The 253,609-nt window shown below is 41.1% G+C and overlaps 6 protein-coding genes and 1 non-coding gene across 35 annotated transcripts; 4 read left to right on the top strand and 3 right to left on the bottom strand.

Annotated features, from left to right (window-relative positions):
- The first annotated feature begins 11,251 nt into the window (after positions 1-11,251).
- Ifi206 (interferon activated gene 206) lies at positions 11,252-34,085 on the top strand. 2 transcript variants are annotated; one of them, NM_001372437.1, is made up of 8 exons: positions 11,252-11,583; positions 13,598-13,649; positions 15,678-15,962; positions 16,935-17,041; positions 20,514-22,199; positions 28,518-28,934; positions 31,007-31,195; positions 33,778-34,085. In NM_001372437.1, exons 3-8 carry the CDS (start codon positions 15,698-15,700, stop codon positions 33,877-33,879), a joined length of 2,766 nt encoding a protein of 921 aa, NP_001359366.1. In that variant the 5' UTR covers positions 11,252-11,583; positions 13,598-13,649; positions 15,678-15,697; the 3' UTR covers positions 33,880-34,085. The 2 variants fall into 2 exon arrangements, with proteins under 2 accessions (NP_001359366.1, NP_001359365.1); NM_001372436.1 differs by lacking the exon at positions 11,252-11,583 and adding an exon at positions 11,633-11,818.
- Positions 34,086-36,529: 2,444 nt separating this feature from the next.
- On the bottom strand, positions 36,530-153,023 carry Aim2 (absent in melanoma 2). 26 transcript variants are annotated; one of them, XM_030255294.1, is made up of 16 exons: positions 152,343-153,023; positions 151,597-151,691; positions 112,288-114,429; positions 108,537-108,607; positions 83,015-83,113; positions 81,884-81,999; positions 74,672-74,811; positions 57,315-57,584; positions 55,256-55,481; positions 53,210-53,344; positions 48,257-49,742; positions 46,955-47,236; positions 42,721-42,872; positions 40,250-40,663; positions 39,700-39,814; positions 38,627-38,711 (listed from the first exon to the last, which is right to left on the bottom strand). In XM_030255294.1, exons 12-15 carry the CDS (start codon positions 47,214-47,216, stop codon positions 39,707-39,709), a joined length of 936 nt encoding a protein of 311 aa, XP_030111154.1. In that variant the 5' UTR covers positions 47,217-47,236; positions 48,257-49,742; positions 53,210-53,344; positions 55,256-55,481; positions 57,315-57,584; positions 74,672-74,811; positions 81,884-81,999; positions 83,015-83,113; positions 108,537-108,607; positions 112,288-114,429; positions 151,597-151,691; positions 152,343-153,023; the 3' UTR covers positions 38,627-38,711; positions 39,700-39,706. The 26 variants fall into 26 exon arrangements, with proteins under 26 accessions (XP_030111101.1, XP_017176975.1, XP_011237137.1 ...); XM_030255241.1 differs by lacking the exons at positions 39,700-39,814; positions 112,288-114,429 and adding an exon at positions 36,530-37,599 and having other exon boundaries at positions 38,523-38,711; positions 152,343-153,017; XM_017321486.2 differs by lacking the exons at positions 39,700-39,814; positions 81,884-81,999; positions 112,288-114,429 and adding an exon at positions 36,530-37,599 and having other exon boundaries at positions 38,523-38,711; positions 152,343-153,017.
- Positions 112,168-112,241, bottom strand: n-TRtct5. Its single transcript has one exon. It is a non-coding gene; the product is annotated as a tRNA-Arg (tRNA).
- Cadm3 (cell adhesion molecule 3) lies at positions 134,431-170,678 on the top strand. 3 transcript variants are annotated; one of them, XM_006497060.4, is made up of 10 exons: positions 134,431-135,157; positions 153,447-153,548; positions 156,008-156,148; positions 156,673-156,825; positions 157,513-157,650; positions 158,080-158,250; positions 160,811-160,901; positions 161,347-161,516; positions 164,425-164,550; positions 165,431-170,678. In XM_006497060.4, exons 1-10 carry the CDS (start codon positions 134,725-134,727, stop codon positions 165,547-165,549), a joined length of 1,644 nt encoding a protein of 547 aa, XP_006497123.3. In that variant the 5' UTR covers positions 134,431-134,724; the 3' UTR covers positions 165,550-170,678. The 3 variants fall into 3 exon arrangements, with proteins under 3 accessions (XP_006497123.3, NP_444429.1, XP_030099663.1); XM_030243803.1 differs by having other exon boundaries at positions 134,922-135,157; positions 153,331-153,548; NM_053199.3 differs by lacking the exon at positions 153,447-153,548 and having other exon boundaries at positions 134,875-135,157; positions 165,431-168,316.
- Ackr1 (atypical chemokine receptor 1 (Duffy blood group)) lies at positions 169,067-170,684 on the top strand. The gene is made up of 2 exons (NM_010045.2): positions 169,067-169,180; positions 169,641-170,684. The coding sequence occupies exons 1-2, from the start codon at positions 169,160-169,162 to the stop codon at positions 170,622-170,624; spliced, it is 1,005 nt and encodes a 334-aa protein (NP_034175.2). The 5' UTR covers positions 169,067-169,159; the 3' UTR covers positions 170,625-170,684.
- A 54,129-nt stretch (positions 170,685-224,813) lies between these two features.
- On the top strand, positions 224,814-228,109 carry Mptx2 (mucosal pentraxin 2). The gene is made up of 2 exons (NM_001205011.2): positions 224,814-224,911; positions 227,514-228,109. The coding sequence occupies exons 1-2, from the start codon at positions 224,848-224,850 to the stop codon at positions 228,107-228,109; spliced, it is 660 nt and encodes a 219-aa protein (NP_001191940.1). The 5' UTR covers positions 224,814-224,847.
- Positions 228,110-231,432: 3,323 nt separating this feature from the next.
- Positions 231,433-232,423, bottom strand: Olfr418 (olfactory receptor 418). The gene has a single exon (NM_146651.2). The coding sequence runs from the start codon at positions 232,391-232,393 to the stop codon at positions 231,461-231,463; it is 933 nt and encodes a 310-aa protein (NP_666862.2). The 5' UTR covers positions 232,394-232,423; the 3' UTR covers positions 231,433-231,460.
- Positions 232,424-253,609: the final 21,186 nt, after the last annotated feature.

The following is a 253,609-nucleotide window of genomic DNA, read 5'->3' as shown; positions in this document are numbered from 1 at the left end:
GTTAGCTGAGAACTGTGAATTTCTCCAGTTCCTGCTAAAAGGCTGTTCTGATAACTTCACAAGAAACTTGGCATGACTGGGAATGGGCCTCCCCCTCCTTTATCAAGCGTGTCTGCTGCCATTAAAGTTGAGCCTTGATCAGAAGCCTGTCTTGGTTCCATTTCTCTCCCTCTTCTGCCTAGATTCCTTTTCTTTCAGCTCCAAGATGCCCCCAGGCTCGAACCCGGACATGAGAGCTGCAGGCCGGCCCCAACAGGTTTGTATATTTGCTGTTGTTCCTATTGTCGACTTGCAGTTTTAATCACCGCAGGGTGTTATTTCAAGTTTTCAATATCTGATAATGCTTGCTTTATGTCCCAATATGTGGTAAATTTTGATGGAAGTTTTATGGACTTCTGAAAAGGAAGTATAGTTGTTCACATTTGGATAGGATTTTCTATTGATGTCTATTAAGTCTATTTGATTTATGATATTACTTTACTCCAAAAATTTTCCATTAATTTTTGTCTGAATAACTTGTTTATAGGTAAGAGTTGCACTTTGAAGTCACTCACTATCACTGTGTTAGGCTCAGTACATAATTTTAGCTATAGTATGTTTTTTAATTAAATCAAATACCACTGGTACATAAATGTTAAGGCTTATAATTTTTATGATTTCCCTTAATGATTATACAATGCCCTTCATTTTTATTTATGATGAGATTTTACTCAAAGTCTCTGTTATTAAATATTAAAATAGCTTTTACACCTGGCTTGCTTCTTGGTACCATTTATCTAGAACACCATTTTCTATTTTCTACCCTTAATTTATGGTAGAATCTTGGATGGCAGAGTATGTTTTTCTTTAATGCAGCAGATAGATTCTGATTTTTAATCTAATCTGTTAGTCTATGTCTTTTTATTGGAGAAATTGAGACCATTTATATTGAGAGTAATTACTGAAAAACATTTATTAATTCTTTAATTAATTCTTTATTAATTATTTGTTATAGTGGATTTCCCCTCTTTTGAGGACCTCGTCTTGGATTATTTATTCCTTGTATTATCTTGGGTGTACTGAGCTTTCATATTGAAGTTTTTGAAGTTTTGTAGTGTTTTCTATAGATCTGGATTAGTAGCGGGAAATTACTTAAAAAATTTTTATCGTGAAATGTTTTCTTTCTCTCATAGATTGTGTTACATATACATATTCTTGTTGTTTCTATTGTTAACTTGCAGCTTTAATCTATAGGGGTTAGATTAGATGTGGCAATATATAAAAATATTTATGGGAATAACAGTCTAGAATGACATCTGTGGTCTCTCAGAGTTTGTAGGACATTTGCCCTGGTCTTTCATCTCAGTGTCTCCATTGAAAGTAGGGAGTTATTCTAGTAGGTCTGCTCTTGTAAGTGACTTAGTCTTTTTCCATTGCAACTTTTAATATCTTTTCTTTGTTCTGAACAGTTGATGTTTGTAATAATATATAACATGGAGAGTTTGTCTTCTGGTCCTGTCTCTTTCCTGTTCAGTATGCTGCTAGCACCTTGATAATCATCACTTTCTTTAGCACAGCAGTTCATGTATGCTTTTGTTAAAATATTGTCTTTGGCTTTCAACTGGGTTACTTACTCTTCTTCATATCTATTAGAATAATTTTTTCCTTTGCCACCATGATATCCCAGATTGCCTAGATGTGCCGTGGTGTTTAGATTCTTTTAGATTTAGCTTTTTTTTTTTTCTGGAGACATCCATTGCTTCTACCTGGCATTCAAGACCTGAAATTCTCTCTTCCATGTCTTTTAATCTGTTGGTGAGGTTTTCTGCTTAACTCCTAAATTTTTCATTTTGAGTTTTACTTTAGCTTTACTTCTCTTTAGTGATCCTATCTCTTTGTTTTATTCTCCTTTCCTGTCTTTTTTTTTCATATTTAATCCAACTGTATGTAATTTCCTGGTCTTCCATGAGGTATTTATTCATATTCTTTTTAAGGTCCTTGATCATATTCACAATTGGTATTTTGAAGTCCTTGTCATTTATTTCTGCTAAACTTCTCTTCTCAGGGTTTATTAGAATAGAGTTGGTGTCTTATGGAGAAGGTATATTGTATTGATTATTTTTGGTTTTGATTTTGCTTGGGGAACCAAGTATCTGTAGTTATAACATGTGAGTTGTTATTGGTGTAGATATCTGGTCCAACCTTTATTGGGTAGGTATTCAGTTATTTGTTTGCTGTTACTCAAATCAGAAAGATTAGACCAGGAAAATAATGCTTAGTTTTCAGTCTTGGGGTCACTCCAGGTGTTAATATTCAGACTCTAACCAGTCCAGAATTGGTGCAGTGGGCAGTGTGGCTGTTAGGCCTGCACAATGGTTCTCAACCTCCCTAAAGCCAAGACCCTTTAATACTGTTCCTCATCTGGGGATAACTCCTAATCATAAATTTTGTTGCTACTTCAAAACTACAATTTTGCTATTGTTATCAATTATAATGCAAAGATCTGCTATGCAGATAGTTTTAGGCAATCCCTGTGAAAAGTTCATGGGACCCACAAGGAGTTGCAAACTGTTGATTCAAAAGAGATGGGAAGGTAAAGGGGGTAGCTCCATAGTTCTGTTAAATAGGACTTAGGTTCCAGCTCCCGCAAGATAGACAGAGGCCAAACTAGGGATACTTTGCATATGGTTGTGGATGGCAGTAAGTCCTATATGGAAGGTGGTAGGCTATGTGGAATGGTTCATGTGGGAAAGCAGCAGCTGTGCTTAGAGTTCTCTGATGAGACTAGAATGTAGAAGGACAGGACAGCACAGGTAGCCAATGTGTATTACAGTCAAGTATAGTAATTGTGCAATCCCTGGTAAATTTTTTTTTGAGTCATCAGAGAATCACAAAGATGGCTAGCAGAGATGACTGAATGGGGTTAATTCTCTAGTCATGTTATGAGCATGGCCTTAACTATCCAAACTAAGCTGAAAAAATGAAATGAAAGACAGACACAAGGACAGACAGACACGAAGGAAGAAAGGAAGGAAGGAAGGAAGGAAGGAAGGAAGGAAGGAAGGAAGGAAGGAAGGAAGGAAGGAAATAAGGAGGAAGGGAGGGAAGGAAGGAAGGAAGAAAGAAAGAAAGAAAGAAAGAAAGAAAGAAAGAAAGAAAGAAAGAAAGAAAGAAAGAAAGAAAGGAAGGAAGAAAGGAAGGAAGAAAGACAGAAAGAAAGAACAGAAGGAAGGGAGAGAGAAAGGGAGAGAAAGAAAGAAAGAGAGAGAGAGAGAGAGAGAGAGAAAGAAAGAAAGAAAGAAAGAAAGAAAGAAAGAAAGAAAGAAAGGAAGGAAAGAAGGAAGGAGGGAGGGAAGGAAGGAAGAAACAATGAAAGAGAGAAAGAAAGAAAGAAAGAAAGAAAGAAAGAAAGAAAGAAAGAAAGAAAGAAAGAAAGAAAGAAAGAAAGAAAGAAAAGAAGGAGGAGGGAGGGAAGGAAGGAAGGAAGGAAGGAAGGAAGGAGGAAGAAAGAAAGAAAGAAAGAAAGAAAGAAAGAAAGAAAGAAAGAAAGAAAGAAAGAAAGAAAGAAAGAAAGAAGGAAAGAAGGAAAGAAAGAAAGAAAGAAGACACCTAAGTGAATCCCTTTATTGGGATTAATCTCATACTTCTATAAAAGGTTCTGCAGGATAGTTTCTTTCAGGTCCACATAGTGATCATAGGCTACTTACTAATAACAACTAGAGAACAATTTGTATAAAGTAGTTACAGTGTGTATCACATACATGTGAAAGTTCTTGTTTGCAGCAATCATAGGAGTCTTTCCACTAGGTGTTAAGAAAGTGCTCTTTCTCTGGCTTACATGGAATGATTTCCAATTCATGTAAATTCCTCAAGTTCAATGACATTAAAACAAAGTATTTGAAAAAAAAAATCATGGAAGCTGCAACTTTGAGAACTGAAGACAGTAACTAAAACTATGCCGTTTTCTCAATTCATGTGGACAGTGCTCTAAAAAGCCAGAGTTGATATAAAGGGGCTTTAGCTGGCTAAGTTACTGGTAGTATTTTTGTTAGAAGAAGAGGAAAGCCAAATACCTGCTAATTACGGAACCAAACTGTAGTCACAAAGCCTGTTCCTAGTTCTGAGTCACAGGAATTACTGGCAACAAACTGTAAAATGCAGCTTCTCTGACCAAGGTGGAGAGTAGCACTAGTCTGTGTATAAAAACATGAATATTTTAAAGGAAAACTGACTATACATTATATGGTTTCTCTCTAAGACCTACTGACCTCCAGTTGGGAGGTATTGACAAGGTGATAATGCTAGCTAGGTATGAATCTTCCCTTGTGTAGTAAGACTCAAGTCCAAACTGAAAACAGCTGGTTCCTACTGTTCCCACTCTAACAATCCTGCCATCATTGTGCTGGGCATTCTAGATCTTCTTTTGCCCAAAAGTCATAGCAGAAACTGATAACAATGTCACTGATCTTTCTCTGCACTTTGAGTGGTAAAACTAAAAGCAGAAAAGAAGGTGAGCCCCTATGTATACATCAGAGGGACTGTTATATAACAGTTTACTCAGATCAAAATCTTTCACCTTAGAGGAAAACTTGGTAAGCCGTAGGATGGTTAAAAGGATGCAAAATAGCAGGGTATTCTAAGAATGGGTGACACCTCCTATATTTCTTGGAGAATCATTAAGGTTAAAAAGTGAACTACTTATAGACTTCAGAAAGTTCCTGAAACCAGGACAGGTTGTCAGACATGTTCATAAGAACCCTAGGACAAGCTAAATACACCTGGAAAAAGTAGAGATGAACCAAGATGTCCTGAAAAGGCCCAGAGCCACTGAGCTTCCTGAAGGGGGCGCTGTGTTGGACTGCCTGCAGACCGTGAAGGGTAGTCCAAGTTTCTAGCTATTGTGAGATGTTACTCTGTAGGATGGAGTGGCAACATTGCCATCTTTGGATCATTTGTGCTCCTATAAGTATGCCTCATCAATATTCTTATAAGAACCACAATAAAAACAAATCCCAGTGTTTCAACAAATTGGACTTTGTTTGTATCTGAACTTTTTGGCCTGAGGTAAGTAGACATTAATTCACATCTCTCCAGGAATATTGTCCTACAATGTATATACAAGCTAGTTCCAGCCCGCTGTACATAGGTAGATTTGACACTTTCACTCTTGTCTTCATTGAATAGCATTTGTAGATTATATCTATATATCCACCCCTATCTATCTAACATCTATCTATCTATCTATCTATCTATCTATCTATCTATCTATCTATCTATCTATCTATCTATCTCTCTATCTCTCTATCTCTCTATCTATCTACATATATATATATATATATATATATATATATATATATATATATATATATATATATATATATATATATATATATATATATTAGGTTTATCTCAGATACAATTTTCTGTGTTGGGCTATCATGTAAAATACTTTTTCATTTTGTGTTAGTCTGTTTTGTGTTATTTCAGATCACTACAGATAAAGTATTATATAAGGAGAATATATGAATTACTTACATTTCTGGAAGGCTTAGTTTCAGTAGATATTTACTCCTCCTCCATGTCCCTTTCCACAGAGCACTTTACTTTGATTACACACACAGAAGTGTACATTGGAAGGAGGTGGTAAACAGGATATCTATCATAAAAGTTCACTTTAAAGACACAGTTTGTCTGGATGTACATTTACTCAAACTAGTTTCGGATGAATCAGGCCATCTTTCATGGCATCAACTAAGTTCTATGACAGATTTGACTATAAATAAGATTTTAATGAAAATATTTCTTTTTTTACTAGATATTTTCTTCATTTACATTTCAAATGATATCCCAAAAGTCCCCTATACTCTCCCCCCCCATCCTGCTCCCCAACCCACCCATTCCTGCTTCCTGGCCCTGGCATTTCCCTATACTGGGGCATAGGGGAATATGATCTTCTAAAGACCAAGGGACTCTCCTCTCATTGCTGGCCAACTAGGCCATCCTCTGCTACATATGTAACTAGAGACTCAAGTCTGGTGGGTATTGGTTAGTTCATATTGTTGTTCCTCTTATAGGGTTGCAGATCCCTTTAGCTCCTTGGATACTTTCTCTAGCTCCTTCTTTAGGGACCCTGTGTTCCATCAAATAGATGACTGTGAGCATCCACTTCTGTATTTGCCAGGCACTGGCATAGCCTCACAAGAGACAGCTATAGCAGGATCCTGTCAGCAAAATCTTGCTTGCATATGCAATAGTGTCTGGGTTTGATGGTTGATTATGGAATGGATCCCCGAATGGGGCAGACTCTGCATGATCCTTCCTTCCATCTCAGCTCCAAACTTTGTCTCTGTAACTCCTTACATGGGTATTTTGTTCCCCATTCTAAGGAGGGATGAAGTATCCACAATTTGGTCTTCCTTCTACTTGAGTTTCATGTGTTTTGCAAATTGTATCTTGGGTATTCTAAGTTTCTGGGCTAATATCCACTTATCAGTGAGTGCATATCATGTGAGTTCTTTTGTGATTGGGTTACCTCACACAGGATGATACCCTCCAGATCCATCCATTTGCCTAGGAATTTCATAAATTCGTTGTTTTTAGTAGCTGAGTAGTACTACATTGTGTAAATGTACCCCATTTTCTGTAGCCAGTCCTCTGTTGAGGGACATCTGGGTTCTTTCCAGCTTCTGGATATTATAAATAAGGCTGCTATGAACATAGTAGAGCATGTGTTCTTATTACCAGTTAGAACATCTTCTGGATATATGCCCAGGAGAGGTATTGCTAGATCTTCCAGTAATACTATGTCCAATTTTCTGAGGAATCCCCAGACTGATTTCCAGAGTGGTTGTACAAGCTTGCAATCCCACCAACAATGGAGGAGTGTTCCTCTTTCTCCACATCCTTGCCAGGATTTACTGTCACCTAAATTTTTGATCTTAGCCATTCTTACTGGTGTGAGATGGAATCTCAGGGTTGTTTTGATTTGCATTTCCCTGATGATTAAGGATGCTGAACATTTTTTCAGGTGTTTCTCAGCCATTCAGTCTCAGTTGAGAATTCTTTGTTTAGCTCTGTGCTCCATTTTTAATGTTTTTTTTATTATTATTATTTTCTGGAGTCCATCTTCTTGAGTTCTTTGTATAATTTGAATATTAGTCCCCTATCAGATTTAGAATTGGTAAAATTCCTTTCCCAATCTGTTGGTGGCCTTTTTGACAGTGTCTTTTGCCTTACAGATGCATTGCAATTTTATGAGGCCCCATTTGTTGATTCTTGATCTTACAACACAAGCCATTGCTGTTCTGTTCAGAAATTTTTCCCCTGTGCCCATAAATTCAAGGCTTTCCCCCACTTTCTCCTCTATAAATTTTGGTGTCTCTGGTTTTATATGGAGTTCCTTGATCCACTTAGATTTGAGCTTAGTACAAGGAGATAAGAGTGGATCAATTTGGTGACCCCCAACCATGAAATTATTTTGTTGCTGCTTTATAACTGTAATGTTACTACTCTTATGAATCTTAATATAAATATCTGATACACAGAATATCTAATACCCAACCCTGGTGAAAGTATCATTCAACCTGCAAAAGTGTCACTGTCACAGGTCAAGAACCACTGCTTTAGAGTCAAATGGGTCAGACACCTCAGACTTGCGAACTTCAAAATCAGACCCTACCAAGGACTGATGCATCTCAACACCTAAGATTGCCCAGAGGCTGTAATGCTAGTCTGTCTTTACATCCTTTGAATAGTTGTAAGACTTGAAAAGCTAAGTGTGCTAATGCCCCAGGTCTCTATAAGAGTTCTAACTTACTCAACTCCTGCAGAAGAAACAAAAGACAAGAAAATAACACTTGATAATGTTCCTCCTGCCTGCTACATACTTCATTTTTAAAAAATAGAATATATACATATGTATACATATATGTGTGCATGTATATATATAAATACATACATATATATATACACACACACACATGTAATTCAAAACAGAAGGTATTTCTGAGTAAGTTATCCTAAAGTTTAAATTCTTTGTCACATGGCTTATAATTCAGTCCTCCAACTCTAGTATTTTTATCATTTTTTAATTAATTAACTTATTTATTTTTACACTCCATATTTTATTCCCCCCACTCCCGTCCAAAGATTGACTGTTCCACATTACATACCTCCTCCCAAACCCCCTGTATCCACATGGATGTCCTCACTTCCAACTTCACATGACCTCTAAACTTCCTGGGGCTTCCAGTCCATTGAGGGTTATGTGCATCATCTCTAGATGAATATAGAACCAACAGTCCTCAAATGTATGTGTGTTGAGGGCCTCATATCAGCTGGTATATGCTGTCTATTTGATGGTCCAGTGTTGGAGAGATCTTGGGGGCCCAGATTAATTGAGACTGATGGTGCTCCTACAGGAATGCCCTTCTCCTCAGCTTCTTTCAGCCTTCCCTAATTCAACAACAGGGGTCAGCTACTACTGTGTATTGGTTGGGTGCAAATATCTGCGTCTGACTGTTTCAGCTGCTTGTTGGGTCTTCCTGAGTGAACTCATGCTAGGTCCCTTTTTGTGAGCACTCTAAGCCTCAGTAATAGTGTCAGGCCTTGAGACCTCCCCTTTAGCTGGATTCCACTTTGGGCCTGTCACTGGACCTTCTTTTTCTCAGGTTCTTCTTCATTTCTATCCCTGTAATTCTTTCAGACAGGAACAATTATGGGCCAGAAGTATGACTGTGAGACAACACCCTGCTCCCTCATTTGATATCCTTCTTCCTGCTGGAGGTGGACTCTATAAGTTCCCTCTCCCTACTATCCATCTGGCATTTCATCTAAGGTCTCTCCCTTTGAATACTGAGAGTCTCTCACCTCTCAGGTTTCTAGTATATTCTGGAGGGTTCCCCCAACCTCCTATCTCCTGAGGTTGCCTGTTTCCATTCTTTCTGCTGGCTTCAGGGCTTCAAACCTTTTCACTCACCCAATATCAGATCAGGTTCTCCTCTCTCACCCACTCCCTCCCTCCCCATCTACATTCCCTCCCAGGTCGCTCCCTCCCCACTTGTGATTGATTTCTTCTCTCTCCCAAGTGGAACTAAGGCATCCTCACTTGGCACTTCAACTTGTTGACCTTTTATACTTTTTTTTTTTTGGTAAGATCTGCTTATTAGTGAGTACAGGTCATACATGTCCTTTTGGGTAAGAGTTAGCTCACTCGGGATGATAATTTCTAGTTCCATCTTTTTGCCTGGAAAACTCAGGATGTCCTCATTCTTAATAGCTGAGTAGCATTCCATTGTGTAAATGAACTACAATTTCTGTATCCATTCTTCTGTCATGGGACATCTGGGTTGTTTCCAGCTTCGGGCTATCAAATAAGGCTGCTATGAACATAGAGAACACTTGCCCCTGTGGCATGGTGGGGCATCTTTTGGGTTTATTCCCAAGAGTGGTATAGCTGGGTCTTCAGGTAGATCTATTTCCAATTTTCTAAGGAACCTCCAGATTGATTTTTAGAGTTGTTGTACCAGTTTGCAATCCCACCAGCAATGAAGGACTGTTCCTCTTTCTACACATCCTCTCCAATATGTGTTGTCACCTGTGATTTTGATCGTAGCCATTCTGATTGGTGTAAAGTGGAATCTCAGGGCCATTTTGATTTGCATTTCTCTGACCACTAAGGACTTTAGACATTTCTTTAGGTGCTTCTCAGTCATTCGAGATTCCTCAGAATTGAAATCTAGGTTTAGTTCAATACCCCATTTTTTGATTGGGTTATTTGGGTGCTTGGTGATTAGATTCTTGAGTTCTTTATGTATTTTTGGATATTAGCCCTCTATTTGATGTGGGGTTAGTGAAGATTATTTCAAAATCTTTAGGTTGCTGATCTGTCTTATCAACTATGTTCTTTGCTTTACAACCTTGCCAGTTTCATGATGTCCCATTTATCAATCCTTGATCTTAGAGCATGAACCATTAGAGTTCTGTTTAGGAAATTTCCCCCTGTGCCAATGAGTTCAAGGCTCTTTCCCATTATCTCTTCCATTAGATTCAGTGTATCTGATTTTATTTTGAGGTCCTTGATCTAATTAGACTTGAGCTTTGTGCAAGGTGATAAATATGGGTCTATTTTCATTCTTCAACATACAGACAGCCAGTTAGACTAACACCCTTTTTTGAAATGCTTTCTTTTTTCCATTGTATAGTTTTGGCTTGTCAAGATCAAGTGATGGGAAGTGTGTGGTTTTATTTCTGGGTCTTCATTTCTATTCCATTGATCAACATGTCTGTCTCTGTACCAATACCATGCAAGTTGAATCACTATTGCTCTGTAGGAAAGCTTGAGGTCAGGGATGGTGATTTCCCCCAACTGTTCTGCTATCAAAGGCAGAGACATCCAAAAGTTGCCCAAGACTAGCAGTTGGAAAGCATTTTAACTCCCATCATTTTCATCCAGGTGACTGGTTACCTAGCTATGGCATTATCCTCTTTTGCAGACCAGCTGGCAGGCTCTCATACCATTATCTGCTACTTGATACCATTTGTTCCATGTTTCAGGATTACATCAATCCTTAATCCTTGAATTCTCCATGCCAGAAAAGTGCAGCAGGACAAGCATTATTTCAGTCCATAATCTCAATCAAAGCTCGAGGTTTCCCACTGACTCCCAGGCCCCAGGTTTCCCTGTGCTTACCAGTGAATAATGTAGAGACACTGAGGAAGCATTAACTTCACCATTGAAGGAGGACAGCTTAGTTCTATAATCAAGAGGGAGGTGGATAATGCCAAATGCCTTTCTAGCTATTTGAGGTTGCAGCTTGGAGTTGTGTGTTTGTAACATTATGCTGTGGCAAGTCTAGGTCTTGGGAGCTACTAATGGATGCATAGATGCTACAGGAATGACTTAAACCAGGAGTTGTTTCATCTCAGATTTTCCTTGAAACTCATTCACATGCAGCTGGCAACTGACACAGCAAAGATCTCCTGACACTGAGTCTGAGCAGAAAAGAAAGAAGAGACTGGGTGACTTGGCTTTTTTTGGTCTAAGTTTTCACCTTCATTCAAAGGAATGAAGGTTCCTAGGGATCCTTTTGCAAGCCTGTAGGACATGAGGATTATAAATCTAAATCTTGTACCTATGAAGATTTGCAAGAAACATCCTGAGTGTAACTAGCTCTCTTTGACTTTTTTGGTAATTGTTTACAGGAAGGAAACTCTTGAGTTTCTGTCTCTGAGGAAATCGAAAGCTATGAACCTTGTCCACTCCCCACAAAGTAGCACAGGATGAGAAACCCAGTTCCCCTCAGTCTGAGCAGCTGAGCAGTGACTCTACCCAGTGTCAGCTTTCCATCTCTCTCTGAAAACACTTCATTGTCTCAGAATTTCAGGAGATTACAAAATCCTCTGGTTCTCTTTCTGAGAGATTTACTGTTTACTCTTCATACACACACTCACACACAGACTCACACACACACACACACACACTCTCTCTCTCTCTCTCTCTCTCTCTCTCTCTCTCTCTCTCTCTCACTCACTCACTCACTTGCTCACTCACTCACTGCTTCCTGCCCTGCAAAACTGGATACCACTGAAGAATTTTCTGAAGAGGTGAGTCCTCCCCCTGCTTTCTCTGTGAATGCACACGACTACAGGTGAAATCCTTGTCGATCTTTAGGTTGAGAGAGAAGGAAGCCAAGCTGGTGGCTGCTACACTGAGCAGTGAATCTGCACTATCTGGATTCAGGTCCTTGGCTCATAATGATGCTAGGCATCCTGATTCCTCCACCAGTAAGACTGACCCAAAAAGGGGCATATTTCAGATTATAAAATACACGTTTTTTAGGTAAGTCTGGATAAGTGAATAAGAAGAGTGCTTTAGTTTTCTTGGCTGGAGAATGCTTAGAACCTGGTGGTTGTAGTGAGTGGCTGGGCAACAGACAAGTTTGTGACAGGAAAAATTGCCATGAAGCAATAATACTGAAAAAATGCATCTAGCCCTCAGGCTGCATTATCTATTATTGCAACCATACACAACCTGGGCACCAATGGGCATATGTAGTCAAAGATATCCCAGATTCATTATGATTGCAAACCTGTGGTTTTATTGACTTAAGAAGCACATTAAATGGTCTTCATTCACTTGTGCATCAAGTGAATAAAGTAATATTGTAGACATTGTTAGTCTGTATCATCCTGAAAGTTAATTGCTTTGGGTTTTTGTCTTTTTAGTTTTCTTTGATTTTGTTTTCTGGTGGTAAGACTTAGAAAAGAGTTGGAGGTTCATCGGAACTAGATGTATACTTCATACTTTTAGACTCTTCTGCAGTCCCTCTGTGCACTATGGTTGATCTATCACTTATTAGGTGTATTAATTATGCTGCCCAGACTTTCTAAAATTTTACAAAAGTTATGACCCTGTTCATTTAGAAATTAAGATAAATACTCCTAAATCATGCATTAAATTTTGGTTTTTTAAGTTATTACTGGACAATTCTATTATTAAAACACTTTTCTATTTCTAGGAGGTAAACTATTGTCATTCTTTTGGTTTTCTGAGAAGAATTTTATATTTTTGGTTCTAATTAAGACAATGCTAATATAAAAAAATCTGTTCTTATTAGTTTCTATAAAAAGGATTTATTTTATAATTTCCATGAATGCATGCCTTAATGGAAACATTTAGCTGCACATATTAAAGAAAATTTGACAAAGGATGTTAATTAACCAATTATATGTTAGTTCCTGTAGGGTAGGTTGAGGACACATTTTTCTGGATTTTACTATGACTACTTCTTTTATGGGACATCTGCATTTCTTTTCTTGCCTTCTCTTTATGACTCAAGTGGCTAACAAGTGATGACAACATTACTGAGCTTATGTTGTTTCCTCCTTCAGTGGTCCTGTTGATGTCCTTACTGTCTCTCCTCTCTCTGAGGAGAGTTTCACTCCTGAGGCAGAGACTCACCCAGTTTTCACCTTGCTTAGGTTTTACTCTGAGGAGCTCTCAACTGCACACACTATTTTCTTACCACACTTCCCAGAGCTCTTCCTGGTGCGTTAGCTCATCTGAACCTGCCGAGGCACTGATGCCAGAGAGTACTGTTGAGGCTTTCTTCTCTGAGTGTGAATTGGTCTACATTCAGACACTCATTCTCAGTGTTTGTTTTATGTAGGGTAAGTTAAGGGTACCTCTTTGCACCATTGGGGATGACTATACTTTGATATCTAGGATTTGCTAACTGAAGATGGGTTTTAATGTAAATACCTGAAACACTATACTACTGAATATTGTTGAGATTGGGATCATTATTGCAACATTTAAAAAAATATTATTTTAGCAGAAAAGAATGAACATTTACATGTAAGCAGATTATATCAAAAATGTCAAGGTCTCCTGTCATTTCACATCAGTCTATATTTTGGCATAAGCTTATTGTCAAAAATCATAAAATAAATACAACCTTCAAAATTTTGAAACTCCTCCAGTTTGTAGTATCTTAGGCCATTGTAATATAAAATCATCCCACTATTTTGCTGAAATCTGATTGCTCTAGAGAGTATGGTCTTTCATATGATCTGATCTTCTTTAGTATCACCATCAATGTTCTATTTCTCTTTGTAGACTTGCCTTTCGTCTTCTGAACCGTGTCTGCCAGACAATGCTGTTGTAAAAGGTTAGTAATCTGAGAACATTTAGCACTCTGATTAGAATATTACACACACAAACACACACACATGCACACACACACTCACACACATACACACACTCACACACACAGATTCAGAGAGAGATAGACAGAGACAGAGACAGAGAGACAGACACAGACAGATGGATAAAATACCCCATAACTAAAATGACTTAAACTTTAAGCAACTATCAAATTTATTCCATCCTTGAGAGTTATTAAGGATGTTTAGAAACTCCTAATCATGTGTAGAAAAGGAACGTTGGTCTAGTGGGAGAATTTTAGGAATTTCCAGAAGGTAAAGTCTCAGTTGATTCTTAAAGGTCATCATAGATGGCAGACAGAGAAAGCAATGGAAGAATGGTGATGAAAAGGACACCATCTACTTCACAGAGCATGCCAAGGGAATGGGTGCTGTGCATTCTGAAGTGTGTCATATCACAAATATAAAAGAACCGTATGTAAAAGAAGCAGATTATCCAAGGACTTCCGAAGTATTTTAAGGATTAATAAAATTTTATTTAAAAAACTTGTCAGCTATTAGCTTATTTTAGCAGCATTTAAACACAGCCTATTCAGAGAAAACTGCACTATGAGCAAGGAAAACCCATTTTAAAAAGTCAAGTCTAAAAGGAGAAAAAGCAAGTAGCTATAGAAATAATACCCTCCAGTGAATGCTGCCACCTGGCACTAGAAAGTACTTAGCAAAATGACAATACCAAGGACACAGAAAGCAAGGTCTAACACCTGGTGAGACAGGATGCTAATGGAAGCTGCTTAACAAAGAACCAAGTGGACTAGAGTCAATGCCTGGGCCAGGTTCATCCTGTTGTAGTCAACACCCATTCCTATAAACTGAGAGAACACACAGACCATTTATAGATAAGCCATTTGAGTATGGGCAAGTCAGGAAGTAACAGGGGGATATCTAGAGGCAGGTTCTAGTAACAAATAAAGACACTTCAACTAACCTGAACTCCTGAGAGCTCCCAGGGGCTGAGCCACCAACCAAAGAGCATAAGCAGGCTGTCCCCAGGCCCCTGTCACATATGTAGCAGAGGGCTGGCACTTCTGGCCTCACTGGGAGAGGATGTGCCTGATCCTACAAAGACTTGATGCACCAGGATGAGGGAACATTGGGGAGGGAGGATGTCAGGAGGAACTCTCTGAGGGCAAACCAGGTGGTATCCCGACCTGCAGGACCTAGCTATTCGTGGGGTCCAGGGGGACCAATCCTGAAAAAGAAAAGGGCGAGAAAAGGGAGGGAGACCAAGCAAAGAGTTGTCAAGGTCTATTTAATGGAGGCTGGGAGCCTGATTATAAGCACACAGTGAGAGGAAACAGGGAGGGGTGAGGGGGAATAATCAAAGCACAGAGAGAGGGACAGATATCTGAGGCAGATGCTGAGTGCAGGCTTCAAAAATCTTGTGGCTTATCTTGGAATGCTGGCTCTGTCTAAAAAGTCCCAGGTCAAGATAAGAAGGAGGGGGTGGCTCGACTCCCATCAAAGGGTCAATTGGATCTCAGGTTAGGAGTTGTTGAAGGTCTGGTTTCCCACAGCTTGGTCTCTCACAAGGTGGGAGAAAAACAAGTGGGATATGAATAAATAGATAAAACAATAAACAATTGTTAAAAGAGAAAAAAAAAGAATGGGAAGAAGAACCAAGTTCCAGGATCAATATACAATGGAAAAAAAGGACCTGGGATTTCAACCTTCACAGCCCATACTCTATACACTGTAACAAACGGTGATTTCCATGCTTTCCCATAACCACCTTCAGCGACCTCACTCATCCATCATCATCATCAGGGAAGAGTTCCTTAGACTGATTTACTAACCAAGCGGTTCTGCACTCATTTTTTCCCACAGTGGCACAGTTAGTAAGCGATGCTCCATTTTTTCTCATGCACAGGTATAGACAACACTATGTCAAGGGCTGTTTGCTACCTAGATATGCTCTGTATTTTAAATGGTCTCTTATGTGTGTAATTCAGTCTACTGTTATTCTCTTGTAGTCTTATCCATAACTTGAGAGATGGTGAATTACTACAAGCAAATTGTTCTTCTGTCTGGATTAGAATATATGAATGACTATAACTTTAGAGCACTTAAGTCCTTACTGAACCATGACCTAAAACTGACTAAGAACATGCAAGATGATTATGACAGAATTAAGATTGCTGACTTAATGGAAGAAAAGTTCCCAGAGGATGCTGGATTGAGCAAACTGATAGAAGTATGCGAAGATATTCCAGAACTTGCAGATCATGTTGATATACTTAGAAAAAAGAAGGAGAAAGGTAAGAGAGAAGCAGTCTGGATGCCCACTTTTTCTCTACCATCCCTAAACTTGCCAGCTCCTTGCAGTGATCATAGCTGATAAGTCTTCCCAGTGTATACATGAGGACCTATAAAATGGCACCACTTTAAATGTTGGAAGCTTAGGGAACTCCTTTCCTACAAAGAACTGTAATGGGTTTATAGGTAGATGTCATTGGGGTGGGAAAAGGAAAGAAAACAACACAAAAATAGAAGCTGTTTGGAAAAACAGTGGCTTCCAATACGGTGAAAAGAGTAAAAAGTTACAAAGAAAAAACTTAATACCACATTTACAATTTCCCACAATTCCAAATTAAGAAACACCATCATTAGTATGTCTTCCAGCAAAGTGTGAGACGACATTGAATTAGAATTCTGAATCTAAGAGATGTTCCTTTTATAAAGTTACTGGGTTCAAAATAAATGGAAACAAAGGTAGGTATACTGCCTCACGTAGTGATCTTAGCACTCAGCAGGCTTGGGCAGAGAGATCTCCAGTTTAAGGCTAGCCTGGGGTTCATGGTGAGATCCTGTCTCAAGAAAATCAAAAGGAGCCAAAAAGGTAAGCAATGGAAGCCCACTGTTAAGCCTCTGTTACATGCCAGGACTGCTTCCATCTTCTTCCTCTGTTTCTCTAATTTTGGGTGACCTATAAAATATAATCTGTCATATTGTCATGCAAATCTTACATTCTTAAAAGCAAACTATAGGATAAAAAGGCTGAGATGGGGCTTGGCTGGGATGCATAAAAGTCCCCAAGAGGGATGAGGGTCATGCCACTTGTACCTGAGAAGAGCAAGGAAACCCAGGAGCATTTCCTGTGTCTGTATTGTTGGTGGCAGGGACAGGAAATGTACTGAGACATAAGCAGGAGGCAAATGCATAAAATGGACTTCAGGCCTCTTACAACAGGAGAGCTTCATATATTAATTGTCTTTTCTTTATTTCATCAGTTAAAAATAAAACCAAAATAAAATCTGAATCCAGCCCTCCTCCACTTACCTCCAGCCTGATGGAAGCTTGGGAAGTAGAACCAGCTATGGTGACAGCTTCATCAGAGGTACACTGTCTAAGATCTCACTGAAAAAGCATCCACTAAGCTTGTTCTCTCTGGACTTTCCTCTGAGTACTTAGTCTACGCCCCTCATGTGTGCCAAGGACCTAGTTGAATCAAAATGAAGGGTGAACATATTCACAATTTCTGGTCGCTCATTTTGTTTTAAAACTGAATAACCTATGTTTACTTCATTATAATATAATTTTCTGCAACAAATATATAAAATCATTACTAGCTTTGTGAGTGTGTGTGTGTGTGATTTACATACATGTGTGTGCATGTTATCACTGATGTCATAGGAGAACTTCAAATACTCTGCTTAACCACTCTCTGCCTTACTCCTTTAAGATACAGTCTCTCCCTGAACCTGGAGCTGTGCTGGTAGGCAGCAAGCCTCAGAGACCATCCCGTCTATGCTTTTCACTGTGCTGGGGTCACATACAGAAAGCTCAGATTTTATGAGAATGCTGGGATCCGATCATAGGTCCTCATGTATGTGCAGCAAATACTCTTCTCCCATAAGTCACCTCTCAAATCCCTCATTATTGCTTTTGAGAACATTTGCAAAAGTAGCATTCATTTTAAGGACATGACCTTGCAAAGCCTACTAAAGGACATTGAACTCCTTTTTGAGAGCATTCTTCTTTTTGAGAACATTTGCAAAAGTATCAGTCAGTTTAAGGATATGGCCTTTCACGGCCTGAAAAAGGACATTAAAGTCAACTTGTACTTTCTAAATGTAGGCGTTCTCCCACCAAGCACATGTGCATAGAGTAGTGATGTGCATGAAGTGTTTCTGTTCCTGGACAAGAGGATCCTATGCTCTTGTCTGGTCAAAGTGCAGTTCCCAAGGAATTAATAGACTCAGAATCCACTAACATGGAATTATTTATCTTGGGATTAAAATAATTGTTCTGTATACAATTTTAAAACACATGACAAGAACTGAGGATAAAACCCCATAGTGGAACCTAACTTGGCACACAAAAGACCCCAAGTTCAACCTCTAATAGACAAAAGAGAAGATGAGCCACTAGAAGTAGAAAATGTCTGCATTTTTTCCTTTAAAAGGGGGGAAATAAACTACAAACCCCTGAAGCCTGCACAATTCCATCATATGACTAAATCAACTATCACATTATCAAATGCTTCTATGAAGACCTCAGTGAGAAGCTTTTGTTCTTTACAGGTATATGTTATTAAGAAACAATTTATGGTCTTAACAGGCTACATATACTTATTTCATTTCACCAGGACTATCACATGATTTGATCATTTAAAACACTTTACCTTTACATACATTTAAAAGAGTTATGATTGGGCTTCCTTTATACTTGGCAAGTGTTCTACCTACCAGGTGAGCTACAATTTGATTGACAGAAATATTAACTCTATTCATTCTAGATACTCCAGACTTCTTCACAATGATAAAAATCTTGAAGCAGCTTATCATCCAATCTCCCACTAACTTATTTATTTAATGTAGCCATTCGTTCTTTTATAGTGTACATTGTGAAACCCTGAAAATCACTTATAAATGTTTACTTTATTGAATCCTATCATACCAGGAATCTCTATATGACCAATGTTTTGTCATTTTAATTATTACAGTTGCTTTACTTCGAATATAAAATCAATGTGCACATCTAATTATCTGTCTTTATAAGTAATGATAATATAATTAAAACATACCTAAGCCTGAAGAAAAGGACATAAATAATCAGTTTTGTTTGGATGACATCAACTAATTTACTTCTTTTTTCTTTGTTTTTGTTTGTTTGAGCAAAGACTTTTTAATGACTATATTTTACAATTACACTGGCAAATCATGCATTGGATGTGATTCTGGGCAGCAAATCTGCACAGTCCTTTGCAACTGGACCTGTGAAAGCAAAGCCCTTCATCTCTCCTATTGTTTACTATGCCTACTACATTATCTTCAGAATAAACAAAACCCTGTCTTTTCACTGGTATGGATTTCTTTGTCAAATTACCATTGCTGGATGCATCTATTTCTTTCTTCTGTTTCTCAGAAGACTTACATACTGAAGGATCGAAAGCAGCAAAGAAAACAGTGATAATTAACATGGCAGTTAAAGTTTTTACATGATCTCATTTTTATTACTTTTTACTTTTAAAGCTAAGTTTAAAATATTTTAAGTATTATGCCTCCTGTAAGTTTAAATAAATATATTAAAAGGTCCTAAACATGTGTATTACCTTATGTACACATACTTCTTATATGTGTGTTTATAGTCTTATAGTAGTTTCATTTAACCAAATATAAAAGGTCCTTATATTTAAAGGAACTTTGTTGCAGAAAATTATTTAAAAAAAAAAAATCCATGCTACCACCAGCAAGGCACCAGTGGTGGGCAGGCCGGCCTTTTCTCAGCCTGACTGACTCTCTGACTCAGAGCCCCGAAATCTCTCCATCAATTTCCCATGGTGGATCACTGCCATGCAAGCGCCATGCTTCCAAATTCCCGTGGCTGGCTGGGGTGCCCTGCCACCATTCCTTTCTCTGGAACCCAGCTGAGTAGCCAAGTGAAGGAAAACTGCTCACAATCTTAGTTTAGAATAAGCAGGTAACACAATCGCTGTGCTCAGCAACTAGCATCTTAATTTGTAAGCTATTCTAAGTTATAAATCCTCCAATAATAGATCCGGGCGAATCTGCCACCTGAACCAGGGTCTCAGCTACCTACATTTTGTCCTCCATGCTCTCTCAGGTCCAAAAGCAAGAATTTTTCTCTTGCCCTCCCTCTTTCTCTCTCCCACTGGGAAGTCCTACCTACTCACTCATTGACTGTCTCCTTGAAATCTTTATTCATTAGGGGAAGGTTCTGCCACAGACCTGAACCTAAGCAGATATTAAAATGAGTTCTGCCTAGCAAGTACTATGCAAATACTGTATCAACTGAGTTCCATCTGATCCCCCCAAAATTTAACTCTGTGGTCCATTATCTCAGGGAACCTGGTGCACAGTTCTTATCAGATCACCTGAAAGGAGAGTGACGGGGGGGGGGATTGGGGGGGATTCTTGTGTCCTAAAAAAGCAGACACTTTGTGGTTCCTTTGGGAAGATAAGGGGAGGAAAAACCCACAAATGGGAGCCAGTTTTGCTTGTATGGCTTGTTTCCCATCCAGTAACTCTGAGTCGAATAATACCAGGTTCCCTTTTCTTCATTTTATAAGATATGCAGAGTCAGTATTCTGAGCCAGACCAGTGAAATTCAGTGCCCAGGTTTCTAAGAGACATTCTGATTGGAAAGGAAGGGGCTAGGTTTAGGAAGTACTTACATGCACTCTAAAGATGCCTCATGCAGCCCAGATGGGGTAGGGTAGTTATGTCGGGGACGCTGGCAGAGCAGAAGTAGTTTTGAAGGGGAAAAAGACAAAGATGTGTTTGATCTGATTTTTTGAAAACTGCTTATTAAGATACAAAGAATTTTTCAAAACTATTTCCTTTCAGGAAAGCAAAGATACTATCCCTGAATCACCTGATACCATGACAACACAGTTTTTGGAGGAAAAGCCTAAGTTTCCATTACTTTCAACAACCAGCACAAGCCAGGCTGAGGGTGAACCCCTGACTCCTCAGAGATTTCCAACAACAGCCTCCAGCAGTCTCCAGACACCCCTGGAGCCTCCAGAAATATCGTCCACCATATTGGCAACATCTCAGGGTTCTTCAGTACCATATTCCACCTGTGACAAATCTTCTCGGGTGCCTCCAGTGACAGCCTCCAGCAGCACTCAGACCATCCAGACATGTCTGGCAACCTCAACACTTCCTTGTAGTCACCAAGCTACTCTGAAGTCTCCAAAAACAGAGCCCAGCAGTGTCCAGGCCACTCAGATGACTCAAGCAATAAAGGCAAGTGGTCATAATTGTCCTCAGGTGCCTGCAGCACCAGTATCCAGCAGTTTCATTAAACCTCAGGTGACCCCAGCAATGTTACTCAGCGGTGTCCAAGCTCCTTTGATGCCTCAAGCAACAGTGCCCAGCTGTGCCCAGACCTTTGAAATGAACCCAGCAACAATGACCAATGGTTGTAATAGTCCTCAGATGTCTGCAGCAACAGTACACAGCAGTTACAGTAACCCTCGGGTGACTCCAGTAACAGTGGCCAGCAGTGGCCAGAGCTTTCGACTGACCCCATCAAGATGGTCCAGTGGTTTTAATAGTCCTCATGTTTCTGCAGCAACAATATCCAGCAGTTATAGTAAGCCTCATGTGACTCTAGCAATAGTGCCCCACAATGCCCAAACCTTGCAACAGACCCCAGCAGCAATGACCAGTGGTTGTAACAGTCCTCAGATGTCTGCAGCAACAATATCCAGCAGTTATAATAACCCTCAGGTAACTCCAGCAACAGTGCCAAGAAGTGCCCAGTCCCTTTTGATTCCTCAAGTAGCAGTGCCCAGCAGTGCCTTTCAAATGATCTTTCAAATGACCCCAGCAGCAATGGCCCATGGCTGTAATAGTCCTCAGATCTCTGCAGCAACAGTACACAGCAGTTACAGTAACCCTCGGGTGACTCCAGCAACAGTGGCCAGCAGTGGCCAGAGCTTTCAACTGACCCCATCAAGATGGTCCAGTGGTTTTAATAGTCCTCATGTTTCTGCAGCAACAATATCCCACAGTTATAGTAAGCCTCATGTGACTCTAGCAATAGTGCCCCACAATGCCCAAACCTTGCGACAGACCCCAGCAGCAATGACCAGTGGTTGTAACAGTCCTCAGATGTCTGCAGCAACAATATCCAGCAGTTATAATAACCCTCAGGTAACTCCAGCAACAGTGCCAAGAAGTGCCCAGTCCCTTTTGATTCCTCAAGTAGCAGTGCCCAGCAGTGCCTTTCAAATGATCTTTCAAATGACCCCAGCAGCAATGGCCAATGGCTGTAACAGTCCTCAGATCTCTGCAGCAACAGTACACAGCAATTACAGTAACCCTCGGGTGACTCCAGCAACAGTGGCCAGCAGTGACCAGAGCTATCGACTGACCCCATCAAGATGGTCCAGTGGTTTTAATAGTCCTCATGTTTCTGCAGCAACAATACCCAGCAGTTACCAAAATTCCCCTCAGGTGTCTTCTGCAACAATGCGCAGGAGTTTTCCTGCCATGTCCCTGTCTCCAGCAACACCACCCAAGGTAATGATTTCCTATTCTCATGATATAAACCGACAAAATTAACATAATCTTGGAAGAAGTTCCCATTAACCCTCTATAATGTATGCTGTCTTGTTGAAATAAGTCACTATCATTTTAAACATATGATTTGAGGTCCTTCCTAAATTCATTTTACACTCCTCTTATTCTCTGCTGCATTACAAAATCCTACATTTCATTGAACACCTAAACACCCTTGTTCTTTAAGGGACAAAATTAAACATTTATTTAGTTTTACTTTTTTGTTATTTTGGCTTTCATCTTTATTTATTTGTTTGTTTGTTTATTTATTTTACCATTGGTGTGGTACTTCAGTGGAAAATGGGATATAGAAATATAAAATGTATTCTCAATGATTTCCTTTTTTAAAATCTAATTTTATTTGTAATTCATTTTTACACTCCATATTCTACTCCCTGCCCCTCCTTATCTACCCTCTGACTGCTCCACATCTACACCTCCTCCCCACCCCACCCAGTCTCAATGTGGATGCCCCCTACCTCCCATCCTACCTGACTTCTAAACTCCCTGGGGCCTCCAGTCTCTTGAGGGTTAGGTACATCATCTCTGAATGAACACAGACCTGGAAGTCCTCTACTGTGTGTGTGTTGTTGGCCTCATATCAGCTGGTGTATGCTGTCTGTGTGGTGGTCCAGTGTTTGAAAGATCTCGGAGATGCAGATTAATTTAGATTGCTGGTTCTCCTACAGGATCGCCCTTCTCCTCAGCTTCTTTCAGCCTTCCCTAATTCAGTAACATGCTTCTGTTCATTGGTTGGGTAAAAATATCTGAATCTGATTCTTTCAGCTGCTTGTTGGGTATTTCAGAGGACAGTCATGATAGATCCCTTTTTGTAAGTGCTCAGTAGTAATGGCAGGCCTTGGGATCTCCCCTTGAGCTGGATCCCACTTTGGGCCTGTTGCTGGACCTTCTTTTCCACAGGCTCCTCTGCATTTCCATCCCTGCAATTCTTTCAGGCAGAAACAATTACGGGTCAGAGGTGTGACTGTGGGATGGCAACACCAACCCTCACTTGATATCTTTTCTTCCTGCTGGAGGTGGGCTCTGTAAGTTCCCTCTCCCTACTGTGCAGCATTTCATCTAAGGTCCCTCCCTTTGAGGAGTCTATCACCTCCCAGGTCTCTGGTGCATTCTGGGGGGTTTGCTCAACCTCCTATTTTCTGAGGTTGCCTGTTTACATTTTTCTGCAGGCCCACTGGGCTTTAGTCCTTTTCCCTCACCCAATACCATATCAGGTTCCCCTCTCACCCCTAATGCCCCACACACACACCTCCTGCACTTTCCCTCCCAAGTCCCCCCCCCCCACTTGTGATTGCTTTCTTCTCTCTCCCAAGTGGAACTGAGATGTCCTCACTTGGGCACTTCAGCTTGTTGAGTCTTTTGAATTCTGCGGACTGTATCTTAGATATTCTGTAGGGGATTATTCTTTCTTTTCTTTTCTTTTTCTTTCTTTCTTTCTTTCTTTCTTTCTTTCCTTCTTTCTTTCTTTTTTTTTTTTTTTTGGCTAATACGTATTAGTGAGGCTAATATTCATGTATTAGTGAGTACATACCATGCATGTCCTTTTGGGTCTGAGTTACCTCACTCAGGATGATATTTTCTAGGTCCATCTATTTGCCTGCAAAACTCAGGATGTCCTCATTCTTAATAGCTGAGTAGTATTCCATTGTGTAAACGAACCACATTTTCTGTATCCATTCTTCTGTCATGGGACATCTAATTTGTTTCCAGCTTCTGACTATCACAAATAAGGCCACTATGAACATAGTGGAACATTTGCCCCTGTGGCATGGTGGGACATCTTTTGGGTATATTCCCAAGAGTGGTATACCTTGGTCTTCAGGTAGATCTATTTCCAACTTTCTGAGGAACCTCCAGATTGATTTCCAGAGTGGTTGTACCAGTTTGCAATCCCACCAGCAAAGGAGGAGTGTCCCTCTTTCTCCACATCCTCTCCAACATGTGTTGTCACCTAGGATTTTGATCTTAGCCATTCTGACTGATGTCAGGTGGAATCTCAGGGTCATTTTGATTTGCATTTCTCTGATCACTAAAGACTTTGAACTTTTCTTTATGTGTTTCTCAGCCATTTGAGATTTCTCAGTTGTAAAATCTTGGTTTAGTTCTATACTCCAATTTTTGATTGGGTTGTTTGGTTTTTTTGGTGATTAACTTCTTGAGTTCTTTATATATTTTGTATATTAGCCCTCTATCAGATATGTGGTTAGTGAAGTTTTTTCCCAATCTGTAGGTTGCCGGTTTGTCTTACTGACTATGTCCTTTGCCTTACAGAACCTTTCCAGTTTCATGAGGTCCCATTTATCAATTCTTGATCTTAGAGCATGAACCATTGGAGTTCTGTTTAGGAAACTGCCCCCTGTGCCAATGGGTTTGAGGCTCTTCCCACTTCCTTTTCTATTAGATTCAATGTATCTGGTTTTATGTTGAGGTCCTAGATCCACTTGGACTTGAGCTTTGTACAAGATGACATATATAGGTCTGTTTTTATTCTTCTACATACAGACAGCCAGTTATACCAGCACCATTTATTGAAGACACTTTCTTTATTCCATTGTATATTTTTTTACTTCCTTGTCAAAAATCAAGTGACCATGAGTATGTGGTTTCATTTCTGGGTCTTCAATTGTATTCCATTAGTCAACATATCTGTCTCTGTACCAATACCATGCAGTTTTTACCACAATTGCTCTATAGTAAAGCTTGAGGTCAGGGTTGGTGATCCCTCCAGCCATTCTTTCATTATTAAGAATTGTTTTCCCTAGTCTGGGTTTTTTGCTTTTCCAGGCGAATTTGAGAATTGCTCTTTCCATGTCTTTGAAGAATTGTGTTGGGATTTTGATGGGGTTTGCATTGAATCTGTAGATTGTCTTTGGTAAGATGGTTAGTTTTACTATGTTAATTCTGCCAATCCACAAGCATGGGAGCGCTCTCCATTTTCTGAGATCTTCTTCAATTTCTTTCTTGAGAAACTTGAAGTTATTGTCATACAGGTCTTTTACTTGTTAGTTAGAATTATCCCAAGATATTTTATACTACTTGTGGCTATTGTGAAGGGAATTGCTTCCCTAATTTCTTTCTCAGGCTGTTTATCCTTTGTATACAGGAAGTTTACTGATTTATTTGAGTTAATTTTATATCCAACCACTTTGCTGAAGTTGTTTATCAGCTGGAGAAGTTCTCAGGTAGAATTTTTGGGATTGCTTATGTATGCTATCATATCACTTGCAAATAGTGATACCTTGATTTCTTTTTTACCAATATGTATCCCATTGATCTCTTTCTGTTGTCTTATTGTTCTAGCTAACACTTCAAGTACTATATTGAATAGATATGGGGAGAGTGGGAATCCTTGTCTTGTCTCCGATTTCAGTGGGATTGCTTCAAGTATGTCTTCATTTAATTTGATATTGGCTGTTGGTTTGCATTAAATTGCTTTTATTATGTTTAGGTATGGGCCTTGAATTCATGATCTCTCCAGTACTTTTAACATGAAGGGATGTTGTATTTTGTCAAATGCTTTTTCAGCATCTAAGGAGATGATCATGTTACTTTTTTCTTTGAGTTTGTTTATATAGTGGATTATGTTAATGGATTTCTGTATATTGAACCATCCCTGCATCCCTGGGATGAAACCTACTTGATCATGGTGAATGATGGTTTTGCTCTTCGATTTGGTTTGCAAGAATTTTATTGAGTATTTTTGCATCGATATTCACAAGCGAGATTGGTCTGAAGTTTTCTTTTATGGTTGTGTCCTTGTGTGGTTTATGTATTAGTGTAATTGTGGCTTCATAGAAAGAGTTAGGTAGTATTCCTTCTGTTTCTATTTTATGGAATACTTTGAGGAAAATTGGTATCAGGTCTTCTTTGAAATTCTGGTAGAATTCTGCACTAAATCCAACTGGCCCAAGGCTTCTTTTGGTTGAGAGGTTTTTAATGACTTCTTCTATTTCCTTGTGTGATAAAGGCCTATTTAGGTAGTTTTGTCTTTTGTTACATATTTGCAGAATATCTATTACATACCAGATTTGTGTCACGGTTCGCATAATTTTCTGCAGTGTATGTTTTTAAATTTTACTTATGTGTGCCTGGGGGATGGTTCAGTGGGTGAAAGTACTTGCCTCAAAAGTCTTACAACATGAATTGGGGTCACCAAAACCTATGCAAACACTGTACACCGAACATCCTTGTGTATAATCCCAGTGTGCCCCAAAGCAGAGACTAGAGACACTGAAAGAAGGATCTGCAGAACATCATAGGACAGCTTGTTAGGCATACACAGTGGAGAACTAGAGAAACCCTATCTCAGACAAAGTAGAAGGTGAGAGCTAACATTTAATGTTGTCCTGTGATCACAGAGAGACACACACATATACATACAGAGAGAGAGAAAGGAGAGAGAAGGAGAGAGAGAGGAGAGAGAGAGAGAGCATACAGAGACAGACAAACACAGAGACAAACAGACACAGAGAAAGAGAATGAGAGAGAGAGAGAGAGAATATACAAGGACAGACAAACACAGAGACAGACAGACAGACAGACAGACAGACACACACACACACACATTCCTAAAGAAGTATATAACATCTACTCCTGAATTTCTATGCACATTTTGGTAGGTGTTCTTAGCACTATTCTGGGGTACTTCTTAAGTCACATTAGAAATATACTTCCTAAGATTAGAAAACATTAGACTACATTGACAAAAAGTCACAGTTAAGCCCTTGCCATTAACAGGTTTCCAAATCAGGCCACAGCAAGTGCTGTTGGATTATAGCTACCTCCCTACATTGGTCTCTAGGATTCCTGGGATTGCCACCATTCTTATCCATTTCAAAGTATGCCCCTGAATCCAGATGCAGAGTAGCTAGATGTAATGGCACAAACCTATAATTTCAAAAAAAAAAAAAAGGCTGGTAGACTGCTGTGAGTTCAAGGCCAAACAGCCTGATCTGTATAGCAAGTTCAGAGCCATCCAGGAATACATATTGAGACCTTGTTTCAAAGAGAAAGAGAAAGAGCTGGGAAAAGAAGGAAAAAAAAGAAAAGAGAAGAGAAGAGAAGAGAAGAGAAGAGAAGAGAAGAGAAGAGAAGAGAAGAGAAGAGAAGAGAAGAGAAGAGAAGAGAAGAGAAGAGAAGAGAGAGAGAAAAGAAGGAAGGAGGGAAGAAAGAGAAAGAAAGAAAAAGAGAGAGAGAGGAAGAGAGAAAGAAAGGAAGAGGAAGGGAAAGAAGGAAGGAAGGAAGGAAGGAAGGAAGGAAGGAAGGAAGGAAGGAAGGAAGGAAGACAGACAGAGAGAGAGAGAGAAAGAAAGAAAGAAAGAAAGAAAGAAAGAAAGAAAGAAAGGAAGGAAGGAAGGAAGGAAGGAAGGAAGGAAGGAAGGAAGGAAGGAAGGAAGGAAGGAAGGAAGGAGGTTGGGCTGGCTAGATGGCTCAGCAGGTAAGAGCACTGACTGCTCTTCCACAGATCCTGAGTTCAAATCTCAGCAAGCATATGGTGGCTAGATGGCTCAGCGGGTAAGAGCATTGACTGCTCTTCCACAGGTCCTGAGTTCAAATCTCAGCAAGCATATGGTGGCTCACAACCACCCGTAATGAGATCTGACACCCTCTTCTGGTACATTTGAAGACAGCTGCAGTGTATTTATGCATTATAATAATAATAAATAAATCTTGAAAGAGAGAAAGAGAAAGGGAGGAGGAGGAGGAGGGAAGAGGGAAGGAGGGAGGGGAGGGCTATACAGTCTGTGGAGTACTGTGAGGACAGACAGGTGGTTAAATAACCCTTTCTAATCCAAATCCAGGATTCTTCTCGGGGCAGATCATATACAAGTGGAAGAACTTCTCATTTGAATTATTCAAATCAGCAGAGCCCTTGGGATGTTGCTTCCAGTGGCTGCCTAAGTGATTTAAAAGACGACAGTGCTGATTTTGTGTGTTTGTGTGTGTGAAATGATTTGTAATCTAAGTTTAAAAAATGTGCTATTGTGCTCATTAGACTTGTGGTGAAGCTTACAGGGAGACAATTTGTCTACAATTCACAAGGCCTCAAGTGTATGGACAAATAGCTCCAAAGTATTAATGAAACTTATTTACTTACTGTAATTACAACATGCCGGAATTACTGCCCAGACCTTCATTCATTTCACATCACTTATGTCAGCATATTAAGCATTGCTTAGATTTCTCCACTCTGCCTAATAGTGCTATTCTTTAGTTTGTTTTAACTGTGCCTGGCTTTCCTATGTGAATTCTATGCAGAAACCAAGACTGAAGAAAGTACCTAAACAACCTTCTGAAGAAAATGGTCACCAGCAAGGTTTCAAACAAGTGATGGTGTTAAAAGTCACAGAGCCATTCACATATGACATTAGAAAAGACAAAAGAATGTTCCATGCCACCGTGGCTACGGAAACTGAATTCTTCAGAGTGAAGGTGTTTGACATAGCCCTCGAGGAAAAGTTCATCCCCAGGAAAGTCATTGTCATCTCAGATTATATCGGCTACAATGGGTTTCTAGAGATATACACAGCCTCCTGCGTATCAGAGGTGAACGACAGCAATGTGATGAATATCCCAACTTCCCTGAGACAAAAAGCCAACGCAACACCTAAAATTAGTACTCTTTGTACACAAAGAGCAGGAACATTTGTGAATGGAACATTTACAGTATATGAGGTAAGCTGTTAAATTATTTTGTAAAATTTCATTTGCAACCCCAGATTTCAAGTCTTAGCTTGGCAGCTGGAATATGGTCAGTTTGTTGCACACAAGAAAACAAGGCTTCCCTGATCAGGAAACAGAAAGTGGAGTTTCCCATTTTAAGGTGTGGAATGGTTGTTTCTCATTCTTTTAAAGGTATAACCTTGAAAATCTTTTAGAAAGAGACTCTACATAAAACCTGGCAAAACCTGCCATTTACTGTGATGATCCATTCATACTATTTTGTATCAATATACAATGCCATTTGTTTGCATTCTTCCCAGCCCTTATCAGTAGCAATTTAATTATCAATACTGGTAGGAGTCTTTGAACAGATTCTTTTTCCTTGGACCTTTATCTAGAGCTTGTTTCTCAATCAATAGAAACCATCCCTATGGGAGATGTCACATGTACTTTACAAGTGGAGCACAGGTGGTTAATAGCCTTGTGATCTCTGAGCTATCTGTAGGGCTAGGCCACACCTGAATCCCCCAGACTTTTAAGTTTCTTTCAGTCAGTCTCTGTAAGTCTTACCTTGAGCATTGTTTTTCAGCCACTAGAATTCATCTTCATGGAGTAGGTTATATATACCTGGTAAAGAGTACATTTCTTTTACACATAGGATTCAGTTAATTATCATCCGGAAACTTTTCCCCCCAAAATTGTACTGTAATTAAATATGCCTAAAATAAACTGCCTGGTGTCAGAATCTAGGAGTTTGAAACAGTATCAGCTTCTGAGAAGAGCTGCACCAAATTCCCTTTCTGCCTCCTGTGGATTGACAGGCTGCTAGCCCATTGCTTGTAGAATGGGCTAGCAGCCTCCACATTTGCTAGTTCAATCCATTTACTTGAAATTTTCATTTTTCTTTATGGCTAAATAGTATTCTGTTTTATATAGGCATCATATTTTCATTATCCATTCATCAGCTGAAGAACATTTAGATTGTCATCGTCTCTGAGCTATTGTAAATAAATCAGTAATGAATATGGCTGAACAGGTGTTTATGGAGTAGAGTGTCATTTCTTTGGGGCATAGGGAAGATTCATTTTATCTTTTGGTGTATTCTCCACACTGATAACTAGAGGGCAATGTCATTGGCAATGTCATCCACCATGAACTTGGGATCCCCTTCCTCACAGTCACATCAGGGTTTGCTGTCCAGTGTTTTCATGATCTTAACCATTCTGACTTGGTTTAGATTTATCAAGTGATTGTTGAGCAAGAAAGCTCTACTTGAAATCGTAAGAGAAGCAAGTATAACAGCCTAGAGAAATACAGGGTTTTGTGTTTAATCGCATGTTAAGGCAGAGGATACAAATGTAGAGTGGATTGAGGAATTCTTAGACTTGAGGTGTATCTTTCAGTAACAATTCCCCTGAAAACATCATGCTTAAAAGACCCAACCATTGTTTAAAGTATAGTCGTAAATTCTGTTGTACATATTGACCAGTAGAGTCCTGCTGTTTCTGTGTAGTATGTTATCCATGGTGTTTCTGTGTAGTATGTTTCAGTGACTATGTAAGAACACCTGAACAAAGTAAGCCAAATAAATACAAGTGAGGAAAGTAGAATTGGGTGGTGCAGATTTAATGTTTGTAGTACTTGGAATAGAGTAAATACATATAAGCATAGAGAAAACACCATCTAGTTAATGAAGACTTGAACAGTATTAGACTTCCAGTGAGCCACAAGTCACCCTTCTCAGTTCTAGTGGCATTGTCTAAGACACCCACAATGCATTCAGCTTTATTCTGATTTTCCTCTACTTGGACTCCTGAAGAACTCTCATCTCTACCTGTGTGGTACAAGGAAAGGTTTTCTAGAATAATCCATCAGATAAAGACCTTAAATAAGAAAATCTTGATAGACATTTCTTAAGACAGGATTTATGAACCAAAATGCCTGAAGCTGCCTTCTTTCCATAATTCTAAACCTAGGACTGCATTTGCTATATCAGAGACAGGCTAACACTATTTATATCTCTTAGATGTCTCAAGCCCTGGCACATTCCTCAAAAGATGAGTGTTTTTGTTTTTGTTTTTCAGAAAACAGTGAGGAGTGAATTCATTTACTATGGAATAGAAGATAGAACGGGGAGGATGGAAGTGGTGGTCTACGGACAATTTACCAAACTGTACTGTGAGCCTGGGGATAAGCTTAGCCTCTTCTGCTTTGAACTGAGCTCCAGTTTGGATATGTGGCAGCTGAGATCTGTGAGGCACAGTTATATGCAGGTGTGTTCTCTAAGGCATCATAGTATTTCCTAACAACCACATTTAGTACTCTGGTAAGATCTGGCTATAACAGAAAGGAAATTAAATTTTAAGCATTAATAATTGAACATTTTCTTATCATAGTTTTAAGAATAGGGCTGTTTTTCTTTGTTTTTTTTTGTTCTTTTTGCTTTTGTTTTGTTTTGTTTAAAAATAATTTTTCCATAGAATATATATATATATATATATATATATATATATATATATATATATATATATATATATAGGGTTTTTTATACAGGGTTTTTCTGTGTAGTCCTGGCTGTCCTGGAACTCACTATGTAGACCAGGCTGGCCTCAAACTTAGAAATCCGCCTGCTTCTACCTCCCAAGTGTTGGGATTAAAGGCGTGCACCACCACTGCCCAGCCTAGAATATATTCTTATCACAGTTTCTCCTCCTGTATCACCTCCCAGATCCTCCCACCTACCCATCTATCCAACTCTACCCTTCCTTTATCTCTCTATATTTAGGAAACAAACAGGCAAAACAAAATAACCAGAATAAAACAAAAAAAGAAGCCTGTGTGTGTGTGTGTGTGTGTGTGTGTGTGTGTGTGTGTGTGTGTATGCGCACACACCCCATAGAAACAAGAGATCAGAAACCATAGTGTACAAGCAAAAAAACAGTATGGTTAAAAAAAAAAAGTCCAAAGCATTATGTAACAATAACAGCAACAAAAATATGCAAAAATGACCCTTGAATTAATTTTCATTCAGCCATCTACTTTTAAGTGTGGTTTGTACATCCAATGAAACCCCATTGGAGAAAATTAATTTTTCCTTTGCAAGCAGTTGTCTACCAGAAACAGTTTCCTGGTTAGAGATGGGTGCTTATACCCACTTTCCCCTCACAGTGTTGGATTTGTGTATGCCCTGGGCATTCTTCTTCACTCTCTGTTGTGAGTTTGTATGTGTGTTGTTTCCGCTATGTTTCCTTGGTGTCTTCCATACATCTGCCCTTGTCCACATAGTTCCCTGAGTTCTGAGGGAAGGGGTTGGATGAAGATATCCCATTTAAAACTGAATGTTGCAAGGTTTCTTACAATCTGCATATTGTCTAAATTTGGGTCTCTCTGTTAGTTTCTGTTAACATTTTGTCTAATCTCTGCTCCACAGTTACCTGGCAATAGTCAGGTATACCTGACTCATTATAAAAAGGGGCTGCTAGCCCTCTTCTCACTATCTTTCACTTGTTCTTGCCTTCCTACTCCCACTTTGTCCCCTTGTCCCTTCCGCCCTCTTTCCACATTCCCTTACCCCTTCTCTCTCCATGTGCTCATGGCCAGCCTCTACTTTTCTACTCCTCTTCTTTTCTCTCTCTCTCTCTCTCTCTCTCTCTCTCTCTCTCTCTCTCTCTCTCTCTCTCTCTCTCTCTCTCTCTCTCCACACTACCCTCTCAACTCCCCTCCCTATCCCCTGAATAAACTCTATTCTATACTATACCATCCTGTGGTTTGTCCCTCAGAGCAAAGGGATTCCTCAGGCTGGGCCTGTGGAGGCACACCCATCCCCCATACCTGACTACACCTCCACCAAACATATCCCCTCTCTCTTTATCTTTTTTATAAACATATCAATTTCCACCTACTGGCAGAGGGAGCTTTTCTGGTGATGACTGAGTGAAATACAGATCTACAGATATAGCAGAAGGTCATTAAGAGTCATTCAGTTGCTACATTCTTTAATGGAAAAAGAGTATTTGGTTTTACCCAGCTTTCTGGCTTATATAGTAAATGGAATAAATCATGGCAAAAAGAAGATATTTGAAAAGACTCTTAAACTATTATTCCCTAAGTCAAATAATAAAATTGATGTATTTATCAAAACAGAGAAATTATAAGAATTTGGGTCTGATGTGTTTAAAACTCTGGCTCTGATACTTTTAAATTGACTGAATACCTGAAGCTCAAGGGTTTCTGTGAAATAATGTTCATCACAGATGCCCATGGACAGAACTTACAACATATAGCATATGATTCACAGGATGCTTTAAGAAATCAGAGCACAAGGTACCATGCTACACGTTCTTGTCACACACTGAGATTTACTCTACACTACCAAAGACTAATACTAATGCATAGACAAAATGTAGGTGCTGACGTATTCAGTCACATAGAAATGCTTCCAGATCTCCAGTATTCTCAGGACCATATGCCACATATTCTGAATCCCCACCCCCACCCTCACCCCCATCCCCAACCCCATCCCCATCCCCCAGCGGCTGCATCAGAGATGCCTCCTATTCTATCATTTTGACCATCTGTGCAATGATATACTACTCAACTCTTGTCTTTGACACTGCAGTTTTCCCATCCCTACTATTGCTCCATGATATCTCCTGCTCTTCTTCCTGTGACCAGGCCTAGTAGGTATAAGGAGCTCATTTTATGCTCTCAAAAAGTGGGAGTGAAGCTAATTCCAAGGACAGAGACTCAGTAAAGGACTTAGCTAAGGATAAGAAAGGGAGATGAAAATATGGGTAAACAAAAGTGTGGCAAACTATGTCTCAACTGACCTGACTGTATCCTTTTCTTCTTCAAGGTCATCCAGGCTAGGAAGAGAGACTATGAACTTCCCAATGTTCATGCAATTATTGAAACAGCTCAAAGCTCACTCTCATGGATCCCTGAACAACAATGGTAATGATGCTGTGCTGAGAAGCTGCAAGTGCAGAAGAAAAAACAATGTGTATATGGCATATAGTGAAAAAACACATGTAAAATCCAGCTCTTGATCCTAGGAAATAATATTCCTTTAATTATTTCCTTATGCATTTTAGATTCCTTATATTCCATATTTCCATCTTATGTCTCAAAATATGAAAGAAAGATATAAACATTTTATCTAAATGGGTGCTTCCCCAGGAGTCTCTTTTATTCACTTATAAGTCATAAAATAGTCTGTGCTTTATAGATCAGGATGAAACACATAAAGCTCAAGAAATATGCTAGATTGTACTATGGGTGTGAGAGGGAAGAACAAAGCCCTTTTCTTGATGGGCCAGACTGTGTTCCAATCCAGTTAAGGAAGGTAAGATATGGAGTCCAGTATCCATTGCAGTTATCAAGATATATAGTTCAGGGAGGTTTCATTGGCTGAGAAAAAAAGGGGGTCAGGGGATGCCTTTTCAAAGATCATCCCTGGACAGGGTGTGAATGATTATTTTACCAAATGAGGGTTCTCTGGTGGTTTCAAGAAGTCCCTAATCTGCTGGAACATTTAGCCATGGGATGTGGGTCATCTTAGTCCATTCATTTATTCACAACCCATGATTCCTCAGGAATTCTCCAAATGCAAACCCTGGATTTCACTTTTATGTGTCTAGAGTTACTGGAAGGTATTCCAGGTAAACACTTATATGACACAGATATTGAAGGTAATTAGCTTGCAAAGATCTTTGTATCCGGGAAACTACAACTATACTGATCCTGGAAATTTTCACCATATTCTGCTTTTGATAAAGATATAAAAAGTATGATTGTTCTCAATGAAATTGACACACCTGTGACATTGGGCTGTGGTCCCTCCAACCTGGCCTGACTTAATTCCTTGCAACCATATCAGGTGACCTGGACCTGGAAAATAAGCACAGGCACTTACATGACTGTCTCCTAGAAGCTGTCTGCAGTTAGCTGTTAGCTGATGGTTGTTCAGCAGAGTCATAAAAAGAAAAAAAATTGTAGAGTGACTAGAGGATATTCTATTGATCTGTTCAGCTGACAACAGTTCTATTGATCTATTGTCTTTGGCAAACACTGAGTCATGTGTGTTTCTAAGTATGAAGGAGTTTCATCCTTAATTCTACACAATTCCACATGTTGGAAGATTTAGTATTCCATACCTAGAACCTATTCCTTCTTTTGCTCCAGAAGCAGAACAATTTTTCCTTCCCCTTGTTTCAAAGCTTCCTGTCTTAGTTAGGGTTTTACTGGTGTGAACAAACACCATGTCCAATGCAAGTCTTACAAGGACAACATTTAATTGGGGCTGGCTTACAGGTTCAGAGGTTCAGTCCATTATCATCAAGATGAGAGCTTGGCAGCATCCAGGCAGGCATGGTGCAGGAGGAGTTGAGAGTTATACATCTTCATCTGAAGGTTGCTAGCAGAATACTGGCTTCTAGGCATCTAGGATGAGGGTCTTAAAAATACCTACTCCAAGGAGGCCACACCTAATTCAAGAAGGCCACACCTTCTAATAGTGCCACTCCCTGGGCTGTGCATATACAAACCATAACAGGTCTCTTTGCCATGAAGAGTAAGAGTTGCTTCTCTTCCCCTAGAGTGTAAGAGTAACTTTTATTCACAAGAGGTAATAGTCATCTTGGAGACTTACTGCCTCTGTCTACTAACCTAGGTCTAGTCCTGGAAGCTTCTAGCTTCCAAACTCAAAATTCCTCTCCAGCCTGATTCAATATGGCTTCCCTTAGCTTCTTAATTTCTCTGATGGCTTCAAACTAACTTTGGCAATGTGTTCTAACCTTCTAGCTCTTTCTCATCCTCTGGCTCATTCTTTCTTCAATTGTGCCTAGCTTTTTCTTGTAAACAACACAATCTGGAGGTTCACTGTGTAATTAAATATCCTGCAACACTAGAGAAATTTTATCATATATGAGGACCTCAAGGGAGACCTTCATGCCTTTCCCTCAGCGGCTCATCTTTCCCAGGCATGTGCCCAGACTTTCTCATGCCCACCCAGGAAAGTACCTGAAAATGAGCATAAGCTCTCCTTATGGTGGAGGTTCTCAGAAGATCTCCATTCTCATGCCACTAAACTCAATCTTGGTTAATTTGCTAACATTTTAACTTAATTATAATTTGTGAGTTGTCTAGTATGCACTACCTGCCCCAGGTAGAAATATTTCCTTCTCCTCACTCTCTGAAGATGTTTGTCTTTCCTTAGGTTTTTCTCATGTGCTTGTACTACAACCTCAGCTCTCTGGGTGGAATCTAAAAAAAAATGTGATTTTTGCAATTACCTAACATTATTTATTGGAAGAACAGTCTATTCTGGGAAAAAGCACAGCAATTAATCATTCAATAGCAAATGGTCATCCCTGAAAATATACATACAAGCAACATTGTACAGATTGAGCAGGTTGTATTTATATATATATGTAGATATGCATATATGCTTATAGCAACAATTCATGAAAAAGAAGGCCATGTATTTGAAAGAAAGCAAGGAATGGTACATGGGAGGATTTAGGGGGAAGAAAGGAAAGAGGGAAATAGTATCATTGTATTATGATATCAAAAATGGAATAAGTAATAAAAATAGAACAGTCACAAACTTTTTTCTAACTTTCTGAATCATGAGTAAAATCATATTTATTTATTTATCAACAATCTTTCTTTTTAAAAACATAATTCTTTTATTGAGTGCTAGGGAATTTCACATCACATACCCCAATATCACTGATTTCTTAGTACTATCATACCCACCCTCCTCCACCTGTAACCTCCTCCCCAAAAGGAAATTTAAAATTTTTAAATTAAAAAATTATATATCACCAATCTTCTCTATCACCCACAGGCGTCTCTCCGACAAGGCCCTGCTGTCACATCTGCAATCCCGCCATACTTATACCCTCAGTGTCTATGTAGAGAAGAATGATATCTCAAACCTTAGACAAAGCAACAATTTTATTAGATATTTTCTTCATTTACATTTCAAATGCTATCCCGAAAGTCCCCTATAACACCCCCCACACACACTCCCCAACCCACCCACATCCACTCCTGCTGCCTGGCCCTGGCATTCCCCTGTACTGGGGCATATGATCTTTGCAAGACCAAGGGCCTCTCCTCCCATTGATGACCGGCCAGGCCATCTTCTGCTACATATGCAACTGGAGACACAGTTCTGGGGGGTACTGGTTAGTTCATGTTGTTGTTCCTCCTATAGCGTTGCAGACCACTTGCTGCTTGGGTACTTTCTCTAGCTCCTTTATTAGGGGCCCTGTGTTCCATCCAATAGATGACTGTGAGCATCTGCTTCTGTACTTGTCAGTCACTGGCAGAGCCTCACAAGAGAGAGCTATATCAGGATCCTGTCAGCAAAATCTTGCTGGCATATGCAATAGTGTCTGGGTTTGGTGGTTGTATATAGGATGGATCCCCAGGTTGGGCAGTCTTAATAACTTAATTAATAATAAGTTTACATATATTTTTCAGATGTTTTTTGAGTATTTGTCCTTTTCTAAGTAATACAATATGATGATGAGGTTGTAAAATGCTATCCTCAGGTAGTTCAGTCTAGTTCAAGGAGCAGCATCAGGATTCTTCAGGAAAAGGTTTTTCAAATGAGGTGACTTCACTCCACACTTTTCATGTCAGTTTTTGGCTTTGCAGCCTTAATAACCTGGGTAGGAAAGGAAGATGAAGACTGAAATATTGTTGATTAATTAATTCTCCTCTACTTTCACTTACTGTGTTCTCCTGAAAATTCCTTTCTTCTCATCAAATCTCCTCACCTAACACATATTTCCTCTTAATTCTGTCACTCTTGGACAACTCTCCTGAACTATATCTGCCCTGAACACACACACACTCCTACACAAGAAGGACAAATATGAAGACTTCTCAGGTCCCCATCTAATAACTCTATATATACAGTTGAGTGGTGAGGAAGAGAGGAAAGCAGAATCAGTGGGATCATCAGCACGGGGATGTGATAGCTGACTTAACTGCTTTGGACTATGACAGATGTGAAGATGATTGCCCTGGCTCAGATGTTTGTTGTCAGGGTGTTATAGTCTGACTTGACTTTTAACTGCATTTGCCAGAATGATGTGTGCAACTTTGAGAAAGCTGCCTTCATTAGATTTAGACTGTATTCAATAAATTCATTGTGGAAAGTTCTTTGAGAGGAGGAGGAGGAGGAGAAGGAAGAAGAAGAAGAAGAAGAAGAAGAAGAAGAAGAAGAAGAAGAAGAAGAAGAAGAAGAAGAAGAAGAAGAAGAAGAAGAAGAAGAAGAAGAAGAAGAAGAAGAAGAAAAGAAGGAGAGTGAGATTTTGTGTGTGCATGTGTGTATGTGTTTGTGTGTGTGTGTGTGTATGTGTGTGTGTGTATGTGTATGTGTGTGTACATGCACACGCATATGTGTGTTTTCCTTGGGAAATCCACAGCTTTGAATTGTGTATCTGGGTTATGTATTTTTGAATGACAGGCTTCTCAGGTCTGTGAGATGCAAAGGCATACATATTAAGCTCTTCTCTGCCATCCTGTTCATTGGATTTCCAATAGAAAACACAAAACAACATCCTCTTCTGAGAATTTCCATACCTTAAAAAAGCTACAAGGTCCAGATTTCAACTGAATTTTCACTCCATTTTTTGACACCTCAAAGAACGTGAGTCTAATCTTGTCTCCTTCCTCGCACTTTGTTTTGCTTGGGTTTCCCAGCACCAACACCTCCATTGTCCCTGTTTTATCATGTATACCATACAGTACTCTATCTTTTTCCTCTGTTATCTGTGAAAGGAAAATATGAGTCAAGTCCTGCTAGATGACTAAGAAAGAGCAGCATATCAATCAGTTATCAGACAAGCTAGGAGCAGCTTTCCAAAATAATATAATAAATAATTCCAAACTTCTACCCAACAGATTCTAGCAAATCTCAGTGGAAGGGGTAGGAGGATTATATTAAAAGCATGTTGCCTCTTGTGTCCATCTTCCTAGTCCCAAGGTTTTTTTCTTTTGGGAGGCCAGAATAACTCACAGAAACAACGGGTAGACAGGGAAGGTGGGGCTTCTCCAGGGCCAGCATGCAGGGGGCAGTCATGGGAAAGGAGCACCTCCTGGTTAGGAGGAGAGTCACTTAAGGAAACAAGTAACAGAAACCCATGAACCAAAAATAAAAGACCTAGTGAAGAAATTTAAAAGTAAAAAGTCAACCATGAATGAAATATCATTCACAGTCAAGTCCAGATTAGAAGGAGACCAGATTCTAGTCAGGGATGTAAAATATCAATATTTCAATGTTAGTTTTATTCACTAAATGAGAAAACATTAGTGGGTAATTGATCAAACGGAAGGCTCAGAACTGAGAGGGGATGAGTGTTTTTTATGCTTTAATTTTCCAAGGAAGACATTTCCCTCCTGCCTCCTTTCTGAAAAGACGAGAGAGGCCATCCTGGCTACAAGTTCAGAAATCAACACGTTTCCTGTGGTTCTTCAGGGTCGCTCTTAGGCCAGAAAACTGTTCGTACAAGACTAATATATATTTTTTTTTAACCTGATTTCTGGTTTGAATGAAAATGGTCCCCACAGGATCACAGGGAGTGGCAGTATGCAAAAGGATTAAGATATGTGGCCTCTTGTTGAAGTAGGAGTGGCTTTGTTGGAGGAAATGTCATTGGGGGTGGGCCTTGATGTTTTAGAAGCTCAAGTCAGGCTCTCTCTCTCTCTCTCTCTCCCTCTCCTCTGTCTCTCTCTCTCTCTCTCTGTCTTCAAACCATACCTGTACATCAGTCCTCTGCAGAGTGCTCAACCCAACAGTGACTTTGAATATGGCTAGTATCTAAGTGCATAAAAGCAACACAGAGGTGAAGATGCCTGTGTCTATGCTTCAGAAGCTACAAGGCGGAAAAAAAAAAAGAAATTTCAAAATCAGAGTTTCAAAATCAAACCTTCCTTCGCTGTGTGTGGTGACATGCACTTGGATCCCAGCACTCAAGAGGTAGGGGCAGCGAATATCAGTGCATGCCACATAAGACAAAGCCACACAGTAAGACCCTGTCTCAAACAGCAAAACAATCAAAAATACAAAATAAAACTTGGTGAGCTTTGTCTTGGTAAATTATCATCCTACAAATCCTGAACTCTGTAAAATTCTTTTTTAATTGTTAAAATGATTTAAAATCAATTTTTAAATTTATTTTAATTGTTTCAGATTTAATAGAGTAAAAAACATTGAAATGTATTTTCTAAAGTCCCATTAAGGCTTAGAATAGGTGTTATATTTTATATTATTCTTACTGATCAATATAAAATTGCGTATAGGAACTTACCTTCTGGACTTTAAACAGCCCATTCACAATTGTTCCACATGGCTGAATCTTCAGTTTACTAATCCTGGGAGTTTCCCTGGCTCTCTTAACAACGTTATTTGGGACTTCGTGGTTAGATTCAACATCAACCACAACTGAGGAACTGGTGACCTCCATGAAGTTACTGTGCCAAAGGTAGTTTGATATTTTAATTGTCCTCTTTGGGATAAATTTATCTTTAAACTGTGCGTTTAAAACTTTTACAAAGAAAAAATCTGTCTCCGTGGCCACTGTTGCATGAAATATCTCTTGTCTTCCTTCCTGAGTCTCACACTCAAAGGGATTTATAGCTTTCAGCACCGTGACAACAAGTGGATCTTTCTGTAAATCTTCTCTGATGGCTTCCTGTTCTGCCACCATCTGTTTCTTCTGAGGCTGTGACAAGAGAGAAAAGATGTTAGCTAGGGTCCACACTTACCCAAGCAGCCTTCATTCACAGTAAAACCCCAGGAAGAAAGAAGCTGAATTGAAGGGAAAATGGAGATAACGTTAGGAAGAGATTGGAGACCTAAAATTATCTAAGGGATATTTTGTGTTCTATGTTCAGACGGGGCAGTTTTACTGACTCTGGAGACAAAATTCCTGAATCAGAATCCTTCTTTGCTATGAAAAGTGTGTGTCAGAATCCTGAAACACTGCAAGGGGCTGAATCTGACTCTGTCTTCTTGTAATTCTACTACAGCATATTTTCCCCTCCAACTCTGAGCATGTAATTGACTCTTGCATCAGAGTGAGGAAGCTCAGTGATGTGCGCAGAGCTCCTGCACATTCCCAGGAATATTCCTGTGCATAATAGAAATGCAGATCATTCAATGTGAGGAAAGGAAGAGATCTCGGGATGAGATCCTACAGATGAATTAAAAGGAGATTAAAAATTAGAGTCAACTCTACCTTGGTAAGATTACTCTTAGAAGAATGAATTATTCTTGGAATGAATAAATTCTCATCTTGCCATTTTGTTCTTCCAGATTAAGAAATTAAGAGCAATAGGAGATAGTGTGTCTGTGTACAGGAATGTGCATGTATGTGTGTTTGCCCACGCATGTGTATGTTTTAGAAGCATATATATTAAGGCTTACATAAATTACATCTTATTATTTATAGTTATAAATCATCAAAATCTTTTAAATACCAAAAAATGGATTTTGTCAAATAAGGTCTTATAATACAACATATAAAAATTAAATGTTTTATAGGAATAATATAACAAACTATTTTAATTGATTTAACAAAGGATAAAGTATAATGCATTCCTTATTGGATAAATGCACAAATAACCCACATAACCTGGGATTAGTTTTTTGTTTAGTTTTGTTTTGTTTATTTTGTTCTTCCAAATTAAGAAATTAAAAATAATAAGAGACTGTTCATGTGCGCATTTCTGTATGTGACTGTGTGTTTGTTCATGCATGTGTATGTATCAGAAACAATACTATTTTAAAAGCAATTAACAATCCATAACTAAAGGAGACCCTGAGAGAAAGAGAGAGGCACAGAGCACATGCTTTGAACTGGATCTCTGCAAAACCTTGGGATGTGAGCCTGTGAGCTGATTTGATGAACGGCATCCCACTCTCAATTTGATCCAAAGCAGGAAAGTATCAAGTTCACTGAGAACTATTTTAGAATTTGTCTTCAGTCCTAGGCATTTTACTGGATTTTTCAGAGACTATACAATATGCATTTTTATGGGTGCTTACCAAAATGTAACATTTAAACTTGGGTATTGTTTTCTTCACAATTCTGGACATTTCTGAGCCAAACACAGAAGAAATGAGTGGGTGCTCTGGATAGAATGGTGTGCACAGCCTAAGCTTCTCTATGAAGTTTCATGACACTTTCTTTACAGAAAATGAAATTGCAGATGCTTGGTGGATTTTGTGATGGATCCCTATATGCTGCTCTGTCAGGACTAAGGGACAAGGACTCTCTTCCAGTTTTATCCCCTCTGCTACAAAGAGTCATTTCATGACAATAAGAGCAGGCACATCGTGACTAAAGGGACTGTGTTTTCCAACTACGTTGCAACAATCCTGAAGGGCATCCCTGGACCCTAAGTCTCCTGTGGAACAGGTCAAATTCTTTGCTGCAGTTCCATTGAACTAGAAACTTTCCCCATCCCCTCATCCTAAACCTCCTCACAAGAACTGATGCTGAGAGCAACCTGAAACATACTCACTGAAAAAGGTCCCTGTCAGAGTTTTCGTCAAAGAGAGGTTAACATAGCAACAGGTTATCATGTCCAGAGCATGGCAGAAATTAGAAGCTTCCTGGGCATGGACGCTGATGAATAGAAGTGATTTTTCTTTTTGTAATGCAGACATATCTCTCCTATCGTAGCCCGGTTTTCCTGATTTGTATGCTCAGAGATAAAGAACAGAAGGCTTCGAGTGCTGGAGGAGAGGGATAGTGATAAGAGTGTCACTAGCCACCTTAGCTTGAGGACAGACTTCTGTAGCAGCCTGTTCCTTAAAGTCATTGTCACTGCGGGTGGCAGAGGCAGCAGAGCAGTTTTCAGCTTGACTTCTATTTTCTACCTTCTGTGTTCCTCTCTTCTTTGTATTGGTCATGAGTTTACGTTCAGCTGAAGGAGAAAAAAAAAGGAGGAGGGTGAGAAGAAGAAAAGGAGAAGGTGAAGGGGAAGGGGAAGAAACAAGTAACAGATACATTAAAATCTATGAGTAAGCATGGCTGAGAATTAGAATTCTCGTTAGAATTCTAATGTTAATTAAAATATCATTAAAATATCGTTAATTTTTAAGAAGAAAATTAGAAGGGAGACAACAGCAGGGTGATAGATTAGGAGTTTCCCATCTTCAGGTCCTCACAAGAACATGACACAGGACTATGCACAGACAAGGCACCTTGGGGAAATCTCAGAAGGTAACAGAGGTGCCATCTAGAACATTAAGGCTGAGAAAAGTTCCTCTAGAGGTAGAGAGGAATGTTTTCATTTTAACTGTTTTCTCCTTCCCAAAATGGGAAAGTACCATGTAGAGAGAAGCCCACAGCCCTACACCTCCTAAGGTGAGGATTAAGGACAAGGAGTGTGCATGTGGCACTCCGGTAGTATGCAGGCATTGTAGAAGGCTCACTCTCATCTCATCCCACCCCATGAGAACTGTTGAGTACATTGGCAAGACTAGAATAATGGAAGTCAGTTAGAAATAAACAAAATAAAATGGGTCTTCCTGTGACTGATATGTGGTCTGCCTTGTGGAGTCACCCAATCAAAGAGAACATCCAATAGCATCTTTGCTAGCTTTGAATCATAGCCAACTTTCCACTTGTCTTACTACACTGTAAAAGGCATACACATACGCACATGTGTGGAGCACAGAATCCGAATCTGCCTGAACTCCACTGTGGAATGCTGACCCCACCCAACCTGAGAGCAATGTATCAGGCTTCCTGAAGATTATAGGTAATTTCATGCACACAGATGTCTTTGAAAGGAATCATCTGACCTAACCCAGCCACAGCCTATTGAGAAAATCACCCTACTCAGCCCCAGTGTTTGAAAAAAAATAAAAAGGCTTCTTGTTAAAGGCAATTGTGTCCGATATTTCTTTGGAGTAGAGGACCTGGTCTCCTCAAGCCTGGTGACCAAGAAGTGATGGGACTGGGATGAGTTTTGAGCTTAGCCTGTGGTTCAGCATGAGCCCAAACTGGGGGGAAAGTCTGTGATTTTATTCTATATATGGGTGTGTGATATGTGATGTATGGTGTATATGCGTGTGTCGATGGAGTGTGTGTGTGTGTGTGTGTGTGTGTGTGTGTGTGTGTGTGTGTGTGTGTGTGTGTTTAGTCTCAGGTCACACCCATTCCAAATGTCCCAGGAGCAGCATCCTTCCTATCCTTGGAACCCAATCTATCGCCATGAACAAATAGAGAATCTAAGTAGCAACGCTACCCATTTAGGACCTACATCCTGCAAACTTACTTAATTAGAGACGATCAAAGACTCTAGCTAGCAGCTCTATTGGACTGCTAAGCCCAGTTAGTGACCCTACTAAACCATGTAATGTAGATAATGTTTTTATTTGACCACAGAACACAAGCAGCAGCTTGGTCCAATCAGAAAACCTGAGAACAAGGTGTCTCCTTATAATTGATACCAACTGACATATGCATAGCACAGCCTGGGGTAAGAATAAGGGGGTTGTGAAGGAGAAGAGAAGTAGAACAAAGACCCAAAAAAGTTACTGCTTTCTCCTCCTCAAATGTGCAGGCACCCATCCAACATTTTATTCTGAAAAGGAAACTTCTTGTCCTGATTTTTAAGTGACCATCTATTAATATGGTCAGTGTTCAATTACTTAAGGAACTTATAGGTAAAGATGTTATAAGAACCTTTTTACGTGTGGTTTCCTCACAGAATCTGAAACATTCAGGGATGTTCATGGATTTAATTTTGTTAGATATCAAATCATGTAATGTATATGACTAACAGTTGTCACATAATAAGTATTCTGTCACTCTCTTTCAGACAACAGGAAGGAACTGAGTCTTGGTCAGGAATCCTATAGGGACCTTTATTCTTGTAGGCATGTCTAATCTATGGTCCATGAATCACATGTGCCAAGGACAGCTCTGAATGCAGCCCAATGCAAAACTATAAACTTCTTAGAATTTTTTGATCACATTTTTAACTCCATTGTGCTGTTATGGTGCATAAACTTTGGAAATGCTAGTGGCCTATGACTAATACCAAAATGACCAAATATGCTTGCAAGAAGTTCAACTGATCGTCCAATGGTTAGTGCTATGACATTTTTATTTATATTTTGGATATTTGCACATAAAAACATCCAGTCTCTGTTGACAGCACAGGAGAGGAGAAGAGAGCTAAGGGAGCCAAAGGGAATAAACATGTCACTCTGTTCTAGCCTATCAATCATACTGACCTTTTAAAAAAAATGCCATTGAGAGTGTTGTGTGGAAACATTTGGAAAAGTCATCTTCCCACTAGATACCTCTCGTTTCATTTAATAATTCAATGCACACTTTTCCTCTATCTAAGATCATTATACTTGGAGAATTTCCTTAGGTTTGCTTGGGTTTGTCATGCTTATTTAACCTCATAATTTTTCACCTGTTCTCTTGCTCAAGCCTCAACTAAAGGTCGGGACCCTGTTATCATTCTTTAATGACATCGTTTAATTTGTTCAGATACACACACATACACACACACACACACACACACACACATACACACACACACACACACACACACACACACACACACACACACACAGTTTTCATGAGGCAAGGCCACGTCATGCTGAACATTTACCAGAAGAAACACAAGGCAAAACTGCTGGGAAACAAGCCAGAGATCAATGCTCTACCGTAGCAGCCACTGGCATCACTGACACAGCTGTGGTCAAGGCAGGCTTGAAGATGACTTCAAGTAGCACTTCCAAGCTGCAAAGTGCCTAAACTGACTTCTAGATCAGCAGTCACTCCTGAGTTTTCAACCAGGTCTCAAAGTAGATCTTTTGAGCTAATCAAGCCGATAAAACCCCACCATTATTACAGAAGTAAAATAGAGGAAATTTTTTTAAGTAAGGGGGCTTTATATCATCCTATCCAGAAAAAAAAAAAAAGAAGCCATGAATAGGAATTAATTTCGGGAGTTAAAACTAAAACATGCTATCAGGCTCGCTTAGTTCAGTAGATGAACAGTAGTGACTGGAGCAATGATGTGTTCTTACTGCCACTGTGTGGTCAAATGTAAGAACTACACTTTCTGTCCAATGTCAGCTACTCTTAAACTAATCGTGATCAGGCCTTGCTCTAAGTTCCTCAAAGTCACATAGCATCTTATACCTGTATGTGATTTTTACCCTTACTTCATCACTTAGACGGCGTATAAATAACCCTCTGGAATCCAAGCCCCTGCTGCTGCATCACACACATCTCCTCGGCAAGCAGTTAACATTTTGAAGCTTCTGTATTACATAGTGTCCCCAAACCACTGCCTTTGGAATCTCTCATTTTAGGGACTCCCTTGATGAGGTATACTTTCATTGGCTCTTATTAGTCATTTGAACCCCAAGGACATCCCAGTTGTTCTTAAGGAGTAATTGGAAACTTAACGACATGGCATATAATTTGTGGAGAGTGAGAGCTGGTTTATTGAATGCAAACACGTGCTTTGTGTCCTGGAAGTTCATAATGTCGTCTATGCTAGAGATAAAGGAAGGATTAGAAACTCCATGCAGTAGAAGCGCAAAGGCTTCCTTAAAAAGGCCAACTGGGACCATGGCAGGATGGCTCAGCGCGGAGGTGGATAGTCCATGGCAAAGTTAAACAGTTCTCTGGTTTGTATGTTCAAGGCTGTGTTTTCTTCATGTCACAGCCAGGCAGGCCTTCAGCCAAGTGTGAAAACCTTAAGTACTGTGTAATGAGACCTTGGACATTAACACCGACCTGCCATTTCCGCAGTTTCTGCAAGTAGATTGGAGACAGACTCTGGTGAAGAGAGAGACAATGGTGGCAGCCCTGACTACCGGCATCAGACACGGCTAAGGAATTTGTAACATGCTGTTTAGTGACTCTGGGGGGTGAAGGGCCTGGTGATTAAGGAAATTAATTTCCTACAATACAATGTAGAAGGGTTTCATTTCTCTCATATCATTAAGGGAGGGCACTCCTACGCACCTTCTTTCTTTTTCTCTTCAAGAGCATTTGCAATATGCATATAATTCAACTTCTGGAAAATATTAATGGCCTTGGTCACTGCAGACGCCGCACCTGCACTTTGAATCAGGTGGTCAGCTAACTCTGTCCTATCTGCCACGTCGAGTGTGCTCCTGGCAATCTGAAACTCAGTCAAAGCAAAGTACTTGAACCGTTTCAGTTCTTCCTCCGTGATGTGGTCCAGGCCGGTCAACAACAGCATTTCCCGGTACTCACTCTCCATCTCACAGTCCCAGGATCAGCCTGAAAAGAAACCTCGGCCGTAAGATTACAGCACTCTATGCAAGTCTACATTCAGGACACACAAGGTAAGTGGTTAACAAGGCATACCCAAGATGACAGAGCAGGAGGAGAGCATTAGGTGAAACGTGAAAAATGAATCGCTATGCAAGATGATCAAAAAAGGATACTTTCAAAGGGCATGTGGTAACCTAGGAATTCTTAGGGTTCCTGACCCCTGCAAAGTGTAGAATATGGCACAGTGTGTATACTTCAGGCATATAACTTAAAATTTAACATACATATACATGAAATATATTTACCAGTTCATTCACTTGAGGACCATATTTTGCTGTCCCATCTCTTCAAATTCAAGATCAGAAGATTTTTCTCCTGTATTCTTCTCTAGAGACTTAAAAGGTTTAACTTGTATATCTATGACCTATTCTGGATTCTTTTGTATATGGTATAAAACTATACAAAGATCCTTTTGTGCACGTGGCAAAAATTTTCCGTGATTGTATGGAGAAGACCATGTCTTCTTTGTTTTCCAAAAAAATTCACTTTCCCATATATGAGTTGGTCTATTTAAGGATTCTTTCCCTTGTTCCTTAATTTATCTCTCTCTTAATTTAGGATGTATGTGATATTCTGAATGGGAACATTCAATAAAAAGAAGATGTCAATTTGTCAATTAATAGACAAACTACATGCAAAATCTCAGAGAAATCATGTAAGGATAATTCTACATCTGCATGCAAAGCTAAGGACAAAAAGATACCAAATATGTTAAAATATTCACCAAGTAACACTCTGCCGACTACCTATAAATGCTTTTAAAGACTTAATAATTAGGGAAGTCAAATGGTAAGCAGAAAAATGTCAGAATAAAATCAGAACCACATATACAAAAAACATGGCACATAAACAGTATGAATAAATCTGAAAGAAAGAATTATCAGCAAAGAACAGTATTCAGAAAAATTATGTGGGAGATGATAATAATTGATCTTTATCTTATATCACAGAAAAATAAATACTCACCTAGATACAATAGCTAAATAGGAATAGCAGTACAGTTGAGAAACACTGGATTTTTTTTCTTCACTTTACATTGAGAAAAAGGAAAACTTCCTAAACAATATACATAAAGGACATGTTAGGGAGGCAAGAGTTATTAAATTTCATCGAAAACATAGTCTAAAATTCTGCATGAAAATACAAACAATGCAAACATCAACAAAAAGGTCCAAATTGGGATTGTACCGCCTCCAGTGTCTATGATGAATAAACGCCTTGTTTTCAAATATGTGAAGAAAACCACATATCTGTGAGAAATTGTCAACTGCCTAGGTGAAGAGTGGTGAAAAGAGATGAACAAGCAGTGTGCTTCAGTATGTGATGACGTTGTGTAACAATATCATTAACACTGCTAGTAGTCTGTTACTTTGCAGTGAACAAGGTAGAAGAAATAAGACCAGAACAGGGGGATTCATGAGAAGAAAACAACAGGTCAAAGACCCTCACATTTCCCACCACTGCAGACTATTTCAATGAGCTCTATAGACTACAGTTAATGAGACCTTGCCACTCTCGGTAAAAACTGGGCAGGTAAGGAAGAGATCAGAGTATCTCTGCTTACGTGGGTGGTGCTCATATTCAAAGCCCAAAACTACCATAAGCACCCTTTCCAACTTAAGACATACAATACACCCAGAATAGCCACAGCGAGGAGTCTGCACCAGGGCACCAGTCCCTTCGACAAACGGGAAGTAGGAAATCTCCTCTGACTTAGTATGTGGAGGATGCTAATCACCTCAGCATGCTTTCTGCTGGTCTGTGTGAAATTTTAATCTTTCTACACCCATCTTCGATAAAAACATAATCACAGTTAATCACACTTTATATGAAAAATTAAGACATTGATTCCTCCAAAGGTTGTTTATCTTATTTACATACAATTTTTCATTTTACTATAGAATAAGTCTTCAAAAAAAAGTTGTAAACTATTGGTTGAGACGAAAATGAATCTCAGCAGTAGAGCCCTTGACTCCTATGTGGGAGGTTCTGGGTTCAACTGAAAGGACCAGGAAATACAGCCACAGTGAGGTGCTGGGTAGAGGGTGGATTATCAGCGAAGGAAATGCACTCCAATCCTCAGGGCCAGCAAGAGGTGCAGCTGCAATCTGAGAGTACAGTGCTATGCCTCGCAGAATGCATATGCCAAGTGCTCGCACAGGGAGCCTGAGAGATGGAAAGGGTTAAGAAAGACATATATGATAGGCTGGCCTCTTTCTAAACAGGGAGGGCTGTTACACTATGTGAAAGTGCCCTTTACGGCATACCTGGAAAACACCAGCTCTGCAGTAATTGTTGGTTCAATTTGGGATTTGAGGCACAATGACTTACCTGACGCCACCCAGCTTCTAAAGGATGACTATGCGGCCAGACCTCAAGTCTCCTGAATCAAGTCCTCTGTACTGTCTTGTTCCCACTGCCTTTGTATTATTCACAGAATGGGCAACAATACCTTTAAATTAAAAAACAAAACAAAACAAAACAACAACAAAATTCTAACGTTATTGGCTGTTATTCGAAGACACACATTCCGTAACTCTCTTAAAGTATTAATAATGATATAATAATTGCCATCTTTTCCCCTTGTCAAAACCATTTATCTCTCTTCACTGTGTGTTGGAATAAATTAAACCCACCCTCTCTGTAGATTTCTACTCAAACTTCCCTGCATATGTATTATAAAACTAAAACTGGCCCTGTTCCTCTCTGTTACCACAAACTGTTTCGTTTTCCTCTCTACTTGTCTACTTAGCAATCCAGTAGTTTTTTGGTTCACATTCTGTGCTGGAATAAAAGTGGCTTGTGGGCAAGGACTCTGTTGTTCATGTCTGCAGTCCTGGCTCCTAAAATAGCATCTGCAATACAAGCATTCAACAAACATTCATTGACTTTTTCTAAGTAAAAATACAGTTCTAGGTGTCTTCTGGGCTGGATTCTGGGTGCTTTTAGTTTGACTAAGAAGCCCAGTTGAAAGGTCACAGAACAATATGGCAGGAAATAAGAACCCCTAGCAACCATCTTCCCACAGGCACACAAATTTTGATTAGTTGTACAGAGCCCAACCCACCCTCCTAACACCTAAAGAAGCCATGTGAGAGACCATCCTGTCTTGGTTGCATTTGATAGTAAGACAAGACACAATGAAGAAATGGGAGGGAGAGATTTGTCCATGTTGACACTCCTCCACATTCACAAAGGGGGGTGGGGGGCAGAGAGAGACAGAGAGAAGGAATTCATCCCAGGCCTTAGTCTTTAAACTCAGTACGAGGCTATCATAGCGAAGTATCACTGCTTGGAAGAATTCTATAACCCCTTCCCCCAGGCTAGACTGAGCAACTGGAATTGTGTAAGTCAGTCTGCATGCTCACTTCCTCTATCTCTTCTCCTTGGATCTGGGTCAGACAGAAGGATGAGCAGAAAGGTCTCCACCCACAGGCAACATGGCCCAAATCTAGCCCAGAATTCTGCTCACTGCAGTGGGAAGTAGCAAGAAACAGAAAGTAACGCCTTTTAGACCCAGGCCACATCTCATAGATGAAACCTCCCTCCCGACATACACTAGAACTAAGCAATTGCCTACATGCCAGTGGGACTGTCTCAAGCTTGCTTAGATCGTTACCAGCCTGGCAGTGAGAAAGGGACACACACCCTACTCTGACCACATATTTTCTCTGCCTGTGAGTCCCAGGTGTGACACAGGTTAGTGTCGCCCTTGGTGGACCCTAGATTTGGGTATCAGCTCTCTTCAGGTTAGTGTTATCAGACAGATCATCAAGCACAAATTATCAAGATCATTTGACATGACTTACCACCAAGCAGGGACTTATACCCTACTGGGATGTCATATTTGGGCCTGTTTGTCTACTGGGATGGCATAGACCTGGGTGCACTCACCATGAAATTCAGAAAGAGAAACAAGAATTCAAAGCTAACTCACTGGCCACTGCCAATAGCAGACCTAGCATCCATGGGAAGTGGGTGTTGAGGGATTGTAGCAAAGGAGAACACATGTTTCAGAAGCTAAGAAAAGATCACTCTTAAAGTTTTTTTTTTTTTTAAGAATCAACTGTGTCTCTTGTTTGTTTTGCTATAAAGCTACCTAAGGTGAAGGCTACAGATGTGTCATGGGGTTAGCCATGTGGGGTTACGGGTAGCAAGAAGAGCGACAAGGAAGTGGGATGGAAGTTCAACACAAGTCTTGCTGTAAAAGGGCCAGAGAAATGTGATAAAAGACAGGGTAGGAGGTGGGATAGGAAATGGAGAAAGTGACTTATAATTGCTCACTTGATCTCTTTTCTAACATGAGAGGAATCAGTCTTGCTTCATGCTGATGAGAATGTTCTAGAAGGGGGCGAGCTGTGGTATAGAAGAACAAAAGGAAAATTGCTCCTGGGAGTGAGCCTGAGGATGACTCCTCTGGAGTACACCTTCTGAAACAAAGGAAAGCCACTCTCCATTTCCTGCATCTGACATCTGCTGTTAGGGACAGACGCCCACCTTCCTCATGCCAAGATTTCTCAATTCTTCAAGGATCTCCAACCGTGTTCACTTGCTGCCTACGGCTGACAGCTAGACAGCTAGACAGACACAGACTCAACTCCTGGCTCTGCCATTTATTGGCTGTGTGACATCTGGTAAATTACAACCTTATAAAGTGTCCATATCCTCAAGTGTAAAATGGGGAAAAGGTGAACATCTCCATTAAATGGCTACTGTTATAATGCCATGCTACTGAATCAGGGACTTGTAACAGAACCATGTGAGACTAATCACTGAGTCAAAGCTATTAATAGAAAAGTGATAGACAGGATTCAGGGTAGTGATAGTGTACAAGGAATAGAAACTTAGTTTGGGATGGGAGGTGAGGGCTTGTGTTAGGAACTGGGAAAAGAAGGTGGAGGAGTATTTTTCAAAAACTGTTTTGAAAAGACCGAAGACGAAAAAGATGAGGAAAAATTGACATGCAGGCTTGGTAGCTTGCAAGCTGGCTGACTGTCTGGGCTAAAACAGAGGGCTCAGGGGCAGATATGTCAGATGGGAGGCTCCCAGAGCTGGATGAGGGATTAAGTCACTAAGATACTGGGCTACTGCCCGAGAGGTACCTCGGGGACCTTGCATGAGGAGCTGCAGAAAATGTCAGTCTCCTAAAAAGGCTGGCAGGAAATCTTTAAGAGTGACTGAAGCTCAAGAGAAATGAGTCCAACCAAGAGACTCCAGGGGACAGAGCTGGAGTGACAGTAAAGAAAATGTCTGCTTTGAGAGCTGATAGCATGTGCTCATGCTCAAAGCCTCAGAGGATGAACTACATGGCTGGTGCCCTCAGTCTTCTCTCCGGTGGGACAACCATAAAATCACCCAACACTCTTACTTTGCTTCTCATCCCTTGTTCCCCAACAAGTGTGTGCTGCCTCCATCTGGCACATGAAGCTGTTTTCCAGTACTGCTGGTAAGCACAAGACCTTTGCCCCAAGGCACCACAAAGACTCCCATGTTCATAGCTGGTAGGATCCCAGCTCCATTAGCTGAGACAGTCTTCGTTTCATAGCCACAGAAGATAAATTCTTATAGATGCTTCCTGTTAATTCATCTCAAAGTTAAAGTGACACAAAGAAAGAAATGACCAAGAAGAGTCTGTAAGGAATGATAACAGATGAGTTGCTGATACTTGTATAGCAAACAGACATAAGGTAGCGCTTGATTTTTGACCATTAGGACCTTCTCACTATGCTTAGAGGGCAAAGATAAGAAGAAATACTTCAGGCCATGCTGATCTACACAACAAGTTTGACCCTAATGTCTATGCTATATGAGAGCATATAGCATATATGTCCAAAAACCCAACCCAACCAAACCAAAACCAAACTGAACTGAAAGATTTGCTGGTCTCAAACAAAATGCATATAAAATCCTCCATCTTACCTCAAGACTCTTAAGCCCAAATTCAGAGCTGTTGATGTGAAGATCTCGTTTCTAATACAAGGCATCAACAATGATGATACGCATGCTTACTGTGACAGATCAAATGTGAGAAGGTTCTATGTGTTGAGTAGCTACCTGAAGCCATGAAAGTGGAGACTCAATTAAGAATATACAGTGACAAGTTTGAGAACAGTTCTAACAGAAACAAATGTCAGAATCCACGAGGGCAGATGAAGAACCTCTATCCATGCTTTGCAATCACACAGTCAGGCAGGAAAGTGATCCCTTTGAACTCTCACTTCAAGACTCATCCCTGTACATCCACAAATGTAGCCTCAATGAGTCATCTTTATCCAGCACATTCCATACCCTTCTGTGCATTACATTTCCTCACACGTGTAGTCAACCACCATGGGAACTGTATGTATTTAAGACCAGAGAGTACTCTGATGGTCAAACTCAATTCTTAACTTCATGAGATCTAGAACCACAGGGATATGGACATCTCGGGGAGATTATTTTGATTATGTTAACTAAGGTAGGACGATCAGACTCCAGTCCCTGGTCTGGGATCCTGAATGTGGACACAGTGGGAACAGCTGCCTGAATCTCTGGACACTGTGACTCTCCTGACTCTCCTAATGTGATGGACTGCAACTTCAAATGCTGAGTCCAAATTAACCCTTTGTTCCCTAAATCGATTTCATTGGGGGAACTTTATTACAGCAATGGGAAACAGAAATGGTGCTTCAAAGAAAGAGACAAGGCAAAAGGTAAAAGAAAAATAGTCAACAAGACATTTAGACAGAAGTTACAACAATGAAGCAATCTGAAAAATGTGATAATGAACGGATTAACAAAAGTATTCTTTTCAAAACAGTTTGTGAAGGCCATCGAAGAAATCCTTTTAAAGTTAATGGGGTGCTAAAGAAAGCCACTGAAGAACACTTTGTATGAGTGTAAAGTGGAAGACAATGAGATGGAGAGAAGAAAAATAAGAAATATAGACTGTGTACTAGAATGAAAAATAGCTATCTAATACAGATTCACACAAAAGTGAGCAGAAAAAAGCAGGAGAAACAGAGAAATACTGTCTAGGGTCAGAGATAAAGCTCAACAGAAGAGCTCCAGCCTAGCAGTGCAATGCCCTAGAGATGAACTCCAGTCCTTCCTAACAAATAAAATATGGTCTATTTGGATGAACCAGGGGATAATAAAGGCACATTGATTTTGTCTCGGGTTTTAGATTTTTTTTTTTTAAACAGACTTGACTTTACAAAGCAGCTTCAGGTCCACAGCAACACAGAGCTAAAGGTACAGACAACCCACGTGTCCCTGTCCACCTCAAATACAGTTTCCACTATTGCCAGCATCCCCAAGTGGAACCTTTGTTAAGATTAAGAGACATCAACTGACACAAGTTCATTGTTCAAAGTCTTCAGCTTGTATCAGGCTTTAGTCCTGGAATCAAATATGTCTCTATGTATGAGAAAATGTGTAAAGATGGGCAGCCACCAGTACAAAGAGGTTTCACCGACCTTAAGCACTCATCAATCTCTGTCTAATCATGATAATCTACCACTAACTGGCAACCAGTCCCCATCTTTCACCATCTCCATGGTCAGAAGTTACCATGCATGTAGAGTCATATATTATCCAGCCTTTTCTAATTGTTCTCTGTCTCTGTCTTTTTGTCTCTGTCTTTCTCTGTCTCTGTCTGTCTCTCTCTTAATATGTATTTAAGTTTTCTTTGTAGGTTTTTTTTGTTGTTGTTGTTATTATGCTTTGTTTTCACAATTGAAACATTACTTATATTTGGTGCTGGATAATATTCTGCTCTCTGGAAAAAACCAGCCTTTAAAATTTCATTTTTCCTACTGGATAGGATACCATTTTGGTTACTCCCAGGTTTAGACAACTGTCACTAATACTGCTCTAAGTATCCATGCACAGGTTTCTGTGTGCATGGCTTTTTAGTTCTGTATATCGCCAAGGAGTGTGATGGATAGTGATGTATAGTCAAAGCAGAAGTGGCTTTATACGAACCCACCAACATTGTTCCACCTTGCATTTCCTCCAGCAGCGAGCTAGTGTTCCTGTTGGTTCATGACCTTGCTAGTACATGGTACTGTCAGAGCTCTGGATTGCAGCCAGATGGGAAAGGAGGGTGTGACGTCCTTGCTTATGCTTTATGCCATTGCTAATGACACATGAGACAAAGCATCTCTTCACTTAGTTGTCTGACATTCATCTATTCCCTTTGGTAAGGTGCCTGTTAAGATATTTGATCCATTTATTAATAGACTTCTGGGTTTTTCACAACTAAAATGAGTTCTTTATGTATTTTTAACATAAATAATACATCAGACATGACCTTGGCAAATATTTTTTAATTGTTTCCTTGCAAGTCTTTGAAATAGCAGAAAATTATAATTTCACTGAAAATTTTACTTCTTTCAGAGGTTGTGGCCTTTGAAGTTTCATTTAAAGCATTCACCATATATGCAGGTTGCCTAGAGTTTCACATATGCTATCTTATAAGAATTTTTTAAAAGGTTTCACATTAATTAAATTATTTATTTAGAGAGAAAAAGATCGACAGAGAACAAGGGTGAAAGCAAGAAAGAGCTAGAGATGGAAAGCAAGAGTGATTGAGTGGGAAAGCAAGCAAGAGAGAGAGGGAGGGGTAGGAAAAGGGGGAATGGGAGGGGAGGATAGAGGCAGAGGGAGGGAGAAAGGAGTGGGGAGTGGAAGAGAGAGGGAGAAGGAGAGAAGGAGAGAGAGGGGTGGGGAGTGGAGCAGAGAGGGAGGGGAAGAGGACAGGGAGAAAGGGAAGGAAAGAGGGAAGGAGAGAGGGAGAGGGGAATTGGGAGTGGAGGGGAGAGGGAAGGGGAAAGGAAGGGGAGGGGGAAAAAGAAGAGGAGGGGAAGAAGCATATTTGTATTCATGCCACAGTGTCCACGTGGAAGTCAACAAATAACTTGCAGGAGTCGGTCCTCTCCTTCCTCTATGTGAGTTTCTGAGATTAGACTCAGGATTGGCAGCAATCACCTTTACCTACTGAGTCATCATCTCCCAATCCTCTTGGAGAATTTTCACAATTTTGCATTTTAAGTTTCCATCTGCATTGATGACCAGTTTCCTGGAATTATCTGCTACAAAGAGAACTTTCTGCCTTTATCAGAGAAACTCTCTTCTTCAGCAGATGGGATATAACATACATACAAATATACAAATATGGAGACCTGCTGTCAAGCATTATCAAGCCAGTAAGAGACTTTGGAACTCTCAGCCCTAAATGTGATGTCTAGGTAAAAATCCCTCCCTGAAAAGTTCAGAAAAGCCCACAGAAGAGGAGATGGGAAAAAGGTAAAGAGCCAGAGGGATAGAGAAAATCAAGAAAACAAGGGCCTGTAAATCAGCATGATCAAAGCTCATATGAACTCACAGAGACTGAAGCAGTATGCATAGAGCCTGCACATGTATATATTATTCTGACTTCCACTTTAGGGCTTTTATGGGATTCCATAGTGTGTGAATGAGTGTGTCTCTGATTCTTGTGCCTTCTCTTGGGCTCTTTTCCTTTAGTTTGCGTTATCCAATTACTATGTGTTAGTCTATTACATTACTTGACGTGACATTACAGTCCCTTAGAAGCATGTATATTTTCTGAGAGAAACAGAAAGGGAGCAGATCCATATGGGAGAGGTGTCTGGGAAAACTGGGAGAACTAGAAGGAAGGTAATTTGTAGTAAGGAATTATTATATGAGAACAATTATGTTTGCTAAAAGGAGGTAAAGGGGAGAACTTTTACTCATTTTATTACTTTTCCTACTTCATCAAAAACAAATCCGATAATCATGCTTATTTGGGTCCCTTTTATTCTGACCCATTGGTTTTAGATAGATAGATAGATAGATAGATAGGTAGGTAGATAGGTAGGTAGGTAGGTAGATAGATAGGTAAATAGGTAGATAGGTAGATAGGTAGATAGATATGTGTGTGTGTGTGTATATATATATACATATATGTATATATATATGTATATATATATACTTTAAATTTTTTTATTCTTTATATATGAGCCTGTATGTTTATGTGTACCTCATATATTCAGGAACTGTGGGAACCAGAAGAGGGCATTGAATATCCTGGAACTGGAGTGACAGATGGATGTGAGTGCTGGGAACACAACCAGGGTCCTCTGCTAGCGCAGCACACATGCCCAGCTTTGTAAGTGTGCATTCTCCCACCACGGTCACACTGTCTCAGTTTCTGCAGCCCCATTGTTAGTCTTGAAGCTGGGTAATGTCAGTCCTCCAAACTTCTCATTCTTCAGGATTGCATAAACGATTCGAGGTTTCTTACTTTTCTCTATAATATTTAAAATCAAAATTTGAGTATTCATGAAATCACTCATTGGAATTTTGCTTGCATTGAATATATAGATCAAGTTCAGATGTGACTCACGAATGGTACTGAATCTTCTCCGTGAACATGGGACATGTCTCTTCTTTTTTCTTCAATTTATTTTTTCCATTTTTGTGGTTTTCTTTTATATATATATTGCATATATTTATTTAGATAAATGCCAAGGTACATCATTTCTCAGGTGATAACAAGTTTTCATTTGAAACTTCTATTTATTTATTATTATTCATATATTTAAAAGGTAAATGACTTTTGATGTTTGGTTTGGTTTGTGTTGTGATTGTTTGGATTTGTGATTGTTTGTTTAGTTTTTAATATCATCAAGGTTTCTACTTCACAGAATTCCTACTTGCTGAGAACCTGACCCTGAGCCAGGCACTGCAACACATGTAGTGCAATGTGGAACTGTGATAGGCATCCTATTTTGGTTGAATGGGGCTTGCTCCGGTGACCCAGTAGAGAACTCTACAAGGGACAGAAAAGTGAGCCACATTCCCAGAGCCAGGTGCCTGACACCACAGAGCCCCCAAACCCATAATTCTGTGACTATCAGTCATGCAGACAATGTCCCAAGCTTCTGGCATTCTGGCTAGACTCCACCCCCACAGTTACCTGACTATACCCAGGTATGCTACTCCCCATAGTTACCTGGTAACAACAGATAGCCCAGTCCACTATAAGAGGGGCTGCTTGGCCCCTCCTCACTCGCTTTAAGCCCTCACCTTTCTTACTCTCTAGCCCTCCTTCTCTCTCTCTCCCTTCCCACCTCTCTCCACATGGCCATGGCCAGTCTCTCTTTTTACCTTCTCTCTTTCTCCCTGCCTTTCTACAATAAAGCTCTAAAACCATAGACTGTCTCTGCTCATCAATGCCCGCCATGCTTGAACAATGGGATACACTTTCTCCTAATGAGCCACGTCTAACTTCCTGCCAGAAGGCCATCCTGTGCTCCAGCCATGGACTGGACCAAGGACTCTCACCCGTGTGGGAACCATCAAGCATCCTCTCCCCCTGTCCTCTCCTCCCTTCGACCTTGAAGCTGACCAAGCCACCTGGGGCCCCCCATTTGTTCTCAGCTCTTCTGCAGTATCCAGCATGGGATGCCCAAGGCTGAGAACCTGGTACCTTAGGGCCGCCCCTTGTCCACCCCCTGCCCAGCTGGGATTCTGTGGCTTCCCACAGCCAGACACCCACCCAGGGCTGCGTGTAAAGCATGCCGCAGTCCTCCCACATCCACCTGCCCAGAGCACCGGAACTTTGGCGGGACGCGGGTTCTCTCCCACTCACCTCTTTCCCCGACACTCATGGCCCCACAGTGCACATCTTTAAATCTAGTACCTGGAGGTGTGAGCCAGGTAGATCACCAGGTCAGGGGGAGTTTGGGATACAGAGTGGGATGTCTGTGGATATTAATCAGAAATTGTGAAATGACTGAACTTGGATTCATCTGTACGTGTGAGATGTGAGGACTCTCAAAAATCATAGGAAAAAGAGAGGTGTGAGGAAACTAAATTTTCAGCTTCAACTGCAGGAAATTGAAGGTAGATTATGGCATAGTTGAAACTTGGAGATTAAGAGTGTATTATCATTAGAAAAGACTGAACATGTCCAGGCACTGTGCTACACACCTGACATTTCATCACTTGAGAAATGATGGGGCAAGAATTGCCTCAGGTTGGCCTACATGGTAAGTTCTGTGCCAGCCACGGCTTCATGGAGAGATCCTATCTCAAAACATAAAACCCAAACCAAAAGGCTAATATAGCTGCTGCTAGTGAGTAGGATTTGAAGTAGTAACACATGAGAGAGAGAGAGTTACTCTTTTATTTTACCTTTTTTTTTTTTTTTGATCAGTGCAAGAGGACTAAACTATGGACATTGTGCATGCTAGGCCAGCAGCACTCTGTCACTGAATACCATTCCCATCCCCAAAGAGCTATTCTCCCAATGTTGACAGTACTATTTGAATTTTAAGTCAGAGCAATATACTGACTTGATAAAAACAAGGATTAAGCCTAAAATATAAGGGACTCTGCTAATTCTCGCTAAAGTGCTTTACCATTCCATCACCCCCAGGAATCATACATAATAACGTTAATGCCAAATATGATCCATAATAAATTAAATAACGCTTTAGAAATAGAATTAATTACTTCCAGCTAAATTGGTTTCGAAAGAATCCATTAGGGGGAAAAGCGCTTGAACGCATCAATTCCTTCTTAATTTTATTGTAACACAGTTTCTACTCTGTATCCCAACCTTCCCTTGACCTGGTGATTCACCGGGGTCACATCTCCAGGTACTAAAATTAAAGATGTGCACTACGTGTGCTGCAGTGCCTGGCTCAGGGTCAGGTTCTCAGGAAATAGGAATTCCATGAAGTAGAAGCCTACTTTTGTGAAATGGAAGTTATTTCATAATATTTTATATGTGCGTGCTATACATAATACATTATATGTAATCTATAACACATATATAATATACATATGGCCACATAGTGCATAATTGTCTCAGACACAAGGTTAAACTTTATTACTCAACCACTAAGGGCTACCCTTTCCCCAGGTTACCTCACAGAACATTACAGTAACTCTGACTCAAAGCCTAAGTTACTGGAGCTGGGATGAAATGAAGACTCGTAGTCAGTTGCTCAGAAACACATCCATCACTTCTGTTCGCACCTATTGTATTCTGCTAAGATGCCCATTTTCTTGCTCTTGCTATGCCTTGCCTTTTTAGAACATCTGGGAATAATTCTTTACCCAAGATACAAACCATTTTTTTTTAATTACGTATTTTCCTCAGTTACATTTCCAATGCTATCCCAAAAGTCCCCCATACCCTCCCCCGCACCACTTCCCTACCCATCCATTCCCATTTTTTTGGCCCTGGCATTCCCCTGTACTGGGGCATATAAAGTTTGCAAGTCCAAAGGGCCTCTCTTTCCAGTGATGGCCGACTAGGCCATCTTTTGATACATATGCAGCTAGAGTCAAGAGCTCTGGGGTACTGGTTAGTTCATATTGTTGTTCCACTGATACAAACCATCTTTAAGGATACAGGAAGATTAATCAAACCCTAGATGGTGGATCCTACAATTCTCCAACCCCATGGTTCCTATTTCTTGTTCATCCCATCCTTCCCTGAACCTGTTACACAGCTCAAAACACACCTAAATTTCCTTCCACAGAAGGATCAATAACATCAAATTGCTCAAGATTCTTGCTGCAAACAACAGAATTGACTCCAGCTAGCTTAATAAAGTCTTGTTTTCTTAAAAATAATAACCTCAGAGATCAGTAAAGGATAAAGGAACAAAGTCTGGTCTAAACTCACAGAAAAAGGCTCCCCACCCCTCCCCCCACCCACACATCAAACCACACAGTGAAACTGTTCTGAAGGAGGAAGCTCACTGCTGCTGTCACCTGCAGAATGCCAGGATCTGTCTCCACAGCCACTGCTAAAACTTCAGCACCAATGCTGCCTCGGTGTCAGCAATCCTATTGCAATTTCAGTTGCTGCCTGAAAGCTAATCACGCCTAAAGGAGCCATATTGGCAAGGGCTATGCCCTCCATGTTTCTGGTCCTTATACCAAAGACGTCAGACTCAAATCTCATCTGGAAAGCACCCGTTAGGGCAAGCCCTTGTCTGCTCCAGCCATCTGCACTGCAAAGGAAGCTGAAAGTTGGACTTACTTCTGGGTTGGGGAGGTAGGACTATTACATGTGAATTATTTGTAAGATGCTGGAAAGTCCCAAATGTGACATGTGCCCAGTAAAAACACAAAAAAGAAGGGGGAGGAGGAGGAGGAGGAGGAGGAGGAAGAAGAGGAGGAGGAGGAGGAGGAGGAGGAGGAGGAGGAGGAGGAGGAGGAGGAAAAGAAAAACCTATTTAAAAGAGGTAGAGATTTGAAGGCTAAACCCAAAATGCTGGGTCAGGGAAGCATTCAAAAAGTGTCATTGATACAGAAAAACAGGAAGAGGAGGAGCAGGGCAGGGCAGGTGATAAGAATGTGGGCTGCGTGCAAGAAGTGTTAAATTTGAGGTACTCATGAGATATGTAAATAGAGAGATTTAATTGAATTTATGAACCTGGAGCTTAGATGAAAGGTCAGAACTCTGGATAATGCAAACTGCATTAGAATGCAGATGGCAACTGATGCTGTGGAGAGGATGTGGCTAAGGAGGGAGGTGAGGTGGAAGCACCCCCTAGAGACTCAGGGAGCCATGGCACTGGGCAAAAGAGGAGCAAGGGAGGGAGACTGAGAAAGAAAGGTCAGAGCACTAGAGAACAGAAGCACAAGCTAGGGGGTACCAGAAGGCAGGATAAAGAAGGAGGATGGGGATCAATAGTGTAGCATACATTTGAAACTTGAGAAAATAAGACAGATCTCAAAGGTTCTCACTATACCCACGGTAAAAAGATATCTATGTAGGCAAACACACAAACACATACACATACACCATACACACACACACAGAGAGAGAGAGAGAGAGAGACAGACAGACAGAGAGACAGAGACAGACAGACAGATTAATTTTGTTCTATGATTATCATTTCACAAGATATGTACACATGAAGATACTACATTGTGTCCTGTTAACGCATACCCATTATCTGTGAATTATAGCTCAATAAAGGCAGCGAGTGGAAGGTTTCAGATCTTAAAAGTTCTACTAAGATTTAGGAAGCATACAGGTGGCTATTGCCTGATTTTCCTATGATATTTTCTATAATTTTCACCCCTCGTATCCTGACTTCTAGTCTAGGTTGCTTGGCGGATGCTGGGCCATACTGTCCTGAAGCAGAGATGAACAGAGACAGGAACAAAGCAGAGATACTGGCCTTTGAGAAAGCTGTAAGCTTCTGAAACCGCAGGATCATACAGCTTTGCTACCAAGTGGAAGGTTCCCCTTGCCTTCTGCCTGCACACAGGCTTTGTTTCTAGTGTGAGCTGTCCCTGCTCTCATGCAGGGGCATATGCCTAGGACCGTCAGGTCAGTGGTCAGGCCTTCCTCACATCCCTCAACCCCCTGTACTGAACCCTGCTGCCTTGGAAATCTTGCCATTCTGTGCACCCCCTTCATTTGATCTCTACAGTTCATCGCCCAAGCCCAAAGCCAGGATTCCATGATTTTCCCATCATGGTCACATAAGACACAGAAGTTCATGATATCTGCCACCCTATCAAACAAATGAAAATAAACATCAGCTTGGATGACCTTAAGTCTCACGGTCTTATGAAGTACCTACTCCATGAGACTACCTGAGTGTATCTGGTGGCGGGGGTGGGTGTGGGGGTGGGGAACATTATGAACATCGAAAGAGTTTATATAGTTAAAAGACTAAGAAAGACAATAAAATACTAAGACAAATATAAAACATTATATTATAGCAAACACTGTGCACTATTACTAGTATTAGGAAATTTTTGTGTTGTTTCTGCTATTTTCATAAAAAGGCAAGCTATAGAAGCATAGGGCATATTCAGATATCGTTTATAAACAATGTAAAAATCAAGCCAGCCATGGTGCTGCACTTAAGGGGTGGAGGTGGCAAGGTCACTTCAAAACCATCTTTGGCTACAAAGGAACTTCAAGGACAACTTGGGCTACACAAGTCCATATTTTAAAAACTAACAATGAGCAAAGAGAATGCGATATACTGAGACCTCAACCCACAACTGTTAAGTGCACGAGTTTTACTAATATCCATAAAGCCATTCCATGCTCAACTTACCAGGATTGCTTACCATGTCCGCTTAGTGTGACTCATACTTGGGACACCAGTGAAAAATGAAGTCAGAGGTGACATAGGAACATGTTGGAAAGTAAGGGGACTCAGTTGACCTCTGATTCTGCAATTACAGTCTGTATGCAAGGACCATCCCTTTGCTGAACTTCAGGATACATGAGGATAAGAACAGGTTTTCTTTTCTGGTTTATAGCCCAACATTTGTAATAATCATTTGCTAATGAGATTTTAATGATAAAAATCCATCATACCGTTTCCGTATATAAAAGACAAGTTCTTCTGCTGCAGTTTCCTTCACAATTAGAAACTTTCTACTTATGCTTGCCGGTTCCTTGTCTCTCACCTATCATGTCAGGTGGGAGAAATGTTACAACATTATGAGAAGAGCCAATGTACTTGGTGATGAAACAGAGAACTGACAGTTACGGAGGCTTCAGGTGGGCAAAAGGACAGGACAGGGAGACACAAGGACAAAAGGACAAAAGGACAAAAGGACAGGACAGGGAGACACAAGGACAAGCACAGAGTCGTTGGGATATACTCAGACTAACAGAGGGTCCAGAGGAATGAAATGGCCCTGACAAGCACAGCAACATGGTATGCGCAAGTGTGCACATTCAAATATGTATATGTATCTGCATGTGCATGCATGTGTGTGTGTGTGTGTGCGCGCATGTATGCATGTGTGCATAAGATAGAATCTTTGTCTCTGGTATCTGATTCCTGTATCCTCCTGTGAATTGCCCAGGATGTTTTATCAATCATGTGGCATACCTGAACATCACAAATATGAAAGTACCTAACACACTAGGATTCCCATCAGCCAATGCAGTCTATCGTTTATTGATTCCTGGTATCAAAAACTTCAGCCTGATTTTCTAATTAAATTCTAAAACATGTGCTTCTGCAGATTGGTACCCAACACCTCACTTTATGTCAATAAAGCTGTGATGTCCAAATACCAACTGTCTCTATTCTCTCTGTTGATAACTAAAATGTATACACACATGCATACATACATGCATACATGGATACAGGCAGTCACATACATATGTATCTGCTTCTCATATTTTATTTATTTGTGTCATTATCCTTGCTTTGTCTTTTATTTAAAGTTGACATAAAATTCTTTCTTAAACTCCTGGTTGGGAGTTCTTACACAGGACATGATACATGATTGCCATAGTCTGGGTGACTTTTTCTGGCTTGGAAGGTCACCGTCTCTGAACCTCTCACTTCAATGGTTACAATCATTGTTTCAAGTGATTGATTACCCCTAACAATCCTGCAAAGTTATATCATATCCATTTTGAAGATAGGTAAAGAGAGGCTTAGGTTTGTTGTGTGCATGGCCTAAGATCATATGATTAATACAATGTACAAAAAAATATCCTGAACTTGAGCCAGCAGAAACCACAGCCCGAACTCTGACACCTAACCACATCACCCCACACCACTTCCTGGTAGCAAAGTGAATGGAATCAGCTCTAGTCAAGATGGAACCAGAAACACAGAGGTAAGAAACAGCTTCCTTACTAAAAGACTCCTCTGAGCTAGCTTACTTTAATAACCTCCCAGGCTTCCCTGCTCCATTTCCAGTGTTTCCCAAGTTCTTCATCCTTGCCATAATTTCATTACTTTCTTCTCTGGATAACACAAAGCTCTTTAAGGTATATACCAGCCCACATAAAAATTGGGCACTCCAGGACATGTCTCCCGAATCCATAAAGCACATGATCACAAAGGCATGCCAATCGTTTGCTACCGTGCCTTCTAAGATGTCCACAAACCACTCTCCATTCACCCCACCTTATTTTTTCTACGTGGCTGTGGTTCAGGAACTGTTTATTGTAACTGCACTGGAAATTGTCACCACCCAAACCCCATAACCCATTGCTCCTCCTCCCAACTAAGACAGCGGAGTTTTATAACAGAATCATCTGCTGTAAAGGGAGCTGCCTTGCCCAAGGTCACATTGCTGCCTGTACTCAGCTTGAAGGCAATGTTAACTTATGGAAAGGTTGCCCTAACTATGGACAACTGGAAACCATCCAAGCCTGAGGGGACCTGCTGGGGCTTCTGCAGCTGCCACTATGAATGGGTGAGTTCAGCTTCCCCCTCTGTCCAACACAGTTTGCCTCTCTCACTTACAATTGCTCCTGTGACTCCCTCAGGCAAATCTCAGCATCTGTGTCTTGGAAACTCGACCTTATACTTTACTTGACTCCTAACTTCTGACATATCCACAAATATTGTCACTTTAACTAAAGAGTAAGACTGTGGCGCAGAGACATACTAGAAGGCACATGGATATATGTCGAGAAACATATGAAGAGGTAAACAGTGTATAAATTAAAATCTATAAATCATTTTTCTTGTATCCTGTTTGAAGTGTTTGCTTTGTATTGCATAGCTTTGCCATTGTAATATTTTAATATATACTAACAGATATCCTTCCTTTCAAAATGATATTCCCTTGTTTTTAGGGTCTATATGAAGAGGTTTAGATACTTTACCTCACATCTTCAACATGAAAACTCTTACTATCTAAGTGTATGTTCCTGTGTGTATGCTGGTGCATACATGTTTGTGCATGTGTGTGGTTTGTGTGTACATATAACGGTGTGCATGTGCACATGTGTGAATGTGTGTCCACATGAATGTTTGTCTATGTAATAGCTATAGGTGTATGTGCATGTGGATATGAAGGGGCTGTGTGCACATGTATGTGTATAGTTGCATCCATGTGGGGTGTGCATGCATACATGTGAACATGTGTTATGTGTGTATGTGCACATGCATGTATGTGGCTGTGGGATGCATATATATGTATATGTGTGTGTGTGTGTGTGTGCATGTATGCACATTTATGTATAAGTGTGTTATGTTCTGTATTTATAGGTATATGTATATGCATATTTGTGTGTGAGTGTATTGGTAGGTGAGTCTGGGTGTATGGGGGTCTATGTGAGGAGGTGTGTGTGTGTGTGTGTATGTGTGTGTGTGATGTATGTATATATGCATGCAGTTGAGTTCCTCTTTGCCAGAGGTCAGTATTGGGTTTCAACCTCAATCTCTTTCCAACCTTGTATTTTGAGTCAGAATTGTTCATTTATCCTGGAACTCACTGTTTCAGTTTCAGTGGATAGCCAACAAGCCCCAGGGAGCCGACCCACCTATATCTGCGCATCAAGCACCAAGGATAAAGGTGTGCATTATCTTTAGCTTTTTGCGGGTTCTGGAGTTCTTATCTCAGGTCCATCCTCATATTTCACAGGAAGTGATTTTTTACCCACTGAGACACTTCTACAACCCTTACATATCATCTGAATCATACTGCTGGTGGTACACAGAGATGTAATTTGTTTGAAACAAATGTGAAATTATCTATTAATTTTTTTAAAAAATATTCATATTCCAATACAACATTCCCATTCCTGGTGGAAGCGTTCAACCATGCTGATTGGTAGGACCCTCAGAGGGGAGAGGGAAGATAGGAGAGAGAGAAGATGAGGACAGCGAGGGTAAGGAAGGGTAGAAAGAGCAAGAGGAAACTGCCGCATCTGCAGCGAGGGCTGTATGATACAGATGGACATGAACAACAAAGGACATGAATGGCATTGGTAATATCTGTAAAGTGAAGAATATATAATATGTATGCATGTATATGATCCCATTTTAAAAGTATAAAGTGGTCTTTCTTCATCCCCTCATTCCTCCTTCTTCTCTTCCCCACTTCCCCCAATAAACCTCTTCTTATGGAAAAAAGTATGAAGTGTATAAAAGTAGAATCTTGTTTAATGGTACAGAGTGATACTAACCCAAGGTACTCAGTATGTATTTCAGGAAGGCAGAAAGTGGATGAGAGTGGGTGTCAACACGGGAGTTTTTGAAGTCCTGATACTAATCTGTTCCAGAACTAAGTGCTGGGACCATAGTTATTTACTCTGTTCTTGCATCTTTATACCTTTAAACAAGTGTAACCTCTATTATCTGTATTTCTGTGCATAGTCAATTATTTTAAGAAACAATATTCTCAGTGTGGGAATTGTTTTCAAATCATTGGTAACTTGACAGCTGAACAACCTCCCCCTACCTATTTTTTTTTTTAGCTATTTATGAAAGTTTACATTTTCAACTCAATTTTTGCAACTTAAGGATTGTTTTTAACTGTCTGCTTTGTACCTATAATTTATTTTCAGTAGATTATTCTGTGCTGCTTTTGCTAGCAAAAAAGAAAAAAAGAACGAAATAAAATGTAGAAATTCTCCAAAAAACATACAATTTTCTTGTGTTTTACCATTTATTTTATTAAGCTTGCTTATTCTTACCTTTGTCCATGTTACAAAAGCAATTTAAATCATTGCTTCAAAAATCAGAAAATTTAGACAAACAAACAGATTAAAAACCACTCACAGTCCCACTGTTGAGCTTGTAAAAGTTCTGCCAAGTGATTTTCATTCCTCTGTATGAATTAATATAATTATGGAAAACTTGGCTACTTTGGTTATAAATGTCCTTCAATTTACCATGATTCATTTAGTTAATCTAGATTCAAAGAAAAGAAACTTTCAGACCCGCCCCCTGTTTTCTTCTTATTCTAAAGAATTTGTCGGCTATTGCCAAGGTAGGGAAGATATGGTGCCTGGATGGAAAATGCTTTCTGAGGGTCAGCTACAACCAAATCAAGCTTTGGTTCCTTGCGCTGACACCCACACTTTGAATTCGGCTATGGAGCGAGTAGTGTCTTATATCTGCCATTCGGGGCCCCAGGACCTCTTCATGAATGAGTTCCTCTGAGTCCTTCACAGTGAGCTGCACATCTTCAAATGCCCTCCACTCTAACCTGCACCTTTATTTTTTGGGTCTTTCTACTTTGCAGCCTATACTGAAAAACACCTAGATTACCCGCTACGTAAACCATCATTCCCAACACAGACAGTCTGTCTGACCGGAAATCTTTAAAACCCCATGCTTGCTTTGCAGTAGAAAACCCTACCCTTAAAATAGCATGATGAAGGTTAGGCAATCTGGAATGGCAAGAAACATTTGAAATTTTAATCACCTAATTAGAAATATTCTACTTTGTGTATTATTAAGAATTCCCTAAGGAGGCAAAGCCATTGGAGGAAAAGAAGCATCTAAACCTCAGTTTAATACTTGAGGCAGGGTAGCTATAAATGATAACTGCGGTGCTATGCTTATGGCGTTGATGACAGAAGGAACCAAGCTGAGAAGAAACGATGATAGAGAAGAGGCTCTGGGTGTCATTCACACTATGTATATATATATGTGTGTGTGTGTGTGTGTGTGTGTGTGTGTATGTATATATGTGTGTATGTATAGGTGTGTATATATATGTATATATGTGTATATATGTATATATGTGTATATATATATATATATATATATATATATATATATATAACAATACATTTTGAAATGTCTCATCACACACGCTCATTTTTATGAATACTGTCAAGTTTCCCAGTCATGTGTGGGTCTGGACTCTGGCACCACTGCTACTAGGAAAAGGATATTGTTCCCTGAAACAGTATCAGCTTTGTTTAGATACTCATGCATGACTGATGTTATCTATCCTTGACACTACCAAATGCCAAAAAGATTTCTCTTGAGTCCCATGTCCAAGCCCTCCCATCTGTGATTCAGAGGAAGCACCACTATAGCAGGAAAGTAGGAATTTGAGTGTATGTGTGCACGTGTCCATGTATGTGTGCATGTATGCTTCTATGAGTGTTTGCTTGTGTGTATGCATGTGAATCTTCAAATCCTGGTCCTTACATTTACTGGTCTCAGGCACGTTACTTGCCTCCCAACTCTGGTCTATAATGTAAACTATTATAGACTATTTAAATATTTATTTATATTAAAGACTATTTAACAGTAATATTTTAAAGAGAAATGGGATAATGTCAGAATATCACTTCTCACAGTGACCGGCTTATGCTCTAAGTTTAATAAATGTCTGATAGAATGTATGCCAAGGATTTAAATGAAGTGCTATTAATTTCTACCTCAATCCTCAATTTTTGCAGACTTTGTTGCTATTTTTTTCCACAGTCTTATTTTCCAGCTGTGACACACATTATAAAATTGTTTCTTCACAAGATTCCCTCTCTAAGCCTTTCCTAACTCCTCTGGCCCACTAACACTTCCACAGCACGCTCTCACACACACAGCTGCCAGCCACGCTCTCAGGCCAGCACAGCACAGGTACCCAGGTTCCAGGGAGAGCCAGAGCTGGCAAGACTGAAGCTTTACTAGTGCTCCTGGCATTGCAAATGTGTGAGCTGGGGTGTTCCCCGCCGTGGAGAAAAGATCTGCTTCCATGGGTTGGACTTAAGGAGGCTACTCAAAGATTCAGTAGAGCTTTTTGCAAGAAAATAAAACAACAACAAAAGAACCAAAAATAAAATCTAACTCCACAGGAAACACAAAACCACACCCTAAACCAGTTGGCCCCCATCCTTACATCAGTAAGCTGGTGATATCAGGGTGTTCCTAAACACTGGGTAACTCTGGATGAAAGAACTTCAAAGCTCAGGAAGCAGAAAACCCCTGGGTTTCTCTTTCAGCTTACAAGAAAACAAGCTTTGAATCACAGTGAACAGAAGGTCAGATTTTCTGCCAACCTTAGGCAAACCACTACATTGAACAGTTGCAGCCCTCCATGTCCTGTCAGACAGCACCCAGCCCCTCTTGGGAGGAGATCCTCCCTCTACGCACCGTCTGTGATTTATTTGAAAATAAAGTGAGCAAGATGGAGGTGCTTCATCCTGCTCTCTATTCATCCAGCTCTCTTCCTCTTCCAGGCTACATCTCAGAGCATCATAGACAGGACAACCTCCCCATACACAGACCCACAATCGCACAGCCACAACCAATCACTGTAGACTTAGAAGAGACAGGTAGAGCCAGTGTGAGGGAAAGAGCACCAAGCAATACAAGTGAGAGTGGACTTTGGAATCAGAGAGCTCCTGACTCAAGTTTCATCTCTGCACAGAGTTGGCAGGATAGATAACCATCCAACTCACCTGCCCTACCTCTAAGTCCATCACTGTCAGATGGAGAAGCTACAGCATTGCTGACCTCACAGAGATATTGGCAAAATCATATACGTTAACCTGCGTGGACAGCACTTCAATCTGCTTTACACAAGCAGATCTGACTGGCACAAACTGTGGTTGTGAACTCACGTCAGAAATTTGGAGAATGGATTTTCTGACTCAAGAACTGTAGAGCGTGTAACTACTCAAACGCAGGGAAAACTAGAGATGCCCACTCCAGAACGAAGAATCTTTTATCCCAGGAGGGAAGATCCTTCATTTTTCTTACTTTTAGATATCCGATTTATGAATATACAAATTTTTTAAGTCTCCATGGTATCACTCAGAGTTGAAGCAGAACTTTTATATAACCATCCGGCTGCCTTAAGTGGATCAGCTATTGCTAGCTCACGCTTAAGACCTTTCATATCCAATAACAATAACTCAAATCTCTTAAGCTCATCAGCACAGATATCTTAGTGCTTCCAAAACAGCATTTCCTTCCATTCAATCTTAATCTCATCAAAAAAATATATTAAGAGACATACAACTTGCAGATATATGCAGGCCTCTTTGAAATTTTTAAATTAATTTACATACTGACCAGCATTTCCCCTCCCTCCTCTCCTCCTAGTCCCTCTCCCTCCTTTGCCCTCTTTCCATCCCCTATTTACACCTCCTCTGCCTCAATGGAGATAAACCAACCATAGCATATCAAGTTACAGTAAGAGCAAGCACCCCCTTCTGTTAAGGATAGACAAGGTAATCCAGTAAGGGGAAAATGTCCAAAAGGCAGGCAACAGAGACAACCTTGCCTCCACTGTTAGGAGCCCAACAAGAAGACCAAGTTTCACTACTGGAACATGTATGCCAAGGGAGTGGGTCAGTACCATACAGGGTCCCTGGTTGGTGGCTCAGTCTCTGTGAGTCTCTATGGGCTCAGGTTAGTTGATTCTGTGGGTTTTCTTGTGGTGTCATTAACCTCTCTGACCCCTACAATCCTTCCTCCTCGTCTTCCAGGAAATTTCTCAAGCTCTACCTAATGTTTGGCTGTGGGTCGCTATAGACACACTTTTAAACCATCTACCAGGCACAGTACTGGCCCCGGAAAAAAAGATCAGAGAGTTTAACATCTATAATTGTGTATGCCCAATTCAGTTCCCACCACCTTACAGGTCATAAATAAAAAATTTATTAAAATGCAGATAAAAATGTTTCTTAGTCACACTAGCCACAGCTCAAATGTGCTTGATGCTCATATGTTCTCAGATGATACTGCACCTGGACAGTGTGCATAAAAAAATCAGCCTAATTTAATAGACAAAAAGAAGGCAGTGTCCATGTTAGGGAGTATCCTGCTATTATAGCAAAATGCCGGATGTAATCAAACTCCAAAGAAGAAATTGTATTTGTCCTCACGGCTTTGGCTGTTTCAGAGTTTCAGATCAGGACAAACTGGCCCCATTGCTCTGAGATGGTGGTGGCACAGTCTGCCATTGTGGGAACATATGAAGAAAGCAGTCATTTTCCTCATGTTTGTAGAAAGTGAAAGAAAGGAATGGAAAGAGGAACCATATGCCTAATGTCCGCCTTGGGGAAATACCCCCTTGACCCTACTCCCACTTGGCCCCATCTCTTAAAGACTCTACAACCTAGAAGAGAGCTACAGGCCTCTGGCCTTGGGCCTTTGTAACAGAGTGGAGATGCTGTGATAGAGAAACACAGAATGCTACGAGGGAAACCTCTAGCTTGGACCTGACAACAGACCTAGAGATACAGAAGTTCTTGATGATACGGACACATTCTCATCATCAGACACTGTGCAAGTGGTTTCAAGACACAGGTACAGAATTCTAGAACCTGACCTTAAGACCTTCAAAGCACAGTCACAATCAGGTCCTCCAGAAGGGGGAGCTAAGGAACAGAGCAGGGCTTTCAGGACACAGATTGCTTAAAGGGGTAATGTTGACAAGTACAAACCAAACGAGAATTAGGCATGAGTTCTACTTACACCAACATACTTGGTAGAGACTATTCAAGCATGACTTTTGCCTACTGCCAACCAGCTCTCTGTTTCTTCTTCATCAGGCTACATAAATTCCTTTGTTGCCAGCTGGATGGGGAGGCAGACCTAAGTACATCTCCTGTCATCTTTTCATTACAGTTCTAATAACGTATATTTAAAAGGCGTGTCATGACATCTTCTACGTGTATCAGGGAGCGAGCCCTTACTCACTACCAGTAGTCTAAGCTGAGACTTAATTGTTGGATCAGCATCTGAGCTGTGATTAAGTAACACAGGCCATGAGTCATGTGTTAGGTAGAACAGCTGTAATATAAAACACGAACTACAGTTACAGTGAGTGATATGGAGGTAACAGGTTACAAGATTCACCTGCCCTACTTTACTCCAAGTCCAGACCCAGTAGAGTTTGAGAGATGCCGACATACAATGGCATAAGCTGCAGATATCAGTGGCATTTCCAGTCACTCTGTGGAAGGTTTCAAACAGGAAGATCAGTGAGGTCTTGATGTTCTAACCCAAGGATAAGAGGCATAGTGGGCGAGTTGCTAATAATGTCCTCAACTGTAAATCCAACAGTAGTAGAAACAGCAATGAAGGTAGCTGAGGCTAGAACACATTGAGATGGTATCATTAAAAACTGCAGGGCAGCGAGAAGGGAGTGAGTGATGAGAAGTAAGGGATCTGTATGCTAGCAAATCAGAAGGGAGTCTATTTGAGGGGGGTGAAATGGGGCAGCAAGGGAGTGATAGAAAATGTTATAATGAAGCCCAGTGCTCTGTATGCTAACTAAAATGATAATTAAAAAGAAAAGGAAATAGCAACTGCAGATATGGATGAGGCCTAAGAAAACACAGGTAAAGGCAACTAGGCAACGAAATTCAAAGGAGACTCGGTGGGAAAGGATTTCAGTCAGAGAATATGTTCAAATATTATTGTTCTGAGAAGACAGATTTCTAGGAATGGTCATAGGCCAGGTGGCTAAAATGCTGTGACTGTGAAAGGTAAGGCAGTGACAACATCTATGACTTGAGGTCAGGACGCTCCTGCAATGCACAGCTCAGGACTCATCCCACTGGTTGCCATAGGTCATCACTGCTATTTTTTTCCTAAGCATTACCAGACCTATCATACCAATTTTGAGTCTGATTCTAGAAACATCCAAGTTACCTAGCAACTCAACCCTAGGCAGTGTGTGTCACAGTAAGAAAACTACCAAGTAGAGGCTGCCCTTGATCCTCGAACAATGGAGGCCAAAGATACCCACTCAGCACTGCAGGCCATGCTCACAGTAAGCTCTAGTTTAACAAAACCATTAGAAACTCCTTCATTCATAACACTCTCTCCTTTGCGACACCAATCTTGTTTCTTCTTAAAACTTGATTTTTAAAATCAACTTGACACCCTAAAGAGATTTTTGATGTTTTGATTCAAAGAATGACATTTTAATCCACCTTTCTTTTCCTAATATTGACCATAATTCTAATATTGCTGGGAACAAGCAAAACAAACGTATTCTAAGTACTACCATTTTATTTTCCAAACACAAAATTCAAGGTCCCAGGCCCTAGGTGAGCTGAGGAGTTCCCTACAGTGAAACAGCTTCTATTGTAAACAGTGTTCTGAGTACCGATGTCTCAGGGACAACGTGAAAGGAGCCAGGTGTCTGAGTCCAGCTATCTGGAGGACAATTTCTCCCTCTTGCTTGCAAAGGCTAATAAGTTCACATTCCCAGACCTAGGAATGAACACCTATCCACCTTCTCCAAATGTCTTCTTAATTGTCTATTAACTGGTAAAGAATATAGAGATTGCTGTTATCTAAACCAAGGTGTATACGTTATAAAAATATATACCCCATGTACGCTTACATTTTCATACCCTACCTTAATATGGGTTTTTAAACACTTTAACCTCTCTTCTAGCCCATCACCCACCAGAGATAGTGGAAAAGAAAGGTTACTAGGAAATGGGGTGGGAGGGCTGGAGAGTTGGCTTAGTGGTCGAGAGCACTGACTGCTCTTCCAGAGGTTGTGAGTTCAATTCCCAGCAACCACATGGTAGCTCACAACCATCTGTAATGGGATCTGATGTCCTCTTCTGGTGTGTCTGAAGACAGCGATAGCGTGCTCATATATAAAATAAATAAATCTTTTTTAAAAAAACATAGGAAATGGGCAGCTGACCTGTTCAGAAGTTGTTCTTTGAAGCAACTTCCATCTGCGTTGTTAGTAAATCAGCAGTTCTGTTCACAGGAATCCATAGGGGCTGCTCGATCCACTCATAAGCACTTCATGAATATACCAGCAGTCCAGTTCGGTAGTGTCTGGATAGCAAACACAAATCAGCAGCAGTGGCACAAACTAGCAGAGACAACCAGACCTCAGGCGAATCAGCAGCAGAGTCAACAGGAGGAAACAGGACCACGAGGGACTCCAGGAGAAGTTCTCAGTTGTGCCTCTCCCAGTGAAGTGGAGATCAAGAAGGGTTGCAAAGCTAGTTATGCAAGGAGGCCAAGCCATGTCACTTTCCGTTGAGTCCTATTTATATACCCTCTAAAGATCACGTGTCCTTGCCATGTGAATCTCATTAGCTGACATCTCTCTGCCAAGTAGCCTGAGAATGACGAGGAAGCAGCGTGAAGCCGCAGGAACCTCTGGAGAACTTTTTGGTTTATTTTTCTCAGTGGAATCACAACAAATGGAGCGCAATGCTACAATGTAAGGTGGACGAACACATGCATGTTGTGAGCAAAGAATCCTTCATCATGAGCCCTTTCGCGTGCTTGCTTTAGCAGAACATCCTTTCACTGTGTCTGCTTCAGCAAAATGTTCCTTCATGAGTCTGCTTTAGCAAAAAACATCCTTTCATTTGTGTCTGCTTCAGGAAAACACTCTTTCACGTGTTTGCTCCAGCAAAACACCATCCAACATAACTGACTTTCCAAAGAACCCTTAAGTTTCTACTACATAACCAATTGCCTGATATGACCAAAATAATCACACGCAGCCGACCAGTCACTCCTCTGTCCCCTTATCACTCTAAACTCTGGACCAAATATCTAGAAGAATGAGCGAAGGCCCTTGCTTGAAGCCAGGTGCCGTGGATATGGCCCAGTCTCCAGCGCACACTCCCTTGCTAAACCCATAATATCAAAAAACAACTGGCTAACACTGCAGCTCCTCCAAGATCTCACCCCCCCCCTCCTGCTTTGTGTCCCCATCATGTAAAAATGCAATACAGCTTCCCCTTGGGAGTCATTCAGATCCCAAACTGGCCACTCCCCTGAGATCTTGAAAATAAACCTTTCAATTTTAAGCTTCTATCTCTGAAGTGAGTTTTCTTGGCTTCCATCCCAAACCCAACAGTATACACACTGCACTTAGTGAATGCCTGAGGGAAGAAATAGGAAAGTGTGGGACAGAAAGAAAGGAGAAAAGAGGCAATATGTGGGATCAAAGCAGGGGGTAAGGGGAGAGCTAGCAGGACAGAAATACATGGACGCTGTATAATAAGTGTCACTGTAAAAAGAGGAAGAGGCTGGGATAAATGATTATGAAATCCATGTGAATCTGAGACCTAGAAAGTTTCCAGACTTAGAAGGCTCCTCTCCAACAGTGAATCTGGTTACATGTGTTCTTTTCCACACAAATTAACCTACATCAGACAGTTTGACGCTAGGAAGATGGCTCAACAGGTAAAGTGCTTGTCATGCAAAAGTGGAAGGAAAAACCTGACTCCACAGAAATAACAAAGAAAGGCAGTTTTAAAAGTTGAAAAAGCAGCCTGGTCTACAGAGTGAGTTCCAGGACAGCCAGGGCTACACAGAGAAACCCTGTCTCAATAAACAAACAAACAAACAAACAAACAAATAAATAAATAGAAAGAAGTTGAAAAAGAAGCTTGGTTTGTGTAGAAGATGCTGAGATCGAAGATAAGATGTGTTTGAGGTTCTGTGCATGGCTGGCCCTGTTCCCTGAGTGTTCTACCTGGTCCCCACAAATCTCAATACCATCATAGGAAAATCAAGCTAACCATATCTGCTTTGGGAGCCCATAAGAGATAACAAAAGTAAAAATCTTTGCCAATCCAAAGGGTGCCACACCTGGGCATGCTTACTGTCATTGGATTTAACTTGGCTTTGCCCAACCTGAAGACTATTCAGCCACTCTTTGCTGTCTCGTCTCCATACAAAGCAAGGACAAAGCCTTGTTTTCTGCACAGAGAAGATGGAGGAGTTCACTCAGACTCAAGGTCTCCACAGTTTCACTGGCTGTCCCCCTAGTCGGCTGTGTTAGTAGGTGTTCACAGTAATCACCCCTGAGAGGTCATCTCACAGAGTAAAACAGAAAGACCCAATCCTGGGCTTCAGGTCAGTCTGCAGAGAGCCAAGCCCTCCATCCACTCGCTATGGTAGGACATAGAGCACATGGAGAGGGAAGATGCCGTTACTTTTAGCTCCTGACATGGCAAGCAAACAGGAATAAAATCACAAAATAACTTTTGCCTCTATTTTTAAGTTAGTGCTCAGCTCTGACCAGAACGCAAGAGAGGCAAGACTCACAACTTATTCCTTTTTTTTTTTTTACATTACCCAGCAGGTTTTGCCTACATTCTCATTTTTGTCCTTCAGTCGCCTCCCCAAGGGACAATTTCAACTCCAAGAGAAACTCTTAAGTGTTTTGTTGTTGTTGTTGTTGTTGTTGTTGTTGTTGTTGTTGTTTTTACTCTGTCATTCCAAATCGTTTTGCTTTCCCTATATCACCCATACATCCAAAAAAAGGATGTGAGAGGATTTCCAAAATCTTCACAAGCTCGTTTGGAAGCTCATTAATCCCAGGGTTCTGTACAAAATCTCTTCTGGCTACTTTTTTCTTCAGGAATTGCTCAGCTATAGCCCTCTGGCTGCTTGTTCTCATCTTGACTTTTCTTATCTGCAGTTTGTTTTTTGTTTTCTTTTGCAAAGCTGTCTGCCTTTCTCCAAGCAAATGTTAGGATCTACACAGGGTCAGACAGTTGCATGATGTTAAAGTAGACTATGAGGAGACAGTGTTGATATTATGGGATGAAAGTCAGAATCTGGAAAGCTCTTGAGGAGAAGGTGAAAGCCATTGACTATTCCAGGATTGGGCAGTTGGGGCAGAGCCACAAAGACAGGAGTACTTCTATTCTACAACTGAAGCGGTACGTGAAGTATAGGGGCTAGGAGGATGGCTTTGTCAGTAAACTGCCTGACAGAGAAAGTCTGAAGACATGAGTTTGGATTCCCAACACCCATGTTAAAAGCTAGGCATGAAGGACACACTATAATTCCAGACCTGGGAAGACAGAGATGGATAGATTCCTACAGTTCTCTAGCCTAGCAACCCAACCAAATTGTTGGTTCAGAAGAGAAGACCCTGCTTCAAAAAATAAAATGTAGTGCAAATCAAGAAAGATATCCAACTCTGACCTCTGGCACACAGAGAGACAGACAGACAGACTGACACACACACACACACACACCACAAATGATCCACATGCACCCACACATACCACAAACAGTATACACATGTCACACACACACACCAGAAATCAATTAATCAATTAATTAATAAACAAATAGAAAACAGGCTTGAATTCTAGAGCAACCTGCTTACAACAACTAGACATGGTTCTCAAACATTTTATGTGTGCAGCTGAGAGAACTGAATTTTATATTGCATTTAATTTTAATTAAAAACATAAACTAAATTTGGTTTCTAGAAAATCAGTGTGATTAAAATTACTTGAATATATAAACCTACATTTTTCAACCGTAAATTTTGTGAATTTTAAAGATATATAAATATAAATTTAAATATAGATGCAAATTTATCATCAGAATTTATGTTCTCTGAGAACAAAATATGTGCCAGAGTTTTGAGGACTAAGTACATATTTTGGATACTTTGACTTTAATCAAACATATTGGGTTGCTGTTATTGGGTTTTGCTTTTGTTTTTTAATGTAGCTACTAGAAAATCTAATTGTGTGTATTTGTTTACATTATTTTTCTTCTGGGCGATATTTTCCTGGTACAGAGACTACATTCATTAGAATCACGTTTTCACTTTCTTGCTCTATGATAGGATCAAAGATCTTTTCTAGCACTTTGATGAAGAACCACCTGAGAGTCTCTACTGCATAGACTCCATGTGAGATGTGACTGAGTTATATAAGCATGCAATTCTTGAGATATCCCTGACACCTGGTGTGCTCAACATATGTTACTATTATAGTTTGAAGTTTATATTTATCATACTATGGGGAAAGCAAGAAACTGGAAGAGACTTTGAAATGTCAGAGAGCATTTTTTCTCCTTCTTAAAATAGTCTAATAATAAACGTCCATTCCGTCAGACCCTGGACAACAGATGCCTAAGGCCTTGTTCTCATGTTGAGCAGCAGATTAAGTCACTACTTAATGCTGATTGAATGCCTTCTTACAAATCTCCAGAAGCCACAACTTACAGAGAGGTGTCTAGTTTTAACTTAGAAAAATACCTTAGTAAAATGTGGTATATCAGGCTCTGACCTCATCTTGTAATTTTCTGATGGGATTAATTCCCCATCAGTTAAATACACATAGTAGGAGATGGTACTGTGAGGATTTAATATGTAGCATGGCAGAGAGATCTCTACAAACTCAGCACCATGCCAGTACCAACATGCCTTCTCCTGAGAATGATTGCCACAGGATGGGCTGCCCCCACCACAGATTATGCAGTTGCTTCATGGGAGTATCCCAAAAATCCTGTGCTTTGCTCTACACTCCCTATACACTTGTCTGTGACTAAACAGCTATCCCTATGGTGTAAAAACTTCCAAAACTCCTTTTGAAAATAAAAATGGAAAAGATATGCACTTGAGGGATAAACTAGTAAATCAACTGCTGTTGTTCACCAATCAGTTCGTTTTGTCCAGTAAGGCATCTTGTAAGTCTTAGAGGAAATGAGTCATGAATCAGGCAAGATTTCTTCACTATCCCCACAACAAATACAAGTATGTATAGCTGTGTAGTGTACAGGCTGGGGCTGTGTAGTGTAACTCAAGTTGGTCGTCAGACTATGTCTATTTGAGGAGGTAACATTTAAACAATTACAGAGATAAATAGAAAGAGTAATTCTTATATCTTGGAGCTAGATCTAAGGGAAGGTATACAGCCTTATCTATGTACTAAATCACAATGGATTATTCACTTTGCAGTGACTGGCTGTATGCTAGTTTACCTTATTGAAGCAGTAAATGTGATGTTATTCAGTTTCACCAAAAAGTACATCAGAAAGCATTATTCTGGGATAATGATAAATGGCGTTTCCCCACAAGATGTATAAATGGGACTTTTAAAAACATGACTAACATAATATGCATCATTCTGTGTAAAGAATAATCTTAAGTGTATTTTTAAAAAGAAGAAAACAAACATGGAAATATCATATGAAGCGATATAAGATGGTTACACAAGATTCAAACATTTCAACTGACAGAACGCACATGAATTAGACTCATGGGTTTAAAAAGAATGCTAAACTGGAATAAAACCCACTGTGGTGCCTGTGGTGTTTAAAAAAGACACAGTGGGGGAAATTGAAGTGCTGAGTAGCTGCAAAGCAAAAAATACGTGAACATATGTATCAGGCACTAAGCACAAAAACTCTAGTTAGAGCAGCTCTATCAATATTAGTCAGAGAAGACTATAAGACAAATAGTGCCATTAAGGACAGAGTTGCTATACAACAATTAAATGTTAAAGTCATCAAGGTAATATAACCAACAATTCTAAACAGTAAGCACCTCATTGAATAAAGTCAACAGTTGTAAACAAAATTTGACAGTTCTCCACTAACAAATGGCAAATGTACCATGATGGTCAGAAATTACAAAACATTTCCTTCAGTAACTAACGCTTTAAATAGCCAAGAATAAAATAAAACAAAAAGCAAAAAAGTAGAAAAGTTGAACAACATAATTAACAACTATGTTCTGATACTTAGAAATACTTACCACACTTTCGGTAAGGGCACAAAGGTTATCACTGAGTTCCAAAGAGTAGTTACTGTATTAGTTTCTTTTTTTTCTTCAATTTTTAATATTTAAATGTATTTTATACATCAAACATATTAATAATATTGAGCATTTTGAGAATCAAATAGTCTGTAAAAATGTGTTCAACTTTTATATTGATATCCTTTCATACCCTAAAAATATCATTAATGAATATTTAATACAGGAGAACACAGTAAACAGCTATAAGCACTTAAAGAGGCAACACAAAAATCTCTTAAAGAATTACAGGAAAAAACAATCAAACAGGTAAAGGAAATGAACAAAATCATCCAAGATCTAAAAATGGAAATAGAGACAATAAAGAAATCACAAAGGGAGACAACCCTGGAGTTAGAAAACCTACAAAAGAGATCAAGAGTCATAGATGCAAGCATCACCAACAGAATACAAGAGATAGAAGACAGAATCTCAGATGCAGAAGATACCATAGAAAATATTGACAAAACAGTCAAAGAAAATGCAAAAAGCTCTTAACCCAAAACATCCAGAAAATCCAGGACACAATGAGAAGATCAAACCTAAGGATAATAGGTATAGAAGAGAGCGAAGATTCCCAACTTAAAGGGCCAGTAAAGATTTTCAACAAAAATATAGAAGAAAACTCCCCTAACCTAAACAAAAAGATGCTCATGAACATACAAGAAGTCTACAGAACTCCAAACTGGACCGGAAAAGAAATTCCTCCTGTCATAATAATCAAAACACCAAATGCACCAAACAAAAAAAGAATATTAAAAGTGGTAAGGGAAAAAGGTCAAGTAACATAAAGTCAGACCTATCAGAATTACACCAGACTTCTCCACAGAGACTATGAAAGCCAGAAGATCCTGGGTAGATTTCATATAGACCCTAAGAGAATACACATGGCAGCCCAGGCTACTATACCCAGCAAAAATCTCAATTACCATAGATGAAGAAACCAAAATATTCCATGACATAACCAAATTTACACAATATTTTCTCATAAATCCGGCCCTACAAAGTATAATAGATGGAAAACACCAACACAAGAGGGAAACTACACCCTAGAAAAAAGCAAGAAAGTAATCTTTCAAAAAAACTAAAAGAATATAGCCACACAGATATAATTCCACCTCTAACAACAAAAATAACAGGAAGTAGCAATCACTTTTCCTTAAATATCTCTTAGCAATCACTTTTCCTTAATATCTCTTTTCAGTTCCCCGCAAAAGACAGAATTGGATATGTAAACAGGACCCAGCATTTTGCTGTATTAGTTTCTTTTCTGTTTTGATAAAATGTCATGAACATTAGCAACATAGGGGAGAAGTAGGTTTTAATTTTACTTACAGGTCCATGAGGGTGGATTTCATCACGACAAGGAAAAAACCTAGCAGCTAGTTAAGGAAGCATGGCGGCAGACAGGACAGGAAGCAGGCAGGACAGGAAGCAGGCAGGTTGTGATTCTTGCTCAGACAAAGAAACAGAGTTACAAGTGAGACCGCCTATCACCTCTCACAGGCCGCCCTCAGTGACCCACTTCCTCCAATAAGGTTTCTCCAGTAAGTTCCTCCTTGTGAAAGTCCCAAGACCTTCCGGAGCCACCAGCCGGCATATATTCAAACCTCAACAGATACCATAGGAATGATCCTTCCCCCAAATTCCAGGGATTTAACTATGGAAATGGGAAAGCAGGATCCAATTGGAACTAGACTGAAATAAACTTGCTATTACCTAATAAAGTAAAGGAAATAGAGATTAAAAGCACATATAATTTTTAAAAGATGCCATGTCACTTGAACATTTGGGATTATGGAGTAACATTATCTGCTTGGCATTTCTTTCTTTTTTTTTTTTTTTTTTTTCTATTTGATTCCGTGTCTGATTTTTTTTTAATTGTTCTTTTGTGTTACTACCATGCTGGGTTTTTTTTTCCCCACATTTTTTTTATTAGATATTTTCTTCTTAGATTAAGGTTACTTAGAATTTTGAGCTCTGATGCTTTCAAGCTAACGTTACATCACAGGCTTTCTGTCATGCCATTATTCTCACCTTTTATCGAGAAATAGCTCCCTGGCCCCTATGTTTCTTCCCCCTTCAGCTAGAAATCAAAAGCCCTCTTCTAAATATAAATTCATGTCAATAAAACACCTACAGACCAACACACCCAGAAAATCAGAGTTCCTTTTAGGCTCAGTCTGGGTCAACCCTCTGAACAATATATTCTAATTCCTGCCACGGCCAAATGCACTTTCTTTTGTAAAGGTCTCAGTTGTGGTGCAATAAAAGATAACTTCTGTTCCTCAGTCAACTGAAGGTTTAGAACCAGGCTTCCTGCAGCCTTATTCTTTTCTAGAATACAGTCAATACTAATCCCTCTTTCTAACCTCAGAAACCCAGGACTCTCTTTCCTCTTAATTTACTGATTAGCAAAATGGTCCTAAAGCTTTCTCTAGAAAACTTCTGACATATCTTACTTACCTCAGGGGATTTTCTTCTCTCCAAAGCAGCCTTAGTTCTCAACTCAGGGACTGGTGTATGTCCTGAGAGTTCAAACCATCCGCCTCACAAAGATTTTCACTATGAGTAGTAGGACATGAAAATCATGAAAATCAGGTCTTGGGAGACAGAAAGCAGAAAGTACTCTCAACTATCTTCTTTCACTTTGAAGCTTGGCTAGTCCTGGCCCTATAGCTGAGTCCTAAACCCTGATGCTGGGGCAAAATAATTATATATTAAGGCTCTGCCCAAGCAAATGCTAGTTTTCAGTTTCCTTTTTACAAGCCTCAGCAGAGTTTCTCCTCCAGCTGTGAGGTCTCAACCAGAGGTATTTTAGATATAGGGAACTCCACAAAAGTTATTTCCTGCTTTACCAGGGAGTTCATAGCCTAAGGGACAAGCCCAGCCCAATGCACACCACCCACTCACTTACTGGTGGTTGGTTTTCTTTGATTTCAACATCAACACACAAAAAAGGGTGGGCTCTGCATAATCAGATCTCTTGATTGACAGGCTGCCCTCACACAGCTTCCATTACCCAACCTTGCCCTAGTGACTGTAGTGCACTTTACACTTGTAAATTGGTATGCATTGTTTGCTCAGGGAGAGGCTGGTTCTATCCTCCTGCTACTTCAGAGAATATTTGTCTTACAGTGTCCTCCAGGGCTTCTTGTCTGGGGATGTCTGGTTTTCCATCTCTGTTACAAGGAGGACAAAACAGCTCAAGAATAAAAATATGACCTTCTTAAAAACTAGGTCAATCATTTCCAACATGTTTTAACTGTGATGTATACAGGTCTACAGTGTGAAGGTCAGCCATGGAGAGAAACTTAACTGCCTTAACTTCCTGGTTTGGTTTTTGCTGAGTATCGTAAGCATCCCGTTTAATGCTGTTTTTTTCTAACTGTAGGTATTGGTTCTTCTCGTTGGAATTCTCACCCTCACTCTTCTCTGCCCAGGACTCTCTCTCTCTCTATTGGAAACTTCAAAGGAGTGTCCCCAAAGGGCCTTCCCCAGCCTGTCCCCACTCTCACTTGATGAAGATTTGTCCCTTCACTATTGCTTTGTCTTTATGTTGACTTACTGAACAAAACCGAAAATGCATTCATCACTGCCGTTTGCATCGCTTTTGTTATCGTACTTTAGTATTAGTTGTTGTTGGCAAATTCTTACTACACTAAGTGTAAATTATACTTAACCTCATTGGCTACAGGAATAGGACAAAGTACAAGTCTTTGTTTTGTGTGATTTCAAACGTCTACTGAGCATCTATTGAAATGTGTAATGAATGGAGTTATCTAAGGGAATGGAAGGAATTCAACTCGAAGCTAAGAAAATATCCCAAGTAGGGTGCCAGTGTGAGGAAGCGCACACCTTTAATCCCAGCACTCGGGAGGCAGAGTCAGGCAGATTTCTGAATTCGAGGCCAGCCTGGTCTTCAAAGTGAATTCCAGGATAGCCAGGGCTACACAGAGAAACCCTGTCTCGAAAAACAAAAACAAACAAACAAACAAACAAAAAAACAGTGTGAGGAACTGAATTGATAAGGATGGCAGACAAGAGAGGAAAGAGAAAATCATATCACATGAAAGGTTGAATATGGAGGAGGGAAACTGAGGCTGCCAAGGGCAAGAGCCTATATTAATAGAACCACTGCAGCCTCAAGACCTGCAGTAAAAGTCCAATATAGCTAATAAGGCGATCAATTCTTCATTAAAAGACCTGCACCTCTCAGCCCATGGTCAAAAACAGTAATGGGACTTAAATTATGTCTTTGTATGCTACTAGGAAGAAGAAGAAGAAAAAAAAAAAACTAAAAAGCTGGGGTTGAATTGTCTTAGCCAGTGCTCTATTACTATCAAGAGACACCATCACCATGACAACTCTTATAAAGGAAGCATTTAATTGGGACTTGTCTATATTTCAGAAATTTATTATTGCCATGGCAGGGAGCATGGCATAGTGCTGGTAGACATGGTGCTGAAAAAGTACCTGAGAGTTCTATATCCATATATGCAACAATGGATAGAGAGAGCCTCTGGGCCTTGATAGAACCTAGCGGGGAAACCCCCACTCAATTCCCGATTCGGCGTGCACCCAAAAAAATCATGAAGGACCATCTTGATGTAATTACATGAGGTCGTTTAATTACGGAGCTCCGGACCGACATGCATCCCACACAGGAGATAATGGATGTTGGCCACGAGGCTCGAAAGCTAGGGGTTTTTACGGGGTAAGGGGCTTAGGGGTGTGGAATTGCATAGCGACACACTACTGCCTTATTCAAACATCAGCAGAAAAATTACATGTACGTGCAGGGTGTCAGAGTTCTGTGAGTTGTTGACTCAGTTTAGATAGCCCTGTTATGTCCTCACATTCCTCTTTATCTTTAAGGTTAAGCTGTTCCCAGGAATGTTTTAACTATGGGGCATACCCAGGTTTGTTTTTCTTTTTTCTCAGCCCCAGGCAGCCTCTAGGCTCACAAACAACCAGCAATTCCTGAGTATTTTATATGACTTACAGGTCTTGAAATTTTCATCTTTCTTTCAGCCTCACTTGGACTTTTGAAACCTCAAATCTCATCCTCCAGAGACACACGTCCTCCACAAGGCCTCCTAATCCTTCTCAAGTAATACCACTTCATGATGACTAAGCATTCATATATATGAGCCTATGGAGACCATTCTTCTTCTCCACATGACAGGGGAATCCTGGATATGTCTTTTAAAAGTTACAGAGAGAGAGATGAACAAAACAAATGGAAAATTAGACTTAGCTAACAAGTTGCTTTTTGTGACCTTAGAGAGAGTTGTTTCACAAAAGAATGGAAACAATGAATGCGTGCCTGGGAAATGGTCCTGGCTTATACAGCCTGTAGTTAATGGAAACAGACATCAGGGTCAGGGTGTAAAGGTATGTGAGTTGCTGAAGAATGATAGCCTGGACTGAAATAGTATGTAAATGCAAAAAGTGTTTTATTCTGAGGAGTCCAGCATGCTGGCATCTCCCATTATCAAGATACAGAGACAATCAAGTGAGCTCACGGGCCTGATTTAAAGCACATTAATGGGTTCTGGGGGGTAGGTGACCTTTATCTTGCTCTAGCTCTAGGAACATTCCATTACCAGGGTGTGGGGTCTGGAAACTGTTGCTGAGAAAGTCTGGAAACTGCCGCTGACCCACTGTCCTTTCCTTTGGCCAGGTGGTGGGGCAGCTTCTGAGGGCTGGACTTGCCCAGTTCTTGGAAACAGACTGAGGCCTCTTCTGAAATGCATATTTGAAGCCTGTCATGGAGTCAGCCTAGCCTTCTCAAGGGGAAGAATAGAAGCAGGTCAGCACATCTTGGGCACTGAGTAGGTGGTAAAATAGGGAGTTATATTTTATATGATGGTGGTGGGTGTGCGTGTGCGTATCATAGACAGATTGTATGTGTATTAATTTGAAGGCTGAACGTCCACAAAACCTAAAGCAAAACTAAAGCCCAGAGATCAGAGTAAGATCTCAGAGGCATTAAAAAAGGTGAAATAGAGTAAGGATGAACACCACCTTCGGGAAGAAGAGAAATCCCTTCACCTCTTAAGACAGAAGATGTAGGAGTATAGGAAAAATGATAACACACCAAGATCAACAAATATATTTATTGTAGATGTTTTTCTCTACAATTGAGAGGTGACTTTATCCGACAAGGGACATTTTCTCTAGTTGGGCAACAAGTCAAGTAAAGTGCAAGTATTGATCTTTTTCTCTAAATCAATGGGTGGTTCTTGGAACAATGAAAGTTGCTGAAGGTCAAGAGCACCATTCAGACTCAGAAGAGGGGAATGTCAGCAAAATGAAATCATGTCTTCCTCGCTAGACTTCTGCATTAGGAGGGCAATTAAACACAGGTTTGGGTTTTATAGACCCACTGTTCCACAATCCCACAAAATACCTTACTTCATTTTCTTTCCAACATCCCATTTTCCTATGAAAAAAATTCAAATTTAAATGTGAAATAACAAAACAGTGAACATTCATATACCTATCACATAGACAGAAGAGATGCTAGTGCTTTCCTTATTGGCAAATATTATTTTAATGCTTAGGCCTCTGTGTAAATTTATGTCCCATGATAAAAATTGGGTTAGATCTCATAATGTTGAGTGGTAATCTGTCAGAATATTTCTTCAATTGAGAATGATTTCTGATATGGTTAAATACAATCTCATACCCAGAAATATTAAAACAATAAAAGACAACCCGAGATCACTCAATACCCAGGATTTATTTACCAGGCTAAACATCAAGTGCTTTTCTGGTTATCAGTTTTTAAAAACTACAATCCAAGCAATGCTTATGGGTTGCATCTTATTAATTAATTAATTAATTAATTAATTAATTAATTTGTTATTTATTTATTTAGTGTGGATATTACCGTACATGTCTATACACGTTTGTGTGTGTGTGTATATATGTGTGTGTATACATATATATATATATATGTGTATACACACACACACACACACACACACACACCTGTGTATGTGCATGTAGAAGCCGAAGATCAACAATGGGCATTTTCATTAGTTATTTTCCTTCTTATTCTTTAATGAAAGAATCCAACTCTCACTGAACCTGGAGTTCACTGGGTCAGTGAGATTAATTAACCAGAGAGCTTCTTGGATCCACTTATCTCAGATCCACACCCTAAGTGCCAGGGCTATAGACATGTGCTGCTGTGCACAGTTTTTTGATTGTTTGTTGGTTGGTTGGTTGGTTGTTTCTTGGGGGAGGGGGGGCAAGGAGGGAGGTTGCTGGAGATCTGACTGTCATTACTTCTGCTTGCACAGCTAGCACTGACGTCCCCAACCCCAACGTGCACTGCAGTTTTTCATCCTTTGTTAATTTTAAACTAGAACAGTACAAACCACATACTGCTCTTTCAACTCCACAACAGGGCATTGTAAAGTCTTGAACAGCAGCCTTATAAAATTAGCACATTCCAGCTTGTTTTCTTATGGCATTTATTAACTCTACCTATACCTCAGACTTACAGATTCATGAAATGGTCTGGATTGAACACAGTTGAAACATTTCAAATAAAGACTTTCAAGAAATGCATCAAATTTCAAATGATCAAATCATGCTCCATAAATACATATAAATAGTGTATCAATTAAGAAGTGTTAAAGGAATTAAAAACAATAAATTAGTCCTTTGAATCATTCATCATTAGTCTGTTGTGTTTTCTTTCTTTCTGAGTGTTTGCTGGGTGCAATATCACCTTTTGCTTTTATAAGTAACAAACAAGCCTAAACCTTATTGTCTTAGGGCAGCAAACATGCCTTGCTCACAGGTTTGGGATTTTGCTTGCTCTGTTGGACTCTGGGTGATGCATCTTGATCTCTCTAGCCAGAACACTGAATAAAGAAGAAAATAGCTCTTGAGAAAGCCTTTCCTTCACTGGGGATAGGTAAGGCAAGGGAAAAGTGAAAGCTTGAGGTGTCTTAGCTTGCAGCCAACAGTCTTTACTTCCACCCACACTGCATCAGACAAAGGAAATCACAGACTGATAGAGGAAGGAAGTAAACCATGCCCTTGGGGAAGAGCAGAGGAGAAAATTCTGTCTTCAATTCGGGCCTGACCATATAACTCATGTAGACTGACCAAACAAGAAGCTTTATGAATGTTCCCTAGTGCTTCCACTTCCACTGCCAGAGGGAGGAGTAGCCTTCTAAATTCATCCCTGTCACTTTGCATGCCTAAATGAAGATGGACCAAGCGGCCAGAGGCACAGAGTGCAAGCCATAAATAAATGCTCGTCCTCTCTAGCTTCGAGGCTGTTACTGCAACAGAGGTTACCCAGCAACAAAAACGGAAGACATTACTGTTTCGATTTAATTACTAATTTTCAAAGTATGGGCATGCTCACAAATGCCATGGTTCCTAAATTGCCCTTCTGCCATTTTCTTTTTCCCAGGAAGATGTCCTCTTCTATCACAGAGTAGAGGTGACTGTGAAAAGGGCCAATCATGTTAGTATCTCTTTACAAATCAAAGAGTATTCTCTCCATCCTAATTCATGAACCAAACTAAAAGACTAGACCAATATACTGTGTGCTGATGTACTGGGGGAGGGCTGTGATTTCAAGAACAGTAGAAGAGTCCAGAAAGAGAAGATGAAGGTAGAGAGCAGTTATAGCACCTGACTGGAGCCTGGCTGTTGCTATGGTTAGGAGAATTCAAGCAATGTACATCAAAGTGTTGTGAAGATGCTCAGAGAAGGCAGTAACACTCATCAGGACCATAGGGATGAGTAGGTACCCAAAGGCATGATCCTTACTCAATGGCTTCTTACTCAGGTGCTACTGGCTGCTGATTTTCTTCTTTGTTTTGATGAGTTCTTTAAGTTAGCCTACATAGTCCTGGCTTTCATCATGCCAATTTTATGTATACTTTCTTATACTGTTTCTCTCTCCTTACTCCTCTCCCTTGCCATCCCTTTCTCTCCTCCCAGTACATCCTTGTCTTAGTCAAGGCTCCTATTCATGCACAAAACATCATGACCAAGAAGCAAGTTGGGGAGGAAAGGGTTTATTCAGCTTACACTTCCACACTGCTGTTTATCACCAAAGGATGTCAGGACTGGAACTCAAGCAGGTCAGGAAGCAGGAGCTGATGCAGAGGCCATGGAGGGATGTTACCTACTGGCTTGCTTCCCCTGGCTTGCTCAGCTTGCTTTCTTATAGAACCCAAGACTACCAGCCCAGGGATGGCACCACCCACAATGGGCCCTCCTACCCTTGATCACTAATTGAAAAAATGCCTTACTGTTGGATCTCATGGAGGCATTTCCTCAAGGGATGCTCCTTTCTCTGTGATAACTTCAGCCTGTGTCATGTTGACACACAAACCAGCTTGTACACGCCTCTTCTGCTTTCCTATAACATGCATTATGTTACCCTGTTTTCACTCCTGTCTCTTAATAACATCACTTCTTCCCTTCCCTTGGTCCCCTTTCCGGCTCCACGATCTCCCCAGAACTCTCATGTACTTAAGAATAAAATAAAAACCAAGATCTACATAGAAGAGAAAATAATCTGTAGTATCTGTATTTCTGAGTCTGGCTTATTTAGCTTAATGTAATGCTTCCCAGTTCAATCCTTCTTCCTATAAATGCTGGGATTCCAGTTTTTCTTTAGAGTTGAATATAGTCCTGTGTGCGAATTACCACCTTTTTTTTTTCTTAATCACTTCATCCAGTAAGGAACATCTAGGCTGATTTCTTTTTGTAGCTCAAGTAAATAACACAGCAATAAATAAGGATGTGAAACCTAGCCACTATGAACACGCAAACTTAAACTGTTTTGAGCCTCCATCTCATTTCAGTCAGAATGACTAACATCAAGCAAACAAACAAACATCACTAATAGCAAAGATGCAGAAAAAGAAGAACCTCCCTCATTGCTTATGGGCTGGTGCGGATGTTATGCAAATTAGTATGGTGGAGACTCACACAGCTAAAAATAGAATACTACAGCTACCTCATTTCTGAATGTTTATCTACGGGCTTACTTCTATCAGTTCATTTACACGGCAACCATGATGGCCCCATGGTTATTCTCATTTTACCAAAGAAGAGGTAGAAGGAAGTCATGCTCATATTCTTAGAGACAGTAAGTAGCAGAGAGAGATTGAAGCACAGAGATGTTCAGCTTTGAATTGGGTTCCTCCTCAAAGTCCCATCCTTTAAAAGCCAGGGGATTTGGTCCTAGAGAAGTAGATTATTCTAGGCATTTGAGATTCTGCACTGACTCTCTAAACTAGCTGGTGACATATGCTTCAGAGGGAGTCTCCAGGTCTTCCAATTCTAGTGGAGCCACAAAACCCTATACAACTGTGGAATACGTTCTTATTTAGAAATTGTAGTCTTATCCAGTACTATATTCAGATGACATGCAGGGGCAACTCATCTAAGTGTGAACTCTACATGATAACACAGCAAATGAACTGGGAAAATTCTAAAGAAAAGGGAAAATGAGAGAACTCAATCAGTTTAATGATTTTTTTGTTTTCATTTTGTGATTTATAATTTATTTACTTTAATTATTTTATTTATTTATAATTATTTACTTGCTTTTTATACTACTCTACAACACCCAACCCTCCCAACTGCAACGCTCTCAGTTTCCCTCCTACCTGAACATCTAAACCTGGAATCTAGGCACAGAGCTTGGACTTATACAGAAACAACACTCTGGGCCTCCTGTGCCAAGTTTACAAACCAGGTAATGACTGCAGGGTGCTCCACTAAAAACTCCTACATTCCAAGGGCTCTCTGCCAATGCCAAAGCAAGAAATGAAAAGGAAACCAATTTTGTGGAAGTAAAGTAGTGTGAAAGCTCTCTTCTTCTTGGCTCTCAATTTAAAACCATGTCATTAAAACTTAGGGCTTCTCTGATTATACCTTTCCCACATCCAACCTGGGAACCGCAGCCAAGTGCCTACAAACACCTGTCTTGGACTCCTACCAAAAATGAGCTACCCTCGTGCAGCCAAATTAAGCAGGAAGAATGAATTAATAAAGTGCCCAGCTTTTCTCTGTTCTCTTTGCTCTCTACTCATTTTATGATCCATTTAAAGATGTGACTCGAAGGAGAATAGAAAGAATGCAGGCAGAGAAGGTAAGGATCGGGGCAATAACTCAAAGGAAGGAGCTAGAGGATCATAGATGTATAGAATGGAGTCACTCAGGAGAAATTCTACAAGCAGCGGACACTTCATACTATTCCAGAGAGCCACTCTACCCTCCCACACCACACGCTGGACTTCCAATAGCATTCCTATTGAGTGTTAAGTGCTTTAGGTCTGTTGGCTCATATCTAAACAGTGAGTCCATTTCTTCCACTTGTGCGCCTGTTCTGTCTTCAAGACTCCTTTGCCAGAATGGTTCTTGATACCAGTAACCAAGAAGCTGACAAACAATCAAACAAACAAAATAACAGATACAGGAGAAATCGCATCTTGTGGTTGCTTAGTAATGTCCTTGACTTTTAAAAGCTTCTCATCTCCTTCACCCATGCCAGTAGCATCACATCCAGTCCCAACTATAGCCCAAGGGACTGAACTAAGTAGTCCCTGGAAGAGGGGGTGACTTGCTGGTGCATCATTCGCTTTCCAGCCCAGAATAGTTCTAAGAGCTTTGGTCAGGACACTATCTCAAAAGCCACTTGTTTAGGGAGAAGGGGTAACACTGGGTAGGAATTTTAAAAATCAAACGCCCACAGACTGTCATCTCTCAGAAACCTTAGGCCTGTGCAGCACATCCCACCCAGAGTCAAATGGCTAAGGATTTTAGTGCTTTCATGGTGACCTCCTGGCCCATGGGCCCTTATATTTAAAGGCTGTTTTGCTTCTTTCTCTCCAAGCTTCCCAGCTATTCAACAGCTGAGATGCCCACCACTGGACCAACGCTTGGTTTCAATAGCATCTGTACCTTCTAAGTCTTTAATTAACCTGAAGAATTTAAGGACTTTAAGCCTCATGAAAATGATTTAATCACATCGTTAGAGTCTAATTTTGGTAGGAAACTTACACTTTGGAAACCTATCCAATTCCAGTACACAAGGGGCTGTGTGTGCCCAAGCAAAGTCAATCCACCAAGAAAATAAAGTCTGCCATTATTTAACCATTTGTAGCCCTTTAAAATATCCTTCCAAATAAAACCTCAACTGTGAAACAGGAAACGCATGTTCTCATTCTCCTGAGAAAACAATGACTTAAACAAACTAGACATTTCCCTGGTGCCTGAAGGCTAAAGTCTGAAGTCCAGACACTACTGTTAAAGCAGTGTCCTAACACTTAAGGAAAAATTTAGCCCATCCTTGTGATGTCTGCCATTTTCAAAGATATTTTTTAAAGCTTCTGGTTTTCAAGTATCTGTAAGGAAAAAAAAATCTGTCATCTTCATCTGTCTTCCAACCTGGTCTTACACTTGAGATTCTTTTCTCTCTTTCCTTTTTGGAGATATAGGATCATTCAGTTCGTCTTCAGATTCCATTCTCTTTTGACTTCACATGCTGCTGATGGTCATTTATCTTAGAAAAGAACACTTGCTTTTGATTAAAGCTGCATGGCTTGTGTGAGTGTATGTGTGTGTTTCCTGACACCAAAGATGCTTGCCATACCACTTGCTGATTGCTGTTCTGGTCTCCCTCCCTTGCCAATTTGCAATGCTGGTTCCTCACTCCCTTGTCTTTACCTGTGAAAATAGAGGAAGCATCCTGGCAAACATATGAGGGCCTGTGGCATGCATTTCCTGTGCTTAGGAGGTGACTCATAAGTCACAGGTTGAGAACAACTTCCTTAAACTTGCAGTGCTGATGTGTATGTGCACTAATCCTGCTTGGGAGATACCCTGACCTGTTTATTCCATTTTACCACTTGCTCTACTTAGTTCAGGACCATTTGTATCCCTGCCTCTCAATATGCCAGTTCCCTTCAACATTTTATAATGATCTCTGACCTCTCTTCCTTTCCTTAACTCATGTTGTCTTATAGAAATTTTATAATTACTGAAGCCTTCATAATAATTCTCAAATTCTCAAAACTCATCAAATTAAATATTTTAAAGGTTTTCTCTGCGATATTTTGTTCTTCTAAAAGTGAGAATGAGATTATGGAAATAGAGCTGGCAAACCGTAAGCCAAGTCCAGCCTGTGGCCTAGTTCTTCGAGGATCCAGCCTGTGGCCTAGCTCTTTAAGGATCCAAGCTATAAAATGTTTTTTTTAAGTCTTTAAAAGAACTGAGAGGGGCTGGTGAGATGGCTCAGTGGGTAAGAGCACCCGACTGCTCTTCCAAAGGTCCAGAGTTCAAATCCCAGCAACCATATGGTGGCTCACAACCATCTGTAACGAGATCTGATGCCCTCTTCTGGTGCGTCTGAAGACAGCTACAGTGTACTTACATGTAATAAATAAATCTTTAAAAAAAAAAAAAAAAGAACTGAGAAATCAAAACCAAGAATGTCAGGATGCAGAGGCAGAGGAGAGCAGAAAACCTTTATGGGGAGTATTTGCCAGAATCTCTTCTATACTGTAGCTGTTCCTTTAGTCCAGCTTTGTTGCTAGTAGCTTCAGTAATATCCATTCTTTTAAACTTTCCCCCAAGTTTGCCAAAATAGACTACCATTCCTGGGTAATGAGTAGCACACACAAACTGAACCCTCAGGTTTGTAATGACAGAATGTGACCAGAGAATCTGAGAATTTCCTCATGATCTCATTTGCTCCCCACCTCCTCTGCTCTCTCTCTCTCTCTCTCTCTCTCTCTCTCTCTCTCTCTCTCTCTCTCTCTCTCTCTCTCTCTCTCTCTCCCACTCTCCCTCTGTCCCTCCTTCCTTCCTCCCCTCTGCCCCTCTGGGCTCCTATCCACTTGTGCTGAAGAGGTCAGCTCAGAACCATTAGAAAATTACACCAGACACCTCCCCCCCCTGGAAGAGACAGGTCAGAGAGCAGGTAGAGCAGAAGGGAGAGGCTGAGTAAGCCCCTACTACCTTACTCCCTAACGACCAATCAGTTTAAAGGGCACACTGTTCTGCCATATTGTGCTTAGTTGCTGATGCTCTATTCTACCCCTGGAAACCATATAAAAACTTGCCTCTCCTTTGGGTCTGAGATGATCCCAGTGCACTGGAACAATAATTTCCTCTTGTTTTTTGCATCAATTTCCGGCTCCACATGGATAACTGGGAGGTGGGGGATCCCTTGTAAGCTAAAGCTTGCCAGAATCTTACTCTGTGTGTGTGTGTGTGTGTGTGTGTGTGTGTGTGTGTGTGTGTGTGTGTTTGCACATACGCACAGAAGTGTGTGCATGCATGCCCATACTCAGGTATGTATGTGCATGTACATGTGTGTACACACAGGAGCATGTGTGGTATTTGAGGGTCACAGAAAACAACTCTTCAAACTGCATCCTTTACCTTCCCAATGCAATTGTCCATTTGAGATTCAAGCCATCTCTTTTCCCAGTGCACAGGAGGAGAGGGGGGAAGGCAGGTAGGGTAAATGGGAAACTGCTGCAGAAGTATGCAGAAAAAGAGGTCTGAAAAAATGTCTGCCAGAGAGGTTGTCCCAGGTGGAGACAATGGGTCCTCCTGGGGTAATCATTCTGCCTTAAGAGAAAGTATTCTATTTGTTTGTTTCCTTGCTTGCTTGTTGATGACAGGGGTTCTCTTGTAGCCCTGATTGTCCTGGAACTCAAGCTGTAGTCCAGGCTTGCCTTGAACTCATGGAAATCCACCTGCTTCTGCCTCCTGAGTACTGAGAATAAAGGTGTGCACCAGCACCGCCCTGCTGAGGGAAGCTATTCTAAAAGAAGACATCTGTGTCCTCGTTTTTTGGCTCTCAGACTTTTACAGCAATATATCTCAAGGTATTAAAAATTCCCTAGGGAAATGCAAATCAAAACAACCCTGAGATTCCATCTCACACCAGTCAGAATGGCTAAGATCAAAAATTCAGGTGACAGCAGATGCTAGCAAGGATGTGGAGAAAGAGGAACACTCCTCCATTGTTGGTGCGAGTGCAAGCTTGTACAACCAATCTGGAAATCAGTTTGGTGGTTCTTCAGAAAATTGGACATAGTACTACCAGAGGATCCCAAAATACCTCTCCTGGGCATATATCCAGAAGATGTTCCAACCGGTAAGAAGGACACATGCTCCACTATGTTCATAGCAGCCTTATTTATAATAGCCAGAAGCTGGAAAGAACCCAGATGCCCCTCAACAGAGGAATGGATACAGAAAATGTGGTACATTTACACAATGGAGTACTACTCAGCTACCCAATCCTTTGTGAGGTAACCCAATCACAAAGGAACTCACACAATATGTACTCACTGATAAGTGGATATTAGCCCAGAAACTTAGGATACCCAAGATATAGGATACAATTTGCTAAATGCATGAAACTCAAGAAGAATGAAGACCAAAGTGTGGACACTTTGCCCCTTCTTAGAATTGGGAACAAAACACCCATGGAAGGAGTTACAGAGACAAAGTTTGGAGCTGTGACGAAAGGATGGACCATCTAGACTGCCATATCCGGGGATCCATCCCATACTCAGCTTCCAAACACTGACACCATTGCATACACTAGCAAGATTTTGCTGAAAGGATCCAGATAGAGCTGTCTCTTGTGAGACTATGCCGGGGCCTAGCAAACATATAAGTGGATGCTCACAGTCAGCTATTGGATAGATCACAGGGCCCTCAATGGAGGAGCTAAAGGGATCTGCAATCCTATAGGTGGAACAACAATATGAATTAACTAGTACCCCCCCCGGAGCTCATGTCTCTAGCTGCATATGAATCAGAAGATGGCCTAGTCAGCCATCAGTGGAAAGAGAGGCCCATTGGTCGTGCAAACTTTATATGCCTCAGTACAGGGGAACGACAGGGCCAAGAAGTGGGAGTAGGTGGGTGAGGGAGTGTGGGGGGGAGCATGTGGGGGACTTTTGGGATAGCATTGGAAGTGTCAATGAAATAAATACCCAATAAAATAAAAAAAAAATCCCTAGGAGCCAGGTGATGGTGGCGCACACCTTTAATCCCAGCACTTGGGAGGCAGAGGCAGGCATATCTGAGTTTGAGGCCACCTGGTCTACAAAGTGAGTTCCAGGACAGCCAGGGCTATACAGAGAAACTGTATCTCGAAAAAAAAAATCCCTAGGAATCTCAGGCTGAGGGAAAGGAAAAGGCTAAAGCCCTGATGCTCAACAGGGGAGGAATTTGCCTTTTCTGGACCACCCTGCAGAACAGATTAGGGGTTAGACAACAACGAGTAGGTGATAGGCAGGACCACACGTTGACTAGGACTGCTTCCCTTTCTGTACCTCTTGCTCTCAATTTAAACCTAAACCTCCTGTCAGTTTGGCAAAGACAAACATGAGTGTTATTGGACTCCTTTGTTTACTTTCCCACGATGGTCTTGCTGAATAAATCTCCTTTCTGGCTTCTGCTACGGCTTGTGTCTTTAACTGCTGTTTATAGAAAAGATGGCTGATCCTTGATTGCTAGGCTTGTCAGAGTCCAGGCTTTGATTCTGAAATATACAGCAATGTAAGTCCACACTGTATTAGGAACTGTTTTGTTGTTTTACACACACACACACACACACACACACACACACACACACACACACACACACACACACACACACACACTATTTGAGAAAAGGTCTTTCTATGTAGCTCAGGTTCACCTTGAAATCATGTTGGCTCCTCTTTTTGTGGCCTCCTGATTCCTGGTATCACAGACATGAGGTACCATGCCCTGGTGATTCTCTTACCTTTGAACAATGCCTCTTCTCTTTTTGTAAGTCCCCTGTTAGCAGTGTGAGGTGTGACTGGAGAGGTAAAGAGCCTGGGAGGCAGTGACAGCGGGCCCGCAGGGAGCAGGGCATTGGCATGCTGGCTGTGCATTCATGCCTGACTGTTTCTCCCAGAGGAACCGCAAAACCTGAGTATGTTGTGAGCTGGTAACAGCACATCTTGTGAAAGCTTCCACTGAAAATCCGGACCATGATGGGAATAAATATGCAGCATGCCAGCAAAGCCGGATAAAAGGAAAATGACAGATAGACTACACACCTGAGTAAGCTTTATAGCCAAAACCTACCCAACTGCAGGCATCTACTGCTTATATAGTAAGTGAAACTTGTGCTCAACCAGAGAGAGTAGATTTAGGAGACAAATATAAAAGAAACAATAACAATCATAGTGTCAAGGGAAAAGAGATCCTTGCAAGCCCACAACATTCTTCCTATCAGAATGGGAGAAGTCCATGTTGCAATCTTTATGGCTTAATAAATGTTTACTATCGTTCCTAATGCAAAGCTCAGATAGTATGAAACATTTGTTCATGGTACCGTGATCACAAACGACTGAATAAGAATAGATAGTCTGGGAGAGATAGAGGGGACAAACACAGATGGCGCCAGGCAGATCTGCATCCAGAAGCTCTCCAATTCACATCAACACGGTCTCTAAACCTCGGTTTGTTCATTGCTAACATTGGGACAATTTTCCAGGGTTCTTGTGAGGATTGGAGGCTCATATCTGACCTCTAGAAGGAAAGAGGGAAGACGGAAGGTAGAGATACCAGGTGTTCATGCTTTAGGAAATGGGAGGAAGTCTCTACCTGAATGTCAGGACACAAAATGTTAGGTAAATAATATGCACACATCCATATCCGAATAGACTATGGAAAAAAGAAAGAAAAAAAAAAAAAACCCGGGTGGTTCTTTTAGCTGGTCCTACCATAGCTATAGGAATTCCAGGCTACCAAGCATTTCAACTCTGGGACTAGGAATACTGAGCAAATGGTTATCAAATTAATTCCCTCCCCTCCACAAAGACCCAAACCCCTCAAAGCTTAGAAACATCCCCTTCTTTGCTGCTTCTGACTTTGAATTCCTTAGAAGAAATATTTCCCTCTTTCTGAAGCTTTCGAACATATTCAAGTGGTAAGAAATATTTCTTGTCTGAAAATGGAAGTCAGGGATAGCAGGTACAGGAGGGAGGGTTGGGGGACGAGGTGGTGGGGGATGCATGCCAACATGTCTCCAGCCTGGGCATCTCCATGCTTTTCCTGCACCGTGGCCATCTCAGCAGGAGGCAACCGGGTGACAGCAATGCCTGCACTTCACAGAGTCTCAGTATGGTCAGTAATGAAGATGGAACCTACAGTTGGCAGAATCACTCTGAAAAGCAATAAAGAATCTACTGACAAGAGCTAGGTAGGAATATAACCTATGACTTTGTAATCCTGTGCTCTGGATTAGAATTATTTATAATCTGAAATAACTCAATCTAGGAGAAGCCAGTATATTCCAGCAACATTATTTATAATGAAACAACAAAACCAAACAACTGCCTGTAAATAAATGGCCTGTCTATCAAAGGCATGATGTGTTAATGTTGGGACTGGAGAGGTGATTTCATAGCTAAGAGCACACATGGCTCTAGCAGAAGACGTAAATTCAGTTCCCAGTGCCCATATGGGTGACTCACAACTAACGGTAGAGTCAGACACCATTTCTTGATACTCTATGATACTCATGTACACATACACACATGCACACACATATACATAAACACATACACTCATGCACACACACAAGTACACACACAAAACTCAGAAATAAAATCAATCTTTAAAAGGAATTCATTCATAAATTTTGTGGCATATTTATAACAGAGTATTATGCACCAATGAACATAAACTGAAGGGCATCCAAGAACATGAGTAGATCTCAAAAATGTAATAATGAAAGAAGCAAAAGAACCTCTGAGAAGAATGTGTTCCCTCCGCATAAAATTAATATGCAAAATGAAGCAGACTATAAATTGGGAAGAACTGTATAAAGATAAAACTGTGAGGAGTGCTAAGAAAATGGCTGGTTACCCTGGGGACCAAGGCAGAGATGAAATTTGAGCCCAAAGACTTCAAAAGAAACTGGAAATATTCTCATTTTAAGCTGACTGGTAGGATCAGACGTATTTATGTCTGTAATTACACTTTTAAATTGTTCTTATGCCCTCACCAACTTGGGTCTATGTATATACTAATTAAATCCTATTATTGCTATGCCTGTATAATGCATATGAGCATTGAAGCACAGATGCCAGCATAGCTGTGGTGGTTAGAGGACGACTTTTAGGAGCCAGGTCACTCCATCCACCACAGGTTTCAAGGTCTGAAAACAAGTCATCACACTTGATTGCAAGTCTTTTGACTCACTGAACTATCTTGTTAGCTTGTCTCTGAACATTTTGTTCCACTACATATATTAAATATATGTGTGGTCCCTTGGGTAGCCTCTGCTCTCCTTCCTCAGCAGGAGTCAAGGGCTACCACCAGGGTCAGCCTCAGCTACCAGAGTCTGAATGTTTGTGTCACCCAGTAATTCATATGTTCAAATCCTAACCTTTTGGGAAGGAAAGTTTTTGGTATTTTCAGCAATGAAAATATAAAGTCGATGGGATAGCTTTAAAGGAACAAGGCATAATTCTGTGAGGCTGAACAGTGTAGCCTATGACTCAGCGATTTTGGTTCCTCCGGGATCCCTAATGGGATCAGAGTACATAAGAAAGAGGACTTGCTCACTTTCCACTATTCTGAAGGTCCAGCAATACTCCTGAAAGCAAGACCCCACTAGACACTAAATCACTGGCTTTGAACTTCCCAGCCTCCAGGACTATGAGAAATAAATTTCTGCTTTCCATAAGCAACTCAGCCCACAGTATTATGTTATAGTAGCTTGAACGGACCAAGACAATGAGAGCTGTAAATTTTATGAAACGATTTTGGAACATGGAAAAGAGCACTATACATCAAAACGCACAACAAAATGTAAGTTTCCCTGGTTCTGCGCCCTGCCCCTTTGTAAGTTGCTTTTAAAACCCCCTTCTGGCACATATATGTCTTTTCAATACCTCTTACAAGCCTTTCTGTAAATTCCAAATCAGTTTTTCTCACCTTACAGAATCAAATGTTCTTACCAGCTCCTTGCCCTGAAAGCACTTATATGTATGATTTTAAATCTCATCAAGAACTATTGACTTCCACGACAAAATACTTTCAGACAGGAAAAGATACTGCTGCGTAGAAATCTAAGCGCACCCAACAGGAAGGGAGATACAACAGAAACTGACAGAGACGACCTATCTGTCTTAGGAATGAAGAAAATGAGTTTCACTGTCCCAGGAAGAATAGATTAAATAAACTGTACACACACACCAGGCTGGTGACTTTCCCCTTGTTCAAGGGGGAAGCAGGACACATCAAGTTGGGGAGCCTACACCTTGCCTGTCAACTAATGTTCTGGTAGGGGTTCAACTTCCTCTTCTCCTCTCTGTTCCAAAAGGGAAAAGGAAACTTCCCCTACCAGTTCTCAACTCTCCATCCCTTACATTACAGAAGGCCTGACAACGCGCGCGCATGCCTCCTTTTTTCTTCCAAGCTCCAACTTCCTCTCTGCATGGAGCGGTCTCACAGGACCTGCCGGCTTTGCTTCCCAGGTCTGACAGCAGACCTTCTAGTTTCCCCAGCATCTCCAGCCAGTGTCATTTCTTGACTTCTATTTGAACAGTTTTTAAAATGAGGCATTCCTTGTTCTCCTTCTGAGACAGTCTTTCTTCCTCACTCCAAATATTTTTTGACCACTTTTAAAACATCGATCTGCTCTCGGCCATTTGACTGTTTTCTACCAGGATCTCTGCCTTAGATTTCCCTTTAGAGTTGAAGCCCCATTTACCCAGTTGGTTTCCAGGTATATCTGCTTGCACCTCTTAGACACCTCAGATTCAGTGTTGTTATGATGGGGGTGGCCTTCTTCACTAGACACCACGACGAAGCCCCCTTTTCTCACAATACTCCGTACTTCCCATTTGCTCAAGTCAAGAAGCTAGAAATCTTACCCACTCAGGCTTTCCTCCTCCGGTAGTCTATTTCAACCAAGTCTTATCCAATCAACATCTGAAATGCCTTTCAGACTCACTTCTCCTCTCCCCTGCCCAACTCCATATCTGATAATTCATTATCTTTAAAATGATCCTCAAAACCTGTCTTCCCTTCAGCCATTCTCCACAATCCAGCCTGAGGAATCTTTCTGAACTATAAATCTGAGCATTAGTCACTTTCCCTGCTGCATGTGAATATACATGTACACACAGACACTGAGACGCAGAGACAGGGAGGAAGGCAGCTATGCACACATCCGCATGCGTGCACACACGTGCATGTGCACACACACCCATGCACACACACACACACACACACACACACACACACACACACACACACACACACACACACATACAGACACATAATATACTTTTAGTTGCTAGTATGTGCCCTGGGGTTTAAAACAAACCCATTAAAAGAGCTTGTCAGCCCTTGTCCCTATCCCAATCTGTCTATTAACATTAAGCTTCTCTCTCAGTGCCTGGTTCTAAGTTCCTGTCACTTCTAGAAAGTTCTCTCCACTTCCAGTATAATATATTCCCCATCATGCCCTGGGGTGACTGAATGATACCTGTCTTCCATACTACATCAACTCAGTCAGGTCCAGGGTCATGCTTGCTTCATGCCTACCTTACCCTAGTGCCTCTCAGACTCTGACCCAACTCAGGTACTTCACAAATACTGGTTAAGTAAATGGTCACACTTTTCCCTTGTAGCATTATTCAGAATATTTTATACTGGCAATACTCTAAATCATGGATTTGCCTGAATTTGTATATTTACAGTGATCATTAGAGTTATTGACTGAACTATAGGAAAGAAAATAATTAGAATAAGCTATGTCTGATCTCTCATTGGCTGAAAAAAACATTGAAGGAATGAGTGACTTAATGAAAATTAGAAATTGAACACACTTCAGTTACATGACCTAAAGATGTGAGAGAAAGGTTTTTAACAGTGGACTCAGGTTAAGATTGACGGCTTTCTAGGGTTGATACCTTCTAAGGTTTCCCACTTCCATGTTAGCATGCCTATTGGTGATGTTCTTCAGGTCTTGTTTAGGCAGCCATGTTGGTGAGATGAGCCATGGATGCAAGGTCTCTGACATTTCTAGGAGACACAGAATTACAGCAAACTTCCTGAGGCCTCAAACCTAGATAAAAATTACAGGTGACTAAGGAATTCTGAGAGTGGGAGAAATAGTCTTCCCTAGAAATACTCTTGGTATCTTAATAGCAAGTGATCAATCCTGAAATTATATACATAAAAGTTACATATATAATGTGTGTGTATATATATATATATATATATACACATATATGTGTGTGTGTGTATGCATAATGTACACACACATATACCAACATATATATTTTGTGGACTGTTATATATATAAACTTCACTGTGTTGTTCTATGTATTAAATAAAAGGAGGCCATAAATTTAAATTTGAGGGAGAGCAAAAGAAGTGAGGGAGGAAAGGGTAGGGGAAATGATGTCATTATATTTTAATTTCAAAGATTATTAAAAATGTATTGCAACCTGAAATAAAACATTTTTTAAATTATATACCAGGTGCAGTGGCACATGCCTGTCATCCCAGCAATCAGCAAGCTGAGGTATGATGATGTCCATGAATTCAAAGCAAGACTATTCTACACAGAAAAGCTCTGTCTTAATAAAATCAAATCAAATCAAATCAAATCAAATCAAATCAAATCAAATCAAATCAAATCATACACAGCAAGCTATTTTATTTAAGAACCAACTTAGACAGGGGATTGACAGATGTGCATTTAGTGTGCTCAAATGGGGTGGAAACAGGTACTCAAAAACATGTAAATTCAAGAAATTGCTTAATGACATCAATTAGTATTTACAAAGGTGGATTTTGCATTATCTGTGACTTATAAAGGTGTAGCCACCAATATCCTTCCTATGCTCTCCATTTCAGGTATTTTTCCATTTTATCCTCTCCTTTTACAAGGCAGAAATGAGGTTTATAGACAGCAATGCATTTAAACAAGATACAGTTTTTGCACTAAAGACCAAGATCAAGTCAGAAAAGAACACATTTAATCCACAAATACAAAAGAATAAAAAAGGGTACCTAAAAGAAACTGAAAGTCAGAATCCACAGAAGAAAGCACTAGAGGCAAAAGCATTGACTTTTCTAATGTAAATTTCAGATTTTGTTTGGGAAGGTAAACATTACCAAGGATTCCAGCAGGTGGCGCTCTGAACCAATGAATGAGGAACTGTCCTCAGCCCTACCATATTTTAGGTAATAAAATCAGTTCCTTTTGTGACACTTCAAATATGGAGTCTACACCCTCTGTAACACACACACACACACACACACACACACACACACACACACACACACACACACACATTTCTACAGTGAAACAGTCTGGACATGATAATATACCTGCACAGGCATGTAAACTGAATGTGTTTCTAATAGCCAATCTATCCTCTAATGGACCCTTCATACTGCCTAGTAAATATTCTACTACTCATTCGTATTAATCTCGCACTCCATATAACAGTCTACATTTCTGTGCTTTCTTCAAACATTGAAAACACATGACCTTCTCACTTACTAACAGGAGGCATAGGAGCTACCACACTGCCACAGCCACCATTAAATGAAGTCTTCTTTCTTCTTGTGCAAATCTATATGCCCCCATTCTCCTCCCAGCAAGAGGCCAAGGAGCTGGCCCTCCGGTTACCCAAAGTCACGGTTTTACTGGTACTCCTCTGACTGATGCTTCTCCTGCCTTCTCAGAAACCTGAGCTGCCGTATGCTGTTTAACATCACACTCTTGAACACTCAAACTCTACCTCTCAATGATTTTAGTTATGAGGCTTAGGGTATATGATACATGCACGTCCTGCTCACTAAAATACAAATGAAGCAGGTGGGCCTGTATATATAACAAGTTCAGCCATGAACATATCGTTGCTGAACCTCATCAGTAATGAGCTGGAGATGGGGTTCAGGGTCAGAGTGCTTGCCTACCATACTGGGCATGGGTTCAAACCCCAGCACAGTAACAGCACATAAAAGATTCAGGGAAATCAATTGAGGGATAGGTAGAGAGTGGTATTTCATAATACTTTTCTAGCTAGTTCTCTTTATTAAGGACAAAGTTCCACAACACGCAGTCAGAAACAAGCCTTCTCAGACTCCCGGCCTTCTTCCAGCTCAACACTCCCAACTTCTAGGCGTCTGACTTTCCAGAGCTCACTGCACGCCTGCCTGCGCTCAATCTCTTCCCCTCCACTTCCTCCAATCTCGCTTCAAATCTCATTTTTTTTTCTTTTTACCTCCTGCTCCACAATATCATCGCGGACCTCTGAGTCACTTTGACAGACATGTTTTCATTATCATTTGGTTGACTTCTCAGTAGCATGTGACACTCAGCCATGTCATGCTGTGAACCATTCCCTCTGCTGTGATGGGAGCTGTGGTATTCTGTTTCCCCATTGTCTCTTTCCCTCTCCAATCTTGCTCTAACTCCCCTCCGTTCTGTCATTCCAAGATGCAGCTTCTTGGTTCATGCTTAAGTTCTTTCTCCGTGAAGAAATGTGACGTGCCCCCCCTTAACTATCTCAAAAAAATTCCTCAGAAACTAAAGCTCTGAATTAAACTGATCTTTTCCTCCCTCCGATCTCCTTAGTCCCTTGTTTGTTAGACTATAAAGTGGTACACAGATTATAAAACTGGAGCGCTTCTTGTCAATCCTGCCCCTTTCCTACAGTTTCCGAAGCATTAACAACTCCTACAATCCTACTTCAAAAATACTCTTGCATCTCTTTGTATCCACCATTAGTTAACTCTCTCCAATTGAACGTTGCTTTTGCGGCTTCAGATGGGATCATATATTGCGTTCCAGCATCTCTCTTGATGTCCTTTTGCCCTGTTCTTTCAGTAACAGCTGGGGAATTAGTTCCAAAACACAAAGCTGTTCCTGCTATTCTCTAACTTTAGTATCTGCAGTCCTCTCTTCTCCCCAAACCCCCTCCCCACACACCTTTTAAAGATTAAATGGTAAAATGTCTTCCAGGGATCACAGGACCCTCTAGAGTCTTCCTATTGCTCCCCCCCAACCCCGCCCCAGCTTCGTATCAAATCTCCCGTATGCCTTACAGTCAAATAAAACTGTTTTTTAGTCCTTTATACGGGACATTTTTCCCTCCTACCTTAAGACCTTACTTAGCATGTGCTATTTCTCTGCCTAGAAAGTCCATTTCTTTGTTGTTAGCCTGGTTACTTTCTGCTTATCACTTAGATTCTCGTCATTCCAGAAAAAGCTTTTGCATAGCCTCTGGAACCCGCCCCCCCCCCCCACACACACACACAATCTCTCCATAGAGATCTCCTACATTCACAGTGCAAGTTTCTCAGGTATACCTAGGATAACCTCATCGCCTTCATCATTGTATCTGGCTTGGTGACTTGCACATACTGCATACTAAATCAATATTTGTTAAATGAATAAATGAATTGATATTTGTTTGTGTGGACTTGTAGGTTTCTGGTCACCTCATCTGTATCTAGGCTCCTTCCCTTTCGTCTCTAAATGGGTGCACAGGAACCCTAAACTCATTTTAATATTAATATAATTGTGTTTTTACAAGTCATATGTTCCAGGAAACGGAAGGAAGCATGCTAAGTACCACTTCTACACCAAGATCTGATATCAAATAGTAGCTGTTGTACCTCAAAAGGACAGATGAAAATCGAGGAGAACTCAAATCTCTACTAAATTATCACAAAAGTCTAGGACTTAAGCGAAATGTGCTTGACACAAGTTCCTTTAGAACCTGCTGCCTGAAATCTGGGAGTGAGCAATAGCGCTCTCTCTCTCTCTCTCTCTCTCTCTCTCTCTCTCTCTCTCTCTCTCTCTCTCTCTCTCTCCATTAGACGCACATGCACATTTAAGTAAAAAATTAAAAAGCTCTGTTAGAAGTTTGTACATAGCTGAAAAAGGAAGAAAAAAAAACCTTTCATGTTTGCTCAAAATAAATTTAACTGGTTCTAAATTGTCTGCTATTTTAGGTGGTACATTTCCTGAAAAGTGGTCTGGAGAGACAGCCAAAGGAAGACAAGATTATTAGGGGTTGTTAGCGGCTCCCAGCAGACATGCTACTGAGAGTCTGACTGAGATGAATCCATGGTAGGGAATTCTCCAGGAAGGTCCCTGGCCAGTAATGCAGCAACCAACGCCACATCTCCTGCCAGTTCCCCAGGCATTTGCTTTTAGCCTAATTCTATCTCTCAAGATCTCTCCTTCCCTCGTGTTCACAGACACACCTGCCCTGGCACCCCGTGATAAAGGTCCTACAGGGCCTAGGAAACCCAGTTTCCAGAGCCAGCACAAGGATTGCCAACCTGCTTGTGTTCCCCATTACCCCACACACTTGGAGAGAAATTCGGGGATTTCACAGTGATTATCGGGGGAAGAAAATGTTCTTGGAATAGAATCACTACTTAAAATATGTTGAACATTTCTCTATGTCTACCTGGACCCCACTAAGCAATAGCATTTTCAAGAACCAGACTCTTGATCCTGGTTAAATCCCACAAATCCTCAATACAAGCAATCTGATGACTGGTTGAAAGAACCATCCATAAACAAAAGAGAAAGGAATCGGTGTGGGCCTTTCCAGTGTAACCAAGTGTCTAGACACACCATGTACCCTATTTAATTCCGTCTTTTGCATGGGTCCTTATTTTGAGGTGAGCAAAAGGAAGCTCAGAGAGGTCCAGTAGGTGTCCCCAGGAAAACAGCAAAGCTTCAGATTCAGACACAACTCTGGGCTGCTCTTACTGTACCCACAGTTTGCCATTTACCTGATCCCAACACACAACGTGTCTTGTCATTTATTCTCTCAAAAGATTCATCATGGAAAACTATCTTTAGCACAGGAAGAAACTTTCTGTTTTGTTTCATAGCCTAAGCAACCTCTAAGGATGGCATAGAGGAGGTAAAATCATCATATCCCTTTGCATTTTCAGAACTACTGGTGGCGGGGCGGGGTGGGGTGGGGGGCATAAACACAAGACTGTTTTACGAAGAAGCATCTCTCTGTAAATACAAACAAAAATGAACAGTTTTTTTTTCTAGTAGGTGACATCTATTGGAAGCCACAGTGCCTTTGCAGGACTGGGCCCAACATATCTGTAGACCTGCCTGCCTATCAATCTATGTCTCTCTTCTTTCAACAGCCAAAATTATCCTTCCAACCTCCCAACCTCTTCCCTGGCTGAGATTTACCAATGTGTCCTGCACATTGTCACTAGCTCACAGGAAAACCTAACCCACAAGCTGTTTGTCACTATTTATCTGAGACTCCAGAATTGCTCCTCCAATGTGGTTTGAACACTTGGTAGAGAACTTTCTGTTGTTGTAAGGAAAGCGGGGGATCACTACTGACCATCGAGACAAGGGAAACCTGGGGATTTTGCTTCTTGCATTCCAGAAGCTGCCTGGTAAGCAGGGACTGCAATTGTGGTCTTCACTGACAGAAACAGTGTTACAGATGAATCTCCTATTGATTTCTTATGCATCAATCATTAAGAAATTCCATGTGTTTGTTTCAACTACCTGAGTAAGAAGGTTGTTACCACTAAATGGTATTTTAACTACACAAATGGGAAGGCTACATTACCAGTGAACCGTGTTTCAAGATAGAAAGGGAGACATGGGAAAATATCAGATTTAGCTAAGTAGAGGCCATTTGGCATCATTCAGTAACATTCCTACTCTTAAACTCTGAATTCATCTCTCCAAGTTGGACCCTACCTAAGGTGTCTTGGCCCTGAAATCTGACTCTAATTTATTGTCATTCAGACACTCACTGAGACACCATCCCCTCCAAGAGGTTCCCCCCAAACCACTGCTCTGCATGTCATTCTCTACCTGACTCATCCCTATAATTCCTTCCTTCATCGCACCTATCTGTGCTTCAGATTCCATGGTAGTGTTTACCTGTCATTTGGCACATCCTAATAATATTCATCCCATAGGGAGGTGGGCTCTGCTCTCTCAGATGCAATTGCCTAGAATGATGGGAAATGGCACAAGTGAGTAGTGGATAAATGCTGTAAAGAGAATGAATTAATGCATGAAGAAATTGCCCATGTTCCAGCTCCCTGGGAACTAAGAGGAATCACTTTCTTGTTCCCATCTTCATAATTCATAGCCAGTCTAAATCAGCATTAATTCTTTCAAATATATCCATCAAATGCCCAACATATTTCAGGTACTGAGAATACAGTAATAAATAAGACAGATCTCCCCACATACTTTGCAATTAATAATAAGCTCCAGCAACTCTAAAACATTTGATCCCTAAAGTGTACTGACGTTATAAAAAAAAATCTGAAGTGGAAACTTCTAGTTTCTTTGGAAAGTCAGTTATGTCAAATGATGGTTTGCTGGGGCACACAGGTGAAAGGCTATTTTGCTGGAGCAGACACGGGAAAGAATGTTTTCTTGAAGCAAACACAGGAGAAAGGAGGTTTTGATACAGCAGAAATGTGAAAGGCCCTATAATGAAGGAGTATAAATATGACCCCACAGACAATGGGGGACAAGCATTGAGCATTGGTTTGGTTGGCTCTGCCTCACTGTTCTTCACTAACGACACACATGTATTGGTTGGCCTTACATAGCGTTGTTGATCTCCACTAGTGGTAATGCTGCCATCGAGAGAAACTCTCCAAAGAGCTGTTCATGAGATTCTTGGGGCAGCTTGTCACTTCTTCTGCCTCACCTCAGGCTGGTTGGTGAGCCTTTCCTTTCCGGTTCTTCAGGATTGACTACAGCTGCTGGTTCCTGTGTGGTGTCTGCCTGCCTAGAGGACTGGTCTGCAGCTGCTGAATCACATTGGGTGTTTGCTACGGGACTCAAATGCTGGCAAAGAAGATCGAGCTCACCCCCAAAGAGCTGTTGCTGAACAGGTCCACTTCCCTCTCATACTAATAACTTTCCTCTTCCACTACCTCTGCTGGGTGGTGGGCTAGATGAAAGGTCAAATGTTTATTAAAAGTTGCAAAAGATATATGCCTACAAAAATCTGTTACTATTTTGTTTTGAGTATCTTTGAAATACAATGGTTTTAATATTCACAAATTGGGAACTATTCCTCATGTAGTAGGAATAAAATTGTTATCACACACAGATGAATTTTTAACCAATATAGAAAAACTTGATATCCTTCAAGTTCTCAAAACATCACTCCTCAAGATGGACACATAAAGCCAAAAGCTAAGGGAGGTTTAACTATGTGGAAACTTCTAGATCCTTTCAATGAAGTGGGTAGGAAATGTCTCTACCTAGCTAACTGAGAAGAAAAGTCCTCTTGTGAGGCACAGAAGGACCGTTGCCTTCAGAAGGACACTCCCAGCTAGGAACATTCTGACAGTTCTCTTTCCAAGGTATTCCAATTTTGCACCAGTGTTGTGTAACAGCATACATAAGCAATGACTTAGAGTCCCACACTGGATCACTCAACGGCCAGACACTTTTCCCACAAGGAAAGAGGTTGGGGTGACTTGTAAACAAACAGAACCTTCACATTTGTACAGAGGCACACCATGGACTTTCTTTCTCACTAATTTTCATATTTCTAGAAAAGATCACATAACCATTTCTATAAGTAAGCAAAATAAAGTTCAGAAGGCAGCTACACCTTATGCCAAGAATCTCTGATTCCATGCTAGCCATCAGCAAGAAAGGCTCAAGTGAGGCTCGGGGCACAGAACTTCACATAATGAGAGGAGCTCACCATGTCACATCATGACCAAGAATGAACAACCCTCAAAGAAAAGCCTACTTTTGTGCAACATACTTCCCCGCCTTTATTCTTAGCTTGGGTCCTGATGGTTCCATGACATGCAGTTACTAATCTTGCAGACTTGTTAGCCACAAGAAGCTTAGCATGAACCCCGGTCCTTGCTCTGACATTTGCCAGTGCACGTAGAAACAACCTCCTTCCAATGTTTCCTGTTGCTAACCAGGGATGTGAGATGAGGACGAGAAAGGGAAACGTGATGTTGAGATTGCGGTTGGAAAATGTGACTCATCCCTTGCTTATACTCCGTCCACTTACTCAGACTCCTTCCACACACACTAATATTTTCTCACAGCTTTGAGTTCAAACCCAATGAGAAAGAATATGTCTAACAACAAATAAAATGCTCCATGAAAGATTTTTTTTTGGAGGGGGCTGGATTTCTGGTCTCAACTTTAGACTCCATAGATCTGATGAGTTACATGTGACTGAGCATCTTCTAAGATAACTCAGAAAGGTGGAATTTTTGTTTGTTTGTTTGTTCATTCGTTTTTTCTGCTTATTTTGGCTCTGACTACAAGACTCTTCAGTCCCTTTAAAACTCCTCTGCTTTAAAAGATGAGCAGAAGTTTCATCTTGCAAATAAACATACTTCAGAGGGGAAAACACCTGCCTCTGGCCAGAGTATAATCCTGTGTTATCAATTCCCTAAGCCTAAACATGGTTTGGTTATGTCCCAATATGTGCCTCCCTTTTCCTGCCCAAACTTCCTCAGAATGCAAGTAAATGGTTGTGTCCTCTGGTCTCCTTCCCAAAAAGTCCCAGTGGGAGAGAGGCTGACTGTCTCCAGCAGGCAGGCAAGGGAAGGTGTCTTCTCAGATTTCTCAGGATCACCTGAGGTGGAGGTCAGTTCTCGCCAAGGGCAGCTTCATCCAGATGAACATATACAGCAGTAGCAATGTGCAAGGGAGGGAGCCAGGACAGCCCCAAATAGAAACCCCAGCTAGAGGCCAGTGTGACCAGGCTCCCAAGCTGGCTGGATGCAGCCTGTCAGATGAGACCTGGGAAGGTGTCAGAAACTAATAAGGGTTGCCAGGGGAGTGAGAAAGCAGCTTGCTGGGCATTATAAAAATGACATTCACATACACATAGGAGAAACATAACAAACTTCACCCTGAGAGCATTTAGGGGAGGCCTTCAACTTCCTGGGCATAAGTTCAGCCAACTTGCTTCTGGCAATTAGTGGGTTGTTTTGTAGTTTATTCTACTGAGATGATGAGCAGAGTGTGGTAGCATTTGACCTTATGGATGGATATGTGAGTGATGAGTCGGAGCATCCGAAGTGCTAGAAATGCAAAAGAATAGCTGACAAGGACTGTGAGAAATTATCCTCTGTATGAACCCCAGCTGTTCCCTCCCCTTAAAAGGAGCACTTTGGTTAAGGTGGGCATTATCTTAGAGAACAACTGGCCATTTCCCCTTTCCATGTGGGTCAGTCTGCCCCTAGGTTTTCTCAGAGAGAAAGAGAGAAAAAAAAAAAAGGTAGGAGCCAGAGTGGTTAAAATAACCTGGGTTCAGGCATCATAATTATTTTGTGTCTATTATCCCATCACGAAGCAAAACAGTATCAGTTGAGAAGAAACATGTAGCCGAAAGGAAGAGAGAAAAAAAAATGAAGATGGAGGGAAGCAAACGGGAGAGAACGTTCAGGATTCCTGAGGAAAGAGCTTCTCTTTCTCTTCTTGGAGCCTCAAGGGATGAATAAATATAATTACCAACCTAGCATGACAACATTCAAAACAAAAGAGGCACATGCCAGGTGATCATCTCTGCCGGGACTCGAACCCAGAACCTCTGGATTAGAAGTCCAGCGCGCTCGTCCATTGCGCCACAGAGACCTCACCACACACACAGCATCAGCACCAGAACTGAAAAAGCACATACCTTCTGCATCACCGAGCCATCTCAGCATCCTGCTCTCTGAGCGGTGGGGGGGACAGGGACAGCTGGAAAATCTGGAGTGGAGATCCACCAGCCGGCTCCATCAAAGGTTTTTGCAATATTGTGAGTCTTAGGTTCCTCGGAGGATTGGAAGAATGTGACAGTAGTCATTTTCCAAGTCCCAGGATCCCGGAAAGAGCAGGGCAGAGGCAGGAGCCTTTGCTCTCTATCGCTCCCTGTCCCTAAGGGAGGATAATGGGAAAGTCTCTCTATTCTTATGCTAATGAAGCAGAGTACACCCAGCCTGGCGGAGAAGGCAGAAGCCATCTCTGCTTCCACCCCCATTTCCTCACTGTGGTTTCATCCTGGTCCAGATATTCTCAGGCAAAAGGCTGGGGAAAGCTGAGGGATTCAGGAAAAACCCCCGATTCCAGAAACAAAGAATCTGCTGCTATATAAAAACACAAAACGCAAAACCCTCAATGAGCAGAGTTAGAGAAAGTCAGGGGAGCCAGGCAGGAGATTAGTTTCTTCCTTGCTCTCAGCTTTAAGAACTGTATCTGTCAAACCCAGCTAGAAGGTTCAGGAGTCTGTTATTATGTTACTTCAGTATCCTTACGAGGACTGAGGGTGGGTGGAGTCAGAAAAGTATATGTGTGTAAGAGTGTGCATCTTTATGTAGGTCTCTCTCTCTCTCTCTCTCTCTCTCTCTCTCTTATCCCCCTGTCTTTTTGTCTGTGTGTCAGTGTGTGTGTATCTGTGTGTCTGCGTGTCTGTGTACACACAAACAGGGAAGGGTAAGGCATGAAAGTGGCAGTTCTCTAATGAAATACAGGTGGCCTTCACACAGCCCTCTTTGAATACATTAATCCCTTCCCCGTACCTTCTCTGGCTCCAAGTCTTTCCAGTTTTTTTTCTCCCTAATTTAACTAGAGAGGATTTCTCAGCTGCCTGGGCTTGTTTGATGCATCCTTGTATAATTAAATTGACCAGCCCTGGGTAACCATATGTAAAGACCCAGCTCAGATCCAAGAAAATGTTTCCTATTTTAAAAAACCTCCTGGAGAAGACAATTCCATCACCAGTGCTATTTATAATTCCTACTGGGCCAGTTCTTTTGAATATCTAATCCAAGTCCTTTCTACATCATCTTCTGCTTATGTTCTTATATCCAGTTTTCAGGCGTGATTAGCCTCTGACTCCCAGTGGCAATGCATTGGCTGGAGACTTGACTCCACATTCACCATCCCACTTAACATTTCAAAAGTTACACTAAAATCAGAGCCAACTTAGAGCCTCCTGTTCCCCTGTACTGTGCGTTTCCATAACCCTGGCTCTGAGCACTATCTGCAGACTCTGAACACGCCCATAGGTAGCCAACCTATGAGACCAGAGGATAAGGAAAGTTAAAGGACGTGCAGTTTGGGAGAACTTCAATGGCCCTCTAATGATAACCTGCCTTGGTCTCACTGTTCTAGCCCATCCCTGTAGCCTAAGAATGAGCTGGAAGATAATGCAGCCAGGATACTCGGCTGAGCATCAGATTAAATAAGTAACCCTTCCTCTACTCAAAAGCAGTAGTTCCATCACCAGCCACACCTGTCTTTCCTGTAGTGCCTGGAGACAGACACTGGAGAGAAGCAAGAATAGGTCTTTCTTCACATAGGATGCTTGATAGTTTCAAGGATCTGGCCCATAGAGCTGGATATTAGCCAGAGAGTATTTACTCTGAGTAGCTGCCCAGGTTAAGGAGCAGTTAAAAAAGCCCATGTATCTGTAAGGGGAAGCCCAAACTTACAGGCCAGTGCCAGCCACTCTGAAGAAAAGGTGAGGCAGGGCAGGTCTCAGGATGCTGCCAGTCTCAGTGTAATACACAGATACACAAACACACAGACAGACAAGCAGGCAGACACACACACACACACACACACACACACACACACACACACACACACACACACCATGTACCCACAAGTCTCTGATGCCCTAGTTTTACCCACTCCTTTGCTGATGCCTTAGGTTATATGTTCCCCAAACCCAGTGGTCCACCTCCATCTAACCTTAGTCATTGTCTACAATGTTCTCACCTGGCTCTGGGTATGCAGAGGAAAAATTCTGCTGGCAAATCCCAAAGGAGAAATTACTCTGAAAGGAGTGAAAAGAGGAAGCAATCTATTACCCACCAAATAAGGCACTGAGTCTCCAAGTCCAAATGAAGAAGAACATAACCCTAGAAGTACAAAGATCCAGCTTCAGTAGCGGCCTGTGATGCTTGGTGCTGCTGAGAAAATCAGCTAAGAGTTCACAAGGCAGCAACTCATGCTGTTGGCAAAGAGTAACTGAGGTCTCACACTGCTGATCCTTCTGCTATTCTGCACATCACCTGGTCAGTCTGTTCTCTTTCAACAACTTCCCCATGCTGCCTGATGGGTCTCATTTCAGGAAAAGTAGGCACCTGCTGCCCATACGCCTTTGCAGCACTCCTTGTCTGTATCAACATAAACATTCTGGACTTTGTTTTTTTTTTGACATCTCTAATTTTGCCTTATCATCCGTAAATCAACATAGCTTGGCAGTGTGAGTAATGTCTCATAACTAGGTTTCAATTTTAAAATAAGAGTCAAATAAAGCTGTAACTTTACAGAGAGCAGAAAGATGAGGTTAAGCCACTCAAAATGATTGACTACAATGCATATTTTTTTCTTCTATCAAACCAGATACATAGCATCGGTGTTTATGTAAACCCTTAAGAAGATAAGCGCATTCCCTTTCCAATTAAAACAAAAGTGCACTGATTTAATTCTCCAAAGATCTATGACTCAAACATTACTCACATTTCTAATTAGGTGCCTCTCTGTGACCCTACAGACAAACTGGGGATGCTCATACATTATTTCATTCATAAAGTGTTGCTTGGATACACAGAATAAATGCCACAAAAAGAAAAATCATCTTCCCTTTGATCCAGAAGTAAATCCCACATCTGATTGTGGTCATATAGCTTTGCTAAAGGTGCCTATCTTAACTGGTCCATGACTTATATGCTAAGGCTATAAGTCGTATATGCTTGTGGTATAAGGCAGTGGAGTAGCTATCTGGTTAGCAGAACCCTTGGCTCCTGCTATAATTTCATCTCAGTTGCTATAACTACCCCATGCTATACTGTTCACACTATTGTGAGAGCTCTCTACAGAAATGGCTTCTGCCTGCCATTTTCTCAGGCCCCTAACCATTGACAGCCCCATTGTACTATCTCACCAAAACAAAATAAAAACCAAACCAGGAGAGAGATTTTGCAGCACTAGGCCACTGGTACAAGACCTGTCCTGTAGAACTCAGAACATACAGATGTTCAGTTTGTCACTCTCAGATACTTAAAAAGAAGGGCTGACATAGGCAGACCTGTAATATAACACCCTCTTCTTTTCCACATATTTCACCCTTGTAGAATTGTCTTGAACTCACCTGTCTATTCCTCGTATGCACCTCTAATGCATTGCAATGAAGTACCTGTGTCCCCAGCCTTACCTTGCCCCTCTTGTCTTAGTCTGTGATCATGGCTACCAATATCAATGGTGCCTTCTCTATCCTACTTATTCTTATTCTTTGGGATTAAATACAAAATCCAGGTAAGAATTAAACTGGGAATCAAACCACGGAAAGAGAAATGCAAAGCACAATCCTCTTTTAGTTGCTGTGTCTAGCTTTCAGAAGCCACTCTGGGCCTAACTTTGCCCAACTGACTTGCAGAGGAGACATATTTAGAACTTCTTCAGTGTCTCCCAAGAACCTATCTATGTTGAAACCGTACTGGATCTCACAAGCCACTGAAACTTGGAATAGAATGTGAACCGCATAGTATGTTCCCCAAATGTGGCTGAGGAAACTGGATGGAGAATCGTCCTCTCCTGGGAACTGGTCCCCCACTCTGCCAGCCTCCCCCAGGAAACCATCGGAAGACCGTTCTAGATATCCCTAAGCATATGGAGTTTGAAGAAACTGCCCATACTTTAAAATTAGAAGGACGATAGCTGTCAAGTCCACCAAATTCTTCTAGAAATTTACAAGGAAACCTTCTGCTTCACCCAGATCCTCCAAGAACTTAGTTAATTCCAGGTGCTCAGTCTCTAGTTCACCTCTTTTATATGGTAGTTGGTCATTAAGGCAAGTACTTTTTAACAGCACAGCACCACTAACCCTAAAATCTGTCCCTAAAAATATCTGCTCTTGAATTGAAGATAAAGACACAGGTCAGACTGGGTTAATCCCAGCACTTGGGAGGCAGAGGCAGGCAAATTTCTAAGTTCGAGGCCAGAGAAACCCTGTCTTGAAAACAAAAACAAAAAACAGACAAACAAACAAAAAGACACAGGCCACCATTCTACTGAAGTGATCAACTCATTTCTAGTCTCAGGGCCAATCCTCCCCCCCCCCTTTTTTTAAGAGTATAAAAGGTCAACATTCAAGTCCTGCCTGCCTTCTTAACACCTTATGAGTCTAAGAGATAGGATTAATGGTAGTGATACCATTACATTCCAATACAACAATAAAATTATTCTGAATGATTTGTCTTATTTTGACGTCACAGCTACCCTAGCTTATGAGAAGAATATTGTCATGGTTCTTCTACAAAAGAAGCATACTGACAGAAGAAACAGTTAGTGTGCACCAGTAGTTCATATATTGGTAGAATTACAGGTAGCGACAGCAGTGCCCTCCTGACCTACATCCAACCTGGAAGCCTCCACAGGAGGAACCTGGGAGGCACTTGGCCTAGCCTCATGCTATTTTGCTCTGGAATAGGACAGAACAGCAAAGATCTAGAATGGGCTCCAGATAAAATCAACCTGTGTAGTGTTTAGAAGTCAGAAGGAATAGTCTTGGGTAAATGAGCTTGGGCTTGCCACTGCTTCAGTCCCTTCCCAGTCACCTTAAGTTAGAACATGGGAAACAGATGGCTGGGTGAATGCAGCCTCTTACACAGAGAAATTTAGTCATTTACATGCTTGCCCCCCTCTTCTAGGCTATTGGACTTTTTTAACCCGGACTCATTTTATCAAGGAACCTCTCTTGAGTCCTCAAGATAGTTTCTACAAGAAGAATGTGGGGAATGAAAGAGTGAAAAACAAATACACCCAGTCTCAACTGATGAACCAGGAAAAATAAAAGTAGTAGAAGGACTTCCCCCTGGAACCACACAGGACATAAAAAGAAGAAGGACTTTAAGATAACCGAGTTTCTTTCCACCTTACATATCAGCTTAACTTTTGTCACGTGTTCTTATTACTTCTAGAAGTGTTAGGAAAACCATCTCCTTTGAGGATTAAGTTGAAAATGCTAAGTAGGTGAATATTTGTTCTTTATTTGCTGTATCTCTGTCATTGATAGTATTTGACACTCTCTCTCCTCATATGTATAACTACACAGATTGGTAAACTCGGGCTCACAGAAATTAAATCACTTATCTGATACTAAAAAAAATAAAGTAGCTGGTACGTGGAATTGGGAAACTACAGACTCAGACCAGTGGGCATCCCAGGTCTGTAGCTTCCTGGGTGAGAATGGGTTCCTTTGTCTACCTCAATAGCCTTCTTGACACTCAGATCACTTGCTTCATCTTAAAAAGCCACACAACTAATAATGCCTGCCCTATAGGAAAGAAAAGGAAAGAAAAGCCAGTAAAATTCTTAGCAGGCTGGTGTCTGGCAGCCCTGGTTTCTGCAATGAGCAGGTTTCTAAGATAGTGTGTCCTATCCACTGTCTCTTCCCCTCATCCCTCCTGAATTGACTCCAGGCCAGCTACAGATAAAGCATCCTCTATAGAGTTACTAATGGCTTCCTAATTGTCAAATTCAATAGTCTCACTTCACCTTCTTGTAACATTTCACACTTGTGACCACAGCTCCATTCTTAAAAATATCCCTCTGGCTTCAGCATGTAAGCTCTCCTCAAGGGTGTCTCATTTCTCAGCCCCTTCTTTTCACCAGAGTCCCTCCTCTTTCCCTTTACCTGTTGCTTTCCCAAAGAGCAGTGCTGTCAGACTGGAAATCAGAAATTGAAAGCATTTTTATAACATGATAGAGAAAGGGAAATAACAGCTTAAGACAGGCCGTGCCAGGATAAGTAAAAGAAACTAGCGGAAAAAAATAAAAAATTGTCTAATGAAATGGTCTGTTTCATGTATATGCACTGCAATCACTTCTTTATCACTGTAATAAAATATCTCAGACAGTTAACTTAAAATTAGAAAAAGGTTTCTATAAGGTCACACTTTTAGACTTTCTGGTCCAAGATCGTGTGAATCTGTGGCTCCAGTTTCTTTCTTTTTTTTTTTTTTAAAGATTTATTTATTATTATATGTAAGTACACTGTAGCTGTCTTCAGACACACCAGAAGAGGGAGTCAGATCTTGTTACGGATGGTTGTGAGCCACCATGTGGTTGCTGGGATTTGAACTCTGGACCTTCAGAAGAGCAGTCGGGTGCTCTTACCCACTGAGCCATCTCACCAGCCCCCTGTGGCTCCAGTTTCTAACTAGGGTGCTGGGTTTACTGGTGAGGAGCCCATTGCAAAGCCAAGTCGCTAGCATAGTGAGTCACAAAGGTAAAGTGGGAAAGTAGGAGAAACTGGCATTCTAGTCCACTCTCCCCTTCAAGCCCTGGCCACCCCCACTGATCCAAAGGCTTCCATCCTAGACATCACCCGCTACAGCAGTGGTTGTCAGTCTTTCTAACTCTGCGATCCTTTAGCACAATGCCTCATGTTCTGCTGACCCTCAAACATAAAATTATTGTGCTGCTACTTCATAAACGTCATTTTGCTACTGTGAAGATTCATGATGTAAGTATCTAATATGCAGGATATCTGATATGTACAGGATACCTGATGTACAACTCCCATGGGAGTCACAGCTCACAGGTTGACAACCACTGTTCTAATGGTTTGCTGTCTTCCAATCCCAGAGGGCCAAACCCTCAGCACCTGTTACACTGGACACACTTTATGTTTGAGTTTTATTCTTGTCCTAAGGTGTAACAAAAATAAGTTGACATTCAAGTGGCATGTGTATTGGGGGTATAATACAATATAATAACCAAAAATTACTCCCTTAAACTGTCTTGGTTCTCTTCTTCCATATCCTCTCCCTGGATGACCTCAAATAGCACAACAGCACACAGGATTGACTAAGAACTAGAAACCTCTGCATCCATCTGAAAGCCAGACAGCGCCCATGGAATTCAGCCTGGTGAACACAGGCTGCCTTTGACTCAGAGATATCTCAACTGCAAAATATGGAAACCTGAATTCCATGAATCTGCTTGCTCCTCACAATCCATTTAGTTAATGGTAGGATCATTTCATTCATTAATTACCACCGAATAATGTATTTATTTGTTCTATAAATCCATAAGTAACTTATGTCTACCAAGAAATGTGCCGGAATTTGAATATAGAAGGATACTAGTGATATCACAGGTAATATTATTCATTGAAATTATTCTCATACAATTTTGATATTGCTTCCCTGGCCTTGAAATCTTTCTAGATCCTCTTCACACCATTACCTATCCTTACCCATTTTCCTTCTCTCTCTCTCTTCTGAAGGGAGGGGGCACCATAAAAGCAAACAAAAAACTTTTTGAAGACTTGGAAACAGAAAATTTACCAGAATCATAAAAATGTTGTCTAACTCTACAGCTACATCCAGTGATGTACAAAAACAAAATGGGCCAAGTAATCACCAAGTCTGATGAGTCTGTGAGTTTTCTAGAGCTGCAGACCTAAGCTGATATTTAAAATGAGAACAGTTTTTAACCAGAGCACAAAACGAAGTTGGATTTTCAAAGCAAGTTTGTGTGTGTGTGTGTGTGTGTGTGTGTGTGTAACTGTGCCTGAGTGTGTACATGTGCATGTGTGTGAGCATGTGTGCATTTTTGTGTGTGTGTATCTGTGTCTGAGTGTGTGCATATATGTGTATGATCATGCTCATGTCCCTTTATCTTCTCTGTGTGTGTATATGTGTGTGTGTGTTCAAGAGTGTTTCATGGTTGTGTAGTGACAGTGGCTGCCTGCAAAGACCAGGTGATGAGGTTCCTCCAGCGTCATGTTTCAAGATTCTAATCTCTCACCAGTTGCAGGAACAGTAAAGGGTTCTCAGCACTGGAGAGCTATGATAAAATCTACATTTCCAATATTTGGCTGCTGAGCAAAGATCATATCCAGAGGGCACAGTCCTTGTGTTTCTGTAGTAATCAGGGTAAGTTATAATGGAGAGTTAAACCCTATTAGCAGTACTACTGCAGGCTAATTGTGATTTGTCTTGAAGGTAAAGTTAGTGCATCTTAATTCATAATTGCCTAGAGAAGAGCTAATGGTGAACTGATTTTTGCTCATTCTTTCAAACCTCCCCCCCCCTTTGAACCACGTAATATTAAAGTACTCAAGACTCAATAAAGGAGAAAAAGTAAAACTAAAATGTTTCGGTTCCATACTAGCATGTCTTGGTATATGGTGATATTTCCCTTCTAAAATGCCCTTCTCTTCTCCCCACCCTACATCTGCCTGCAAAAATGGCTCATCGCCCTTGACTCAGCTGAGTCACCTCACTTTCTGTAATATCTTCTCTGACACCCACCACAACCCAAAGCAGATTGGATCACACCCATTTTCACACCATCCCTGCACCCTGTGCATATGGCTATTGGAACCCCGAGTGCAGTGTGCAATTAATTTGTACATGTCTTTCTCCCACCAGATGATGAGCAACCTGAGGTCTTTCTACCCTTGACAGTCTGAGCCGTGCCTAGCACACGGCGTTGCTCAATATATGTTTACTAAGGGGGAGATGTAGGAACAGACAAACTGTTGGACTGGTTATCGGCCCCTTGTAGATGATCCCTCAGTTATTCTTTTTTTTAATATAATATAAGTATTATATGAACACTCTTGAAGTGAGACCTGAGAATTCTACACACATATAATTAAGAAAATTAAACTAAGTGCTATGAATTAAATCTTTGTGTCCCTAATGTCAATCATATGCGGATGGCCCCATATGTATGTGTACCCTTAGAAAAAAGATGCAGAAGAGTTTTTTTTTCTCTTTGACCTGCAAGGTACACTAAGAAGATCACCATCCTCCTAAAACACAGCTGACCAAGACCAAGCCAGGACCATAATTTCAGGCTTCCAGTTTCCAAACCCATGAGAAATAAGTGTCTGATGTTTTGGCTACTCAGTCTCTGGTGTTCTGCTACAGCAGCCTGAACCAAGACACGTCTTCCTTCCCAAAATACTACACCCCACAAAAAGCTTCTTCTGACTCCAGTATTTCTTTCCATGGTTCAGCATTTTTCAAGCCACTCAAATACCAGGGCAGAGAACTGTTATCTCATTTCTTCTCCTTTCTTGCTTCTCAAACCACTACCCAACATTCTGTCTCAGGGTCAAGTGCTGGGCTCTTTTAAATCATCTCCAGAGGCTAGTAATCATCACTAAACTGAACTTGAATAAGTTTTCAAATTTAAAAACTTTAGTCTTTCAGGATGCAAACACACGGTCACTGTACACACAGCAAGCACATGCACAACCCCCCCCCCCTGTGCATTTCTTCTCACTCACACTTGCAAGGAGTATAATAAATATTAATTATTCAAGTTTAAAATATGAAGCTGAATAAAAATACTAGTCAAGTGCCTACTGTGTGTCAATACTAGTCTAAAAAGACATTATACAATTCTTAAACATATTACAATGACTATTTCTCTGTTCTTTTTTTAGATTTATTTATTTATTCATTCATTCATTTATGTATTTATGTATGTATTTATTTATTTATTTATTCATTCATTCATTCATTCATTCATTCATTCATTCATTCATTTATTATATGGAAGTACACTGTATCTGTCTTCAGACACTCCAGAAGAGGGAGTCAGATCTCATTACAGATGGTTGTGAGCCACCATGTGGTTGCTGGGAATTGAACTCAGGACCTCCAGAAGAGCAGTCAGTGCTCTTAACCTCTGAGCCATCTCTCCAGCCCCTCTATTTTCTATATATAAAAAAACTGAAATGCTAAGAGGGTTATGTACCGTACTTGACATCACACAATCACTAAGTAGCTCTTTATGTACTTAAATACTCATCTATACATACATGAAATCTGCATATACATATATTTAATATTTTTGTCTACTTTGCACAAAAGATAATAATGTGTATTTTTTTACTTTTTAACCAAACAGTACATTTTGGGTATTTTTCTATAATGGTTCACATAAATTTGCCTCATTCTTGTTAACTGCTAGGTGTTATTACAAAGTATGACATTGGCTTATTTATTTTACCAATTCACTATTGATGAGTTTAGGGTTGTTTTCCATTTCTCACTGCTGGAAAATATGATGAGATGCACACCTTTGTACATGAATCATGGCACTCATGTTTGAATAAATCTATACACAATTTGTGGAAACAGCACCTCTGGTATTTCCATTTTTAATTTTGATGCATCCTGCCAAAATATCTTTCAGAAAGCTTTTCAGATTTACATTTTCACTCATAATATATGAAGGTGCCTATCTCCCTCAACACTTACCAACACTGTGTGTTATCCATCATTTTAATTTTTAACAGTCTGATGGTGCTCTTCGTTGCTCCTTAACAGCCTGCAGACCCTTTGGTGCTTTAATTGTTATATTTCCAAATCCAAATGCTCTGGATCATCTACTCAGACGATTATTGGACAATTGCCTCCCCCCCCCCAACAACTTCTATTTATAACTTTTGCCCAATTTTCTATTGCCCGTTTGCCTCTTTATGTTTACAGGCAGAATATTTTACTTATTGTCAAGTTGAACACTTTGGTATATGTGTTCAATCTTTCTCCCACTCTGCAAATTACTTTTGAATTTTGGCGACAGCATCTAAAAAGGAAAATCATGTCAGAAACACAGCTCGATCCTGTCAGTCCTTTCCTTTGGAGATTTTATAGTAGTATGTCTTAAGAAGGGCTTTTCGACTTCCAAGAGTAAATGTATTTTTCCACAATTTAAAAAAGAAAAAAAAAACAACAAAAAATAACAAAACAAAACAACAACAACAACAAAAAAAAAAAACAGCGAGTATATGCCAGGCGTGGTGGCACACTCCTCTATTCCCAGCACTCTGGAGGCAGAGGCAGGCAGATCTCTCAGTTCCAGGTCAGTCAGCCTGGTCTACAGAGTGAGTTTCAGGGCAACCAGGGCCTCAAAGAAGAACTCTCTCTGTCTCAGAAAACAAAACAAAATTAATTTAATTTATTTTTATACAATTTACCAACATATTTATTTGTTCTGCAAATAGTATAGAGAAAGTGGGTCTGCAGCCCACCCTAACTAACAGATAGCCATTTATTCCAATGGCGCTCTACAGCCATTAGATCTTCAATCACTAAACTTCTGTTTCATAAGGAAGACAGCACTTATCTTCAAGAACTAAATTCTCATCCAAATATGGAGCTATGATGTGTCATCTCCATATTTTAATGATTATAATTTTTAAGTAGCTTAAGATATGGCAGCAACCTGCTTCCCCTTGAATTTAATGTGTTCACCACGATTGTTCTTGCATTTCTTTGGCATGGGAATTCTAGAATTTACCTGTCAAGTTCCAGAAAGCATCTTACTGAGATTTAGCATAGTATTGTACTGAATTTACAAAGGAAGATTTAACACATCTTTACCACCCTGAATACAGGATTAATATGATTAATATTTAAATAATAATCCAGTCACATGACATCCTGCTGTAAAACCTTTTTCAATCGATGTTGAACTAAAGATGAAACCCTTTGAGGGCTACGGATACAGCTCAGTGGTATAGCACTTGCTTAACATGCGTGAGGCTCTGGGTTCATTCCCCAGCATGACATAAAAATAAAAGGCTCTTTGGTGTCTGGTTCTCAAATTTTACCTTCCTAGCTTCTCTTCAAAGCCACCTCTTCAAACTGATTTTCCTATATTCTCATTCGCAACATTTTTCAAACAAAGTAGTATGCATATTCTATTCTAAATAATCCTTCAGTCCCTGGGCTAAAAATAGAACACAATTAGAGAGGGAAAAAAACAGATATAGCCCTTTTCCATATAACTCAGTCTGAAGCACCAACATTCTGTGTCTACTCAAGATCTACTATTAACCCTTACCAAGGCAGAAATGAATATGGTTTCTTTACTAATCTGAGGTGGGAGACGCAGGTCAATCTATGATTAAATAACTTATGGTAATGAACTGTAATTTCAGGATTCCCAGGAGACAGAACCCTGTATGAGATCCGAAACATCAAGAGACCTTGCTGTGTCCAAACCCAGCATGTCTATGTGCTGCATATATCTCTGACAGGTAAGGGGTACTGTAGAAAGGGACAAAGAATGCTAAAGCGACTGAGTTATTAATAGTATCATCCTAAGAGAAGACGAACTTAAAGAGACCTCACGTCACATTAAACATTCAAAACTCAGAGGATTTGAGGCAAGAGCTAGATGCTAGTAATGTACTGCATTTCAGCAGAGCCACCACACTGAGGGAGCAGAGGATCAGGGATAACCAGGGGTCAGGGTGGCCACATGAGGGTAGCAGAGAGCAGGCTATGTCGCGAATACGTTGAAGTGAAGACATTAGAATTTCGAATCTAGATCCATGAGGTGCTCTATATTAAGACAACGAGTACAAGACACGTGTCTGTGCAAGAGAAACACAAAGGAATAGCCCTCGGGCATCTGCTCCAAGGTGAAGGAGTCAGAGAGAGAAACATCAAGTGTTGCTCTGTTCCATCCTAGCACTGATACATGAAGGCTCTCATGTGGTAGTCTTCACAGTGAAACGTTAAGACTGACAATGATGGAGCCTAATGACCAGCAAAGGGGAAGTTCTGGTGACAAACAACAGTAGCACAACTTGTGTTTTAGCCTTGGCTGACTTTACCCTCAAAATCATGGACACCCCCTACCCCGTACCCCCCCCCCACTCCAAGTGCTGTCTTCTTGTCAGTTCTAATCTCCTCAAGGCTGGAGCAATAACTCTCTGAGCTCTCTTTAGATAGAAGCATATTCTATTCTAGGTCTGCACAACACACAAAAACCTTCCCGTGACTTCACATGGGTTTAGCAGGAGCACTTTAAATACAACCCCCACCACCTCTGACTTTCCCACTGGAGTCACAAGAAAACCCTGAAACTAGGAAGTCTGGTGGGAAACCTCAATTTGGCTTCAGCCCGCAAAGGGATGCTTATTCTACTGGTAGCAAGTTCTTGAACTTTAGGGCTTAATATGATCTTGATACTGAAATGGACCACAAGCTGGCCAGGAATTGGGAGAGGGGAAATGGTTTTAAAATAGGGAATAGCAAAACCTGTGTCAGAAAAAGCTGGAAGAGCATCTCTTGTTTAACTCATAATCATCAGCCGTGGCCTTACTCACCTACATTGGCCTACTGGATCCAGTTATCAAAGAGAAAGGGATTAGACAAGAGGTTCTAACGTGATAAGGGAACTGACACAAGGTTATGAATTGGGGCACTTCACCTGATGTATAAGGGGCTGTGGGGCAATTTAATAACAGTTTAAACCCTCCAGAGGGACATTACATAGTGGTCAGAAAAAAGAGTGAGATGTCTTCTCTCAGGAACAGTAGGGAAGAGCTCCAAATGGCAGGCAGTGGGTTGCTTTGGACCCAAGACAAAGGTTCTTGAATGTAAAATCAAATGCTTCTTCTGATGTGATCAATCCATCCAACTAGTGTATGGCACATGGTAGCCATTGGTGTTACATGCAGCATCTTCTACCTTTTGGCAACACAACTCTAATCAAAATTGACACGATTTTTTTATCCTTTGGAGCTTACACTAACTCTGAGAAAGAAGCTAGATGGTAAATAAATAGAAGAAAAATTCATCAAAATAACGACTGATTGCAAGAAAATAAGACATTTCCAGCAAGGCAGTAACTAAAGTTGAGAAGCAACTGCAGGAATAACAACTCAGCCCAGAGCAAAGGAGAAGCACTCCAGTTGGGAAGAAGGGTTTGGGGTGGACGTGAGCTTGGTGTCTGTTAAGAACAATATAATAATAATAATAATAATAATAATAATAATAATAATAATAATAATAATAAAATCTGGAGAGCACAGCCACGATGAGGCTGCACTAAGCCAGAGAGGAAGGCATGGGCTACACTGTGCAGTTTTTACAAGACTTGCAGTCAGTGGAGAGGAAACACTAAGAAACTCAATTGTCGAAAGGCAGTGGTGTTTCTAACTGTGAAACATTCACACAACTGTTTTAATGAGGTATTTACATGGTTTCCCTGGGAATCAATGAACTTTGTCAGGGGATGCAGCCTATACTGAGTGGTCTCTCTGGGTTGTCAGGGCTTAGGAATCACCCACGAGCAGTTGACACTAGAAACAGGAATTTTCATCATTAACTCATGGAACCAGTGTACCCTGGGCATCCGTATTATCTGAGTAAGTACCTCCCAGCCAGTCTTTTTGATGAAGCAAAGAAATGTGCTAGAATGACCAGAGACTTTCAAGACACTTAAGATTCCTGGGACTAAAGAGATGGCTTAGCAGATAAGTGTTTGCCACAGTATCATATGGACTACACTTTCGGTCCCTGGGACCCAGCTATATGCTAGGTCAATGTGATGGCCCTTGCCAGCCCCAGTGTGGGAGAGATGAAATTCCTGGTACAAGTTTACCAGCCAGACTAGTCAAATTGGTGAGCCCTAGGTTCTAGTAAGAGATCCAGCCTCAGTACATATGGTGGAGAGTAGCTGAAAAAGAAAGCCAGCATCAACCTCTGGCCTCCACAAGCATGTGTAACCACACACATATGAATGTGAGCATATACACACACATACACACATACCCTGGTACTTAACATACGATTTGTATGAAACTACCAAATCGCTTGAGTCACAAACACCTCATCTATAAAAGGGGAATAATAGTGCTTACAGGCCATAAGATTGTACATAAAGATTGCATAATGTAGAATATGCAAATTGCCAGGCACACAGTAGGCATTCTATGAGTGCTTAATCAAATATGTGTGTGTGAGTATATTAAAGTTACACATGAATGAAAAATGTGCGCATTAACTTCCCGCAATGCTTGCTGTTTTGCATTCACTGCCATTACAGAGAGCCCAGAATCTCAGAGAATGAAGACGGTATCCAGGACTAGGGACCAAACTCTCTCCTCTGTCTCCTACTTGGGTTTTCGACAATCCTTTCATTCAATTGGTTCATCTATCACTGCCACTGTCCCTAAAACAGAAAATAATTCACTGAGTTTCTCTTGTCTCTCCAGCTTGCCCTTGACTTGACCTATGTTCTGGGTTACTGAGTACAGACTAATTCTTCCAGGAACCAAAGCCGAAGCCAAATTTCCCAGTTTTCACGGCTAAGGTTCTGTCCATGTTGAACTGGAACAGTTGGTCTCAAAGCCAATCCTACTCCACAAAATATGAGTTGCTGTGGACCAACATACACACGCGAAATCCTTTTCTCTACCATGCACTGAGCCTAAGCCCTATAGTGATGTCCTGGTCATTTCTCTATTGTACCCATAGGCTCCAAGACAAGACCACCCTCAGTGGGTCTTACTTAGTGTCATGGCACTGAATTTGTGGTACTCAGGGGGTAGAGGTCAGGCTCTTACAGCTCGTATCCATCTATCCAGCACTGCCAGTATTATCGCTCTAAAATGCAAATCTGGCACTGACATTTCTTTGCTTAAGCCCTTCAATGACTGCTTGTCTGCAGAATAAAGAACAATCTAGCATAAATTCCCTCACGGTCTAGCCACAACTTTGGAGTTGCCTGCATCACCATTTATGCATATGCCAGTCCCTTCTTCATCTCTCTCATTCCTTTGACATCTGGCCAATTCCTTGTCTCAATTTTTTTTTTGTAAGTTTAATTTCCATCTCTTCCCTGCTCCCTCTGTGCTTCGTATATACATTTTTCCCACGCCCTCTTGCGAATCCGTGTTTGCAAGCCTGTCTTCTCTATTGGATGATGAGTTCCTCTAGTGTGGTTTTCATGGCTTCCTCATCTTTCCGTTTCGCTTTTACCAAAGGGTGATGTTTTATAACAGCATTTAAAAAGTCGCCCTCACTCAAGGATTGCCAAAAGCAGCCCATTCCTCTTAGAATGGTCTGGGCTATCAGTTATTGGTGTTCCCAAATTGTAACCTCTCCTGGACTCATATTATTCCTCACAGATAAATATAGTTCAAACCTGGAGTGGGACTTGGGAATGGGGTGAGAAAAATCAATCTACTGAGTGTTTCATTATTTAACTTAAAAAAAAAAAGATGAAGCTACCATTACCTGCCTATAATCTTAGAACCTGTGAAGTAGAATCAAGAGAATCAGGAGTTCAAAGTCATTTACAGATGGGGAGGGGGGAGTTAGAGGCCAGTCTGGGCTGCTTGAGGTGCAGTTTCAAAAATAAACAAACAAACAATAGTTTATATAATTTCTTAATAGGCTACCACAAAATGCCTAACCACTTGCAACCAGTATTGCTCATCACATAGAAACTTCTCAACAGGCTATGAACAAAAGAAGGAATGGTCCGAGGTTGGAGTTCAGATCTGGAAAGAACTTGTTATGTTCTCACAGAGCCTGGGAATGTTTGTTCTCCAGGTGTGTTTATAAAGACTCTCATTTTACTTACTCTATATTTAAAAAAGCAAAAGAATGCAATTGTTCAGAAATGTCTTAGGACTTCTCTTTGGGAAGTCCCTAGAGAAGCAACACATAAATCAGCCAATAAGCCTCTGACTATTATTTTACAGCCAGTTCTTAGTTCTTGTGTTTAGAATGAACCACCAATTTGTATATAAAGTGTGGATCCTTAAAGCTATTTGTCCAAATTACGAATGATGGATGTCTAAATGATGAGTGTTTTCCACAACTACAGCAATACAAAAGAAAGTAACATGCTGATAGAGACGTAGCTCAGTGGTAGTATGTCAGGTTAGCAAACTCAAGACTCTGGGTTAGAACACCAGCAAAGACAGATAACAGACAGATAGACAGACAGACAGACAGGCAGATCAGAGACAATTATAATACTTATAAAAGGTATTCTATATACATTTGTACACATACATTACAATCAGCTACATCAGCTTATAAATGGAATATCCAAATAACTTAATGCATACATACCTGTGTGAAAAATTCCAGTGAATTATGGTTATATGCATCATGTTGCATATGTGGAAAATGTTTTATTGAGCCCATGCTCACACATTTGTCGTTTGGTTTAATTCATACTTAAGTGAAATTGTGATTCTTTTAGTTTTCACACTGGCAATAATGAGATTCATGAAATATCATTCCTGCCCTCAAAGAGCGCACAGTTAGAGAAGAAAATTACTGCCAAATCATTGCAACACAGTGAGAGAACTGTAATAGTTGAGATATACATTTTATACAGTGGTAGCACCCAGAAAGACAAGGTTACCCTCAGGTGGAAGGCTTTACGCGGGTGGGAGCACCTAATCAAAGTGTGGATGAATAAACACGATTTTCATCAGGCTTGATGAGATGGGCGATCCAGGTATAGAAAAACAATGTGTGCAAAGACACTGAGGCATGAAACAAGGAAGTATCTCGGGGAAATTACAAGCAGCTTGATATTGCGAGAACACAGAATCAAGGTGAGCAGTGTGGAAATATTTCTCTGGAGAAGGCTACCGATCCCCATGTAACTGAAAATGTGCATTTTTGTTTGAAGATGATTATATATGTCTACTGTCTTTCCATAATACATCAATCAGCCTGAAGCTGGAGCAATGGTGACACACATATTTATTATATGATTTTGTTTTTGCTTGAATTTATCACAAAACAATTTCCCCAGTCTCTGCTCATATTTGTATATTTCCCCTCTGCTCTCTCACCTTTTACTCATTTCCTCTGTAATGTAGTTATTCACATCCCTTCTCCCTCACATTGTCTCCTTCTACATCAATCTGAGTCCATCGACAGCCTCATAGGTCATCCTCTTGTCTAATGCCAGGCAACTCCACTTCTCTGACATTAAGAAATAAGCCCACATGACCTTCAGAGTCAAGCCCTGAGCAGCTCTTCTGGCTAAGTACAAAGTTAAGAATGTAGACTTTGAGGCCTGGATGTGTTGTTCCCCATCATTGTGCAAGTGGGTTTCTTCTGGTTCCAGGGTCCTCATCTGTAATAGAGAGGTGATAGATGCTGCACAAAAGACGTGGGAATATTAAAAATGTGTGATAAATGTAAAGAATTGAGCTGGAAGCTTGACCCTTAATCGTTGTTGCTATTTATAAACTCGAAGTATCTAGTGATTGCCATGCTTAAGTCATGCACGTACCCAGGGCGATTTAATTTGGTAGATATTTACCTTGACTTTATCTGCTTGCCTGGAAAGCTGTGGGAGGCAGTGCTGCCAAGTTACGCAACTCCAATTAGAATGATGCCCCCTGGGGTTGTGCAATATGGCTACTCCAAGAAGGCGAAGGGGAGGAGGATTTTCTCTGCAGTTAGTTTCTTTCTATAGTCTGAATATTTTAACTTCACCAATAAATTAGTTTAATGTCTCAAAGTACCAATAGGGTCTGTGGGCAAGAACATGTGGGGATTTTTGTAATTTTCTCCATCTCTGTACCATTAGTTATTTAAAAATAAAACAAAACCATGAATGATATGGAGAAGTCAAGCCAGGGTGGATCCGTTAGGACTTTAAGGAGACGGTTGCTCAGAATTACTTGTTGGCGGAGGGGAGGTGAGTACAGAGTCACCTATCAAGCAGGCCTGGCTTGGATCCTCTGATTACAATTATAATCATGTTACAGCATGTTTTGCACTGGTAAGGAACTAATAAATTTAACTACATTAGGTAGCTTCTGGTGCCCACAGGAGATACCGTATATATAAAGCACTCAGCATGAAGGCTGGCAATGATGGCTTCTCCGTTCATGGGACCATGTTTTAATCACGTGCAAGTGGCTTCCCTAGTTGCCAGCTCAAACCTGGTTAGAATGAAGATACTGGTTAAAACTGATAATTGAGTTGGAGCTGCCATTAGGACTGGTGGTTAGAATCCTTAATAGATTAGGGTTAGGATTAAAATTAGAATTCAATTAAGGTTAGAATTAAAATTCGTACCGAGGTTATTATTAAGGGTGCTGTTAATTAAAGCTGGATAATAGAAGCACGGGGTGGCATTGGCAAGTACTGGTTTAGTTGGGTGGAAAATTGAAGAGGAAAACAGTGTGCGAACCTGCATAGAGTCTACCAAGTCACAGAGAGGAGAAGGGTCAGAGTGTGACAGAGGAACTGAGTGAGGGCTGAGTCACATCTTCTCATAGGTCTTCCCTATAGGCACTGCTGATCTCTACCAGATGAATACACAAAACTCACCCTCTACAAACTGAGTTCCTTCTCTTTCCCCGTTCAGCAGAAGCTGCGTGGGGAAAGAATGCCCAGGGCCCACACAGCTGTGTCTAGCCCAGCATCAGTGCCAGTATCACATTCCACACCCCCAGATACCCAGGCTGTTGCTGAGTGGACAGGGGCATGCGGGAGGCCAAGCTCTTTCCCTCTCATCACTCCCCTTCTTGGCTCCCCACAAATCTCCCTGTAGCTGCCATCTCTGTAATCCCACAGACAACTCCCCTCAGACCTTGTGCAAGTCTCTGGGAAACGCAAATTGTATGTCACGGCATTTTCGAGTGCTGAGTAACCATAGAGATCACAATCCAACACAGATACTTACATTCTACCTATTTTTATGATGAGATAATCCTTGCAGGTCACTCTTTCTTTGGCGAGACCCCCCTTTCCTAAGCAAATGGCATGCCTGTAAAATGGGGGTGGGATCAGTGCAGATAGGGCAGTAGTAGAAGAATTATAGAGAATGGGTTCTTCCAAACAGAGTGCATGCCATGTGGAAGAAATTACCATTCCGAGGTAAACAGAAGAGAACACTTCAAATTAGACATTGTTCTCAGATACTGGGTCTGATTCTCCACAGTCCTCCTACCTCCCAAGGGTACTCACTCCCTCTCACTCCCTGTCCCTCATCCAGTCCTGTTAGTCTTTACTAGGTAGCGGCAGAACACTGGAAGCCACTGGGCGTCTGAGCTCCATTTCCCTCATCTGTTCAAGAAAGACACCATCTAAGAGGACGATGATCTTGGAGGTCTTTCACAACTCTAACATGTTTTTATTCCATAATTCTAAAAGCCAACAGCAACCTCCTATTACCAAGAACTAAAACACTGCCAAAACTCATGCTGATGATACAGGGAAGGGAAGAGGAGCCAGTAGGAAAAGAGCAGTCCAGAGTCTCATTTGCTAGCCTTAATACAGTCTCTTCAAAACAGCTCCACTTCCCCCCTCCCACCCTTGGTACCCATCCATCCCTTGCAGTTACAGTAGAGGGCGGGGCCAGAGCAGCAGTCATCAGAGAATTAAGGACAGGCAGAAGGAGACCTCTGGGATGCAGCAGATGGAGGGAAAAGATGGTTAATTAGAGGACTTTGGGACTTAATCCCACATCCAGCCTACCCCCATTTAATTCACCTCCACACACACCCTTATCCTGTTCTACCTAAATCCCACTTACATGACAGCGAAGCTAAGGTTTCTTCTAGTTCAAATATAATACTCTTTATCCATCAAGAGCCTATAACAAGAAAGAGCCTGATTTTTCTCACCATGGCTGATAAGCTTGTTTTGCTCTGTAGTTAGGTTTTGTATTATTTTACCATGCCCCCTTCCTTTTCATATCGTAACTAACCTCATACCAACGTAGTCCCAACTCCATCAAAAAGTCATATCTTCTTTCAATCTCCACCTTCCTGGTCCAGTCTCCTCCCAGTCTTACATCCACATCTGCACATTCCTGCAATATTCACTGTCCTATCTCCTCTGCTTGGGTTTCAAAACAGTAGTGATGATCTCAGAAAGGTAACGACATGATTTGGTGTCACCAAGACAGGTCAAATTGGACCTTGTTCAATATTGCCTAGGAAGAAATAATAACCACCTAGACAGTCAGGACACATCCAAGAGGCAAGCAGATTTCTTCTATAGAAACTTTAAACTCCAGAAACAGCAAGTGAAAAATATCGGAGCAGACCCAGACCAGCCTGCAGGGGTGCCCTGAACAGTACTCTCTCAGCCCCAGATAACTGCCTGTCACTTAGACAAGGCTTTACTGGTTACGAAATATGTTCTGCAGGCTGTCCCCAGGTTCTTAGGTGACAGAGACATTGGCTACATCACCATAAAGAGTTAAGAAGCCTTGACATAAGGAAGGAAAGATTACCCAAACATTAAATACTAGCAGAGGAAAGCAGCACAGAAAATGGACTGGAGATGTTACTAGAACCACCCACATCCCACTTGTAGAATAAAGCACTATGTACTTTTCTTTACCATTCCTAATGCTGGATCTTTTATTTCTAAGTGAATGTAAAACCTGGATTAGATCTGCTAACTTCCTTTGGGTTAGATCAGGTATACTCTAAGAATTCTTGGCATACCTAAAATTCCCTGATTTCTAAAATTTAGAAATGTATTCTCCAAAGCTAAATTTCGACCAAACGAACCCAGAAAGATCCTTTTTTTTAAACACACCAAAACTCTTTCAGAGATAACCTAGAAGAACAGCAAACACTAGGGACTCGGGACTTTTTGAATGTGAGCAAGTTGCAAACACAGTCTTTCTCATCCATCTCCTCTATAGCCTCAGGGAACAAGAGCTGCATTACTCACTGCTTCTTGGTCTGTAAGAGGGTCTGTGAGTCTGGCTTTCACCCTGGGTTCTTACTAGCTAAAAGTTGAGAAGAGCCCCTGAAAGACCGAGCAGAAAGGATATTGAGAGGCTAGTTTCAGGAAAGAGGGTCTAAGACAGAGCACGGAGGAGGAAAATACCAAGTAACTTTACAGGATACTTCCTTGTTTAGTGTCTGGAATAACGTCTTTAAAGAAGGCTTGAAGGAGATTAGGTTCGGTGGCCTCCTGGGGTCGGCTTTGCAAGGGATGTTGCCTGGAACCACAAATTGTTGCTGGACAGTTAAGAAGAGGGTCTTGAGTAAGAGAACTACGGAGGTTTATGCTTAGGAGAATGCCTTGAGTAATTAGGTACCCTGGGGAGGCATCCTTGGTCACAGTGGAGAGGGGTGTCCTAGCTTTGGGGATCCCGGTTGCCTAAGGAGAAGGCGGGGCCGGAGGACCTCAGGCAAGTGGGCACGCCCTTGCCCAGGCCTGCAGTGGACTCTGTCGCCAGCTGGCCCACCGCCCTGTCCACCTCCCCTCTCTCCACCCCAAGCATAAGAGGGGTGCGCATGGGGTCCCACTTCTGAGTCAGCTCCCTCCCTTTGCTCCACACCCGAGTGATGCTGGAGGAGCTCCCGGGGGAGAAGATGGAAGGCACCACAAAAGCGCGGAGGGGGTGTGGGAGGCGAGGGGGAGTAGGGAATGCGGCATCCAGGCCCCCCCGCCACCAGCCCAGCCCCCCGTCACCACCCCTCCACCTCCAACCGAATGGTTTGCTCCGAGCGCCCTATTTAATCCCGGCGACTGCAGCAGCGCCGGCTCCCTCCCGGTACCCGCCTCGGCCCCGGGCTTGGAAGCCGCTCCGGGGTTGCCCCTTTGGACAGCGACGCCGGCTACCCAGAACCCCCGGCCCCAGTCCCCGGAGATCTAGGCTCGCCAGCGCCCAGCCAGGGAGGTGGCCAGGAAGCGCGATGGGGGCCCCTTCCGCCCTGCCCCTGCTCCTGCTCCTCGCCTGCTCCTGGGCGCCCGGCGGGGCCAATCTTTCCCAGGACGGTGAGTGAGGGAGGGGGCGGCGCCAGGGGAGGTGGCCAGTGCCCCGAGGTGGGGGTTCAGACGGGGAGCCGGGCGCAGGGAGCCTGTTGGCTTTGTTTGGAAGCGAGGGTTCAAGTCGCCAGCCTCTTGGAATACCCTTGTGTCTGTCTCTGAGCATCGCTGTCTCTGAGGACCGTGGGGTGTGCCGGCGTGTGCACCTCCTATGTACACGACCGACTGTGTATGTCTACGTGTGCAGCAGGGATGTGGATCTCGGGGGTTGCTGTCTATTTTGAGCAACCGGGGTCTGGATGTGTTGATGTCCGTGTGTGTCTGGGTGTGCGCGTCTATGTTGGTGTCTGGGGCTGCGTTTCTGTGTCAGAGTCTGTGTGTATGTCTGTGTCAGTGTGTGTTGGGGGCGGAGTGAGATTTGTCGCTGTTTCAGTCAGGGCGTGTGTTGGGTGTTTCTGTATGTATGTCTGTAGGGGTTGGGTGGCCAGAACGATCCCCAAAACTGCTGTATGCAAACATTTCTGCTCCCCCGCGCGTCCCCCACCCGCCGCGGAGCTCTGAGTGGGCAGGCAAGGGGGCCTGGGTGAGGCTGTCGAGGGGGGCGTGGGCAAAGGAGAGGGGGCTTCTCCTTGAAGCAAAACAACAACACAGGGCGGAGGGGGCCCCACTTTGGCTCTAGTCCTAGTGGTGCTAAAATCTGGGCAAGGAAACCTATACTTGGGTGCGGGGCAGCAAACGGAGAGAGCAAGATATTTGGGGAGAAGGATCTATGGGAAAACCAAAGCTTTCCTGGGCTGAACATTAATTTCTCCAAATTTAGGGTGGGGTAGCAGACTAGCCTCTTTGCCCCAGTCTAAAACTCAACCCTTCTTAGGTTTGTAAAGGTAAAGAGGTGAAGGAAGGGAGTGGGGGGGGGGGGAATGAAGAAAGGAGGCGGGGCCAGGGGAGAGGGGACTTGGGGAAGAGCCCCTCCCGCCCCAGGCCAAGCTATGTAGGTCAGCGCTGTGGGGGCACCTCAGCCTTCTTAGAGGCTGCTGGTGGTTAATGGGGTGGCTTGAAGAACTGTGTAGAGATAGGAAGAAAGACGCCCCAGCTCAGAGCCTCAGGTTCCCGGAGGAGGGAGGACCAGCAGTGGAGGGACTAAAGGAATGTATCCTCCTCACTCCCGCGGCCTGTCAGAGGTGGGCTGGGTGGGGGAGGGGAAAGGGAACAAGACCAGTGCGGAGCAAGGGGAAGTGGGGAGAGTAGAGGGAGGGTGGTGGCTATGCCCGGCCAGATGCCAACGGTGGGGAAAACCAGAAAGAACCGCAGGGGAGGAGAAAGGGGAGGCGGTTCCTGGGCGATGGACCCAGTGGCCAGCAGGGATGGGCACAGGGCGGGGCGGGGTGGAGAGAGGAGGGGTTGGAACTGGGGAGGATGATGTAGAGAATTTCATCTGAGGAAAGCCGGCTGAGAGCCAGGGTGCTGGAGGAATAATAGCTCCACCTTGCCTGACCTCCTCCCCTTACCCTGTCTCTGTCCTGGTAAAGAAGCTTCCCCTGGTAAGGGGGCCCTGGGGATCCCCTCTCTACAGTTGGTTGGCTGACTCTTTCCACTCTCTACTCCCCAAGCTCCCCAAAGGGAGTTCCTACTATCACCACAGAGATGGCAGTCCCTTCTCTTGTACATGGAATCCCCAGTCCCCAGAGGGCTGAACTGATGACCCCACTCACAGGGTAGATGAGCAGTCCTGGGGACATTGGGCTCAGTGCAAGGCAAAGACTGGATACTGGGTGCCTGTGCCTCAGTAATGACACTCCTATAAAGCCTTGACTTTCAGTGCAGCCCCTGGCTTCCCCATACTCATAACTGAACCAAAGAAAGCTAGTGCCCAAGCTACAATCTTTTGGCAATGCGAGCTATGGGTGCCAACCTTAGACCTGAAAAGAGAAAAAAAAATTACGTCAATAAGCTGCAGGGTCTTTACCTCTAGGGAGAGCCTAGAATAAACCTGCTCAGTGACCACATCTTCATATGCCCAATGCATGACTTCGACTTGGGAGCCTTATTTGATCTTAAAGTCCAAAGAATGAAAACTTATTATCTCAGCTTAGAAAAACAGGGCAGAAGCTTATAGGAAAGGACAGAAATCAGTAACTTTAGCATGAGGAATTGAAGAGTATGGGTCAGGAAGACAGGAAGGATACCTCTTTCAAAGAAAATTCAACCAAGCTTCCCGAACATCTGTGTAGAGTAGAGAGCTCCAGGAGGCTCTGATATTCGTGATATAACCATTAGATATCCTCTATTACTTCAACTTTGTACCTTGATTTCTGAGCTAAGAAGGTGAGCTCCAATGGTGGAATATGAATATACTCATGGATGGCCATTCTGGCCATCATCAATTGGGTGCTTCTAGTACCCCTGAGTTCACCTGGGGCTCCTGAGCAGGGTGCTAGATGATGCATAATTCGCCCTGCAATGTTTGACCCAAACTAGGATAGATGTGGCGTGAAGACTAAAGGACAAAATAACCCAGCAAGCTGATGTTTAGATGGTCAAGGATGCTATGATTGGAAGGCTAACTCCATTGAGAAGAAGACAAACAAACTTCATGTGCCTCACAGGCATCAGTCTCCCTTGGGCACAGCATAAATATTTCAAGTTCAGAAAGATGAGCAGAGATTGAGAGAGATTGAGAAGCTGGGACAAGACCGGGCCAGCTAGTTCTATCTGAACCTGGCCATTAGTGCTGTAGCCACATGCTTAGGAATTCGCCACCTGCCCTCCCTTCTGGTCTTTCTCCACTAGTACTAGCAGAAGTTGGCAGCTCCAGTTTGAGAAACACAAGGCCTGTGAACTTCATGCACCCTGTGGTCATGTCTCTGGTGAGCAGCTTGACACTCAGCATTGTGGCCAGCCTTCTCAGGGTTCTTTATTCCCAAGTTATTATCAGCACAGTGATTTAACCCAGCATAAGGACAACCTCGCTTTGCTTTACCCAGGTTACAGCAACTTAACCTTGTATTTTAACTATCTCACACATGCATATCTTTTTCTTCCCAATGACCTTCTGTCCATTGCCATGCATTCTGCAGCCCCCTGGCCAGATGCCCAGTGAGGAAATCATGCCCAATATGCTGGAGAAACTCAGCATTCTCTCTAGTGCTGCCCACGGATCTGCTTGGCAGATCTACTCCATTGAGTTTCTTTTCCTTGTTATAGCTGTAAGGGTTCTGTCTGTTTTTATCTCTGTTCTCTTTCTAGTTCCAGTTATCACTCTTGGGAAGGACACACTCTCCCTTAAGATTTGCACATCATCTGACACACGGAAGTTGAGGCCACTAAAGAGACACTGGAACGACAGAGTCTAGTTAATTTAATGAGCATCCAGACAGTGTAATATAGGACAAATGGCCTCAAAAATTATGGCCAAGTGTTCTGTCCTAAGTTCTGCCTAGTCCTGGGTGGCACTGTTGATTTTCATATTTTTTCCCTAGGATCCTGATATTTCATTCATTAAGGAAAACAAACCACAGGAAAAATTGCTGAAATTTTAAGATATGTAGTCTTTGCCCCATTGCTGGCTTCTCTATATTCTTTAAGCTACACCTGGGGTTTGCTATAATCTAAAGTTCTCTGCCCTCCACTGAGGACCAGTAGACTGCACTTTAGATTTTCTCTCTGCCCTCTTCCAACTGAGGAAAGAAGAAATCTTATTTCAGGAGTGACATGTTGGAGATATTCAGCAGTCACTTGAAGTGTGTGACTCATAGTTCTGCAGCCATAAAATTCCACAGATGGCTTGCTTCTTTTTGGTGTTCTGGTCATTTTGAAATAGCATACGGGGCATGATGCCATTGCTCTGTAAATCCTTAGATTGGACTTAGGCATTTTTTTGCTTTCGCTCACTGTACTTTCTGTATCTAATATGTAGAATGGTGTTTAAAGCTGCTTTTTCTCAAGTCATGTGCTGGGGGAAAAATCTTCACAGTTGTCAGAGAAAGAAAACCCTTGGGGCTGTGCCTAGTCACATTCTTCACTGTTTCCTACTCCAGTGGAGCTGCCTACTGGCTCTACAATCCCTTTTCTGTCATCTGAGCCTCAGATAGGGAACGTCATCTAGTCATCTAAGGATGGCAGTCTTGATTCCTGATTCTCCTTGAAGCAGTCAGTTTCTTGCTTAATGAATAATCCAGAATATTAGAAAAGTAGAGTAATTATATTTTTATTTCATTTCTCTGTAGTTCTCGTGAGTTAACCTGTAGAATCTTAAATGATAGATAATCTTTCTATCACCAATCTCTACCCCAGCCCAAAAATCTTCTTTTCTTTTTAATGTCAGAGGCTAGTGCTTCCTGTTTAACTATTGTCTACAAGCCAATACACTGGAATGTTTTGCTTCCTGTATGGGGTCATGTCCTAGAGGTCCACCCATAGGCCATGAGAATCAAAATCTCCACAGAAATGCTTTCTAAGACAGAGAGACAAGGGGATGGAAGGAAGGGAAGAATGGAAGAGAGAGGAAGTAGGGAGGAAGATGAGAGGAAAAGGGAGAGAGGGAGAAGAGGGAGAGGGAAGGAGAGAGAGAGAGAGAGAGAGAGAGAGAGAGAGAGAGAGACTGAGAGAGAGAGAGTCACAGAAGAGTCTGGCAAGCCAATAAGAAAAGATTCACATCTCTAAGAATATGGTCAAATTAAGGATAAACACTCTATATCATCATAAAATGGAGAAGAATATGTCTCCAGGGCAAAGACCCACCTCTACTGTCAAGATCAGAAATAGTGATGGTTCTTTATAAGGTCAGATGTAGCTGAGGCTAGAGCTCTTACAACTATGCAGGTAAAACCACAGTATTTGTATGTGACAAGGCAGTCCATCCATTCTGGTCCTAAAAGCCAACCTCTGAGGAGTAGAACACATAAATCTGTTGAGTTTTTTCCCCACACATAGTGGCTCATTAAATCTACATATTCATCATTAAACCAGAAAGTATTAAAGACGTATTTATTAATTTACCAAAATTCCCTTAATTGTAGAAGCCAATGCCTAAATATTTCCTGTAAAATATAGGTTTTTAAGCTCTAGTGACACCATTCTTTTCAAAAGTTCCTGGTCCCATATCTCCTCTCCTTGTACCAGCAAATGTTAACTTTTTATAGAAAATTGATATCATCAGAACATCTGGGTATGCCATGTAACCTATGCAATGGTTATAATGTTTTGGCTCCCTTGCATCCTAGTGTTTCTAGGAGGGTATGGGGGTTGTCACAGGAATTGTATATTATTTCCTTTTTTTGGACAAGAATCCTAAGTATAATTTCAGTAGCATATAGCAAATTAAAACCACTTCCATCACAAATGAAATCTGGTTGTGGTCCTCAAAATATTTTGGATGTATACAATAGACTCAAACGAAATCCTTTAAAAAATGGATGTAGGATTATAATGATCCCAATGAAAGTCCGACGTTAAGTTCTGTGAGCACTAGAGCTTGCTACCTTAACTTGTCCACTTTCAAATAAAATACCTGTGCTTTGAGCTCTCCATGGTGCTGGGCCCTTGTGGTGTCACTCCAGGCACTTCTTGTTGCTCTCCATGGTCCTGCTCTACCTTTTGCTTTATAATCTCCGCTCTCACAGGGCAGTCCTCAAAGCTGGCTGAACTCCCCCCTACACCTCCTTCTCTATCAGAAATATGTGTGGACCCGATCTTTTAAAAGTGAGACCAAACTCTGATACAGGGACATTGTGAGTCCTCATGACTGTAGGAAAGAAGCCGAAAAGTAATTCTCAGGTTATAGATGTTCAGGAAACTGGGGTTTAGAGTGTCCTTACATGGCCTAAAAAATAGCTGCATGTTTTATGGTAACCGGAATCATAGTTTAAACCAGATCTGCATATATTGTGGTTTAGATTGAGATGGCATTGCTCCTGTATGATGTGGAGAATAGAATGAGTCTTCTTCGGTCATCAGCCTACAGCCCCTAATAGCACCCCGAGTCTTATGCCAGCTCTACCTTTCCTGATATAATGCTTGATTTACTTCTGCCCTCCATATCAGCAATGAAAATATGATATGTAAGTGTTTAAAAACTAGGTAATAGAGGACCCCATCATATGAGAAGAATAAAAACTAAATATCAGAACCCTGATTCATTTCTTCTACTTTTATGGGAGAAAATGGCCTTAATCATAAATTTCCTGTCCTAGGTTAATGTCCGTAGCCAAATCTCAGTAGATATATCTTTAAGGTGGACTCTGGTACACTTCTGCCAATATTCTGATGACATCGAGTGCCACCCAGCCAGTGTGGCATCATCACATTAGATCAGGGCAAGCTCCCCTTTCCCTGAACATAAAATGCCCCATGACAATTTCTACACAAGGGTACATTTATATGTATGAATGACCTAGAAAGGAGCCTAGCTGGGGAGGCAGAATGTCAGAATGAATTTTCAGGGTGCCTCCTTCGTTTCCTCACTTGAAGCAAGAAGCTTCATTTGTCAAGGGCAGGTAATGGAAGTGATTTATCTCTATGAGTGAGCCTTCTGGAAGATAGGATTGGGGTTACAGCAACAGCTGGAGCATCTTGCATCCACCCATTTCCCTGAGCCCCTCCACTCCAGTGAAGAGCAGGACCTATTTCAAGAAGGATTCAAATGCAGAGATGCTAACTTTGTTCAATATGTCCTTCATCCCTCGGTGTGAAATCTCACATCTGGGAAGGTAGTCCAGGAGCATAACAAAGCTATACATATATATTTTAAGAACTAAAAGATTGCATTTGCTAAACACTTATTTTTTCCCTTCCCGAGCTAGACTTGTACTAATTATATATTGATTGCTAATTATAAGCACCTTTAGCTCATTTACTTCTAGTTCAGGGTCAGGAAGGTCAGGAGAATCATTTTGCCCTGCGAAAAGAAAATGTGATGGAAGTCTGTGTCCTGGCTATCCATCTATAAGGAGGCCACAACCCATCTCTTCTTTGTTTCATAATTGTCTTAGACATTAGCAAAGTGGGAGGGAGAGCTCATTCTTTAAATATCAGGTGGCACTGAGAAGAGACAGGACTCTGTCTCATGTGTCTTTTTGTTTATTTTACCTCCTGTGCCTTGGCCCTTTGCTTTGCAGCTTTGCCCAGGTTAAAAACAAACAAAAACAAAAACCCTAAGTGTGAGTTTGTTTTTGGAGCTTCTGATTTAAATATTTGATACCCCTTAGAAATCCAGAGAAACTCTAATGAGTGCATCAGTAACAAGTAACATGGAATGCATCATCATGTCCATCCTTTAAAGAGCCTGAGGCCAAGTTCTTCCATTATAAAACGAAGGGCCAGTTTCACCATCTGTTCCAAAGCATTTGTCATTCTGCAAATGCAAAATTACAGTGGGACCATGGTGCTTGCTAGTTCTTACACTTCCTAATAATGAAATCTTCCCAAGTACATGGGATATGTTTCCCCTCCAACTCGCAACCTATAATCTCACACAAATATAAAACACACCATCACTAAGCCCCTGAGCCTTCCATGTTTTCATTTATCCTCAACTGCTGTTAATGCCAAGTCTTTTCTGGTTTACAAGCCCTGGAGTCCAATGTCAGTGACAGATGGACTGAGCCTTAGCCCTGGGGAGGAGCGGATTCCGGCCCTTTCCTGGGGAGTTTGAGCAGAAGAAAGAGACTAAATTCTGCTTTGGGGAGAAGCTCTGAGGTTAAGCCATATGGTTTTCTGGAAGTAAGGGGTTCTGATTAATATGAGCATGTGAAATGGGCTCTGTATCTGGGTCATAATAATAGCTGTGTATCTGTGTCAGAAAAAAATAAAAACAGGCATATGAATAATGAGAATCGTAGTGTGTTGAAGGACACATGCTGAAGGAGAGAGAAAGGATGACCACATTGGAAAATGCAAGCATCTTAGGGAGCAAACAGGAGACAACCACACTGAAGCTGAGACATTCAAGGAGGTTTGAAAGGAGGGGAAGAGGGCCTTTCTGTCAAAACAACATTATTTATCATCTTGGAGACTGTGAGATTTGTAGACTTGGAAGAATGTGTCTGTCTCATAGAAGAGTTAAACTTTCAGAAAAGCATGAAGTAGGGCTGGCATGAACAATGCCGCATTCTTAAAAATACAGATCTTCTTTTTTAAGTGATAAGAATGAAGGAGAGAGAGAGAAAGAAAGAGAGAGAGAGAGAGAATAAATTTCAGTTAGGCTTAGGGGAGTCAGGGGAACTCGAGTAGCGTGAGTGGGTGTGTAGAGCGGAACACATATTTTTCTTCATGTAGCACTCCTAACCATTGCCCTGAACCTGTCATTCACACTCTGTCTCTGATCATCCAGTGAAGGGAAACAGTAAAAACAAGTCAGGAATATTAGAGCCAGCAGAGATAAATGCCTTCCTGCGTACCTCAGAAGAAATTAAACTTTTCCAAACCATTGTTATCACATCACACCAAGCCATCACTCTGAAAGATCTGAAACACCACTCAAACAGCAATGTATGGGATGAGACACTGTAAGAAGGGAATTTCCATATGCATGCAAAAAGGTCAGGTACATAGGCGCCAGGTAGTTATGGCAGGATGGGAGAAAGTGCTGAAAGCTCTACTTGAGATCTCTCGCACTCCTGTAATTTGCTTGTTTGTTTGTTTGTTTGTTTTCTGCAAGTCCCTCCCTGATTTTCTGAGCTCTCCGGCTCAGTCTCAATTTCCTATCTTCCCATAACCTTTCAATACACTAAATGAATTCCATGTTCAATGCTGTTTCGTTTCCTTTCCAAAATGCTTTCCTAAAGTATGGGGGACGCATATTTTCCCAGTTTATCATGTGCATGTGCGTTTGTGCATGCATATCTCTCTCTCTCTGTCTGTCTCTCTCTCTGTCTCTCTCTGTCTCTCTGTCTTTCTCTGTCTCTCTCTGTCTCTGTCTCTGTCTCTGTCTCTCTCTCTGTGTGTGTGTGTGTGTGTGTGTGTGTGTGTGTAAAAATAACAAATTCATGGGATAGGTGTAATACTTTCCTGCTCAGTTTAAGGGGCACCCAAAACTTTACACAAAACCAGCCTTTTAGCTATTGTGCCAGAATGCACAGCCCTTATCAAACCTTCCATGATTTCTGAAGAATGTGATCACTATGGGAAGGCATTGGGGAGACAGACCCTGCAAAAGGCTATACCCATCCCAGGTACAATCATATACCTACACAGAGTCTGTTCTCCAGAAATTGTTAGTGATGTCCTTCACTGCTCTGCCTTCTGTCTCCCTCACAGGCTGCTGGTGCCGAATGCTAGATGCTTGTGAAGGGGCTAAGTTGAACGAGGAGCTGTTTGGGATCAGATGTCCCTCCTCTTTGTCTCCCAACTGCATTTGTCCTCGTTACAACTCAATATTGGCTACAGAGGGACTTGTTTTGGTTGGGGGCCAGCCCAGGGCTCCCTCTCAGTGCTAATGCATCAAGAACACTGACTCAGTAGCAAATCAAAGCAACAGCTGTCCCCACCTCCTTCTCTGCCACCCACTTCCCAGTCTCTCTGCTCCTCAGAATCTTAACTAAGTCTGTGATCATTCCCGCCCCCCCACCCCTCCAACCTACAGCAAGCCCACTTCTGCCTTCAGGTTTTTTCCTTCTAGCTCAAGAATAGGACACGCTCCTCTGCTTCTCTCCTCCCATCTAGTCTAACCCTTTTCTCTTCCACTTCACACTCAAGTGCCGGCTCCCATGACTGTGAACAGGGCATGCTCCATCAGGTAGATTCAGGAGAGCATTTGAATTCATATGTAAAAACATGTGCGTGTTGCACATGCACACACACACACACACACACACACACACACACACACACACACACACTACAGTCTTATTCACATGGCCACTGCTTTTAGCTCTTAGCAACACAACAATAGCCTCTGCCCTTCAAATTCTTCTTCTGGGGAAACTGAAGTCTGTAGGTAAGACTCCATGCCATCTGACAGAGCTGCAGAGATCTCTTCTTCATTTCACCCCAACTTCTCCAACCTGTCTGTTAGTTAATATTCCCTCACTTCCCTTAAGGTTTGAGGTCCTTCCCACGTATAGGATTAGAAGGAGCATAGATGTCACCAGATAGAAAAATCACAGTCCATAGTGGCACCTGACTCTCCAAGTTAGCTAGCCCACAAGACTCTATATGATGTGGTGATAAGAACAACAGACTAGAGTTATAACCAAGACTCCGCTGACTGCCTGTGGGACTTGTTCGAATTCTTACACTTCTTGGCGGTTTGGTTTTTCATAGTTACAAGAAGCAACTGCACTTGGGCTGTAGTTCAGCAGTTTGCACGTAGGCATGCTCACAGACACACATACGTAACAGTTTTGGACTGACTGCTACTTAAGACCTTGTCAGTTCTGAAAGTCTATACTTGTGAGAGTCATGGTGGAGAAACTATTTGGGGCAAATCAATTTTAACAGAAAGAGGAGAAAAGTTATTGCATTTAAGTGCCAGAGTCAGAGCAAGCTTTCTTCTCATCCTAACAGTGAATGATCTTAGGAGTAACCAGCTTTGGCCATTAGGGGTCAGTAGAAAATACTGATAGAATATGGAATCTGACTGTGGGGCTTAAGAACACACACACACACACACACACACACACACACACACACACACACACACACACACACCTACCTTCATAACATGATCAACCTTCACAGTTTTTTTTCCTAACATTTGCATATAAAGAATGTTTTCGAATGACTGGATTTTTGTTTACTTTTAATTTTCATGAGAAAAGAGTATTACACCAAGATCAGGTTTTCATTTTAATTCCCTCCTCACACCAAGATAGAGGAGCTAGTCAACTAGCCTGAAGGTGCTTCTCCTCATTTAGCCTGGAAAACCTTTTGTTTCCAACCTGCTGTGGAAGGAACCAAAAGATGTATGTGAAATTCATCATCATAAAACCTGTTGGAATCCAGACTTAGTCTCTCCTAACCTGACTCTGAGGTACTTTTAATAATGAGATGATACACTCCTCAACTCTTGAGTCCCTGGCCCAGGCTTTGTACCAAACCAAAGGGTTAATTACCATACTAGAAGTTCCATGGGGGAGGAGTGGAAATCTACCCTTCCCCCATCTGTTTCCACTTACATCTTCTGCTCCTCTTAGGAGAGTGAAATCAAGCCAGGAGAGAGTAATGACTTTAGGCCCAAGAGGCTTCTTGACAAACAAGGCTCCAGGAGGGAAAAACTAGACAGCAACAGAAATAATATAGGGAGAAACAAGAAGGAAAACCTTCTCTCAGCAACCCACTGACAGAGAGAAAACAGGGAGGGGAACAGGGAGACAGAGATCAGAGAGCAGCAGCCAAAGCATGACTGAGCTCCTGGGTTCTGAAGTGTTCCTGAGTGGTGGAACGGAGGGTGTCCGTGAGGACTTCATGATCTCACTGTGGACAGAATCCCATCCTAATGGGAAAAAAAGGAAACACACCTGAAAAAGCAGAGGGGCCCAGAATCAGAATTAACTCCCCTCTTAAGGCCCCGCCTCCCTCTGGCTATTCCCTAAGGTCACACAGGTATTAGCAAACAGGGATCTAAGAAAAGAAATAGGCGATGTGAGCCAGCAATGTAGCACAGGACAAGAATACATTGGTAGCTGTCAAAGGATGTCAACAGGGAGGAGTTTGGTAAATGTGGCACATTTGTGGCTGCCAAAGACCAGCTGTAGGAAGTTGAGCGTAAAGAGAGTCCTTTGTGATCTGAGTGTTTTTGCTCTGAAGTCAAAGTGACTCCTCCAAATCTTGGAGTTATCTTCTAAATCAGGATTCGGATGGAACTGGTCCAGTTTCCTCCAAATGCACATTCAAACATTTACTCTTAAAGAAAAATGTGGCTCTGAGAATAGAAAAACCTCCAGGGGCCAAATTCCAATTCTAATTTTGCTATGGCCATTCTCTGCTGCCTGTGACCCACATGTACACAGCAATTCACTCAGGAGCTAAAGCTGGGTGAGACTGTCAGATCTGGGAGCCCAGCAGTGAGGCTCCTAAGGGTGGATACTCCATTCTAAAAGAGATTCAGTATTCTAGGCCACAGCCCCCAGTATGTTTTTCGCTTGGAGATAACACTTCTCCACCCACCTGTCATGGTAGTCGTGAGGAATAACAAGTAGGCTGGGCTGAACATTATTTTTAACTCTGGAGTTAGAGAAATGCTGAGTCATCACCAGCAGCAGCAGCAGCAGCAGCAACAGCAGCAGCAGCACCATCACCATCATTACCATCACCATTGCCATCACCATCACCATCATCATCGATGTCACCATCACTATCACCATCATCATCGATGTCACCATCACTATCATATTAATCACCCTCATCATTACCATCAACATCATCATCACCACCATCATAGTCAAATCCTACTCAGAGAGCTGGTTTTCTCTAGAGTCAGGGAAGTGGGGCTCTGGATACAAGCATTCAGCTCTGGACTCAAGCATTCATGAGTTCAGTTGACGTTATGCAGACCAGGACTGGTTCCTTTGTCCCACCATCCCAAATGTGCACCCATGACATTGTTAATAACTCCACCCATTCATTCTGGATCCTTAGAGCAAATGAGACAGGGAAGATACATAAACCAACCAGTCAAGGGTGACGGTGGTATACTCTCATAGCTTTGCCTACTAGTCACTTAAACTGCAGACATAATACATTTTTATTCATTTGAGTAACTCACTTATTTATTCAATAAATATTTATTGAGCCCTTACTATGTGTGAAGTCTTGTGTTTGCAGTGAAAAACTGAGTCATTGGTGCCAATGCATGCTTTGTAGAGGGGCATTATTAAGTCTGAAATCCTTGCCTGTGCTACTCCCCGTAAGAACAATCAATCAGAAGGAGACAAGTATAGGGAAAGGATTATTTTGTCCTTTTAATCCTAAGAACTCTAAGGATATCAGAACCCACAGGTAAATAAAAACAAGGATTCAGAGCTGGGCGGAGGTGGCACATGCCTTTAATCCCAGCACTTGGAAGGCAGAGGCAGGCGGATTTCTGAGTTCGAGGCCAGCCTGGTCTACAAAGTGAGTTCCAGGACAGCCAGGGCTATACAGAGAAACCCTGTCTCAAACAAACAAACAAACAAACAAACAAACCAACAAACAAACAAACACAACAACATTATAAAAGGATTCAGAAGACCTCCCCCCCTCCCCCCGCAGAATGACTGAAGGCCAACAAGACAACCTTTTTGCTTTTAGCCTAGATGCTAGAATGTGGTGAAAACATAAACAAGTTTTGTCAAAAGTTTTAAATAAACACATCTGTTGTTTGGTTAACCAAAGAGCACCACATTATAGAAAATTCAGGAATGACAAAATATATCCCAAAGTGAAGGAAAATTATAAAATCCAGTTAAAACCGTAATTCACTGGATGCCAATCATAGCACCACCACTACCACCACCACAAGCATCCACTCTAGCCTGATACTCTGTGATTTTTCACTGTGTAGATAAGAGCTTTGAACATTGTTTAGGTAAACTGTTCCTGACTAACAATGTAAGAGAGCCTTCCCTCTCCTATTCCTAGCCTAACACCACCACCACACACACACAATGCATGTTTTCACAGGCAGTACCATGAGAAGAAGCAGAAATCTTGGTCTTCATGGCCAGAGAGACCTATAATTAAATCTTGTCCCATCCTAACCCTTACTAGATACACCACATAGCTTTCTAGTGAGCTTGTCTGGAGTTAGGACTATGGAACTCTTAACTTGAATCTTGAGATTAACACTAGGGGGCTTTATAAATATCAAGCCCTGCCTTGTAGATCTCTAGAGTCTCCATGTTCAGGCAGTCCATGCTTTTCTTTGCCTACTTCTTGTGCTTTTGAATTTTTTTTTTCACTAACAGATTCTGAGCTCTGTTCTCACAACAGAAGACACTCAGCATCTGATTCACTTAATCAATAAATATTTATTAAGCACCTTCTATGTGCAATATGCTGTATTAGTGCTAGTATTGATACTAAGATGAATCAGATATCAACTGTTCTTGTAGCATCTTTATGATTTAGGAAGGAGCCCAATTGCAATGCAGGGAAGAATGCGCCACATTTCATAAGGAAGGCAGAGAATATAGTGAAGCTCAGAGATATGGGGACAATTCCCATCTGGGACCACCAAGATGGTGGTCTTGAAAGAAGAGTTACATAAAGTAGGCTTAAAAGCTAGAGCTGAGACCCATAGAGATGGGTAAACAGCATTAAAATCAAGTTATTATAGAAAAGGGAATGGAGCTAGGATGGGAATACTTTAAATGAAATTCTAAATAGCTGCTGTGCCTAGAATGTACAATCAGTAAAAGGGACAAAGTTGACAGGTGGGTTTACATCAACCTATACATGACCTTGAAGACCAGGCTAGCCAATCTGGGTGTGATCTGCAGAAAAATGTAAAGTCTAATGGGGTTATGGCTCAGTAAAATTGTTGGTATGAACCTAAATTTGGATTTTCAGCACTCATGTAAAGATCCTAGCATAGCATGTCATGTAAAGAGCCTAGCATAGCAGCATGCATCTGAACACTCAGCATCATGACTGAAGAGGCAGGTGGATGCCTTAGAAAAAGTAGGTAAAGAGCAGATAAGATGGCAAAAGAGCTTACTTACAGGCTAAGGCTGACAATTTGAGTTCAGTGCACAGGACTGCTATGGTGAAAGACTCCTGCAGGTTGTCCTATAACTTCCACACAGACACTATATGTGTGTGTGTGTGTGTGTGTGTGTGTGTGTGTGTGTGTGTGTATACAAATATACATATATATGTATATATGTATATGTGTGTGTAAAACTATATACATATATACACATGCACATGCATGTACACATACATACACAAATAAATTTAATTTTAAAAGCCAATTAAAATATGAGCTGGAGAATGAGTGAGGAAGACACACTATGTTAGCTTCTGACATCTACATGCACACATGTAGTCCATGTAGGCATATACTCATGAACCCACAAACCTACATACAACAGAGAGAGAGAGAGAGAGAGAGAGACAGAGACAGACAGAGACAGAGAGACAGAGAGAGAATGAAATAGAAAGTCACAAAAGGTTTGTGAGCAGATAACCAGTGTAACTAGTAAGACTGGCATTTCCCAACCTACATTGCCAGTAAGACTGGAGCTCGCCTTCATGACTCTCCCCATATACAGAGCCAGCAGCTCTTTCCAAAGTCCCTGAGTAGAATCCTTACCAACTCCACTTCAAAGTCCATATGTCCCTTTTAGAATACGCCTCAGCTTCTTCCCTTTCCTGTCCAAACATTTTGAGGAAAATCATAGTGATGTCATAAATGACTGGCACAATTTTAATCCGACGATAGCTGAAGCTTTTCGTAAATCGGCTTATAATTTGTGCTATTTAACCACAGTCCTGATGATAGCATTACAATCACTCACCTGCTCCCCATGGGAATGGCCATTCAGAACGTATCGCTAGCAGCCTACAATTTTGTAACACTGGGTAACTTTCAGACATATTAACAGAGGTCTCAAGAGTAGAGATACAAGATCGCAAGTACATTTCAGAATTAGCAGATACATCACACATACTCCACAGAAGGGGGAGTGATGTCCCAGCCACATCCTAAATAGTGAAGTCTCTAAATTCATAGTAAATAGTAAATAGTCAGTCTAAAGTGAATTCTCTGCAAATATACAGAGGCAATAAATGGAACACATCCCAAACACTTCATTTATTGAAGGTTACTTGTTGCTTTCTGGCTCTGAAGAGTTCAGCTGGGTTTCAATGTTATACATCACCATTTTACTTATTTATCTTATGCAGGGAAAAACAAAACAAAACAAACAAATGCCTAATGAACAGGTCAGAGCAAGGAAAGGACAAGACGCAGACCAAGGACAGACGAAAGAGTGGAGACCTGAAACAGGCTCTGCCTGATGAGCAGTATGTACCTCCTAGTGTGGAGGTGGCAAAATACTAGGCTAGTCACATGCACCAAGAGCTCATGAGGATGGAAGTCTTAAGGAAATGTAGATTTAAATGGTATCGTGTCTGCTCTTAACCAGCTCAGAGTTAACATGAGGAGCCCGGTCACTGAACAAACACGCAACAGTGCAGTGTGTGGAGATGCTCTAGAAAACAGGAAAAGCTGTTGAAAGCTGAGGAGCCCCCAAGGGGCAGGAAGGGTTCTTGAGAAGTGTGCTATTTGGGTTCCTTCAGGTGAACCAAGGAGCCTCTTTGGAAGTCAACTTTAAAAGGGGTTATACCGGCCTGCATATCCCTTGCAATTGTTCTGAGATAAAAATGACATCATGGGTGAAAATCTACTCTGCAAACTGAAGGTCCCACACTGAAGTATGACAAGGCTATTTCAACTGCCCATTTGAATAAAAGTCCGTGTCCTTAGACTATCTGTTGGGTTGTATGAGGGAGCATAGGCCCCTTACCTGGCTTCTCCCTGTCCCTCCAGCATCCCGTGCTCCAGGAAAGTCAATCCTGTTTCCTACTTGATATTGACACAGCACACTCCAACACATATAACCTGGAAAATAATATGAAACACTCACTAATGTCCAGATTTCCACATCCTTGGTCTCCACACACAGCATCCCCAGAATAAGGACTCTGAACCTCAGGACTGCCTCTCTGCTGGAACCGAGAGCCCCGCCCTCTTTCTCTCATCCTTGTCTCTCTTCTCTGTCTTCATCAATTGCTTTTGTCCCACTCCTCAACTCCTCTTTACCTGTGAGAGATGTACCTTGTCTCTCAACTTCGCTCAGATCAAAGTAAATTCACAATTCTTCTGGGAGACCCAGGTCAAAAGCAGTGGGGGTGGGGTGGAGGTGGGGCGAGGGAGGGTGTTTACACTGCCGCCCACTGCTGCCAGCCCGCCCACGAAGCTCTTTTAGAGCTTTATCTGATGTGAGCACTATCTCGCTCTCCCCTCTCCCTTCCCCCTCTTCCTCCCTATATGTCACCCTCTTTCAAAGCTACCCTTTCTTCTCTATTCTCTCCGTACCAGCTTGCTTTCCCTTTTTCTTTTTTATCCTTCTCTCTCCCAAAGTCCTGTCCATTTTCTCTTTTTCAGTTTTGACCAACCCACCTGCCCTCTCTCATAGCCCCACCTCCACTTTCTTATCCCTCCGCCCCAAACCCAACCCCAACCCCAACCCCACCACACACACACACTTACTGTTGTGCATGCTGGGACCACTGACAAACTTCTCCCTGCACTGCTGTCCCAAGAGAAGAAACAATTCCAGTCTGCTCAGCAGCTGATGATCTCACTGAAATTTTGCGATGTGATTGGCTACTCTAGGGCTCTGTGGCGGGAGATCTTGAGAAGGTGCTTAGCTGGGTTCTTTGTCCCTCTGCTCTCTCGGATTGGGTTAGGGCTGTGAACCCCAGACACCGCTGTATTTCACAACACAGTAAAAAAATGGATATAGTTCTAAGAGAAGTCGTGACCATTGCCTGGGTGACAAGGTTTGGTGACATCCGAGAAAGGCACAGACTCAGTGACTCAGTGAGAGTCAGTGAGAGCCTGGGAGTCTAGCTTGAAAACTTAAGAGAATCTGAGCTTACATAGAAGCTTACGCTCGGGATAGTTATAGTTATAGCACGACTTCTAGCCCCTAATGTGATCTTTCTTCAGTGAGGAGGGTCTCGCCTTGGAACAAAGAGCATTGGATTTGAAATCATGCATTTCATTTCTAGTCTCTATTTAATTTGTATGGCTTTGGGCAAGTCATTTCATTCTGCTTCCACATGGCAAAACAGGAGTGATGACATCACCACTTTTTATAGGTTTAGTGAAAGAATTAACTGTGGAAATACATTCTCGTGTGTTTAAACCTGCTGTTGTGTTAGTAGATAATATGGTATAACAAAAAAAAATATTGGATAAGGAGTTTAAGATGTGTTTTGGTTTTTGGTTTTCCTTTTTTTTTTTTTTTTTTTGGGTTTCCATTTTTCAGTAGCAAACCCTCCACAATCTTTTGTGGGATTCTTTGTCCTTATCTGTGAGATGGGAAAACTGGACCGAATGGTCTCCAAGATCTTTTTTTTTTTTCTCGAACACCATGTGATTGACAGATAAAGCTTAGCATCCTCCTTAAATGGCCAATCAGAGACGTCATTTCCTTTCTCGGAACTCTTGCTAATGTCTCACTCTCCCTTAGGTTTGCTGATGAAGCTCCTTTCCCTAGGGGCCTACCCCTTCCACACCCCCACCATGAAAGTGTAGACACTAGCAGTTTGCACAGGGCTCATCCTTGATGGAGATTCTTTCCCCCAGGCTACTGGCAGGAGCAGGATTTGGAGCTGGGAACTCCGGCTCCACTGGAGGAGGCCCTCAGCTCCACAGTCTGGAGCAACCCTGACCTGCTGGCCAGTCAAGGTGAGAAACCAGGCCCTTCATCTCAACGTGCTACAGATGTCTCTCTCATCCTCACACCATCTTCCACTCATGGTACCCCACCCCATGGTCTCTCCACTCATCACCACACAGCTTTCTCCTTCCCATCTGACGTCTAGATCTTAGCTCTGCACCACCACTACTTTTCCCATGCACCAACTCTCTCCCTCACTCTGCTACAGAGACTTCTGTAACCCTACACCTCTTTCCAAAAATAAAGTGACTCCAGGGGAGTGGATTACTCAAAACAAAGAGGTCCTGGAAAGGCACTGGCAAAGAACTCTTCAAGGGAGACAAGGACAAAGGGATCAGAGGTTGGAAAGTGATTTAGTTCTGTTGCAAATGAACAGGGCCTCAGACAACTTCCATTGAGAAATTTTGAGAAAAAAAAAGTCACTTCCAAATGTGCTCAGTGACTACACAGAAATCTCAAAATCCATCACAGGTTTTTAACTCTCCATTCAGAGGATCACTTTAAGAAAAACTCAATGAGAACAGCTCTGTGTGGAGGACAGAATATAATTCCGGTGTTCAGAAATAGTGAGCTGATCTTAGGGGGTCTCTTCATCTCTGCTGCCTTGTTGTCTGTACCTGTGAAATGGAAGACAATCCCTCAGTTCCAGCTTTTACTATTTTAGGCAGCCACAACCATCAGGCTTCATACTCCAGTTGGGAAACCACTGCCCTTAATGGCATGTCTTGCTTGGCATAATTTCCAGTTTGCCTTCCCTCTCTGTTAGGATCAAGCAGGGTGTATTTCCTGGAAATACCGAACTAGGAAAGTAAGACACTAGGAAAGCAGGCTGAGTAGGGGTCGAGTCTGTGACAAAGAAAGCATCGGACTGACTGTCTTTATAGTGCTCTGTAGAGGATGTTGCATGTGTGGTTCCTGGTTTCCAACTGAGCTTTGTGAATAGTGCTGGTTGTGGGATTCTGTGACCTAGAGCAGACTTTTGGACATTCCTGAATCAGAGTCTGGAGATGGTTATTTTGGATTGGCTCCGAGGAGGTCAGTGCTGTTGGGTCACTAAAAGTGATTCTGAAGATGAGGGAATCAATATTAGGAACCAGAATCCTTGCTAGGGGAACTTTAGCACAGTGCCTGGTGGTGGAAACAGATGTCAGTGTTGGAGAGGTTCACAGCTAGACCTTAGGAGAAGGTTCATTTGGCATTCAATTGATTTATCAAAAAACAAAACAAAACAAAAACCCTGGATTTTTTTCCTCCCTCCCTCTCTTCTTCTTCTTTCCCTCCCTCCTTCTGTCCTCCCTGCTCTCTCTCTCTCTCTCTCTCTCTCTCTCTCTCTCTCTCTCTCTCTCTCTCTCTCTCCCATTTTTGACACAGGGTGTATGCAGTCCGAGTTGGCCTCAAACTCAGCACTTAGCCAAGGATAACCTACAACTTTTGCTCTACCTGTCTCTACTTCCTGAGTGATGGGATAACATGTGTTCCACCACAAGTAGCCATTGTGGTGCTAAGTGTCCAATCCAGGGCTCCATGCAATGCTAGGCAAAGACTCTATCAACTAAGCTTCTGTTTTGTTGAATTTCTCTAAAGAGAGAGGAGGTAGAAATTATGCTTAGGCACACTAAGGGGAAAATTTTAGTCTTTTAATCTTTAAATGATATCAGGATAGGGACTTGGCTTTGTAGTTGGGGTGACAGGCAGACCTACCAGGAAAGAGAACAAATAGTTGGATTTGATTTTGCATGTCTATAATCCCAGCACTTAGAAAGGCGAGGCAGATGAACTTTGATAAATTAAAGGCCATCTTGAATACACAGTAAGTACCAGGCCAGCCAGGACTGCATAGTAAGACCTTGTCTCAACAGCAGCCACAGCACCTAATAACAGTGGTAAAGCCTGGTGAGAGATTTGATGATTGGATTAAAGTAAATGCTAGAAAAATTATAAAATATGCTAGAATGTTTCAATTTTTAATTTCTATTTTGTTTGCTTTGCTTTCTTTGTATAGATAAAGAGCTGGTTTAGGTTTTACCCCATTACAGTTTTGGTTATTAGTCATAATTTTTTCTACTGGTTTTGTTCTTATAATAGATGGTAACAGGAAGGCAAGATATAGGATGGAAGAGATGCGTGAGTGTTCTCAACGATGAATGGCAGAACCATATCTAAAGAGACACATGTGGAGTAGTATGTTCAGATATGGGTGCCTTTATCCTTTCAGTGTTTGTGACCCTGTCCGTTCATCCAACACTCAACAAGAGGTGAAGCTTTCTGTGTATCCAAAGCAAGAGAAGAGCAGGTCTGCCTCCCTTCCACTACCACCACCACCTCTGTTCGCTCACCCATGAAGCCTCAAGAGAATACAGAAACCAGAGCCTTGGATAGCCTGACTTAGATGAGATGGACTGTGGCCCAGTAATGGGTAGACATCCTCACAGCTCCTTGGGAAACTAACTCTACTCTACCCCTGCAGATAGCCAGCCCTGGACATCTGATGAAACAGTTGTGGCTGGTGGCACAGTGGTTCTCAAGTGTCAAGTAAAAGACCATGAAGACTCATCTCTGCAGTGGTCTAACCCTGCTCAGCAGACCCTATACTTCGGGGAGAAGAGAGGTAATGTCTTATGAATGACCGTTCTCTGTGGGAACCATGGGCTAGGGGTAAAGGGGAGGCTGATGGGAATTTTCTGTGTAGTTCAGAGGCTAAGAAACACGGGGTATGTTATTTGAAAAAGCAGTAAGCTGTGGACTGCTTAGTTGTTTACCAAAGAAAAACCAGTACTACAGTTCTGACCTGGGCATGCATAGTCTTATTGGGTGCTGGAGAAGTATCACCCCAAAGAAGCCCTTATGAGAACTGACATTAGGCAGCCCTAGTCCTCTCCTAAGTAATTACATAAGACACAGATTGTAGTTAGCCTCTTAAGCTACTAGTTTTAGTGGCTCATGAAAGTCGCTGATACTTCTGTCCTAATTCAGAAGTAAGTTGTTTTGTTCTGTCCAGTTCTGTTTTGTTTTTGGCCTCCACCCCCATCACTCTGCCCGTCCCTTCTCCTCAATGATATTGGCCCAGGAATGGAAGGTAAACATACAAGGTACTGGCTGAATCCTGACTCTCATTTCTCCTGATTTCCCCAGCCCTTCGAGATAATCGGATTCAGCTGGTTAGCTCTACTCCCCATGAGCTCAGCATCAGCATCAGCAATGTGGCGCTGGCCGATGAGGGGGAGTACACGTGCTCCATCTTCACTATGCCTGTGCGAACCGCCAAGTCCCTTGTCACTGTGCTCGGTGAGGTTCCCAAACCCCGTGTCTCCACAGCATGCTGCTTTGCAAACAAACCTCCCTCAGTGGGTCCCCAAAGCTTCCCAGAGCCAGGCAAGCCTCCAACAGTAACAGGGAAGTCCTGAACATTTCCCTTTAAATATGAGGGAAACGGAGTTCTGATCTGCAGCACTTACTGGATGATCTGGAACAAATCTCATTCTTTAAGTACAAAGTTTGTAATTTATACCAAAGAATGATCATTCCACTTCAATCGAAAATTTATATGACGAAAACACAAGCTCCATATGCAATGTCTAATCCCAGTTTCCACGAAGATTCTTTAGTTGTTTGAAAATACAATTATCTTCACCCTGTATTCTAATTTCTATCTCTACTCTCTTGAGCCTCTTATTATCTGCAGGGCCCCCTAAGTGCACTCTGCGTTACCCAGTCACTATCATCCTTCAGGTGTGGCCCCCTCCACCCCACCTACACTACCACACTTCCTCCTTTTAGTCTTCTTAAGACTTGTCCTCAGGAAGTAGATAGATCAACAGGAATATTGACTCTTTATGCTTCTATCCATCTTGCTAAACCAAAGTAGAGCTCAGATGTCCTGACCCATGGAAAGGACATATCAACAGGGAGAGCTTGAACTGTGACTTCATGGTGCCTCTCCTTCCTATCCTGGCCATTCCCTATGCATGGCAGGAATCCCACAGAAACCCATAATCACTGGTTATAAGTCATCATTGCGGGAAAAGGAGACAGCCACTCTAAATTGTCAGTCTTCTGGGAGCAAACCTGCAGCCCAGCTCACCTGGAGGAAAGGTGACCAAGAACTCCACGGTGAGTAGTTCCTGCTCTGGAGTTACAGAGATGAGGTGGCTAAGGGAGCGGGTGGCTGAGATATGACGTGTGTGTGTGTGTGTGTGTGTGTGTGTGTGTGTGTGTGTGTATGTGTGTGTAGGTGTGTGTGTGTGTAGGTGTGTGTGTGTATGACATATAAGAAATAGTGGAAATGAATGGCAGACACTCTGTGAACATGTGTATGTGTGTGAGGGTGTATCTTCTCTTTATACATTCATATCCATTTCTAACATTTTCTAAGTTTGTCCTAGAAAGACTCAGAATCTGAAGGGTCCAGACAATATCTATATGTGAAGATATACAGTCTGTGTATAGTTAAAGTGTGTGAATATATATATGGTGTGTGTGTGTGTGTGTGTGTGTGTGTGTGTGTGTGCATGTGTTTCTATCTGTCTGTTTCTATTCCAGGGGACCAAACACGAATCCAGGAAGATCCCAACGGGAAAACCTTCACTGTGAGCAGCTCAGTGTCATTCCAGGTTACCCGGGAGGATGATGGAGCAAACATCGTGTGCTCTGTGAACCATGAATCTCTGAAGGGAGCCGACAGATCCACTTCTCAGCGCATTGAAGTGTTATGTATGTCATGGGCTTTGGGCTGAGAAGGACCGGGTGTGAGGTAGGCAGTGAGGAACAAAAAAGCTGCTGGCTGCAGGGCATGCCCCATGCACAGACAAGGCAGCAAGCAAGGCTTCACAAGAGAAGCCCTTTAGTAAACACTGAAGGCTTGAAGAGCCTTTGTCTCCATGTCTGCCTGTGCTGCAGGAGAGCAGCCACAGACAAATGGGGAAACAAATGAGTTGGGCTCCAATCCAATAAAACTTTATCTACAAAAGCTTGCAGCTGGCAAGATTTGGCCCATGGGCAAAGTTTACCAGCCCTTGGGCTGCACCGGTGAACATGGCACTAGACTGTAAACTACGGTGGTAAATGTAGCAAGCCCAGAGTCTTGGGATATATATCTAGTTACTAGTCTTGTAGTCCATTCCACTATGCACTGGTTGTGTGGTGTGAAGACAGGTCTCCCCGACTGATCTTGGTTGTCTATTTGTTAAAGGAGTGAGTTAGGCATGGCCATCTTTATGGCTTCTTCACACTCTAACAGTCCATGAAGTCAGGAGGTGTGTGTGGAAGAGAAGCCCAACCCTCTCTGGTGCTGAGACATTCCGAGGGCTTTTACCTCCCAGTCTCTGTTTCTCTATGTGTCCCAGTTCCGAGCTTCCACTTGGGATTCTGATTGAACATGGCCAGTCATTAGTGTCACAGCTGCATCCTTTCCCCACACTTCTTAGTCATCTCCCTGGACCCCTACTTTTGGTACTAGTATGGGATATCTGAAGAAGTTAGAATATTTGAGAATTTCTCATCTGAGGAAATCTGGAAACGTTTTCAAAGGAACTTTCATATAGGGAAAGGCAAGGGTGGAACTGAAGTGTGGAAGCTGAGCATGGAGGCATAGACAACAATGCCTCTCTTTTCCTAGTTTACCAAAAGGCTGGGGGATTTAAAAAACAAACAAACAAACAAACAAACAAACAAACAAACAAACAAACGGAAAAACCCTAGAGCTTTTAATCTCTTTATGGAAGACATAAGCTGATTAATTTACTAACTCCCGTGCTATTTAATCAGTAGCTAGACCCTTCATTCAAACTTAAACATGAGTCAATTTTGAACAGTACTATGATCCATTTTGAAAGACCATCAATTGGCAGGTTGCTGCTTTAGCCAGGACTGAGACATCCTAGCTATATGTATGTACCTTAACCAAAGCATTTGGTTTCTCTGTGAATCTGGCTTACCACTCTGAATTACACTGAGAATAAATGGAATCATATGAAGAATCCTACAAACTTTCCAGGTCTAAATTATTGTAAATTTTCTGTATTTATTAGTTCCAAGTGTGAGGCACTGGACCTTGGCAGTTCCCTTGAGTCCTGGTCCCCTGGCTGTAACTGAGGAATACTTTATGCTATTGGAGTGCCAAGAGACCCCTCTTAGATACCAGACCACCTGGCTATTACTCTGCAGGGTCCCCTTTGGCCTTTGATCAGCAGTCAGTCAACAAATGCTACATTACAGGTCCCATGCTAGAGGTCTCTTTAGCTGTGAAGTCCTAGAAAACCCATTCTCTCACCTTGCCTGGCACTCTTTGCCCTGTGTGATTTAACTGAAGCGTGTTCATCAACTGCTTGTTAAGGTGGGCTCTGTCCTGAGGGAAAGTACAGCCTCTTTATCCATGGTTACAAACCAGCATCTGGTCACATTGTTCTAAGCCACCATCTGGACCCAGTCTCCAAAGCAGCCTTTTGGCATCAATGACAGATGTCATTATTCCCACACAGACCCATCTATATTGTCTCAGGCTTTTTTTCCCCTCTGCCAAAATATGACCCCCACTCCTCACTGTTTCTGTTGCTCCCTTTCCATGTTTGGACTGACCTTTCAAAGGGATGTTTTGTGTTCAAGCATTGCTTTCACTACGAAGCTCCCTCACAGAGTAGATGAAACTGAGAGGTAGTGAACTCAGTCAGTGTCAAGTTCACTTTCTTTGTTCATTTAAAAATACGTATTAGATCCTGTCTATGTGCCAGACAATTTTGTTAGGCATGAATAAACCATGGCTTCTCCTTGGCTCTGCTGAGACATCCTATAGGTCCCAACAAGGGCAGCCATGCTGGAATGCCAGCACTCAGAGGTTGAGTTGCAGCGGGTTGCTCTCACAGTCAATGATGGTCACAATCTGTGTTCAAGAGAGCCAGGAGGAGCTGGGCAGTGGTGGCACATACCTTTAATCCCAGCACTTGGGAGGCAGAGGCAGGCGGATTTCTGAATTCAAGGCCAGCCTAGTCTACAGAGTGAGTTCCAGGACAGCTAGAGCTATACAGAAAAACCCTGTCTCGAAGAAAGAGAGAGAGAGAGAGAGAGAGAGAGAGAGAGAGAGAGAGAGAGAGAGAGAGAGAGAGAGAGAGAGAGAGAGAGCTAGGAGGAAGAAGGCCTTGTTCATAGCCTTTCAAGCTTCTGAGACTTTGGGGATGGGAGATGGAGCCTATAGCATGTAACTAGGTTAGTCCAAGGCTTTAAGGGTCTCCTGTGCAAAGTGGGGAGTTTTGTGCTGACGTCATGTACTTCTCCACAGACACACCAACAGCCATGATTAGGCCAGAACCTGCTCATCCTCGAGAAGGCCAGAAGCTGTTGTTACATTGTGAGGGGCGTGGCAATCCAGTGTAAGAAGAGCAGTCATCAGTCTCCAATACCCCTCCACCTTCTCAGATAACCATCCTCACTACACATCTTCTCCCCATGGACCCCCGATACCCACCGAGGCATATCTCCTACTCCCCTAACTGTACAGCCACACTTCTCCTTTATCTTCACTGCAAAACAGCAGAAGTGAGGTTGGAACACTCCCTAGCTCAGCTCCTTTGGGTGCCCTATAGAACAACGTTACAGAAAGATACGAATCAAAACTTCTCTCCCTTCCCCGAATTGCACCTAAGACTGATAACCCACACCACCACCAATGCCCACTCTCTGGCCCATATAGCATCCTCAATGCACTTTAGCATCATTGTGCAGCTTCAGATTTCCCTGATCCTAGCTCATTTTTTAATTCCTCTAGCCTTCCGGTCAAGGCCATGCTGACCATATCTCATCTTTCTATCTCAACAGCCCCCAGCAGTACGTGTGGGTAAAGGAAGGCAGTGAGCCACCCCTCAAGATGACCCAAGAGAGTGCTCTCATCTTCCCCTTTTTGAATAAGAGTGACAGTGGCACTTATGGCTGTACAGCCACAAGCAACATGGGCAGCTATACAGCCTACTTCACCCTCAATGTCAACGGTGAGTGTCTTTGGCTTCTCTCACTCCATATCTTCCTTCTTTGGTCATCTCTTGTTCTCCTGATGTCAAACTTCTCACTGTGTATGGTAGTTGGAGGGGGTGGGGGTAGAAAATGCCCATGACTGGAAAGCATGGCACTAGGCCCAAGGAGTGTGTAGCAATGCTCAATCAATAGAAAGATGAGCTCCCACTCTCTCTATGTATAGGCAGTAGCTCCTCTGGAACCATCTTTATCATCTGATGGGGAGAATATCAACTTCACCTAGAGGCCCCACTTGAGGGCATGAGTGTTTGCTGATGAGTTCCTCCTTCTGGGACTAGATATGGTTTGCAAGCAGCCGCCTCCAGCCATTTTCCTCAGGACCCTGTGTGCATTGTAGTTTGGCCAAGAAGAAAACAAAACAAGCATGCACTATGCTAAGAGATGGTCAGAATCGCTTCTCCAATGTTCCGCCTCCCAAAGGGACATGGAATTGCTTTTTACTGAAATTTCTCTCAAAAACTGGAGTCACCAGACACCTAGAAAGTTAGGTTAGTGTCAGCATTTGCTAGTTGCAGTAAAACTAACGTAGGTGTGGTTAACTCACGTTTGTAATCTCAGTGTTAGGGAGGCAGAGGCAACCTATCTTACTTGGTGATCTCTCAGCTAAGGAGGGATTATCCTGTTCAATAAATTGGGTAGATGGCATTCCTGTGGCTTGTACAGTTAGTGCATGGACATGCATGGGCATGCATGGACATTAGTGTACACATGCACATTCGAACACATGTGCATACCATACAAACACAAAAGAGACATTCAGACCTGAATGTCTTCAGGCCCTGAAGAAAATGCAGGGTCTCTACTCATGAATGCCAAGTAAGGCAAGGAGTGGGGTGCCTAACACCCAGAATCTCAGGGATGAGAAAGAGGCCCAAAGCCTGAATGATTGGGACCCAGAGTATATACATTGATGATTCTGACTCTAGAGACAACCTCTCAGCTCATGGAAATTCCTCAACACAGCAACAGGACTAGTGTAAGATTTCAATTGCTATGGCAAGACTCTGGGATCTAGGCTTAGCCCCTCAGATATTCAGATCCTCTCCAGATCATTTTTGATGGCAAATGGCAATGAAAGAAAGTTTACATGCCCTGCAATTGCTATCTTCATTTTTCTTAAATTTATTTTCTTATCCAGTTAACATCCCAATATCAGCCCTTGCCTTCTTCCCAGTACTCCCTCATGCAAGTCCTATGGCTAGCCTTGTCTGGCGTCAGCTGGTATCTTCTTGATCCTGCCCTGGGCTAAAAAGCTAAGGGAGACTAGGTTGACAGTTTGCTGCCAGTGCTGACATCTGGTGGTGGAAGGAGTTACTGCAGCCTCTTCAGGAAGCCTGATAATCCCAGAGGTCATTTTGACAGTGGAAGACTGTGTTTTTCCAAGAACTGTCTACTTCTATAGCTTCCAGAGTAAATATCCAGGATTGATTTTCACAGTGGACCATGTCTCGTGTATCTTCACTCATCTTCCCCTAAATCGTGTCATTGTGCCTGCCTCGCCATGGAACACCTGGGCCACACACCGCCACTCTCCCAAGCAGAACATAACACAACCAAAGCACAAATGTTTTCTTTTCAAATAAGGCATAGAAAGGAAGGGACCTAAAAAGCTGGCCCAGTCAAGCCTGAGGAAACATAAGGTAGGGAAGAGAAAAGGACAGGAGCCAATGAGACTGAAAGAACCAAGCTGGGCCCATGGAAAGACAGAAGTTCTCCCTTAGGTAGGTGAGGTATAGCTGAGGCTCATATAGCTACAGAGACATCACAACTGTTCTGGGTTTGTGCACCTGTCCTCAGATATTTAGGTCTCTGACAAAGGTTGGGACTTTATTGACATCTTTGGTCCACATTGTCCTATGAGATCAGCTCATACTATTATGGATGGTGACTTCTATATCTAATGAACGGAACATCAGTAATCATTGGAGAAACCCAATCACACCCAGTGCACAAACGTTTAGATAATGTCAAAGTGGAGAGCAAATCCTAGTTCTCCTTCCTTGGAAGGGTCAGATTGGATTTTACTGGGTCACTAATCTTCCTTGCTGAAGTGAAGGAATTACTGAAGAATAGAACAAGATATGTTCAAGAAAGTGTAGGCTGGGAAGCTAAAGGCATCAAGGATGATATACCTGGTGGGTGGGGGGCGCGAGATGTCAAATGCTGTATGGTAAGGCAGTTGTGTAGGTCAGAGCTCAGGCTGGGAAAAGGTTGTTGGGATAGAGATTGAGGTCCTGAGTTCATCCTAGGAAGGGAGATGCTTTCCTAACCCATATCAGATTATAGCATTGTTCTCTCTAGGGGAACTTACAAGTCTTAGGCAGGGAGACACAGTAGCATTTTCTTTGCAAGGTGCTGTCCAACTGCTTAATGCTTGGATCCGTCAACTTTCACTGTTTCTTCCCCAAATCCCCTGAAGGGAGGAGTGCACATTACCAAGACAGGAGGTGGGAAGACATGGGATAGGAAAACACAGTTCTGTGTGTGTGTGTGTGTGTGTGTGTGTGTGTGTGTGTGTGTTGGAAAAGAGGAAAAGAAGAAAGTTGATATTGGTCACAGGCACTAAAGTAATGATCTCTGATTACCGTCAAACTTTGGTGCCAAGAAAGCAACTTGAATGGTCCAGTGAGAACTGGTTTGTTTATTGCCTGGAGAACACACTAATTTTCTTTAACAATGACGATGCTACCAGCATGGTGATACCCACTTGGACACTAACTTGGGCATGTCCCTTGTGCTCGCACACAGCAACTGGTTTCTCCTGATGTTGGTGCCATTTTCCTTTTGTGGGATTGTCCCAGGCCAAATTAGCATTTAAGTTAAAGGTTCTCCCCAGTACTGACTGTATGCCTGTCCTCCCTGCAGACCCCAGTCCAGTGCCCTCGTCCTCCAGTACCTACCACGCCATCATTGGAGGGATTGTGGCTTTCATTGTCTTCCTGCTGCTCATTCTGCTCATTTTCCTTGGACACTATTTGATCCGGCACAAAGGTCAGAGACGTTGGGAGTCTCGGGTGGGTAGGGAGATCAGTTAGGGAGGGATAGAGAGTATGAGGGCTTCAGAAATGGCTTGTAAACTCATTCAGCCCCTTGGGGTGTCTGAGACTAAAACCACAGCCAACCCCTGCAATGCCCGTGCTGTGATCACTGAGTGACAGCAACCCCACAGTCAAGCCTGATCACTTGGTAACCATCCAAGTACAATCAAACCTACCCACTCAACCAGCTGCTCCTTGCTGCTCTGCCTTCAGGTCCCTGCAAATCAGTCTCTAGCCCCTTCCTTCTTGCCCTTGTCTTCTTTTCCCTCTGTTTAGCTCCTTTACCCTTCTTCAGTCTCTTTACTCTTCATCTTCTCTTCCATATATTTCCTTTTCTCTCTCTTTTACTTTTCCTTGTACTCTGTTACTACCCCCAGCCTAACTGTAAAGACAGGTCATGCCTAAGTCATATCTCCTGTATACACAAACACATACACACATACACACATACACACACACACACACACGCACACGCACACGCACACACACACGCAAGGCACAGGCACACATACGGTGCACGCACGCGCGCGCGCACGCACACACACACACACACACACACACACACACACACACACACACACACACACACGTCTTTTATCCCTTGCCTGCATTATAGATGAGATTTTTAGTTAAGAGCAGAATTCATTATTCATGGGGGTGTGGTCAGGTGAGGGATGTTGGCAACAAAATGCAAATGAGAGAAGGTGGGGTGGAAGAAAGCTCCAGGCAAGAGAAAGATGAGCAATGGTGTGAGTGGGTGGGTAGAAATGTGGGCAGGGTGGACTTCAGAGGCTGAGAAGCTTCTGAAAAGAGAAGCCTCTGTCTTCACACAGGAACCTACCTGACACACGAAGCGAAGGGTTCCGACGATGCTCCAGATGCGGATACGGCCATCATCAACGCAGAAGGCGGGCAGTCAGGCGGGGATGACAAGAAGGAATATTTCATCTAGGGGCACCCACACAACTCCTGAGCCCCTAGGGGCCCCATGGGGACTGCTGGGCTGTCACCAACCTGGACTTGTACAGAGCGACCCCAGGGCCGCCCCTCCCGCTTGCTCCCCCAGCCCACCCAGCCCCCTGTACAGAATGTCTGCTTTGGGTGCGGTTTTGTACTCGGTTTGGAATGGGGGGGAGGAGGGCGGGTGGGAGGGGTGGGTCGCCCTCAGCCCCTTTTGTGGCTTCTCTGCGTTTGGGTTATTATTATTTTTGTAACAATCCCAAATCAAATCCGTCTCCAAGGCTGGAGAGGCAGGGGCCATGGGGGTAAGGAGAGCAACGAATCTGTAATGTTCAGAGGAGGAAGTTGGAGGGATTAGAAATGAATGAGGAGCAAGGGCTGGTTTGTGGGTGGGGCTTAACACAGCCCTCCTTCCATTTTTACAGCAGATGTGGCCCCAAAGGAACCTGGGAATGGAAGCAGGGGCTAGTGGTGGCTCTTCCTCTGCTGGCCCTGCACTACAGACAGGGAGATGGGTGTCACACTGCCACCTCTCTTCCATTACATAAGGAAGAAATGAGAAGGATAGTGTTCAGAGATGTGATCTGAAGATAGCATGCAGCCACACAAGAACCCAGGGCTTCACCGTGTTCCTCCCAGTGAGAGTAGATTTCCAGAGAGGGTGGTGGAATCAGCCCTGTTCACCCATTGCTCCCACACAGTGAATGAAGCTAGGCTCTTTTAACAGAATCTGCCCTTGGGGGACAGTAGGGCTCAGTCTTCTCTCCCAGCTCCAGCAGCTGTGGAAGAGGCAGCTGTGGACCTGAACAACGTCTGCTGCCCCCACCTCGGAGGGGCCCCTCACTCTTACCCGAGCCCCTGGACTGTTGCACGGCAACCGCTCCTCTTATGGCATTGCTCAGCAACTACTCCTCCACCCTGTGTCACCCCGTGCCCTCTCCGGTTCCCTGTGCCAGCCCTCGGTCCCTCCTCCCTCAGCAGCCAGGCAGACATGACAACAAAATTACTAAAAGGAGCTTCGCTGCAGTGAGCTGTTTCCTGCCCAAACCGAGGGAATAATGTGAACTCTGTACATGTGTGTATGTGTGTGTGTGTACGTGTATGTGTATGTGTACGTGTTTGTGTAAGTGTGTGTAAGTATGCATGGATGTGTGTACGTGTGTGTGTGTGTGTGAACAAGAAGAAAAGGGATTGAGAAGAAGGACCAGGGGTCTCAGGTGGGGGAACAGGGCATGGGACACATGAGGCGGGTCTTTGGGAGTGGACACTTTGTAGTCAGGGCTTGTACTTCATCTAGAGGGCTGCTCCATTCTAGCCATTTCCAGGCCACTCTCGATGCCTACGTGAGAGAGAGGAGTCCCAGGAAGTGGTTTATCGGGCTGTGCATTTTGACCCTCTCTGAAATACCATGCATTCGCCACCTTTCCCTGGACCTCCCATCTCTGAGCCATGGGCTAGGGCCACCGTCTCTGCTATGCACCCCTCTCCCTGGCACTGACCCTGGATCCCCATCTTCTGTACCCAGTGACTAGACGACTGGGTACTCATATCAGCTTTTGGTTGACTGTCTTCCTTCTTATGGCCAAGCTGGTTGCTGTGGAGAGGAGTTGCTCACTCTCTCCATCCTGGCTGGCCCTGTCCCTTAGACCCAGGATGCTCTTGGGCATCATACTCCCCCTCCTCCGGCATGTCCTCCCTGCTCTGACAACAGGTGTGCAAAATGGGGCAGCTGCAATCCAGCAGGCCTGCCCACTCCTTCAGTTCAGGTAATACCTTCATGAATCTTCCAGCCCCTGGTTAGGAATCTGGGCACCCCAGGTAGCCCCTCACTTAGCCAGGACTTCTCCTCTTATAGCAGCAAGGGAGCCCTGGGTCCCAGGGATGGGCTCCTGTCTGGGCTCCTTGTCTCCCAGCACCCGCTTTTGGGGAAACAACTTTTCCTCTTCGAGCTGAACCACTCTGTCCATATTACACAGAAGCCATATTTGTACCAGGGGGGCGGGGGGAGAGGGGGCTGTTGTGCTGTGTGTGTCTGTCTGTGGGTGGGGGTGGGAGTGGGGGAAGGGAGCAGGGAGGGGACCGTGTATCTTTATAATCTTTCTAACTCTCCTGTGCTAATCTCAGAGGGACCACCCTCAATATATCTGGATTATCCATGTGGTCAGGCTGCCTCCTTTCTGCTCCTCTCACTGCTGGCTGGGCTGCATGTAAATAAGGGCTGTCCTCATGTCCCGGGCACCTGGCACTCAAAGGGAACTGCATCCTTGCCATGCTGCTCTGTGGAGCATCTGTATGTGGAATCGAGGGACAGAGAGTGTCTGAGTCCTTTGCTTTCCAGAGAATATTTGCATTTAAAGCATGCCACCCGACTGCTACCCCGTTACCCTCTGTCCAGCAATGCTGGCCGCCTCTGTGATGGAGGTAAAGACCTGAGCAACGCTATGCGGGAAGGAAAGCTTCACCCATTTTTTTTTCTTTTTTTGCCAAACTCTCTTTTTAGCTCCCTCCTGATACACCTGAAATTTGACCTGGGTACTCATCCGAGAGGGTTAATGGGAACCCACATATTGAACATGTATCCTGTATTTCTCCTGGCCAGAGAAATAACAATTCTACCTCCCATCAGAAACTTTACCTATTGCCGAGATGCCAAACCAATGAAGCATTCTCACAGTCTGTATGTTTCACAACAGAATATGAATAGAGATTACCCAATAGGCTATAGTCTCACATTAAAGTATGCTATCCCATGGTCCCACAGAGCCTATTTTGATGTGTCAGACCATGTGTTCCTCTTGGTGTGAGAGATGCATTCATTGAGTCCATAGGTGGTAAGGCAAATGCCCAATTGCTCCCTGAAGGAGAGTCTTTACAGAGCCTTGACAGGCCTCCAGTCTCCAGTCCCTCATACACTCTAGCACCCATAGCTCTAGATAACAATGCCCACACCCAAGCACCACCCAGCACCTAGCACTCAGATGGGGGCACACTGATACCCAACACAGACACACAGATAAATATGTGCATTCCTCTACTCGTGCTGCCACGCACAAAAGGCCTCCAACTGAAGGCCTACTCTGTCTGGATAGAGCCAACCCCAAATACCATTAGCCCACCTTCCCCCCAAACAGGGGATCTTTTGAACTCTTTCTTTGGATCTCATTCAAAGAAAGAGAGAACAGAGAGAGTCATCAGACGCCTGGTCACTCCACCTTCCCAGTGCGGCTCTTATCTCTGCTTCACCAGTCACCCCTGGCCCCTCATCCTTCCTTTGCTGGAAAGATCCCCTTGTCACCTTTGGGAAAATTCCCCCTTTGTGGACCTCACCGTGTTCGTTTCCTGAGGTCATTCTGATCAGGCAAATCCAACTTCAAAACAGGAAGCCCCAGGATGGTGCCCGATGCTAGCCCAAGGTTTAAGAAGCCTGTGGGTGTGAGGTTGAGCTTCCTGAGTGTGACTCTGAATATATATATATATACACACACACACCCTGGCTCTGCCTAGAACCCGAGAGAAGTCATTAGCCCTGGGCACTTATCTTGGAGCCACAGCTGCTGACAGAGTCCAGGCCCTGTACTTCTCTGCCCTGAGCCTGCAGTGCCATGGGGAACTGTCTGTATCCGGTGAGTGTGGGGACCATGTTCCATAACCCTTGCCTCTGTCCTACTGCTTCTTCTACTTTCTTCTCAGGATTTTCAACTTTTCTTTTCTCATAATCTCTCATGCCCTTTTCTTTGTTCTCAGTTTCAAAAAAATCCTTTCCCTTTCTTTCCTATTTCCCATTCTCACTCTATTTCTCCTCTCTCCATCTTTCAGGCAGTCCCAGTAGGTCTGTCCCCACCTTCCCTCCATCTATCTGCTCTCTTAGATCTCTACACAACTTGGACCAGGTTTCTCTGTGGCTCCGTCCATTCAGGCTCCTCCTCAGCTTCCCTGTTCACCATGCTCTCTGCACCTATGACCTGCCGGGAGATCCCCTTTTCTCCAAACCCAAATGCCCCTTCTATCTAGCCCTGCACATACCCCAGCCTCTTTATTGAGGTGCTAGATGCCCTGACTGTCCTTTCTGGGTGTACTTTGTAGGTGGAAAACCTTTCACTAGACAAGAATGGAACTCAGTTTACTTTCGACAGCTGGAATTATTCGTTTGAAGATAACTACTCCTATGAACTCTCGAGTGACTACAGCCTGACACCAGCTGCTCCCTGCTACTCCTGTAATCTGCTTGGCAGGTCTTCCCTTCCCTTCTTCATGCTCACCAGTGTCCTGGGCATGCTGGCAAGTGGCGGCATCCTCTTCGCGATTCTCAGACCTTTCTTCCACTGGCAGATTTGCCCCAGCTGGCCCATTCTGGCAGAGTTAGCAGTGGGCAGTGCCCTGTTCAGCATTGCAGTGCCCATCCTGGCACCAGGCTTACACAGCGCCCACAGCACAGCCCTATGCAACCTGGGCTACTGGGTATGGTATACTTCTGCTTTTGCCCAAGCTCTGTTGATAGGATGCTATGCTTGCCTGAACCCCAGACTGAATATTGGTCAACTCCGTGGCTTCACCTTGGGACTCAGTGTGGGACTTTGGGGAGCAGCTGCCCTCTTAGGGCTGCCAGTCGCCCTGGCCAGTGATGCTTACAATGGCTTCTGCGCCTTTCCATCCTCCAGAGACATGGAAGCTTTGAAGTACATGCATTATGCCATCTGTTTTACCATCTTCACTGTATTGCCACCGACTCTTTTGGCAGCCAAGGGGCTGAAGATAGCACTGAGCAAGGGGCCTGGCCCCTGGGTTAGTGTCTTGTGGATCTGGTTCATTTTCTGGTGGCCTCATGGGATGGTTCTCATATTTGATGCTTTGGTGAGGTCCAAAATTGTTCTTCTGTATACATGCCAATCCCAGAAGATTCTTGATGCGATGCTGAATGTGACAGAAGCCCTGAGTATGCTGCACTGTGTGGCTACCCCACTGCTCCTGGCCCTGTTCTGCCATCAGACCACCCGTAGATCCTTGTCCTCACTCTCCCTCCCTACAAGACAGGCTTCTCAAATGGATGCCCTTGCAGGCAAGTCCTAGTTTTGTTTTGTTTTTTCCCTACATGTCAACTTAAATTAAAGTCTATACTGCTTTTATGAAGCGGGTGCTTTCTTGTTTTGTTTGGAGTTAAAGAGAAGGAGAAAAACCACTGAAGGAAAGGAGGGCAGTGCATGCCTTCCTTTCCTGTCCTTAGAGCTGTCCTGGAAGAAAGAAAATGGTGGATAAACATCCCCAGGGAATCCAGATGTTCTCTGGAGGTGAGTGATTATTGTCTTCTTACGGAACTAGAAAAGAGAAACAGTGGGATGAGAGAAGATGAACTCTCTAAACTAGAAGACAAGGCTTGATGAGCACACAAAAAGGAACCCACTGCAGAAAACAAGTGGAATGGGTAGTGAAACCAAAGCAGGAAAAAGAGCAATGAGTGACAGGAGCAAAGTCCAAAGCAATAGCCCTGCCCACTCCCCTGTCTGACCCTTCTGGGTGCTCCTTGTCACTTTTGCCTTGTCCGGCTTTGTTTGGTAGTCAGAATGGTGGTAGAAAATGAATGAGGCATGCCCTACAATACTGAAGATTAGTTGCCCTACTAGGGCTGCCAATCACCTTGCCAAGTGATGTTTACTATGGGCCAGTCTTGGATGTATATCAAAATACTGCAAAAATACTGCTACTTAGGGGCCGTCTTTTTCAAGTTAATTCTTCATCATGACCTGGACAACCTCCCATCCTCCCTTTTCTCTCCCTCCCTTCTCCATTTCTCCCCTCCATATCTCTGCATGCACGTATGCTCTTTTGAAGGTTTTTTCATCACCATGACCTTGATTCCTTTGTAAGCTTCTCTCTCTCTTTCTTTCTCTCTCTCTCTCTCTCTCTCTCTCTCTCTCTCTCTCTGTGTGTGTGTGTATGTGTGTGTATGTAAATGCATGTGTACTTGAGTGAATGTGAGTTTGTGTATGTGCATACACATACATATGTGTATGTGTGTTCTTGCAGGTTTATTCTTCATCATGATCCCCATCCCCCACCCCCAGTGTGTGTGTGTGTGTGTGTGTGTGTGTGTGTGTGTGTGTGTGTGTATGTGTGCACGCACGTGCATGCACGCCTCTGTACATCTGTCTCTCAGTCTGTTAGGACCCATTTCCATGTTATAAGAGATGCATGCACACAGTGAAGCATGTCTACACATGAGCTTACATCTCAATCAGTTTCTGCAGTACACATACCTGGGCATTTGCACAGAACTCTTCCAGAGGTCCCTTCCTAAATTAATTCGATGCTGCACCTACTCAGGGTGTTAGGACAGAAATCCTTAATCAATAAGTTCACTCACAATGGTGTTCATGTCCAGTCTTTCAGTGTGTGATGTATAGAAGGAAGTGATCATGATGCAAACCAATGGTAAAGCATCTGAAAGGAAGAAATCCTGATCCAATTTATCCTTGGACTGGAATTGCCCAAGTTTCCTTTTCCAAAACCCAGCTCCCAAAAGAAGCTTTTATCCCATGCCAGTCTCTTTTCTCCTTCTCTTATACATTCTAGTATCTTAGGAAATCTGTCCCCTTCACATGCTTGGTTCCCGATCTGCTTGTTGTGACTTCGGAGGGTTTTCTTCATGTCCTACTCAGTAAAGCTTGGGTGGCCATTAGGAGAAGAGAAAGCAAGAGCCTTTTTATATGGGGCACTCTCACTACCAAGAAATTAACCCTCTCCCTGGAAAGATCACAAAAGGAGCTTGTCCCTGCAAGCTACCTCAAACCCACCCAGGAAAACTTGAGCAGGTACTTCATGTTGGTCTGAATCCACTTAATGATCTTTCTACACTTTCAAAGATGCTTTCTATTGTCTTCTTCCCTGATGAACCTATGCATGACTTTCTGGGTTTAAGGACTGAGAAGAAAGTATAAGAAAGGGGTAGGGATGACTTAAAGCATCCTAGGCTGGAGGGTGCAAAAGGATCAGGGAATTTTCCTGGGTGGGTGCCTTGACAAAGCCTCTAAATCTCCCTCCTCTGGTCTCTTAGCAACCGCCAGGTTTAGATCCTGATTGGTGCAACATAAATTGAAAGGCGGGATTGTGGGGCCGATTGAGACACAGAATACATTCTGAAACATAACGGAAGAGAAAGAAAATGAGGAAAAAGGAAATAATTTACAAGCCTAAATTATGTTCAGGTCTCCAACAACAGAGATGGTGAACGTGTCCTGGTGTTTTCATTTTTTAAAATTTCCATTCCAGTTGCCATTTACACACACACACACACACACACACACACACACACACACACACACACACACACACACAGAGAGAGAGAGAGAGAGAGAGAGAGATGGGCAGCTCCAACTGCTTTCCCTAGAAGGGACTAGATTTAGAGGCTGACCTAAGTGAAGGAATGTTAAGGCTGTTTTGACTCCCTGATCCTTCCAGTATCTAGTGGATACTTGGCCTAACACTAGGGCTGTCTACTCTGTCTTGATCCCCGATTTCCAGAGGGGTCTCCCTCCTCACTCTGTCTGGGTTGAGAGCCTCTTGGTGGTAGCTAACAGCTATCACATCTCTTGCAAAAGGAAGACAGAAACAGAAGCCATCAGCTGATAAGAAGTCACAGTGGTTGGAAACAGGAATGCTTATACTTATCTCATCCTCACCCCCCTCCCCCACCCTCGCTGCCTGGCTCCAAGGCCCTTTGGGATTGCCCTTTCCCTCCCATTACGAATACTGCAGCTGGGTAGTTCATCCGTAAGTCTGACTCTGACTCCAGCCAACTCTTGAAGCTTTCCTTAGGGACCTACTATCCAGACCCACTTAACCCAATGGGTACTAGTAACCACTCTAAATTGGGTTGAAACTTGGCATCTTTAGTTCAAGTTCAGCCCTTCAGGAATACAAATCCGGTTTCCTTCGAGTTTAATCTAAGGGTTGGCAGGGATTTTAGCTGTGTATGAGTTATTGGACATCCTGGAGAAGGAAGGGGGGGGGGACTCTCAGAAATATGAGAGTCAGAAAACAAGCTCTTGGGAATACATAGAGTCCCTAGGGCAGGTCAATTTACATTAAGGGAGAGATTTTTTTTTTCTTGAGGAAAGTTTGAATATCACATTGATGTTTATAATTAATTTATTTCTGACTGAGCCCCATACCCTCCAGGATTTAGGAAACAAATGTCTGTTTCGCAAATCCTTTCATCCCCCTTCATACCTATACCCTCCTTCTCTGTATCCCAACACCTTTCTTCCGTAGCCCCCGAGGAATTCTCACTGAGAACTTCACTGGGATTTCAAACCCAATTCATTGCCAACTCTAATTGCCAGGAATTTGCATGAAAACCATCCTATGCTACCTAATTATTCTGACAACAGCAGTCGGCCGTCTGGGCAGGAGGAGAATCGAGGTTTTAATTAACAATAATGCACCTTGCAGATGAATGTGACTGTTTAGGTTAATTAACAAGTCCAAGTGTCTCCAAATCATCTTCCAGACATCTAGGTGATTCGGGTGGGAGAGGTATGGAGCACACCGGGGTGGGGTGGGGGTGGGGGCTACTTTAAGAAGTCAGTGCAGCAAAAACATTCATGTTGGTTTCCATCTCCTCTATGACTACTGGATGAAGGGGAAGAGGGAATCTCAGAAAGGAGATCCTAGATATTTGGGTTGGAAACCACAAACTGTTGTGGGAGCTGGGGCATCTTTTGTGCCACCTTTACATTTAGAATGTGTTTTCTTTTTAGTACATGACAAGGTTAAGTTCTTATAATTCTTGGGTATCTCTTTCTTCCTTCCTTCCTTCCTTCCTTCCTTCCTTCCTTCCTTCCTTCCTTCCTTCCTTCCTTCCTTTTTTTTTCTTTTTCTTTTTTTTCTTTTTGATGATGTAATTTCTAACATGGTTTCCTTTGTGCGTCTTTAACTCATACAGGGTTCCTATAGCTGCTTACACCCAAAGACATCTCTCACAATGTCTCAGTTCACCCCCTTGTCTCTCCCACCAACGAAAATTATTTGCATAGATCTCTTAAGTAGTTTTCTGGGTTCTGGGAGAAAAACAATAAAACAAAAACAAAAAAACATTGCATACAGCTCCAAGCTGCACCCCTTGTCCCTCTCGTCCTGGTAATGTAACGTGTTCTCCCTGAAATCAAGTAACATGTGGCAAAGGAGAGGCACACCTCTTAGTAAGTCTTGCCTTTAAGAATTATTTTATCATGCTTATGTCGTTTACTGCTAGCCCTGTCCTGAAGAGTTGCAGAACTTTGGTGGCATGGGACTTGACTATCTCTTATTCTTTAAGGTATATTCCCAATGACCACTTTGCAATTCTCCGCATGGCCAAGTCCCTTCTGTGTGCAAGTCTTCACACTGGATATTTTTTTCTGCCAAAACTCTCTTTCCTGTGTTGTTTATGTGAGTGACATCACCTCATGCTTGAGGTCTCAGTACAAATATCAATTCCTTCAGACTGACCTAGCATCCAAAGGGGTATAGTTTCAGCTCCTTCATACACTCATGTTTTCCCTACCAATTCCCCTGGGGGTTTGCTCTCTCTCTCTCTCTCTCTCTCTCTCTCTCTCTCTCTCTCTCTCTCTCTCTCTCTCTCTCTCTCTCTCTCTCTCTCTCCCTTTCTCACTCTCTCTCTTTGATGTATTCGTGTGTGTGTGTGTGTGTGTGTGTGTGTGTGTGCGCGCGCGCACACACACACGTGCATGCATATCTGGATGTGTATTTGACAGAAGATAGAAAAGGATGGAAGATCCCCTGGATCCAGAGTTACAGATGTGAGCAATAAAGTAAATTTGGGTACTACTCTATAAGAGCATCAAGAACTCATGGAAATACCACTGCCTGAGCCTCCCACGTATTTAGTCACTCCGTGTTCTCAGTCATGCTTCTCCTTCACAGACAGCCACAAAGCCCTGGTCACTGAGTGTGCCTCTCACTGCAAATTAAGAAAAAGACATGTTAGGATTCCAGGCATGAGCTACCACACCCAGCTGATGCTGTTTCCATAGCAGCAAGAATCCCACATCAAAACTGTCCTGGTTATTTACTTACTCTCTGATTAGTTCAGTTCCTGTCCACCCGTTTCATCCACAACTATATACTAGGCTTCAGGTGTACAGGACCTGGGTTTACCAGGTCAGAGCACAGTAAGCATTTGATACTCACATAAGTAAATTAGTTGACTTTGTATGAATAAAGCATAGCTTCTCACACTGGAGGGTTCATAGTCTGGTGATAAGAGGAACAGGAACAAGCACAAAAACAATTGGGGGTGCAATCTGTAAAACCAAACCATACCAAACACAATCATCTACAACAACACTAACTCTCTGAGTTCTGCAAGCTGTTTCTCTTGTGTTATTTAATCATTTCAGGGTCCATAAGTACTGCTTCTATGCCATTTCATGGCTGACAGAGCTCAGGGTCTCAACACAGTTCTTGAATCATGCAATGAAAAAATAATACTTGGGTTCTTCTGGGGACAATGCTAGGCTTGGGACAGCCAGGAAGAGGAGGGAAGGGCCATCATATTCCATCTGCACTTGAAGAAAAGTGAATCATGGGACACTCCCTGAAGTTCTTGGAAGTGAAGTCTTCCACTGGCTCAGAATCATATTGAGAGTCCAGCCACCTCCTTAGTTTTCATCGCAGGCCAGAGAAGGGCTCACATTTCCTGGAACCTGAAAGTCATTTTCATCTACATAGTAAAGATTTCCTAATGTTCCCTACTAAGTAATTTTAATTTAGCCTTCCCAGCAGCCTTTCCCCTTCTCTACCTTTACGCTCTATTTCTTTCCTTTGCCTTTTGTCCTCTGTGACCCCCATTTTCTGGGACCAATTTATCTTTCTGATGTTCTAGGTACTTGGTCAGGTTAATGTTTTTAGGCACATAATGGGTATAATTAACTTCCTTTATAGAATGTACCTGTCAAGCAATCATGAGAGATATTGGTGATAAAGAAAGAAAATTTGTAATTATTGACAATATTATATCTGACCCATCCAGGCCCTTCCTTTCTTCCTTTCTTCCATTCTTCCTTCCTTCCTTCCTACCTTCCTAATCAGGTTTACTCAGGTTTCCACTGAACTGCATTGGGCGTATTTGGATCCAGGGACATAGCTCTCCAGAGTCCGTAATCACCAGATCTTCTTAGCTAGGCTTTGTCTTCGAAGTCAGTCCCAGACCTCTTGGTTAGTGCCTGTCTTGCTGGCCTTGCTTTTCCCCCAAGCAAACCAGAGGCACATATTTGCTGTCATAGAGAGTTTGTGGAAGATTCTGGAAGCCAACCCACTGAAATCCAATTACCCAGAGCATAAGGGATGGGTGTGGAGCTTGGAGCAAAAGCTTGGTGCAAATGAGTTGCTCACTCTGTAACCTGACAAAGAGGTGGGGCAGAGTGATTACTTTTATCAACCAAAAACACAATGATGTTTCCATTTTTTTTCTGACCATCCCCCTTCATCTCTTTCAAGCCTTGGAGAGGGGTGCTTTCTTCCTTCACAGGTTTAGTTGATTCATAGATTCATAGAAAGAACTGGGGAATATAAAAGGATCAGATGGAAGAAAGGGCACCGTGTTAACAAAACTTAGAAGAATGAAATAAAACTTAATAGAGGCAAATAGAAAACTTGCATTTAAAACACCAAATGCACAGAAGAGAAAGGGAGAGATCTGGATTAACAGAAGTCTTCATATTAAAAACACCCCCCCCCATAAAACCCTTAGGGGCTTCACTTGTCTACAAGCTAATAATGATCCAATCATGTGTGTGTCAGCCAAAACGCTAATGCAGTCTCTGACTACATTAGGAGCTGCAGCATCCAGGACAAGGGAGGGCATGGTGCCACTCCTGCCCAGACAGGACGTGTATGGAATCCAAGGCTCACCTCCCGGTTCCATGTGTTGAAAGCTCTACTAGCAAATTAAAGCTCTTAAAAGTTGTTAACCATAATGATGACGACATAAGAGACCATGTTTTGGCTACAAGGTTCAAATGAGGAGTGTCTTAGAGGGAGTTGGAAGAATTACCCTGGAAAAATGGAGAAAAATATGTGTGTGTGTTGAAGTAAATGAGTTAGGCTATAGGAAAAAATAAATATGTGTGTGTTTAGCTTCAGAAGTGGAAATAGTAGATGAGATGAAGAAACGTGGAGACTGATAAGGGACAAACTTTAGGAAATGAAGTCCATGATGGAATCTATGCCACAGGGAAGGGCTGTCACACTGTTACTAATGAAAGAAAGGGAAGGGGCAAGAAGAGAACAACAGACAGGAAGAGAGAAGCCTCCTTCAACTCACACATACATACAAGCAGATGAGCACTCAATTGCTTTATGTTTTCGCTTTTCAGTGGTTAACTTACCAGACATGAGGCATGACTTTGTGGAGACCATCAATCAACAGGAAAGGTGGAGATTAAATGCATAAACACACAAATAAATTACTAATATTTCAAGATGAAAGGCTTTGTAAGAACGTGAAGAAGAAAATAAAGGGGAAGAAATTATTAGTGCTATACTTTCTTTTTTTATGTCCAGAAAGAACTCATGCTGAGATTGGGGAAGAGAACATTCAGAAGGCAGTACAGCATGTCCTGTCCTTGGGGTACAGAGTGATCTAATAGCTACCTCACAAAAGCAAAGATCAGTCACCCGAAAAGAGACTTTTTTTTTTTAATCATGGCGTCCTTGGCTCAACCAAAGATATTCTAATTCAGATTTTTTGGCACAAAACTACCCTAGATCACTCTGATAACATGCTAAATGTCATAGCTATTCAGTTTTCCAAGTCTCACATTGATTTTAGTCTCTTTTTGAGTTCTGGATTTAACCATCTGATTCAGAGCTGGAACAATTTTGTTTTCTCCGTACCTGGCTTATAGAACAATGAAAGGACCTTTAGCCAGATGTGGACCTGACCTGAATTTTTTCCAAAGGTAGGTACCATTCCTGGCACAAATTACTGCAGAAAAAGTGATGCTGGTGCCTGGGCGCCCTCTAGTGTTCAGAAGCTGTTGCTTCCATTCCCACTTTGTCCTGACCCAGGGTGGGTTTGAAAGTTTGCTGTTGAAAGATCCAAGAAAGAAGCCTTATTAGAAAACAAACAAACAAAAGAACAAAAAAAGGAAAGAAATCTATGTACATGTTTTTAAAGTTCTTTCTTGTAATTAGTGTTAATAATAGAGGGAGGTAATCGAAATAATCACTTTCCAAATTTATCTTGCCTCCTTTCACCTTGTGTTGGTATTCTCAATTTAAGTAAAAAAACTGAAAGATACACTAGCTTTAAGGACTCAAGAAACAACTCTCTAAGGATGCAAGCCACTCCAAAGGTCAGTTCGGTTCTATGAGAAGTGACGTAATATGCTAGTGTTAGGTGGTTGGATTGAAACACTGGGTAGAGATGAAGTGTGTGGGTCCTGCACTCTCTGCTATATTACTTACCTGCTTTCTGAATCCTCCTTTTCTTAGCTGATAAAATAATGACACTTTCCCTACTTAGCTCACAGGTCTGATATCAAAATTAAATAGGCTGACAGATGTTGAAGATGTAAAATCAGTTACCGCTTGGAGGAAATATACGGTAATTAGTATTTAAAGAAAAAAGTTTTCCCTGCAGATGATTGGGAAAATGCTTATTGTCTTTTGGGATCATTCTATCTAATACCCATTTTTCCTAAACTCATGAGATGAACTTCTAGTTGCTTCTCTGTTCCTGTCCTTAGGTCTCCATTCATGACCATAGGGCTATAAGTCTATCTGAAATAGCATTTAAGAGCAAACTATAAGGAGGAGTTCCTTTTAACAAAAGAACAAAAAAGTAAAGAAATCTAAATACATGTTTTTAAAGTTCTTTCTTGTAATTAATGTTAATAATGGAGGGAGGTATAGGAATGAATGGGTGCAGGAAGGAGGTAGTGTGGGCTAGTCAGAGCTGGGCATGTTGCTGCCTTTGGACTGACTTGGGCTACATCATATAGCATTATTTTGAGCAGATCATAAAATGGTCCTGTTCTGTCAAATAGCAATGGTCCCTCTGCAATTCACCTATTCAATTATCATAAATAACCATATTTAAAATTACCTATAGCCATTCTCTCTGTCCTGCTGGCTGGATTGGTGAGTTAGGTGTGCTTGACATGCGCTCCCAGAGTAACATAGGCATTCACGTGGAAACTTTGTCCTTGTAGCTTGCTCCCATAGTAAGTTTCTTAGGCAGAGTCTGTGGCTTTCCTGTCTGTGGATTTGAAAAATCTAGCCCAGTGCTAGACACACAACCCACATTTTGAATGTTGTGTGTATATTAATACTGAGAACATGTTAATATAATATATACTCTATAGTGAAGAAAATGGACCACTGCAATCGGAAGTGAAGCAACCTTTTCAAGAATAAACCGTTAGAAATCTAAGATCTGAACCCACGTGTGTGTTCCAAAAAGGCTTCCAATCTCTTGCTCTTTCTTTCTCTTGCTCTCAGATGGCAGTGAGTCATAACAACACCCAGCCTTGACGCTATAGCTCACATTATAAATTCAGATACGACCTTCTGGAAGAGAGCTCTGAGGGAATCAGGTTCATTCTTGTACAGGAGGTGGCTGAGGCCCAGAAACATGAAAGGTTTTATCCCTCAGTTGTGTTCCTCAAAGTATAAGATACTGTCTTTATTGCACTGTGCACTGGGCAGGAAGAGGTGGCAGCCAGTTGGGGTGAGGTAGGGGAAGGGAGTCTGCCTTCTCCACGTTAGAGCAGACTAAGTCAAGATAATAAGTCATGAACCTACCTAAGTGCCCCAGCCACTCTCCCTGCTGTGAATAGAGAATGGACAGAACAACAGAACGATCCCTCAGCCCCACGGCAAACTGGACAGAATCCCTCACTTAGAGCCCACTGGCTTCTGGCCTCACCACAAGGGGCCACATCCAGATGGAAAAATGGTTAAGAGTGTCTAGCATTTACATACATTTGCATATGTTTACATACTCACATTAAGAACAAGTAGTTCATTCTCCTGCGGGTTTTCAAGTAAATGTCATTATTGCTACCTTTGGGTTGTCATGGATAGATTATGCTCTTCTCAATTGCCTTCTTGCCCTCCCATGGTTCCTGAGCCCTGATTCTGGACACACTGAGTGTATGGGAAAGACACTGTTTAAAAGAATGCAGGAGTACGGGGCACAAGCAAAGAGGTCACAGGGACAGCCTGTAGTCAAGGCAGCTCTGGCAAGCACACTTGCACTCCGTCTCCACAGAGCCCCGTTGGAATATTTGTGCTAGAATAACAGCTGCATTGATTGGATGTTCTCCGCAGGCGGCATGCTTCTTCCCTGTGAAGGTGGCAGTGCAGTAGTGAATACCTCAAAGATGGTGAGCAGATGATGATCTCTACATGAACATAAGCTGCAAAGTTAAGCCATGTGTTCCTGGGCCCTTTTGAATAATGTTCTCATCACCATTTTACTAAATCCACTCACCTTTTCCTTATAGAATCAGCTTTTCCCACTATTTGTCTCATGCTGGATTCTTCCCAATAGACTTTTAATGGTGATCGGGCTGAGGAAGACCCAGTCTTTTAGGCTCTCAGATGCCCACAGGCACTGCTGTATGCTTAGAGAACATGGGAGACAAAGGACAGACGAGGGAGCTCCTTTCGTCTTTCCTTGGCTCTGAGAGGAGATTTGGGGAAGTTCATCAGGCTCTTCCCCACAGTGATCCCTGAGTGGTTGAATGGTTTAACTGAGAGCTATTTTACCAACTTCACAGTTTCAGGACTCTCCGATTTATAAAACAAGTGCACAGATAGCTTCTATGTGCCCCAGTCAACCCCAAGCCTGCTATGTTCCTGTGAGCATGACCATGTGAGTTACCATGGGCATTCAGGGGACACTCAATAATTGTCTTTTTGCGGTAGAGATACTATGCTGCTGTTGAGAGCTTCAGCAACTTAAAAATATTGAACAGGCCCACCATCTAGGAATGCAGAGTCTATAAAGAAACCTGAGATGTTTATTAATATTTAATAGCAGAAGGCATGTACACAGTGGTTGTCTTGTTTGGTTTGACTGCAATAATAAAACACGGTACCCTTAATGGTTTATAGACAACAACTGGGAAATCTCTGGTGTCTCTTCTATAGCGGAACTAATCCCAAACCTTTATATTCTACTTACTTCCTGAAGTCCTCACTCACTCTTCTTTCTATATATGTGTGCAAGTGGAAGGAAGCAGGCAGACCCTAGACACCTAGTCAAGTACAGTCATTGAGAACAAAGGCACTGTTAGGGCCTGAAGTTCAGTCCTCCTGAGATGAGTCACAGAGCTTCTCTTAGCCTCTGCTGTCATTGAAAGCAGACTCAGAAGTATCCATTACATGGAGTTACATGGAGGCTTAAATCAACTAACACGAAAAGAACCTAGCACATTATTTGGCACTAAGCAATTCTAAGATGTTAACTTAAAATATAAGAAAGGCATAATTAAGTACTAAAATACACGATCTAGAGTTGTACAATTGTCAAAATTAGAATTAAAAAAAAAAGTCCCTACCTTTAAAACTCTCTAATCCAATGTTTCTCAAATAATTGTGTGTGGATTGTTGCCAGTTTTTGATTTCTTTTTTTTAAAGCCTGGCCATAACAAAATATAAAAGCAGAAAGCAATGTAGCAGTAAACTAATTTTTCCCTGGTATGGAAAACCAGGTAGTAAGGTCACTAACCCATTTATAATCGTTATTGTGTTCACAAAATTAAAGAATTTAAGATTGCTCCCATTGGCAGAGTGATCTTACATGAAATCATCTTAGCTTCATCTTCATCTTCTTGAAATTTCTATGTGTTCTACAGCTCAGACATGGACAAACGTATGCAACTCATCCTTCTTCCACAGGATTGTTCTTCAGATCCTTGCAGAGAGCAACCAGAACGGAGCTGGGTATCTAGGGTAAATAAAGCCTTTTGTTTAAAGCAATCGCACCTCCGCCACTGTGTTTGTTTCCACCTCTACATTTTTTATCAAGAGGATTAGGAACGCCTACCCCTGAAGAATGTCATGAGGGTCAAGGAAGACAAGTGAAGTAAGAAGATTTTAAAATGAAGTGCTGGACACACATGTGTCTACTAATAAGACTCAACCACATATGTATTGAGAGATCTTTTTCATTTCATGATATCCATTGTACATCATCAATTTTGACTCTTCCAAACATAGATTGAGTGTGATTATTCAGTACTATCTATAAAACATTCTACCCAAAATTGAGCACAATCTTTTGATCAAACTGACTATATGGATACAATCAACTAGGTTGGATGGTCTTTGAGGAATATAAATTCTATGTCTGGTTGTCCTGTGTGCCTTTCAAATTGGGTGTTCTGGTTTGATACAGCAATCTGAGCACAAATGGACCTTGTTTTCTTTCTTATCAGCTGATATTCCTAAGATCCCAGAAAAGCTATTATTTTGAAGAAAATAGATTTATTCTTTATATTTTGGCTTCAAGATTTCAGCAATTTTAAACCTATCCTTCTCAAGTTAAAAGGCCTTCTCTTTGGAGAAAATGGCAACAAAATAAGAATTTAATAGGGCTGCCTTCCTTTTCTTTGACATCCGTTTCCATTTTGCCACCTTTATAAACCTCTCATTATTTCTTCTTCATTTTACATGGAATGACCCTTTAAAAGCTATTTGAAACTATTGCTTCCCTGACCCCAGGTCTACGAATTCTACCCTACCCTGAAACACAGTGTCCCAGAGGAAGAAAAAGAAGTAGCGCATATGGATCAAAATTATGAACTTCTAGAGCTGCTTATTTAGATTCAAGTTTCAAGTTGGCTACATTTTGGTTTTGTTGACCTTCTGAGAGTCACCACTTTATTTCTCAGAACCTTCATCTAAACAAATAAACATTCAATATTATGTCTGCTTCCTGTTTCTCTGAGGAGTTGGTGGGTTAATTAATATATGTAATGGTGCTAAGAGAAGCCCACAGTAACTACTCGGTACATACTGACTGTTAACACTGCATTGACATTCCAGGACCTTGTAGACGTTTGGGTTTCTTCTGAGTTCTGCACGCTTCTTATGTCTTTTGTTCAGGCCTTTATTCAATCTGAATCCATCAAAGAGAGTTTTATGGATCCCCGTGGGATTTGTTAGCTGCCTTCTCCTTTCTTTATCAAGACAACTCATGATTATTTTATTTGAACCTCAGCTCTTAGAAGTGTCCATTCCATTAAACTATTCCATTATTTCAAATCGCAGGTTACAAGGTCTTAATTCTTTGTTTGGAACTTTCGGAAAGCTGTTTTCCCGATGTCTAGGTGTTACACCAAAGGAATTAGCTTCATTCAGTTATCCACACCACATCCATTAACAAAAAAAGGAATTGAGATGAGGGCCATTCTCTATTTTAATAAGGGCCATCCTATCACTTAGTGTTAACACTGGGAAACAGCATAGCCACTGTCCCTCTGGTGGGATATCATACACATGTCTTTGTCTGGGTCTTATTACTGTCCATAATTCAATCTTTTGTAGCAGTTTTCCCTCAGTGCTTTCTCCACCTACTGAGAGATGAAGATGTTAGCAAAACCAGGCAAGAATCATCAGCTGATCCACGTGAACCTTCTAGCAGATGCCAGGCTAGTTCAAGTTCCTTGTCCCCAGTAGATCTTGCCTATCTGCCAATTTTTGCAATTCAGAGAAAAGAGATTAAAAAGATATCTATGTATCAATTTCCACATGAGCCTGTCTTATCTCCTCCGTGACAATGAAAGTTACTAGAAGGTTCCCTGTTCTAAATAGCTTTAATACAGGCCTAACATTCTACTATTAGCTAAGTCAACTGTTATCTAGCCTGGTAGGGACATTTTAAAAAAAGACATGAAGCATATGTTTAAGGCTCCTTGGGTGCATTATGAATCAGCATTTTTGCCACACCTCCACAAAAATCTACTCCCTATCAGAATGCCTGAGGAAACTAAAAAATACTTGAGTTCCTAGTGGACTTCACATGCCTCTGACTGATGCTGGACCCTCACATCCCCTGCTGATCATCCAGCCCATCAGAGCTATTGGCTGTTGGTGTGTTAAAAGCATTTCTACACAGCTTCAACCTGCAGAGTACAATTTGGTACCCCAATTAGCCCCCGTGTCAGTTAAATATGGTTGTTTGCAGTTATAATAATTGTGGTCAAATTAAGTATAACTTCCATGAGGGCATAGGGCAGATTTCTGTATTACTCCAAGCACCAATGGAAGTTAGTAAAAATAGCAAAGCTCAAATGTATTCGATATCTAGGATGTCTCAGGCTGTTTTTGGAGTGGAGAATACAAAGATGAAAGAAACAATAGAAGCTCTTAAAAATGTCTCACAGAGGGTGAACAGGTCATAGCAACATAGTGTGGTGAGCATAATCAGTACAGGAAGCCAAGGTTGCCTCCAGTTAGCCACAGTGTAGACTTTCACCCTAAAGCTCAGTAGAAGCACGTGATAATTTGTCACCTATTAGAGAAATATTTTTGCCATTCAAAATAAAGCCTCACCTTTGATTAGCCTTTGGGTTCAAAGCTGAACAAAATCAATTGCCTGTCTGCAATCTGTGGATGCCCCCAGACAAGAATACGTAAGAAGGGATCAGTCTTTGACATGGAAAGGTCCGAAAGAAAAGGTGAGGGGACTGGAAGAAGACAGTTGAGGGAAGGGCTTCATGGTCGTGCCTGAGTCCCCAAGGCAGCCATGTACCAAGCCAAGCAAGAGGCCGACACTGAGAAGACCTGGGTTGGCTGACAGGAGAGTTGGTTGCTTGAAGTGATGAAGGCTGGAGAGGCCATTCCATCAGGGCCTTCTGGAATACTGCAGATGCTTCCAGCAATGTCTTCTTTAGTCAGCCAATCCACAGTTGAATCAATGACAATTCTTATCTCTTAGCAACTTGGAGTCACAGCCAGAATCCTGGTTTCTATCTTGAAATTATATCAACTATTCTTTTTTTTTTCATTTTTATGTTGTCTGTTTATTTTAGTCAGGGCTTCCATACTATGCAAAGGCATTCTTAGTGATTCAGGGTACCAATTTCACGGAGTGTGGCTCAGGACAGGACATTCCTTACCCAAATGCCTCAGATTGCTTATGAAGAAGTCCACTTTATTCTTCCTTACTTAATATATGTTTTAAATTAAAACACAGTTACATCATTTTCCCTTTCCCTTTTCTCTCCCCAACTCTTTCCATGTTTTCCTTGTCTCTCTCAAACTGATAGCCTGGTTGTGTTGTTGTTGTTGTTGCTGGTGGTGGTGGTGGTAGTGTGTGTGTGCGTGTGTGTATGTGTTTTGTTAAATCTCTGGGATTTGATCTTTTGTATTATAGAGCATCTGTTTTGACTCACCTAAGCAACAATCTTGGTCACACCAAGACTCGGAAATTTCAGATTCCATAATAAAGTAACAGAAAGAGTTTGTTGATTTTTTTCCTGTCATCATATGGTGGACAAAGAATTCAAGATCCTATTTTCAGAGGATGAAGTGAGCAATCTAGAGACAGATGGAACTGGGTAAATTTGTTACCAAAGATCAGGACCTATCCTGGTAAGCAGAATGAAGCTAAGGACTCTGGAACAAGCAAGGAAATCAGCTTGTACAGGGAGGGACAGCATCATGGTCAAGGCAGAGAATGGCAAGCAGGCCTACACCTAGGAATAAAGGCGGTAGGTGGCAGGAGAGGCGGGCAGCTGTTAGACCAGTGAGAACTTTGTGGAAAGAGTAAGAGAGCACAGATTTTATTTGGTCTCCAGTGCGGACTCATAGACTGTTTTTAATCAGGGAAATAAGATGAGCAAGGTTCCATTTAATTTAATTAAAAAGAAATCATAGGCAAATCACTTTGGAGACTGTTGAGGCAAAGGACTCAAGGGAACAAATTATGAAGTGTCTGTAATTGACCTGATAAGAGGTGGAGTGACCTGAAGCAGGAAAGCCACAGGTTGACTAGGGAGACATTGCTGAAGGAATATCTGAGCTACAAAATCAGCAGGATGAAACTGGGAGGGGGCAGAGGGAGATGGAGAAGTCAGCAGAGATAGCAGCGGCTACCACGTGATAGCCATTTGATAAATATTTATGCCAGCATAGGTCTCTCTTGCCAGGGTTGATTTTTCTGTGGTCAGTACTGAGCGCTAGCTACTAAAAAGGAGAATCCTAGTCCTAGATCACTATGTGATCTCCAGAAAGCCATACTGTTCCTTCTATAAAATGGTAATTTGACTTTGTTTTGGGAAAATACTGCAGAGCAGTGGGGGGAAGAGAACAAAAAACATAATGCAATGCTTCCACAAGAAGATATATTTCAAACTTCAAATAAGTAGCGTAAATAAACTTTCAGAAGAGCATTCATAATTTGATGATTGACATGATCTTTTATTATTTCCTGCACCCTCCCACCACATACATTTTTTTATGAATACAAATCTTGCATGTCCAACATTTTAAAAGAGACTATGGAATATGTTTCAGATTACCTATAGTAGTTGGTACAAAGTTACATGCATTTTCACTATTAAAAGTTTACTTGGGCTGTGTTCCATCTCTTTCCAGGCTCTTAGTTTTGATACCAAATACTTCAAGTATGTGTTCCTTCACTCTTCCTTTACTCTTCCATCCAACTAACAGACGGTTACAGAGAGCACAGTCAGATGCAAAAATGAGTAAGACATCAACAGTTGACACATAGAGTGAAGAGGTTACCAAAGTAGATAAGTACGCAGGATGCCATAATGTAAGCTGGGATGTGAATAAAGCTGTGAAAGAGATATAGATAAAGTAATGTGGCTGTCAGAAGAAGAGAGTAATTATTTCCAGCGAGAAGACAGTAGTAAAGGCAGATTGTCTTTGGGAGATGATATACCAGTTTATGCCCACACAGAAAATTATGTAGCTGTTAGACTTGCCTGAAAGTTCCCAACTAGAATATCTAGAGATGGCTGGCTTGGGGCTGGGGTATGTGCCAACCAAGGAGGCAGAGTTCTGATAGAGTGAAGCCTGCCAGACCAGTCCATGGTCAAATTCCACTGCTCTGGGCTTAACAAGGGTAAATGTGTGGGCCGGTCTATAACTTTGAAATTAGAATTCCTAGGGTCCTTTCTCAGCACAGGGCTCTTAATGTAGTGACTTTTGAGAATAGGCGTGACTAATCTTATCCTTCAGGTGCCGCATCTGAAGGGTCATTTCAAATGTCTGTTTAGCTTTTGAAAATCAATGGACGTGATGATTGTCATTGATGTTATAGATAATTGCCTCTGAGTGCTTGCTATGGGCTGTGTTACTGTATAAATGCATGATGCATTTATCCACAGGAACCCTATGTAGTAGGTCCTCGTGCACACCCTTTTACTAATAGGCAACACCAGAGTGCCAATAATTATCCAAGGTTACGCAGCTGGGAAGTAATGGATAGTCTACTAAATCCCAGTACTGTGGTCTCTGAGCCCGAGCTAACAGGTCATGATGCCTTCTTCTACACCAGCAGCGCTTTACAAACTGCAGCAGTGCTTTATGTAAATGATAATACTGCCCTCATGCAGCACCTTACTGATCCAGAGGGAAAATCACCAGAGGCTGCAACAGGGAAAAAGAAAGACACACAACTACACCTTCAAAATTTGTACCAGGTGTTTTTCTTGCCTGGTTGCTCAGGACATAAAACTATGAGTGATACCACATACACAAACTTTCAGCATGTATGAAAACCCTTGACTCTTGAGTGTAGACTTTTCACTGTGCTGTTAAAGATATGCCCCGGAAGTTGAAGTATCCTGAGTAAGGCTACAGGATTTGCAAAGAAGAGAACTGAAAACTCTTGTGATTGTAAGACTTAGAAGTGTTAGCTCAGTTTTTGGTCTAAGTGCCCATGTTATGTAATTATCCTAATAATTACTCGGTTTCTCTAAGCCAGGGTGAGACGGGAGAGCAGGGGAATCCCATTGCTCTGCTGTGCATCGTCTCACTTGTGTCGGGGCTCAGGATATCCATGATCACACCTCTTACCTCCTCAACATCCAGTAGCTACTTCCTTCAAGAGGAGAATGAATTTCACTGTGTCGGGGTTTGGTTTTCTCTGTTCCTTTAATGGACCTATCTGCTTTCAGTTTAGCACACTTGCGTGTGTTAAAAATACTCCTTCAAGTATGCTTCATTTTGGGGTCCAGAAAAACCTCAACTCATGCTGACATTCTAAGGCTCTGTTACTTTGGTCTTTGTAAGTGGCTGAAACCAATCTGATAAAATTATTTAAACTGTTTTCCTGGACGATAGTGGCTTTCTGTGTGATTCAGATAAGATGTGTGCTTTGACGGGAATTTAGGCTGCTGGCACAGAGCCCCTAAAGAGGTAGAACCCTGGACAAGGGGTTATAAAATAGGCTGATGCTAAATTCAAAGTTATATCAAAGCATAAGCAACAGTACTGTTTATTGAAGGCTGAATCAGAGCCAGAAATGCTTTGGGTTTTTAATGAGCATTTCTTAAATGTACTTTAGGAAAACAATAAAGATCATATATACGGCAATTATTTTCTCCTGCCTTTAGAGTGTCTGTAAATGTATCCTGGATACATCAGCTCCAGGCATTGTGTAAATTGTGTTCTAGTTTCCCAAGGTCTTTTGACTTTAAGAGAAGGGAGAACTTTTTCTTTGGGCAGGCTAGACTAGGCCTTGGCTATAATCTTTCATAGAGCAACCACAATTAATTTGAGAAGTGACCTTTTCATTAATTAAGTAATCAATAAATCAGCTCTTTAAACAAATCTTCATTATGCCTTTTCATGATTACAAGTCGCAGAGACGGATTTATTTGGAAGGAGAGCTGGACTCCTGTTTAGACGAGAAGCCCCCTTGGATGTGGCAGAGAGGCACCTGTGATGCTTACACCTGAGTACCTGGGTGCTGGGCTGGGTCACACCAAGAGAGAAGACTCAAAGGCATGCAGAGATGCATGCTGCTCAGTGACAGGGCTCAGGCCCACGGTGGCAGCCCAGGACAGAAGCTTTTGGTGACTGTTCCATGCCCTCAAGTCTAGGATGCTGGCACAGGAACAGGTGGTGTCCATCTGGGCTGGTAAAACTACCTGATTTCCATACACATGTGATGTTGCAGATGCCCTCGGCAGCTTCAGGACAGAAGGCTCTATGGCCACTTCTGTCACTGAACACATTTCTAGGGCTGTTCCATAAGGAAAGGGGACTCACTCTTCTGAAGGCAATATCCTGGGACTGGCTTTCTGCCCCTTCATGTTTTCAGTTTTACCTTCTCCCCACAGCTGTTGCAGAGGACAAAGTCACTTTACTGCAATGGACAAGGCTCTCTGGATGCAAATGTTATCTGGGTGAATAATTTTAAGCACGGTTTTATTTCAGCTTGGCATTTGCTGGTACAAAAAGTAAATCTGTATGATTATCCCCATTCTGCTTCCTACGTTTAACTTTTATTCTCTGCCCATTCATCTTCAACTCCAGAGCTATTTTCTTTACTATCCTGGGTCATTGAGGAGGCAGTGTCCTTTCTGTTTGCCCTCAGATCTCTACTTCACTTTGAAGTCAAGGCTAGCAATTGCTTGATTCCAACTTGGTGAGTTTACACTGTATACTCCTAAGAATTCCCTAATGAGTTGGTAAAGTGTCTAAGACAGCTCGCAGGTTCCAGTATGCACAGTTGATACAGTATTACTAGACTCTTAAGTGAGAAAGCTATCCATGCAAAGGGTACAAGATACAGTATCACTGGTCTTCTAAGTGAGAATGTAATCCATATAAAAGGAGGTGGTTTTAGTGTGATGTGTCATTGTTCACTTCCTAGGTGCACTGTTTATTAAGTGTGGTATTACCAGCATGTGTGTGTGTGTATGTGTGTATGCATGACTTATCAAAAAGAAGAAAGGTCTGGATCTACAGCCAATTCATTTAAAGTATTTACTTAGTGTCCTAGTCAGGGTTTCTATTCCTGCACAAACATCATGACCAAGAAGCAAGTTGGGGAGGAAAGGGTTTATTCGGCTTACACTTCCATGCTGCTGTTCATCACCAAAGGAAGTCAGGCCTGGAACTCAAGCAGGTCAGGAAGCAGGAGCTGATGCAGAGGCCATGGAGGGATGTTCCTTACTAGCTTGCTTCCCCTGGCTTGCTCAGCCTGCTCTCTTATAGAACCCAAGACTGCCAGTCCAGAGATGGTCCCACCCACAAGGGGCCTTTCCCCCTTGATCACTAATTGAGAAAATGCCTTACAGCTGGATCTCATGGAGGCATTTCCTCAACTGAAGCTCCTTTCTCTGTGGTAACTCCAGCTGTGTCAAGTTGACACAAAACTAGCCAGTACACTTAGGAACTCATGTCTATAGCAAGAATTGCTGCTTTTGTGCACTTCATGTGCACAGGCCAGCATTCTAAATACACTCTATAGCCTGTATAATTTAACTTCCACAGTGACTATCTGACTGAGAAGTGAAAAGTTGTCTGTATTTAAAAGAAAGAGACTGAAATATGGAATTGTGTGGCATGCAAAGATCATAAAAGTTGCATGTGGCTAATCTAGAATCTGACGCTAAGCAGTCTGACCTGAAATACTATGTACATAATATCAGTTTGTGAACTTGTGTGCCTTGTGCTTGCTTTCAAAAAAAATAATGAATAAGACAAATCGAGTATCTTGTCTTGTGAGGATTACAGTCTAATAGGAGAGATAAGCAAATGAATAATTGCCATACATTGATAAGGGTCTTGATAAATATATCTTTTTCCTCTAGCAGAACAGCATTGGTCTGCTTGCTATCTACTTCTTTCCCCATTCTGCAAATGAATATCACATTAATCTTCATAGGGAGGCAGAATTTCACATGGGTAAAGTTGACAGTATGCTAAACTCTCCAACTGAAACACATTTGGCCAGAAGAACCAAAAGAATTTAGGAAGTTTCCTCAAGAAAAGAAAAATAACTCAAGGCAAATACAAAAGTCATTTTTACATAGTGATTAAAAGAACAAATAAATAATGGCTCAAAATAATCCTGTAACGCACCCTGTATCCTCACCATGTAAGCACACATCTGTAACTCACCCCATACTTCTGTTCATGCCTCCTGCTGGGGGGACTAAGAAGAGTTCTAAAACTTAGCACAAAAAGTCTGAAATGCCAATCTGAACATTTCTCATTATTAAAATGATTTTCAGACACTGGAGGAGATCAATAATCTCATTTGAGAGCTGTGAAGGGGGAACTACAGTGGGTAGCTGAGAGAATTCAGCAGCTGTGGAGATATAGACAGTGGGGAGAAAACTTGGTCAAGAACACTTAAAAACAACAGCCAGTAATAATTTCATTTCTTAAGTGAGGATTTGGTCAGTGTAACAAAGTTAGGTTTGGGTGTCAGTCAGTCCAGGATGAAAATCTCACTACAGCTGCTTTCTAGCTGTTAATATTGGACAAAGCACCTGAACTTTATGAACTAATACTTCCTCACGTGTAACCATGATCGCAACAGAACACAAGTCCAAGAGACAAATGACAGGGGAGTCAAGTAAGTTTTTGTGTGTGTGTGTCTTGTAACAGTAAAATACTGTCATCTCTATTCAGTCTTTTATCTGCTGTCGTGGGGACTTGGGTGGAGAAGTTGTGCCAGAACAGTGACCTGAAAAACAAAAAGAACAAAATCCAAAGACAGGCAAGAAGGCTGTATATTGTTTGCAGTACTTTCATTGTGAATGCCACAAATGCAACCTGGACTAGGTAACAGGAAAAATGATGAAACTAAATGAATGTCCTTGTTCATGGAGCCCAGGGTTTCATAGTAGGTGTGGTCGCTACTGTGACTCCAGCATCATCATAAGGTGTCTTTAATCTCTTTGCTCTTATATTCCAGCTGATGTTCTTCTCTCCTCAAGCACTTTCCAGTCAATGGCAAAAGCAGCCTCTGGCATCTCCAGGCCTCCATGGTCTTCAGCATCGACAATTTTACAGTAGACAAACCTCAGGAACTATGCAATCCCTGGAAAACTCTGTCCATGTTGGGCTCCAGGTTCATTTCTGAACTAATCATTGTTTCTAGGCAAAGACATATCTGGAAAAGCACCATGTGCAATGTGCTCAGCACAGTAATGGGACCCATTCTGTCAGGAGTAGGAGTAAAGAATCTAGATGAGTCAATCAGAGAATTCCATTGCACTGAAAGAAGGGCCTCTCAGTTATTATGGAAGGCTTTTTAACAACAAAGTTCACTAAAAAATGGAAGGGAATGAAGAGAAAATATTACCCACCAACTTCCATACCCATTAAGAAAAATGAAATTCAAGATACACGATGAAGATCTTGATAAATGTTACTGGTTCCCACTGAGTTAAAACCAGAAAAGGCTTAGTCGGCCATCAGTGGGAGGAGAGGCCCTTGGTCTTGCGAAGATCATATGCCTGCCCCAGTACAGGGGAATGCTGGGGCCAGGAAACAGGAGTGGGTGGGTTGGGGAGCAGGATGGGGGGCGTATAGGAGACTTTCAGGATAGCATTTGAAATGGAAATGAAGAAAATATCTACTAAAAAAAACACACACACACACAGAAAAGATTCTATGGTAGGTAACCTTGACTGTCATTTGGCTCAGTTATGAAGTAGTTTTTAGAGTAATAGGAGCACCCTTAGTTTTTTGTTTTTCTGAGACAGGGTGTCTCTGTGTAGCCCTGAGTGCCCTGGAACTCACTTTGTAGACCAGGTTAGCCTTGAACTCAGAAATCCACCTGCCTCTGCCTCCCAAGTGCTGGGATTAAAGGCGTGCGCCACCACTGCCCTGCAAGAGCACCCTTCTAAGTATGGTGTGTGTGTGTGTGTGTGTGTGTGTGTGTGTGTGTGTGTGTGTGTGTATAATTCCAGAGATAATTAAATCCAGAGGGCTCTGACATAATGGCTTCTTTGGTCCATTGATGGATGCAGAATATGATGGTATTCATAGGAGTTAATGAAAATAAAGTAAGAAGTGGAGCCTGTAAAGGAAGTAGGTCACTAGGCATGTGTCGCTGAGGTCTATGCATTATTTCAGCACCTTAGCATATGCCTTCCTGTCTTCTACAGTTTGAACTCCTCAGGTCCACCACACCCTCCTTACTATGATGGACTCAACCTTCAAAGACCATGAACAAACAAATCTTTCCTTAATTTAAGCTACATTTTTGTTAGATTTGTTCACAGTGACCAGAAAAAAAGTAATATACCTAAACAATACAGATACATAAAAAATAACTGCTAGAGTCAGGGCCATGCTTTAAATTGTGCAAAGTAACCTTCCCATAAGTCCCACTCTTTAGAAGGATCTGCACAACACAAACAGCAAAAACTGAATGTGTAAAGGACATAAAATATGCCTTTGCCATTGGGATCCAGCATCTAGTACTGCTGGCCTAAGGAGGCAAAACCCTAACATCTGTTCTAATAACACCTTTCACTCCTCCAGAGACAGGCTTCTTTATATTTCCTGCTCTGTTCTCAAAATAAAAGGCAATTGTGTACAAATATAATCGAATTGGTGGGTTATGGTTCTGTGAGATGGATATTCCCCAGCATGAGGAGAATTTTGAATGGCAGAAGCTCTGAAGAGCAAAAAACAAATTAATTAACTTGTCAAATTTGTCTTCACAGATAATGCGACTGCACTGAATTCCTGTATAGAAGATTATCATTTCCCAGTAGTGTCAACTGTCCATTTCCTTGCCTCTCTTAGCATTCCAATTAGAGATTCCACAGAGACTTGCTGACTCACACAGGTTGCACATGGCAGATGAGAATGCTTTGCAATCATAAACAACTCACATTAATGTTAAACATAAGTATTTGTAGCCAATATAGTATACATATCATTCCAAATGGTGACATTATTTCTTTACAAACACATATACATTGAATGTTCTAGTTATGTAATTTAATACTTTTTTGTTTATTTTAAAATTTATTTATATATGTATGTATGTTTTGACTGCATACACTTCTATGAACCACATGCATGCACATCTGTGTATTACATTAGTGCCTGGTCCTCAAGGCCAGAAGAGGACATCAGATCCTCTGGAACTGGAATTACAGACAGTTGTGAACCTACACCGAAGTGCCCCGGGTTGAATCTGGGTGCTTCAGAAGAGCAACAGTGCTCTTGATGTCGAACCAGTGCTCCAGCCTCCCAATACAATGTTTTTTAAACATTCATTGTTTTTGGCTTTGTATGTGTGTAGATATATAATAACACAGACATTTTGGAGAGGTCTGAGGACAACTCTCAGTAGTGAGTTCTGTCCTTCCTTGTAGGTTCTGAATATTAAATACTCAGGTTCTCGGGTGTGGTGGTAGGTGGCTTAAACCTGTAAAGCCGTCTCATTTGTCCAAGTAATTGAACTTTAAAAATAGTTGAAGTGATATTAGTAATGCTTTAAAATAGTAAAAATAAAATTTTAGCTTAACATAATTTTGACTTAACTCTTTGACATTTATTAAAGGTGGTCTTTGTTCTGTAGTTGAAATATAAATAGTTAAGTATTTTAGAGTAAAAATAGCCCTTTTTTAAAGCATACAAAAGAAAATCTGCTGACCAAATATTTTATATTTGTATTTTATTTGTATTTTAATGAAAATACATTCAAATTTTGTACTTTGAAAGAAAATGTTTCTAAAACTCCATAAGTAATGAGGATGAATTCAAGATTGTCATTAGTAAAGATAACAAATTTGAGGTTGGAACTGGAGAGGTAATTCAGTCCTGAGAGTGTTGGCTATTCTTCCAGTGGTCCTGGGTTCAATTCCCAGCACCCACATGGCAGCTCACAGCCGTCTGTAACTCCTGTTCCAGGGGTTCTGTTGCCCTCTTTTGGCCTCCATTGGCACTACTTCATATGGTGTACAGATATAAATGCAATTGAAATGTATATACAATAAAAAATGTAAAAAAATTAAAAAGAAATTTTATCTCACTTTAAAAAAAAACTACAAAAAAAGAGGATAAACATGCTTTGAAACCACAAGACCTGTGAAAAATTGTGATGGAGGAATTATGCACATTTAATTTTTAAAGGCTCAGTTGTTTGTAAAAATAATACATATAAACAAGAAAAATATTCTTACTAAATCTATAGCTTGAGCAGATTCAAGTAGATCTCTGCAACTCCCGATGCTTTGCTAAAGTAAGAATTTAATTGTTAATCAAGACAGTGAGAATATAATGGGGAATTATTTAACTCAAATTTTCCATTTGAAAATACAAAATTAATTTTTTATGCTTCAAAAAGTCACTTTGAGTCAGAAAGTTTTATGACTAAGGAAAACTAAATTTCCCAAGTGTTACTGAATGGATATATTAAAATAGCTATCATATGCTGACATTATACAATTATTTTTTTCAAAATGGGATTTCAGTTCAAACAATGTACCAGTGTAGAAATTTTAGTCCCAAATTCAGCAGATCCACAATATAAATGAAGTTGTCAGTGGAATTTATATCTCCGATTGTACTAGTGCCTATGGCAGTCTATGGAGCAATTCAAAGTTATGTACATATTTTGAGGCCTACCAAAGACACAATATTTTGATGAAAGGCATATCAAGTTTAGCCATAAAAATCTCCACTAGACACACGATGGACATGCTAAGCAGATCTTACTCCTAAAAACAAAACAAATAGCCACTGTCATGAGCAACAACAGCAATAACAACAATAGTAATAAAAATAAAAATAGTAATGTTAATTAAATTCAGCCTAAATAAAAGAAAAGTAAGATCATTAAATAAATGGTGAGCCATAATAGTTAAATAATAGATTGATGTATCATTTATAGATTAATGTGTCATCTATGCTATCTCCATCATCTAATAAGAAATGGTGCTTACTGTCAGTCATGTTAGACAAAGTTTAGGAACACTATCAGCTAACATCAATGTTATTTAACAGGATAAAAAATGTTTAATGTTTTAGAAAAAAACTGTTCCTCTCAAATAAAAAGAAATTGCATATGAAACTTGTCATAAGTGGTATTTCATTAACACAAGCGATTCTAGACTGAAAGGCATTTAAAGAGCATTGCCATACCTCTAAAGGAAAGAACTCCTATAGAAAAGTCTAGCATTAAATTCTGTAGAGATCATTTATAATTCCTTTATACATACTGATACTGTCTCAGAGGGATACCTAGATAGTTCACTTGTGTCTACTTCTTCCAATATTCCAACATTACAAATTTTAGAGAGGCTCAGTAACACTAAATCTGGATAATTACTTCTGGAGAGAGTAAAGAATTATGTTATGTTACTGCAATCTATATCATGGAACTAAAATATTTTATAACACACCATGATAAAGATAATTGATGGCATTGACCTCATGACAATGTTTGTACATAACACCCAAAACTATATTTCATTTCCAACATTAAATATTACACTAAACATTTTCTTGTCAGCTGTAATTGCTACTGCCCGAGAAAAGCAAATTTTCTGCAAATTGAAATCAACAAAAATTATACAAAGACTACAGTAACTCAAGCAAAATTGTCATTTGGCATTTCTCTCCATAAGATAAATACTGTATGAAAATATTGATTAAAAGAACATAATTATTGATTTTTCTGAAATAAGGGAAAGAAAACATAAATTTCTTGGAATAAACACACATTTTAAGAAATACATATCTATTTTATTTTTACCTAAACATAGGTACCCATAAAAAGGATCTAGACATATACAACAGTCACTTTATTCATCCAATATATACTGCAAACTTGAGGCCAAACTAAAACAATAACTATACACATAATTGTAGCTTGACTTATATAAAGATTCAGTTATCGAGGTAAGACTTTGAATACATTTTATTTGCCATTTTCATTTAATTCATAATGTTTATATATTTGTACAAATATATTCCATTAATATATTTTAATATTTCACACTTGTTAGGGGCAACCAATCACAGTTAGTGTAACTGAGTATTTAGCTGTGATAATCTTCCTTTCAATAAATTCAATCTCATTTCAAAAGAAAATGGAAAACCCAATCCTGCTCTATGACGCCTTTGAGTTGTCAGGGGTCTGTGCTCTTACACTTGCCTCTCGTCCCTGCTGCGTTCCATTTAGAGATGCTTCTTATGCCAAATATAATTCCCTGCTTATGATTTTGTGTTCTTGTTGTTGTTGTGCAATCTACATTTCTTCTGTCTAAAATTTCTCTCATATGGCACATATGAGAGTTGACTAAAAGTTAGAGTTGGTGATTTAAAGAAGTAGAGTCTTCAGGAATTCTCACCTCCAAATGTACACTGGTCTCCATGCCTCCAGTTGCTGTTACCATGTTCTTTTTTTTTAAAAATTAATCCTTTATTAGTTTACATTTCAAGTGATATTCCCCTTCCTGGTTACCCCTCCACAAGCCTCCCATCCCATCCCATCCCATCCCATCCTCCCTCTTCCCCATCCCCTTTGCCTCTATGAGGGTGCTCTTCCACCCACCCTCCCATTTCTGAGGTTCAGAGTTCTGGTTGCTGTATGTATGGTACAGATTTCTCAATGTCTCATTGGCTCCTTTATTTCCCAAATTCTCTCTATCTTTTCCTCATCCATTTATTTTCCACATCTACTGCACCTTCTCTGCAAACTCTTAATTCCTTTCTTCCTCAGCACAAAGCAAAATTGTCTTTAGTCTTCATTCCAACACTGAGGTAAACACCCATTTTGATGAAACTAAAACCCACTATGGTACTTCAAAAAGGGATCAGCAGTATCAGTGACACAAAAGATTGTAGAGTCTTCAGATTATTTTGAAAAACTTTATCCATTCCACCCCTTTGATGACAGCTAATCTTTTAAATAATTTTCTTTTATGAGTCCCCCTGTTTCCCTATAAAGAATTTCATAATCCCACAAGCATATAGGCCTGTTACCCATCAGGACCTAAGCATAACAACATGGCTTCTGGTGGTGGTTGCTTCATTCACTCCATTCATTCATTCATTCATTCATTCATTCATTCATTCATTCAGATTAACGCAAAATTAGACCAGTACCATAACTGTATTGGAAGGAAATTTCCTTGTGCAAAAAAATGGACTTAAATAAAATGAAAGTACTGTCATGGATCCAAAAGCCAACCTTTATAGATGCAGTCATGGGAAATATCCAATGGGAGGAAGGGTGTTTACTTAAGCATTAGGATGCTCTTATCGGTGAGAGCAGTGCTATTCCTCGTTCCACCTAGGGTACTGTTAGAGATTAGGGTTGAGCTGGGAAGAAATAAACTTCTTCAATTTGTTGCCTTGTTCAAAGATACAGTTGTCTTGTGGAACATCAGATCTCCCCAGAATATCCATACCCACTGTAGCAGAAGTGAATACTAACTGGGGACTGTCCCTTTATTCTGTTTCTCTTCCCTCCTCAGTTAGACTTTCATTTGTGTGTGTAGAATGCCCTTTGGTGCATATTCTGTACTCTTCTGGTTGCTCCCCACATTGGGATGCTATCCAGATCTCTATGCAAGGCTTAAGAATGCCACAGCTCTCCCTCTCACTTAAGGAAGGCATTCCTCCTTGCTGCTGCTATATTGCCGTTCACAAATACTGTCACCCCGAGCTATTTTGATTAAATCGGGGAAGGCTTGCTGATGCAAGCATGTCACCAAATGTTACTTAGTCCTCTCAGTCCCTATCCACAGTCCTGAGACCTAGCAATTCCACTTCCTAAACGTTTCTTTCTCCGTTCTCTTTTCTTCTTTCTTATCGCTCCATCATCTCTTACTTGGATTACTGGGACAGCTCAATAACTAGTCACTTCGTGTCAGGGGTTAAGCTTCTTCTTCCAACTGTTACCAGAGTGATATTTACAAAATGCCAGCTGTGTCGTGTCATTTCCACAGTTGAAAGCTTCCAGTGTCTTTTCTCACAGGCAAGTAGGATAAAGTTCACACTTATTGACATGACTAATATGTCTTAATAAACTGGACTCTGCACACTGTGAGGCATTGGCCTTCTATATTCATGCTGACCCTTCCCCCTGCTCATCATCCTGTACACGTCAGACAGTCTGCTAACTTCTCCTTAAGACACTACACAGGCTACTTTGTTTCCCACACATTGCCATATCCTTCTGGGATTCCATTCAAGTTAGGCCTTTGTCATGGAACAGTGACCCCATTGCACACACCCTTCTGATACATTCCCTCCTTCCATATATTTTAGTTGGAGTACTATACACCACAAGAACTATTCTTGGCCTCTTTAGATTGGACTAAATATTTCTATGTGGTTCTATAATTACCTCTTAAGTGGTGCCTCTTTTTATAAAGTCTTTGCTATGGAGCTGTTTCATTTTTGTGTATTTGACCTCAAATCCTTGGTAAATTCTGATCATATAGGGAGTATCCATTGCTCAGTTGCATTTTATTAGATGTTGGTATGGTACAATTGTGTATACTTATAGGATAGAAAATGATGATATGATACATATGTCTAAAATGAATTAAATGAGCTCATTGAAATTTCTACCCTCTCAAATATTTTCAACGGTTTCTTCTTTCTAACTGAAGTATTACTCTTTTCTGACCAACATTTTACCATGGCTCCATTACCTGGCCTCTGATAACCACTGCTCTGCTCTCTGTTTTTATTCTTTTTTTGTTTCTATTCTATTCTACATGTAAATGAAAACATACAGTACCTGTATTTGTGTTGATCAAGTTCCTTAGATGCTGGCTATAGAGCCATGGGATGTAGTATTTCCTCTACTTATTTATTTAAATAATACAAAATGCTGCTAGTCTTATAGAGGACTCAAGTTCATATCCCAGCAGACATCAGAAAGTGTAAAATTGCCTGTAACTACTTTTCTAGGGGACAGGATGCCCTCTGATGTCTGTGTGTACTTGAACACATGTAGTACACATAAAATCATGAGGGTACACATAAAATACTAAATATATAAATAAATGTCTTTGTAAGAGAATGTTGAATGTGGTGGTAAAGTAAATGTATTTGGGAAGAGTTAGGTGGAGGTGAATATGCTCAAAATACCTTGTATGAAATTCTCAAAAGGATAAATATTGTATTAAAAAGAAAAGTATGTATACTAAGTATATTTAAGAAAGGTTAGAAAATAATAGGTTTCCTATGGCCTTTCAAACTTTCATAGTGCTATTTAGTCCTCATCTCCTCTTTCTCCATTTTACCCTCCCACCCTTCTCCCCAGGCAAATCTCCTACCCATTTCCCTTTACCCCATTTATAACACCTGGGTTCTACTATCCATATCTCTAGAATCCTTTCATTCCTAACTCCAGCCTGTCTATATACTAATATCAAACACAATAAGAAAGAAATCATGGAAACAATCCCATTCCCTTATGACTTAAAAATTAAACTAGATAAAACATTTAAAAATACATATAACCAAGTAGATAAAAGACCTGTACAGAGAAAGCTTTAAATCTCCAATGAAAGAAGTCAAGGAAGATGATACAATATGGAAAAACCCCCAATGTTCAAGCAGTGGTAAACTTAATATTGTGAAAATGACCATTCTATCAAAAGTAATTTATAGATTCAGTGAGATCCCATGAAATTCTTCAGAGAAATAGAAAAGACAAAGACCTTACAATTTACATGGAAGCATAAAATACCCAGACCACTAAATTCTCCTGAACAGAACCCTACAGGAGAGGAGGTGGAAAGAGTGTTAGAGCCAGGGGAAATGGAGGAAACCAAGGAAAGAAAGCCCTCTAAATCAGCATATGCAAATTTCATATGAACTCAGAGACTAGAGCAGTATTCACAGAGATTGGGGCGGCATTCACCAGGCTGCACAAGTCTGCATCAGGTCCTCTGTGTATATATTATAGTTTCCAGGTTACTGGTTTTAGGATAGGTAGTAGAGGTGGAAAACTGAATGCTTATTGGTCTCATTGAATAGGCTGTATGTGACTAGAAAAAGCAGCAGTTAGCATGAATCATGAAATAGACTAACAACCCACATAGAAATGCAAAAAGAGAAAAAAAAAACCAAAAGCAAAAAGAGAAAGAAAGAAAGATGAGCATTTGAGAACTGTGGGCCAATTTCAAAAGGTGTAACATATGTATAATTGGAAGACCAGAAGGAGAAGAAAAATCAAAATGGAAATTTGAAGAAATAAAATGGAATTTCCCAAGGTTCATTGCAAACTACATAATTCATTAACCTCAGAGAACACCAAGCACGGCAACTTCCAAAGCGTTTAGGCAAGAATGTAATTCAACCTGAAAGACCTCAAAGACAAGGAGAAATCTTGAGTGAAAGCAAGGGAAAACACCTTGCCCATATAGGAAGATGATATTAAAACAGACCTTATCAGGAACCATATAAGGAAGAGAGTCAGACAAAAATACTTAAGTTCTGAAAGAAGAAAGTTACCTACATATAGCAAAACAAAAACAACAACAATTCCCCCCAAACAACAACAACAACAACAACACCCTAACACTTTAAAGATGAGAGGTAAACATTTCTTAAAACAAATGTGCACAGGGCTGCGAGATGGCTCAGTAAGAGTGCTTGCTCTGCAAGCAGGACAAGCATGAGGACCTGGGGTTGGTTCTAACACCCAGGTAAAAGCTGGGCAGGTTAGCATCATGCCTGTGACCACAGAGACAGGGAGATCTGAGCTGTCAGCCCAGCCTGTATGTGAAAACCCCTTTCAGCTCCAGGTTCAGTGAGAGTCTTTGTCACAAGGAGATAAGGTGGAGAAAGAGAATAAGACAAAAGATATCCTGCTCCAACCTCTGTGCAGACTCAGAAGTACAGAAGGGCTTATAACTTGCATGTATGTGCATAAATGATACATATCACACACACACACACACACACACACACTGAACAACAGATTGTCCTTGAAAGTAATTTTAAAAACATTTCTTCAGGTATAATGGAAATTATGAGTTATCAGTTGAGATTCAAATAAAGTATTTTCCTTATTTTTGAACGATCTAAAAGGTAAACTTAACATAATAGTAGTACACATATTATGTGACTTTAGTACTCTACTGCAAAAGTGACAGCAATATCTGGAGATGGAAAAGAGAAATTATCAATATTTAAGTTGTCAGTCACAACACTGGCTGTGAAATGGGATAGTGTCATTTGAAGGTGGACTTAGGCTAGTAACATGCCCGTTACAAATTCTATTGGCATCCATTAAAACATTTATAACAGAAATGTTGTTTGTAGGGTATCAGAGAAGGCAAAACACAATCATATAACTGTTCAATTAAAAGTCAAATGAGGCAGAAAAGAATGAGATTACTTTATGATGTGGCTATCCCTAGGGACTTTCTGGTGATCACTAGGATTCAAGGCTTGACATTTTTGTTTGCTATTCAGATCAGGAGGAATCTAGCCAGCTGAATTTGGAGAAGTGTTGAAACACAGAAGCATACACTGGGCCAGATTCGCTAGGAAAAATTAACTTGTTCAAAAAACATATAGATAGTAACTTGTGGCCCTGACTTTCTCAGAAGTCTGTGCACAGAACATTTTACATGGTCTGATGTCTTGTACTTGTTCTGAAAATAGTATGGAAAGCTTGGGGACACAATTAGATTGTCTCATCTAAACTTGTCATATATGCCTTGTAAACCAAGGAGAAACTCCCAAAGAGCCAGTATGTCTGGACCCACCCCTAGCTAGCCCCAAATCATCAATGAAGTTCTCGACCCTTTAGTCAGTTTTACTTGATTCCTTCAAGTATAAAATTATTGCTAGAGTATTCTATAAAGAAAATTGACTCATTTTCTAAATTGATCATAACAAGTTACCACAGTTTGATGGCTTGAAATGTTTTCTCTCATGGCTCCATGGGTGAGAAGCTGAAATCTGTATGCATGGATGGTCCTACTTCCACGGAAAGTCCTGGATGGCACATGCCGTCTATATGGAGAATACATTGAGCTCTATCCTTAGCTTCACACACTTTTCTTTCTGAGTGTATTTACTCTTTTCTGTCTTGTAAGAAGTCCTACATTGTGAGGTAAGGTTTAGTCCCCACCTAAATGTAGTATAAATCTCCTTGTTAGATCTTTCTCTAAATTATATCTGTAGATTCCAAGTCTAAAGGATACATTTTGAGGTTCTGGATATCGGACACAAACTTTGAGCAAAGCACCATTCAGGCTTCTAAAGTAATTATTCGAAGTAACTGCCCAGGGGTTTTGCCTGGTGAAGACACCTAAATTTTCCTTATACTCCAATGCTCTAAGATATGATATTTTCAAAGATCAACTGAATAGATGCCAATTTTCATTGCTTTTGCTTAGGACAACTCCAATTAAGTTTGGTAACATTTGTTTAGAAATTTTTTCTTAGATCAGGAGTTGTATGAGAAACACAATTCATACCTTTAATCACAGCACTCAGGAGGCAAAGCACTCAGGAGTCACAGGTAGATAGATCTCTGAGTTCAAGACCATCCTGGATGTATAGAGTGAATTCCAGGACAGCCAGGGATACACAGAGCAACCCTATCTTGAAAAAGCAAGAGAGGAGGGGTGGACCAGAGGAGAGGGGAGAAAGTGAGAGGATGGGAGAGGGGAGTGAGAGGGGGAGGGGGAGGGGGAGAGGGAGGGGAGGGGGAGAGAGAAGTTCTGTTTTGGAAAAAAAAAAACTTGCCGGGTGGTGGTGGCACACGCCTTTAATCCCAGCACTTGGGAGGCAGAAACAGGCAGATTTATGAGTTCGAGGCCAACCTGGTCTACAAAGTGAGTTCCAGGACAACCAGGAGAAACCCTGTCTCGAAAAACCAACCAACCAAACAAACAAACAAACAAAAAAACAAGAACAAAAACAAAATATTAAAAACGTGCAATATTAGAAGAATTTAATAAAAAAGCTCTTTTCTAATGCTATCAAAGTTAAGATCCCCATTTGCAAAGCTTGTAATCTTTTACTACCAGTATGTAACACTGCCTCTTCTTATCAATATAAACAAACAAAAGAAAATTCCCAATAATATGAAACCAGCTCTCTCAAACAATGGGAGCCACTTTATCTTAACTATGAAGCTGAATGGGACATGGTTGTTTAATCAGCAATTCCTGTAAGTTTGCTCTTACAGTGGGGGAAAATACCAGCATTGTGCCTTCTGGCTTTTATCAACTTCATTTTGGGTATTCTCCAATGCTTACTCACATTGTCATCCCCACCCCCACTTCTGCTGGCGAGAAGGAAACAGAGAATTGGGTAGGTTATAGGAGAGAAATGGTCCTCAAAGTGTAGTGCATTGATAGAGAGATTGGTGGAAACAGGTATTTCTACTTAAGCTTAATTAGGATAAAAACCTGGGAATGAAAAAGGAGAGGACAAACATCATACCAAGAGTAATAAGGCCACTTTTTAGGGATAAGAAAGGAGACTTTATGAACAGTGATGGAAATGGGGGCATTAAATGCAAGTAGTAAGGCATAAGTCCTGTTAAAAGGACCCACTAATGACTGAGAGCTAACAGTCCACCTACAGAAAGCAAAATGAAACCAAGCAAAAATGGTGTCCTGTAGAAAAAAGAAAATGAAGGGCCCATTCCTAAGAGGCTGGTCAACATCGAGAGGCAGTGTTCTGAATGTTTGTGGGTTGAGAATTTAAAATGAATTGCTTCCCATAGCCACTTAGAATTCTTTTAGAACTGGTACCTGAACGGAAGACACCCAGCTGTTGGCATGGTCTAAATTCATTGGCCCTCTGTCTCTGCATTCCGTGTGTTACTACCTTTCTTTCCCAAGAAGATTAACTCAAACACAAGCTCTCTCTCTCTCTCTCTCTCTCTCTCTCTCTCTCTCTCTCTCTCTCTCTCTCTCTCTCTCTCTGTGTGTGTGTATTAAGGGTGTGGGGTGTGGGGGGTTGAGTGGTGTGGGGTGTTGGTGGATGGACTACAAAACATCTGCTATTGGTCACTGATGTGTCCTCCAGTACTCTAGGAAAGGTTATCCCAACCTTTGCCAAGTACGAACCTGGTTGTCCAGTGTCCTAGGATTCTTTCACAGCTTTATTCCAGATGTCAGGACCAGTCTTTGCTTTGATACACATGTAATTCCTAAAAACTGAAATCTACTATTCTTTGACTGACAGGATGATCTAAAGCTCTCTTCTAATTTTTACAAATTCACCACAACTTTTTGCTTTTATGCCCGCGTTTTGTCTTAATTTTGTGATTCCCCTTCCTCTCCTCTGCCCCTGCTTCCTGGTTATTTGTTGTTCCTTGATGTTGCATCAGTGCAGAAGAGGAACCCAGCCCACTTCCCTTGATTGCTACAGGAGAATGTCAGCAGGATAGCTTCCGTTCTTGCAAAGTTTTCTTATTTATTTTTATTAAAGTGCATTAACTGTATAAACTAAAGGGTACCATTAAATTAGCATTTCCATGCACATCCTTGTTTTAAAAAGCAGAATGTGTAGGAAGGATAGAGGAATCTTATATGGAAGCCTCATCATGAAAATTTTGACCAAATGAGCATTGGGATTTTATTGCAAGCGCCCATTGGACCACACACCTCCACAGGCTGGTATTTCTGTACTTATCTTGGTGCCATCTCTGTCTCTTCTCTGTATCCAGAGGGGCATTATAATCTAAGTCATTTTTTTCATGCATAGCAATTTGAAATATCATGGCATACTTACCCTTCTCCAAAGAATGACCCAGGTTGCATTCAACCACACAAAATGGCTTAAAAGGCCATTTTATTATGGGAAAGGCAATTTGTTTGAGCGTGAAGGGACAAATAGTAAAAAGAGTTACTCTAAATGGTGTTGTCTTCATTCCAGAACATTTTATTTGCTGTATGTCACATCAAAGAATTCTGAGACAAGGGTCTGAAATGAGATTCCAAACCCAGAGTGTTTTTTTTTTTCCTCAAGTAAAATGGGCAGAAGAGAATTTGACTTTGGTTCTTGTAAAGGCAGCTGACAAGGAATGGATTTGGGTTTTGAATACCAGAAAATGAATGTTTAGCTGGAACAAGAAATGATGGTTTCTTACAAGAGGTCTGAGCAAATGAGAAAGAAGCTTACGTTTCATTAGCTGCTCAGCAAATCTGCTCTGAGTCTAACCAGACCCCTAATGCCATAAGCTCTTCCCAGTTCATCTGAGGCTCAGACAGGTACACAGACTTAATTATAGTAGAAAGAAGCATCCTTTGCAGCAGGCCTAACCCAGAGCACTCAGATGCCCTGTTATGTCCACAGAGGGCTATTCTTTATTCCAGCTTGATGATCATTAGTTTTTAAAGCATAATAACAATTGAAAAATTGTAGCAGTTGCAGTGTGTCTGTTAGCACAGGGATCTTCCCAACTTGGCCTCTCTTCTTTCTTTTTTTCTTTTTTGATTTTTTCTTCGTAATGCCGATGTTAGGACACAGAGTCTCTGTTAACTTGACAGGTGCTCCATCACATTTAATAAATGCTATCTTAAAAGTATCATTTTATTAAAGACAAAAGAAATATAACATGTTTATAAACACTAGGCTCTGGGCTGAGAATTTTCGTGCATTATGCATTAGTTTTCATGGTAACTCTTGGATACACACACTATGCTTATCCTTGATTTTAAAGATGAGATTATTGAGAGTGAACTGGTTTTTATTTTCCCAACAGCATAACATTCTCAAGCATGGTAATCTAATATAACTTATCCAATGCTCACAGTTAATTAAACGTATCTGCCATCATGAATGTTTTCAGCTAAGTTTCAGTGCCTAGAAAAGTGCTTCCCACTTAGAATGGAAATAGAAAATGTACACTTCTCAAGTCAGAATTTCTGCCAGAGGCTCAGATCTTGATTCTGGTCGTGAGACATATCTGATGAATTTGAGCTAAGGGGCATTCTGTGGGGAAAAAACTGGTCAATAGATCCTTGTCGAATATCAGTGTGGTGAGATAAACGTAAAGACTGAAGAAACGTTCCAGATGAAGAAAAACGCACAAGAGCCATGGCAATGGCATGCAAAACAAGAGATGGGGGCTTTATTTTGCATTTCATTCAATAACAATAGAATAATTGGTGAAGTGTAAAAACAAATTTGCATTGTATTAGGCCATTTCAACAACACTAATTTCCTCATTTTGGTTATTATGGCATGATTATATGTATTTCTCAACTCTTTATCCACTATTGTTTCTCCAAGGAGATAAGTTAAATTAATCAAATGATATTTAGATGAAATTAATTTCTCTGTATATGAGAAGTTAAGTACTAAAGTGAGATTTTATTGGGTAGTATTGAACTTTAGAGGGCTACAGTCATTGCAATAACTGAGTTTTCATTTGTGTAACCTATTTCTGTCCCCTTAGGAATGACTCCAATTGAAATGCATAGTATAAGAGACTAGGCCTGCTTTTTAAGAAGTGCATACTGAAATATTCAGGAGTATAGATCTACCTCATCTTCGCTTTTCTCTAGTAGCTTAAACATGGACAGAAATATGTAGAGCATAGGACAGATGATTAGAGAGAAGAGAACAGAAAGAGAAGCATCTAAAACAAGTGTGGTCAAGTTGTAACATTCATGGATTTTATGTGAAAATCATATAATGTAAAAAGACAAATGTATACAATGAAAAAAAGAATAAAATATATAAATGACTAATTGATTTTCAACCAGCATTCTGCCTGCCACATGTGATCTCTCCATGCCCTGACTCCCAGAGGCCAACTCTGTGATTTTGGGCTTCTTGCCTTCAGAACTACAAGTTGAATAAACTTCTATTCTTACAGATTACTCAGTCTGCAATTACCAATTATATCAATGGAAAGCAGACTTAGACAGTCCTATTAAAATGAACTCCGAATGCATCAAAGGCCCAAATGTAAGCTAAAACTGCACGACTCTTAAAATTGGACACAGGAAAAAATTTCAGCACTCTATATTTGGCAGTGATTTTCAGGATGTGCACCAAATGTGCAGGCAATGAAAGAGAAAAGAGATACATTGGGCTTTACCAAGATTAAAAACTCTCAAACATCATATGAGATAAAAAATCCTATGACATTGGGATGCACATGTGTGTCCACATATATGTATGCATATATCCATAAGCATTAATATTTGACATTGAATTAAACACCTACAATACACAAAAAGCCTCCTGCAACTAAAACTAACTCTGTCTCTCTTTGTCTCTGTCTCTGTCTCTGTCTCTGTCTCTGTCTCTGTCTCTCTCTCTCTCACATACACACACATGCACATATACATAAGCATAAATAAAAAAATAAAAAAGCGAATCCAAATATCCATTAATGGGCAAAAGACTGGATAGACATGTGGTAAATATAGGAGTTACCTGGGGGAGGTACCCTCTCAGAGGGGAGGGGAGATGGGAAAGGAACTCTGAGAAGGGAGGCAGCATTTGGGATTTAAATACATAAATATGTTTTAAAGAAAAGAAAAATCAGAAATGTGGTATATAGATTTAGTGGAATAGAGGCAATCCTTAAAAAGAAAAGAAAGCTGATATATATTAAAATGTATATCTAAGGTCAAAACCACTTAAAATCATATGCTAAGTGAAACCAGTCACCCAAAAAGCACATAATTTAGGGTGCATTTATATGAAATCTGAGAATAGAAAAATAGACACGGAAAAAAGATAAAGTAGTCAAATGATTGTCAGTGAATGGGTAAAAATAAGAAAGAGAGAGCTAGCATTTAGTAGGTACACTGTTTCCGTTTGATGAAGAAATTGTCATGGAAATGGGCATGATGCTTACACAACATTGTGAATAGACTTCACACCACTGATGGAAACTTCAACTGAAAACTAAACTTCATATGAGATATATTCACCACAGCAAAAAATTACAGCATACGAGGAGATTTTTTTTGGTACTATTCCCATAACTTTCTTAGATATTTTAAAGTGACACCACAAAAAAAGTTGCAAAAAAGTTCACTAGTGTCTGATGAAATTTCCAGTATAGGTGATGAAGTCTCCTTTGAGGAGAGTGATGGTTCTCTGAGATTAATCCAAATTGCCCCAGCAAAAGCTTGTCTCCATCATATTGCCTATAAAATGCCCCATTCCTACCCCAAGGTGATCCTGGCCTTCTTCTGAACTGAAGTTCTTTTTGGACCCAGTCCTCTCGAACAACTAGATCTCTGGGACTTAGTGTTGACTCCTGCTGGTGCACAGGGACAAAAGCAAGAATATGTTAGATAGGCTTGACAATGGCTATGCCAAGCATGCAGACCAAGTCCTTCAATGTTACATGGATATAAAAGGAAGTTATTGCTCTGTTCCAATGTTATACAAGAGGCTGTAGTCATGAGTAAGGCTGCTGTATAAGATTGCTCTAGAATCAGAACACATAAATAATACCCATAGAAGAGAGATAAGGTGAAGAAATTATTCTGTCAACTTTATATTGACCATATGTTAATGTCCTAGATGTTATATGCTGGAGTTTACATAGGATTTACACTTGTGTGTTCTCCTATTTACATATGATAGAGAAATTGACAATATCTTATCATACTTGTTTGAGTGTATCAGCTCAATTCCAGGAACATAACAATGGTTGGTTTATTGAGTTTAATGAACAAAGTGTGCAGAATCCCATGTGTCCTCTATTTTTCTCACACCTGGTATCTGTGCCATTCATCGTCTTATTATAAAATACTACCTGGATGGTGGAATGTGGCTAATTATAAATAAATTTGGAGCTGATTATGTTAGACAGTGAGTAGATTCCTTCCACACTCTATTGCTCTTTTTTTAGAGGGGCAGGAATAAGAAGTAAAACATCAGGTGATGGATCTCCTCCTTCAATGTGTCATGGCTGCCCCAATTCTAGTTCATCTTCTAGCAAGAAAAGAAGGTAACATCAATATTTAATCCAATGGTGAGGCTCAACTCTAATAAACCTATTCTTTAGGCAAAGTCAGGGGTCAGTCACTACACATTCATCTGTTTTCCTTTGGTTTTAAGGAAAAATAAAACCTTCTTTGGGCCAAATATGAACACAATACACATTTCCCTATAATTTACAAGACCAAAGTGTTATCTTCTAAATGAAGGATTTTCAGATTTTTTTTTAAACAAAATGTTGCTGTGTAGCCAATGGCAGCCACATTCTTGATCTTTCTGATTCCAGGAGGACAATATGCTAGGACTGCAGGTTTATTGAATCATGCTTGATTTCCCTAAACTGAGCTAACCATAGAAAGAATTTGTTTGAGATAAATTTTTCCTACTTTTCCCATGTTTGTGTGTGTGTGCATGCATGCATGCGTGTGTGTGTGTGTGAAATATGCTACATGTATGTTCTTCTGTGGGCGTACAGGTCTATATGAGTACATGTGGAAACCAGAAATCAACCTGTTCTCTCTGCAAACTTTCAACATACAATATAGAATTTATAAAAGTCCCCCCTTAGTCCATGTAGTCATTGTATTGATAGTGCTCCTCTTCTATACATCAGGTCTGCAGTCTTAGTAGCTTATGTGGTGCAATTTTGCACACCTTGTTCAGAGCTTTTCCCTTTCCGGTCTCCCTTTGATAACCACTCTCTGTTTCTATATTTTATTTTTAAAAAGTGTCCATATGTGAGATCATGTAGTATGTTTATATGTAAACATTTTATTTAACAAGAGTCCTACAGGATGGTGAGATGACTCAGCAAACATAGTCACTTACCTCCAAACCTGACAGTCTGACTTCAGCTCCCTGCACCAACTTTGTGAAGGGAGAGAACAATTCTCTGGCAAATTGTCCTTTGACTTCCACATATATGTTGTGACACTCAGGTACACACACACACACACACACACACACACACACAGACACACACATGAAAATTATTGTGAATAGAGATAGATTTATTTTGCGTCAAACAGTATACATCGAAGGGTCTTTGCTTCTCTACCAACAGACAGTTTTCATGTTGACTATTGCAAATGATGATGTAGAACTTGAGATACCTCTTTGAGATATTGATTCTACTTCCTTTCGGTATACAGCCCAAAAGAGTCAGGTGGACCATGTGGTTGTTCTTTGAGAAACCTCTGATACAACAGAAAGCTTGTCCTACCCATATAAAAACTGGAATTGTCCTATTTGCTTAGTTTGGACTCTTATTGTCCATGTTGCCATCACCAAAATGGCATTGACAGAGTTGATATGAAAGAGCATTCTCTTATGTTGAATTTTAAATTGTAGGTGTTCTTTACATTGAAATATTTAATTGGTGTTGAGTTGATTTTTGTGCATGGTAAATAATTATGTCCAATTTTACTCTTCTACATATTCATATCCAGCTACCAACATTATTCATGATAAGATTTTTAAGGCTATTCTCAACATTAAAGATGCTTCAAGGCCTTTTTCTATCGTAATATGATTTTTAGAACATTTCAACTATTTTTCTATGCTGCCAACTGTTTCTGTTCAGGTTTGTGGTTTAGTTTGAAATCACATTTGATGAAAATGCTTTGATGAAAATGCTGTTATTTGAGAAATCTACCTTAACGGAGGAAACAGATCACTTCTGAGCTGGAAGTAGAATGTTTTTTGGTTTTTTTGTTTTTGTTTTTAATTTTAAAAAAAGAACATTTTTATTTTAACTTCTAATATATTTTAGCATTTAAATGATGTACCTTGTAGTAAATGTCATGCAGTATTTATAACAAGTCTGTAACTGGTTTCTATTTTACAAAACAAAGAAACTGAGGCTCACAGGAGTGTGTGAGACCCCGAAGGTCACACAGTTAGAAAGATCCCAGTGGAGGCTGTTTGCTTTGAAGAGTCTTTCCCTCCAGCACATAGGCCTCACACAATCTCTTAATAAAAAAACAATGGTATTCTCACCCAACAGCTAAAACAGCTTCTTTTCTCTGTTCTTAATGATATCTAATGTTCAAAGGCATTTCTTCCATTTTCCACTCCCTCTTTCCATGCAGACTCTAATTCTTCCTTCATAAGCACCAATATAGTTTACGTCTCCTCTTTCTCTTTTCATACGTGACTACTCAGAATCGTTCTATGTTACTCCTGCTAATGAACAGAGTGTGAGAGGATTCTCAGCAGCTACAGTCGTCCTAGGCAGAGAGGTTCATTTACCATCTATCTTCACTAAGCAGCTCACAGAAACTAAGTTTAAAAAATAAAATTCTAGCAAAATGAACAGCCCCGAGCTTCATTGTCTGTGCTCTGCCCTGTCTGTTCACGTCCATGTAGATGGAGACAGGATAGCATGTCAGACCAAAGAGTGGGCAGCAGGTTCACCGTCACCATATCTCTGATGCTGAATTTCCAGATCTTGGGACAATGTGGGAATGTGAAAGACTGATCGCTCAATAGAAGACTGACGTTGTCCATGGTTTAGCCATGTGCTTCAAGTGGAAGCAAGGGTAACACTCGCTGATTCTTGACCTTGTTAAGACTTGAACTTAGAAAAGCTCTTTAATTGCACACCATCTGAACGGGGCTATCAGTCGGTAGAGATCTGACAGGCACTTGTGGGTACTATCATTGCTAAATGAGTGGTGATATTGACCTTCATATTCTTTTTGTTCTTAGTCATATATAGTTTCAACATTATGTACACAAGAAATAAATCATTGATTAAACTATGGATCAAAGAAACACTCATATTGAACTCAGACAAGTTAATGAGGAAAAAAGAATGATATCTTAGAAAACTGACATGAAGATTACATTTAAAAGTAAATAAAACAATTATGAAAACTTTAAATTTGCAAAAGATAAAGTTACCAAATTATAAATTAGATAATAACAATTTGCTGTTGTGATCATAAAATGAGAAAGAGCTATAAGAATATTTTCTGGCGGGATGTGGGAGGAGGAAGCACCTCAGTTGGCCCATGCCAAGGCATTCCTTCCCCCTAAGGGACCAGACATACACAGGTATAGTATAGAATAGAGTTTATTTAAGGCATGGGGAGGGGAGTTAAGAGGGTAGTAGAGGCAGAGAAAGGCAGAGAAAAGGAGAGAGTAGAGAGTGGAGACTGGTCATGACCATGTGGAGAGAGGGGGGAAGGGAATAGAGAGAGAGGGGGCAAAAGGGGGCAAGAGGTAAGAGTGAGGCAAGAGTGTAAGAGAGAGAGGAGAGGGCACTCCATATTTTATTCCTGCCCCCCCCCGTCCTGTTTACGCTCCAACTGCTCCACCCATACCTCCTACCCAGTCTCCTGTCTCCACGTGGATGTCCCCATTCCCCACCCTACCTGACTTCTAAACTCCCTGGGGCCTCCAGTTTCTTGAGGGTTAGGTGCATCATATCTGAATGAACACAGACTTGGAAGTCCTCTACTGTATATGTGTTGGGGGCCTCATATCAGCTGGTGTATGCTGCCTGCTTGGTGGTCCAGTGTTTGAGAGATCTCAGGGGTCCAGATTAATTGAGACGGCTGAATCTTCTACAGGGTTGCCTTTCTCCTCAGCTTTTTTCAGCTTTCCTTAATTCAACAACAGGATTTTGCTGCTTCTGTCCATTGGCTGGGTGCAACTATCTGCATCCGACTCTTTCAGCTGCTTGTTGAGTCTTCTGGAATGCAGCCCTGCTAGGTCCATTTTTGTGAGTGCTCCATAGCCTCAGTAATAGTGTCAGGCCTTGGGACCTCTCCTTGTGCTGGAACCCACTTTAGGCCTGTCGCTGGACCTTCTTTTCCTCACGCTTCTCTCCATTTCCATTCCCGTTATTCTTTCAGACAGGAACAATTAAGAGTCAGAGTTCGGACTGGGGGATGGCCCCCCTCTCCCTCATTTGATGTCAGGTCTTCCTGCTGGAGGTGGGCTCTATAAGTTCCCTCTTCCTACTGTCTGCATTTCATTTAAGGTCCCTCCCTTTAAGTCCTGAGAGTCTCTCACCTCCCAGGTCTCTTGTGCATTCTAGAGGGTTCGCCCAACCTCCTATCTCCTGGTGTTGCCTGTTTCCATTCTTTCTGCTGGCCCCCAGGGCTTCATTCCTTTTCCCTCACTCAATACCAGATCAGGTTCCCCTCTCCCAGCCACCCCTGCCCTGCCCCATCCACTTTCTCTCCCAGGTCCCTCCCTCACTCCCTACTTGTGACTGCTTCCTTCTCCCTCCCTCACTTGGGCACTTCAGCTTGTTGAATTTTTTTAATTCTGTGGACTGTATCTTGGGTATTCTGTACATTTATTTATTTATTTATTTATTTATTTATTTATTTATTTATTTATTTATTGGCTAATATCCACTTAATAGTGAGTACATACAATGCATGTCCTTTTGGGTCTGAGTTACCACACTCAGGATGATATTTTCTAGTTTCATCCATTTGCCTGCAAAATTCAGGATGTCCCATTCTTAATAGCTGGGTAGTATTCCACTGTGTAAATGAACCACATTGTCTGTATCCATTCTTCTGTCATGGGACATCTAGATTGTTTCCAGCTTCTGTCTATCACAAATAAGGCTGCTATGAACATAGTGGAACATGTGCCCCTGTGGCATTGTGGGGCATCTGTTGAGTATATTCCCAAGAATGGTATACCTGGGTCTTCAGGTAGATCTATTTCCAATTTTCTGAGGAACCTCCAGATTGATTTCTAGAGTGATTGTACCAGTTTGCAATCCCACCAGCAATGGAAGAGTCTTCCCCTTTCTCCACCTCCTCTCCAACATGTGTTGTCACTTGAGGTTTTGATCTTAGCCATTCTGATTGGTGTAAGGAGGAATCTCAGGGTCATTTTGATTTGCACTCCTCTGATCACTAAGGACTTTGAACATTTCTTTAAGTGCTTCTCAGTCATTTGAGATTCCTCAGTTGTGAAATCTCGGATTAGTTCTACACCCCACTTTTTAATTGGGTTAATTGGTTTTTTGGCGATTAGCTTTTTGAGTTCTTTATATATTTTGGATATTAGCCCTCTCTCAGATGTGGGGTTAGTGAAGATTTTTTTCCCTGTAGGTTGCTGATTTGTCTTATTGACTATGTCCTTTGCCTTACAGAATTTTTCCAGTTTCATGAGGTTCCATTTATCAATTCTTGATCTTAGAGCATGAGCCATTCGAGTTCTGTATTGGCAATTTCCCTCTATGCCAATGAGTTCAAGGCTCTTTCCCACATTCTCTTCTATTAGATTTAGTGTATCTAGTTTTATGTTGAGGTCCTTGATCCATTTGGACTTGAGTTTTGTGAAAGGTGACAAATATGGCTCTATTTTAATTTTTTTTTTTTTTACATACAGATAGTCAGTTAGATCAGCACCATTTATTGAAAATGCTTTCTTTTTTCCATTGTATATTTTTGGCTTCTTTGTCAAAGATCAAGTATCCATAAGTGTGTGGTTTTATTTCTCGGTCGTCAATTCTATTCTATTGATCAATGTGTCTGTTTCTGTCCCAATACCAGGCAAGGTTTTGTTGTTGTTGTTATTGTTTGTTTGTTTTTATCACTATGCTCTTTAGTAAAGCTTGAGGTCAGGGATGGTGATTTTCCCTGGACGTTCTTTCATTGTTAAGAATTGTTTTAGCTATTATGGGTTTTTTGCCTTTCCAGATGAATTTGAGAATTGCTCTTTCCATGTCTTTGAAGAATTGTGTTGGGATTTTGATGGGGATTGCATTGAATCTATAGATTGCCTTTGGTGGGATGGTCATTTTTACTATGTTAATTCTGCCAATCCATTAGCATGAGAGATCTCTCCATTTCCTGAGATCTTCTCCGATTTCTTTCTTGAGAGACTTGAAGTTATTGTCATATAGGTCTTTCACTTGTTTGGTTAGAGTTACCCCAAGATATTTTATATTATTTGTGGTTATTGTGAAGGGAATGGTTTCCCCAATTTCTTTCTTAGCCTGCTTATCATTTGCATAAAGGAAGGCTATTTATTTATTTGAGTTAATTTTATATCCAACCACTTTGCCGAAGTTGTTTATCAGCTGGAGAATTTCTCTGGTAGAATTTCAGGGTCGTTTATGTATACTATCCTATCATCTGCAAATAGTGATATCTTTATTTCTTCTTTGCCAATTTTTATCCCCTTCATTTCTTTTTGTTCTCTTATTATTCTAGCTAGCACTTTGAGTACTATATTCAGTAGATATGGGGAGAGTGAGCATCCTTGTTTTGTTCCCCATATCAGTGGGATTGCTTCAAGTAGGTCTTTATTTAATTTGATATTGGCTGTTGGTTTGCAGTAAATTGCTTTTATTATGTTTACATATGCGCCTTGAATTCATGATCTCTCCAATACTTTTAACATGAAATGGTGTTGTATTTTTGTCAAATTCTTTTTCTGCATCTAAGAAGACGATCATATAATATTTTTTCTTTGAGTTTGTTTATATAGTGGAATATATTAATGGATTTTTGTATATTATACCAACCTTGCATTCCTGGGATGAAGTCTATTTGATCATGGTGAATGATGGTTTCGAAGTGTTCTTGGATTCGGTTTGCAAGAATTTTATTGAGTAATTTTGCATCGATATTCATAAGCATGATTGGTCTGAAGTTCTCTTTTTGGTTGGGTCCTTATGTGGTTTAGGTATCAGAGTAATTATGGCTTCATAGAATGAAATAGGTAGTGTTCCTTCTCTTTCTATTTTATGGAATCATTTGAGGAAAATTGGTATCAGATCTTCTCTGAAGGTTTGGTAGAATTCTGCACTAAATCCATGTGGCCCTTGGCCTTTTTGGTTGGGAGGGATTTTTTTTTCAATTTTTTATTAGATATTTTCTTCATTTATATTTCAAATGCTATCCTGAAAGTCCCCTATACCCTCCTCCTGCCCTGCTTCCCTACCCACCCACTCCCACTCTTTGGCCCTAGCATTCCCCTGTAGAATGGACCATCCAGAGACTGCCCCACCCTGGGATCCATCTCATAATTAGCCACCAAATGCAGGTTGTGAGGTTTTAAATGACTTCTTCTATTTCCTTGTGCAATATAGGCCTGTTTAGATAGTTTACCTGCTCTTATGTTGTTGTTGTTGTTATTTTTTTATTAGATATTTTCTTCATTACATTTCAAATGCTATCTCCTTTTCTAATTTCCTTTCTGAAAATCTCCTATACTCTCCACCCTCCCCCTGCTCCCCAACCCACCCATTCCCCGATTCCTGGTCCTGGCATTCCACTACACTGGGGCATATCATCTTTTGCAAGACCAAGGGCCTCTTCTCCCATTGATGGCCAACTAGGCCATCCTCTACTACATATGCAGCTAGAGACACGAGCTCTGGGGGTACTGATTAGTTCATATTGTTGCTCTTGATTTAACTTTGGTATGTGGTATCTGTCTAGAAAACCATCCATTTCATCTAGATTTTCCAGTTTTGTTGAGTGTAGGCTTTTATAGTAGGATCTGATGATTTCTTGAATTTCCTCTGGTTCTGTTGTTATGTGTCTCTTTCCATTTCTGATTTTGTTAATTTGGATATTGCCTCTTGGCCCTTTAGTTAGTTTGGATAGGGGTTTATCTATCTTGTTGATTTTCTCAAGAAAAAAAAATAGCTTCTGTTTTTGTTGATTCTTTGTTTCTGTTTGGTTGTTTTCAGATCTGAGTTTCATTATTTCCTGCATCTACTCCTTTTGGGTGAGTTTGCTTCTTTTTGTTCTAGAGCTCACAGGTGTGCTGTTAGATTGTTAGTGTAAGATCTCTCAAGTTTCTCTACCAGGGCATTTAGTGCTGTGAACTGCTCTGAGTGCAGTAGATCCTCAACTGTTCTGAGTGTAGCAGGTCCTCTAGGATGGGTCAGGATAAGGTGTCTTCATGGGAGCAGACCAGCTAAGAGTCTGCCCCAGCAGAAAGGACTTGGCTGAACGTGCAGAAGGGACTGAAGGGGAGTGGTATTCGGGAGGGCGGGGGTATTGGTGGGTGATGGGTCTGCAGTCCACCGGGCTCCCAACAGCAGCTCTGGGACTCTGGAAGGGGGGTGTTCTTACCAACTGCTCTGAGTGCAGCAGGTCCTCTAGGATAGGTCACGATATGGTGTATTCACTGGAGCAGACCAGCTAAGGGTCTGCCCCAGCAGAAAGGACCAGGCAGAAGGGCAAGCAAAGACTTATTAACAAGACAAAAATAATATCCTCTAGAGAGTGACTGGGGTGAATTTGTCCAAAGAGGTTGAATAGACCTTTGGGTTCTGCATAGTAGACTTTAAGAAGTTATTCATGGTGCAGAGGATCCTTTCTTCTCTCCTAAATAATGATGAATCTGATCTTCCTTTAGAGTACTTATTCCCAAAATCTTTAAAAAAAAATCCACAGGTAATAGATGTGAGAGTGGGAGGTGAGAAAAGATATTTTGAAACCACAATGTAAATTATAGTATAAAGAAGCCAGGGTCTTTTGAGGAAGCAGCCCATTCACAGGTATGTATGGGTGGCATCTGGAAAGAAAGATTCCTGATGCTTTAGCTTCTGATACAGCAGGGAGAACCTAAACACAACTCTAAAGCTGTATGAATATAGGGTGAGGAGGGGTCCTGGTGATCAAGAGGTGGCTACCCTAGGACAGCTGTGGTCTTCTTGATTCTTTCTAGCTTCCTTAGCCAAGAAACTCAGCCACCCCAATGCAGCCACCATGTTTCTTGGCTGCCTTGTATCTAATTCCACTCCTATCACACTAACAACACTTCTTCTTTTTCTGGGTGTTGGGGGCATTTACTGGTAAATTAGAGAAGTGTTACAATTCTTTGCCTTCTTTTTTCTTCCTTGGGAAAACCACTAAAATGAATATGGCTGATTTTTTTTTGTATGTGCATACCTTTGTGCATATACCTGCATAGATACACATCATTATTTTAAATTTATGCAAATATCTTATTTTTAAAACTTACTCATACTTAATGTTAGAAACAGCCAAACCTTATAAGTTCCATATAGCACCTGGGAAGGTCTCTAGGTTATAACTATAGTAAAGATTTAGAAACTAATCATGAGGGTTTTGTTTTTAAGTTGTAATTTTAAGCTCTAATATCAGCAAAGAAATCAAGATATTCAAAACTATTTTGTGCCTCTGTGATATAGCAAAAAATACATTTTATCTTCACTTATTTAATATACACAATGACAACCCCAAGTTAAATGTGAAATGCAAAATTATTTTAAGTGTATCTATAAATTATGCCCCTTTTCATAACTAATTTAATGTTCATTTGATACTATGAAACATTTATTTAATGTGAATAACTCAGACTTATCTTTTAAAATATACTTTATGGATCATTATTAAAGAATAAAACTAGTTTGTTACTTAACCTTTAATTATAACATATTGGGATAGAGTTAAAAAAACTTATTTATTTGTACTGTGCAAAAACATTTTCTAAAATTATTTCTAAAATTGAGTTTTCCTTTAATTTGGTGGTATGAAAGTAGTTTTTGAGTAAAAAGAGACAGAGAAAGCGAGACTGATTTAGGTTAATCTGAAATAACACAAACAAGAATCATATATGCTGAAATTCAAACCACTCCATTTCTGATTCATGTGCTTTTGCTGTGTACCAACTAGTTCACTCACTAATCACCCCACTCCACTGAGCACAAAGGAATTAGAGCTCAAATCACCAACCTGCAGACTTGTGGATAAATAAATAGTACTGTCTTTTAAAACTGACTTTTAATGTGCTTCATTGCACTCATAATGAAGTGAAAACAGACCACCAGAATCACAGGGGCTTTGTTAGCACAAAGCAGAAACACATCCAATATCCACTAGTTATTCCCATTCAGTGTGAAATGCAACAGGCACTCATTCCACACATAATTTTAGAGTTCTTATTATGAGTTCAATCACAGTGATAGGATCAAGAGACTGAACGAGAGAAATCAACACACCTGGCCCACATGTTCCTGACTTTAAAGTCATAAACTATCTAATAAGCAACAAAGGAACAACCAAATAATGGAACTTTAAATGGTTTTATTGTAAACTTAAACACATATTTCAATGAAATATAGTCAGGTTTATAAATCATAGATTTAGGTCATGGCATAGCTGGAGTGTGCCTTGAATTTAAGTATTGTTTTATGCTTAGGAAAGGTTTTTCATGTCTTGAGAAAGGCTCAAAATATCCAACTTCACAGATATCTTACTTGAGCCCATACTTTAATGGTGGTGACTTGATTCCAGATACACACAAGCCACCATCTTACCCCTCAACCTCAAGCAGTTCTTTTATAGGGAACTTGGCAACTCCTACCGCATATCTGTGTAACTCCACCACCATGTGAATCAATTAAAGCCCTTGTGCAGTTATACCCCAGACCATAAACAAAGAGTGGAAAAAGGTTTTATAAATGTTCTACAAGTATATTAATCTTATAGTCCAAACAACAGAACTCTAATTAGTCTGACTTTCTTTAGTATAACAAAATACATGATTTGATCAACTTAAAAACAGGAAAGGTTTATTGTGTCTCATGGACTCAGAGGTTTCAGTCTATGGTCAGCAGGACACATTGCTCTGGGGTCCATGGTGAGACAGTAAATCTTTAAGAGGAGCCCTAGGGAAGCAAGCTGATAACCCCATAAAAGCTGGAAAGCAAAGAGAGAAAAGGCACTATTAGTCTACATTCTAGATCTAAACCTTCCCACTAGGTTTTATCTCTTCAGGGATTCCATGACTGTACAATAGCACCAAATATGGACCTTTGGGAGACACTCAAGATCTACTGTATAACAGACTACCACAATTTTCTTAACACAAAATATGAACTATATCTCTTCAAGAGGACATAGTTTCTCTTACTTGGGGTTAGAATATCCATGGCCAGGGCAGCTCAAAAGAAAAGAAAATACTTATATTAGAAAGATGTATAATAGAAAGCAAATGTTTACAAAGTAAAAACATTGGTTTTATTATTTTGCATTTTTAATAATAAAATAAAGTATAATTAATATAATATAACACAATATAATAAGACAAAAATGAACAGATCAGAATTGGACAGAGTAAACAGAAGGAAAAGAGCTGAAGAGAAGGCACAGAATCAGAGAGACCCACTTATTTACCCACTCAGGAATTCCATAAAAATATTAAACAGGAGTTGACATGAATGTTGCTCATGTTGGTTTAAAGGGCCTTGTTTCCTTGGAATCCTTCATCCCCACCTCCTCATCTGCAGAGTTCCCTGTTCCCTAATGGTAGAGATTTGATGAATCCATACCATTTTAACTGAGTGATCCAAGGCCTTGCAATCGATGCATAATGTCTAGTTGTGAGTCTTTGTATCTGTTCCCATTGACTTCAGGGGACAGCTTCTCTAATGATGACCTGTAAGTATAGCAGAATGTTATGAGGATTCCTTATACTGCTACCTTTTAAGGACCAGTATCTAGTTTCAGGTAGTGTTTCAGTATCTAGACACCCAACCAGTATCTAGTACAGGTTACAAATACTAGAGTCAAATCAGTCAAATCCAGTATTGATTAGTTACTCCCACAAACTTTGGCCCATCTTTACACTAGCATATATTACAGACAGGACACCATTGCAGATCAAAGGGTTTGGGTCAGGATTGGTGTTTACCTTTTTTCTTTAGTAGTGTGCAGAGTACTTTTCTGTACCAAAGGTGCATATAGAGTTAAGCTCAACTTGTTCATGCTCATTGAGTTGTGTAGGTGTTGTCTTCTATAATAGGGCTTTACTCTCAGTTTGTGACTAGAAACCTCTAATATTGGCAATATGTTAGGTTGCTTAGGGACTCCCATCGGACCCATTTGACAAAGAACTAATTTGATGTAACACAGTTCTTGTGCTGGAAACTTCATTTGGTGACAAGAAATGATCACTTAGGGCTCTGTATCCTTCATTATTTGGCTATTTAATTGAGATCGCCTTTGTATAGGCATATACTTAGGAAGCTGTTACTATATAAGTTTATATAGTACTCCTCAAATAGTCCTTAATTTTAGTTGTTTCTCTTCATATTCCTCCTTCACCCCCCTCTCCCTTACCCCTTCTGACTTGATATTCCTGTTCCAGCTCCCTGACCACACTCGCAGCATCCATATTTCCCTTTCTCAATGAGATCTATTTGTTCTCCCCAGTCCCTTACTCTGTGCCTAACCTGTGTGATTCTAGGGACCGTGTCTTGGTAATTATTGACTTAACAGCTAATATCTACATATAAGTAAATATATACCATATTTGTCATTCTGGGACTGTTTTACCTTACTCAGCATAACTATTTCTAGTTCCATCTATTTATTTGTGAATTTCATTATTTTATTTTTTAACAGTTAATACCCATTTTATAAGTATACCACATTTGTAGTGGGGTCGGTGTGGTGCTAATTGTATATAAATGCTAAATCCTGACTCCCAATATCTGCTGAGAAGATCTGCTTGATGGGCAGATCCTCACACACACCCAGTGATGCTCTATGTATACCTTGGTCCTCAATTTAACTGGTCAATAAGAGGCTAGAGCCTGTGACTGGGCAGTAGAGGGAGGAAACTGTGACAAGACAATCAAATGAGGGGGTCTCAGGAGAGACCAAGAACGAAAAGAAAGGACATGGATAGGGAAGGAGGCTTCCATGATAGGAGAGGGACCATGAGCACATAGCCAGGAAAAACATCAAATGACAAGGAACATATGGCTGGGAAATAACCTAGAATAGCTCCAAACTTGCCCAATATAGGCTTATGGCTTATGAATAAAACACCCAGATTGTATGCCTTTTATACAGGCTAGTAAGAATGATTAATTCCTTTTACACATATTTTCTTTATCCATTCTTTGGTGAGGGACATGTAGGTTGTTTCCAATTTTGTCACTATTGTGAACAGAGAAGTTGTGAACTTGGTGGACCAAGTGTCTGTCTATATCATAGGATGAAGCATCCCTTGGATATATGGGCAAGAATGGTATATCTGGGTCTTGATGTAGATTGATTCTCAATATTTTGAGAAACTGTCATACTAATTTCCATAGTGGCTGTACAAGTTTTCACTCCCAACTGCAATGCAGAAGTGGTTCCCTTGTTCCACGTCCTCACTAACAGGAGTTGTCACATCTGTTATTGGTCTTACTCATTCTGGTAGGTATAAGAGTGAATCTCAAAGTAGTTTTGATTTGAATTTCCCAAATGGCTAAAAGTGTTTACATTTCTTTGTTTCTCAGTCAATTGCAATTCCTCTTTTAAGGACCCCCTGCTTAGATCTGTACCCCAAGTTTAAATTGGATTATTCATTTTTGTTTTTTGCTTCTTTTTAGTATCTAGTTTCTTGAGTGCTTTAAACATTTTGGATATTAGTCCTTTATAATATCCAAATGTGGAATTCTTGAAAATAATTTTCCATTCTGTAGCTTGTAGATTTCTCTGAATGATGTCCTTTGCCTGACAGAAGCTTTTCAGTTCCATTAGGTCCCATTTACTAATTGTTGATCTTGCCTGTTGTTACCAGTGCTATCAGTTCAGGAAGTCTTCTCCTGTGCCAATGAGTTCAAAGCTTTTCTCCATTTTCCTTCCTATCAGGTTCAGTGTATCTGGTTTTATGTTGAGGTCTTTGATCCATTTAGAGTTGAGTTTTGTTCCAAGTGATAAGACTGTATCTATTTGGATAATTTTACATAGTCACAGCCAGATTACCACCACAATTTGTTAAAGATGCTACCATTTTCCAGTATGTATTTCTGGCTTCTTAATAAAAAATCCAGGTGTATATTGGTTTGTTGACTTATGTCTGAGTCCTCAATTTTATTCCCTTGACCAACATGTGTCCTTTGTCCCAACACCATACTATTTTTATTACTATAGCTCTCTACAATTTGAGATTGGAAATGGTAATGGCAGTATTATACAGAAGTATTTTAGCTATCCTGGGTGATTTGTATTTTCATATGAAACTAAAAATCATTCTTTCAAGTTCTGTGAAGAATTGTGTTGGAATTTTAATGGGGACTGTATTGAGTCTGTAGATTGGTTTTGATAGGATGAATATTTTTACTATATTAATCCTACCAGTTCATGAACACGGAAGATCTTTCCATCTTCTGATATCTTCCGTTTCTTTCAGTGCTTTCAAGTCTTTAACAGACAAGTTTTTCATTTGCTTAGTTTACCCAAGAATTTTTACATTATTTGAGGTGATTAATACATCGTTTTAAAAACCATTTATTGTTCAGTTAATATTAACCTTTTATTACTTTGTCTTCTTTTGTGAAAACAAGGGTATTGTCCCAGTGAGTCCTATATAAGAGCTACACAGCAGAGGTTTCTCCACAGAGATGAGGGTTGCTGATCTCCCACTACTGGAATTGTCCAAGAAGAGCACAATGGAGAAGCTTATTGTGGGCATCCTGTTTCTCTCTGTTCTTTCAGGAAGTGTAGCACAAACAGGTAGGTCCTGAGCCAAGCTGGAAAGTTTTCCACATCCAGAACACAGGGTGTCCAGTACTTTTTGCTGCTGTGGTTCCCAGGAAACTGAGTGAATGGTGTGTGGAAGTTACTTACTCTGTATATGATCCAAACTTAACAGCTTGAAAGAGTGATCATTTACCGTCTTATGTCTCTTTTACGACAGAAAACAGAGAATGCCCTAGCTCCTGTTCCCAAGCACAGGTCTCTATGGGATTGCAGTCTTTTAACCAAGGTTGTAGCATTGTCTGAAGGTTCCAGTGCAGAAGGTCTGCTCTCAAGCTTACTTGTATGGTTAATCAATTTCAGTTCATTTCAGGATGCTGGCCAGGGAATCTGAGTTCTTCATTGTCTATTGACCACAGACCACTCTTAATTTCCTGTCACTGAGGCCCTTTCTACAAAACAGCTGCCACATGTAGCTGGAAGAAATGTCCAGTTCAGAAGCCACAGCCTTTTGATAATCAGATCTTAGAAATCCTTCCATTGTGTCCCACTCCTGCCAGTGAATCAGACCTTACCCAATGGGAAAAGAATTAAGTCACATGTTAAAAACTACCACATATATTGATGATTAATGGTATACCTTACTATACTAGTGTGTAAAGAAGTCTCTGAGTTCAAGAAAGGAGAATGGGATTTGTTTCTCAGATGAGAGCACCATAACTTTTCATTTAAGAGAACAACAGGGTAGGAAAAAATGCTGTAAGGGCAGGTGAGGTCCATGAAGGCCTTCAGACACAGGGTGAAGTTCTGCAGTGACTTCCTCATCTGCAGGATCAGAAACACATAGGCAGTGGATGATTCTTCATATATATATATATATATATATATATATATATATACACACACACATATATATGTATATATATGTGTGTGTATGTATATGTATATTATTAAATATATACATGTGTATCATCTACATCTAAATACATATATACATTTATACACACATGCACACACACATATATGTATATATGTAAAGAGGATCTTTACTCTATCATTCTTTTTAAACACTTAATTGAGATAATATAAGAGTAAAGAAGAAATCTTGGAAAGAATTTGAACTTTAAACCAGAAACCCATCTCTCCAGAATAACTGGACAACTGAATGACCATGGTGAAGTGGTAGGACTCTATGCCTCACTTCTTCACCAATACAATGGGGGTACAAATAATACCCACCCAATAGATGGTGCTGAGGTCAACTAAGGGAAGAATGAACTTTGTGATGCGTGTATGAAACGAGCTTTTTTATTATCAAAGAAGCTATTTTCCTGTTTTGACAGCTTTATATATATATTTTTTCCCTCACTGCTGCCAGTAAGAAAACTTGATGCTCATTTCTCCACACTGCAGCGTACTGTCAGCAGAGAGTTGTAAGTTATTTCAGGTTATCTATGATATTTTGCTTCAAGTTTGGATCCTGACAAGGTTACAAACAGGGAGATAATTGATCACAGGACATAAATACATGGTTTACACTCCAATCTTCTGGGTGCTGTTGGGTTGACAGGAATTTAGCTCGCCCCCCACCACACCTGCCACACATGCCCCTCTCTCATACACTCAAGCCAGCCCTCTTTTCTGGACCTATTCCTCCATTCCAGTTCTCCAGGGGTCCAGAGTGTAAGCATTGCTTAAGAAGCCCTTGTATCTTAGGAAATAGAGTTCATGCTGTTTTCCCATTTCCTACTATGAAGCAAAACTAACTCAATTCAAGACTTTATAATATTTCTAGGCCATGTCTCCTCTGATTCAGTTTGTCATTATTCTCCAGTTTATTTTCCAGACTGCAGCATTTGTTAAATTTACTTTTCTGAACCAGGAAAGAATCATTCTATAACGATTACAGTTTCATCTTTTCAAATGGCTCTTAAGACAAAATAAATCCATACTAAATATTCCCTTGATCTTGTTGCTGTCATAAAATCTGGTCTTCCTTGAACATGGGAACTGCAGGAGAGAGTGAAGGTGAGGTCCAGCACTAGCATGGACTGGACCAAGTCATTTACATGACTCTGATGGTCCATCATACCAAGGTCCGGGATGTATTAACCCTAGCTGCAGGGCTCTAGACGAAATAACATGACTGGATCAGTGGTAAGAGAATATGCAGTACCCCAGGCTTTATACATTGCCATGTTTCAGTTACATTTAATTTTCTGTCACTTCTTTTATCTAGATGCTGTGTCAAAGAAAAAGATGGAGGTAGAGTTGGTAAAGGGAATCTTTAATTTTGTAGCAAATGAACTGAACCCAAATCCATCTGTTCATTGTTAGTTTTGGTTTTGTTTGTTGGAGACAGGTTCTTAAGCTCAGGTTGTTCTCGAACTCACTACATAGGGCAGCAGGTCTCCACCTTTCCAGTGTTGAGACGCAGACATGGACCACCTCTTCCAGGCCTGCCTTTAACACTGTATAGCTATTTACTATTGCTGAGTTCAAACACTCAGAGGCTCTCTGTGTGCTCCAATGTGCTGTACGTGTTCTGCCAGGAAGCAGCTCTAGGGCCACAAAAGAACAAATCAAATATCAGCATTGATAGGATGTTCGTTTTACTGTTTTTTTTTCCTCTCCATAGACATGAAGGGAAAGGCATTTATTTTCCCTCAAGAATCATCCACTGCCTATGTGTCCCTGATACCGAAGGTGAGGAAGTCACTGCAGAACTTCACTCTGTGTATAAAGGCCTTCACAGACCTGACTCGCCCTTATAGCATCTTCTCCTACAGCACAAGAACTAAGGACAATGAGATTCTTCTCTTTGTGGAAAAGAGAGGAGAATATATGCTCTATGTTGGGAATTCGGGAGTCAGTTTCAAAGCACCCACAAATCTTCCTGATCCAGTCCGTATCTGTGTGAACTGGGAGTCTGGCTCTGGGATTGCAGAATTCTGGCTGAATGGAAAGGCATTTGGGAGAAAAGGCTTGAAGAAGGGATACGTGGTGGGGGGTGATGCAAAGATCATTCTAGGACAAGAACAGGATTCCTTTGGGGGAAAATTTGATGTAAAACAATCCTTTGTTGGGGAAATATGGGATGTTTCCTTGTGGAACTATGTGGTCCCCATAAAAGAGGTGCATGACAGCTGTAACAATGGCAATATTATAAACTGGCAAGCTCTTATTCATGAAGACAGGGGCTATGTGGTGACTAAGCCCAAACTGTGGACTTAAGCTAATTGCTCTATGTAATTTAAGTCTGCTTTTGGTTGTGTTACAATGATAATGTGCATTATACTAAAAAGCAAAGAAACGCAAATCATTGTTATATGTTATTTATGGTTGTAAATATTGGGGTGAATTGTACCATAACTGTCTACAGCATCAAACTATAGGAACTAGGGAATCGCTCCTCTCTCAACTGGGCACCCAAGTTGGAGGATTCTGTGTGACTGGAGGAGACCCTGTGGTGATTCTGTGTGCTCAAATTTAGAAACCTGTGACCACAATATGACTGCTGGGAGAGGTCTTCAGGAACAGACTATCTGAGGGAGTCAGACCTCAAAAGAGAGTTTCAAAAGGGGATTTCTCAGGAGCTAGGTTGAGAAAATGCCTGTTCACCTACCCAGAAAAGAATGAAAGCTGTTTGCAAAAGTATGCTTAGGGAAACCCCAAAATAGACAAAGACCAGCTGTGCTGAAGGTTTCTTCACACTCACTCTTATCTTCCCTGGGAAGTAGCTGTTCTAGGATAAGCATGCATGTTCCTTCTAGCCCCTCCTACTGTTAAACCCAAGAATCAGAAGAGAAAGACCAGTTCCACCATTTTTGAGCCAAAGTTGAAGGAAGCTTTAATTAAACACTGGCCAGGACCATTCCAGGGTTTCCAGCAAATGGCAATGAGTCACATTTTACAGAGGTTAATTATAAAGGCAAACCCATAAGGCCATGGGTTTCTCATCATGTCCAATCAGGGGCAAGCATACATCCTGATGTTTTCCCTGCCCATCCCCCTGTCTATCTGTGCTCAACCACATCCTGTGTTGTTGAGTAAAACGCAAACAAACAAAAAACCAAAAAACCTGTTGAGGCGAGCAAAACCATGTGGCCTCTACCTTTTCAGGAAGTACATGTCCTTCAGCAAGGGGCTCACATTTTAGAGGCACTTTTGTCTCATGGATCTCTTAGGCAAGTAATTAAAACTTAAAACATAACTCTGGCTTTCACACTATGACCAGAGACACAGAGGCCCCAGGACTAAGCTGCAGTGTGCTTCCCATGCATTTTCAGTGGGATTCTTGAAAAGGAGAGACTGATTTTCTCTTTTCAACTTTGAATGATCACAAAACATTCACCCATTCCGACTCCTCACCATGCTAACGAGTTCTAACTCTTATGTCTTTCTCACACATGAAAGTAACCTTCCTATTTAAAGGGCACTAGCAGAGGGGTTAGGGAACTCTCAGGTTCTTGTGTAGAAAGATGTTCAAAGTTAAAGTCCTCAAACTTCATGGTGCCGTGATCCTTCAATACTACAGTTCCTCGTGTTGCAGTGACCCCCCCCCAACCATAAAGTGTTTTCCTTGCTACTTCATAACTGTAATTTTGCTACTGTTATGAATCGTAATGTAGGTATCTTACATGCAGGATATATGAGATGCAACTCCTGTCATTTGACCTCAAAGAGACCATGACCCAAATGTTAAGAATCGGTGGTTTAAAGTAAACACCTAATGAGTCACACAAAGTAAGATTGTCAGTGTAGCAAAGAAGAGGATAAGGACAAAATATGAGTACTGGATTATGTTCTACAAAGACAAGAATGAAAATCATGGGCTAATTCCCATTTCAGCAGCATCAGGAATGAGTTAAAGCATAGCATTAACATATTTCATTTCAGAACCACCTTTCTTAAGACATCCATCACTGTGTTGCTCCTCAGAACATGTGGTGAAGTTCTGAAATGAATGTGGCTAAGTTGCTTAATAACATTGAACATACTGGCGATCCAGACTTACTCATGGACTGGTTCTAGTGAGACTCAGAGAAACTGAAAATTAAAAAATACAGATCTCCAAGGCATATGAGAATGTTTATATGTGAATAATATTTCTGTGGGGCAATCAGTGTCTGTTACTCCCATTACTTCCCAAAGAAAAAAGTGGTGCTAGGTAGGAGAGGGAGTTCTGACCATTTCTAGCAGGACTGGACATCAGCTGTTTCCTCTTAGAGGCTCACACTCAATATCTGTGTGACGTTTATGGTGATCTTTCAACCCAGCATTCAAATAGGCACCGTACAACCCACTTTTCTGCCATCAATGAAATGATAATAATGAATTCCACACTTGCTTATGATTCATAACCGTTTCCTCATTTGTGAGCTGCATCTGGTCATTACTCTAGTGGCAACCTGGGGAACCAATAAAAGATACAGCAGAATAGAGATTTTTTCCTTATCCAAGAAGGATATGTTTCATAACCTTCCATGGGTATCTAAAATTGAAGCATAGAAGCTCTAAACCATATATATATTCTCCAACTTAAGCATGTTTATGATATAGCTTGATTTATAAATTAACCATACGGAGAGATTAGCAAAATAGCTAATGATATAAAAATTCTCAGTGGATAAAACACTTGTCATACAAGTGTGAAAACTAAAGTTCAATCCCTAGGACCCCTGTGAAGGTTGGGAGGAGAAGGTAGCCCACCTGTAATTCCATCTTCACGTGGTGGACACAGGGAATCCCCAGAGCAAATGTGGCTAAAGAGACTTGCTCTATTTATAAGCTCTGAGTTTGGTAGGGAGACTCCACCTTTAAAAATAAGGTAGAAGAGTGGCCAAAGAAGATTCCCAATACCACCTTTACAACTTCACATGCACACACACCACAAGTATGGATAAGCTCACATATATCCACATACATTCAAACATGCACACACACACACACACACACATGAATAGTACATATATACATACACACATGAAAAGACAAAACCTCTACTGATACAATAGGACAATTATAACAATATATAGTAATAAAAAGTTATGTGTTGTCTGCATTTTGTTCTCAAGACACTGATACCATGCAGTATCAGTGGGTAACATGTACAATAGGGATACAGTGGAGGAAGAGATGGTTCGTGTTCCCAGTAAGATGGATTGGGATTGTACTAGATTTCATCCTATTACTTGTAAAGGTAAATAATTTTAAACTAAATAATAGCTTATCTTAAAACTATCCTAGGGCTGGAGAGATGACTCAGCAGTTAAGAGCACTGAGTGCTCTTTGAGAGGTCCTGAGTTCAATCCCCAGCAACCACCATGGTGTCTCACAACCATCTGTAATGGGATCTAATGCCCTCTTCTGGCACGTAGGTCTACATGCACATAGAGCACTCATATACATTAAATGAATAAAATAAATAAATAAATAAATAAATAAATAAATAAATAAATAAATAAATAAAATGTTCCAAAAATAGAGATATTCTATTTATATTTTCAGACCATAATTGACTGTGATTAACTGAAACTGCAGGTAAATAAAGGGAATCCACTGTACACCAAGCTGCCATGTATCCTAGGCAAGAGGATTTTTCCCAATAGCACGGTAAATGGCATCCTTGACTTCTTTGTTTCTCAAGGTATACACCACAGGGTTGAGGAGAGGGGTAAACACCGTGTAAGTTACTGAGATCAGCTGGTCCTGATCCCTGGTGTTCTCTGATTTGGGCTTGAGGTAGGCAATGGAGGCACAACCATAGTGGATGATGACCACCGTGAGGTGGGAGGCACAGGTGGCAAAGGCCTTCTTCCGTCCCTCAGCAGAGGCAATCTTGAGGATGGTGGAGATGATGAGAATGTAAGAGATGAAAACCAAGCCCATGGGTACCACAATAACCAGTGAGCTGATGATAAAGTTAACTATGTCATGCAGAGTGGTATCAGCACAGGACAGTTTCATAACTGGGCGGATGTCACAGAAATAGTGGGCTACTTCTCTGTCACAAAAAGGTGCCCTGAATACAGATGCAATTTGAATTATTGCCACAAGCAGCCCAATGTTGCAGGAACCCCATACTAGCTGGGCACACACCCTCTTGTTCATGATAACCGAGTACCTCAAGGGGTTGCAGATAGCTACATAGCGATCATATCCCATCGCTGTAAGCAGAAAGCAGTTGTTGATGGCCAAAGTGATAAAAAAGAACATCTGGGTAGCACAGCCAGCCAAAGAAATGGGTTGGCTTGAACCCACAAGGCTGGCGAGCATCCTTGGTACAATGACCAATGTATACACTGTCTCTGAAGTGGAAAGCATACTAAGAAAGAAGTACATGGGAGTATGAAGGTGACGATCAATACCGATAATTATCATAATAATGGCATTGCCAGTCAGAGTTAGCAGGTACAAGGTCAGAAATACCATAAAGAGAGTAAATTTGTATTCCTGAAAGCTGGAGAAACCTTGGAAAACAAACTCACTTATCACTGTGTGATTTCTTCTCATCATCTTCCAGACAGGAGTGGCAGGCTTGAGTCAATCAGAACACATCAGTGCCCACTTGAAGCTGATGATGCTTAGGAAGAATTGGTAATGGTTCTGTCTTTGTGTAGACATCGAGTCAGCAAGGCCAGCTGTCCATCTAGTAGTCAAAGAGAGGCACAAAAGTTTGTATGTAAAATGTGGAACAGATTTCCTGGTAAGGTGGACTTTAAATAGGAAAGGGAAGTAGTCAGGAGAATCAGACAAGACAGAATTAAACTTGAAAGGCATTTTCACTTAGAGCATACTTTCAAAACTTGTTACCTAGAATTTGTTTAAAACAGATTATTTTTTATTGTCTTCATAAAAAACTGCACATCTGTGTTGTAAAAAGGAATGCAGGCTGCCCCAGCACCTTACAAATCTTTATACTCTCTCATGCACTTGTCTGCTTCATGAACACATTTCCACAGATCATTCAGCATTTGCAAGCCTGACTGTCCCCTATTCCAGTTTTAAAACAAAGAATAGTGCCCCTTTCTTCAATATTGACAGATGCCTCCTTTTCCTCAGAAACTCTTCTCTGTACTAAATGTAACCTGTCAATCAAGTTCCCTGTTGCCCAGCAACTTATTTTCCTGGATTGTGTGCATCTCCATGCCTTTTTCAGCTTTGGTTACATATAAATTTCACAGGTAGCTGGTCTCACTAGAGTAAGCTATCTTTTCTAATTTCTTCATGATTATACATTAAATAACTGTGGGGGAACCAATTTTTTAACTTCTCTCACTGAGGGATAATTTAGAATCAAAAGTCGCTTATGTTAAAAAATAATTGAGTAACGATAAGCAGTCCCTTGTAGCATTTTAATTTTTTCCATATGTTACTCAACATTATAACACCCTATATATATTAGTTTATTTGTACCTCCCATCTTGCAGTAAGAAAATTATGACACCAAAGTCTATGTGATTTGCTCAAATTTATGCAATCATTTCCTTCTAAAACTAGGGTGATTTGTTCAACTACCCAAGAAATATCAATGGCAACAACATATATGAAAAATAAGATGACTTCTCATTTTCATTGGAAAACTGTATGTATTTTCCTCTTTCTCTAGGAATGAAATTACATTGTAAAGAAATTCAAAACCAGAAATAATTTGGAAAATCAGAAAAATTTTAGAACCTAAGAAGATGAGGAAATATTAGCAGGTTAGTGATAACCTATACAACTTTACCTTAAATGAATATTTTGATAATTAATATTTCTGATTATGTATTTTTAGGAAACTGTCATATAAGTATGTCAGAATGTATGTACAAAGAACTGTAATCATTTTAATTATGATAAACAAGGCCAGAAACAATGTGAATTGATAATTACATAATTATGACATATGCATCTGATGGGAACCATGTGGTCAGTTCATAGCCAAAGAAAGCAAACATGGAAAATTTGATGAATAGGAAGATCACAGACTGCAATTTACAAAACAAAAAAGAATGAAAAAGAAGAAGTAAAGTATATACCTACATGGAACACTGAACAGGCTCAGCAGCATTTGTGCATGTATGTGTAGCAATGCTAACTGATGAAAAAAAAAAGCAATGAATTTGAAAGATAAAACTAGGGAGACATGGAGAGGTTTGGAAGAGGAAAGGGACAGGAAAGCAATGATGTAATTATACTTTGATTTAAAAACTAAAATAAAAATAATTTTTATGAAAAGAAAGTAAACATTCAAAAACATAAATAATATTAAAATGAAGAAAATCCACTCAAAATCTCCAACATTACCTTTTTAATGGCCTCTATACAATCCAGACTTTTATGCCTAATTATTCCTCTAGAAACCTAAGACTAAAATTGGTAAATATTTCTTCCCAGTCAAAATATATCATTTGATGGCAGAAGGGCCCAAGGAAGAAAATGAGAACAGGTGAGTGAACTTACCTCAGAGAAGAAAGAGTTGAAGGTGCAATGCCTGAGTAGGTTAGAGTATTTGAGCAAGAAGTCAGAGGAAATTGTCATCAGTCATTGGACTCTGTAATTAGTAGATGCTCATCGCAGGTGTTAAGGGACCACCAAAAAGTGATGAAGATGCTAGAGTTAAATAAAAAACCTACAATGAACTAAATAACTCTGTTGCTCTTAGTACACTGGGATGCAAGGAGCTGAATGAAGAAGAGTTTGGAATTTCCTAACTGATGATTTTGAAAAACAGTACAAGGCAGTTTGATGATATAGAGATATGAACACACACAGACAAACACACAGACAGACACACACACACACACACACACACACACACACACACACACACACATATATATATCCCGTGGAGATGAGAGGGTCAAATGGACTAGCCCTTAATTATCCCTGTATAATTGAGACTCATCATACATTTTTAGTTAAGGTAAAACACTTTGTTTTTTGTTTGTTTGTTTGTTTTTTGTTTTGTTTTGGGTTTTTTTTTTTTTTTGGTAACTGTGACATCAAAGTAAGCTAGGTTCTAGAAAGACCACGTGGAACATATGCATTCTTGTGTTTCCTTAATTCTTCCTAATCAGGAAAGCCATGGCTCCTCACAATGGAAGGAACAGATGAGTGCACACAGGGGCAGCTGGACCACAGCAGCAAACGCAACATCCCAGCTTCCTTCTGTGCCGTCTCAACCATCAAAGATGCAACATTTTATGTAAATTTCTGTTCCAATAATTTTTGGGGGAGGAAATTCTTGCCCCCCAGCTCCTAAATTTTTTTAAAGAAATTCTTCTACAGAAATAACGTCCTTCCTAGACTGAAAATCTAATTTTAAGCTAGCAGCTAATCCCACTCACTTCATCCACCAGGATTTTCCTACTGGAAGCCAGAATTTAAGAAAGAGAAATGTATTGGGAAGTTTTGAGTCTCTCAAATATGACTGAGTCATTGGACCCTAGAGTTAGAAGGCAATTTTCAAAGCACAGAATTCTTCCTCTATAGTCCCCCAAAGTCTGCTTCAGTGCCTCCAATGATTAGAAACGTATTATCTTATAAGTTGGTAGCCCTCTTTAACAAGAAAAGACTATGTGTGTTTAGAAAAATAAAACTACACTTTAAATTACACATGTTCCCAAGTTGTAGGGATGTGTAAAAAGAAAAGTTAGCTTTCTCCTCCATATACTCTGGTCTGTAGGTAATTCTTCCTTCCTTCCTTCCTTCCTTCCTTCCTTCCTTCCTTCCTTCCTTCCTTCCTTCCTTCCTTCCTTCCTTCCTTCCTCCCTCCCTCCCTCCCTCCCTGCCTCCCTTCCTTGCTCCCTCCCTTCCTTTCTCCCCTTCTTCCTTCTGCCTACCTTCCTTTCCTTCCTTTCTCCTTTCCTTGGTTTCTTTCTTTCCACTTGTTTATTTCTCTCTGGGATTTTATTTTTGTATAACCGTACATAGTTCTATATCATTTCAATTTTACACAATATAATTAGACTATACATAACAATTCTTGTCTACCTTTTCCACTGGAGGATATGTCTTGAATGCTTCTGGTAACAGTACAGCCATCTCATTCCTTTAATTTCCAGAGATGTATACTGTTCCATTATTAGCATCAATTCCATTTTTGGTCTTTAATAGTTGGAAAACATTACTTTCTACTGTTTCAATATCTAGTTCATTGCTAATTACCACCTCCCAAATCATTCCACTTTCTGGGTCTTCTAATATGAGAGTATTTCACATACTGATGACTATTATCATACCACCACTAGATTTCATGTTCTTCAGTCTACTAACCACACCAAAGGGGCACGATAAGATATAATGTTAACAGACAGAAGAGTCTATAGAAGAAACCACATGCTGAAAACTATAGAGGGAAAATAGCAAACATTTGAAAACCACACTTTGTATTTCATTCTCACTTATCACTGTGTCTGACCTTGGCAGTGGGAACCGGAAGGAGGTGCATCCTGGAAGAAATCTTTACAAAGTTCTGGAAAGAACTGAGTCTGGAAACAAACAGATCAACAAAACCCACATCCAGGAGGTGTTTACAATGGAAGCTAAAACTAATAAAATGAAGAAAATTTAGCTCTCAGGTATCAAAAGGAAAAAGTAAATTACTGTTGTCCCCACTGATGTGGGGAGTTGACATCTTTGGCCTTATAGTAGAAGAAGAAAAGAAATGGTCTCTTAGGTTGCAAATTTCAGGAGCTTTGATAGTTTCTCCATTAGCTAGTGAATCTCTTCACTCATCTCCTGAGGATCTTTTTTTGAAGAATTCCTTAGGGGCCTTAAGAGACAAAGGATGGAGCTGCCAGTCTCCTGGGCTTCATTAAGAAGTTCTGTGGCTGCCAGAGGAGACACTTTCATTTGTTTACTGACTTGAGAATTCTCCAGGTTTCCAAAACTGACTCTGCATTGAATTTTGAGGAAGTGCACCAATTAATACTGATAACTTGAGGGAAGGCCCTAAATGTTAACTAGTCTGTATTGGAAAGCAGCTTATTTCTTAAAATTTATTCAAATAAATAAGATCCTGTTGCTGCATCGGATTACTGGAGGTCAGGGCTTGTCTGGTTCAGCTTCAGCTCTCAGTTGATTTCCTTAGGTCTCACGGATAAATGCCTCATGTTTACAGCCATTTACAGAAAAATGTCACCCACACTGGGAAAAGGCAGGAGTCAATCTCACACCTCTTCCTCTGTTCCCTTTGGCTTATTCCTGGTACTTCCTGGAAATAAAACGAAAAGACAACGGGTCGGTGGTCGTCCCCACAAAGATGATCACTGGTCCAGTGAGGACCCTGTGAGGAAGCACTTCAGCTCTACCCTATTACAGGAAATTGCAAGAATCTTGAATACAGACTAAGGACATGTCAAACACCACACAATTTCCTCTTTAGTGATCAACATAGTGCACATTCATCACAGAGATGCATAAAAGAAAAAGGATGACATGGACCACTGGTGATCCCTAACTTAGAAATCAACATTACTGAGCCAGGCATGGTGACACACACAGGATGAAGCAGGGCAATCGAGAGTTCAATGTCATCCTTTTCTACTTAGGGAGTTCAAGGATAGCCTGGCTCCAAGACATTGTATTAACAGGGAGAGTAATAGAGAGAGGTGGAGAGACAGAGAGCATACATACATCATTAGTAGTTTAAAAACATTTCATATGTATTCATAGGGCTATATCTATTAAAAGCATTTTTTTTCTTGTCAGCGTTTGGAAGCTGATTATGGGATGGATCCCAGATAGGGCAGTCTCTAGATGGTCCATCCTTTTGTCACAGCTTCAAACTTTCTCAGCATCTAACGAGATGATCATGTGGATTTTGTCTTTGAGTTTGTTTATATACTGGATTACGTTGATGGGTTTCCGTATATTGAACCATCCCTGCATCCCTGGGATGAAACCTACTTGGTCAGGATGGATGACTGTTTTGATGTGTTCTTGGATTCGGTTAGCAAGAACTTTATTGAGGATTTTTGCATCAATATTCATAAGGGATATTGGTCTGAAGTTCTCTATCTTTGTGGGGTCTTTTTGTGGTTTAGGTATCAGAGTAATTGTGGCTTCATAGAATGAGTTGGGTAGAGTATCTTCTGTTTCTATTTTGTGGAATAGTTTGTGAAGAACTGGGATTAGATCTTCTTTGAAGGTCTGATAGAACTCTGCACTAAACCCATCTGGTCCTGGGCTTTTTTTGGTTGGGAGACTATTAATGACTGCTTCTATTTCTTTGGGGGATATCGGGCTGTTTAGATCATTAACCTGATCTTGATTCAACTTTGGTACCTGGTATCTGTCTAGAAACTTCTCCATTTCATCCAGGTTCTCCAGTTTTGTTGAGTATAGCCTTTTGTAGAAGGATCTGATGGTGTTTTGGATTTCTTCGGGATCTGTTGTTATGTCTCCCTTTTCATTTCTGATTTTGTTAATTAGAATGCTTTCCCTGTGCCCTCTAGTAAGTCTGGCTAAGGGTTTGTCTATCTTGTTGATTTTCTCAAAGAACCAGCTCCTTGATTGGTTGATTCTCTGAATAGTTCTTCTTGTTTCCACTTGGTTGATTTCGCCCCTGAGTTTGATTATTTCCTGCCTTCTACTCCTCTTGGGTGAATTTGCTTCCTTTTGTTCTAGAGCTTTTAGGTGTGTTCTCAAGCTGCTAATGTGTGCTCTCTCTAGTTTCTTTTTGGAGGCACTCAGAGCTATGAATTTTCCTCTTAGGAATGCTTTCATTGTGTCACATAAGTTTGGGTATGTTGTGGCTTCATTTTCATTAAACTCCAAAAAGTCCTTAATTTCTTTCTTTATTCATTCCTTGGCCAAGGTATCATTGAGAAGAGTGTTGTTCAGTTTCCATGTGAATGTTGGATTTCTATTCTTTATTTTGTTATTGAAGATCAGCCATAGTCCATGGTGATCTGATAGGATGCATGGGACAATTTCAATATTTTTATATATGTTGAGGCTTGTGTTGTGACCAATTATGCGGTCAATTTTGGAGAAGGTACCATGAGGTGCTGAGAAGAAGGTATATCCTTTTGTTTTAGGATAAAATGTTCTGTAGATATCTGTTAGATCCATTTGTTTCATAACTTCTGTTAGTTTCACTGTGTCCCTGTTTAGTTTCTGTTTCCACGATCCGTCCATTGGTGAAAGTGGTGTGTTGAAGTCTTCCACTATTATTGTGTGAGGTGTAATGTGTGCTTTGAGCTTTATTAAAGTTTCTTTAATGAATGTGGCTGCCCTTCTATTTGGAGCATAGGTATTCAGAATTAATAGTTCCTCTTGGAGGATTTTACCTTTGATGAGTATGAAGTGCTCCTCCTTGTCTCTTTTGATGACTTTGGGTTGGACGTCGATTTTATTCGATATTAGAATGGCTATTCCAGCTTGTTTCTTCATACCATTTGCTTGGAAAATTATTTTCCAGCCTTTCATTCTGAGGTAGTGTCTATCTTTTTCTCTGAGATGAGTTTCCTGTACGCAGCAAAATGTTGGGTCCTGTTTGTGTAGCCAGTCTGTTAGTCTATGTCTTTTTATTGGGGAGTCAACTCCCCAATAATAATATCCATTGATATTAAGAGATATTAAGGAAAAGTAATTGTTGCTTCCTATTATTTTTGTTGTTAAAGTTGGCATTCTGTTCTTGTGGCTGTCTTCTTTTAGGTGTTTTGAGGGATTGCCTTCTTGCTTTTTCTAGGACGTGGTTTCTGTCCTTGTATTGTTTTTTTTTTTTCTGTTATTATCCTTTGAAGGGTTGGATTCGTGGAAAGATATTGTGTGAATTTTGTTTTGTTGTGGAATACTTTGGTTTCTCCATCTATGGTAACTGAGAGTTTGGCCGGGTATAGTAGCCTGGGCTGGCATTTGTGTTCTCTTAGTGTCTGTATAACATCTGTCCAGGCTCTTCTGGCTTTCATAGTCTCTGGTGAAAAATCTGGTGTAATTCTGATAGGCTTGCCTTTATATGTTACTTGACCTTTTCCCCTTACTGCTTTTAATATTCTCTCTTTATTTAGTGCATTTGTTGTTCTGATTGTTATGTGTCGGGAGGAATTTCTTTTCTGGTCCAGTCTACTTGGAGTTCTGTAGGCTTCTTGTATGTTCATGGGCATCTCTTTCTTTAGGTTTGGGAAGTTTTCTTCTATAATTTTATTGAAGATATTTGCCGGTCCTTTGAGTTGAAAATCTTCTTTCTCATCTACTCCTATTATCAGTAGGTTTGGTCTTCTCATTGTGTCCTGGATTTCCTGGATGTTTTGAGTTAGGATCTTTTTGCATTTTCCATTTTCTTTGATTGTTGTCCCGATGTTCTCTATGGAATCTTCTGCACCTGAGATTCTCTCTTCCATCTCTTGTATTCTGTTGCTGATGCTTGCATCTATGGTTCCAGATTTCTTTCCTAGGGTTTCTATCTCCAGCGTTGCCTCACTTTGGGTTTCCTTTATTGTGTCTACTTCCCTTTTTAGGTCTTGGATGGTTTTATTCAATTCTATCACCTGTTTGGTTGTGTTTTCCTGCAATTCTTTAAGGGATTTTTGTGCTTCCTCTTTAATGTCTTCTACCTGTTTAGCCGTGTTCTCTTGTATTTCTTTAAGTGAATTACTAAAGTCCTTCCTGATGTCCTCTACCATCATCATGAGATATGCTTTTAAATCTGGGTCTAGCTTTTCGGGTGTGTTGGGGTGCCCTGGACTGGGCGAAGTGGGAGTGCTGGGTTCTGATGATGGTGAGTGGTCTTGGTTTCTGTTAGTAAGATTCTTATGTTTACCTTTCACCATCTGGTAATCTCTGGAGTTAGTTGTTATAGTTGTCTCTGTTTAGAGATTGTTCCTCTGGTGATTCTGTTACCCTCTATCAGCAGACCTAGGAGACTAGCTCTCTCCTCTGAGTTTCAGTGGTCAGAGCACTCTCTGCAGGCAAGCTCTCCTCTTACAGGGAAGGTGCACAGATATCTGGCGTTCGGACCTCTCACCTGGCTGAAGATGAAGGCCCAAAACAGGACCTTTCCCAGAAGCTGTGTTGCTTTGGCCTGTCATAGAAGCTGTTAGCTTCTGTAGTCCACACTCTCACCTGTGCAGACTACTTTTGGTTGTGTCTCGGAACCAAGATGTCTTCCACAGATGCTGAGGCAAAGCCCTCCAGGGCTGGGCAGACACCTATCCTCTGGCCAGGAAGGTGGCCGGATGTCTGGAGCCCAAAAAGGGCACTGCCTCAGAAGCTCTGTAGCTCCTGTCTGTCCCAGAAGCTGTTAGCTTCTGTAGTGCACACTCTCACCTCTGCAGACTACTTTCAGCGGAATCCAGGAACCCTAAAAGCATTTTTATATTTATACAAGAAGGTAGGATAATGATCATTTATGTTTTGCTACTATTTGAATGGAAATGTCCTTCAGAGTTCAAAGGTTAACATCCCTAAATTCACATGCTAGTGGTATTTAGAGGTGAGGGCTTTGTGAAGCAACTATATTAGATTAAGTTATGATGATAAAACTACGTTACGGCACAAGTCCCTTCCGCTCGACTCGAGACTCGAGCCCCGGGCTACCTTGCCAGCAGAGTCTTGCCCAACACCCGCAAGGGTCCACACGGGACTCCCCACGGGACCCTAAGACCTCTGGTGAGTGGATCACAGTGCCTGCCCCAATCCAATCGCGCGGAACTTGAGACTGCGGTACATAGGGAAGCAGACTACCCGGGCCTGATCTGGGGCACAAGTCCCTTCCGCTCGACTCGAGACTCGAGCCCCGGGCTACCTTGCCAGCAGAGTCTTGCCCAACACCCGCAAGGGCCCACACGGGACTCCCCACGGGACCCTAAGACCTCTGGTGAGTGGATCACAGTGCCTGCCCCAATCCAATCGCGCGGAACTTGAGACTGCGGTACATAGGGAAGCAGGCTACCCGGGCCTGTTCTGGGGCACAAGTCCCTTCCGCTCGACTCGAGACTCGAGCCCCGGGCTACCTTGCCAGCAGAGTCTTGCCCAACACCCGCAAGGGTCCACACGGGACTCCCCACGGGACCCTAAGACCTCTGGTGAGTGGACCACAGTGCCTGCCCCAATCCAATCGCGCGGAACTCGAGACTGCGGTACATAGGGAAGCAGGCTACCCGGGCCTGATCTGGGGCACAAGTCCCTTCCGCTCGACTCGAGACTCGAGCCCCGGGCTACCTTGACAGCAGAGTCTTGCCCAACACCCGCAAGGGCCCACACGGGACTCCCCACGGGACCCTAAGACCTCTGGTGAGTGGAACACAGCGCCTACCCCAATCCAATCGCGTGGAACTTGAGACTGCGGTACATAGGGAAGCAGGCTACCCGGGCTTGATCTGGGGCACAAACCCCTTCCACTCCACTCGAGCCCCGGCTACCTTGCCAGCTGAGTCGCCTGACACCCGCAGGGGCCCACACAGGATTCCACACGTGATCCTAAGACCTCTAGTGAGTGGAACACAACTTCTGCCAGGAGTCTGGTTCGAACACCAGATATCTGGGTACCTGCCTTGCAAGAAGAGAGCTTGCCTGCAGAGAATACTCTGCCCACTGAAACTAAGGAGAGTGCTACCCTCCAGGTCTGCTCATAGAGGCTAACAGAGTCACCTGAAGAACAAGCTCTTAACAGTGACAACTAAAACAGCTAGCTTCAGAGATTACCAGATGGCGAAAGGCAAACGTAAGAATCCTACTAACAGAAATCAAGACCACTCACCATCATCAGAACGCAGCACTCCCACCCCACCTAGTCCTGGGCACCCCAACACAACCGAAAATCTAGACCCAGATTTAAAAACATTTCTCATGATGATGATAGAGGACATCAAGAAGGACTTTCATAAGTCACTTAAAGATTTACAGGAGAGCACTGCTAAAGAGTTACAGGCTCTTAAAGAAAAGCAGGAAAACACAGCCAAACAGGTGATGGAAATGAACAAAACCATACTAGAACTAAAAGGGGAAGTAGACACAATAAAGAAAACCCAAAGCGAGGCAACGCTGGAGATAGAAACCCTAAGAAAGAGATCTGGAACCATAGATGCGAGCATCAGCAACAGAATACAAGAAATGGAAGAGAGAATCTCAGGTGCATGAAGATTCCATAGAGAACATCGACACAACAGTCAAAGAAAATACAAAATGCAAAAGGATCCTAACTCAAAACATCCAGGTAATCCAGGACACAATGAGAAGACCAAACCTACGGATAATAGGAATTGATGAGAATGAAGATTTTCAACTTAAAGGGCCAGCTAATATCTTCAACAAAATAATAGAAGAAAACTTCCCAAACATAAAAAAAGAGATGCCCATGATCATACAAGAAGCATACAGAACTCCAAATAGACTGGACCAGAAAAGAAATTCCTCCCGACACATAATAATCAGAACAACAAATGCACTAAATAAAGATAGAATATTAAAAGCAGTAAGGGAGAAAGGTCAAGTAACATATAAAGGAAGGCCTATCAGAATTACACCAGACTTTTCACCAGAGACTATGAAAGCCAGAAGAGCCTGGACAGATGTTATACAGACACTAAGAGAACACAAATGCCAGCCCAGGCTACTATACCCGGCCAAACTCTCAATTACCATAGATGGAGAAACCAAAGTATTCCACGACAAAACCAAGTTCACACAATATCTTTCCACGAATCCAGCCCTTCAAAGGATAATAACAGAAAAGAAGCAATACAAGGACGGAAATCACGCCCTATAACAACCAAGAAAGTAATCATTCAACAAACCAAAAAGAAGACAGCCACAAGAACAGAATGCCAACTCTAACAACAAAAATAAAAGGGAGCAACAATTACTTTTCCTTAATATCTCTTAATATCAATGGACTCAATTCCCCAATAAAAAGACATAGACTAACAGACTAGCTACACAAACAGGACCCAACATTCTGCTGCTTACAGGAAACCCATCTCAGGGAAAAAGACAGACACTACCTCAGAGTGAAAGGCTGGAAAACAATTTTCCAAGCAAATGGACTGAAGAAACAAGCTGGAGTAGCCATTTTAATATCGGATAAAATCGACTTCCAACCCAAAGTTATCAAAAAAGACAAGGAGGGACACTTCATACTCATCAAAGGTAAAATCCTCCAAGAGGAACTCTCAATTCTGAATATCTACGCACCAAATGCAAGGGCAGCCACATTCATTAGAGACACTTTAGTAAAGCTCAAAGCATACATTGCACCTCACACAATAATAGTGGGAGACTTCAACACACCACTTTCTTCAAAAGACAGATCGTGGAAACCGAAACTAAACAGGGACACAGTGAAACTAACAGAAGTTATGAAACAAATGGACCTGACAGATATCTACAGAACATTTTATCCTAAAACAAAAGGATATACCTTCTTCTCAGCACCTCACGGGACCTTCTCCAAAATTGACCATATAATTGGTCACAAAACAGGCCTCAATAGATACAAAAATATTGAAATTGTCCCATGTATCCTATCAGACCACCATGGCCTAAGACTGATCTTCAATAACAACATAAATAATGGAAAGCCAACATTCACGTGGAAACTGAATAACACTCTTCTCAATGATACCTTGGTCAAGGAAGGAATAAAGAAAGAAATTAAAGACTTTTTAGAGTTTAATGAAAATGAAGCCACAACGTACCCAAACCTATGGGACACAATGAAAGCATTTCTAAGAGGGAAACTCATAGCGCTGAGTGCCTCCAAGAAGAAACGGGAGACAGCACATACTAGCAGCTTGACAACACATCTAAAAGCCCTAGAAAAAAAGGAAGCAAATTCACCCAAGAGGAGTAGACGGCAGGAAATAATCAAACTCAGGGGTGAAATCAACCAAGTGGAAACAAGAAGAACTATTCAAAGAATTAACCAAACGAGGAGTTGGTTCTTTGAGAAAATCAACAAGATAGATAAACCCTTAGCTAGACTCACTAAAGGGCACAGGGACAAAATCCTAATTAACAAAATCAGAAATGAAAAGGGAGACATAACAACAGATCCTGAAGAAATCCAAAACACCATCAGATCCTTCTACAAAAGGCTATACTCAACAAAACTGGAAAACCTGGACGAAATGGACAAATTTCTGGACAGATACCAGGTACCAAAGTTGAATCAGGATCAAGTTGACCATCTAAACAGTCCCATATCACCTAAAGAAATAGAAGCAGTTATTAATAGTCTCCCAACCAAAAAAAGCCCAGGACCAGATGGGTTTAGTGCAGAGTTCTATCAGACCTTCAAAGAAGATCTAATTCCAATTCTGCACAAACTATTTCACAAAATAGAAGTAGAAGGTACTCTACCCAACTCATTTTATGAAGCCACTATTACTCTGATACCTAAACCACAGAAAGATCCAACAAAGATAGAGAACTTCAGACCAATTTCTCTTATGAATATCGATGCAAAAATCCTCAATAAAATTCTCGCTAACCGAATCCAAGAACACATTAAAGCAATCATCCATCCTGACCAAGTAGGTTTTATTCCAGGGATGCAGGGATGGTTTAATATACGAAAATCCATCAATGTAATCCATTATATAAACAAACTCAAAGACAAAAACCACATGATCATCTCGTTAGATGCAGAAAAAGCATTTGACAAGATCCAACACCCATTCATGATAAAAGTTTTGGAAAGATCAGGAATTCAAGGCCCATACCTAAACATGATAAAAGCAATCTACAGCAAACCAGTAGCCAACATCAAAGTAAATGGAGAGAAGCTGGAAGCAATCCCACTAAAATCAGGGACTAGACAAGGCTGCCCACTTTCTCCCTACCTTTTCAACATAGTACTTGAAGTATTAGCCAGAGCAATTCGACAACAAAAGGAGATCAAGGGGATACAAATTGGAAAAGAGGAAGTCAAAATATCACTTTTTGCAGATGATATGATAGTATATATAAGTGACCCTAAAAATTCTACCAGAGAACTCCTAAACCTGATAAACAGCTTCGGTGAAGTAGCTGGATATAAAATAAACTCAAACAAGTCAATGGCCTTTCTCTATACAAAGAATAAACAGGCTGAGAAAGAAATTAGGGAAACAACACCCTTCTCAATAGTCACAAATAATATAAAATATCTTGGCGTGACTCTAACTAAGGAGGTGAAAGATCTGTATGATAAAAACTTCAAATCTCTGAAGAAAGAAATTAAAGAAGATCTCAGAAGATGGAAAGATCTCCCATGCTCATGGATTGGCAGGATCAACATTGTAAAAATGGCTATCTTGCCAAAAGCAATCTACAGATTCAATGCAATCCCCATCAAAATTCCAACTCAATTCATCAACGAATTGGAAGGAGCAATTTGCAAATTTGTCTGGAATAACAAAAAACCTAGGATAGCAAAAAGTCTTCTCAAGGATAAAAGAACTTCTGGCGGAATCACCATGCCAGACCTAAAGCTTTACTACAGAGCAATTGTGATAAAAACTGCATGGTACTGGTATAGAGACAGACAAGTAGACCAATGGAATAGAATTGAAGATCCAGAAATGAACCCACACACCTATGGTCACTTGATCTTCGACAAGGGAGCTAAAACCATCCAGTGGAAGAAACACAGCATTTTCAACAATTGGTGCTGGCACAACTGGTTGTTATCGTGTAGAAGAATGCGAATCGATCCATACTTATCTCCTTGTACTAAGGTCAAATCTAAGTGGATCAAGGAACTTCACATAAAACCAGAGACACTGAAACTTATAGAGGAGAAAGTGGGGAAAAGCCTTGAAGATATGGGCACAGGGGAAAAATTCCTGAACAGAACAGCAATGGCTTGTGCTGTAAGATCGAGAATCGACAAATGGGACCTAATGAAACTCCAAAGTTTCTGCAAGGCAAAAGACACCGTCAATAAGACAAAAAGACCACCAACAGATTGGGAAAGGATCTTTACCTATCCTAAATCAGATAGGGGACTAATATCCAACATATATAAAGAACTCAAGAAGGTGGACTTCAGAAAATCAAATAACCCCATTAAAAAATGGGGCTCAGAACTGAACAAAGAATTCTCACCTGAGGAATACCGAATGGCAGAGAAGCACTTGAAAAAATGTTCAACATCCTTAATCATCAGGGAAATGCAAATCAAAACAACCCTGAGATTCCACCTCACATCAGTCAGAATGGCTAAGATCAAAAATTCAGGTGACAGCAGATGCTGGCGAGGATGTGGAGAAAGAGGAACACTCCTCCATTGTTGGTGGGAGTGCAGGCTTGTACGACCACTCTGGAAATCAGTCTGGCGGTTCCTCAGAAAACTGGACATAGTACTAAGGGAGGATCCAGCAATACCTCTCCTGGGCATATATCCAGAAGATGCCCCAACAGGTAAGAAGGACACATGCTCCACTATGTTCATAGCAGCCTTATTTATAATAGCCAGAAGCTGGAAAGAACCTAGATGCCCCTCAACAGAGGAATGGATACAGAAAATGTGGTACATCTACACAATGGAGTACTACTCAGCTATTAAAAAGAATGAATTTATGAAATTCCTAGCCAAATGGATGGACCTGGAGGGCATCATCCTGAGTGAGGTAACACATTCACAAAGAAACTCACACAATATGTATTCACTGATAAGTGGATATTATCCCCAAACCTAGGATACCCAAGATATAAGATATAATTTGCTAAACACATGAAACTCAAGGAGAATGAAGACTGAAGTGTGGACACTATGCCCCTCCTTAGATTTGGGAACAAAACACCCATGGAAGGAGTTACAGAGAAGGAGTTTGGAGCTGAGATGAAAGTATGGACCATGTAGAGACTGCCATAGCCAGGGATCCACCCCATAATCAGCATCCAAACGCTGACACCATTGCATACACTAGCAAGATTTTATTGAAAGGACGCAGATGTAGCTGTCTCTTGTGAGACTATGCCGGGGCCCAGCAAACACAGAAGTGGATGCTCACAGTCAGCTAATGGATGGATCATAGGGCTCCCAATGGAGGAGCTAGAGAAAGTAGCCAAGGAGCTAAAGGGATCTGCAACCCTATAGGTGGAACAACATTATGAGCTAACCAGTACCCCGGAGCTCTTGACTCTAGCTGCATATATATCAAAAGATGGCCTAGTCGGCCATCACTGGAAAGAGAGGCCCATTGGACTTGCAAACTTTATATGCCCCAGTACAGGGGAATACCAGGGCCAAAAAGGGGGAGTGGGTGGGCAGGGGAGTGGGGGTGGGTGGATATGGGGGACTTTTGGTATAGCATTGGAAATGTAAATGAGTTAAATACCTAATAAAAAATGGAAAAGAAAAAAAAAACTACGTTACTTTGTATGTATGTTTGTGCTTCCTGTTCATGCAGTGCCTGCAGAGTACAGAATGCATTGGATCTCTTGAAAGTAGAAAAACAGACAGTTATGAGCTGTCATCTACGTGCTGGGACTAGAACCCAGTTCCTCTGCAAGAACAGCCAGTGCTCTTAAGCACTGAGCCATCTCTCCAGTCCTACATAACTTCTGTATGAGTTGCACTGCAGAGGTCCAGAAGCTGCCACTGACGGTCTGATTTTCCAGCCTTCCTTTGAGATCTAGATGGATGCTGTAGCTCTTGTATTCTGCATGAAAAGGAAACTAGCATCAAATGCATGGTGCCGAGGCTGTGCAGTTGCTATGCACTCTTGGATCGTGGTTGCAGGGATCTCTGAGTGCCTGAAGAGTTAATCTCAAGAACTTCTCTGGGGGTACGTTTAAACTGTCTTCTCAAAGCAAACCATCAAAACCCTTCGAATAAGCTTAAACTTTTATTCTCTTAACCCTGTAATGGACTGGGTAATGCCAATACCTAAGCTATGTTCATGTCAGTTTTCCTATGAGCCTGACACAAAGTACTTGCTTTTAAAAACTTCCTTTTTTTTTTTCAGCAGCCACCCTTTTTTTTTTCTTCCCAACTATATATGTGCTTCTATTTTGACCAAATCTTTAGATTTCCAAGGCTTTTTTGTTTGGTTGTTTTACTTTGTTTGATTCTTGTTCCTGATTTTCACTATAAATCTGGGGAAAAAAAGCAGCCAGCAACATGGATGTCATCTGAAAACTATGCTGTCTTCAGATTTTATCTGTCAAATCAATTCATCACTTTTAAGTTCAATTTTATTCAAATGTCAGGGCCCAGACAAAGTATAGAGAAATAATTTATAGAGTATAGTATGAGTGGGCTCGGATCCAGTTCTCTACAAAACACTCATTTCCACATGAAATCTGTTGGCATAGTCTCTACTGTCCAGAGTTTATCAGCATAAGAGCTCTTTTAAACTTTTGTTTTATTAACAAATTATGTGTGTACATATGCCTGCAGATGCCACAATGTCAGATATACTTACAATAGAAGTTCCTTTATTGTTTACCAGATGCTCAACCTTAACTAATCAGCCTATAGTTTACCTAGGAGACTTAATTAAGGGGCACATACAGCATGTAACAATAATAATTAAAGAATAAAAAGACATAGATTCAGAAGGAGCAAGTGGTATACAGAAGGCACCAGAGTCCAGAGGAGGAAGGAAAAAACTGACATAACTATATTTTAATTTAAAAAATTAAAACCAAAACCAAAACAGGCACATAGTGCTTGTTTGCTCAACTCTAAGCAAAGCTAGTTTTAAAGTTTTCATGAACTTATTTTATTTTATTTTGTGATTCATACAATATATTTTGGTAACAGCCTTTCCTCTTCCCCAACTTCTCCCAGAGGCTCCCTTACTCCCATCCACCCAACGTCATGTTCTTTCTCTCTCTTAACAAAAACCAAATAGCTACATGAAACACCCCAGATATTAAGGTCACACCATAAACCATAAATATAAACCATAGTTGTGTTAATTTTGAACACTTGTGTTTAAATTGCCTCTAAAGGTCAAATGATCAGTGTTTCAGAGGTAACAGCCTGATCTTCCATTTAAACTGTGCTCTCTCATCAACGGAAGTTGGAACTTCCAGTTCTTTGGAAAGTTACTTAAATCAAATGATGTTTTGCTGGGGCACACAGGTGAAAGGATGTCTTGTTAAAGTGAACAAGTGAAAGACTGTTTTTCTGAAGCAGACACAGGTGAAAGGATGTTTGGATATAGCAGACACGTGAAAGGATGCTTGATGAAGGAGTATAAATATGACCCCATGGACAGAGGGAGACAAGCACTGAACCTTGTGATTTGATTTGCTCTCTGCATTGCTATTCTTCACTAAAGACTGACATGTATTGGTTCGCCTTACATAGTGTTTTGAGCTCAACTTGTAATAACTTTGACATTGAGAGAAACTCAACCAACAACTGCTCATATGGTTCCTGCAGCATCTTGCTACGTCTGTGGCTGCTTCAGGCTGGTTGGAGAGCCTGGAGGTCTCTTCAGGATTAAACTACAGCTGCCTGGTGTCTGCTTGCTGAAAAGACTATACTATATAGCTGCTGCTTTGTGCCTGTGGTCTGCCTGCCTAGAGTACTGGTCTGCAGCTGCTGCATCGTATTTGGTGGCTGCTAAGAGACTGAACTGCTGCCCGAGAAGATCGAGCTCACCTACAAAGAACTATTGCTGAACAGGTCCACTTCCCCCACATCCTAATAACGTTTCTTGTCCACTATAACTGCTGGATGGTGGTCTAGAAGAGAAATTGAACCCTTATTAAGAGTAGATTGCAAAAAATTATGCCTACAGTCAACCTCATAATCTAGTCATTTGATAACTAACTTTAAAAAGTTTAATGATAAAGCATATGACACTAGTTCTTCAGTAATTTTATTCACTTATCTCTATTCAATGAGATTTTATATTTCATATAGGAATTTCTTGCATAAGTTAGGTGCAATGTAAGCTACGAATGCAATAGACACCGAACCTTCATGTACATTTAATTGTACAACAGCTCTTCCCTTATATCCAGTGAAGGAAATAAATGTATTCACCTTTGATTTGTTAATGACACTTGCCTACAAATTGTCAATATGATTAGCATGGATATAAATGGCAGAATTATACCATGGGACAGGATTGTATCTTCAAACTTAAGCAAATTTATGTGATTTCCTAAGCAGGCAAGAGAGAGAGAGAGAGGGAGGGAGAAAGGGAGAGGGAGAGGGAGAAAGGGAGAGGGAGAAAGGGAGAGGGAGAGGGAGAGGGAGAGGGAGAGAGAGAGGAGAGAGAGAGAGAGGGGGAGGGAGAAAGGGAGAGGGAGGGAGGGAGAGAGAGAGAGAGAGAGAGAGAGAGAGAGAGAGAGAGAGAGAGAGAGACTCTAATTAAGGATTGCACTCAGAAGAGAAAAAGAAATGATGCAGAATTAAAGAATCTGTTCTGTCCTCTCATCTGGGCCACACATTTTAAACATTGTTTCAAAATAATATTTGCGTCGAGGTAGACCACCGTGAATGATCCATGTGGAACAGAACTGCTTGTGATTTTTAGACAATGGGGATTTTGATCATGAATAAATCATAAAAGGCTGAACTAAGGAGACTTTTTTAGCCTTCTGACTGGAATAGTGAGTGTCTACAGATTGGGACTTGGCAGAACAGGGAACTCTATCTTCCCTTTCATTTATCCACTTTATTGTGCTGTATTTCCAGTTAATTAAATTTATAGTCATATATCCCGTGGTTAGAACAGGGAAAAGAGGATTATAAAGTCATTTTATATATTCTGAAAAAGACTGACAGGCTATCAGTCATAAAGGAAAACAGTCCATGATGCTAATTACCATGGAAATTAACTATAGAATATGTCCGAGGGACGGTTTTCCTAAATACAAATGCACAGATAAGACTGGTAGCTCCAAAAATGGATAAAGTGCTGGATATCAAGTGTAGTTCAGTGCTCTCTTGTATTGTTTAACATGTAGACATAGTTTAGAAATAATCATTCACCTGTCAGAAGCAAAGATGATGTATGAGGTTGCAGTATCTTGATGGAATCATCAGTGTGTTAATTGTTCATTCATCTCTCAAATAAGTATTTATTGGAAATTTAAACAATCCCTGCACTGTGATAAGCTCCAGTTAAAAAGAAGTTGATTGAATATTTGTAGACATTCAATTCAATTGAGTATATGATGAGAAGCCAGATAAGAAAATATGCTCTTGTCCTATATTTGATACATGGTATGATTAGTTAAGACTGAAGCACCATGAGAACAATAAATAACTGATGGCGTGCACTTTAATACACTATGCTCACATGTCCACCAGGAAGAGAGAGTATGGAAATAACTATTTTGTGTATCTTTGCAGGAGCTCCTTCCCTGGGGAGACACAGACAAGTATCTACCTCATCCTTCCAGGACGTCATTCACAGGCCAAAGTATGATCTCACCAAAATACAGTTTGGGTAACCTATAGGGTTTTTGCATACTTAAAAATCCCATGTTAGATGATATGTACAGGATCATGAGTAACCCAAGGTAGCTGTACTGTTGAAAGCATCACCTAGCATAGATGCTGGCTTCCCATAGCTACACAAATGGAATCCTCAGTTCAGTTTACCTTTTATAGACTTTGTGAAACCACAAGGCAATGTTCAATTAGGGCAGACACACTTAGCTGGAAGGTACAGGAGGGAGTGGCTGAGATATTGCGTAAGGATACAGTCATTCTCTCTATACGCCCCTTGTATTAGTCAGGGTTATCTCAAGTCACAGAACTTATGGAATGTCTCTGTCTATTGAGAGAATTTATTGTGATGACTTACAGTCTATAGTTCAACTAACCCAATAATAGTCAGCTGTGAATGGAAAGTCCAAGAATCTAGTAGTTGCTCAGTCCTACGATGCTAGTTGTTTCAGCTAGACTTCTGTTGAAGTAGGTTTCAACAGATATGCTGGCTAGTAAGTGCAAACAGGCAAACAAGAATGAATCTTCCTTCTTCTAATGTCTTTATGTAGGTTTTCAGCAGGAAGTGTGGCTCACAAATCAGATAACACAGAAAAGCCTTGGAAATAGCCTCAGGCTCAGGGAAGTTACAATGCATCTGCACCCATGTGACCACATCAACTTATTCCTAAAATGAAGACTTTCTTAAAGATACTTTGGGCAGTAGAGTGTGTTCTTCTGCCTTCCAGTGACAGGAAGAGCTTAGTCAGCTCTGCAGAGTGCTGGCCTACAGAGTCCATGCCATCATGGCTCAGTGGATGTAATTCTGCTTATCCTATCCCAGCTACAGAAGGAAGCATCATATAAGGTCATTGGAACATGGCATTTTAGCATTCAAAAATTGAAATTGATATATTGTGTGAAAATGCAATTCTTTGAGAGTGTGTAACTAAGAATAAAAGCTAACTACTCTCTTTAAAAAAAACTGTGGCTCAAATTAAAGGTGTTTACCACCACACCTGGATCTGGGACTTACTTTTTTCCAGACTGACCTTGAACTCAGAGATCTCCTTTCCTCAGTCTAAGAGTTTCATGGCCACTATGCTTCAAGATCTTCATGCCAAGATCCAGGTCAGAAACTTGTATCTTCCAGCCTCAAGATCTCAATCACTAGTGATCCTCCAATTATGGATTGTAGGTTATTTCAGATATAGTCAAGCTGACTATCAGGAATAGCTGTTACACACCTTCAGTGAAGAAGTGTCAGCAGTCAATGGATGATAAATATAAATGTAAATGAACATGCTACTATTCTGAGTTACTTTGAGCTAGTCTTAGGCATGGGCCACAGCCAACTCTAGTAAGCTCATCTTTATAAACTGGGGCATATTTGATAGGGGCAGAGACTCTTGACCACA

Source organism: Mus musculus, chromosome 1 (assembly GCF_000001635.26).
Source record: "Mus musculus strain C57BL/6J chromosome 1, GRCm38.p6 C57BL/6J".
In the NCBI taxonomy this organism is placed as follows: domain Eukaryota; kingdom Metazoa; phylum Chordata; class Mammalia; order Rodentia; family Muridae; genus Mus; species Mus musculus.
This window is presented reverse-complemented; position numbering and strand designations above follow the sequence as displayed.

Excerpts from the sequence above, each read along its gene's own strand:
- Mptx2 (NM_001205011.2), top strand. The coding sequence starts at position 224,848 with ATGGAGAAGCTTATTGTGGGCATCCTGTTTCTCTCTGTTCTTTCAGGA. Across the intron at positions 224,912-227,513 it reads AGGAAGTGTAGCACAAACAG|ACATGAAGGGAAAGGCATTT; the intron begins GTAGGTCCTGAG and ends TCCTCTCCATAG.
- Ackr1 (NM_010045.2), top strand. The coding sequence starts at position 169,160 with ATGGGGAACTGTCTGTATCCG. Across the intron at positions 169,181-169,640 it reads TGGGGAACTGTCTGTATCCG|GTGGAAAACCTTTCACTAGA; the intron begins GTGAGTGTGGGG and ends TGTACTTTGTAG.
- Olfr418 (NM_146651.2), bottom strand. The coding sequence starts at position 232,393 with ATGATGAGAAGAAATCACACAGTGATAAGTGAGTTTGTTTTCCAAGGT.
- Ifi206 (NM_001372437.1), top strand. The coding sequence starts at position 15,698 with ATGGTGAATTACTACAAGCAAATTGTTCTTCTGTCTGGATTAGAATAT. Across the intron at positions 22,200-28,517 it reads CTCCAGCAACACCACCCAAG|AAACCAAGACTGAAGAAAGT; the intron begins GTAATGATTTCC and ends AATTCTATGCAG. Across the intron at positions 31,196-33,777 it reads TGAGGCACAGTTATATGCAG|GTCATCCAGGCTAGGAAGAG; the intron begins GTGTGTTCTCTA and ends TTCTTCTTCAAG.
- Aim2 (XM_006496926.2), bottom strand. The coding sequence starts at position 47,216 with ATGGAGAGTGAGTACCGGGAAATGCTGTTGTTGACCGGCCTGGACCAC. Across the intron at positions 40,664-42,720 it reads AAGTCTGTCCTCAAGCTAAG|CCTCAGAAGAAACAGATGGT; the intron begins GTGGCTAGTGAC and ends CTCTTGTCACAG. Across the intron at positions 37,600-38,522 it reads GACCTTGTAGCTTTTTTAAG|GTTATTAAGGCTGCAAAGCC; the intron begins GTATGGAAATTC and ends TTTCCTACCCAG.
- Cadm3 (XM_006497060.4), top strand. The coding sequence starts at position 134,725 with ATGCTGGAGGAGCTCCCGGGGGAGAAGATGGAAGGCACCACAAAAGCG. Across the intron at positions 156,149-156,672 it reads ATACTTCGGGGAGAAGAGAG|CCCTTCGAGATAATCGGATT; the intron begins GTAATGTCTTAT and ends TGATTTCCCCAG. Across the intron at positions 161,517-164,424 it reads CTTCACCCTCAATGTCAACG|ACCCCAGTCCAGTGCCCTCG; the intron begins GTGAGTGTCTTT and ends TCCTCCCTGCAG.